Source organism: Homo sapiens, chromosome 5 (assembly GCF_000001405.40).
Source record: "Homo sapiens chromosome 5, GRCh38.p14 Primary Assembly".
In the NCBI taxonomy this organism is placed as follows: domain Eukaryota; kingdom Metazoa; phylum Chordata; class Mammalia; order Primates; family Hominidae; genus Homo; species Homo sapiens.
Window position 1 is genome coordinate 61,613,297 of NC_000005.10, and position 288,358 is coordinate 61,901,654.

Sequence of the window (288,358 nt, forward strand, 5' to 3'; positions counted from 1 at the left end):
TGGGTATTTAACAAACACTCAAATACACTTTTGCAAATTATGATAAGTGCACTAAAGAAAAAGAAGAGAATGCTCATATTCTTGCATGCAGTCTAAGTGTATAAGAGGAATACTGGTCCTCAACACTAATAATGGACACAAAAGATACCTAGTATTCTCCAAATAATATTTTTCTTAGGGTACACTCCTTGTACCTTAAAAAAATGTATTAACTTTCAAAGTGGTCTATGTTTTTCTGAGGGAGAATTGGATTATTCATGAAGTTCTTTGACCTCCACAATAATCTCATCAGTTTTCTCTAACCCATTTCATCAGCTTTGATTACTGCTGTGTGATGTTCTGTGTCTCATTGGTGATATTTAGAGCTTGGGGTAGTCAAGTGTTCAGCATGAGGAAGACAGCCTTCCTGTACTCTCATTTGGCAATTTTTTTCTTTTGGTTTTCCCTATGTTCCAGACACTGTCCAATTCAGCTTTCTGTCCTCATCACCTGACACACAGAGTTCACCATCAATGAGCTCAGATAATCTTTAATACATTGTGATGAGCGCTATTGTTTATTCACTAGACAAATATTTATTCAGCATCTGCTTCATGGTCTTGCTGCGCCCTGGAGATCTAGGGGTGAAACGGGTCGAGTCTGTCCTCTCCCAGAGCTTAAGGTGCACTGAAAGGTATCGTGCAATTACACTAAGGCAAGAAACGTGCTATGATGGGGGAGGCCAGGGGATAGAAAGGGGGCACTTGGACTTGGGGTGGGGGACCAGGGAAATGTTGGGAAGGAGATGACACCTTAGCTAAATGAAGAGTGTGTGGCTGTGGCCAGGAATAGGGGTGAGGGGAAGAAGAGAGCAGCAGATCTGGAAGTAAGAGAGAAAACCGGATGCCTTTTAAGAATTGAAAATTCTGTGGTTGGAGAATGAGCTGTTGTAACAGATGAGGCTGAAGAGGTAGGGAGGGGTTGGGAATGACTTTCAAGGCCCTGGTAAGGGATCTGATGGTGGAAGGGAGCAGAGAGATCAGGTTTGCTTTTAAGACTGTGTCCTGGGGCTAAGCTGAAGGTGCCAAGAGTTGTTCTCTGCTCACTGCAACCTCTGCTTCCCAGGCTCAAGCGATCCTCCCACCTCAGCCTCCCTAGTAGCTGGGACTACAGGCATGCACAACCACACCCAGCTAATTTTTGTGGTTTTTAGAGAGATGGGGTTTTGCCATGTTGCCCAGGCTGGTCTTGAGCTCATGAGCAGAAGCCATCTGCCTGCCTTGGCCTCCCAAAGTGCTGGGATTATAGGCGTGAGCCACTGTGCCCAGCCACTTTTTCCACTTCTTACAGGAGCACATGCAGAGCTCAGCTGCTGTTTTGCTGTTTTCCTTTTAGAATCTTCAGTCTTCTGCAGCATAATTATACCGTAATTCATACAACTAGTCTCTTGTTGATGGAAAATTAGGTTGGTTCGTTTTTTACTATTATAAACCATGCCACTGGGAATCTATGGCCTCAGGGGAATTTCTAATAGTGGAATTTCTGGGTCAGAGGGGTTAAGAGACTCACCAATGTCTCCCAGCCAGTGAGTGGCAGAGCTGCTATTCCAATTCTGTTGGAAGGACTAGGTCCGTGGTCTTTCAACTCTGCTGTGCTGTGCCCTCCCAGGCTGAGCAACTGGGACCTTTGAATCTCAATGTTCTTCTCTTGTGGAGGGAGGACCAGCTGGCGGCAGGGGTTGGGAAGTCACTTGGAGAACTTCTTAAACATGCAGCTTGCTGCACCTTTGGCATCAGAATCTCTGGAGACAAGCTTGGAAACTGGCATCTTAAATTATGTCCCTGACACTTAAGCAGCCAGTTGATCTTGATCCTGAGTCCTGTACTGAAACCACTGGCCCCTTCTCAGAGATCTCCAGCTATAAATCTCAGGATTCAGAACAGTCAGTCCAAAAACAGCACTGCCTTCTGTATCAGTTCCTCCAGAAAGTCAGAGAAGGTGGGAATGAGGACCCCTCTCCCATGGCATCCTGTGACACCATGCTGCATAAAGAAGCTCAAATGCCCAAATGTTCCCCTATCTCATGGGCCAGGAGGTAGGAAGTTATGCTGTGGGCTGCCATCCTACTCTATCCCATCCCTCTGCCCCCTGGTAAGGCAGTGTGCTCATGCCTGGGCCAAATTCTTACCTGTGATTAACAGATCAGCAGTGGGCCTATTCAATGCCATATCTAGCACACACGAAGATGCCTTTGACCAGGAAACACTTCACTACAAGTAGAAAGAGTCCCAAGAAAGAGGTATTTCCTTCCCCTCAGCCTGGGAAGCCACTGCCTGGGTTGTCCCATCCCACACTGTTTACCTCTGGATTTACAGTCTACCAGCTCCATGTTGGAATCACCTGGGGCCAACTGGAAAAGTCCAGATGCTGAGCTCGCACCCAGAGATTCTGATTGAATTGGTCTGTGGGGGGGCCAGGGAAAAGTTCCCTCAAGTGACTCTAATGTTCAGCCAGCTTTGGGAACCATTGTGCTAGGTCTTGTGTCCCCTCTCTTGGGGCAAGGTGGGCTATAGCTTCCCTGGCTTCTGTGGGACTGGCCCAGCCTAGCACTGATGTGGGCATGGCCATGGCCCATAGGTCGCCTCCTGGGCAGGCAGACGACAGAATGGGGTCAGCTCTGAGACTCTGGCTGCTCCCAGAGCCTATTCTGGAGGAGGTGTGTCCGTGCAGACCAGGATGGCCCCCGGCTCCCTCAGTGCCCACATTACCTGCTAACACAGCTTGCACGCAGCTTGACCTCCATACTCACAGGCAACAACCCCTTTTCCTTTTCTGAAATTAGAAAATGTGTAACAAGCACTTGCATTTGTTCCTGTTCGCTACGGAGCAGTGTGATGCACCAGCAGTGTTGCTCATGATTTATGACTAAAAAAAGTGGTTAGGTGAAAAAGTAGATTTGTCCCCAGAGGGCTCTGTGAAGTGGCACTATTAATTTGGAAACATTAGCCACCATGTTCTGGGCACCCCTACCTTGACTTTGTGTCATAGATGATGACAGAAATAACAATCAATCGCTGAGTATGTGCCATCATGACCACCTCTCTCATCTCTCTAGACCTCCGTGTTTATCCATCTATAAAATAAAGAGTTGTGTTTTTTTGAGATTTTTCTGCTCTTGGTATCCTGTGCATCTCTGAAGGGTAATTAAGTCAACACTGATGATCCTTGGACTGCCCTTCTCATTGGAAGACTATTAGTCACAAATAGCATAAGAACTCAGGAAACGTTGAAGCTGAAAGTCAGAAATACTGACTTCTACTAGAAACATACTCAATTCAACCTTTTTGCCATCCCCAGTATGCCAAACAGAGAATGTGAGGGAAGATGCCTTCAAATGTGCATTTCTGGCCGGGTGCGGTGGCTCACACCTGTAATCCCAGCACTTTCGGAGGACGAGGTGGGTGAATCACTTGAGGTCAGGAGTTTGAGACAAGCCTGGCCAACATGATGAAACCCTGTCTCTACTAAAAATAGAAAAAATTAGCTGGGTGTGATGGCACGGCCTGTAATCCCGGCTACTCTGGAGACTGAGGCAGGAGAATAGCTTGAACCTGGGAGGTGGAGGTTGCATGAACCGAGATTGTGCCGCTGCACTCCAGCCTGGGTGACAGAGTGAGACTCCGTTTCAAAAATAAATAAATAAATGAAAATAAAAATAAATGTGCATTTTCACTACTCTGGAATGAGGAGTTTTTGCAAAGGAACAAGTGCCCCAAAGCCCCAGCTATCCAGGGGATATAGCGTTCCAAGAGGGGCTCCATGGAGCACAGGAGTCAGCCTCTACGTTTGGCAGCTGTGGGCCCTGGCTGAGAAAGAGGCTGAGGGGAGGCCTCTAGAGGAAAGGGGGAGTGCCCAACTGGCCAGGACATTTGTGTTCTGTAGCCCTTGAATAGATTTTTATCATGGGCTGGCTGGCTCTCTGCCCTCTCAAACCCCTGAGTGGCAGCTGAGCTGGGAACTCCATGCCTGTACACTCAGCTAGCTCCAGGCTGCTCTGGGGCTGATCCTGGGCTTAGAGGAGTGGGTGAGTAGCTCTCACTAGATCAGCACTGAGTCTGGCTGGGGGTCCGCTCTGGCCTTTCCTCCTGGCTTTGGCTCTGATCTCAATTAATGTGCTCTAAGCTGCAATTAATAGAGAACCTCACTGATATTGGTTCTAATAAAGAATACATATGATCTTACATAACTTGAAGATCCAGTTGGATAGATACCAGGCTTGGCTGCTTGTTAGAGTAATGACATAATGAAAGACCCATATTCTTTGTGCTTCGTCCCTCTGCCATCTTTGATATTAACTTCTTCATCTGGGTGGTAGCAAGATAGTTGTTGCTGTTCCAGGCATCACTTGTGGATGTGATGATATCCAAAGGAAGAAGAGAGACTGTCCCTTTCTCTGGCTTTCTCTTAAGAGGGAGGAAATTTCCTTTCACGTCTCATAGGCTCTGGTTCAGTCACATGTCCGTTGGGATTGCTTGATTGGCTTAGATTAAACATCTGTGGTAGAATGGATTGGAGGAGTCAACCCAATGTTTACCATTATTTCTAGTGTATCTGTTTTCTTGCTTGATAGTGTGAACTGGTTTTTTTCTTTTTTTTTTGGCTTGGTCATCTTCCTCTTTAGCTATTTGCCAATTATCTCTCTTTACCTTCCAATTCCATTGTTAAAAGCCCCCTCTGAACTTATTGCAGGTGGACACGCCAAATCTAGACTCTATGGAGTCCAGGAATGACAACAATCTCATCTTGTCCATTGTTCCTCTTGGCCTGATCCATCTACCTCCAATTCAGTCTTTTCTCCTGACCCACGCCCACTGACTTCAGGGAAGATGGAACTGAGCTGTTCCCAGTGGTAGAATTGTGAACAGCATACAGGAGAGACCCTCAAAGCCTAACCTGGGAGTCTCCCAGCAGGCAACCCTGTGGTTAGAGGAAGTTGTATTCTTCTGTGTATACATGTGCATGCATGCAGATACATGTGTGAGCATGCACACAGTGAGCATGGGCTGTGGTGTGCACCCAATTAGACCCAACTGGACCTGTGTACACACCTATCTTCTTTGTCATGCCTGGCTTTGTTGGTCTCCCAGATTCCCAGGCAACTCTTGCTACATTCTACAAAGGTTTTGGGGTTGCTCTTTTAAGAAATGAAATTGCCTTCCAGATGCTTCTTTCACTTATTTTTTTCCTCCACTTGACAGAACTGCCTAAACTTCCCATTCAGGGGCTCTAAAGAGAAGTGTATCATTTCATGCTCCCTTGTTTAGCTTTTCCAAATCTAAAGCCAAAGCTGCCACAGCCACTGATTAACAGAAATCAAAAGCAAAGGCTGGGCTTTTGATGGGAAAAATGCTACATTAGAGAGGGCTGGTTGTTTTACAATTGCAGGGTAAGGTCCATAATATTACCCACCACTGAATGGCCATTAGATTGCAAATTACTGGTCACTTTGCTGGACGGCTCAGTCATCCTGTAATCATGATCATAATATCCCCCTGTAATGGTCAAGCCCAGGCACCTACCAGGAGTCTGGTTGCTGAGGCGCCAAATTGCTGGGCTGTGTACAGTAATGATTATCGCAGCAGGACAGAAGAAAAGCTGCCCCGAAGTCCTGGGTGTGTGGCATTCTGTCCTAGTTCCCCATTAGAAAACAGAAGGGCTGATGAGAATTACTCTAATGTTCCCTCTCTCCAGTGTTCTACTCATTGGGGGTCTAACTTTGTGTGGCTATCAGGTTCACATGGTGTCTTGGGCCAGCTGAGTTGTGAGCTCTGGGCTGACAAGTAGAAAAGGAAGGTTATTATTTTATTCCTAGCCTTTTGCTGTGGTGAATTGTGCCTGTGTGTGTATGTGTGTGCACACCCACATGTGTGTCTCTGGTGATGAGCATTGGCCATGAAACACACAGACTGCTTCAAAGTTATTAAGATGTGTGTGCATGTGTATGACAGAACATACAGGGAAGCCTGTAACTTTTCTATATTTTTAACTTGGGTCCTGGTTTCATATCTTACATGTATGTTATATGTATCCTTTTGTGGTACAAATATGAAAAAGAAAAAGAAGATGCAAAGCTGATGGAGGGATGAGCTCTTAGCTCAACACTTGGCTGATCTAAGGGTCCCACAGGAAGCAGACGGCATGCTCCACGGGGCAGCTGGGGAGAGTTAGGCCTCCTAACAGAGGCATGGGCAGGGTCAAGGGCAAACAACAGGGGCGGGTGACAGGAAGAGGCCTCAGTTACTCCCAGGCCCAGGAGTCAAGGGGAGGGAGCTGAGCCTGAAGAAAAGGCTTCTGGGGGAAATAGGGAACCTGACTTCACTGTCCTTTTGCCCTCCTTTCTCTTATTACTGCCTTCTCTTGGCCAAACCCAACCAGAAGCCAGAGGGCAAGGGAGCCCCTGGGTACTTTCTACAAAGGGAGAGCAGGCGAGGAAGGTGCCGGGGGATGTAGAGAGGGGTGTGGACATAGCCAGCACTCAGCCCAGCATGTATTTGTTAATGGGGTGTCTAGCCATCGGCTGGCAGGAAGGGACTCTTGGGCCCTGCCTGGATTGGGTTTCTAAGGTCTGCTGTCTGGGAGTTACCGTGGCAGGCTATAGACGTGCCCTGCCTGCTGTGCCCACATACTTGGTCCATGGGGACAGTGATTCCTCAGCATACACCCAGCTTCAGTTCCTGCCCAGCACTTTGGCTGCCGTGCCTGTGGCTTCTGGGTTCCAAGAAATGATATGAGATGTCTCCCTGGCAGTGAGTGCCTTGAGCCAGACCTGGGATTAGAGGAGAGGAGGTGCTTTGGATAGGAGCTGGGGGGCACAGTGGGTGAGTGGAGGAGTCTCCCACAGGCTCAGAACCTGGTCGCAAGCCTTCCCAATGGCTTGCAAGGAGGCTGTAGACAGGCCCTCGTCTGTGTTTCCCTGCTCTTTCTAATTTGGTAGACATCGTGTCCTGCATAATTTTGTAAGGAACTGCATACTCCTCGCCAACCCTCCTTGCCAGCACAGGGGAATGCTAGCTGAGAAGGGAGTGTAAGGTTGGCATGACTTCAGTTCCCCCAGAAAAATACCATTCCCTGCCCTGAGAACCTGCTTGTCAAAAGCTTTTAGCAAGGCTGAACTAGTGACAGGAAAGGACTCAGATGGCTTTCTGTATAAATAAAAAGAGTAAGGAAAATAGCAAATGCTAATTGTGTGCCTACTCTACCCTAGGTGAGCTCTAAATGCTTTACCTATGTTATTTTGTTTGATCCTCATGACAACTCTATGAACCAGGTACTAAAGCTATCCCCACTTTTCAGATGAGGAAACTGAGGCACAGAGAGATTAAATTACTTGCCCAGTGTCACACAGGTGGTAAACAGTAGAGCTAGGATTCAAACTTGGGCAGGCCGGCTGCAGAATTATGCTCTGTCCCCTTTTCCTTCTTGGCTAACTTCTCCTTAGTAGGTGCCAAGAGACGGGATGTTCCTAAATCTGAACTGAGTGTAGAGCTGGAAAGAGCTTTGAGATTCATTTAGTCTTGTCTTTGTGTTCTTACAGAGGGGGAAACTGAGGGTTCCAGGGGTTCAGTGATTGGGTCTCCAGATCCCTGCTCTGGAAACACTGGGCAGCTGAAAGGTGGCCAGCTGTGCCTGGTGATATTCTGGCAATTTTCCTAGCTTTGTTTACCAAGTAAATTTCTTTGAAGCAAAGTTCCTTTTATCCAAGAAGCAATGTGACCTCCAATCTTGTTTTCATAAAACGTCTCTGACGTTAGCCACATGAGGCAAAAGCCCTGGAGGTGTTTGTGTTGCCCTTCTGCTCCCTGAATCTGATGCTGTCTCTGTTTCTACTGTGAATAACAGTCAAGCATCAGGCCGTGGGGAGCCTGGGGGCCAGGTGAGCTGGGCATGCTGGGGCACAGATAAAAGGAGATCGTTCATCAATTTCCAGGGGGTTCAGGGGCACCTGAAGCATCTTTGTCTACAGAGGTCCTCGGCCCACCCTGCCAAGTGGCTGTCACAAAGAACAGAGTGTCTTGGGCCATGTGACCATGGGGGAGGGTGCCCAGGCCTCCGAGGGGGCTGCCAGCTTCTGAGCTGTTGATTCCATGACTATCGGATCCAGCGCTACAGAGAAAGGGCAGCATTCTTCCTGCAGAGGCTTGGTCCAAATGGCCCCATGGCTTTCTTTTCTCCGGGATCAGCAAGGCTACTGTTGAGAGGGACAATCGAGGTTGTTGTCCTGGCCTGGCCCAGAGACACTGCTGCCAGATGCAGAGCTGGCTCCCTGGGGCCATCCTTGCCACACCTGCCCTCCAGATCACTGGGTGCTCATGGGCCAGTGCCATACGGGAGCTCTGTGCCTTCCCACCTCCTGGCAGCTGAGGCCTGGAAGGGCAGATATCCCCTGGTCTAACCCAGACAGTCCAGGGGCTAGTGAAGAAGACCCCCACTCCTCCCATGTGCCCAGTGTATTTTAGTTCTCCTCTTGGATACATTAGAATTAAGACAGAGGTATTCTATGCCTCAAGGAGAAATTTTGTGCTACATTGGAGGACGGTCATTTACCCTTGTTTTCCAAATAGTGCACTCTCAAAGGGGTAAGTGTGTCATCCTTGTAGCGTAAGTGACAAAACAGATAGAGCTTGGTCTCTTAGGGTAAGGAACTGCTATCTTTCCATTTTATGGATGCTCTTTTTTTAGTCCTTGCTCATGACTGTTTTGAGAAGGCTAAACATGGCCTGGACAACATCTACTCTTGGTATAGGGGCAAATGCTTTTTCAAGTTACAGGGAATGAGTGAGAGATCTCAGGCCTGGGTTTGGTAACTGGGGGGAGAAATAGAGAAGAGGTATCAGGAACTGCTTTGGTACAAGGCATTTTAGTGTTTGGTCAAGGGATCCAAGAATTCCTAAATCCTGTCCCAGAATGGCCACTGTCCCCTCAAATGATTTTCTGTTCATCCGTATAGGTCAGGGTTGAGCAGGAAACAGATGACACATTCAAACTGAGTAATCGGAGGAGATTTTTGCAAAAGGATGACTTGTAAAAGTGTGGGTAGGATTTAGGGAAATGAACAAAAGACAGTGCAGTATCCTGAGCTAACAACAGTGGGGCACCATTACCACTTCTAGGCCTGCAGGGCCCAGGGGGGATGTAGTTCCTGCATGCTGGAGAGAGAGATGCAGCTCTGGAAGACAGCCTACCAATAGCAGCCATGGCCTGTGGAGGAGGAGAGCAGCCAATCAACCATGATCTGGCCAGGAGGGATCCAGGGTAATCAACCTCATTCTCCTCCCATGCTGCCATTGGCCAGTTCCTCTCATGGGCCAAACCCATCCAAAGCCAGAGAGAGAGTGAGCATGTCGATGTAGCCCATAGGGTCACCTTCCTGAGGCACAAAGCAAGGTGGACAAGGGTGGAGAGCACATTTAGAGGGCCGGGTGGGGTAAAAGGAATGTATCCAGCACATCTTCATGTCACCTGAATCCCATCATATTTCTAACTCCCAGCAAATACTAATATAAACACCCTAAATAGCAGGCACATTTGTAGTTTGTGTCATCTCTTCTCAATAATTTTGACTTCTTATTCTCATATTATTTGTCTACTAATGATTTTCATAAACATGATTTACATTTTACCATTGTATTAAACACATGAAAAGGTTGTTATATCTCTCAGAATTATTGGACTTTAGTGCCTAATTTAGTGGCTCACAGCTGGGAACAATTTGCCCCCCCCGCTCTGCAGGGAACATTTCTCAGTGTTTGGAGACATTTTTGGGAAGGGTGCTACTCACTTGGTACACAGAGGCCAGGCCAGTATCCTACAATGCACAGCATAGCCCCCAAATGACAGAATTATCTGGTGCCATTGTTAAAGTGCTGAGGTTGAGAAACATTGCTCTTAGTGGAGAAAGGTTTGGGCTCTGCTAAAGGGAATCAGAGAACAAGTGAAAGGAGAGATGGACTTCTGTGTTTTTTGTTTTGTTTGGGCAGGGGGAGCCTATCTCAGAGGAAGTTTCCATACTCCGTCTTTGGGGAGGATGGCTCCTTTTTGGGCCCAGCTGGGCTCTTTGGGCTCAATCCCTGGGCATCCTGGTATCAGTTGGACTGCAGGATTGAGCATCTGAAAAGCCAGACTGGGAGCTCTTGCGGGGAACATCTCGGGCCATGTAGATGACATTCTTAGCTTGCCTGCCCTTTGTGGCTGCTGGAAGTGGTACAGCACACTCTAAAGAACTATTTCAAGATGGTTCAGCCAGACCCACAAGGTCTGGCAGAGTTCTTGCCTTTCCCAGGCTTTGGGGTTCTCTGCATTTCAGTTCAGAGCTCTTAGAATGTTAATAAGTAGGGACTTAAAAAAAGTCCTGAAATAGTTCTCAGGACACGAAGAAAATGTCCTAGCTCAGAAAGTAAATGAGTGCAGTCAGCTGTCCTTTGTTAACTTGTTGATTAAACCTAGTCTTTGTTTCCTTTTTCTATTTTTTCCTATACCCATTGCGGGGTCATTTCCCTGCCTATTTGGGCCTGTGTTAGAGCAGAGCAGAGGGCAGGCAGAGGAGAAAACTCCACATCAGCGCCTCCTTTGGCAAGTGGTTAAAAGACATGATAAAAGATGTAGAAGTAATGACTACAATTACCTGTAAAAATCAGGATTATCAGTTAACCCTTGTCATTCCTTGGCTGTGTTATCACTTGAATGATATTAATACTTATTACATTTAATTTATTTTTTAAGCAAACAATTCATTTACATTGTTTAAAACTGAAATAACAAAGGATTTAGATTAAGCTTGTCCAACCTGTGGCCCTCAAGGCCATATGTGGCCCAACACAAATTCATAAACTTTCTAAAAACACTATGAGATTTTTTTGCATTTTTTTAGCTCATCAGCTATCGTTAGTGTATTTTATGTGTGGCCCAAGACAATTCTTCTTCTTCCAATATATCCCAGGGAAGCCAAAAGATTGGACACCCCTGATTTAGATAAAGGAGAGAAACTCTGTCCTCCCACCTCAGCCTTCCCCCCTTAAAAGGCAACATCCACCCAGAGAGATAGTCTATGCATATACAAACAAGTATGTATATACATGTTTCTTTTATTTTTTCATCCCATACAAATAGTAGTATATTTGCTTTTTTACTTATGAATATGTCTTAGAAATCCTTTCATGTCAGTAAAGAACTTTCTGTTTTCTAAATGGATCTATGGTATCATTTGGTTATACCTTAATATATTTGGCCAAAAGTGACTTGTTTTAAAAAGCCTTCTGAATCTATTTCAAACCAGAAAGAATGCTCAACTAAAAACCCAAAACAAACAAACAAAAACTTATTTGGAAGTTTAGGCATGAGAGACTACTTTCTTCTACCATTTTGTAAAGCTTTCGTTTTCTCATCTTACTGAGATTTTCAGATTTTTTTCTGCACTTGCTCCTTAACATAAAGCCTCTATGAAATAGCTGTTCAGCACCATAGAATGTCCCAAAGGTTTGGATACTGCTTGTGACTTAAAAGGTGTCTATTTTATTACATTAGTAAATGTTTATTATCTTTTCTTATGAAAATCCAGCCTGAGCCAGTTGAATGATACTGACTCCAGAAAAGCCTGTTTGGGCCTGGGACAAGATATTGAGCCTCCCTGTTCCCAGTTTTTCCATTTTTAAAAACTGGATAATATCCTGGAGCCTTAGCAGCTTTAAAGCTTTGTGCTGGGCGGGACCAGCTCAGCTTCAGAAATAAGAGCCTGCCTATCTGTACTGTCTTTCTGTGGTACATCCAGGATGCGTGTGAAAGATGAACACATTTTAAGTAAAGAAAGAGCTTGCTGCATTTGGAAGCCAAAGAGAGGGCAGGCAGAAGAGCCGTCGGGGTGTACAGCGTTCTGGGGCTCCAGGGCTTTGAAATGCTTTCCAGTGTTGTCACTTGAATGTCGAACACGTTATTCTCAGTGGACACTAAAGAGAAGTACAGGTACCGTGGGCTCCAGGGGGATTCATTATTCAAGGCACAAAATTTCCTTCTCCGGCCTGCAACACATTATAATTCAAATGAGCTCAGCACAATAGAAGAAAAATATGCAAGCAGATTTCTCTCTGTCATGTTTTTTCCCTCCTCTCTGAAGCCCTGTAATTACAGCAGGCAGGTGGAGCATCTGGGGTGTGGGGGAGTCCACTGTGTTTTTACCTTCCCAGGAACGCGACTTGCCTACCGCATCAATATATTTTATTTTTAATTAAGCGCTTATTGCAAAATCGGAGTCCCTGCACGAAAGCCTGATTCAAAACTTTTTTTTCCTGTCGTTCTCTGAGATGTCGCTGCTATTACTGTCTCAAATTTCCTTTTAAATTTTGCTGTTTGAGTAAATTAGTGCTGGCCTTTCCTGAGCTCCGCAGCTCCGAGGTGGCCCGACTGCCGGGCCTCCACCCCTTTTCCCCGGTCCCGGGTCGGTTTCTCCGGGCGCAACCAGCAGCGCCACAAGCCGGTTGGGTCCCCTGGCTCCCTCTCCAAGGCCAGCGCGGTCATGCGGGCGGGCGGGCGGTGTTCCCCAGAGACCGCCCATCCCGCGGTGGGGGTGGTGGAACCGCAGAGGCCACCGGATACAGCGACCTCAGGCCTGGCAGCGCCCATGGCGGGCCCTGTGGCCCGGGTACTGCGAATCGCCGGGGCTTGGCGGCCTCTGGAACAGGGGCCTCCGCCTCGAGGAGGCGGCGGGACCTGAGGGGCCGTGGTCGCTGCACTTTGTCCGAGACCCCTAGATTGGCCAATAGGAGACCGGAAAGGTGCAGGGAGGGCCAGTGGGGCCGATGGGCCGGGGCCCCGGACAGGCTGGCGCGGGGTTCGGGGGTTCTCTCCTGTCTCTGACGCCTGCCCCCGAGGAGGCAGAGCTGGGCAGCCCTGGGCCTCCGCCGAGCCCAGCTTTCCTAAGCCGGGAAGTCGGGGGTTCCTGGGCCGGGTGGGAACTGTCGTCCCTGGAGGACCCCGCCCCTGAGATCCCCGCCCCACATCCGGGTAGCGTGGGGGCACCTGGGGTTCCCGAGATGAGAACCGGTGCTCTGGGGGCGACAGGCTTCGGCGGGATCCCTGCAAGCCGGCGGCCCAGGCGGGTGAACCCCCCGGATTCCAGCAGGAACAATCCCAGTCCCCCGCTCCGGGAACCAGGCACTCGATGCAAATGGCTTCCCAGCCACCCGCCAGCCCTGCCCATGCCAGCGCCTCGCGGGGTGGCTCCCGCCTCGGCGCAGCCCCCCTGGTTGCTGGCTGCACATCTGCTTCCGAGCCACCCAGGGGCAACTTGAGGCAATGTCGGGGGGGGCGGGGCCGGGACGGTGGAGGGAGACTGAGGCAGCAGCCAATGGGCTGGAAGGTCCGGCAACATTTGCAGAGAAGGGGCCACCTTAGGTTACTATGAATCTTCACCAAGCGCAGGAGGGTCAAAAGAGTGTTTTCAGGAAGACCAAAAGGAGGAACGAATACCCACATGTGGCCAAAAGAGGGGCTGAGACTGGACGTGGGGGCCTTGCCTGCCCCGTGGAGCTTCCTCAGGCACCGGCTGCCTCTGTCCATACCTCCACTTTCCTGGGTGCAGTCTTCAGGGCTTGGACCAGTACTGGGGTCTGGGACACAGAGAAGAGACCCAGATCCCTGTAAAGATGGGGACTGATTGCTGGATGGGCCTCGGGAAAAGGCAGGCCTCCATGGGGCCAGTGGGGGCTGACAGGGCAAGACCTGGTTTCCCACACAGGCCAGAACTTTCTCAGGACAGTGTGGGTGGGTGCTGTGACTACATCCGGACCCACCCACTCTTAACCATCCAGGAACTAGGACTGGGGCTCTGTGATGTTTCCTCTTTTACAACATCTATTGTATTTTTCCTTCTCATTACAAAAGCAGTACATGTTTATCACAGAGTTAATGAAAAATGCAAACATACATAAAGAAAACAAAAACCATATATTCTCATTAAACAAACATATTCTCATTAGCTGGAGGCAAACATATTCTCATTAGCTGGAGGCAAACCTTTCTTGTATATCCTGAGTACAAACACGGTTATTCTGTGGGGTAACTGGCTTTTTCTTTTTCTGAACAATACACTGTGAATATCTTTCCACGTGAACATCCTTCTAATGAATATAGTTTAATAAATATACTCTATTCTTAATGATTCTACAGAACTTTCATTGTAGGGATGCGGTGCGATATTTTCAATGATTCTCTTACAGGGCTTCTAGGATGTTGCCAGTTTTTGTTTTTTGCTTTTTTTTTTTTTTTTTTTAACTTCTGTCCACACCATTCCAAGGTCATTCTCTTGCTGGGTCACTATGCATGTCCTTAATTATTTCCTTAAAATCTATTCCTCAAAACGACTGGGCCAACTGTTCTGCATTTTTAAAGTTTCACTACATTTTGTCAAACCGACCTTTAGAAATGTTATGTCATTTCATACTCCCACCTGCAGAAAATGCAGAAGTCTGTTGCCAGAATTCCATCCTTACCAATCATGAATATTAGTCTCCTTTTTATTCTTTTCTGTTTGTCTATTTTTAAATTGGAGTATTCATCTTTTTCTTACTGATTTGTAAGAACATTGTATATGTTCAGTCTATTAATTCTTTCTCATGCATTTTGCAAGCTTTTCCCATTTGTCAATTGCTTTTTACCTTTCAATTTACATTTAAAACTGTTGGGCAGTCCATCACAAAGCGTATCCACCATGATCAAGTCTGCTTCATCCCTGGGATGCAAGGCTGGTTCAACATATGCAAATCAATAAACATAATTCATCACATAAACAGAACCAAAGACAAAAACCACATGATTATCTCAATAAATGCAGAAAAGGCCTTCGATAAAATTCAACACCCCTTCATGCTAAAAACTCTGAATAAACTAGGTATTGATGGAACGTATCTCAAAATAATAAGAGCTATGTATGACAAACCTGCAGCCAATATCATACTGAATGGGCAAAAGCTGGAAGCATTCCCTTTGAAAACTGGCACAAGACAAGGATTCCCTTTCTCACCATTCCTATTCAACATTGTATTGGAAGTTCTGGCCAGGGCAATCAGGCAAGAGAAATAAATAAAGGGTATTCAAATAGGAAGAGAGGAAGTCAAATTGTCTCCGTTTGCAGATGACATGATTGTGTATTTAGAAAACCCCATTGTCTCAGCCCCAAATCTTCTTAAGCTGATAAGCAACTTCAGCAAAGTCTCAGGATACAAAATCAATGTGCAAAAATCACAAGCATTCCTATACACCAATAATAGACAAAAAGAGAACCAAATCACAAGTAAACTCCCATTCACAATTGCTACAAAGAGAATAAAAGACCTAGGAATACAACTTACAAGGGATGTGAAGGACCTCTTTAAGGAGAACTACAAACCACTGCTCAAGGAAATCAGAGAGGACACAAACAAATGGAAAAACATTCCATACTCATGGAAAGGAAGAATCAGTATCATGAAAATGGCCATACTGCCCAAAGTAATTTATAGATTGAATGTTATCCCCATCAGGCCACCATTGACTTTCTTCACAGAATTAGAAAAAACTACTTTAAATTTCATATGGAACTAAAAAAGAGCCCACAGAGCCAAGATAATCCTAAGCCAAAAGAACAAAGCTGGAGGCATCACACTACCTGACTTCAAACTATACTACAAGGCTACAGTAATGAAAACAGCATGCTACTGGTACCAAAACAGGTATATAGACCAATGGAACAGAAGAGAGGCCTCAGAAATAATGCCACACATCTACAACCATCTGATCTTTGACAAACCTGACAAAAACAAGAAATGGGGAAGATTCCCTATTTAATAAATGGTATTGGGAAAACTGGCTAGCCATATGCAGAAAACTGAAACTGGACGCCTTCCTTTCACTTTTTACAAAAATTAACTCAAGATGTATTAAAGACTTAAACATAAGACCTAAAACCATAAAAACCCTAGAAGAAAACCTAGGCAATACCATTCAGCACACAGACATGGGTAAAGACTTCATGACTAAAATAGCAAAAGCAATGGCAACAAAAGCTAAAATTGACAAATGGCATCTAATTGAATTAAAGAGCTTCTGCACAGCAAAAGTAACTATCATCAGAGTGAACAGGCAACCTACAGAATGGGAGAAAATTTTTGCAATCTATCCATCTGACAAAGGGCTTATATCCAGAATCTACAAGGAACTTAAACAAATTTACAGAAAAAAAACAACTCCATCAAAAAGTGGGCAAAGTATTTGAACAGACACTTCTCAAAAGAAGACAGTTATGTGGCCAACAAACATGAAAAAAAGCGCATCATCACCAGTCATTAGAGAAATGCAAATCAAAACCACAATGAGATACCATCTCATGCCAGTTAGAATGGTGGTCATTAAAAAGTCAGGAAAAGACAGAAGCTAGAGAGGATGTGGAGAAATAGGAATGCTTTTACACTCTTGGTGGGAGTGTAAATTAGTTCAACCATTGTGGAAGACAGTGTGGTGATTCCTCAAGGACCTAGAACTAGAAATACCATTTGACCCAGCAATCTCATTACTGAGTATATACTCAAAGGAGTATAAATCATTCTACTATAAAGACACATGCACACATGTTTATTGCAGCACTACTCACAATAGCAAAGACTTGGAACCCACTCAAATGCCCATCAATGATAGACTGGATAAAGAAAATGTGGCACATATACACATGGAATACTATGCAGTCATAAAAAAGGATGAGTTCATGTCCTTTGCAGGGATATGGATGAAGCTGGAAACCATCATTCTCAGCAGACTAACACAGGAACAGAAAATCAATCACTCCATGTTCTCACTCATAAGTGGGAGTTGAACAATGAGAACACATGGACACAGGGAGGGGAACATCACACACCAGGGCCTGTTGGGGGGTGGGGGCAAGGGGAGGGAGAGCATTAGGAGAAATACCTAATGTAGATGACAGGTTAATGGGTGCAGCAAACCGCCAGGGCACATGTATACCTATGTAACAAACCTGCACGTTCTGCAGATGTATCCCAGGATTTAAAGTATAATAATACAAAAAATGTTGTGCAGTCAAAATTTGTAATATTTTAATTTATAGCTTTTGTCTTTGCTGTCATTCTTGAGATGTAGTCTCATTCTGTCTCCCAGGCTAGAGTCCAGTAGCACAATCTCTGCTCACTGTAACTTCCGCCTCCTGGGTTCAAGCGATTCTCCTGCCTCAGCCTCCTGAGTAGCTGGGATTACAGGCATGAGCCACCATGCCCAGCTAATTTTTGTATTTTTTAGTAGAGATGGGGTTTCACCATGTTGGCCAGGCTGGTCTTGAACTCCTGGCCCCAAGTTATCCACTCACCTAGGCCTTCCAAAGTGCTGGGATTACAGGCATGAGACACTGTGCCCGGCTTGTTTCACTTAAAGTTTTAGTTCATATGGAATTAATTTTGGTATCTGACAGAAATAGGAATCTAAGTTTACTCCCTTCCCCACTCCCTTATCCTCATTGTTAGTCCTGAATCCATTTGACTCTACCATATGCTATGGCCAAGCCCCAAACAAACAGATCCAGATGGGAAGATTTAGTGTGGGAGACCCTGGCCCTAAGAAGCACTGAGGGAGTGGGATCAGGAAACCTTTATAAACAGGAACGGGACCTGTTTTATGGTCCCATATGTTGGAATCACATAAATCTGGATGAAGCCAGTCTCTGTCACTTTTACTCCCTGGAATGTGGGACAAACAAATAAGTTACTGAACTTATTTAAACCTCAGTTTTGCATCTGTGAAATGGGTACAATGATAACCCCTACCTCTCAAAATGGTGGTGAGGATAATGTGATAATACAAATGTGAAATGCTTCAGCACACAGCAAAGCATTCAATATTATTAGTAGTAGCGGGTAAAGAGAAATGGAGAATGATGGCAACAGCATGTAATATAGAGATATTAAAAGAAACACAGACATTATCAACAATTAGAGACACAAAGGTGATACTTCCCTGTGCTGTGGTTCTATTTTGAGTCCCAGAAAGTTTATCAGACCAATTAGGAGGGTTTCCTGTGAAAAGAAAGGCTTATAGTCCTAGAGCCTGGATCTACTGGAGCCTGCACTTAAATGCACACAATTCAAAGGAATCCAGTGGCATTTCTGTTCTCCAACCTGTTCCAAGGCTTTCTGATGAACCTGCCTGCGTCAAAGTGAATCAGCTGAGCAAGCTGGCATTTGGAGAGCTCACAGGACGGAGAGCACTCGGGGCTTGTGCTTTAAGTGGGCAGCCATCTCCCTCCTGGCTCGCCCCCAGCTGAGGATTGCTGCACAGAGAAATAGTCACTGGACGTGAGCCAGGGGCAGCAGTCAGCTTAACCAAAGGAATCAATGGACACTGTGTTTTCCCTCTGCAAATGAGGAAAATGACATGGTAAGAAGGCATATGCCTTGTCCAGAATCACAAATCCCAGGGGCAGAAAAGGCAAAGAGAAACGCTGCCTCAGAAGGAGCCATTTCCCATCCCGAGGAAGCCCAGAGCTGGGACTTGGTTAACAAAGGAAACAGAAACGGGAACGCTGCCCTCGAGCTCCCGGGGAGTGGAGGCCCAGCATATTTTTATGAAGCATGGACAATGAGTAGCCATTCAAAAGGCCGATGCTGCCTCTTCTTAGGAAAGGGCAAATATTTTAGGAATCCCTTCAAGCAAATGCCGGATTGCTTTTTAGGGGAGTGGGACTTGGCTGGGTAGTTAGTACCAAGGGCTTTAAGCTTTGATTCTGAGTTTTGCTCCTATAGAACAGTGGTTCTTAATTCTGGCTACACATTGGAATTAGATGAGCTCTTAATCCAGGAGGTTGGATTAAATTAGCCTGTAGTAGGGCCTTGACGTCAGTATTGTGAAAAGCTCCTTAGTGAATCCTAATATGCAGATTAGGGTTGAGAAGAAGCTTCCTGTTGCATTGCTCTTCCCAGCTGCATCTCACTTCCCAGCTGATGAGAACTAGGTTACAGGGCCAAACCATGCTAGCAAAATGTTTCTCACACTTCAAGGAATTGTCTGGGGACCTTGTTAAAGTGCAAGTTCTGATTCCGTAGGTCTGGGGCAGGGCCTGAGATTCTATATCTTTTACAACCTTCCAGGTGTTGCTGATGTTGCTGGTGTCAGGACCACACTTTGAGTAGGAAGAGTCTAGAAGTGGTCCTCATAATTCAGTGAGCATAAAATTTTCCAGTGAGTTCCAGGGGCAGGCTCCAGGAATCTGTATTTTTAACAAGTCCTCCGGTGAATTGATGTATTTGGTAGTTCAAGGCCACACTTGGAGAATGGGGTCAGCCTACCTACGGTTTTCTCAGGCATTTGTCATTTTAGCATATCCTGGGCAAATACTTGGCTGGAAGACCACATAGTCAATTGGCCTGGAGTTGAAATAAGAAGAAAGCCCGTGATGCCTGGCTCCCAGGCCTGAATCCCAGCCTGCTGACTCTGGTATCCCTTAACGTTCAGGCCAAATCCCATTACCACAGGAGACCTACAAGTCTTTGCATTTTCTTGGGATAAAGGAACCATCTGTTTAGGTTTGGGTTTTGACTATGAAGTCATTTACCCTGTTCCCTCTTGGAACTGTGACTAATGTATCAAGAGTCAGAGCAGAGATCCTGGGAGAATGAAATGCAAAGTACTTTCAAGAGCCCTCCACCTAAGGAAAACCCTCATGCAAGAAGGTGAAAGATGCTGTAAAAAAAAGTCACTGCTATATGTGATTTTAAGGACATCAAATAAGAAGCCTCCACCAAATTAATGTGGCTTTTCTATTTCAATAACATGGCCTGTGAGGTAGGATAAAGCCAGGACCTGAAATGACAGCCTGAAAGAGAATGGACAAATCAGGCACATACTCTCATTTGGTTACTGTTAAACCACTGTTTTTCAAGTACAAGTTATTCAACTTATAGATGATTCTGGCCTTTGGTTCTTCTCTCTTTTCTCTCTTTGGTTTGGCCATTTCACTGTTTATTAGCAGCTCCACCGAGGGTGGGAAATAGAAATGGACCTCAAATGAGGCAGGGTAACATCTGTGAGTAGGTCTGCTTAGAAGCTTGATGAGGGGGAACAGAGATTTTAATTGTAATTGCAGAAATTATAGAATTCGCTTCACTGTGCTGTCTAGGCCCACTTTTATATGGCAAATCCCAGCCTTATAACAAGAACAGACCACTCTCCCTACCCATAGTTCAACAATTGGCAGCAATGATTCAGTGGAAAAATTGGAACTTTAAAAATGCTTTATTCTTTCACTCAAGTATACTTATTGCTTTATATGCTTCTTATTCGCATGGTCATCTGGTAAACCTGGTTGTGAAATGGGGACAGAAATTTATCACTGCATGTACGTAGGAACATGGGCAGGTGTGACTTTCATGTTTAAGGAAGTTTTTGTGGTCTACTCTTCTAGTTAGTTATAATATATTATATAACAAAACATATCTCCTGTTCCTGTCACTTGGTATAATAAATATGTTGGTGAAATTTCTTGCAGAGTTTGATTACTCAGTCAAAACCTAAGTATCCTGTTGGGAGAAGAACACTCATTTTAGTGGCACTGTTCTATTCTTTGGATGAATTGAATAGTTACTAATCCAGCCACAGAAGAAAGACACAGGTAATTGCAATTGAGCAAACATACAGAACCCCACAAAAAAAAAGACTCACGAGAAGTGTAAAATTTCCCATCAAACATCCATCCATCTCTATTTTCTCCATTCCTTAGAATAGTCATTGTAGCCATAGGAAATAACTCGGGACCAGGTCTACACTAGGAGGAAAAATGTCATTCCTCATTCAAGCACTCTGGAAATGAGTTTAAAAAGACACAGTCTGCCCATGGTCAATGTGAGGTCAAAAACTCTAGTAGCCAATTTGAATTTTCTTTTAAGAAAATGTAACACACCACCTACTACCCCGCTTTTTACTGTGTAACACCACTAGAGTTCTTTAGGTTGTCCGAGGGTAGACAGGGATGTTGATTGGTCAATGTTTTAAATGTAACTTGTTTAAATTAACAGCAACTATTTTCTCTCATTTATCTATATCACCAATACCATGAGGCCTCACCCGGGGCCACTGTTGGAAATCAGGTGTTACAATGCAACTGGTGGTTATGGTTTTCATGTGGTCAGGATCCCTTAGACTGGTCGCTGCATGAAGCTCCATGCCTCTTGCTCACTGCTGTTTCTTGGGTGAATAGCACAGTGCTTGGTTATATGTAGGCATGTGAATTGGTGGTCTGGGTTTAAACCATGTTAGGCAACAAATGCTTTTCAATATATGAAATTTTTAGAGCTGGAAATACCTTTGAGAGAATAGAGGTCACTATACATTTTCTGTCTAGCAGCAATTCTCCCAATTTTCCTTCCACACAGAATTGTGATTTTGTTCTGTTTTCTTCCGCTTTTGTACTCCCAGGAGAGGCTGAAACATCACCTCTTGAGGGTCTCCTTTCTGGTGATTTATTCAGATATTGGCACATGTGACTCAATAATGGCCAATACTATGTGAAGGGACATCTTCTGGGGAGTCTTCCTCCTTTTCTTCCGGATTCTTTGTGTCTGAATGTGATGCCTGGAGATGCAACAGCAGTCTCACTACCAGCACGAGGATGAAGCTGATACCCAGGTATGGCGAGAGAGAGAGAAAGATAGAAAGAACCCAGGTTCTTGATGACGTTGTTGAGCCACCCAATCAGTCAACCCCTAAGCTTCCCTGCTGCTCTACTTTCTGTTATACAGGATAGGACGTTTCCTTAAATGTTTAAACCACTTTGAATCAGGGTTTCTGTTGCCTCATGGCCCAAAGCATCTGAAGCGATGGAGAGAATTTTAAGTCCAATTTCTCATTTCACAGAAGATGTAACAGAGTGTGCTCAATGTTATGTTGCAGGTGACAGCAGAACACAGGAATAGAGAGGCTGAATCTTCTGCTTTAGAGCCATTTTTAGTCAGATGCTGCCCCTCTTACAATTTACTTAATTATAAATTAAAGATGGTTTAAGAGTGTATCTCTCAAGTCACTGTCCTTGTATTTGACAAAATTTCCTGGCCAGGGTTAAAGTCTGGAATTCTAATCCAAATTTTCCTCATTTGGACATGCTGAATCAAACTGGCCACTACAGAGACAAAGAGTATGCTTGTTGACTTTGAAAAACTAAAAACGCTTTGTTCCTAATGACTAGGGAGCAGTGACCTGGGAGACTTGATCTGTTTGGTAACTGTGGGCGAGAAAGACGAAATATATCTCTTTGGGTCAAGACTTAGCATTTGTAAAGTAAGGAAGACCACAGGATGTTATTCAAAGCCTTTGCCAAGGCTTTGGTTGGAAGATTTAATGGAATCCACAGGCAGAGAATAGGGTGAGGGTAGGAGGTGGGGATACAGGTTAGGAAGGTTGGTTTATCCTTTCTGTTCCCAGGGGCATTTCTTCTATCAGGTCATTCCCTCAGCTGCAAGGCCTCCTGTTTGCCTCTAATGCTACTTCCAATCTGTCCATGCTGCAGGGCCCAGGTTATACTATATTGCCTCTATCAAGTCTTCCCGGATCACTTTAGCATGCACCAGTAACTCATTTTCAGAACTCACTCATTTCCTGAACTCTTTACTCATTCATTAAACATGTCATGTTACAGAATATTTCTCTTCTGGTATTTCACTCATTTTGCTCCTAAATTTTATCTTGAGGAAGCAGATCAGAAAAAAAGAAACGACATAGACTTTAAGGGCACATTGACTTCACTTGAATCCTGCTCTAGGGCCCCTGCCTTGCAGAACTCCAGGGGCCAGTTAGATAGCATGCAGTCCTGACTGGTTCTACCACTCTGGAGCAACTGTCTATGACCACCTCAAATCCATTGTGGAATGCAAATGGGGCATACTGTATTAGTTTCTATTGCTGTTCCAACAAATGACTACAAACTCAGTGGCTTAAAATAACACAAATGTATAACTGCTATAGTTTAATATCCCCTCCAAAACTTAGGTTGAAATTTAGTTGCCATTGTAACAATGTTGAAACATGGTCTTACAGGAGGTGATTAGGTCATGAGGGCTCTGCCCTCATGAATGGATCAAGGCTGTTAATCACAGGAGTGTGTTAGTTATCAAAGGAGTGGGCTCCACATAGAAGAATGAAGTTCTGGTTCCCTTCCTCTCTCTCTCTCGCATGCTCTCTTGTCAGGTAATGCCTTCTGCATGTTATGACACAGCAAGAAGGCCCTCACCAGATGCAGCCCCTTGATCTTGCACTTCCCAGCCTCCAGATCCATAAGACAAATAAACTTCTGTTATTTATAAGTTACCTAGCCTGTGGTATTCTGTTACAGCAGCAGAAAATGGACCAAGATATCTTACAGTTTTGGAGGCCAGAAGTTCACAGTGGGTTATCAGGGCAGGGCGTCTTCAGGAGGCTTGGGGTGGAGGGGGAGGAATCTGTTTTCTTGCCTTTTCCAGCTTCTAGAGGGTGCATGCATTCCTTGACTCATGACCCGACATCACTCCAATTTCTGTTTCCATTGTCACATCCCTGTCATTCTCACTCTTATCTTCCTATCTACCCCCTTATTAAAGACCATGGCAATTACACTGGGCCCACTCAGAAAGTCGATAGTAACATCCCCACTGCAAAACCTTTCATCACCTCTTCAAAGCCCCTTTTGCCATTTGAGGTAACCTATTCACAGCCTTCAGAATTTTTGAAGGAGGGGAGGCATCATTCTGCCTGCTATATACATAGTCTTTGGATCTCAGTTTCCACATCTGTAAAATGGAGAACTACTGTCTTCCCCACAGGGCTATTGAGATGATTGAATGAAGTAATTTCTGCTTATGAATTCCCAGCTCTGTGCCTGCCATGGAGGCAGGCAATTCTGATCCATGTTCTCTTCTGAGTGGGTTGTCAGCTGGAGGCCTTCTACTTCTTTCTAATCCATTAGCTTCTTGCTAGTGCTGCGTCCCCAGGAGGAAATCAGTAAATGCAAGAAATAATTACCTTGACAATGCCTTGCACATAGTAAGTACCCTAAAATAATTCATTGAATTGTTTGTTATTTTGGTGTTAATGGATGGGGATCATCTGATTAAATGTTATTATTTATTAGATCTAAAATATAAATTTGGATTCTTCTGTTGCACTTTTACCTAATTACTCTAAACACCAGTGGGAGAGAGGAATTAGTCACAATACAACTTAAAGAAAAAAATATCTTGCTGTCACTGACTTCTCTCCTTGGTCTGAAAACTTTCTGATTTTGTAGGATGCCACTGACTGCTCTTTCTGCAACTGAAAAATCTCTCAAAGGGCCCTGTCCAGTTAGGTCACACAAAGCCAGGCTGATTATTTAGAGAGAACACAATGCTCCCTCACATGGGGCACAGAGAGGAAGGAATTTTTTTTTTAAGCCAATTCCAGTCCCTGGAGCTGCAAACTGCCCTCAGGGCAAAGAAGCCTGCAGAATAATTGGGAGGAGTCTGGCAGGAAGGAAGCCAAGGTAAGTTAAGCTGCATTTCTGTCTATAGCCAGGGTCTCCATGCCACTTTTTAAACATCCCCTTCTGGGATAAACCTGTATGTCAAGATAAACAATTAAATAATATGCAAGGGCCAAATCAGGAAAACTGCAGCTTCAGCCCTAGAAAACAATGCCAAGAAACACCAGCCTGTCTGCCGCTGCTAAGTCGAGGAGATGGGTTCCCATGATTCCGTAAGAGAACTGGGTCAGGGAGGAGACACTGTCTGTTTAGAATATGCTTCAGGCCCCTAAACTTGGTCGGTTTATGCTTTTTCAGGTTAATAAAGTGGAAAATAACTTTACCTCATCCCTCTATCAAAGCATAGTGCGGCTGCCCCAGAGACCCCTAATACAGCCAGGGATGATGTGTTTGGAAAATGGGGCAAGAGAGGGTCCAAAGATGAGACCCCAAAACTGTGAGGGGGAGGTTGTGTGAGGAGGACAGACCAGAGCTGGAGGGGGACTGTGAGAAGAGGAGTCTGGTTGCTGCCGTCTCTGAAGGGTCTTCCTAGGCTCCCACACCATCATGTCTTGGCCAGCCAAGGCCAAGTGGTTGTGTAAACTTAGGATGGTCATAGAATCCTGAACTACTAGCACATGGGGGTTGAGCTTGTCTGAGGATCTTTTTGAGGAAATGGGGGAAGTATTATTCATGTAATGTGTGACCAGAGTATAGAAATCATGATCCCAGCAGATGGCATGAACGGACACTGAATAGTCCGAATGTCTCATCTCTCTGGACAGAGCAGGCTGGTGGGATCTGGGCAGTCGGGCTGGCTGAGGAGGCATATTTCAGAGTCCAGAGCGAATCCCAGCAGTAATGCCTGGGAACAAAGCCAACTGGTGCCCAGGGCAAGCAGCCCAGTTCTGGGGTCAGGCTACCAAGGTTGTACCAGGCAAGAGAAGAAGGGTGAGCAGGGGAATATTCAAGAGCATCCAAGAATGCAGGGAGCTAATGAGCATGGGAGTGCAGAACTGAGGTCAGAAGGCGTGGCCAATGGAAACTCCCAGCAGCCCTGTGCAGGGGCTCTGCGGATACCTGCTAGCTCTTGGGGCTTAAGCACGCAGTTCGGGACTGGCAGCTCAAAAATGTCTTGAGCAGATTGGCCCCTCAGATAAAGTGGGACACACAGTCTTTTTTTTTTTTTTTTTTTTTTTGAGACGGAGTCTCGCTCTGTCGCCCAGCCTGGAGTGCAGTGGCGCGATCTCTGCTCACTGCAAGCTCCGCCTCCCGGGTTCACGCTATTCTCCTGCCTCAGCCTCCCGAGTAGCTGGGACTACAGGCGCCCGCCACCATGCCCGGCTAATTTTTTTGTATTTGTAGTAGAGACAGGGTTTCACCATGTTAGCCAGGATGGTCTTGATCTCCTGACCTCGAGATCAGCCCTCCTCGGCCTCCCAAAGTGCTGGGATTACAGGCTTGAGCCCGGTTGGGACACGCAGTCTTTAAGAAGTACTTAGGAAGGGCAGTCAGGCTAAGCAGTGGGCTGTACTTTGGGACCCTTTTGCCACAGAACAGAGGGCAGCCTCTGAGTCTGGCCGTGTGTCGTAATTCCTGTGTTGGAACAGCCCCACCCTAATGAGGGCATTTAGATATTTACTTCCATCTACACTCTCCTTGGGTAGGGCGGCAGCAGAAATAACTGGCTTTGAGGCCTCCACCTTGCAGGGTCCCCTTTTTCACTACTAACGCTACCTCTCAGGGCATCCCAAATTCATGGGAATCCCATTCTGAGAAGCCCCAGTATAGGTCTGGATGTTGGATAAGAACCAAGGGCGGTGTGATGCTTATACACTGGGACAGAGTAGGCCTGCCTGATTTAGCAAATAAAACCACAAGATGCTCAGTTAAATTTGAATTTCCAAAAAGCAAAGAGTAAATTTTTTAGTACATGTCTATCCCCAACACTGCAGGGACATACTTATATTGCAAATGATTTGTTCTTTGTAATGAAATTCAAGTTTAACTGGGAATCCTGTATTTTGCAGGCCACCGTATTACAGAGGCCCATATGGAACCAGCTGGTCTGAGACAAGCCCAGGTTCTGGGCCAAAGCAAAACAGGCAGGTGTTTGCTCAACCTCTGCTAAAGGTCTATTTTTAAGGCTAGATGCTGAATTAGGAGAAGAAGCTTATGAATTGAATAAAATACTATTTGCCATCAAAACCCCTTTGAATTTTAGCTAGTAATTCACCCATAAAGTGCCACCCACCAGGGAGCCTCATACGGTTTCATAAATACATATGAGAGCTGCTGTGGAGAGAGATGGAGCCCGACGCAGGCACCGGACACAACATCCCACAGCTTCCCCATGGCTTTCAGAAAGCTTGCAGATATTTCTCTCTTCTGTTCTGAACTCTCCACAGAGAAATCTGTCAAGGGAGAAAGCAATGACTTTGCTCTCACTGGGCCAGAAATTCCATGGCTGAAATGACCCAGGGGTAGCAGGCGGGTTTGACAATCTGTCAGTTTCTGGATAGTGTTACTCGTCAGTCACTCATTTTTGCTAAATTGCAGAAACTCTTTTCTTTAAATGAAACTTTATTTGCTCATGATGCAGGTTAAGCCCAGTTTCTGGCATGTGTCCAGGGAATTGGGTGTGCCACCCTGTCCACTTGGTCATGGGGAAACCGTTAAGTCAGCCTTCAGTCTGGACATCTCTGCTCAAGGCTTTAGTTAATTTTTCTTCCCATCTGAGACTTAACCGCTGGGACTGTTTTACATATGAAGATAAGAAAACAACCGAAACTTGATTTTGCTCTATGGAGATAAAAATAAGGTAGCATTTTATTCAAGAAGAATGTGTGTAATAACAGTAATCTGAAAATAATGATATCTATAAGGTCTTTGGCAAAGCCACCCAGGAAAAGAAAAACAATAGATGTGAAAGCTTCAGTGAGTCATAACACCACCTTTCAGCATCAAAATGCCCTGGAATCAGATTCAGATAAACTGGTTTCATCAGCTCTAGACTCAGCTGTATGCGTCCCTTTTTATTCCTTGTGCCGATTGCACATTCTCCAGATAATGGCAAGGTATTGGCTCTCCTTCAAAACACTCAATTGTGCAGCAGAGGAAAGAAAAGGATTCCTTGTAAGCTTTTTCATGTCTAAACACAAAAATAGCTCTCTTCCTGGGCCTGCCCAGTGGGCTTCCTTTCCCTCTGGACATCTACAGAGTACTGCTGACTGGACTAGTGTTCATCAAAGGTGGTCTGTGGACCACGTGTATTCGAATAGTTTAAAAGCTTATTTAAAATGCAGATTTCTGGGACTCACTGGAGACCTAGTGAATCTGATCTCCTAGGTAGAGCCAAGGACTGTGCATTTTTAACGGCTCCACACCCCAAGGATTCTAAGGCATCCTAGGGTTTAGGGGCCACTGGGTTTGTCCAGCCATACAGCCCTCACCTTATCCTGCTGCCTGCGTTGTCACTTGGCTTCCTACATTTGAGTGTCTCTTCTTCCCAGTGCAATTCTAAGCACAAGGGATGCGTTTGAAATTCTTTCTTTGTCCCTGTTAGTGCCTAGTTCGCTGTAGGTGTTTAAAAAATTTTTTTGTTGAATGAAGGACCTGAAATAATTTCTCTTTGCTTACAATTTGTTCAAAGAAACTCTTTTGCCTACAGAAGATTGGATCATGAATTTGCCAATTTGATTTCAAAACAAACGGATCTCTCTCTCTATAGACGTGTCTGTGTGTATGAGTGAATATTGCTCTCCTAAACAAATGTTTTGAGTCAAAGGTCCGCCTTTGTCCAGAAGAGGACAACAAAGGATATACCGTTGGGAAAAAAATTGTATAACTCAAAACGTGTAAGCAGTCTTTGCCCTTTCTGAGAACCACTGTCAGAAAAGCTCTGTGAAGATTTTAGGGTAAGGGGTGTCCTAGGGGAATAGGGGAGTGTGTGTGTGGTGTGGTTGAGGGGATACTAAAAGCCCATCTGACTAGCTGCACCTGGCTCTTTGGTCTGTCTCCATGTGTACAAATAAAGTCACTTTTCTTCAAGTCAAGGGCACAGCTCAGTGTATTAGAGTGTCTAACCCCAGAGATCAGGAAAGATATGTTTTGCCAGAGTTAGAGAGCCTGGGGCTGCAGCAGTGCTGGTGGCAGGTCTGGATGGGGAGTGAGGATCGAGTTGGGCTCCTGGTGGGGAGGAGAAAAGATCCCTGGAGAGGGCAGTGGGTGCAGGGCACGTAGAGCCAGCGCCTCCTCTTTCCCAGTCTTGTTCAGAGTTGCCCCTGAGGCAAAACCCAAGATGAGGCTGCACAACACATGTGAAGACGGGAGCATCAGGAATGAGAGGGAGGGAAATGGAAGTGAGAGAACAACTCCAGACTCTCCGAGTTGGATCTAACCTCACTTGGCTAGACCTGCCCTTGGGATTTTGGAATCTGATCTGCAACCTCCTGAACATCTTGTTTGAGGAGTCCTAGGGTAGGGATGCACACTCCCTCACAGCTACAGTAGGGATGAGAAAGTACGTTCATAGACTGAGCTGTGATCCACCTGCTGGTGATTTCTGCCCTTAGCTCATACCCTTCTCTTTCCTTCCTTTTCTGGACTCTACTTCCTGAGAGAAGGCTCTTTGTCCTCTCTAAGTTTCCTCTTCTGTAGGTTGAATTTCCCTAGCTACTTCCACTTCTCCTATGGTGTGCCTCCCTGCCGCTCTTTTTTCCATGCATGGACTTTCTAACCCCAGGCTGCCTCTGTCTTCCAGTGGGGCCCTCACTGTTTCTGTCAGCAGCACCTGCAATTTCTCAGTCAGCCAGGCTTGGACAATTGAACTTAGCCTTGCCTCCTTCTTCTCTCTTATCCTGAAGCTGTTGGGAATTGCGTGTGCACACGCATGTGTGTGTACACGTGTGTGTGCACAGTTCTCCATAGGAGGTTTGCACATTTGTGACTGTTTTTGTCCTGGAGAAGTCCCCAAGGCAGAAAGCAAAAATGTAGCTGGTCTAAGCTTGAGGTGGGTCATGCCTGTGGCTGGACTCTCTCAAGGAGAGCCTGAAAGCATGTGGAACTGCCCACCACAGCCGAGGCTGAAGCCAGAGGAGAGCTGCGGCCAGGGGATGTGTATAGCACCAAAAGTGGCTACTATACAGAACCCCACACCTGCTTAAAGCCTTGCCAAGATGTGTTTTCCATTGCTGTCAGGATGAGTTGTGTGTCTTATTTTTGCAGACAAGGCCTTTCCTGAATGATACAGTTTGGACATTTGTCCCTTCCAAATCTCATGTTGAAATATGACCCCCTGTGTTGGAGGTGGGGCCTGGTGGGAGGTAATGGGATCATGGGAGCAGACCCCTCATGGATGGCTTGGTGCAGTCCTTGCAATAGTGAGTTCTCATGAGATTTGCTTGTTTAAAAGTGTGTGACGTCTCCCTCTTCTCTCTCTTGCTCCTGCTCTCTTCATGCGACACACCTGCTCCCCCTTCACCTTCTGCCATGATTGTAAGTTTCCTGAGGCCCTCACCAGAAGCTCATCAGAAGCAGATGCTGGCACCACTCTTCTTATGCTGTCTGCGTAACTGTGAGCCAATTAAACCTCTTTTCTTTATAATTTACCCAGCCTCAAGTAATTCTTTATAGCAATACAAGAATGACCCAATACACTGACCTGGCTGCATGCACCTCTCTTCTCTTCTCTTCCACTCCTGAAGGACACTGTGCCACAGACATGCTGAGCAATATTCCAGCCATGCTGAATGCTTAATATTTCTTCTAACAGAACCTAATACACTAAGATGTTTGGTTCAGCCCTGTTGGCAATGGGATCCACCAGAGCTTCTGGAAGCAAGTGGGCAAGGGTTACTTGACCAGATTGATACTTTAGAAAGAACAAGGTAGTCTGAGGTTGGAGGATGAATGAAAAGGAAGTAGAGTGCTAGAAGAAATTCACTGTGGTTGGGCTTTATCCTGAGGGCAACGAGGGTGCTGTGGGTAGGTTTTAAGCAGGGAGGTGAAGGGATCATGCTGGCATGTGAGATGACTTGCTGCAGGGTAAGGCATGATTAAGGGTGACTTATTTGGTATGGAGATATGGGGAGAGGCAAGGATGATGTCCCAGTTTCTAGCCTGGGCAAATGAGTGAACCCTGTTGCCATTCACTGATATGGAGGTCAAGGGATGACGATCAGGTGGGGAGGGAGATGATGAATTAATTTAGTTTTGAATATTATGAGTTTTAGGTACTTTTGGAACATACAAATAGAGTTGTCTAAAAGTCTGCCCAAGAGAGAAAACTGGGCTTGAGTGATAGATATAGGAGTCCTTAAAGGAGATAAGTGGCCAGGTCCAGAGAGTGTGTTTATTGAGAGGAAGGCCTTGGACTGAACCCCAAGGTACACCAGGTTTCAGAGATGAGTAACCCATAGAGAAGACTGAGAAGGAGAGAAAGGTCAGAGGTAGGGAGGATAGACAGGGTTCGGTGTCATGGAAACCAAGGGAAGAAGCTTTCTCAAGGGACAGGCTGACAGTGTCAAATGATGCTGCAAGTTCGTGTGAGATGAGGATGGAGAAGAGTTTATTGGTTTTAGTAACAAGCAGGTGGATGGTGATACGGGTGGCAGGGGCTTCTGTGGAGTGATGAGGTCAGAAGTTGGTTGCAGTGGGTTGAAGAGTGTGTTGCAGTTGGAGATGTGGAGATAAAGGGTGCAGACACATTGTATTTTTGAACGTTTGGTTGTGCAGGAGAGGAGAGGCCAGAAGCTTGAGTGGAAGGTGGGTTTGGGTGATGGTTAAAAAATAATATTGTGAGACACTAAGTCTGGGTATGGTGGCTCACGCCTGTAATCCCAGCACTTTGGAAGGCTGAGGTGGGTGGATCACCTAAGGTCAGGAGTTCGAGACCAGCCTGGCCAATATGGTGAAACCCCATCTTTACTGAAAATACAAAAATTAGCTGGGTGTGGTGGCTCACACCTGTAATCCCAGCTACTCGGGAGGACGAGGAGGAGAATCATTTGAACCCAGGAGGCAGAGGTTCAGTGAGCCAAGATCGCACCTCTGTACTCCAGCCTAGGTGACAGAGTGCGACTCTGTCTCAAAATAATACTAATAATATTGTGAGACGCTAAAATGGTTTAAAAGTTAATATGGAGGATCCAGTAGAGATGGAAATGTTGACCCTACAGGGGAGGGAGAGAATGATACACACATTAGAGAGGTATCTGAAGAGGTGGTAGAAAGGAGGGATGGGATGCAAAGGAGCCTTACCCAGGAGTAGGGAGAGCCCTGTCACAGCGACAGGAGGGAGGGAAACAGGGCCAGTGAGGATGCAGGAAGGTAGTGATGAGACTCGGAAGGGGTTCCCACCAGGTGATTTAGTTTACTTTGAGAATAAGGGAACAAGGTCAGCTGATGAGGTTGACGGGGCAGAGGTAGCAACCTAGGTTTCAGGAGAGCAGAAAAGGTTTAAATAGCTGCTTGGGGAGCCAGAGAGCTGCTGAGGGAAGCTATGGGTTTCCTGGAAGTCCCAGAAGGCTCAGTTGACTTTAGGTGACCTTTCCATGGTCTCTAAGTAATCTCTGTCCCTTTCACATTCTCATGTGACTCATATTACCTGTACCTCTCTCAGGACACTTACCACTTTCTAACTCTTTATCCACTTGTTTGTGAGCATCTTGGCTCTCCTCTAGACTGTCCTATGCTCCACAAAGGTGGGCTTTGTCTTTATATGACTAACATCACTGTGATGTTGCGTTGCATGTAGAAGGGGTTCAACAAACATTTCCGGAATAATTAAGTGAGTGCAGCCTGACCCCGTAGGAGGTAGCAGGACACTTAATCTGTGCCAATGTTTATTTAGAAAGCAGGGATATATCTAGTGTGCTCTGAGAGCAAGACATGTTATTTCATAGCTGGAAATATAGATGTAGGGGTCATCAGGGTTTATAAATGGCCAAGTCCAGAGAAATTTGACTCTGGTATTCTATTCTTGTTTAGAAGCTCTGCAGTTCCTCACACCCAGCTATTGAATTCAAGCGATCCTGGAGCAGCATCCTCAGCCCTATCAGACCCAGCACTCTCTTTCACTAAAATAGATTTTGTAACTTCCATCACTTTCTTTAGATAAAATTCATTGATAATCTAACCCAACTTTACATATAATTTAAAAATTTAATGTAATGTCCTAACTGTAATAAAGAGGAGAAGTAAAAGGAGAGTAAATTATAATCAAAGAATACTTTTTTCAATGCTCAGGACTGTGGAAACTAGAAGAGAGCTTCTCAAAATTTTAAGTACATATGACTCATTTGGAGATCTTATTAAAATGCAGATTCATATTCAGTGGATCTGTGTGGTGCCTGAGATTCTTGTTTCTAACAAGATCCCAGTCAATGCAGATGCTACCAGTCTCTGGACCTCTCCTGTAGTAGCAGGGAACTAGGGCTCATGAAGAAGCCCTCAAAGCTTTCCTCTTCTGATAGTGAAGCACTTGGATTTAGGAGAAGTAAAACAACATTTAATCAAATATTGATGACATTTTATTTAGAGTTGGCATGTATAAAATAAGACATATATATATCATCATTATGAATGTAAGAGTTTCAAAGACAGCTTTATTCAGGTGTGTCCTATTGGTGACTCAGATACCATGATGTGACTTTTGGAAATGGTGACTAACCCTGGGGAAGATTTTAAACAAAACAAGGTAAATATTTCCCCAATTTTCACTGTAGTTTCATGATTGGATAATTCAGTATATATTGAATTGTGCAAAAAAATATTTTGTGTTTATATGCAAAACATAGTCTGAGAAAAATATAAATAGATTTTTCACCTATACGTATGTCAGGTGGGACTTCAAAGTCATGTAGGACATTGAACAATTCTTGGTTGGGACCACCTCTATGAGGCATTGCAGAATGTCTACAGCTCTGCCCCTGCCCAATAAATGCACCAGTGCTTCCCAATCATTGGAACAACCAAAAATATGCCCTCAAGTTTCCACAGTGCCCCACCCCTGAGAACCAGCAACCTAGAGGAACTGAGGAAGAAGAGCAACTGTAGGTGGAAGCTTCTGGAAGCACATGCATCAGAGCCCACTGCTGTTAGCAGAAGGTGCATTTCCCTGGGAAGGAGACACAACCAGATTGCTTCCACTAAGCCGACTTTGCAAATCTGCAACTGCTGAGTGGACACAAGTGGCTGGAAGCCATGCTGCATCACAAAGAAGATAGAAGTTACACACTTTCCCAAGGCAAGACATGATCAAGATGCTGCCTGAGAGGGAAGAATATATTTTTCTAGGTGCAAATTAGTGCCAGTGATGTTTCTGTTAAAACTCTCAAGTGAGCCCAAGGTTGTGGCTTTGTCATGCTTGTGTATTCTGGAGAAGAGCAAGAAGTAGGTAAGGTAGGGTCTGGCCCCTCCTGGATGCCAGCAACTTCTCCAGCTCCTTCTGATGCCAGGCCTCTTTGCGCTTACTCTGTTTGTTCATTTGTTTTTTATTTTGCTTTTGTGGTATCTAGACATTCTTTCAGGTCTCAGGGCTCTCTTATATACTGCTCTCTGTGCCTAGGATGTTCTTCAACTTTCTTATCTATCTCTAGCTACCTTGCAGACTAGTTTAAGTGACTCTTCCTCAAGAAAGCCTCCTGGACTGCCAAGACAAGGTCACAGACAATATCTTCTTTTAAGCTTTCATGTCAACTTGAACTTATGCTTTATAGCATCAACCACAATGTTAACTAAATAATAATTGGTACCTAAAGTCTGCTTTTGCTTCTAGATATGAACTCCCTGAGGGTAGAGACTGTGTCTGTCTGGTTGACCAGTTCCACTTGCCACCAAGCAGACACTCAATACTTTTTTGACGAATGCATGAGCGCCAAAGCAAAGGTGTTTTATTTATTTTTATAAATAATAAAGAGTGTTCAGGCCAGGAGTCTATAGGATTAAATTAAACTAAGAAGTACAGTGAGGCACAAGTGAGTTCTGAAGGAAAGAGGAAGCCATGGAATGTGGAGAAGTTGACTGGCAAGCATACAGCCAGCTGCTTGTCTTGCTGCAATCCCGTTGGGTGCAGTTTGGGTATATTGCATGCGCAGTGTCTGTATATCAGCTCCCTCTCAGAGCAGGGGCTGGAAGTGTGCAGGCAGAATGAGGTGACTCCTGAGGACCGGATGCAGGATCCCGGTGGACACAGGTCAGTATATCTGCTGGTGAGTCAGGAGGAACACACACTTTCACCCTGTTGGGAAGTACATTTGTAATAAGGCAGGACCCTGGCTTGCTTTCCAGTGTCTGTTGTTTCTGGACTTTGGAGAAGTTTGTTAATTCTCCTCTGCAGTTGCCTCATCTGTAAATGAGAACATTACCTATCTCAGAGATGGGCTAGCAGTATTTAAACACGGGGCCCATGCAAAGTCCTTTGTATGTTGTAAGGTACTATGTAAGTTATACTCAGCTGTGTGAGTGGCTGTTACTCACCTATGTCCTAAGCAGGCTCCCCAAGCTATCTGGAACACCCGCACTGAAGACAGCCTGCCCAGGATGCAGGATGCTGGTGTTCAGCGACAACGCCCTGCCACACTCCGCTCATATTCCTGAGTACCCACTGCATGCCAGGAACTCTTCTAGGCCTTGAGAATGCAGAGTGAACAAAGGAAAGTAGGCCGACTGGAGTTGGGTATGGGATTAGAGAGGGATGGAGATGGGGCTGTGCTATTTCAGCTGGAGCAGCCAGGGAGGTTGTGGCAACTGAGTGGAGATCTGAACAAAGTGAGTGAAGAGCCAGGTGCGGTGGCTCACACCTGTAATCCCAGCACTTTGGGAGGTGGAGGCAGGAGGATCACTTGAGCCCCGGAGCTTGAGATCTTGGGCAACATACTGAGACTCTGTCTCTCCAAAAGATTTTTTTTAAAAAGTTAGCTGGACATGATGGTGCACGCCTGTAGTCCTAGCTACTTGGGAAGCTGAGGCAGGAGGATCCCTTGAGTCCAGGAGTTCAGGGTGATAGTGAGCTATGATGTTGCCACTACATTTCAGCCTGGGCAACAGAGTGAGTCCCTGTCTGTAAAATTAAAAAAAATAAAAAAAAGTGAGTGAAGGAGCCATGGAAAAAATTTCCAGGATCTGTACGAGGTTATTATTTTATTTAATCCTTTTACTAATCCTGAAAGGCAGATATTTTACAGAGGAGGAAATGGAAGCCCCGAGCTGACCCAGCCTAGGGGCACAGGGCTGGGTCCATGCTCTTCCCATGCTCTGCTCCATCCTGTGCACTTGCTACTTCCTCCCTTTTCAGCCTCAGATGTCTTACTATGTCCACCTTATTCTCTTCCCATCAGCTTTATGTGATCCTTTCTTCATCTTTCTCTTTATTTCTCTTAAAAAATGAACAAAGAGAAGAAGGAGTAAAATAACCTGGTAACTTGATGGACACATATTCTCACTGAGAATGTTGTTTTTAAACTCTAAACTCATCCCATATGCATCCGCCTCGCTCCATCTCCCCACCACCTCCGAATGCAGGTTATCACCACCTTTTGCCAGCAGAGGCTCCTAACTGCTCTCTCTGCTTCCAATTCACTCTCTGTGCAGCAGCAAGGGTGATCTTTTAAAAATGTAAATTGGATCATGTCACTCTGTGCTTAAAATCCTCCAGTGGCTTCCCACTTGCACTCAGAATAAAATTTAAACTTCTCATCCTGACCTCCAACCTGGCACGATCCAGCCCCTGCCTACCTCTCCAACCTCACCTTGTCCCACCTTCCCCCTGTGCACTCTGTTCCTGCCACTCAGATCTCATTTCAGTTCCTCAAACATGTCATGCTCTTCCCCAACTCTGTACTAACTAACTTTTCCTCATTATTGAGTCTTCAAATTAAATGTCACTTATGCAGAGAGGCTTCCCCTACTCACCCACCCTACATTAGGTCTCTCTTGTTATTCTCTTTCAGCCTCCAGAACCTCTGGTAGACTAGGAAGCTATGAGGGCAGAGGCTGGCCATGGCAGGCAGGCTAACAAAGGACCTAAAGATCCCACCACTGGGTTTTCATGCACATGTGTGGTCCCCTCTCCTTCTGTGTCATCTGAATCCAGTGATTTGCTTTGAATCAATAGACTGCAAAGGTGACGGGATGTCATTTCTGCAATTAAGTTTCAAAAGATAGTGACCTATGTCTCGCCAGCAGACTCTTTCTACTACATTCTTTGGCATTCACACTTTGATGAAGCAAGTTTTGTACTGGAGAGACCCCTGTGGCAAGGAACCAGGGCTGGCCTCTGGTCAACATCCATCAGGGAAGTTCGGGCCTCAGTCCACCAGCCCTTGAGAAATTGAGGCCTTAGCACAGAACTTGGAAGCAGATCCTTCCCCAGAGGAGCCTTGAGAGGAGGCCACAGGACCTGGGCTGGCCTTAGACTGCAGCCTTGTGAGAGACCGGAACACAGAGGGTCCAGCTAAGCCATATGTGATTTCTGACCCACAGAAGCCGTGAGACAATCCGTGCTGTTTTAAGCTGCTAAACTGGGGTGATTTGTTACACAACAATTGATAACTAGCACACTGAGCATTCATTTGGAAATACTTGTTGAATGAATGAAGGAATGAATGGCTTAGTTGTGCCCTGAACCTCCTGAACAGGGATGGGGAAGCGGTTGTCCAAATGTGCCAAGATCTAGCCTGTAATCACCATAGCTCTCTGCTCTCACATGTCTTCTCACACAGACTGCATAACAAACCCAAACAGAAGGCCTATTGGCTTCCTGAACAGCTAGTTTCAAGCAAATGGTGTTACCTTTGACTTAGCTTTCTGAAAACTACCTCTTCTGCCTGTTAGGATTCAGTGGTCTCCTAATGAGATGGATTTCAAAACCCAACATGCATCTTTTCCAACAGTGCGTGCCTTCTCCAAGGGGAGAAATAACCCCACTCTTTTCCCTGGTTATCAATGATACCATACTCATGTGGCAGAGCCTCCAAAATGAATAATTCATGGTCTATGAGTACATTTCATGAATATATAGGATGCCATATAAAAATAACATAAATGTTTCCTAATAGAATTAATACACTTTCGAAGCAGTTCAGCTTGAGGCAATTATTGCACTTCCTGGGAGATACAAATTACTTTGCCCTCAGCCTCATGCCAAATAACCCCCCTAAGACACACACTAATTACACAGAAATACACTGCCTGCCATAGCTCATTGACTAATTGACAATCAGTTTAAAACTTCAGCAAAATATCTTAAAACTTAGGCTTTGCATTTAGCAAGGAAACCAATTTTGTTTATCTCCTCATTTTGGTCTGCCTCATTGGCAAAGTTGTAGTATGGTTGGTAAGTAATGACTGAGCAGGCTTATTATAATGATCAATGGTAAAAGAAAGCATTCCATCATACTGTATAGCATTTCCATCTCTCATTTCTGTGATTCTATTAAGAACAATTACCAATAATATATCCGTTAATGTGATACAAAAATAGAATGCAACCGTGTATGTAATAGTTATTGCTAATGTGCTCTGCTAAGCTCAGTGTACACTTGTCACTGACTCATGCACTATTAAGATGTGGCCTTTCCAAGCTCTACACCCTTTACATTCTGATGTAAGCACATGCACCCACTGAGTTCATGCTGTACCTACACACATTCCTTCTGCCTTAAAAGTAAGTCATGGACAAAAGTTAAATCCTTGGGAATCCTTCTTTACCATATCTTCTCTATTTACCAATCACTGTTAGAGACCCAACTTCTTTGTAAAGCTATGTGAGCCTACGTCTGCATAAATGTTGTTTCTAATCACCTTCATTATTCCGAGAGTTGACATACTATCAACCTTTGCTCTGGAGTTTCTGAAATAGTCCAATCTTAGAGGGGAAGTACACCCAAATACCAGACAACTGATTTATAATGAAACATCTGGGGGAATGACCAATTCACTCATTGGAGATTGCTGTTCTAGGTGCTACAGAACAAATCTGTAGGAGTTTAGAGTTACAGACGGGGCAATCACTGTGGGATTGCTGGACTGGCATTTCTCTTAGGATTGCATCTGGTTGCAGCCACGGAATGTCCAACCAGGAGTGGCTTGAACAATTTGGGATTTATTTTTCTCACAGAATGAGACTTCCAATGGCAAGAAACCAGGGGCTGGGGTTGTGGCTCAGTGACGATATCAAAACACCAGCTCCTTTTGCTTTTCTACTCTTCCGTCCTTTGCTTGTGGGCTGGTTGCCTCATGCTCTGGAAATGACTGCTGCAGAGAAGCGGGGCAGAGTCTGCACCAAGCTGCCTTGAACATGTCTATTGGGAAAGCACATGCTCGGCCCCGAACCCTCATCAGACTTCAGCTTAGGTCTCGTTAGCTAAAACTGTGTCCCACTGGCCTCACTTGGCTACAGGGGAGGCCTGGAAACAATAGTTAGTTTGGGCACAGGGCTGTCCTAATAAACAAGGTTTCATTAGCAAGGGGTGAACGAAACTGGAGTGGGCCATGAATGGGTCTGTCATTGCTGATAGAAGATGGGATATCTAGCTGCAGTGTGAGGGATGGGTAAAATTGAGGTAAGAAACAGAAGAGGAAAAGTGGTCCTTGGTGGAGTTAGAGTGAGAGTAACTCTGGGAAAAGAAAGAATAGCAGCATGTCTAGGAGACTGTGAGAACATTGCTCCAGGAAAATTTTGTTCAGAGAGGGTGGATAAAGGTCAGATGTGTCTATAAATCAAACAACTGATTTATAATTGACCCTGTGAAGTGTGTCCAGTTCCTGAGGCAGCCCCCTATCCTCCCCTACTCTTAACACACACACACACCTCATTCTCACTCCCAGGGCCATCATGGGCAGGCTTAAGTGGACTTTCTGACCAAAGGGAATAAAATCTTAAGGGATTCTATGGCCTGCATTTTTGCCTTTTCCCCAAGCCAGAGATTCTCAGCATTGGCTATATATCGGAGTAACATGGGGGAAGTTTTAAGCACTTTGATGCCAAGGTCACATCCCAGAACAATTAAAGCGAACTCTAGGAGTAGGCTAAGTATGTGCTGGTAAAAGTTTAATAACCAGCTCTCTGGAAAACCAGTGTTCATGTATACATGTAGATAAATTTATTATAATTTTACTGATGAAAAGGATGTATGGTATACAACTTACAAATAATAATGAAATATACAATACTCTTTATTATAGAATGCTCTCCTGCAACTTGAGTCTCAGGTAATGCTTTCCTGCATTTTTGCTGAACTCTTTTGTCTGTAGTTAACCTAGGGCTGCAATTCAACCATGATTTGACAAAATCAGTCTACAAATAAATGCTTGACTACTGTCCAAATTCAGTCACTGACCCATGAATGTAGTTTCAACATGAATGTTGGTTGATATTTTCATTTACATTAACAGATAACATGAAAGTAAAACAATGAAGATGTATGTTGGAATTTTACTTGTTCATTAATCACATGAGAGACTTCTTTGCTGATGAGGTAATAGTTTTCAACACTGGGAGAATATTTTCTCAGTTTTCTGTGCTATTTATAATGTAATAGTTACAGACACAATGTACATTAAGTTTAATTTGCATTATTAACATTTTCTTAAGTATAGACCAGGGCTTGGCAAAGTGTTGCAATAAAGGGTCAGATAGTAAATATTTTATGCTTTGTGGACCACAAATGATGTCTTCCTCCTCCTCCTTCAAAAAAAGAATCCTTTAAAACTGTACAAACTTGTAGGACATACAAAAATAGACTTCAGGCTAGATTTGACCTGTGGGCTGTAATTTGCCAACCTCTTATGTAGACAATCAACAATACGATAAATCAAGCCCTGATTTATAGTGTTTGCTAATTTCTGTCGATGTGATGGCACTGACCATGGAATTGGGAAGAGATACATAACAACACGTCTTAATATAGTGTTGCCACCATTCAGATGTGGTAAGCAACCTCAAAAGCATAGGAGTAGTAAAATTATTATGAAGTGATAAGTTTTGAGTATTTATTACCTTTATTTTCAATGACTTATTTAATTATAAGCTTATGTCTTTTGATCTTTAATAATGACTGTGTTTAACAATTGGCTCTGAAAATTCCTGAAAATTTAACAGCCATCTTTTCTGAGCTGGGAAGAACTGGCTCTAGCACACCACTGGGTGGACCCAGGCATCATGATTTTTTTTAAGCTCCCCAGGGGTTTCCAAGGAACAACGACTGCTGTCAGTACATCTGGCCCCTTAAAGACTAGAGCAGAATACCCAGGGGTGTGGTTTTTTGGTTTCTTCCCAATCTGTCAATCACATTTTCTAAAGTCTGATTAATCTGTTCCAAGTTTCTCTCTCTTCCTATCCCTGGAATAAACCCCTGACATCGTCCCACCAGCCTCCCCAAGCCTCTGTGGTCTCCCGCTCTAATTTACCACTCTTGCTACTTTTCTGTCTGAGCAATTCACCAGGCTCGGTCTTATTTACTTGCAACTCTTGGGCTGAATACTGCAGCTTTCCTCCTTGAACCAGTGCCTGACACACAGTTAGTGCACAACAGATATGAGAACCCAGGTTCTATCATGGCTGCATGAGCAGGAGAGGCCAGGTCAGGAAGGGTTTTTGTATGACTCATTGGCCTGTTGTACCTTTTTTTTTTTTTTTAAGACAGAGTCTTGCTCTGTCACCCAGGTTGGAGTGCGGTGGTGCGATTTTGGCTCACTGCAACCTCCGCCTCCTGGGTTCAAGCAATTCTCTTGTCTCAGCCTCCTGAGTAGCTAGGACTCCAGGCGCCCGCCACCATGCCTGGCTAAGTTTTGTATTTTTAGTAGAGATGGGGTTTCACCATTTTGGTCAGGCTGGTCTTGAACTCCTGACCTCAGATGATCCACCTGCCTCGGTCTCCCAAAGTGGTGGGATTACAGGCGTGAGCCACCATGCCTGGGCTGGCCTGTTGTATCTTATGCTCATCGCAGCCTTCCCCCTGCCCTGGTCCTCAGGCATCCCTGCAGGCTTTTGCTCAGCTAGCTGCTGAGTCATGTGGTCTGTGAAGACTGGAGAGCTGCAGGAGAAAAGAAGCCCTGAGAGTCCTCACCTTCTCTTTCTGCTTTGGCAGCATCACCAGCTGTGGCTGGGTCTTTTTTCTGGACTCCAGCTCCTGTCGAGAGACCCCTGTTATGATTTTGGCTCCCCCGGACAGCCCTGGCTCCTGGGCTTTGGTGACATCACCTCTTTCCTTTGACCCTCAGGCCTCATTCCTGGCTTGCTGCTGGTGCTGATCTTTGGATTGCCTTACCATTGCCCTTGTCATTTCACCTCTTTCTCCACCTTTGCAACAACTCCCCTGTATTAAATTTCCCCTTCAGCTCTTTTGTTAATGGGGCCCTGGCAGATTTAGCCTGAAATGCTGCTCTGAGGAGTCTGGGTTTCATGCTTTCTGGTAGTTGATTTGACATCAGGAGAGGCTTTTGAGAAGGACGTGATATGATCAAATGGAGCAAATGGGTGTTTGATATTGGGGGTTTCATGGATGCCCTAGAAAATTTGTAAATAGCCTTTAAGTGTCTATGAGCATGCCACAGTTGTCTGAAATTTTATGCATATGTGCAGAAGTGACTTTTTTGTGTGTGTGGGAAGAGATCCTATAGCTTTCATCAGATTCTCTGTGGGATTTTAGAATATCCTAAGAACTACTGGACTAGAAGTAGGATCAGTTAGCAATGCAAATCACTCAATGCATCAGAGTCCCAGCAGGAAACAGAACTCACTGGAGATGGTTCTGCTGGAGACTTTAAAGAAGGGGCTACTTCAGAAGTGTGGGCAGAGGTAGGTGGACAAACAAGAGATGGGAGGCACCCCAAGTTTAGCACCAGTGGGGAGCTGGTATCCCCAAGGATGAAGGGCCAAGGGGAGGAAACTGAGGGACTGGGGCCCATGATAGTTGGAGCCCTGGAGGAAGAGCCTCTCGGTGGAAGCAGGAGTGCTGGAGGGACACAGTCTTCTTCTGAGATGGGGAGTCCAAGCAGGGGACAAGGACACAGTGTAGCTTCTCTCTTCCCACTTGACTGGCCATTAGTGCCTCCCCTCGTCTCTAATACAGTTGGAAGCCAGCAGCCAAGGGTGTTTGGGTGATGTGGTCTGTGGGGTCAAAGTGGGGGAGAGAATGCAGTAAATGGGTAGATTCGGACAGAGCAGGGTAGACGGAGAAAAACCAACATTCACAGAAAATACGTTACTTAGGACTTCCAGCATTGTGCAAGAAGGAAATTGACAGAAGTCATGTTTGGTAGTTGCCGGCATCATTCCTCACGTTCTGACTTCTGGATTCTGCTTTTCATCAGTCCCTTCTGCACTAACTTGCCCAGCCTAGTAAAGTCATATAAAGAGAAGCAAAATTCAGAGGATTCTTTTGTTGTTGTTGTTAACCTTTTCCTTCCACTGCTACTTACAAGCTCTCTGACGTTGGAAGTCACAAAAATGTCTCTGAGCCTCATTCATCAAGTATGGAAGAGGTTGGGTTTGATGTTTTGCATTGTGCCTTCTGGCTTGAAGGTTTTATGATGCTTTAAGAGGGTCTTTGGCTTCCTCCTTATGAAAGGCATGTAGTGCTCTGGCCCCTTCTAAAGGGGTGAGCCGCCTTCCCTTGCCCGTTGTCGCCTGCAATGGTTTGAAGGCTGGAAGAGAGCACAACAGCAGTACCCCAGTCCTCCAAGGAACAGACCGCAGCAGGTTATTAGCATTTTATCGACTTTGGCTCTGCTGTTGATTGTCAGGATCTGTAGTGAAATACTTTAATATACATTTGAGTCTAAGTGTTACCCAGGCCGAAGGAGCACTAATTTTGAAGATATGTTTGCATTATAGCCTGTGTTCTAGAGAGACCCAATATAAAGAAACACACCCAGCAACTCTGCTTACTCGGCTGGTGGAGGGAATTGAGGATTGTTGCTGAAGGGAACTCACTTTTGTATGCATTTCAGAGATTTAATTTTATTAGCCAATGCAAATGATCTGTTCCACAAATGTAAAACAAAAGGACAAGAAAATGATCCCTGTGTCAACATCAGGATGTCTGACTTAAAATCCCATTCGAATAACTCCCTAAAAATGATCAGACACTGAATACATTATTTTTCTGACTTTGACAAAACTAGTCTGCACAAAGAAGCAGCCCCATGAGGTTACGGATAAACCAACCACCTTAAAACTTCAGCATTTTCATGTCAGTCACAGATTTTCTTAAGGGCCAACTCACTGTTTAAGGACTAATGTGTTTGGAGAGGGAAAAAAACCACACTGTGTTATTAAGCAGAATCCCCTTTACATACAGGGATCGGATCAGTTTGCCCGGATTGTGTTGCCTGCTTTATTGTCCTACTTCAAACACGGGGCCCTGGGCATCATCTCGAGGAAGGGCTGATTGAACTGTCGGCCTGACACTTGTCAGCTGTGGATAATACGGGCTTCAGTCCGTCATGCTCACACATAAATGAACCATGACAGAGATAGACTGTTGAATAGAAAAAGCAGTTTTACTGTGGATAACCTTTCTTGAATAAATGCAACAAATAATAAAGTCTGAAAAGGGGGAACATGTACCTTAGGAAAGCAGTGACGTTCAGAACCAAACGGTTATTATCTTTTTGGGCCATCAAAAATTGCCCATTTATCCAAGTACATTATTGAGAGAAAAGCTAAAAGTGCTATGATTATCATAAAAATGATGGCAGTTGAATCTATGCAGTCTTCAATATTATATCACATAACAAAACCTAGTTACAGCTCACCAGGATTGAAAAAGGAGGCATTGTTTGTGTACCAAATGGAATCCACAATTGTTCTTAGAAAATGGTGGCACACATCTTAATTAAAAGAGCAGAAAAAGAATCTAAAGCTCTTCTTTATGTCTTTAAAACACTTCTCCTTTTTTATTAAAAGAAGAAAAAAACAGAACTCCCAGTAGAAATTGTGGAAACTCTACATTTCAATCAAGACAGTCAAAAGAATGATTTGAATTTACAGGCCTGTAATTGGAACAAATTGGAAACAAAAGAAGAGCTCGTTTAAGCCACGTGATGTGGCCACAGTGCTGCCGTGTACAGTATGTTAGAAAAAAAAATCATGTTTCTTTAAAGCAAAGCTAACTCCACTGCAGGCTCTGAGCAATTTGCATAAATGTCTCTACCATGATTTTTTTTTTATTTATGGGCCCTAAGTTTCTAATTAAATACTAATTAATACTATCACCAGAATTGTCTCCCATCCCCAGCTCTTCATAGCTTTGTCACTTTGATTAATGCACAGTCATTTATTAACTTATTTAACAAGCCGGGGTGCCTCATGACAAACTAGATTAAATTATCCTCATAACAGTCTCATTACTGGAAAAAGGGAGTTTTAAACTTAATAAAAATTATCCTCAATAATGTTAAAGCTTTTTCACCATACCCTTAAAAGACAGAAATAGGTTTCTTGTTTGATTTATAATATAAGGAGTTGTATAAAGCATCCATTAATAAAATTTATAAGTTCATTTAAGCTTGCACATTACAGTAGTGCTGTAGCCTTGGGTGCTTATTATTTAACTTTTGCTGTAGTTATGAAGATAATTAATGTGCTGACCAGACAGGGACTAAAATACCCACCAGAACAAGATAATTAGAGACATAAATAATGTTTAGGTTCTTGTGTGCTGCTCTTAAAATTAATTGTTTTGTTTTCCATCCAAACTTGATAAAGAAGAAAATAAGAGTTTACCAAGGAACTGTACGATGAAGGTGAGATGTTTGTTTCGGTGGACTGGCAAATGCTAGCAAGTCTGGCAGTTTTTGGGCTGGAGGAGGGAGCAGATGTGTCAGGGGATTTGGCTCCTTCTGGGAAACTGTTCGACCCTCATTGCTCTCTGTCGCCCTCTGGTGGCCAGGTCCTGGTGACACGCACACCTTGCAGCCAGGCCTGTTTGTCAGTGGTAGGCGGAGGGGTGAGGCAGAAGTGGGAGCTGGAGGAAGTCTCTTCATTTAAGTGCTGGGATAAACTTCTCATCTCAGTCAGATTCCAGGAGAAGGGGGGCCCCAGAGGGAGCTCAGCATATCTATGGCAGCAAATCTTCCTTGCTGACAAAGCAGAATCCAGGAAGCTGTGGCTCACTCAGGCCCTGCCGGTCTCAAAATAAATAGGCACAAACGCTTTAAAACATGCGTGGAGCGCTGACCCTCCATGGGGCTGTGTGCTAAAATAAGTGTTCAGCATGTTCGGAGGGCAGATTCTCTTTTTATTTTCAGTTTCTTGCTAAAATAGCACCCTTGTTAAGGGTCTAGGTGACCCGGTAGGAAGAGCAGGGAAAGGTATCTGCTGACGGAGGGTCTACTGTCTAAATTTCCTTCTGGCCTGGGCCGTCCTGAGTCTTTGGGTGGGGTTGTGGGAAAGGCGCAGTAGCTCCCTGGTCAAACAGGGAGCTGCCACCCTGTGTAGACAACACTTCACCACTGACAAGGCACCTTGGCATGTATCGTGCTGTCTTCACCCCTCCAGAGCCCTGTGAGACCAGAGGGAGGGACTGTTACTATGGTTGCTGAGGGGTCACGTGCTGATTTCAATCCACAAACCGGCCGGCTGGTGACTTCCTTGCCGGGAAGAGCACCTGGCTCCTTTTCTTTCGGTATCTGAAGTCCTTTCTGCTTTTCCGCACCTCACCCCCAGTTCTTCTCTCTCACACCCTCCTTCTCCCGCTCACCTTTTCTTTTTATCCTTGATTCAGAGCAGAGATAACAATAACTCTACTTGTTCTCATACTAAAATAGCTCACTTGTCAAAGCTGCAGGGAGACTGGTGCCGCGGAAATTCTGTGAGCAGAAGAATGGCTGGGAGAATTTTCTCCGAGTTTAGATTAGAGCGCTTCATGGTCAGAGTCCTCTCCCATTCACTCCCATCCCTGGGAGGTAAAAAGACAGCAAACGTCTTCATGATTTATAACTCTTGTTTAGCATTGATTCAGAGCTCCATCTTTGCAAGTCTATTAGTAGAGACCTATTAGTGGAGGTTGGCTTTGGCCAAAAATAGATCAACGTTAGGCCAAATCTTAGCTACCTGATTCATTCAGTTTCCTCCAGGCAACTTCATTTGAATTCAGGGTATTAGGTTCCCAGGCTTGCCCAGGATTCTGCTTGGGCAAGGAGGCCAAATTAAATGAAACAGGGCCTCTAGGAGCCAAGTGAGGGGATGTCCTAGATTAAAATAAAAGCGCAGGAAGAGAAGAGCTCTCGGTCGGTGAAGGAAGGTGAAGGCCCAGGTGATCTTATTCCTGTCTGGGTCCTTCCACTGGAGTTCCCACTGGCTTCATCATGATGGCCTCAGGAGTGGAGGGGCAGAGGGGAATGGTGGCTAGATGGATGCAGGCCACAGATTAGGGATGCATAGTTGGGAAGAACACAGGAGAAGAAGAGAGAGTTTTTCAGTGGTGCTCAAACTTTAATGGGCAAAACTTTGTTTAAATGCAGAGTCCCTTGCTCCAGTTTCAGACTTGCTAATTCTCTTAGTCTGAGATGACACCAGGAATCTGCACTGATAACAGGGCTTTAGTGACTTTGATTCAGGGGTCAGTCCATGACCAGTCATTAAGAAACACTGGACGAGGAAGGGAGAAAGAGAAGATAAAAGAACTGTAGGAAGTGAGGGAATTTTGCCTAAATCATGTTTACCTCCTGAGAAAGTGCCATAGCTGTCTTCTCTCTCTCTCTCTCTCTGTGTGTGTGTGTGTGTGTGTGTGTGTGAGAGAGAGAGAGAGAGAGAGAGAGAGAGAGAGAGAGACAGAGAGAGACAGAGAGAGACAGAGAGAAAGAGATGCCCTCCATGGCCAGAGAGGAAGGTAGGTCAAACACATATCCTTGGCTCTTCCAGCACCTCTCGTTGTGCTTACCCTGGAGGCCCTGCTCAAATCCAGTCTACATTGTGTCCACTGGAGGCTGCTCTTTAAGCTCTGTCACTCTCCTGCTCACCCCTTTGCTCTGACAGCGGCATCCTTCTGTGAGGGGACATCTGAAGGAAATGGGGGTACAGCTGTGCCCTGAGCCAGGGTTGCTGCCAGCATTGAAGAGAAGATTGAAAGAGCCCTATTTCCCACCTCCATACAACCTTCTGGAATAGTCAAGTGCCAAAATGGCCTTAATTAAACTGCCTCAGGCACATTCTGAGGGCCAGTCTATTGCTTGGGCCATTATGGGCAGACAGAGGTGCTGTGAGGGTAAGGTACCCTCACACAGCTTCAGAACTAAAGGCGCCCCAGCTGGGATGTCCTGACCTGTCAGGGCTCTCTCTATTGTTCTCTTCATGCCTTGGTAACCACGTAGGCAGAGCGATGTGGATGCCACATGTGTGCACAGATCAATGCATTCATGGTCACAGGCAAGTGCCAGGCACTGTGCTGGGTGCTGGCAATAGATGAAGATGAAAGACGTTTTCTTGCAAACTAGCTTCACTGTTGCCCCTTGAAGGCTCTCAGTGACATTGCCCTGAGCTGAAAGAGTATATCCAGAGGTTACTGGGACTGAGTGTGTCTTCTAACACCACTTAGACACCTGGCAGAGAACAGGACACTCATGACTAGACTGGCTCAGGGATGGCTTTGTAGGGTGGATGTGACAGAAGGAGAAGAGAGTGATAGGGTTTAGGGCTGTGGTCCCTAAACTGGAGTACACACACCCTCAGGGGCTGTACAAAATGCTCCAATGGGAATGGGCAGAAAATACTGAAATGCTTATTATATTGGCCTTCTAAAATCATGTCATTTGTGCCTTTCCATTTTCGTGATATGTTTTAAAATGAAGAAAATGTCAGCCCAGTAGTAAAATGTATGCGATTTATGAACATATTGGGGCTATGTGCTCGATTCTTTTCTTGCTTCATTGCTGGCTGTGCACTACGAAGCAGGTTCATAGGCTGTTGGTTTAGGAAGGGGGCTATTGTAAAAAATGGGGCTGAAGTGCTAGGCCCTGGAGTGTAGGTGGGAGGGGGAAGGAAGCAAAACCAAAAGGGGGGGATGAGAGAATGAGGAAATGGGAAGAGCAGACATGGACGGGCTCAGGGAGATTGAAAGTCAGGGGCAGCGGGTTGAAGGGAACCGGGATCTCAGTAGAGGAGGCTGTGATGAGGCTTCAGGATACAGGTTGAGAATATCTCAGGTGGGACCACTCTAGGCCATTCGCAGGTTAGGGGTGTCACCAGGTGAGGGAGGGAAAGAAAGGGACGGCAAGTGTATTGGATGTGCTGCCCACAGGGAGGGACATTAAAGTGCCCACCCTGATGGCAAGATCTAGGACAGAAAAGAAGACAGTAAGTTACCAAGGTGTGAGCGGAAGGTTCAGGTGGTTTTGGGCAACCAGGTGGCTAAGAGAGGGTGGGGGGGGTTTACATACAGGTAGAAGGACACAAAGCCCTTTCCAGTCCCCAGGAGTTTGGGGCCATGAAGCGCTCACTACCTGGGGTAGGCTGGGCAGCACCCGGGAGAGCCACGGTCCCTGCGGTCACAGGAAGAGGATGGAGTGCTCCGCCCTCCCCACGAGCTTGGTTGCGTTGCTCACCCTGGAACCAAGGTCCCAGAGGGCACTGGAAGAGCCTTTGGATGTGAGGGATGCAGCGGGAGTGGGTGTCTCGGTGGTCAGAGCAGCTGGGGGGAGCCTGTGGGAGGGGAAGGGACAGCAGAGGGCTGCTCACACCGCCTGCGCCTCCTGTGTGCGCTGCCTCTACATGCTCTGCTTGGGATTTGTGGAATCGATTTTGTGAGCGTCACCAGCTTTTTAACAATATTATTATTTTAAGGAATGTACAAATGTCTTTTCATTCAAAAACACAAAATAAGTTATCAGTAGGCATGGACAATGACAACTACAAACCATCGTATACTTGGCCAAACGGAACCCTTTACTGAAACCTGTAACCTTTTCTTTAATCTCTTGTTTGAAGTGATTTCTCTAAGATTATTGGTGAGAAGCACAACTCTGAGCTTCCCGTAACAGTTCCTGAGTAGTGATAAAGCACTATTTAAGGAGTTAGAACTCGCTGCCTCCCATGCCACCTCCACCCAGTCTGCCTGTGCCAGGGTCCTTCTCTTTAGGATCTTCCTGACACCTTCTTCTCTGTTTCAGGCAGAGAAGCAGCAGCCCTACCTACCATAATAGTGACAATGATGCCTGTCCCCCTCCCCACCATCCTCTCCCCTGTGCAGCCAAAGATCTCCCCGCAGGGCTTCACAACTAACTTCTGAGGGGCTTCACACAATGTTCTCAGCTGTCAGGGATCTTCCTAACGTCTGCTCTTGTCAAGGTCACTGCAGGCATTTTGAATTGAATGTTTTATAAAACAATTTCTGTATCAGTTTTTTGATCTTTATTAGTTGCAGTTCATGAGTCCCAAATTGGAATACGCTGAAACCAAGCCCAGCCACCTCTTAGAAAGAAACCTCCTTCAAAAGCAGCTGGAACCACCTTGAGTGTCTCTGGGGCTACTTCTTTTTATTCACTCGGCCTCACCTGTCCCACCAGCCCTTGGCATGGCTGTTCTACCTGAAATTTTTGCTATGTGTTCATTCATACTCACTAGCATTGACCTTTCTTGAATGTATTTTTCCATTTGAGGCTCATCACCTTTCTTTTTCAAAGGCATGGTGGCATCATCTTTGGTCACAATGACTTCTACTTTTTCGAGGCTGAACATCTTCAAGATTTAGAGTGAGCCCCTCCTCTTCAAACACCTGCAAAAACATTTAAAAATAAGCTAGTTTCAGGGTATGGTTTTTCTTTAGTCTACCAAATTTATTCATAATACATTATGCAGGTGTTTTGAATGGAATCCAGAAACCTCTTTAGATACCGTATTTCTCTGAAATGTGAGAATGGAAGATCATTGCTATTCCAGGACAAGTCTTGTGCATAGAGCTTTTTATTGCTTTAATTTGCATTATTTCATTTACTCCTCAGAACTCTGTCAGTTAGTAACAGCTTGATCATGCAGATGAGTTAACGGAACCCAGAGGAAACTCGCCCAAAGTTACACAGTTAGCAGTTGGTGGAGCCAGGACTAGATGCTGGGCCTTGACTCTCAGTCCAGTGTTCTGTCTACTAGATCATTCTGTCTTTCAGATCATTCTAATCTGAGGACAGGTAGACAGGAAGATCATTCCTGATCAGGAGCATGATGCTTAGACCTAAAAGGGACCCTGTTCTGTATCTAATTCAACCCCCGTCCTCCTAAATATTCAGTGGATGTATCTAACTAAGAAAAATGCAAACTATAGGACTGTATACCTATAAATGTTATCCCTGGAAAGAAAAGTAACATTTGGTAAATGTACAAAAAATATGGGAAAAATTTGCATGTTATCCTTGTGCAGGGGCCATGCTAATCTTCTCTGTACGGTTGCAGTTTGAGTCTATGTGCTGTTAAGCAATCTCCAGAATATTTTAAAATGAATCTACGACAATAGAAAAGATCAAAGTGTGTCACATAGTAAGCATTGTTTTGTAAAACGTTTGTGTAAGTTGCATACATGTGTGCACGTGTGTGGATCAGGATGTAAAGTTTCCTTCTGACTGTGGGTTGTGCCAGCAAATGTTGGGAGCCACTGGTATGGTGGAAGGAGCCTTGGAAGTGGGTTCAAATACTTAGTTCCAGTCTCTGCTCTGCCAGCAACTACCTGTGTGAGTGTGGCCAAGGAAATTAACCCCTCAGGTACTCCATTTCCTTATTTTTTAAATGAGCAGTTTGGACGAGATTATTTTTGAGATCCATTCCTCTCAGATTCTATCAGTCTGGGGGTTCTTTCATGGCATTGCTGAAACACAGAAGTCTTCCAAATGGGGAAGGTGGGTGGAAAGAGGGGACAGGCTCAGAACAGCAAGCATGAGCCAGGTGCAGCCACGTGACTTTGCCCAAAGCAGTTGCTGCCAGTGCTCATGCTCACTGCCTGTCATCATATTGGTGGCACCCCTAGATCCTGCTGCCATGAGGGTGTGAATGATGACCATGGTTAAATCCAAATTGGAGCCTGTGGATGGCAGTGGAGGTGAGGACTGCCAAACGTATGCACCTGGTCCCAGGCTTGGCACTGTGAGGGCTCAGAAGCAGTTCTTAACGACAAGCATGATAAATACTCCAAGTGGGAAGCAAAGGAAAGGCAACTTAAATAGAACAAGTTGAAATTTAGGAGCCGTATTCCCTCTACAATCTAAGTGGCCCTGGAGTAATAAAGAACTTCTTTGGAAAAAAAAAATAAGGGAGGGGAGAAATTTCAGCAGATAAGCAATGTGAAATTCCTACTGTAACTCCTTATCTGTTGTAAACTAGCGTTTAGTTTTCTATAAAGAGCAGGGACCTGTTCTCACTTTTCACTCATTTGATGGGTAAGATGCAAAGTTAATTTCATGGTGGTGAAACACCCAAGAGGTTGCTTGCTTTCCGTTAATATAGAAGACATCTTTGACATTAACACATAGGAGATTTACATATATATATACACACACACACGAGAGCTGATAAATGCATTAAATGCATAAATTATTTATTGATCTTGAGACAGCATACAACATGACAAGAAATGAGATATATCTGTGTGATATGCTTGCACATGTAGAAATTGAAGGAGTATATTTTTTTCCTCAGGTAGAAACATAATTCCAGAAAACATTCTGCCTTTGAAGAACAAAAGTACAAAGATGTTCCAACAGTTGAAGGTTATAGTTTTGCAAAATTGCTTATTACTCATTGCATTTGGAAACAGGGCATGGAGAAGACAATCATCTTTCCCAGCCTAAATCTCTTTAGCATGCTCCAATTTCATGTCACCCGCTAGGTAAGATTTAATAAGATGTGTCTGTTGGCCTGCACAAAATCTGGTTGACAAGAGCCTTGTGTGTCATGATGCAGATCAAAAGTGGGCTTGGTTGTTGTTGAGCACGGTGTATTTTTAAAGAAATAAATTAATAATTTAAGGCCTTTTAGAACTTGTGGAGGGCACCGAACTGACAGCTTGGGGGCGGGGCCTGTCTACTGCCCAGAAGCATCATGGGTGCAAGTCTGGAAGTGTCCCCACCCAGCCCACAGGACAGCCTCCCCCAGTCTTCCTTCCACGAGACCCAGGAGAAAATGTAGCATGGTGGGTGGGTCCCAGCATGACCTGGGGTGTGCAGGAGGCACTGCTGGACAGAATGGGGAGGAAATGCGCTTGTCAGCCCCTCCTTTTGGGTAGGCGGCTGGGGAGATTTAAGAGGTGAGTACATTTCTGGTCATTACCCACCACTGCTGGAACTAAACCCAGGAACCTCATGTAGGAAGTTGGTGTAGCCACTTCTTCAGATACTCTGTTTACTTTCAAACTACAAAAACGAAACAAAATCCAAAACCAAAACAAAAAATAACTCAGAACGAAGTCTCAACAACAACAAAAAAGAAAAAGTCCACAGTCTGTGCTAACCAAGTGGCCGTTATTTTGGGCTGTGGCTGGGCTGGTGAGATGCTCTTTGGCCGTCTGTCACTGTGCACAGCAGTCTGACTGGAATTTTAGTGAGCCAGGAAAGGGATGGCTATATTTGGCCTCTGGAAGGGAAGTTGCTGAGATGGAGACCGTGCTTTGGGTCATAGGATTTGAGCCAGCAGGAGGGGAAGCAACTTGCCCCATTTCCCATTTTCAGCTGAGGAAGTGGGTGGGACAACACAGCCAAAACCTTTGTCAGGAGGAGGTCTCTAGGTGAACACACCACGCTGTTCCCAGAGGAGCTTGTTCCAGCCCAAGGAAACCAGCCTTGGTCTGACTGGCCCAGATGAGTGTGGGCTCAGCTATAGTGCCTGTAAAGCAGGATTATCGTATCTCTTGGTCTTCATTCAGCCTTTAGCACTGGATCTAGGCTTTCTCTGGTATTGTATTCATGGAAGCGTCTATGACTTGTTTACTAGTTACTATTTATGTGCCTCTATGTTTGCTCCTGGAACGTGGGCATTTTGGTTTACTTTTATGACCCACAGAGCTTCTACATACAAGGACTTTTAAAAATTTTAAAAATCAAACATTGGACTAGGTTGCCTTCCTCGTTTAAGCTGTAGGTTATGTGTACATATATATATATATATACACACACACACACATATATATACACACATATATACATATACACACACATATATACATATACACACATAACCTAGAGCTTAAATGGGAAAGGCGACCTATATGTATATGTATTATGTATACACACATAACCTAGAGCTAAAATGGGGAAGGCAATCTATATAATAAATTATTAAATCTTCAATTGTATTATAAAAAGAATGACATTCGAGTCATGATAGAAAAACAAGATTATTGTTTATAGAGGTATCACTAAAATATGCATTTTGTAAGGCTCATTGATTTATTTCCAATTCAAGAAGCAACATAGACATACAAAATGGTTCATTAGATATTCATTATACCTCCTTGGCTGCTATTATTAGAAGTGCCCATGGTGCCAATAGCAAGGTTGATGTTTTCAGGGGTGGAATCAATGCTTGAAACTCATCAATATCTTATAAGCAGTTTTGGTTTAAGGTATTTTGATGATTTCATTGAAATGTTTTACCACATTAAAAAGCTGTAACTTAAACTGTGGTGCAGGGCAGGCGCACATTAGATGATAAATAGCTTTATGTAAGATTTCAAATTTGTTAAATCTGCATTGAAGAACTACATTTGAAATTGGTTGGAAGGTTGGGTGAATTCTCTAGGTAAAAATGACATTTGTTTTACGGATCCCTCTGAAACAATTCCCCAAGAGTTTTCATTTGAATAAATCACATCTAAGTTCAGCACTCCAGAAACAGCTAGCATGGGAGAGTTGCCTTTGCTTTTCTGTTTCCTCTTTTCTGGGAAAAGAGTCAATTTCCTCATCTGTAAAGGGAGTGAGACTAGATAACCTGGAGGTCAAAGTACTTACAGCCTTTCACTTATTAATTCATTCACTTAACGCTTATTTACTGAGCAGGGGTGGGCATGTTCTGGCACTAACGGAACAGCAACATACAAAACGTAGTCCTTGTTCTGGTGGAGATGACATCCTACAAGGAGAAAGACAATAAACAGATGAGATAATTTCTTGAATAATTTACTGCTACGAACGCAGTAAAGAGTATTGTGTTGAGAAGTTGTGGGTGGATGGGTGGTGCCAGCAACTTTCTCTGAGAAAGAGTCATTTCAGCTGAAAAGAAGCCAGGAGTGAACATCTAGAGGAAGAGTATTCCAGAGAGAGGAACAGCCAGGATGAGAGGCAGTGCAATAGCATGCTAGGGGAAGAGAAGCACCCAGGTCTTCCCTTCTTGGGTCTTCTTCCCCTGCCTCTGCTGCAACTGTGAATACTGTGCTGTGAGGAAATGACTGAGGCCAAGGTGGCTGCAGAAAGAGTACAGAAGGGAGAGAAATCGGAGGATGGGGAACACTGGGGTCGGAGGTGGATAGATCTGTTACAACAGACTAGGCTGCACTTCAGTGATGAGTAAACACCCTATCTCAGTGGCTTAACCAAGCACATGTTTCTTGCTCGTGTTATGGTCTGACGCCAGTCTGATGCTCCTCTCTGAGTAGGGATACAGATTCTTGCCATCACGTGTCTCCACCATCGCAGGGTCCTTTACTTTCAGTCTCATGAATTGGAAGGGGAGAATGAGTGGAAGATTGTGTTGAATGTTTTAAAGGCCAGCCCTGTACAGGCTGCCTGACTAGAATCCAGTGACATGACTCTAATCTAATTGGTGAGCATGGAGTCAGTCTTTGCCAAAAGAGAAAAAGGCATAAAAGAAGGGATTCTACTGCTCTCCCCAAATCCTTGAAGACTTGCACTGCACATGTACCATCTTGGCCAGGAGTGCTGGTGAAGGGGTTTGGATGGGGAGGTAATGTCCTCACAGTGATGACTTCTCATCATCTCCACTAGACAGTACACAGAGAAGAAAGACTGGGGAAAAGGTCACCATTTCAGCCCTGGAAGGGAGCTCAGGAAGATGAACCTCTCACTTTAAGCTCAAACCAAGTTATTTTGCTGCTTCTTCAGAATCTGGAGGAAGAGCCAGGCTTGATGCAAGAGGCTCCTAACTCCTATTGCCTGGCATTAAAGACTTCCTTCCATCTGTCTTTAGCTCATGTTCTATCCAACGCTGCTTCTCACATCTCAGAACATCTGCTCTAGCCAGGCCAGACTTCTTGAGGCTTCCCATCCAATAGAGAATGGACTTCATTCCCCTGTGTTCTCATCATTCTTCTCTTGCAATGCCTGGTCCCTCCTCTCCATCCAAATCTATGAGTCCTTCTTATCTTTGTGGAACTTCACCGCCTTGTGGAGCCTCAGCTCTGGGGGGTCATGTGCATTGTTCCTATGTACTACTGGTGGAATAGGCTGGCTCAAGGGGGGTACAGTCACAAAGAGGCCGTACATTTCTTCTACCTAGCTTCAGATATGCTCAGGCAGGTCCCTACTTCCTGTGCTTTAGAGACATCTCATGCAGATGCCTTGGCTTTCTGGATTACTTCCAACTACTAGAAAAGCCTCAATTCTGATAATGAGATTTCTTTTCAGTGTTAAAGGTCCAGTTCAGCTTAACGTCAAACTTCAATCTCACCTCCATATCAAAGTTAGTGATATCGGCTGAAGCTCAGGCTCATGCAGTTGGGAAGGAGGGGTTGATTGGCAATTTTATTCTCTCTCTACCTCATCTCTCTTCTGGCTCTTCCAGGATCCAGGCTGGTATTGGTGAGATTAGAGGAAGAGGGACGAAAAACAACATCTCACATCAAGATTCTGCCTTGGCTGTGGTTGAGAGGCCCTGTGATGCCCTTCATTCCAGCAGGGTTCTTTCATGAGGCACATTTTTGGCAACCTAGAGGAAACTCCTCCCACTCATCACATAACCTTCAACCACTTCTCCCCCTTACTCCACTCCAGCCACGCTGGCCTTCTTTCTATTCTCAGTCTGGGAAGTTCCATTCAGCCTCAGAGCCTTGGCATTTTCATTCTCCCTGCCCAGAGCCTGCTCTCCCTCTCCTTTCTGAGTAGCCCCTAGTGATTTTTAAAATCTTGACTCAAGCGTCAATTCTTCAGAACACCCTATCATAAACTCTTACCAGGGCAGGCCCTAGTTGTGCACTCTCCCAGCCCCTGTAATGAAGACATTAATTGTATAAACAGTTGTTTAGCGTCTATCTTTCCTACTTGAATGTGAGTTCCAAGAAGGCTTGATAAATTGGTATATTAGGCTGTTTCTGCATTGCTGTAAAGAAATACCCAAGGCTGGGTAAAGAAAAGAGGTTTAATTGGCTCACAATTCTGCAGGCTATACAAGCATGGTTGCAACATCTGTCTCTGGTGAGGCTTCAGGAAGCTTACAATCATGGCAAAAGGCAACGAGAAGCCAGCATGTCACATGGTGAGAGCAGAAACAAGAGAGAGAAAAGGGGGAGGTCCCAGAGTTTTAAACAACCGGGTCCCTCATGAACTAACTTGAGTGAGAACTCACTTATCCCCAAAGGGATAGTGCTAAACTATTAATGAGAGATCTGCCATCATGATCCAATCACCTCCCACCAGGCCCAACCTCTTACACTGGGAATCACATTTCAACTTGAGATTTGGAGGGGGCAAATAACCAAACCATATCAATAGGCATTTGTAGAAAGACAGAACAAAGGAATGTTCCTAATAAGTAAATGAGTACCTCGACTTGCCAAGCAGACAGTAGACACTTAATAATTATTTGTAGAACTGTCATGAAATTGAAGGCAGGAGCCATGTCTGTTAATTTCTAGATTCATGATATGACTTAGTTCAATAAATACCTGTTGCCCAGTGTTTTGAATAACCTCATCAGAATTAACACAAATAATGGAGAACTGGCTGGAACATAGTTCTGACCTGCACTTTATGGATGTTCCTCAATGTCAGCAGAAGAATTACTGCTATCTTTACAAAGAACTGTGTCAGCCAAGGCATGATTCTTGCCTTTAATCAGCTGACTTTATGTTCTGTAGTCTGGGAAGAGCATGATTGCAGGAAAGGACATGGATAATGTAACCGTAGATCCAAAGAATGACAGTTTCTAAATAATTTGTCCCTTTATTCTCTTTAGTGCACTTGTACTTCTATTAGCCCAACCAATCCAATTCTTGGTTCCCCAAACAGGTTCACCATATGTACCTTCAACCTGACTTGTATGAAGACTTGTTTTATTAGTCACAATTAGTTGCAGGTGCAAAGACTGAGGGCACAACTAACTGTGTCTGGAATCACCTCCTCACATATGCAATTAAACACTTGCACACTCAGAATTAGGTTCAAGTGGCTAATTGCACCCGGAAGTAGGTAATTGCAGGTGCAATTAGCTACAAGTGCAATTTTTCACCCGAGACTAATTGCTCCCAAAGTAAGGAGATAGGGATTGGAAATTCAGCACTGAATGTATGTGTGGTTATTGCAACCACCTGTGATTTTAATAGTCGCTGCCCCCCCCACCCCCGCACAAACTTGTAGTGTGGTGGCCTCCCTTTGGTCTTTTTGAATAGTTAAATTGCTTAACTCCTTCTGTATATTTATTCTACAGCATTCTCTTTCCAGTTGGGTATTCTTTTCCCTACTTAGACCCTGTTTCTTCAGAATTTATTTATTTTCTTCTGGAACCCCTGGCTATTTAAAGGCCATATATTCCTCCACTGTTTAACTGTATCTAAAACTTCTCAGAATCTAAGTAAGAAATGGTCAATAACTTGAACAGCTTACTGGATGGTAACCATCAAGTAGCTCTTGAACACTGTTCCTTGAGGAATATCATTTAAACATAACAGATGTAAAGCTCTTCTTCCCATCCCTGGTGACGAGGAGATGGATCACTCCATCAAAGCACCCAGAAACCTGTCTTCACTAGCAGGTTTAATTTTTTCCTACTAGCTTTTCTCCTGTATCAGTAAAAGTCCAATCAGGAAAGCACCATCTTTTTTTATTATTTTATTTTATTTTATTTTATTTTTGATATGGAGACTTGCTTTGTTGCCCAGGTTGGAGTGCAGTGGCACAATCTTGGCTCACTGCAACCTCTGCCTTCTGAGTTCAAGCAATTCTCCTGCCTCAGCCTCCCAAGTAGCTGGGATTACAGGCAGCCACCACCACGCCCAGCTAAATTTTTGGATTTTTAGTAGAGAAAGGGTTTCACCATGTTGGCCAGGCTGGTTTCAAACTCCTGACCTCAAGTGATCCACCCGCCTTGGCCTCCCAAAGTGCTAGGATTACAGGTGTTAGCCACCATGCCTGGCCAGTTTTTTTTTTTTTTGTTTTTTAATGACTGTAAAATGAAAGCATAATTGGAAAAAATTCAATGAATTTAAATTGAATAAAGTTAAAATAACCAAGGAAACCAAAACTGTTAATACTACTACAGAAAGTCTTTTGATCATGTAAACATTATTTAAGTAAGGAGTTGATCACCATAGTTATTTTAACAGAGATAATTTAATAAAGGGGATTATTAGGCTAGTATTAGGACTGAAAAGGCAAAAAAGGAACCTTGAGGCATCTCAGTGACGGTAACTGCAGGGAGCAGCTACCACCCCAAGGGCTGAGGAAACAAAGCAAGAGACTGGGGTTAATAGAACCTAGATGCTTAGGGGAAGGGCCCAGCAAAGCTGGAACACAGGTCTCTGGTGGAGGGTGTTCCCAGGCTGATGCGGACTCTCAGCAGCTTGAGGAGGGATCACATAGAGCTGGGACTCAGAGCTCTTAAGAGGGGACACTGCCCAACTGGTTTTGTACCCTTGGAATTTGGAGAAGAGACTTGGCAGAGCTGGGACCCAGAATGTAGAGTGGGGCTTCCTCCCAGGTGGTCCTGAACTGTAAGCAACCCACTAAACACTGCAGCACTATGGATAAAATGGAAAAAAATGCCTGCAGGATGTGCCTTGGAACCTGGGGCTTGTGGTCTTTTGTTGGATCCAACCAGGATGAAGCATGTTTTGATATGGGCAGGTAAAAAAGGGGCATGAAGTTAGTGAATCAGAGCCTTTGCAAGTGTGTACATTTACGTGTGTCTTTTCTCTGTGTTCGGCATTTTCCTTTGCATGATTTTATTCTCATTCTTTCATGCTGAAAATGCTTGCGTGTGTGTGTGTGTGTGTGTGTGTGAGAGAGAGAGAGAGAGAGAGAGAGAATATCATAGTGAGTGCAAGCCAGTGGTGGTCATAAAATGGTAATCTTAGCAGGTGTGTACAGCTGGCCCTGCCCAGCGATCTGCAGCAGATTTCATTTCCTCATAGCTCATCTGGCTGGTTGATCTCCTTTTGCCCTTTCCTGCTGTGAGAATTCATGGCCAGCCTGAAGCCAACCTCCTGGCTTCTGTGGAGTGCTGACTCCTCCACTTCCCTGCTTAGTCACTCTGAGGTGGAACAGGATCCCACTTGCTAAGCTAGTGGCTGCTTCTGCTGAATGCCAATCTGAAGGGGCGATCAACCCCTTTGAACTCCCTCTGGCTATTGAGTCTGCCATTGTTCAGACCCTGCAGTGTGCATGGACTGGTGACAAAGCCCGGGTGAGGAAGCAAGAGATGACAACCGGAGGGGAACAGGGGAGGGCAGGAAGGCCTTTGACTTGGCCTGGACACCTGGCGATGCTTTATTGCCCCAGACAGACTCTCCTGCTCCAAGATCCAGCCCAGGGGCTGTGAAGGTCACTCGGCGCTCGCCGCCCATGGGAAGGAAGTGTTTCCTTGGGCAGCAGAGCCAGGCTCCTTAATGACTGCTTCAGCTGAGCATTTCTACTTGGAAAGGAGAGCAAATGTTCCTTTGCCCTTGCCACCCTGCTTAGTTGCAGCTTAGGCCTCTCAAGAGGGAACATAAATATTAGGGAAGTTGGGTCACCTACCAGTGGTTTGGGCTAAGAAAACATTTTTTTCTTCTCAGGAAAATGAATAAAACCACATGATGGAAAATGCTAGAAATAGAGGAAAGGGAACAACAGCTTTAAAAAATCTGAGTAACCTGTAATAATCACTAATAGCATTTGAAGGTGTTTTTACCCACCCCTCCCCTGTGCAAATAGTTCATTCATTCATTCATTCTCTAAGTGTCAGTTGAGTGCCTACCATTGCCACTTGCTGGAGATAGGACCCTGAACAAAATAGATCAAAAGTCTAGCTCCTAGGAGCTTCTATTCTTGGTAGGGGAAGAGGGGCACATCTTGCATTCAGTTTCTTTTCCTGTTGTCATTTGTCAGTCAATCTCAGCAGCACTTCCCTTGTCATTGCATTGTCTTCATACCCATTATTCTGATGATTGCTTGTTTTTCCGAGTGAATGGCTCAGACTCCACTTAACCATGTCACTACTGTCCAGTGGTTTCCATCTGCACAGTTTTAAATAATGCTGTGGTTAGTATATTTGTGCAGGCAGATTTTAAAAAATAGATTTTTGGGGTAATTTCCTCTCTGGCTATATCTTACACAGTATCAGGTAGGACTCTTGGTTACAAACAACAGACCCCAAATCTGGTTAACTTAGGCAGAAAGGGAATTTGTTGGAAGGCTATCTATCCAGCAGCCTATGGAATTATCAGAAGGCTGGAGAACCAAGCTCAGAAAAGCATCAGGAACGAGGGTCAGGGGGCAAAAGTACAGCACAGGTCCACGCCCTGTAGAGTCCCTGAGACCTGCTGCAGGCCCCTCCTCACTACCTCCTACTCTCCTTTCAGCTCTTCCAGCTTTCCAAGGAGAAATCTCTCTCCTCCTGAAGCCTCCGTCTTGCATCCTGGAATCTTGAGTTCAGGGTGGAGCACTGGTGGCCGGGTGAAGGTCAGCAGCCTGCTGTTCTGTTTCCAGGGAGTGAGAGGAGGTGTCCTTCCTGGCTCTCCAGAGAGGAAGTGGCTGCTGCCCCTCACCTCAACTTAGGGAGGCTGCTTGGACCCTCAGTAGGAAAGAGGAGAAATATCCACTACAAACACGTTCCTTTTCTTCTTATATATGTGTTTGTTGTGTGTGGGATGACAGAGGGTAGGGACACGGTTAAAGACACATCGAACATCACCTGCCAGAGAGGGGTGTAAACACTTCTCTGCATTGCTAGTAGGGTCCAGGTATTCTCAGCACCTCCAGCAGCCTGGGGGACTCAGCCTCCAGGACTGGAGAAAAGAGGGTGAAATTCACATTGATGATTGCTTTTTGATAGGTAAGAAAACTGGGGCTTAAAAAGGATGTGTGACTTACAGCGGACTATGTTGCCAGCAAACCTGGGCTGCGGGGACTTGAGTCCAGGTCTTCTGAAACACCCGAGGGTTAGTTGGACAAGTATTACTTCCCTGCTCTGGGCTGGTGGCCTATAAGGGGTGCCTGGAGCAATCCTCTTGCTGGGACAAAAGCCCTTTCAACAAAGGGGCCTTTGTAACAAGCCTTTCTTTGTCTGGCCACCAGGCTGTTCCCTGGAGTAATTAAAGCCTGTAGTCCTTAGATATGAGGCTGGCTAACACTGCTTGACAGGAATACAGCAATGTGAGTTTGGGTGCCAATGCTAGATTGGAAATGCATGTCTTCCTGCTCCCAGACACCTAGGCATGAACCACATGGCTAGATGGCCCTGCCCCTCCTCCCTGGCCACTCTGCGTAGAGGAGGACAGCACCCACTGGTCCTACAGGATGGGGGCTAGTGGCACTCTCCTGGGCAGTGCCAGGCAAGTAGACTGTCATGCAGCTTTACTGCTGTGGCCGCATCTCTGGGACCTGCTAGTGGACATCTGGCTTACTACTACTGCTCAGAGGAGAAAGGTCACAGCCTTCCAAGGGTCCTTGGATATCTGGCACTGTGCACCTGCATCTTGTCCACAGTGTCCCCCCTGGGGTGGGGAGGTGCCTCTTTCCTTTGTCTAGGGAGATGGTCTCCCCTGGACTCCCTTGGGGTCTCAGGACACAGCATTAAAATTGGCTTGTGTGTTTAGTCATCTTCTGTGAGGCTGGACCTTTATGCTAAAGGTCCCTCAACTAGTGGAGAAAAGACAAGCTTTACTCTCCCCAGAACTAGGAAGTTAACCTTTTATGAGAGTTGTACTGCTGGGGACCGCGAAGGACACCGGAAATAAACTCCGTCTCTGCTCTCAGAGAACTTTAGATGTCTCTCGGTGCGGCCACCACTTGGAGGGGAAAAGAGAAACTTCTCTCATTAAAGGCAGTGCCCTGGCTCAGGGCCTTCTCAGGCTGAGAGCTCTGTGGGGCTTTCACTCACCCTGTCCCCTGCAGACACCTGAGGTGCAGCTCACCTGCCAGCGAACGAAGGCATTCCAGGTATAGGTTAAAGTGGAATTTCGGCATTGGCAGAGTTAACATTCATAAATTCAACAACTTGTGTGTGCCCTCAAGGGCCCGTGGCAGGAGACGAGGTTTAATTGTGCTGAGGCACACATTTCCATCACATGGGGTGGGTGGGTCTCTTCACTACTGAGAACTGGGTACCAGGGTTTCAGCAGTTTTGGGCTCTTGGTTCCTCACCACCAAAGGCAGTTTGTGGGGGATCTTTATGTTTCAGCAGTATTTGAGAATCTGGGGAGTCATGAGCGGCTCAGGCTGGGTCTCCTGGTATGCAGGAGGTATCTGGTGGGGAGGGTGCTGGGGTCTGGGAATCCCCCCTCGCCATGCCACTTCCCCTCAAGTCCCCAACCCTCTGGAGCCCTCAGGCTTGGGATCAGGCTTTTTCAGGCTCAGCCCCACCTGCCAACCAGGGGCGGGTGCACCCACCCTCAAGATGCACACAGCTGCATTGTCTGCAGATAATTTAAAACCAATAATAAAATCGACTGTGAGTCAGTTTGCTTTTTCTTATCCCTAGGCCAGTAATTCTAAACAATGTCAGTGATAAAATAATCCTCCCACAAATCTTTTGTTTGTCCATTTTCTAAACAATTGCTGTGGTGACTATTGAATTTTAATTCTATACACTCATATACATCTGTGTGTATGTGTGTGTGTATACATATATACCCATATATATACACACATACATATATATGCTTCAAATTAGCATAGTTAATTACTTATCCTTTTACTAATATTATAGTCTATGTGAAAGTTACTTAGGAGAACTTCCAGTAAGAAAGAACAGTTCAAGATGGTTCGAACTGGCTTCAGGCACAGTTTGTGTCTCCAGCCCCTGTTGTACTAAGTATGCCTGCATTTAAATAATCGATAAAGGATGATAGCACAGTAATTGCAAAGCCAAGACACAAAACCTGAGTTAATTTAATTCTGTCATTCTGCACAACCACTTGGAATTTTAATTTGTGTTTAAAGTTTAGGAAATGCAAATTTTAGTTCATACACGAGATATTTGACTGGATTTGAATAATATCTTGAAAATTAAAATTTATTCTGTTTAAATTATTGTTTTAAAGCTAATGAATGAATCATGAGAGTAATAATAATTAATGATTATTACATGATTCTCACTGAAAATAATTTTGTCCCATAGAGGAGGGTACTAAAAAATGATCAGTTTGGGGAGTCAGATATGTTATCTTGGCCACTGTCCATGGTGATGCAGATGACAGAAATTGTTCCAGTTTATTGAAACAGGAGAGCATTAATAATCAGGTATTAATTGGCCTATGAACATTTTGGAAGTGCTGAACAAGCAGATTCTGGTTTGAGCTTTCAGAAACAATTCCAGTTCCCCAGATGATGCTCTGATATGATTGAGGGAAACTGCATCCCCCACTGTCCGTGGCAGAGCCCACCATTCTGCCATGATCTGAGCTAGCAAAGTAAAGGCCTCGTGCTGTGCCTCCCATCCCACTGACCTGGCTCTCAGTTGAGGTCTCATGCAAGTGGCTCTGATTGGTGGAACCCAATCCCATCAGGAACCCTACCTGCAAAGGAGGAAGAGAAAATTAGTTTTTCATTTTCTGGTGTCTACAGTATAGACTGGTTCCCTGAGGAAGTTAGGAATGGAGGCTGAGCCAGCTGGCCTACAGCATCCTTCACATCTACCCAACCGAGTTTCTACACTTGACCTTTTGGTCTCTAGATGGGGAAGAACCTCCCCTGTCTGGCAGCCAGGTTCTGCCTCATGCTGGCTTCTGGAGAGAATGACTGTCTCTGTAGTGAAGTGTGTCCAGCCCAGCTATTCTTTTCTTTTCTTTTCTTTTCTTTTTTTTGACAGGGTCTCACTCTGTTGCCCAGGCTGGAGTGCAGTGGTGCAATCTCAGCTCACTGCAGCCTTGACCTCCCAGGCTCAAGCGATCCTCCCACCTCAGCCTCCCAAGTAGCTGGCACCACAGGTGCATACCACCACATCTGGCTATTTTTTTTTGTATTTTTTGTAGAGACGGTGTTTCATCATATTGCCTAGGCTGTTCTCAAACTTCTGAGCTCAAGCAATCTACCTGCCTTGGTCTCCTAAAGTGCTGGGCATAACAAGCATGAGCCACCATGCCCAGCCTCAGCTCAGCCATTCTTATGCTGCCTCTTACCATACCCCCACCTTCCCACACCCCATGGAACTTCTCTGCCTAGGCTCTCCAACTTGGAATCTTCTGCTGGTGCATTGTGAGTAATAGCTCCAAATCTTCTCTCCCTCAGCACACAACCATCTCTTGAGTAAAGGCTGCTTCAAAACTCCCACAGCTTTTCATAATGCCACCCCTAAACTCTGCCCCCAACTAAAGTGCATGAATCTTTATCATTATTCTTTAATAGTAACTTTTTGGGGGATTCTTCTCAATACATATTTGCAGACTAAATATAACTCTTGTCCTCAGGATTTTTCACCATCATTCTCATAACATTAAAAAGATTCTAATTTGCATCTAAACTTGGGTCCCTAAATCTCAGCCCTCCTGTCCCTTGTAGGGACAGTGGGTGTTTGTGGTGATGTTGGGACTGAGGAGTAGGTTCCACAATGACTAGGCTAGAGGGTGACTCTTCAGAGAGAGGCAGGATGCAACCTTGGCAGGGAAGTGCCAGGTGAGGCCCAGGGAGGTTTGAGCCCTAAGTCTGTCCTGTGGCCCAGGACACAGGGCCCACATCAAAGACTGAAGCTGCTTACAAGGTAGGAGGAAAGAACATGCAATGACCTGAAACTGAAGAGGCTGGATTTCTTTCTGTCAGAGGCTCTTAATAGCTGTGTGACCATAGACCAGTCACTTCACCTCTCTAGGGAAGAAGGTTACTTCCAATGAAGATGGTTATTTACTTGTGAAGTAGTGGGACTAGGAAAATGGGTGGCACAGAAGGAAGGAGGAAGCAGGGTTTATGACGCTGGCATATCTCTCTCTGGACTGCCTCTGGAGGAAAGCCCTGAGACAGCACAGATTCCCCGCATGGAAGGCTATGCCTTGCTCTACCCCACCCTGCCCTCCGCCACCAACAGGGCACTCAGAGGAAATACATCCAGAATCCTGAGCTCCAACATGGAGCAAAACCAAGGATGGAAGTGGGCCTGGCAATATCTGGGCTAGAAGTCATATTTCCTCATTTTCTTTTGAACATGGAACCCTTTTCCCGAAAGGCTTTGTTCTCTTCAAAGCACAGTTTCCCAGTGTCTGTCCTGCAGGGACACTTTCATCACACACACACACACACACACACACACGTATCTATAAAATTGATTTAATTTCTTCCTGGGTTCTCATTTACCAAAATAACAAACCAACTAGGAAGTCTCTCTAAAGGAGAACATGGTCAAGATCAGACTCTTCTCTAAAGATACAGCTAATTCCAGCCAGCACATTAACATTCTAAAGTTAAAAGTGCATTGTGAAATGTAAATCGATGTGACATTGTCAAACAAAATGACCTGTGGGCTTGGGAGGTTGGTGCTTGTAGGAAGAGGCCGAAGTGTGCATCTTAATCTTGATTTCCTTTGGGAATATTTCCTCCACTGTGTTCCTGACTCTGATTATGTTCTTGTGCGATCAAAATAGCTCTAGTCTCCAGGGCTGGACAGTTCCTTTTTCTTTCTTTCTTTTCTATTCTTTCTCTCTCTCACACTCTTTTTTTCCCCACAGGACAAATTATTGTTGTTTTGATCAGTGACAACTGTTTGATTTTTTAGCTATTAGTATATACATGTGCACAAAATCCCATCCTATTAGGAAGAAAAGGATTGGATTTAAAGTCCTGCTTGTTGTATAGATTATTTAATGCACAGGGGCCTTAGAAAACCAAAGTTCAGCATTCAGGGGTTGACCTCAAAATGGCATGAACAATCCAATAGGCAAGCACCAGGTTTCTTCATTTATATCCATAATCACGGGATATGATGAAGCCTTTGGCCTTAGGAAAATTTCAGTTGGGATTTGTATTTAACAGCAAGCTTATCTTTGGCTTGGCTTTAAATGGATAGTAGGGACAGTGTAAGCCAGGTAGTAACAGAAGCTCTGAATTACAGTATAAGGTCTGTCTCTCCAAGCTCTTCTTCCCTGTCTATAACATCATTTGGAAACTTCTCTTCTGCACAGTGTCATAGCCATTTTTTGGATCTTGAACCACAGCCTAGTATTCAGGGTATCCGTCTGTCTCCATATCTGGACTTCACTCAGACACTGCCTAAACTCTCTTTCAATTTCTTTAGCTATGTACTTCAGTGAACGGCAAACAAACAGATCATTTTCCTGATGGTGATAAGGTGGTAATAGACTTTACTTCATTGCCTGGTGCCCTTCAGATATGCTTCCTACAAAACTCCTCAGCAGAACAAATATAGTTACTGAATTTGGTTACTGGTACACAATGAAATAACAGTGCAATAACATAGTTACATGGTTATAATATAGTTAAATCATGCAGCAAGTTGCACACAATAGAAAATGCAGTTAGGCAGAGAGAATGAAATTAAGGGTTAGAGGTAAAAGAGAGGATGTATCTTTAGATGTGATTTGAAATGAAAAGCAGACACCCCAGAAAGGACAAAGATGTCACCAGATGATGCCTGAAGAAGCTGCTTCTCTTGTCAACTAAAGCAAGACTGGGTAAGGACAGTGGGAAGGGCATGTTCAATTGGCTGTATAGCTGATTTTGTATAGCCCTTCTTCCCCTCCACTGTGATCATACTGATTTAGTCCTTATTACCTTTTCTGGCCTTTACAATTGCTAAATAGCTGATCTTCCAGTTCTCTTCTGAGTTATCCCACAAAGCACTGCCAAATCAATTGTCCTTTAACACCACTCTGATTATATCATCCTTCTCTCCCAAATCCTTCAAGGCTTCTCATTACTTACTGAAGTAGAGTAAGTAGCACTTTCTTAGCTTGGCATTCAAGGCTCTTTCTTCTAGCTGTACTTCTCAGAGTGAAGCAGCACATCAGCATCACCCGGGAACTAGTTTAAAGTTGCAGAATCCCAGGTCCCATCTTAGACCCATTGGATAGGAATCTGCATTTTATCAAGATCCCCAGGTGATTCATATGCACAGAAAGCTTGAGAAGTGCTCTAGCCAAACTAAAATACTTAACAAATATTTTCTTTCCTATTTCTGGTTTTTCCCTATGCTACTATATCCACTTTTACATCATCTTTGCCTATCTACACATGGGACCCTTTTATGATCATCTCAAATGTTATCTCATCCACAGAACCTTTCCCCATTATCCCATGGACAAGGCAGACTGATCTTCAGAATGCCTACTCTGCCCTTTATAAACTGAACTTCCCCCTGATGAAAGGGTAGTTTTATTATACCTCTTGACTTGGTCCTTTTGGCCATAGGGAGTTGGTCCATGTTGGATAATCAACATTAGAGCAGTTCAGCTAGAGGCCACCCAGTAACCCAGAATGTGGTCACATGAAATGTGAGTAGTGACAATAAAATTTTCTCTCCATTTTAGATTTAAATAAAGCAGCGATTACTAACACTAAACACCAGGAGACAGAGTCAAGGTCATGAGAGGTTATGTGCAAACTACAGTTATGAGGAAACAGAAACTTTGAGTAGCCAAGTTGGTAAAGACAGGAGGATGGAGCAAACATGTGGACATGGTAGACATGCCATGAGAGAAAGACAGAGGAGATGGAGAGAAAAATGGGTTCGCAGATCTGTCCAAGTTCATGATGACTTTTCTCTACCAGGTCATAGGTTCTTATAATAACATCTTCTAATCCCCATTACTTGAGAAAAATTACATAAATGTCCATTACTGGCAGCCAAGATACCCTAGTTTAGATCCCCAGGTGGAGCTGGCTCCATCCCTGGCCTTCTCTTTGAGACTGTGGTCCTCATTCTTGTTGACTGTTTCCCAGGCTTACATTATAACACCTGTGATGCTATAAACCCCAGCTACTAACAAATAGTAATAAGATTGTGTCCTCTCATTTTTTGAGCACTAGCAAGGTGCATGCTTAGAAATAATCATAGGATTGATTCAAATTGAATTCTAGGGAAGCAAAGCATTAAAGTAAAGGGAGGTGATAGGATTTATCATTAATAAGGCCAACTGAACTGTGGAGTGGTCAGCGTTTTTTTGAAATCTCTGGTGCATTGTACCAATCAAGCCAAAGAGCCACAATCTAGCGTGTATTTTTAATGCAAGCTGTTCGATGTCATAGCAGCAAAATTAATAATACCCATCTCTCAGAAACCTGATCTCAGCTGATGCTATTTTATCAGGAAAATAATTTCTTATAGTTAGTTGGATGTACCAAACACATGTTTCCAGCTGGTCAGCAATCTTCCTTCTTAACCTTTAATCTGCTCCAGGCTGTTCCTACAGATTACCAGACAAATGACGTTTTGAGAATTATGGGTCTCTGCAGGTTGAAGGAGGCAGCTTCATTGCTACTATTTGGAGGGTTGCCTCCCACTGAAGGTCAGTGTGGGTCTGTGCTTGTGTGGGCCTGGTGGTATATGCAGGGGAGCTATGTGCACTAAGGGAAATGGTTTTGTGTATGCATGCTTTTCTTTTAGTGTGGGTTATCAAGCTGAACCTTTGAAGTGTCATTTTACTTGTTCAGAAGGGAGGCAGAGAGGGGGCCCTAATTTTACAAGTACATGGGGATTTCTTTCCCCTCTCTTAAGTCTCTCTTGAAGAACATCACCCTCCAAATCTGGAGATTTCATCTGCTTTTAAGCTGGAAGCTTCTTCTTTAATGGCTTTGTGACTCACAGAGCTCGGGTGATGGTTGCTTTTTCTGTGTGTAGAACTATAATCCTTCTCAATTATCAAAGACATAAATTACTATTATTTCCTTACCAGATCGAACATCTTGCTTAAATATGTGAAAGAAAAATTGTTGGTTGTCTGGTGAATTTTCCTCTTGGAAAAACTGCCTATTCTTAATCTACAAGTTCAATGAAAGTTCAAAAGTTTATCAGTGCAAACTCTATATTCTAATAATTCATCAACCAGCTTCTACATCCACATCAGTAGACTCCAGGTTGAGACGTTTTTGTCTTTTCTCCCATGTAAAAGTAATCAAACAGCACATTTCCCGGGCATATCACAAAAACCTATTGATCATAATCAGAGCACAGATGGTATGAGAGAGCTTGGCTGACACACAGGCCCTGATGTCAATCACAGGAACAAATTGATTTTGACTGCCCGGTCATGATTCTTCTACCACAGCAGAATTCCATTCAGTGTTGTGTTTGGAGAATTTTGAGCAGACAGCATTTCTGAAGGGGTGTCATAGTCCAAAGTTATCATAGAGGTAAACTTGATTACTGAAAAAATGGTGATTTTAATGTACTTCGTACTTACCTTTACGACAAGAAGGTCAATGTCTTTCTCCTGTGTTGAAAGAGCTCTCATCAATTTAAAATTTATCCTGATTTATGTCTGCTAATTAGGGGAAAGGAAAATACTGATTTGCATTCTTCTATGACAGTATGCAGTGCCATTACTACTTTTCTCCAACTGGATTTGTTTTCTTACTCATTTTTTAAAACTTAATTTCTTTTTCAAAGATGCCAAATCGATGTTTATTTCTAAATTTTACAAATTATTCTCTTTAAAATTTCAAAACAAATGAAACTTTCACCAAATTTGTAGCTCACTTGCACTCCATGGATCTAAATCCCTCATTTAATTTTCTTCCTTTTCCTACACTTCTTATGTTAAGCAATACTTATTTTATAAGATTCTTAAAAAAAAAACCCTAATTATTTTCTGTCCAGAAGTACCCTGCTTTCCAGCCTCTTTACCTGGTGCATGTTATTTTTTCCTTCCTTCCTTCCTTCCTTCCTTCCTTCCTTCCTTCCTTCCTTCCTTCCTTCCTTCCTTCCTTCCTTCCTCCCTTCCTTCCTCCGTCCCTCCCTCCCTCCCTCCGTTCCTAATCCTGGGGTTATCCCTGCTGCAGGGATCTCTGCCATCTCTACATGGGAGCTATGTGCAGGCAGGTGGCCTATAAGTAAATCATGTTAAGTAAAACCTAATAATTTTCATTAAAATTATTAAAGCACTTACACTATCAGTCTTTCCCTTATGACCTGAGCATAGATATGTATGCTGGAGAATAATGCAGAAAGAGAGGGCCAATACCCCCCAATACCACTGTAAAATCCTCTGTGAGAGCCAGATAAGAAGGCACCTTCTTTGATACCATCCATTACTGTCTATTACTTTACTGCTTCATACATCAAGGCTGCCAGGACAAGTTCAACAGGGAATTGGTCTGACTCCATCAGGGAAGGGGTTTGGAATTTGAATGAAGAATGGCTTGGAGACCAGCCTGCTCTGTCTTTATCCTAGCCCCAGCCCCACGCATGTTTTCCACCTGGTCCTTCTTTCTTGTCATTTAGCTATCCTACACCTTTTCTCTCAAATTGCTTCCTACCTATGCCCTCTCACTGATATGGAGAGGGGAGCTAGGCAATGATGCTTTCATATTACTTGTCTTTAAACACCTAAGCCTGCTCTACAGCCATTGTTGATTGAACCAAAAGTGGACATTTCTCTCAAGGGGAACCAATCCATGGACTGGTCTAATCCAACTAGATGCCTCATCTCCAGAATTCAAGTCAAGAGATACACAACCTGGAGTCAGATACTGTTGGGTGCTTGGAATCAAAGGCATATTGGTCCTGGAGGAATCAAAGATCACCCAGGCCTGGGTCAGCCATTTTTGGCCATGTGTACTCTGATGAGTCAGTCAATGGAGAAAGCTTGTCCATGAAGTCAAGAAAGAGATCAAAGCTGGCAAAGAGATGAGAGACTTCAGGCTCCTGTCAGGAACAGAAGAGTAACCCTGGCTCTGGGTTTTGCAGTATCAGACTTGTCAGAATTCCTGTGGCCCAGATCCCCTAGCTCTTGTCCTGGAATGCTCTTACGCTTGCCTGCAGTGCTTTTGAATTGGTCCCTGCTTTTCTTAAACTGGCTGGAATGAGTTTCTATTCTTCACAACCAAATATGCTTTGTCTAGAAAGTCTCCTGTTAGAGAGATTCAGATGGGGAATTTCAGTCTCCTTCATCGCCCTAGTTGAGTGTCTGGAAACTCTAGGAGATCATGTGTTCTCTTCCATTCAGCTGAGTGCAGTTTCACAAGAGAGACTATGCTGGGAGAAGAAGGTATTATTCTTTAAGTGTTCAAATCTCTCAACTTCACCTTCAAGGTCCTTGGCACTCATCCTCCACCTCTCGCTCTGATGATTGTCCTGCTGTGGCTCTGACCACTCACTTAAACCATCTGCTTTATTAATTGTTCCCTCTGGTAGATAAAAGTTGGCAACACTTTTTCTTTTGTCTATTTTTCCCATTGAGAGATACAGTCTAATTCCCATTCCCTTGAACATAGGCTGGCCTTCAAGACCTGCTTAAACATTCGAATGTGGTAGACATGATGTTTGGGTCTTCTAAGGCTAAATCACAAGAAACCTTGCAACTTCTGGCTGTGTCTCTGGGAACAATCTCTTGGAAGCCTCTGCTGCCTTGTAAGAAATCCTACTACCCTGAAGTTGCCATATTGTGAGAAGCCCTAGACAAGGGGCAAATAATAGGGAGTGAGGAAGGGGGAGATAGGGAGAGAGAGAGAGAAAGAGACCACAGACTCCAAGCACCAAACGTATGAGTGAAGAAGCCATGTTGGAAATGGACCCTAGTGCCATGTAGAGCAGAGATAGGCCACCCAGCTGAGCCTTTCCTGAATGACTGCGACACAAAAATTGTGAGAACGATAAAATTTTTGTTTTAATCCACGTAGTTTTGAGGTAGTTTGTCACACACCAACAAAGAACCAGAATATTCCTAGTCATCTCAGAGGTATTTTGGCCTCCTTCCATTTCTGTATATTATTCTCTAGCCCAAGGACACCCTCTTCCTTCTTCTCACCTCTATATCTTTTGATGATCAGGACAAGAATCTCCCTTTCTGCGAGGCTTTTCTGATTTCTCCTCTCTTCTGCAGCATGTTTGGCCAAAGCTACTCTTGGAACCCTTAGCTTGGGCAATCTTGTGTGTCTCTTTGATATGTTTTAGACTGTTGTGTCCCAAATCCCCAAGGGCAGGGCCTATTTCTTGCTCCTTCTTTTTTTTTTTTTTTTGAATCCCTCTACATTTTGGCAGAGCCCTGAATAGAAACAATTCAATCTGTGTTGAGACTCCTAAATACTGTTGTCTTGAGGCTAAATAGCCCTAATCTCTTTAATCCAAATTTATATTGGCACTAATCAAAGGCTTGTCTGTCCAATTACACATTTTCAATTAGGTATTTAGATTAAATTAGGTAAATTGAGGTAGCTTTTACTTTTTCTTCTCAGATTGCATATAGACTTTAAACATTTGGGGTGGTTGGGAAAAAAACCCCAAGGGGAACAGAAAGAAATTCCCATGTAATGGGATAAATAATGGGCAGAATCAAATGGCATGCTGTAGGTCTGTTTGCTTGTCAACACATGCCTGCATCATTTATGGGAGGTCAGGGTCAAACTCCACATTTATAGTTTTGTTCTAGCTCGGGTGAGTGTCTTTTAACTGCTTCACCTCTTTCTGAAACCTATTTTGTTTGGACTTCTCCCAGCCCAACACAATGAACTCTCCCATGTTCTCAGGACATTTTTTTTTTCATTTTCATTTTCATTTCCATGTACCCCTTGGCTTCTCTTTCATATGCAACATTCTTCTTTGCAGTGTTCAGAAAACTCATTAGCTTCCAACCTCCTCAATTAGGCAGAACAAACATGCATTACTCCAAATTGCCCCGCACTGCGATAGAGACAGAGTTCAAGCAGAATGTTGGCCCACCACCCAAGGATCTGACCGCTGAAGTTTACTTCCCTTCAATCAAATCGAGATCACATCTTCCTGCAGTTTTCTATGTAAGTAATGAAGCTCTTATCTTCAGTCCTCAAAGGATCACTGTTTCCTTTTCTGTATATATTTGTTTGTTTTACTCATGGTGAGTACTTACCTATTATTGTATGTGTATCATTCATTTGTGGAATCATGTGCTGTCAGATTTTCCATTTTTCTTAATCTAACAATCACAAAATCAGCCACATATCTGATAGCAGAAGAACCACATTGAGATGCAGAGATCTTTTTAAATGGTGCGAAAGAGAAGGGACACATTTAAAATGCTCTCCTTCTTAAATGATTCTGTTTAAAAAAATGTGAAGTTGTTGCACTCCTCCCTAGAAATTACAACTGTATAAATTCTAACTTTTCCCAGTGCTCAGGCACACGAGAGACAGGGAACATTCACTACATTCTATTCGTGTTCATAGGTCGTGACTAAGATAAATAGATTTTAGAGAAACATTTATGTGGGTGTGCTCCAAGTGGGAGGAATTTCATGTTCCAGTCTTCCTGCTGAACACCTAGAATATTAGAGGCTTTGTGAAGTTTGTGTTTGACTCCTTTTAAAGGAGGATATGACTGAGGTCATAGTGTGATAAATCTCTGACACGACTGTGTGGAGGAATATGGATCTGAGCAGAGAGAAGCAAAACAAGCTGAAGTGAAAAGTTCGAATGCATGAGGACATTCTTAAAAGCAAGAGGCAATTGAGGGGATGAGTAGTAGCTTTTACAGAGGAGGTGGCTAAGAATCCACATTTCAAGCAGGAATGCCCTGAGCCTTCTTTTTCTCACCTGTTGTCAGTTATACCACCACACAAGGACATACACAGAGAGCTGATTTATACTTAATATCCAATCTGCTGCAAACTGTTCACTCCTCTTCATCAGAATGCTCACTTATGACATAGTCTTCAGTTCCTTAGCAACAAACTGTCATGTCACCCTGGTGAAATTCTGGTCAGCTGAGAGGAAAAGGAAATGTTGAATGGTGATGGAGAAAATCTTTATTTTAATCACAAATGTGTATGTATAAGAGCTGAAAAGACAATATGAAAAGGCAGGTCAAGGAAGCTACATTTGAACAAGTGTTTTTGATTAAGGTTTATGTGGGCACAGAAGTCCCCTTTAAGTTCCTTTTTATTGAATAATTTCCCTTTGATCCTTGAGTAACTAAAAGAAAACCCAGCATTTGACATTAACCTGGGACTCAAGAGCCCCATGGTGGGATTCCTTTGCCTGCCTGCTCCAGCACAAAACAGCCCCACCCAGCATCGTGGGAGCACATTCATCTTTATTTCCCAACCGGGCTTTTCCTCTTCCCCTCTCTTCTGGGTGAGAATGGAGGACAGTCAGCTGAAGAAGTCATTCTATGTGTACTTTTTCTTTGCTTGCGATCAACTTCAAAAGAGGCTGGTCGGGAGACACCAATGACAATGTAAGAAGATGAAGATTGTCCCGGGAAGTATGGCCCCAGAAAAAGAGCAGAGATGACCAGACATGGGAGGTGTTGAGAATTCTATCTTTTCTCCCTGTTTTAATTGTTAGGAATCATATAAAAATCATTTCTTTATTTTTGGCTTTGTGGATAAAACCAAATCACTGAAATGAGAGCATAATTAAAAGGGAAAAATGCAGAATTCTTTTTTAAAAAAGATAGATGAAGATAGAGAAAGAAAACAAAAAAGAGAGAGAACCCAAGCAAACAAAGATTATTTAAACACCTTGGAGCATGCTTTTTAAAAAAAAAAAAAAAAAAAAAAAAACCAAAAAGCAAAAAACCAAAAACAAAACCCTATCAGTGCCATTTACCTGAATTCCCAGTTTCCGTATTTAAATGTCTGATCAATCATTCAGTTCCAATACAGACATGATGTTTGAAGGCCACTTTGTAATGGTTTTACCCTGGTTCAGATTATTTGCAATCCAGGGGGAAAAATGTGCATTCTGTGCAAAAGCAAATAGAAAACATATCTGAGCACAAATCAAAAGAATGATTACCACACTCATGCTCTGTACCCATTACGGGGTCCCCAAGGCTCTCATTCTGTTTGTCTTGGTACTTTCTCTTTAGCTGCTTTGGTTGGACTGGGTGGGAAAAACAACAACCCACAAAACCCTAGGCAGAGAATGAGGCTGGTGGAAATGGGTAACATGAAAAGATGTGACATCCTTCAAGGGCTTGGCACTTCAGACTTCATTTTGGGGGAAGCTGCTTGGGGAGACCTCCTCGGGTTCCCATGGAGGTCGTTGCTGAGTGTGTGTCATGAAGTGCCTGACCATTAGCGGGAGGGCAACCCTGCTCTCATTTCAATCTCTAGCAAGCTCTCACTCAGTGGGTAATGAAAAATGGCATTTGCACAAAGTGGAGAGAAAAAGCATTGTTTCTATAGCATATTATACTTTCCACTGCTCAGGGAACAACATTTCATAACCTATAAAAAGAATTATCTGTATAACTTACTGTGCATGGCAGAAAAGTTGCAATATGGCTTTAAAAGAGCTGCCTCCAACTGCAAAACACACTCTATCTCTCCCACTCCCCACTGACAGAATAGCCTGTGTTTATAAGCAAATCCACTCAACCCCTTAATGATGACCTAGAATAAACATCTGACATACACTAGCTTTCAAGCTCTTCTATGTTTAGGCATGAATTGTTCATTTCTATGCCTTTTGTATCCAGCCTGAAGGAAAGACAAATGATACAAGGGATGATTTACATTATCAGTGGAGGCAGAGGTTATGTCTGTGTTTATCTGATCCTCTTTTATTGTGTAACTAACAGTGAGATAACCAGCCTGGTGCACAATGACCATTCAATTTGAGCCACCCACCCTATGTCCATGTTGACTTTAATTTTAAAATATATTAAAAAGACAAGCCCTTGTATAGTAACACAAGGTTTATTTGGTTCAGGCAGGCATGTAGGAAAGGTATGGATTTCTCATTTAGTGTTAGGCTTCCTCCACACTTACCTTTCCATAAAGCCTGCAAGAGTATTGCCACTGGGGCTTTCCTCTCTAATTGCACTAGGAGAATTGGTACTCCACTTTACGAGGATGATGTGGATGCCCAGCTCTGGTTGATCCTGTACTCTTAGTAGAGCATGGGAAACTTGGAACAAATTTACCTAGCATCAGAAAAGACCACAGGGAGTATGCATGATCCTGGAGAACAGGTAAGCTTGCTTTTCCTTGAAGAAAAATCCAGTCATCTCGAAAACTGTCAGTCTGGCTTGGAAGATAATTTCATGAAACCAACCATAGGCCTTCAGGGAAACCTATACCACAATTGAACATAGTTCCCCAAGATGGTATTCACTAAATATCCCCTTTGGGGAAAACTACCCATTCTTATGTAGTAGGAATTGATTTCTAAAGGGAAAAAATACTTTTAAACTCTCCAGGATCTGTCTAGTCATGAGGGTGCCAATCTTTGAAGTCCTCTTAATCTCACCTGCAGGGGATCTCTATGGAAATCATGGAGATGGAGTGGTGGTGGAAGATAAGCTCATGGAGATGGAATGATAGTGATGGTGGAAGATAAGATGGTTCCATATATCAGGTCCTATGCCCTTCTTTGAATTGGCTCAAAGAATATGGGGTCAGATGAAAGAAACACACTCCACCTCGTTGCTCTAAGGAAACTATAGAACCTGGACAGAATGTATAAGGAACACAAAAATTAAATAGTAGCAAGCAAATTGAGGAAAAAGGCCAGAATTTGGAGTATCGCTGAATTTATGGTGAGTTTATTATTTTTCCTCTCTGATATCTCCCATTCTGAACACAACGTGGCCTGAAAGCCAGAAGTGGGCACCAGGGAGCAGAGAGAACTCCAGGAGAAGCTGGTTCAAGGAGCAGGAGATTCTAACTCTCAGAAAGAGTGCAAAACTCCATTAATACTTTTTTATTTTCTCTGTTCTCTCATACTCCAGCCCCCAAGCAATCTCTTAATGGCAGTAATAGGAACAAAGGAAGCAATGAAGAACAGAATCAATGAAATTGAAAACAGAAAAATAATAGAGGATAAACAAAGAACCCAAAAGTTGGTTCTTTGCAAAGATCATTAAAACTGTTGAAACTGATAGGCCTTCAATAAGATGAAGTGGGGCAGGGGAGAGAGGAGGATGAGGAGGAGGAGGAGAAAAAGGAAGAGGAGGAGGAGGGAGAGGGAGAGAGAGAGAGAGAGAGAAAGACTAGTATTATTGACATCAAGAATGAAAGAGAAGATACTGCTATAGATCCTATATACCACAATAAAAAAACAAGCATCAGGGAATACTACAAACAACTCAATAAAAAAAAAGCATCAGGGAATACTACAAATAATTCTATGCACATAAATTCAACAACTGAGAAGAAATATACCAATTCCTTGAAAAGCCCAAACTATCAGGACTCTCAAGATAAAATAGATAACCTAAATAGTTCTATAACTATTAACAAATGGAATTTGTCATTAAAATTCTTCTGAAAAAAAATCTACAGGGTACAGATGATTTCACTGATTAATTCTTCTAAAATTTAAAGAGAAATGAGATCAGCTCTACACAATCTCTTCTAGAAAATGGAAGAAAACACTCCTAACTCATATTATGAAGCCAGCATTAACCTGATATCAAACACATATGTTTTGTCTCATTGATTTTTGCTCTATTTTTTATTGCTTTTTTCCTCCTGCTTGCTTTGGGTTTTTCTCTTTCTAGTTTCTTCAGGTGAAAGCTTACATTGTTGACTTAAATCCTTTCTTTTTTCCTAGCATTATTAAACGTTTTAAATAAGCATTTAATGTAGAAGTTTTCCTCTAATCACTGCTTTACCTGCATCTGCATCTTATAAAGATACATACAAAAAAAGATAATAAACACAAAGATAATAAAAACACAAAGATAACAAAAAAAAAAACCTACGGAGCAGTATTCCTGATTAACATAAACACAAAAAAACTCTTCAACATATTAGCAAGTCAAATCAAGCTATACATAAAAAGAATTATCATACCATGACCAAGTGTAATCCACTATATTAACAGTTTAAGAACCCAAATCACACATTCATTTGATTTGCTGTGGAAGAATCACATGACAAAATTCAACATCTATTCATGATAAAAACTCTTAGAAAATTGGAAATTGAAGGGGACTTCCTCAAACAATAAATAGCACATATAAAAAACTAGCTGACATGATGCTTAATGATAAAAGATTATGTACTTTGCTTCTAAAATAGGGAACAAGACAATAATCTCCATACTCACTACTCCTACTCAACATTGTGCTGGGAGTTCAAGCAAGCACAGTGTTGAACATAAAAGACAAGAAAGACAACAGATAAAAAAGACAAAATAAGTGAGTCATATATATTGGAAAGGAGGAAATAATACTATCCCTATTCACCAAGTGTCATATATGTCTATGAAGGCAATTCCAAGGGATCTACAAAAAAGTCTCCTAGAACAAAGAAGTGAGTTTAATGAGATTGCAGGATACAAGGTAAGTACAGAAAAATTAATAATATTTTTATGTAATAGCAATGTATAATTAGAAAACAAATTTTAAAAATTTATAGTAGCTTTGAAAAGTGAGATATTTAGCTATAAATATAACAAAACACCCACAGGATCTGTGCAAAAAACTACAAAATGATAATTACAGGAATCAAGAAAGACCTAAATAAATGAAGAGGCATACCCCATTCGTGGATTGAAAAACTCAAAGTTGTAAAGAGGTCAGTTAGCCTCAGACTGATCTGTAGATTTAACACAATTCCAATCAAAATATCCTACCTGGCATTTTTGTAGGTAGAGACAAGTTGATTCTAAAATTTATATGGAGACTATCCATTCTCCATTGTGCATTTTTGGCACTGTTGTTGAAGATCAGATGACTGTATATATGTGGATCTATTTCTCAACCCTCACTTCTGTTCCATTGATCTATATACCTGTTTTTATGCCAATACTATACTGTTTTAATTATTGTAGCTTTGCAATATATTTTTCAATCAGGAAGTGTGATGTCTCCAGCTTTGTGCTTCTTTCTCAAGACTGATTTGGCTATTTGGAGTCTTTTGTGGCTTCATGTGAATTTTAAAATTGTTTTATCTATTTTTGTAAAAAATGCCATTTGGGATTTTGATACGGATTACATTGACTCTATAGGCCACTTTTGGTAATAGGGACATTTTAACAATATTAAGTCTTCTGATCCATGAATACATAATATCTTTCAATTCATTTATGTATTTCTTTCTTTCATCAATGCTTTATAGTTTTCAGTATATAACTCTTTCATCTCCTTGGTTGCCTATTCCTAAGTATTTTAATTATTGATGTTACTGTAAATGGAATTGTTCTTAATTTCCTTTTTGGATAGTTCATTATTAGCCTATAGAAATGCAACTGATTTTTGTACCTGCAACTTTATTGAATTCATTTATTAGTTCTAATAGGTTTTTGTGGAGTCTTCATGGCTTTCTACACATAAGATCATGCCATCTGTAAAGAGGTAATTTTATTTCTTCCTGTCTGATTTGGATGACTTTTATTTCTTTTTCTGGCCTGGCTACGACTTCCTGTACAATGTTGCCTAGAAATACTTTCAGTGCTATGTTGAGAGTGAGCATCCTTGCCTTGCTGATCTTACAGGAAAAGCTTTTGTTAATTTACCATTGAGTCTGACATCACTGTGAGCTTTTAATATACAGCCTTTATTAAGTTAAGGTAAATTCCTTCTACACCTAGTTTGTTGAGGGTTTCTTTTTTTTCATGAAAGGATTTTTAATTTTGTTAAATGCGTTTTCTACATCTTTTGGGATGATCATGTAATTTTGAATCCTTTTTAAATGTCCTGTATTACTTTAATTGCTTTGCATATGTTGAACCATCCTTGCATCCCAGGGATAAATCCTACTTCATCATGGTATATGGCCTTTTAAATTTATTAAGAAGACTGTATGTATACATGTGAAAGAATGAAATTGTACCCTTATCTGACACCATACATATAAATCAATGCAAAATTGGTTAAAGATTTAAACATAAGACCTGAAACTTTAAAACTCCTAGAAGCAAACATTGAGGAAAAGCTTCATGACATTGGTCTTGGCAATGATTTCTTGGATATGACATCAAAATCACAAGCAACAGAAGCAAAAATAGACAAGTGGGACTACATCAAACTGAAAAGATACTGTATAACAAAGGAAACAATCAACAGACTGGGAGAAAATATTTGCATACCATATTCTGATAAGAGTTTAGTATCTAAAATAAGATTAAAAAACACCTTCAGCTGAATAGCATAAAAATAAAATAACCCAACTAAAAAATTGGCAAAGAACCTTGAATAGACATACCTCCTAAGAACATATACAGAGATATCTGCATTTCCATGTTTGTTGCAGCGTTATTCATAATAGCCAAGATATGGAATCAACCTAAGTGTCTGTCAACAGATGAATGGATAAATAAAAGGTGGTATTTATACACAATGGAACACTATTTAGCCTTAAAATAGAAGTAAATCCTGCCATATGTGACAACATGAATGAACCTGAAGGACATTATGCTAAGTGAAAGAAGCCAATCACATAAAAACAAATGGCTGTATGATTTCACTTATAAGAGATATCTAAAATAGCCAAATACATAAAATAAGAGAGTAGGACTGTAGTTGCCAGGGATAAAGAGAAGAGGGCAATGAGGGATTCGTCTTCAATGGGTATGAAGTTTCAGTTATGCAAGACAAACATGTTCTAGAGATCTACTGTACAATATTGTGCCTACAATTAATATTGTGCACTTAAAAACTTAAAAGGGTAGATATGTTGACATGTTAAGTGTCCTTACAACAGTGAAAAAAATAATATATCTGTTATAAACATTTAAAAAACAAAAAGTAAAGTCATAAAAAGTTTATATGAAAATTCAAAGCAATTATTTTAGTATTTGAAAACAGAATAAGACTGGAGGAATCACACCACCCGACAATAAGACTAATTATGAAGCTAGAGTAATTAAGACAGTATGGTATTGACAAAGGAAAAGGTTCAGGATTGTTGGAAGAGAATAGAGTCTAAAAATAGACCCCAAAACAGACAGCTAATTGATTTCTGACAAAGGTGCACAAACAGTTCAATGGAGAAAGAATAATGTTGTCAACAAATGGTATTAAAACAGTTGAAAACCTATATGCAAAAAAAGAACCCTGACTTAAACCTCATACTTCATACAAAAATTAACTCCAAATGGATTATAGACTTAAATATAATAGGTAAAACTATAAATCTTTTAGAAAAAAACCTAGAAAAAAATCTTATTATCTGTTATTATGCAGAGTTCTTAGACATGACTCCAAAAGCACAATTTATTTTTAAAAATTGACAAATGGACTTTATCAAAATTAAGAACTTTTACTCTGTGAGAGATCTATCTTGGAGAATGAAAAGTCAATACACACACTGGGAAAATACATTTTCGAATTACCTATCTGGCCAAGGACTTGTATCTAGAATAGGTAAAGATTATTCAAAACTTAACATGAAGAAAACAGTTAACCCACTAAAAAATGGGCGAAGGTTTTGAACACATCACCAGTGAGGACATAAAGAAGGCAAATAAACACTTAAGTAGATGTTCAATATCATTAGTCATAAGGGAAATATAAATTAAAACCACAATTAGCTACCACTACAAATGTAGTGCACTTAAAAACTTAAGAGGCTAAGTTGCCACCACAAATGTAGTGATAGCTAATTGTAGTTTTAACTTCTATCTATTGAAGTAAAAGAAAAATGTTGACAACACAAAGTGCTGGTGAAGATGCAGAGCAAATGAAACTCTCACACATTGTAGGTGGGGATGCAAAATGCAGGACCCATCCTGGAAAACAGTTTGGAAGTTTCTTACAAAGTTAAACATGCACTTACCATATGACCCAGCAATCCTGCTCCTGTGTGTTTACCCTAGAGAAATGAAAACTTATGTTTTTATGAAAGCCTACACATGAATGTTTTTAGCAGCTTTTTTTTTTGAGGCCAAGTCTTCTCACTTTGTTACCCAGGCTGGAGTGCCGTGTCATGGTCATGTCTCACTGCAGCCTTGACCTCCATGGCTCAAGTGCACACCTGGCTAATTTTTGTATTTTTTGTAAAGACGGGATTTCACCATGTTGCCCAGGCTGGCCTCAAACTCCTGGGCTCAACTGATCCTCTCACCTTGGCCTTATAGGCATGAGTCACCGTGCCTGCCAAAAGCTTTCATCCTAATTGCTCCAATCTGGAAATACTTTGAGTGTGCTTCAATGGATGAATGGACAAACAAACTGTGGTACATCCATACATTGGAATATTTACTCAGCAATAAAAAGCAACAAGTGGATGAATCTCAGAGGCCTTTGAAAGGCATTATGCATGGAAGAATCCAGTCTCGGCTGGGCGTGCTGGCTCACGCCTGTAATCCCAGCACTTTGGGAGGCCAAGGCAGGCGGATCACGAGGTCAGGAGATTGAGACCATCTTGGCTCACACGGTGAAACCCCGTCTCTACTAAAAATACAAAAAATTAGCTGGGCGCAGTGGCAGGCGCCTGTAGTCCCAGCTACTCGGGAGGCTGAGGCAGGAGAATGGCGTGAACCCGGGAGGCGGAGCTTGCAGTGAGCCAAGATATTGCCACTACAGTCCGGCCTGGGCGAAAGAGCGAGACTCCATCTCAAAAAAAAAAAAAAAAAAAGAATCCAGTCTCAAAAGATTATATACTATATGATTCAATTTCTATGGCAGCCTCAAAAAGACACGATGAATGGAGAACAGATCAAAGGGATACCATGGGCCAGGTGCAGTGGCTCCCGCCTGTAATGCCAGCAGTTTGGGAGGCTGAGGAAGGCAGATCACTTGAGATGAGGAGTTCAAGACCAGCCTGGCCAACACTGGAGACACCTCATCTCTACTAAAAACACAAAAACTAGCCAGGTGTGGGGGCACATGCCTGAAGTCCCAGCTACTCAGGAGGCTGAGGCAGAAGAATTGCTTGAATGTGGGAGGCAGAGGTTGCAGTGAGCTGAGATCACGCCACTGCACTCCAGCCTGGGTGACAGAGTGAGACTCCATCTCAAAAACAAACAAACAAACAAACAAACAAACAAACAAACACACGGGATGCCATGAGGGAGTTTTTTAGGGCAATGGAATTGTTCTGTATCCTGATTGTGGTAGTGGTTTTATATGTATATTATACAATGACTGAAATTCATAGACCTGTAAATATATACAGACACAAAGTCAGTTTTACTCTATAATGATCACAAAAGTAATCTAGGGAGCATAGCTGTGAAGTGTTCCCTAATAGGTCCTCCCAACCTCCTTCTCCTTAGGGGGTCCAAGGCCTTTCCTTCCTCTCCTTGCTTCTGGATTCTGTCTCATAGTGCTCTTCTGTTTCCCTCCCAGTCTTGGCACTACCAGGCTGTAGCGCTTCATCCAGGTCTTGTCTGGGGCCGTGGCTCTGTGACTTTGTTCCACACTCTTCTTAGTCAAGAACAGCCACCAAAATCTACTGGGTTTTCAGCCAGTTCCCTCGAAAAACAAGCAAGCTACAACAAAAACAGAAGTCATCTTTGATTTCTCTTTCTTCTACCTCCATATCCTATTTATTAGTGAGTATTGCCAGTTCTGCTTTCAAAATAGGTCCTGAACCTAATCCCTGCAGCCACCTCTGTCTAGGCCATTGCCATCTTAGGCCTTAGCTACTGCAACAGGGTTCTATCTCGTCTCCCTGCTTCCACTTCTTCCCTGCTATTGTCTATTCCCAATGCAGCAATCAGAGTAATCCCACGAAAACACATACCATGTCATTTCTACTTACAGTCCTCGAAAATCTTCCCAGTGTATTTAGAATAAAAGCCAAGTACCGTCCCACGGCCTCCACAGGGCTGGCCTCCTCCCCCTGCTTCCTCTGGTATTGTGCCCTGGCCACGCTGACCTTCTTGCTCTTTCCAGGATATGTGATGCTTATTCCCACTTCAGTGCTATTTTTTCTGCCTGGAACTGGCTTATCCCAGAAATCTGCATGGTCGCTACTTCAGATATTTCAAGACTCAGCCCTAAAGTCACTTCCTCAGAGAGAGCTCCTCTGCCCGTTTGTTTCAAATAGCTTCCCCAGGCTTCCAGTCTCTCTCTAGCCCCTTAATCTGATTTATCTTCTCTCAGCACTTAACCACCTCGTGCAAGGATGCTGGCTTCCCATGGCAACATAGAATCCACACTCATTACATCCTAGAATGTGCTATGCGACCTGGTTCGCGCCTCCCCTCTGACATAACCCTCTGCTCCTGAGGGGCAATTCCCTTTGCCGTGCCACTCCCTGTGCACCCCTCTAGACACACTGACTTCCTTGTGTTCCCGGAACAAAGCAAGCATGCTTCCACCTCGGAATCTTTGCATTTGTGATTCCATCTCCCTGGAATGCTGTTCCTCCATAGAGCTTCCTAGCACATTCTCTGCTCAAATGACACTTAATCAGAGACTTTCTTGACCATCGTATATAAAATAGCAAGCCCTTCATCATTCTGTACTCCTCTTATCTGTCTTATTTTTCATGGCATTTATAACTACCTGGTGTGTGTATAGCTATTCATCTGTTATGTGTTCTTAGCTCCCTGTACTAGGCTGTCAGCCTGCAGGGAGCCACGACTTTGTTTTGTCCACTATTGTCTTTCTCTGTGAGTCTCAGCCTCATTCATACCAATGTTGCTTTGAGGATGGCTGGGTGCAGGGAGGCACTGGAGTACCAAGAGCCCTGGAGAGACCCCTGGCCATGCGGCTGTTGTTCCTTGTCTGTCTCTCTCACCCGCATGTAAGCTCGATATTGGCGGTGACCGAGAGGCAGGGCCCAGTGCATAGTGGGTGCTCAAGAATAGTTGTAGAATGAATGAATAAATGATAGAGGCCTTTGGATATTTAAAAAGGATGTTTTGGCTTTTAAAAGGAACTTTCCATGTTTTAAAACCTAAATGCAGAATAATGGTATGAATTGGCCAGTGAGGAATTATCTTATGTGAAGTTTACTGCTAACATTTAAACATTTTCCCCTGCCTAGTAAAGACTTTTTGATGTCTTCCCATTGTTCTTAGGGTCATAATGCACTTTAAGATGGCTCCTGCCCCTTTGTCAGCCCACTTTCCCTTGCTCTGGGTCTCAGTCACACAACTCTCCTTTCAATTTCTCCTACTCGTGTTCCCTCCCAGTCCAGGGCCTCTGCCTGCAAGACTTCCTCTGTCTGGATGCTCTGGTCCCCACCCTCCCCAGAGTTAACTCCTCCTCACCCTCCCCATCTCCGCTAAAGCCTCAGATCTTCAAGGGAAGCCCTCCCTGACACTCAGGCAAGGTTAATGTGCCCTCAAATCACCAGGCACCTCTGATGTACACCCCAGATCCCAGGTGTGGCCTAACATGTGTTTGTGTGATTATATAGTTAACGCTCCCATGAGGGGGAACTGGGTCTGCCTTTACTTCACCATTAACTTCTCTGTAAACTAGCACTTCTGCAAACAGAATAGGCTTTAAAACAATATTTGTAAGGCCAGGTGCGGTGGCTCACGCCTGTAATCCCAGCAGTTTGGGAGGCCGAGGTGGGCAGATCACGAGGTCAGGAGATCGAGACCATCCTGGCTAACACGGTGAAACCCCGTCTCTACTAAAAATATAAAAAGTTAGCTGGGCGTGGTGGCGGGCGCCTCTAGTCCCAGCTACTCGGGAGGCTGAGGCAGGAGAATGGTGTGAACCTGGGAGGCAGAGTTTGCAGTGAGCCGAGATCACGCCACTGCATTCCAGCCTGGGCAACAGAGCAAGACTCCATCTCAAAAAAAAAAAAAAATTTGTAAAATGAAAACATTACTTAATTAATGATATAAAAGCGACTTTTTTATATAGCCTCAAGTTTAGTGTAAGGCAGTGAAGGTAATTGTTAAAACAAAAGTCAAGGAAACCCGTTAAGCTCTTAACCCCCTGGTACTGTTAAAAGATGAGAGATGCTGTAGTGTAGACAAGTTAGGACACCAGGCAGGTGAGTTTCCAGGGGCAGAGAGAGGAGATGAGCTTCACAGCTGCTGAGACCTGTCCCTCTGACTTGGGCAGGCATCATCGTTATTTGAAAGTACAACAGGGCCAAACCTTCAATCCAGTAACACAGCTGGTGCTCAGATTTTTTTTTTTAAACAACATCATGTGGAATTTTCTTTATGTCTTTCTACTAAAACTCAAAGGATGGGAATAAGAATAGAAGAGATCATTGAAATCAGCTCAACATAAGGTAACCTTTGAGCAGTCAGCTGTGTCCCACTGTGAACTGCCTGGCCACGAGTGTGCGTGGGGGAGAAGGGGGTGCAGAGGTCAAGGTGTCTCTCCTTGTCGGGGATGGTGTGGAGGTGATGGTGTCAGGGATGGTGTTCTCAGGTCAAGAGGAGCAGGATCTGTCTGGTGACTTTTAACATGCCTTTCCACCTGGAAACCCCTCAGAGTTTATGTTCATCCTTTGTGTTAGTCAAAGCTTAAATCCCCTTCCTTACCTAACCTTTGCTAGAAAGATGAAATCAGTATTTGCCTGGCCTGCTGCTCATTGGAATCACATGGGGAGGGAGCCTAGCACCCACTTGAGACTAGTTAAATTAGAATATGTGGTGTGGGGCCCAGATATAGGTATTTTTAAAAAGCTCTTAAGTAATTCTAAAGTGCAGCCAGAGTTGACAGCCACTGTAAAACAGGTAGTGCTGTGGACAGGTTTCCTTTTTCCTTCTCCTCTGATGCTCACTCGGTTCTCAGGCTGAATCAAGCTTGGCCAAGCCATGGCCCACAGCCCGCAGGCAGCCCAGGACAGCTTTGAATGCGGCCCAACACAAATTCATAAACTTTCTTAAAACATAATGAGATTTTTCCGTCATTTTTTTTATTAGCTTATCAGCTTTCATTGGTGTTAGTGTATTTTATGTGTGGCCCAAGAGAATTCTTCTTCCAATGTGGCCCAGGGGGAGCCAAAAGATTGGCTACCCCTGGGCTAAATGATCATAATGTGTGGCAGGCAGACTTCTGAGATGGTCACCAACAATCCTGTCTCCTGGCATTCCTGGCCTTGTGTAGGCCCTGACTCCTGGAGTGCACACTGGACTTGAACTCAGGTCCACTTAACCATCAGAGTAAAATGGCTAAGACTTTCAGAAGAGTGGGGAAGGGGAGCTAAAGAGTCCTGCATGAACTGAAAACTTGCATGCTCAATCTACAGTTATCAATGACCTCCGTCACTGCAGGTCCCTCCCCCAGCTCTAACCCCAACCCAAGGGGGATGACTTAGGGCTTGTTGGCCCTTTGGTACCCTAAGCATCCTGGCTAGAACCTTTCTTCAAGATTCTGCCCTTCTCCTTCTTTTGATCTTCTCTTGACCGCACCTGCCGGTCTGAACTGGGAGCTGGCATGGCACCTCTGTCTCTCTCAGCTAGAGAAAACCATCCTCTCATAGCAGAGCCAATCAGAACAATGTTCTCCATAGTGTGGCTTAGGAGCTGCTTCTCTGGATCATGATTACATTCATTGCCACGGTGTGAACTCAAGCACCAGGGGCCAAGGTCTTTCCAGGAGCCCTGGGTCTGGCAGTGGGCTCCTCTGGCAGAGCCCACGTGCCTTCTCTTGGAGGGAGAGCAAACTGAGCCTTTCTGACCCCTGGGGCTGTTGGCATTTCTGTAGTGAAGTTTGGATTGCCAGGCCAATCAGTGCCCACTCCCTTAAATCTGCCCCCAGCATCCGAGGAGCTGCTCTGGGAATTCTGTTCCATGTCCCCAGTTTCCCCCACCCCCAGAGGCCAGCAGCCCTTTTGTTGGTTTGGCTCTCAGCTTAGATCATTGAAGCGATTTCAGCTCCAACTGGGCAACACTCAGCATTTCATTTATGTCTTGGCAAGGTTACCATGTTATTACTTAACTGTGCCGCTGCTACTCAATAAGTGGGAACTGATTGAAATAACCACAGGAGTTACTGGATTCCCCTAATTTTAGCACAGAGTTAAAGCTTACTCCCACAGTTGGAAGTTAAAATAGGCTGCCAGCCCACAGAAATGCCCACCCACCACACCTAATTGTCACCCCACAGATGCCTGTCATGGAAGGAAACATGGAAGGCTGGAGAGAAGTTCTTAGAAGCAAGTTCTTCTCCTCAGTGGATGCCTGAGGTCATTTTGGCCAGGCCCAATTTCTTTGAGACTGTAAGCCTGGGGAAATTTGCATGACTGCTTTAGAGACTCCTGCTTTCTTCCCTGATTTGTCTGACAGGCAGTCGAAGTACAGAGTGCACATTAGAACAACTGTAGAGAACAGAAACTCCTGTCCGGGGGTGCCTCCTTAAATGATTCATTCCTGGAGTCCAGATGTGGGGAAGGCAAAGACCCTGAGAAATCTATGTAATTTGGAAAGCAGAAAAGAGACTTAATCCAAGTTAACTTGCTTTCTCTTGGTGTCATAGCCACCAACCACAACCCAATGACACCACTTGAAGAAAAATTTGAAGTAAATGGCATCTTGTGAAACTTCCCCCATCCCAGAACACTCGAATTGTTTTTTTGTTTCTTGCTATTGAAAACTAGATGTTACTAGATATGTTCTGAAGGCTTCTATGAAAAGTTATTTCTCATAGTGAGCCTGCTTCTTAATATTTCTCCTCCCTGTGCAATTTTGTGTTCTCTTGTACCTACTTTAAGTTATAATCTGCTCTTAACATCTTAGTACAGCATAGTCGACCAGACTGTCAAGGGCAAAGTAGGGGATTAGAATTTGGAGATTTTTAGAGAAAGGGAAAGGCTTTCTCTGCAAGGTGTTTCCCAAGGGGACCCTGGGCAGCCTCCAGAATTCTTGGCAGTGGGCAGATCCCAGTCTCTCAGGCTTCATGGCCTCACAGCTGGACTGTGTGGGAGCCTCCTGACACTGGTTTTGGTGATTAGCATCAGATTAGTCATCTTTAGAGCTCTCTTCCTCCATGCCTGTCTCCTGCCCAAAAATGTCCGTGACTTTCTATTGCCTATAGGATGAAATCCAAATCCCCTAGGCTTTCTTTTTTCTCTCTCTCTCTCTTTCTTTCTCTCTCTCTCTTTCTTTCTTTCCTTCCTTCTTTCTTTCTGTTTTTCATTTTGTCACCCAAGCTGGAGTGCAGTGGCACAATCATGGCTCACTGCAACTTCAACCTCCTGGGTGCAAACGATCCTCCTGCCTCAACCCCCTAAGTAACTACAGGTGCATGTCACTACGTGTGGCTAATTTTTGTACTTTTTGTAGAGATGAGGTTTTGCTGTGTTGCCCAGGCTGGTCTCAAACTCTTGAGCTCAAGTGATTTGCCCACCTTGGCCTCCCAAATTGCTGGGATTACAGGTGGGAGCCACTGCACTTGGAGGCTTTCTTTCAATAAACTGGTTCCTAACAATATGCTGCCCTTAGGCGCCATTTCCACTCCTTGAAAACTCCTTTCTGACCAGACTCACTGTCTCCTTAACACACCTGACCAAACCTACCTCCTTGCCTCTGTCAACTTGTACTCCACAAATGCCATGGCTTCTCCCGTCTACCCTGCTGAGTCTCATCCAACCTTCCTACCTACTTAAGGCTCAGCTCACCTTGCTGTTCTATGTGTAACTTTTCCTAATCTTTCCCAATATATAGCGTTTTTTCCACTTTTGAATTTCTACAAGTACTTTTTGTACAATTATCATGCTGGTCCTTTGTTTTCAACTAGACTCCTTGAGTGTCCTACTCCTTGTAACTATTTGCTAATTGATTATTCTTTCAGAATCAGTATTTCAAGCATCCAAAATGTGTAGGAGAATATGGACCCAAGAACGGAGCAGAGAGACAAATAGAGGAACGGAAAGTTTTGCCTACAACCATGATGTTCTCAATGTTAGCTGACTGTGTTCTAAAATCCACTCCAATTCCCATTTTGGGAGTTGCTATGTGATGAAGGTCTGCCCCTGTGGTGTTGGGACAACTTGCTCATGGAGTTGCAGTTCTTGCCTAACAGGAACCCACCATGGTAAGAAAAAGACTCAAGCTGGTTTATTTGTTTTTAAGGTTGCAAGGTAATCAAGTCCATAACCACACTTGCTCTCACATTTACCAAAATAGGCCAATCTCAGAACTAAATGATAAAAATGAAAATTAATCAGGGACTCCCATGGGCCTCACATATATGGCAGTTTTGAATCTGTTCTTTTTTTCACTATCATAATTGTTTTTTTAAACTCATTTTCTCTGCTTGAATACACAACTGTAAAAAAAAGTGGGGGTAGTGGTGGTGATAGAAATGAATAAACCCATGGAAACAGTGAGACATCTACAGAGACAAAATTAGGAAGGAAGGAAACAAAAGCAATTTCAGTATCTCTGTGCAAGGCCTGCATACCTTTCCTTGCCAATACCCGTGGATTGGGCTTGTCTCAGGAGGTAGCAGGTGTTTCCTTGACTCACACAGAAAACAAGCCCTTGGGCTTCTTGTGCTGTTAGGGCAAGTTACGTTCAGCACATGAACACTGGACCCTGCTTTGCCTGTCCGTCCTTCCCAGAAGAGACACAGATCACAGATGATCAAGTAGTTGAGAAAACAGTTCAAGAGGAGGCTTTGTATCTTTTCTTTCTTTTCTTTCCTTTTTTTTTTTTTTTTGAAACGGAGTCTCGCTCTGTTGCCCAGGCTGGAGTGCAGTGGCATTATCTCGGCTCACTGCAGCCTTTGCCTCCCGGGTTCAAGTGATTCTCCTGCCTCAGCCTCCTGAGTAGCTGGGTTTACAGGTGCCTGCCAGCACGCCCAGCTAATTTTTGTATTTTTAGTAGAGACGGGGTTTCACTGTGTTAGCCAGGATGGTCTCGATCTCCTGACCTCATGATCCACCCGCTTCAGCCTCCCAAAGTGCTGGGATTACAGGCATAAGCCACAGCACCCGGCCCTGTGTCTTTTCTTAATTTGAGCGAACTTAAAGTAAAAACGCTTCTTAACATTATAAAGTAGGACTATGTCCCCTCCATTGAATTTTTGTAAAAAAGTCGAATAGGGATAGAAAGCAAGCAACCAGATAGAATATCATGCCCCAGAACATCATTTACCTTGGTAGAACATTACCACTTTAACACATAGAAACCTTTTCACACTAGTTAACAAATAGCATTAAGCATGATTCAAGTCAAGATTTTAAAAACTTGGCTGATGCCTCTCATTAAGAGTTGAAAACTATATAAGACTCTTGCTCCAGGAAACTGTGTTCTGACATTTTAATAGTATTGCGTTAGCAAGAGCAGAAAATCCATGAACTTAGATTCACAGAAAGTAAATCAAGAATCCATCCAAAATGGAGTGCCTCTTGCTGAGTGATGGGATGGTTTTCATGTGAGATGTCAGTGCAGCTTCTATACTTGACATAAAAGTTCCCATTAAAAAAAACGGAACTGCTGCTCAATTTTTTTTTCATCAAGCAGAGTTACCTAAAGTGCTTTTTAGAAGAGACTATTAGGAAAGGAATGGAAAGTAGTCATTATGACTAATCTGCTTTAGGAGTTGGGGTAACCAGTATTACAGGAGGGACTTTCAGAGCCATGGGGACCTTTTAGGCAACTCAAATTCCTTCAATTGTTTGCAGTGGTCCTCTCGAGGGGATGTAATGAGTTGACATGCACCAGAACAGATAGAATGCACTGCCAGCTGGTAGTTTACTCTTGTACAGGAAGGCTGCTTTTCTAACACACAACTCTTTGTTGTGTTAAAGAGAAATAAATATATAAAAGCCTAAAAGTAAGCTTTCAATTCTTTATGTCTGGCAAAATTGTCAGTACAATGTGCCTTGAGGATATATCCATGGTGCTGTCTTACAAGGTTATTACGAAAGAATAAGCTCATACTATAATAACCACCCCATACACTTTACAGTTTATGAAGAACTTACATATACATTTTCTCAGTTGAACCTCACAACATCAGTGGGAGGCAGGGGAGGCAGATATTATTATCTCTTGAGAGGGAGTGACCCTGCTGCTGCTGCTGTATATGTGTGGCTTTTGGTTTAGGAAGACTAAGTTGATTGTGTTGTATTTTCAAGTATTTTATATCGTACAAGGATGTTTATTGCAGCACTGTTTATAACAAGGAAAAATTGGAACCTACTCGAATGCTTGCTAATAGGGGACTCATTAAACTATGGTACAAGCTTAGATATGACTCTGTAGTCATTAAGAATTTTGATGAGGTATTAGAAAGAAATGTATTGATGTTGAAGTATATTTATTGATGAAGGAAATTGTTCACAATATTTCAGCCAATAAACAATAGTATATGCATTTTTTTGTAATAGGAAAAAATGCACACAGTAAAATAGTGGTTATCTTTGTGTGCGGTGAATATGTATGATACTTGTTTTCTTTTTCATGCTCACCTATCAATTCTAATCTTAGTGTCAATAAATATTAAAAATGTACTATCTGACATTTTCAGCGAGATTAACTTTTACAATGAAAGTTAATGGAAAATATATGGCTCCACCTCTGGGCCTCACGGGTAGAGTGATCTTGGGCATGTAGATGTGTCAGCCATGGTCGTGGCAAGGCCCTGAGTTCAACTAGATGGCACAAATTGAGTGTGGATCAGGTGTGTCTTACAGTGCTGTGCAAAGGGATAAGGAGCAAACAAGGGTGACAAGGCACCAGACACCAGCAACACTGGGAAGCCACGATCACTCCTAGGGCCAAAAGGACAAAAGGAGGAAATAGAGTTACCAAGTTACCAGAGCCCTGGGGACAGGAGTTGTGAATGAACTCCCCTCATTCCATGGGAGCTACAACAGCAAAGCATCACAGGCTTTGTTAGACACCAGTGAAGACAGGAAGAAGTGCCCTGACCTCTTTCCTCCTGTATTTCCTGCTGGTGCCTTCTGCTGACCAAGCCCTATGGGAAGCCAGCTGGCAGGAGATTCCTAGAGTCAGCCTCCTGGTGCATAGCAAGGGGCAAAGCAGGGCAAAAAATGCGTCTGGCCATTGGGGCTGTGCAGCAAACACAGTGAGCAGAACACAGGTCAGTCCCTGAGAGAAAAGGGTGTTTCTTAGGAAGCTGAAACAGAAAGGAAGAGCCTGTTGGGGCAGGATGGCCTGAGTAATTTGATTTTTTTGCCTGTGCTCAGAGCTTCAAACGTGTGGGAATGGGATCACAGATCACCGAATGCAAACTGAGAACAAAATTTCTTTATGAAATTTTATGCAGAGATAAAATTGTGTACCTTTGGACCCCAATAATATCATCCTTGCTGCTTGAAGAGAAGAGGGGACTGCCAGGGAAAAGAAGACCAAAGTCATCTCAGATGTACCTCACTGCTTCCTGCTGTCCCATCTTTATTCCTATGCTCTCTCTCACTTCAGTGTCTTTGTCACCAGCCCCACATGATAGCTTAACAAGAGGTAGCATGCATCTGGTGAACACTTGCTTAAAGCAAGCAGTGGGGGAGGCACTGTTTGTGGTAGGCACTCAACATGATTAACTCATTTATTTCTCACAACAACCCTATGAAAAAAGTGACATTGTTCCCCAGTCTACTGAGCAGCTAAGAACATTGATAATGGAGCCAGGCTGCTTAGATTTGAATGCTGCCTCTGCCATTTCCCAGCTCTGTGACTCAGTTTTCTCATCTGTAAATGGGGATAATAATAGTGTCTACCTACTGGGATGGTTGTGAGGATTAATTGGAGAAATATGAGTAAAGTGTTCTGAACTGGGCTTCACATAGCAAGCCTAAGTCTCCAGTTCCCACATAAGGAAACTGAGGCATAGAGATGTTAAGGTACTTGCCTCAAATCATAGGGTTGATAAACAGCAGACCTGGACTCTGACCAGGAAGTGGGGTTCCTTCCTTCATGTGGGCTCTGAACCACTATCCAGTATTGCATAAAAGGGCCTTTCCCATTCCCTCCCTGCTACTTTGAGCAGAGAGAATGGGATCACCCTCACTAACTGCCTAAATGAGTCTCTCACATTTTGGAACACGCTCCCCACTGCCCAGATGAAGATCTGCAGAAATCTCATCAATGCTTCAAACCGTATTCCTCCAGGGTCACTTCCCACTCGCTCCAGGCAGAAGGAAGAGTGCAGATCCCCAGCAATGGTCAGCAGCAGATGGGGGCAGGGGTGTAGTGGCTTTTTTGTCTCATCTTCCTTGGGATCAGACAAAACGGAGGCTGGAATTGTGAGGTTTTCAAGGCCCAGGTCAGCAGGTGGGTCTTCAGTTTCCAAAATATACACCATGGAGAGTCATGACTAAAGCACACTCCAGCTCAGCTATCTGCTCTGGGCCAAAATAGGGGATGGGGCAGCCTCCTTCCTTGCATGGAGAATGCCAAGCACATCACCATCATCAGTTAATCCCCTAACCTATGTAGGGTCAGGAGCAGTCACCTGGGTAAAATAATGAGGAAAAACCAACATGAAACATCAAGGTAACTGACAGAACTCAGATGGGAATTGAAGAATTCTTTAAGCCTGGGCCACAGCATGATCTCTCGTGTTCTTTATTTCATTTCTTGAAAACTAGCTTACCTGTATTTCTTTCTTGCCTTCCTCTTAGCCAGGGGCTTTATAACAAGATTTTTTGTCAGTCTCATCTTTCATTTCAGAGTGAAATATGATCAATTACCAATGACAACAGAACACACTGAAAGCTGTGTCACCAGTGAGTCAAAAGTCCTCAATGTAATGTCCATGACTTGTTGAAAACACAACAATCAAGTGGCCATTCAACAAATCTCTTTTCCTTCCACTCTTCTTCTTTCTTTTTTTCTGGCCTCGTATTCAGTGTACATTGAAATAATATGAATGCAACAAGATGTCCTCAATTTCACAGGTGCCTAGTGACCAAAGTCAAAAGAGATTGCCTAGTGTTCATAGAAAACAGAAACTCTTCCAAAAACATCATGCACCAGTGAAAAGTATATAAGTTTGCAAAATGTTGGTTGGTGCTTCATTTTCTCATTTTACTCATCTTCATAAAGTTGCTTTTAGGAAAGGAATCATTTAGTCAATTATAATAGTTCTTCACTGAAACTGAGCTGGGTCACACATACTGCTGAGTGGTGCCCTGGCTGGAGCCTGGCATCTGGCCTGGTGAGAGTAGGAGGCAATACAGAAGAGGCTCTGTAGACAGTTTCCTTATCTGTCAAATGAAAGGGATAGGCTAGCCTTAAATAATATGTAAGGTTTCTTTCAACCAAAAAAACATATGGTTTTCTCCCTAGCTCTGGACCTGAGCTATGTTCTGAGTTTTTAATTAATTCAGAAAATGCTCTTAGCTTTGAACCGAGTGTAGGGGCATCAAGATGTGAGTAGCAGAGATAGGAGAGTAGGTGGATGCTGGGCCTTTGCTGCCCATAGTAGGATTTTCTGGTGATTAGAAAATGTGCCCTCAATCAGGCAAGAGAAAGAAATAAAGGGTATTCGAATAGGAAGAGAGAAAGTCAAATTGTCTCTGTTTGCAAATGACATGATTCTATATCTAGAAAAACCTATTGTCTCAGCCCAAAAGCTTCTTAAGCTGATAAGCAACTCCGGCAAAGTCTCAGGATACAAAATCAATGCACAAAAATCACAAGCATTCCTATACACCAACAACAGACAAGCAGTGAGCCAAATCATGAGTGAACTCCCATTCACAATTGCTACAAAGAGAATAAAATACCTAGGAATAGAGCTAACAAGGGAAGTGAAGGACCTCTTCAAGGAGGACTACAAGGAATAGAGCTAACAAGGGAAGTGAAGGACCTCTTCAAGGAGGACTACAAACCACTGCTCAAGGAAATCAGGGAGGAAACAAACAAATGGAAAAACATTCCATGCTCATGGATAGGAAGAATCAATATTGTGAAAATGGCCATACTGTCCAAAGTATTTTACAGATTCAATGCTATTCCCATTAAACTACCATTGACATTCTTCACAGAATCAGAAAAAAACTGTTTTAAAATTCATATGGAACAACAAAAAAAAAGCCTGAATAGCAAAGACAATCCTAATCAAAAAGCACAAAGTTGGAGGCATCATGCTACCCAACTTCAAACTATACTACAAGGCTACAGTAACTAAAACAGCATGGTACTGGTACAAAAGCAGACACATAAACCAATGGAACAGAATAGAGAACTCAGAAATAAGACTACACATCTACAGCCATCTGATCTTTGACAAACCTGACAAAAACAACCAATGGGGAAAGGATTCCCTATTTAATAAATGGTGCTGGGAGAAATGGCTAGCCATATGCAGAAAATTGAAACTGCACCCCTTCCTTACATCTTATTCAAAAATTAACTCAAGGTGAATTATAACTTAAATGTAAAACCCAAAACTGTAAGAACCCTAGAAGAAAATCTAGGCAACACCATTCAGGATATAGGCATGAGCAAAGGTTTCATGAAAAAAACACCAAAAACAATTGCAACAAAAGCAAAAATTGACAAATGGGATCTAATTAAACTAAAGAGCTTCTGTACAGCAAAAGAGACTATCATGAGAGTGAACAGACAACTTGCAGAATGGGTGAAAATTTTTGCAGTCTACCCACTTGACAAAGTTCTAATATTCAGAATCTACAAGGAACTTAAGCAAATTTACAAAAAAAAACAACAAACAGCCCCATTAAAAAGTGAGCAAAGGACACGAACAGACACTTCTCAAAGGAAGACATTATGTGGCCAACAAACATATGAAAAAAAGCTCAACATCACTAATCATTAGAGAAATGCAAACCAAAACCATAGTGAGATACCATCTCATGCCAGTCAGGATGGAGATTATTAATAAGTCAAGAAACAACAGATGCTGGTGAGGCTGTGGAGAAATAAGAAGACCTTTACATTGTTGGTGGGAATGTAAATTAGTTCAACCATCCTGGAAGACAGTGTGGCGATTTCTCGAAGACCTGGAACTAGAAATACCATCTGACCTAGCAATCCCATTACTGGGTATATACTCAAAGGAATATAAATCATTCTTTTTTAATTATTATTATACTTTAAGTTCTAGGGTACATGTGCACAACGTGCAGGTTTGTTACCTATGTATACATGTGCCATGTTGGTTTGCTGCACCCATTAACTTGTCATTTACATTAGGTATTTCTCCTAATGCTATCCCTCCTCCATCCCCCCACCGCATGACAGGCCCCAGTGTGTGATGTTCCCTGCCCTGTGTCCAAGTGTTCTCATTGTTCAATTCCCACCTATGAGTGAGAACATGCGGTGTTTGGTTTTCTGTCCTTGTGATAGTTTGCTCAGAATGATGGTTTCCAGCTTCAACCATGTCGCTACAAAGGACACGAACTCATCCTCAAAGGAATATAAATCATTCTATTATAAAGATACATGCATGCATATGTTGATTGTGGCACTATTCCCAATAGCAAAGGCATGGAATCAACCCAAATGCCCACCAATGATAGACTGGATAAAGAAAATGTAGTACATATACACCATGGAATACTATGCAGCCATAAAAAGGAATGAGATTATGTCTTCTGCAGGGACATGGATTGAGCTGAAGCCATTATCCTCAGCAAACTAACACAGGAACAGAAAACCAAACTCTGTAGGTTCTCATTTATAAGTGGGAGCTGAACAATGTGAACATATAGACACAGGGAGGGGAACAACACATACTGGAGCCTGTGGGGTGGGGGCAGGGGGAGGGAGACCATCAGGATAAATAGCTAATGCATGCTGGCTTAATACCTAGGTGATGGGTTGATGGGTGTAACAAACCACCATGGCACACTTTTACCTACATAACAATCCTGCATATGCTGTACATGTATCCCAGAACTTAAAATAATTAAAAAAGAAAAGAAAATATGCCCTCCTTGGGCGGAAGTGCCTCTAGGGCACAGGGCTTAGTGAGCTGACAGTTCCTCTTATAAATTAGGAACAGACACCCTTCCTCTGTGTAGATGCAGCTTGTGCCAGAGTGCTCTGCTTGGTGAATGAAGCCCTCACTTACTCTTCAGCCAAGCCCGGTTGGACAGGGCAGCACCTGCGCAACCTACCTGAAGACCAGTGGGATGGGTGCCACAGCCATGAGCAGAATCCTTTCAAAGCCTCCACAGTACCTAGGCTGGAAGGTACTTGTTAACTAAATACACACGCGCGCACACACACACACACACACACACACCCAATGTGAGTAATTTCTTGAACTATAACACACAGACTTCTCACTTTACAGAAAAAGCATGCTTTATGAATAAGCACAAGAGAGATAGTGTCTTAGCCTTAGTTTTCCAGAAAGCAGAGCCTGGTAAAAGTGCATGAATGCAGGTGGTTTGTTTTGGGAAATAGACGCACCAGGAATGGGAGACTGACAGATATCAAAGAGGAGGGAAGGCACTCCATTAAACTGGTCCCTATTGTGGTAAGTGGGCCTCCATCCTGCTTGGCTCTCTTAGAAACTATAGAGATTATATCTTAGGACTGTCCTCCCAAAGGACAGAAGAGAGGAACATTTCCTGGCTTCTGGCATCTATTGGTCAAGGGTTTCCCCTGGAATGCTTACTCCTCAAACATTCTGTGGAAACATGTCGGAATGTAAGTTGTTGGTGGTGCTAGCAGAGGCATTGGGGCAAGGAAGGCAACCCCATGTCCAGATAAGTGTCTATTCTGGAAAGAATGAATCACTGATCCTTCCAGTGTAGAAGGCATCTGATGTAAAAAGCCTATCACCAAGTGACTGGCTGGTCTTCTTCAAGACATGTACAACATGGAGTGTTTCACATCAATCTCTCTGGTGAAAATCACATATTCAGGACAGCAGTTGCTAGACTGGTCTTGGTGAGATGGCACTAATGCCATTGGGGCCATGCAGAGCCTCTGTCCCTGTCCCATGTTCCCTCTGTCATGCAGTGGCTAGGGAGAGAGGCTGGCTGGTATCCTTAGTACATCCTGTCATCTCGTTATTCAGTGCCTCACTTGCAGAGGAGGTTCTCTGGTGGGCCTTGATGTGAGACAGAAATCTACATGCTATGTGTCCAGTGCTATAAGTCCATCTTCTTTGAGGCTTCTGACTCAACCAGCAAGCCATTCGCCACTGCCAGTGGGTCCAGATATAACCTTAACTCAGACCACTTCTCCTGCCCTACAAAGAGAATGAGCAAGTGCATTGTTCTCAGCTCTGCTTACTGGGAGGGGTAACTTTCACTGTCCTCAGGGCCACCCCTCCATAGGACTCTAGCCTGGTGGTAGTCACATTTTTCACTACCACCAGCCTATTAAGGCAGCCCATCTATGAACTAAGTTCAAGTTTTTGTCCTCATTGGTTGGTTATAGGAAATTATAAGACTTTAGGCCGGGCATGGTGGCTCACGCCTGTAATCCCAGCACTTTGGGAGGCTGAGGCGGGCAGATCACCTGAGGTCAGGAGTTTGAGACCAGCCTGGCCAATAAGGCAAAATCTTGTCTCTACTAAAAAAACAAAAATTAGCCGGGCACGGTGGCCCACGCCTGTAATCCCAGCTACTCGTGAGGTTGAGGCACGAGAATCGCTTGAGGTGGAGGTTACAGTGAGCCGAGATCGCACCACTGCAATCCAGCCTGGGTGACGGACAGAGACTTTGTCTAAAAAAAAAAGACTTTAGATGTGAACTGAACAAGAGAGGTAGATAACACAGAAATCTAGGGCAGATGGAATTGACTTACGCCCTCTGGATCTCTTCTGGCCCATTTCATTGTATGATGGATTGCTGCTGTGCCTGCCCGACATTGTGACCAACACTGTGGATCTGAAAATACTCAGCTCAACAGGGGTTGCTCTGGATGCATGGTCACTTGATGTCCCATGTGCAGAAGATTCATCTCTGTCAGAGCTCAGGATGGAGCTAATTTTCAAATGGTATGTACTTTTCTGTTGGAGAAAGAAGGCCTAGTTCCAGAACCACAGGATCTGTGCTGCAACTCTCCTTACTGAACTTGTCAGAGACTCCATACACATAATGTCTTTATTTGCAATAAGTAGCACCATTAAGTCTGCTGGCCATCTAGCATGAGTGTCAGAGCCACTTGTATCACAGCCAGGATCTGCTGCAGATCTTACTCTGACATTCAAAACTGGCAGCCTTGCAAGTTACCCAAAAAATAAGTTAGAGCAATATTCCCAAGAGAAGTATTTGCTATCTCTGACTTCTGAATATTTTTAAGTGGCTTTAAAACACCTCAAAATTATTTGACACTCTTTCTATCAAGAGATGGGGTCTATGTCCTATCCCCTGGAATCTGGCTAGGCTTTTTACTGGTTCAACTAATAGAGTATGGTGAAAGCTACTACACTATATAGTATAGTACTATACTACATAACTTTAGTATACTATAGTATATACTTATGTGTGTGTATATATAAAATATATATGTATATAATATACATACTCACACACACACAATACATATAGTGCAGTACTATACTATATGACTCCTGAGGCTAGATCATAAAAGACCAGGTCACTTCTTTCTTGTTCAGTAGGATCCTTCCTCTTCCAACTACTTGCAAACTGCTGTATTGTGAAGAGTCTAAACCACATGGAGAGGGTATATGTTGGTGTTCCATTCGATGGTCCTCACTGAGCCCAGTCTTCAAGTGACACAGCTTAGGCATTAGAAATGTAAACGAAGATGACTGCAGAAGATTTCAGCCCAGTTTGTGTCACCCCCCAGCCATTTGAGTTTTCCCAACTTAGTTTCTAGCCAGCCTTTCTCAACTAGAGTTTTTTTATCTGAGCTACAGAGGACAGAAAATGGTTTGAATGACTATTTTCTCAGTTCTACCAAGTATGGCACATCACTATATCATTCTGGATACCTAGGAGAGAAATTAGTTCATTTCATATAATTGGATGCTTTAAGGGATTACAGCTGAATTCGATTATGGATGCCGAGTTTAGCAAAGCTGGCAGGAATCTAAAAGTAGAGACAAGACATTCCTGCTGTTCTCTGTCCAGATTCCTGACCCACAGAATCCATGGGTTTAGCCGTATTGTGGCGCTTTACATCAGTAAGTTTTGGGGTGGTTTGTTATGTTGCAATAGAAAGCCAGAATAAGGTACAAGAGCTAACGTCTTGTGCTTTACCTCAAAGACTTTGTGCCAGCATGCCTCAGATTATTGGACTCCTAAAAATGTCACTGATGGGCAGGTTGGGGAATCTTTGTGAGGTTTTATTCTCACCCCCTGACACTCAAGTTGCTACTTCTGTTTAGCAGGTTAAATCTGCATAATGCCATCAAGATAGTGTGCCAGTATAGTCTATATGCCTATGGAATATTAAGACAATTAATATCCCTGCAGACTATTTTGTGACATTGCCCAAGAGGCTTCACATAGCCTTAGGCAAGACTGTCAATGTGTACTGATGTCCTTCTTACTTAGAAGAGACCTGCTTTTGATCCCGTTTATTGATGAGGATTGAAAAGAACATATTCACCAGATCAATGGCAACATACTGAGTGCCAGAGGCTGTGTTGGTCTGTTTAGTAAAGATATCCCATCTGGCTCAGCAGCTGAGATTGGAGCTACCACTTGATTAAGTTTATGGTAGTCCACTGTCATCCACCATGATCTGTCAGTTTATTTTTCCAAGCACCATACAGGTGAATTATATAGAGAGATGCTGGAGAACATCATCCAGCAGAAATGATGATACCAATTCTCTTTGCTGGTGGCACTAATTTTCTTTTGGAATAGTGCTAACTTGGGTACAGTCTCCTGACTGGTGGGGTTGTGCTGGATAGTTTCAGAGACTTCCACTTGTCCCTTCCTACCCTAATGGCTTTTACTCAGTAGGCTAGGGAACCTGTGGGAAGATTCTGCCGCTACTTTGCTTATCCATCCAAATTATTCTCTTGGACAATGGGGAAATAACCACAGGTTGAGTTCATGGGTCCATTTGATCCAATTTGAAGTGTGCTTGTGGCAGCTTTCCTTTTTTTTTTCTAATTCTACAAGTCAAGTACCACTCTAGTTAGCCATTCATCTGTCTCATCAGTGGGAATACCTTGGTCTCTTAGCCACTGCCACAGGTGCCTGACAGCTGAGGCATCTTCCAATCTGATTGTCCATTATAGTAATCATATGTACCTATACTTTGCTACTGTCACTTAAGAATTGCTGCCTGGCCCCTCACATTCCAGAATCCTGTTATCCTGATTGATGCTAAGAAGTCCAGTGTTGTAGCAGCATCTCATACTATCAACCGCAGTTTATGAGAGACAGACACCATTGGCACTTCTCAAAAGAAGCCAGTGCTTTCTCATCAGTGCATTTCTTATTGCTTTAGTCAAAGGAACACCCTCTGGGACTTCCTGGGGAATACAGACAGATGCAGAATTCTCTGATCTCACTAATAAATCCATTTTAACATTTCTATCTCCTTCTGACCCTTCCTTGATACTCCACCAAATTTATTCTAGCAACTCTACCTTATTCACTATTGCCTATTGTGTTCAAGCTTCAAAGAGTCACCCTACCAATGTGTTAGGACTGGATTCAAATGTTTTTGCCAGGATATTAAATTGAGTCATGGAAGAAGACTTGCATATCAATTAATTCTTCCTATCCATCTTTATATTCAGGATTTCCTCGTCCAACTCTCTCAAGATGTATTCCCACTTGTGTTTTCCTGGATTCTGCCAGTGCCTGTTTGCTAGGTCTTGCAAGGCTTTTGGTATAGAAGGAACAGGCATTGTATTTCCTGGATCAGGCTGTGCTGAGACATGACTCCAGCTATTGGTTATGAGAAGAGGGCAAGGTCAGAATTTGAGGACAAGCATTGTCCTGCAAAGCACTTGCTTCAGCTGAGGCCTTTGCTGCATTTCTGCATAAGAGCAGGCTGTTTAGAAACAGGGAGATGATTTTTTCCTTTGAGTCCAGAGTGTTCATAAAGCTGGAGATTTACTATTTGCAGGCTTGTTTACTCAAATATTCTTATTCCAGGTCTCAGGATCCTATTCCTTTCATATTAGGAGTTTTGACTTTGCAAAGAACATCTGTTGAGGCCGTGCATTCCATTGTCTTTGTAATCCTGCATGACTTAACAGTGAATTCTAGTCTTGATTTTCAGCAGAGTCCATCCTGCAACTGCAGAATTTAAGGATATGTTAGGACATTGCCAAGCAGGTTTGATAATCTGGTGGTTAGTTGTCATAAGCCTGTTTGTGACAAATCATATTTTCCAAAGATGAGTGCAACAATATCTTTCATCCCACATGGAACATGTACTTATCTCTCTCCCATTATGAGATAAAATCTTGCTCTTCCACTCCCCTAAATCTGCCGAGCCCTGTGACTGCTTTGATGAAAAGAACAAAGTAGAAATTATATAGTGCCAATTCTGAGTATAGCCACCCTAGTTCTTCTACTTCCTGCCTCTTAGAATGCCTGCTTGGGGGAAACCAGCCACCATGTTCGAAGTGTGACTACCCTGAGCCCTCTATGCTGTGAGAGCCCCAGATGAGTTTGCAGCTGACAGCCAGCATCAGTGCTGGCCATGTGAGTGAGCCATCTTGAACTTCAAGCCCAGAGAAACCTTATGTTGTCTCCAGACCCAGCTACCATGTGTCTAGAACCACATTGGATACCGTGAGTGAGAACCAACCAACTCAACTAAGTTAGCTTACCATATCATAAGAGAAAATAATACATTGTTTTGAGCCCTAAGTTTTGGGGTAATTTGTTACAGAGCAGTAGATAAACAGAATAGCTTATAAAGCCATTAACAAAAGCCAGCCAAGTCCCGATTCCTGTAATTATCACTGTGCCACACTGCTTAATTGGCATAGGTGCCACCTTCCACCTGCTTCTCCTTCCAGTACTCTCCGGTGCAATGCTTCTTTGTGCCATCCCACTTATGACCAGAAATGGGCTCCTTCTTCCTGTCATACTGGTGAATGGTCCATCTTGAGCATTTGACCCTGAGCATCTGATTTCTAGAACCACTTCTAATGCCCACTAGCCATCTGATACCAACTGTCTTAGCCTGGATTTCTCAAGAAAATGAAGCCCGAGAGAAGGCTTTACATGCCAAGGCCAAGGTTTTTAGTTTTATTTTTTCCTGGAGTTGAAGCTCATCAAACTCTATATTTATAATAGGTGCATTTTTTATATGTAAATTATACCTTAATAAAACTGATCTTAAAATAACTGTTTTAGAGTCAAGACTTCCCTGAGTGCAAATCCCAACTTTGTCACTTATTAGTTGTGTGATCTTGGGTAAGCCATTTAACTTCTACAAGCTACTTCTCTGTGATATGGATAATAATAGTACTTATCATATATGGTGCTTGTTAAAAATGGAGACAGTAAATAAATATAAAGTGCTTAGCCCAGGTCTGGAGCACAGTTAGCACTCAATTAACGTTATCTGTTATTATGACCATTACTGCTATTAATAGTACTTTAATATGTAATCAAAGTGAATTAACAGTAATGTATACAGCTTTCATTCTATCATGTGACTGTGATCAGACTCAAGAGAGCTGTTTATTGTCTTCATCAAGTCTGAAATTGAAGAGTCCTTCCTGGACTGGAGGAGATGGAAAACTGAAATGTCACTTTCTTATGTGGCTCTTGATACTAATTAATAGCAGCATGAATGCGTAGAGAGAGCACAGATTTGGAAACAGATAACCGCAGGTCCCAATCTCTGACCCTTATTGACTGTGTGATCTTAAGCAAGTTGCTTAACCTTTCAGAATCTTTGTTCTTTTAAATGAAATAGGAGAATAGAGTACCTAACTGATAGGATTGTTGTGAGGGCTTAATGAGAGAATGTATGTATGGTAGCCATTTTCCAAAGAAAGCAGCTATTCTCCAATAATGGCTCCCCAGTAAGCTTTACCTCCTGGTATTCACACCCAAGACACAAATATGCTGCCACATACCCACACGGAGAAGTCATTCCCAAAATTTTAAGTAACCCATAACACATTTTAGCCCAGGAGGAAGTAATCTCCTCCTACATTGAAATGATACTGCCTTTTGTAGCTAGGTCTTAAGAAGCATTGAAGTTCTCTGCCTTGGTTTCCAGGAACTTGGTAAAGAATCCCAAAGTAAGCAATTGAAGAGGGCATGTGGAGACACAGCGAGGACAGCCAGACCCAAACTGTTCAACCTACCCCAGCTCAGATATCACATACATGAGTGAAGGATTTGCTCTAGAAGAAACCACATGGAGAAGAATGGAGGGCCCAGACAGTGGCCTTTTGTTTTGTGTGGGGAATACCCATCCTCAGCTATTTGAGCCACCCCAGCTGAAGCCACAGACTTTGTGGGACAGAGAAAAACAGTCCCTACTTGTGCCCTGACTAAATTTCAGACTTCCAGAGTCACAAGCATAATACAATAATTGTTGTTTTACACCCCCATATTTTGGGGTGGTTTGTTACACACCAATAGATACCTGGGATAGTATGTTTTTGAAGCTCTTGGCACATAATAAATTAGTTCCCAGCACAGAGTATAGCATTTTAAGAATTCCCTTCTAAGTAAGCAGCCAAAGTGTTTCTTTGTATAGAATTTAGAGGTTGCCATGTTTTGTACCAACTGTCTAGGCTTAGACCAGGGATTGTGTCTGACCCTCAGAAGGTTGGCCTGCATCCTAGGAGATGGCCTGGTTAGGAGCTCTGGGAGAAAGTTATGGGCCAGAGGCTGGGAAGCAATGCAAACTCTAAGAAGGAGAAGCCATGAGGAGGAAGAGGAGATGACAAGATCACCTTCCAGTTCTCCGTGAACTGGGGAGTCTGGGTGTGATGGGCGTTGTAATTTGAATGATGTTCTAGTATTCTGTCTTTCTTCCCTGTGAACATCAACAGTACCCATTAACTGGAGCATCCTGAATAAATGGTTCTTGCATCTGCATCCCCCATCTGTGTATTTTCCATTTTTTGCTGAAGTTATTATTAAAGTTCACTTTAAGCATTACCTTTAAAATTATCTTTAAAGGAGGTTACTCCTAGGCTAAAATGTATCATCAGTTACTTAAACTTTTGGGAATGGCTTCTCTGTGTTGGTATCTGGCAGCATATTTGCTCTTTCTTGCAATAACTTCAGTGTTCTGTGGTCTGATCAGCTGCATCTGTATCCTACATTGCTCTGTGTTGATACTCCAATGATTAAAACAAGATTTGAAAATCAGTTGCTTTTGTTGAGAAGAGTACCTTCAGATTAGGTCTAAGCTAAAACGGCTCCCATAGGGCGGAAGCTTAGGTACACCCTGAGACTTCCTGAGTTATAATCTTTAAATATCCTCTGCAGCAGTCTTAAGTTTCACTGTTTGATCTTTTCCCAATATTTTAGTTACACTTTGAAATGGCAGCAAGTCTAATGTAATAAAAGAACAAAAGTATTTTCAAAATGTTTCTAAGAGTGATGCCTTAGGACAAAAAATAAGATGAGTTGAGCAGGGATGAGAGTTTTATCTGGCACATAGGGAAAGACTGGTCAACATGGATTAGCTGGGAGAGACTCGGCTTTACATCAGTGAAAAAGACTTGAAGGTGTTGGTTGACCACAAACTTAATATACACTCAAAGTGTGGCACTTTTTCCAAAGGATTTAATCAAGTTCGTACTAAATTCATTTTAAACAATGCCCAGGTGAAGGAAGGTCATTGTTATAACTAGACACTGCACTGATCTGACTACATTGAGTAAGTATGTCAGTGCATTCAGCAGTTATTCAGGGAGCCATGACAAGCCAGATATCCAGGACACTGAAATGTCTTCAAATGAAGACTTAGATCAGGGATATTTCATTTCTTCTACACATATAGCTATTCTTTCAACAAAAATTTACTGATCATCCCTATGTGCCAGAACGGTGCTAGGGAAACAAATATGTAGAGCCAGTTTCTGTTTCAAGGTACTCACAGTCCAGTAGGACTGACATGCAAGTAAGTAGACAATTACCATTCAATAATGGAATTCAACATCCTAATTTGCATACACACAGATAGCCTAGGAACTAGAAGAGGGAGTACCCAGCTCTTCTTTTAGGAAGACATTTTTTCTAGAGGTAATGCTTATAGTGGCATTTAAATGATTTTAAAAGTTAATGATTTATTATGTGCATATAATGAATAAAGGCAATATAGAAATAGGGAAGAGTCTAGGCAAAAGCTCAGAGTAATGAGAGAGTGGAGCATATTTAGTAAAGAGCAAATGGTTTTATAAGGCTGGGGTATAGGAGGCAAAGGGGAAAGGGGAGAATGATGAGGCTAGGAAGATAAAGGCAAGCTCATGAAAGGAACTTTATGGGCTCCAAGGAAATTTGAATTTTATCCTGTAAGAAATGGGAATTCACTAAAGGAGCACTTTGGTAGAAGTATGGAGGTTTGATAAGCCTAAGGACAAGGAGACCAGGTTGGACGCTGTTGCAATAGTACACATGAGAAATAATGAGAGTCTGAAGCAGTAGTCATAGGGAAAGAGGGATAGAATGAATGGCCAGGACAAAGAAAAAACTCAGTGATGTGCTCATTAGCCCTTCCAGGCCACAATCTCTAACATTTTATACAGCCCACTGATACTTCATCTCTCCCTTCCATTGGCTCTTCTCACCATCAACACACCCTAGATTTTACTAGTGTATCTTGTTTATTGTTCATCTTCCCCTCTAGAGTGTAAGTAAACTCCATGAGAGGCAGGGATTTCTGTATGTTTGGTTCACTGCTATATCACCAGTACATGACACATAAGTACAAAAGTATGCTTTCATTGATAGAGGAGGTAGACTCATCTTGTATTATTCCAAAGGATAAAATTCACCTAACAAGATATTTAATAATACAAAGCTGAATGTTTTTCCTTTAAGATCAGGAACAAGACAAGGAAACCACTTCTATTCAACATTGTAATAGAGTTCTAGCCAGTGCAATAAAACAAGAAAAATAAATAAAAGTATTCAAAGTTGAAAGGAAAAAGTAAATGGTCTTTATCTGCAAATTATCTATGTAGAAAATCCTATGGAATATATAATACAGTGATTAGAACTAATAAATGAGCTTGGCAATGTTGCAGATAGAAGATCAATCTAAATACTCAATTGTATTTCTGTGTACCAACAACAAAGTATTGGAGATTAAAATTTAAAACATAGTACTCTTTACAATGACTTCAGAAATGTGAAATACTTAGGAACAAATTTGACAAGATTACAAAATGTTGCTGAGATAAAATTTAAAGAGCTAAATAAATGGAGGGATATACTGTGTTTATGGGCTGAAAAACTAAATACTATTTCGATGTCAATTGTCCTCCAAAGTGGGTTTCTTATAGGCAGCATATCTATTTATTCACTCTGCCAATATCTGTCTATTCATTTTGGTATTTAGATCATTTAATGTGATTTATTGATATGGTTAGATTTAAATCTATCTTCTTGTTATTTGTTTTCCATTTTCTCCATCTATTATTTGTTCTCTATTTCCTCTGCCTTCTTTTAGATTGCATGTTTTTTATGATTTCATTTTATCTCTTTTGTTGTCTTCTTAGCTAAAGCTCTTTGTTTTGCTATACAGCACTTTACACATAGCTTAAAAACCTTATAACAAACTACATCCATTATCCTCACATTATGTACACAGGAACAACAACAACAACAAAAACCAAAATGGCAGCAGATCCATAATCCTTCCCGGTTTTGTGCTATTTTTGTCATAGATTTTTCTTTATATATATTATAAACGTTATCATTTTTGTTTAAATAGTCAATTACCTTTTGGAGATAATAATAATAAAGCTTACAAATTTGCCTATGCTATGACCATTTCCATGCTCTTCATTTCTTCATGTAGTTCAGATTTCCAATTTGTGTCATCTTCCTTCTGACTAAAGGACTTTCTTTAACATATTTTGTAGAATAGATCTACTGGTGACAAATTCTTTCTTCTTTTGTATGTCTGAAAATTCTTTATTTTGCCTTCATTTTTGAAAGACCTATTCACTGGTATAGACTTCAACATTAACAGTTTTTTCATGTTTAAAGGTGTTGCTCCACCTTTAAACAATGCTCTCACTTGCATTGTTTCTGATGAGGAACTTCTCCTGTTTTTTTTTTTTTCTCTATACATAATGTGTCTTTTTTCTATGACTGCTTTTAAGATTTTCTCTTCACATTGGTTTTGATTTTGAACAATTTGTTTCCATTGTTCCTTGATTACCTTTCTTTCTTTCCTTTCCTTTTTTTTTTTTTTTTTTTTTTTTTTTTGCTTTTGTTGCTCATTGCCCAGGCTGGAGTACAATGGCACGATCTTGACTCACCTCCACCTCTACCTCCTGGCTTCAAGCGATTCTCCTGTCTCAGCCCCCCAGATAGCTGGGATTACAGGCATGCACCACCATGCCTGGCTAATTTTGTATTTTTAGTAGAGACGGGGTTTCTCCATGTTGGTCAGTTTGGTCTCGAACTCCTGAGCTCAGGTGATCCACCTGCCTCAGCCTCCCAAAGTGCTGGGATTACAGGCGTGAGCCACTGCGCCCAGCTGATTACCTTTTCTTTATGGTTCCTGTGCTTGGGCTCTTGTTCTCTTTCCATTCCCCCACCTACTCTCCTTCTAGACACAAATTACACTATTGATCCACTTGAATTTGTTCCATGAGCCAGTGAGCCTCTGTTCTTTTGTTTTTATTCTTTTTCCTCTCTGTGGTTTGAGAATAGTGTCTACTGCTATGTCTTAAAGTTTCTTAAAATTTTTTCTGCAGTGTTCAATCTACCACTGATTTCATCAGTGAAAATTATATCTTAGAAATTGTAGTTTTCATTCCTAGACGTTCAATGTAAATATCTTCTAAGTTCAATTAAAATATCTTCTATGTCTGTTCTTCACTAGTTGATCACATGTAATACAGTTATAAGAATTGTCTGAATGTCCTTGTCTGTTGATTCTAACATCTGTGTCAGCTCTGGGTTGGTTTTGATTGGTTGCTATTTCTCCTTATTATTGGTCGTATTTTCCTACCTTCTTGCATACCTGGTAATTTTTTTTACTGAGTACCATACTTTGTGAATTTTACTTTGTTGGGTACTGGCTACTGTTGTATTCCTACAAATATTCTTGAGCTTTGTTCAGCAATGCAGTTAATTTGCCTATAAACAGTTTACTACTTTTGGGTCTTCTTTTTAAGATTTGTTAGGTGAAACCGAGAGCTGCTTTCAGTCTACTGTGAATTATTTTTCATTACTGAGAAAACAGCCTTCTGACTAGTATATCCAATGCCCCACAAATTATGAGGTTTCTCAGTCTGGCTGGTAGAAACAGGCATGGTCCTGTTCCCTCTAATTTGTGGAGGTAGGACTTTCCTCGCTGGAAAGTTTCCTCACATGCATTTGTTGATCAGTACTCTGCAGAATATTCAAGAGGGAGCCTTGGTAGATCACTGGCATTCTTTCTCTGTACAGCTCTCTCCTCTTCAGTACTCTATCCCAAAAACTCTGGCTGTCTTGGTCTCCAGGAATCTCATTTCCATCTTTTCTCAGGGAGTTCACTGGACTCCTGTGTCTGGATTCCCTGCAAGAGGGCTGGAAAGTTCTCCCACGGCAGTAAGTTTTTTGGAAAGCTTATTTTGTAGAGGCAATTGTTTGTTTCCTATCACTTGAGAATCACTGTTTTTTTGTTTCCTGACATCCAGTGTCTTGAAAAGTGTTGCTCATTATTTTGGTTGTTCCAGGAAGGAAGGCAAGACTGGTCCCTATTATTCCATGTTAGCCACCAGCGGAAGTATCTCTACCTTTAAGAAATCCAACACTACAGCCGACCTTTCATTTGTAGAACATGTCTTAGGTATCCTGCCATGTGCAAAGATTTTGTGTGCAGAAACCAAGCTGAATTTATCTTAGTAACTCCAGATAACTGACACAGGCCTTTGCAAATCGGTGGTAAATTGAATTGCTATAGGACAAGCAGGTGAAATTTTCACAAAGGGATATTTTTTGCCTTATGCGAGAAAGAAATATCTGATAGTTTAGTAATGAAAACTTTGAAAAGACATAGTGATCTTTCCATTATGAGAAGCATTCAAGCAGAGTGCAGATACTATTTGCCAGGAATCAGCATTTCTGCATTGTCTAGAGAAAGCCTCAGTTTGGTGCCGATTTTTCCTTAATGTCTCTCAATCTTATTCTTTGCCAAATGTGAGCTATTATAAAAAGAATTAGTAAGTCCTCTCTAGATTAATTATTACTTAATTATGAATGACTCTGTCTAGATTAATTATAAAAAGAATATTCCCCTCAAAACTTTTCTACAACTATAGTCCCTACATCAGGTAATCTCAGGTAACAAGGAAGCCTAGACACTGTTATCCCCAGTTGGCTGATTGGGAAACAGAAATGCATGGTGGTTTAGAGGACTTGTTTTAAGTCACACAGTCAACTACAGAACGAAGCCAAGAACACGGTCAGGTCCCTAGATGCATGACAACATCCTTTCCCTTTGGCTATGCTGCCTCATGATACTATAGGAGGTTTAAAAAGTTCAATTATTCTTTTTTTTCCTTTTAACATGGGTTTTAGAAAGGAGGCAGGAACAAACATAGTGGAGCAAGTGTAGAATGCAGATAACATGGCATGCGTTTCTACCATGGAAAGTAGGACTGAAATTGGAGTTGTTCTGTAGCAGAGGTTAAACAATAAGAAAATGGAGTAGGGATCCCCAAGGCCCTGCTGATCTGAAGAATCCAGGTAAGCATTGAATTAAATCAGATAAGCAAAGGTTCAGGTGAGCCAGACAGTTTTCAAAGTAAATAAAACACATCCAGTAATACAACCTTATTTCAGATAACAGAGTTTCTGCATAAAGGAGTTTCAGATAATCAGGGCTTTACAGTATAAACAAACAAGAAGAACACTGGACATGAGAGGAACTAATTGAGGAGATTCAAGTAATGAGGAAGCCTAGTATCTATAACTGCATTCTGTGTGGCTTCAAATTATTAAATTTCAAAAATTCAGCCAGGATGGTCAACAGGATAGAAAATGTAGGGTAATTAAATCATCTAGCCCACATCATTAAGTAACAAAATGTGTTGTGATTTATGAATGTGGAGGAAGGCAGGACAGAATAAAAGCTACAAAGGATGAGGCTGAAGCATCATGTATGTTACGGAGAAGCAAAAGGCAGGAGGAAAAAAGAGGCAAAAGGCTGAAGGCTCTATCAGGGGGTAAAAATTAGATTTCAGGCTTCGTTACACTCCCATGGCACAATGGAAATAGCAAGGGGAGCTAAAGGACTTAACCAGGCACAGTGGCTCATACCTGTAATCCCAGCACTTTAGGAGGCACAGGTGGAAGGATCGCTTGAGCCCAGGAGTTTGAGGTTACAGTGAGTCATGACTGTACCACTGCACTCTAGCCTGGATGGCAGAATGAGACCCTGTCTCAAAAAAAAAAAAAAAAAAAAAAAAAAATTAAAAACAACAACAAAAAGGAATTAAAGGGTGAAACAAGTGTGGATTATTGACTGGGAATATTCAGACTTGCTTGAGAACAATGGGCTATATAAACCACCACCTCCTCCTTTTTCCTCCTCCTCCTCCTTGTCCCCACCACTCTCTCTTCTATCTCCAAGATCCTAAGCCTTCTCACCCACAAGCTGTGAACCGCAGGGTTTGAGACCCAGTAGAATAGAGACAGGGCTCTGGAAGTGGGGAGCAAAGGGGATAAAAGGATCCAAAGGCCATGGAGAAGAAGGAGAAGTAGAGGTGGTCCATCCAAGAAGAGAAAGGGGTGAGTTTTTAGCCAAACCAGAAAGGGGAAGGTAGTGGTTGGGGCAGAGGCTCTATTTCTGACTTCTGTAATACGGTTATTTCTCCCATGGGTTGAAGGCAGCAGGAACTATGAGATAATTTTTATGAGAAAAGTATTCCCTTTTTTATTGCCTTTCCATATTCTGAATAAGTCTAGAGAGAGCCTCAGTTTGGTGCCAATTTTCCTTTAACACCTCTCAACATTTCCTCATCTCCTCCACCCTCTTTCCTTAACAAAGAGGGAACAGACCTCAATTTAAGAGCCCTGGTCGGCAAAACTGTGGTTAGCTGGAATTCAATTACAATGCTTTGTTTTGTATTTATTTCTATTGATGGTGAATAATCTGGTTTGAAATGTATAGTAGCTATAGTCTTCTTTAAAATAAAATTTGAAAAAAGAATTTATTACATTGGAATTTAAGCTGAGTGATTTGAAACTAATTATCAAACTAAAATTCTTCATTGACCTAAATGTCAAGAAAATGACAGGATGATATGGTGGACATAAACATTAGTCTGGGAATCAAGGATCTTCCATGAGCTGTGAGTGTGATTTTTGGTCACAGTGATTTCATTTTCACTTTTATTAATGAAAGACATACAGCTGCTAGCCAGAACTTAGCATGAGACGGCCAAAGTTTGAACATATTAAGTTACTAAAGTTCTAGTCAAAGGCAAAGAAATGATGTTTTAGTGAGTCTGTGCCAATTTAATACACATATAAACTCACAAATATTGAAAGGTCTCATGAAGACCCCCATCCTACAGGGGCTTTGGGATGCCAACATTTGGACTGGATTATTTCTACGAGACCTTCCAGTTCTACAATGCTGTGCCAAATATTCAGTCTGGTGCCAGCAAAAGCAATGATGTGATAGGGAAGAATAATGATAGATATTGTATTAAAATCTAATTTTCCTTATCTCTACTTTACCTATCAAATAGGTAGCCGGGAATGAATTTACTTGAAACAGATCAGATGCCAAGCATAACCATTTCCCTTGTCATCTAAATTCTTCTCTCCTAAGAAAGATTTTTTTCATCAAAAGTTTTACTACACTTTTTTTTGAAGGTCAAAGGAATTGAGGCCTTAAATAGATAAGATGGGCAAGGGGAACAAGCTGGTTGGCTTTTGTCGGCCCACCTTTGGTCTTGAAGGGAGGGACTGCCCCTCTCTCCACTATGGAGCTTCTCCTAGTTGACCTGCCCAAAGAATTGTCTATCTGTGGAATCTCCCTGAGAGCATAATTTCTGTGCCTTCTAGGGAAAACAACAGGGGTTAGGAGAGGAGCTGGTGAGACTGACAGCCTGGGTTCAAATTTCAACTCCTGGAGGGAGCCTCCATTTTATTTAAATTTTCACATTTATCTAGCACAATGACTGAGTGAGGTTGGTTCAATTTCAGGGCAGTTGCTGCTCTTTTTCAAACTTTTGTGTGAATTAGAAAACACACACCTCCTTCCCCAAACCAAAGCATACACATACTCTGTACCCATGAAGCACAAATAGACACCCTGTCCTCAGGGCTGATGCCCCCTCAAGCAGAGCAGGGAGAGGATTCAGCACCATCTGCCTCTGCACTTGGTGCTTTTATGAAGGGCTTCACCTACCAACCCTATGCAGTGACCCTGACAGTCATCACTATTTCCTAACCAGGGAAGGTTAAATATTTGTGTTTCAAATAGATCATCCGGGCTATTTTGTACAAAATAGATTGGGAGAGGATGAGGCTGGTTTCAGCAAGTTGTTAAAAGCCTATGGCAGCTGTCCAGTTGGGAAATGATGGGCATTCAGGTGAAATGGGTGGCAGCAGGGATGGTGAGAAATGAATACATTCCAGGGATGTTAAGGAGACAGGGTTGACATGTCTGAGGCTGCTGTGAGGATCCAAGAGATGATGATGTTGACAGTGCTGATATTAACAATACTATTGACTGAGGGTTTGTGTGTACCAGTTATTTATATAAGTTATTTGAACCAAAGAAAAAAAAATTGACCACATCTCATGCCTGCATAGTTGCTGTAAGGATCAGAGATCACATAAAGTGCCCAGCCCATAGCAGATCCTTCATCATTGGTAAAAACTGGCCTTTGAAACTCCTGTGTTAGTTAAGAAGCCCTAGTTTGTGGACATGGGTGGATGTTGTCGGCAGTGGAACATAATCAAGACAGAGGCTCCATCACCTTCTGAGCATCAGGTTAGATTCCTCCTGTAACTTTTCAAAGCTGCAGATATTCAACCCCACCTCCATTCAGTTAGTCCAAGATAGGGGTCTTGGTATCAGTGTTTTAAAAGCTCCCCAGATAGCCAGTGTTGAGAAGCACTGAAGTTAAAAGAAGTCTTTGGAATCAGACAAATCAGGGTGACATCCCAGCCCTGCCCTTCACAGTAGTTTTCCTTGACTAAGCCTCAGATTTCCTATTTGAAGAAGGAGGATCAAAATTCCCCCCACTCCAGGTTGTGGGAGGATTAAATGAGGTGTTATGTGCACTCCATAGGACCTCTGGGACATCTCTTTTTATACCTAGCTTAGTGTGGTGTCTGGCCCCTAATGTGGGTTCAATAGACGTTGACTGCCATGACTGTGGGGTCGAGAAGCAAAGGAACTTAGTGAGGGCCGGCTCCAGGGGTGAGAACACTACACCTGTCTCCTGGTTTATAATCCTGGCCCAAAATGTGCTTGTTTCTTTCACAGATGTGGAAACCCAGGTCCAGTCAGGGAGTAAATAATCTCCCCAAGGACACAAAGTGAGAGAGCTGGAATTTGAATCCTAGTCTGTGTCCTTCTGCCATACACCAGGAATCAAATTCAGGCCATAGCTAACTATTCTAGAGAAAGACTTGTTACAGAAGTGATGCTACTGGGGAGAAGAGCCCTTGTCTCTTCTGCTTTGAACTGCTGGGCTGAGCCACAGAGTGAAGGGCAGGGGAACAGCTAGCCGCTGGCCAGGACAGCCCAGAGCCACTCAGACAAGAGCTCAGTGGTGAGGGCTGGGCAAGGAGGGAAGTGTAGGGAGGAGAGGGGGAAAAGGATCAGAGAGCTGCTGATTTCGGGGTGAGCAGAGAATCACATATTTCATGTCTGGTCAGATTAAGAATGCAATGGTATATGCCTGCCAATACAATGACTGGTAGACAGTAAGTATTCAGCAAACATTATTTTACCTTTTTCTTCTTTCAGAGCTGCCTCCTGCCCCTGAGGGGAGGAGTCCATCCTCTTCTATAGGATACACCTGTTGGCTTGTTTGTCCTTCCTTCCCCTTTCTGGGAATTGTTCTCCATCAACATGTTTATGGGGACAGCCATTTCTATACAATGTGACCTGTATTGATCTATTTTGTGTTGCTATAAATAAATACCTGAGGCTGGTAATTTTTAAAGAAGAGAGGTTAATTTGGCCCATAATTCTGCAGGCTGTACAAGAAGCATGGCACCAGCATCTGCTTCTGGTGAGGCCGCAGGAAGCTTCCACTCATGGTGGAAGGTGGAGGAGGAGCAGGCGTGTTATATGGCAAGAGCGAGAGCAAGAGAGAGAGCAGAAGGTGTCAGGCAACCAGCTCTCATGTGAACTAATGAGCAAGGACTCACTCATCACCAAGGGGATGGCCCCAGCCATTCCTGAGAGATCCGCCCCCTAACCCAAACACCTCCCACCAAGCCCCACCTCCAAGACTGGCGGTCAAATTTTAACATGAGACCTTCATTATCAATGTTTGTGTATCTACACATCCAAAGTAGATCATCATCTTTGGTCTTTGGGAGATACACCAGAGAAAAACAACTCCTCTGGCCTGGGAGATTTTGACTTTCTGCTTTTCATGTGTGTTTGCTTTTATCGAAGAGGGAATCTGCTACTTGCCTGATGCAACTGCATTTGGATACTGAACTGGGGCCCAAAGAGTCTCAAATCACTGCCTGGGAATGCCAATTTCTCATCATGAATTAGAAATCAATTCTAGCAGCCTCCCTGCTAAGTAAAAAAATTACATAATTCTTTCTGCACTACTGCATTAGGCTGATTTTTTTTTTCCTTTTCCTGAATGTACAGTAAATCTCTAGTGGTTTAAGCCATGGTGCCTCTGCTTAAACACAATATGAAATCGCTACCAAATTTAAATAAAAAATAAATTCTGTGTTGTGTTAGGAGTCTCTCCTGCCAAAAACTCTCACACAATTAACACACTAACAGAATGTGTTGCTAATTTCATGCCACTGGAGTCTTTTCTGCTTCAGAATATAGAAACAAAATCAGGTCAGAGCTCCAATAATAACAGGATTTTGTTAAAATATACAGCCCTGTGTTGTAGATACGTTGTAAGAATGGGTGAAAAGGGGACTCACAGTGATGCACGAAATAGCTCACTACTGCAAATAGAAGTGGGAGAACTTGTCTCCAGCTTCTTTGCAGAGAGAGAGAGGGGGAGAGAGGAGAGAGAGGGTGGAGAGAGATTAGGGGAGAGAGGTAGAGAGAGAGAGAGGAAGAGAGACTGAGAGAGAGGGAGACGGGTAGAGGGAGAGGAGAGAGAGAGGATGGGAGAAAGGGAAAGAGGAGAGAGAGAGGGAGACAAGAAGAGAGAGGGAGAAAGGAGAGAGAGGATAGAGAGAGAGAAAGAGAGAGGAGAGAGAGTTAGGAGAAAGATAGGGAGAGAGAAGAGAGGGATAGGGACAGAGAGGCAGCGAGGAGAGAGAGAAGCAAGAGACAGGGAGAGAGGAGAGAGAGAAGGAGGGAGAGAGAAAAGGAGGGACAGAGAGAGAAGGAGGTAGAGAGGGAGAAAGAAGAGGACGGAGAAAGATAAAAAGAGAGAGGAGAGAGAGGTAGAGAGAAAGAGAGAGAGGAGAGAGAGGTGGGGGGAGAGAAGTAGAGAAAGAGGGAAGAAAGAGAGGCTAGGAGAGAGACAGGGAGAAGAGAGAGGAAAGAGGGACAGAGGGAGAGAGAGAAAGAGAGAGAGAAGAGAGGCAGAGAGAGAGAGTTAGTTCAGCTCGGTCCAAGCCCAGACCCACCAGGTTCTGTGGGAAAGGGTTTCATTATCAATGTTAGTCCATCCAGACATCCGCATACTTTTACAGGGGGAGGCAAACGCCAGGCAAAGAAACTAGGGAAACACAAGCCCAATAAATCACAGCTAGGATTCTGATTCCCCTGGTTCATTCTGAGGCTTCCTCCCTCCACCTCTTAGCCTTCTTACACTGGGCCTCTTCTTTTCCATAACAAAAACAGCGATAATGAAAATATTTTGGCAGCATTGAAGGCCTTTCACATTGTGACCCTGACCTCCAAATCAATTTTCTTTATTCTTAACCTGACCTTGGCATCCATTCTCCCTGGCGTTCAATATTAGTTACAAAATCTTGAACTCCCCGAGACCTTCCCTCCTCCCCAGATAACCAAGGCAGGCCACACTGGGGAAGCTCTGACGAGGACAGAGAGAGAAGGCTTCTCGACAAAGAAAAATCATAACGAGATGAACAAGCCCGATGCCTTCTATAGGAGTCTCATTTGCACCAAATGCTATTAGCCCCATTATTTACTCAGACAACGGTGCAGGCAGCCTGGGCTCCCTGCTTGCGCGGGGCGCTGTGGAGAGCACCATGCATCACCAGCCGGCCCGGGCGCTTCCCTTAAATAGTAATATGTAAGGTAGAGCATGTTACATTTCATCCATCACCCATGGGCTCACCGAGCGCAGAGACTGGAGAAATTGCGCACATTTCTCCGTTGCTGCATTAATACTAGAAAGGGAGTGAACTGAACAGAGAAAGTGCCAATTTCAGCACACATGTTAAAAAGAGAAGCAAAGAATAGCAGAAAAAGAAAGCATCTCCCGTACTGAGATGCTGGGGTGTGGGGGAGGTTTTTAAAGGAGAAGACTGCTTTTCAGAACTCCTGTGCATTGACTATGAGAATAAGGACCCACTGAGACAAGAGTTCGGGGTCAGCATACATTTAGGAGAAGAAGTTGGCTGGCAGGGGCTATTTTTCTGCAAATTAGTTTTCTCTCAAGGGTAACGGTGGGGGAGGAGCAGAGGAAAATGAATTGGAGCCCGTTGAATAATCGCGTATTGTTCGGCCGGTTGCGGTGACCTATGAACTGATGCTCCGAGAAGTGTTTTCAGGCCTTCCTTTTATATGGGCGAGGATGGGAAGCCTCTTACAGCTGTTGACGAGTGTCCTGAAGGGGCAACGATGGGGATGGCAGTGTGGCCCCACGAACAATGGTCACAGAGCATCGGCTCCACTTGGCAAGAGAGGCACCGTCTGCTGGTCGGTACAGCTGACCGCAGGGCTGGACAGGTGGCCAGGCAGGAAGGCGAGAAGAGGCACGGTTCAAACTTTATGCTGATCACAAAGAATTGAGAAAAGGGGCAAAGTGAAGAAATACAGTGTAGCAGGACGCGATGGATCGACTTTCCTTGGGGATTAGAAGGAGCAAGAGCTCTGCAGTGATTCAAACAGTTCAGTGCAAATGGAATTCTTCTAGGATGTTTACAAAATAAAAGTGAATCAGTTCATCTAAAAGTATTTGTGCTTCATTGTTTTCAAGTCCAGATTCTGCCTGGAATGCATAGCATCGTGTTCTTCCTTCAGACATTTTATCATTCTCACTTTGGCATCAGAAAACCCTGCATCATCTAAACCAGGGCTTCTCTGTTCCCTTGAAACACCCAAATGAGATGAACTAAAAGTGCAGAGACTCTAAAGTGAAGCCGGAAGGGACCCTTCACAAGGGAGAGACTTCTTTGAAGTCTTGTACTTGTTCATCTTTTAAAAAGTACCTAAAACTGACATATTGTGCAGCAGTCTGAAATTTAACATTACAGATACCATTTTTAATTCCTTTAGCCATCTCAGTTGTAGGATTTCATTCTAAGATGCAGCTCAACCTGTAACAGGAAAAAAAAGAACAATCACCAATTTAATGCATATTTTGAGTTTAGGAGGACTCCATCTCAGATATCCAAAACTTATAATCTGAAAAAAAAATCTATGTCATAAAAGCAAGAAAATAGAGTAATTATAATCAGGGAAAATGGAAACTTCCAGAAGAAAGAACCAGTTTCATCTGTGGCTCCAGACAAACTGGGCATACCCCAGTTTGCAAAGCATTACAAAGGAGACAGCTATTGTAAAGTGATGAAAAGTAGACTTCCCTGGTTGTAACTACCTTGTCATAAAATGCCATGCCTGACTCACCCTAGGGCTGTCAGAGCACAGTGTAGTGCCAGGCATATAGCTGGTGCTCAGTAAATACTTGTTGAATTGAAAGTTGTTGATAGCGCTCTGCATTCATTTTCCCCTTTAGGTAGCCTGTGGCAGGGTGGTGAGCCTGGGATGGGGACATCTCACAGCCCAGCAGTAGGACAGGCTGTTCTTCCTGGAGGCAAAACAGGTTAGGGCAGCACATGGTCCCTTCCGTCTGAGTCTGAGTCTAAGTACACACTCACTTTTCGTCTCCGCCACAGACCAGCTGCATGATCTTGGGATCCACTTATCTGGGCCTTCCAGCCCTTCTCTAGCAGAAGGAAGCATCAAGCACCATCCTCTCAAAGGTCTATTTAAAAATTCTACAATACTGTGTATTTAGATTTATAAAGGACTTTTCTTTTTCACCAGTTGCTACCTGAGGGCTGAAGCAAGGGGCAAGATAGGGGAAGATAAATCAGCTCTGCTCTTGTCTCCCCTGTGCCTTTCCAGTTGGAAGGGCACAGAGGACCCAGTGTGGTCCCACCTGGGAGGCTGCCCACCTGGTGTCCTTTGTCCTGTTCTGGCAAGAAAAACCTCAGAACTGAAGACAGGCTGTAAAGAGTGGTGAAAAGCACTGCCAGTTAGTTACCTTATTACAAATTTACCTTAGATGAGGTAATTCACTAAGCAGGTCGCAGGGCTTCAGTGTTACACTCCTCCCACGGGCCCCCAGTAGTCAGTCTCTAGAGTTTGGCTTACTTAGTACAGGTGACCACATTCTGGTCAAAGTCAGCAGAGCCATCCTAAGTTAGTGTTCTGTGATATCGGCTCAATGTTTTGTGGTTGTTGAGACTGATTACCTGTTAAAATGACCCATATTTGAGGGTCAAATATTCAGGAGCAAGAAATGAAAAGAAGCAGATTCTGATTTCAAGATTTCAGGTTTTAAACATCAGGCCCAAATCCATACTTTCATTTTGTTCAGTAAAAAGTAAAGCTGGTGATTCTTAGAATGAAAATGCAGTGTTTTCCACTTGAAGAAATCCCAAACTTGCAAAATTAGATAAGTTAGAGAGTTACGTTTTTAATTATAAAGGGATTTTGCTTTCTACAGTGACTCACCCTATGGCTCCCGCTTCCTAGGAATTTAAAGTATTATTTACTCCCCTGCCCCCACAAAAATTCAGATGCCATTTTATATTTTATAAAATCAAACAGAAGATATTTGACTATATTTCAATATAAATAAAACATGGCATATCTCTCTTCTTGACTTAAGATCTCCTTTCTGAAGTATGGAAGTCTTGAAATTCTATCATATTTACTCACCCAAAAAACACTGAGCAGGCCCCGTTCTACGGCAGGCACAGTGCTAGTCCTGAGGGTATATCCTGGTCCTCTGAGACTTTTCTCTTTTCTTCTCCACGACTTCCATTCTCTCTGTGTCCTCCAGAGGCTGGGGCGTATTGTGGGTCTGATCTGCTGGAAGAGGGGCTAATTATATTAGGATGACAAGTCATGCCCTTCAAGACGAGCATTGAAGTTGAAGTTATGGTAAATGGTCAAAATAAACTTGCAATCAGAGGTTGAGAACTTTCTCTCATGGAGATTGGCCAAAAGCAGTGGTTCTCAAAGTGTGATTCTTGGACCAGCCACATTGACATCACTGGTGAGTTTGTGAGCAAAGCAAGTTCCGGAGCCTGACCTACTGAATCAGAATCTCTGGGAATGGTGTTTGAGAAATTGTGTTTTAACAACATTCCAGGTGATTTTTATGCACATTAAAGTATGAGAACCACTGGCTTGAAGTTAATTAGGCTTCATGTGGGCAAAGCTCTGAAAAAGTCTTCTTTCAAATCCTAATAATATTACCAACTGAGTTCTGTCAGCTGCCCAGTGATAACCCTGGTTTAATCTTCAAAATCACACAAGCATCTCCAACCAAGTTATTTATGCAAAGTTCCAACTCAGAGAGAAAAATAGCAAATTCTCAGTGATACTCAAAAGGGAAAATATTTGGACAGGTAATTTTAGGAATGGGCTATGGATCACTATGTACAATAATGAAGTTGAGCAATTAGGTTTGGAAAGCCACAGCACAGAAAATAATTAACCCACAAAGTAATCATCTTGGAAGTCCCAAAGCTAATGATTAAAATAAACCTGAAACAAATGATTGTTTAACTTTTAAGCTGTGCTTGTTTTAGCCACAGTGTACTTCAGGTGTGAGCTCCTGGGAATTCCTCCTGCCTGCCGAGATTGGCTTTAGGACGAGGGCATGTGTCCATTCCTCTGCCTCTCCTTCCCTGGGGATGGTTTCTTTGAGTATCACAGAGTAGCACTCCAGTTTGGGTCGAGGAGGTTGGCTGAGCTGCTCGACTCTGCTGGCACTGAGGGGCATCAAACCCCAGAATGCAGTCTGCAGCTGTGGTGGGCTTCAGCCATATTGAATCCTATATAACCTTGGAGGCTGGGATGCACACTTCGTTTTTATGCAGCTTGCTTTGCACTTTCATTGGCGGTTTATTATTGCAAAGCATGATGCTCCCCTCCCCCACTCGCCTCTCCACCCAAAGAAGTGAATTAATAACTAGAAAACGAGAGAGAAATGAGATCCAGAAGGGTCTGGGCTTCTGAATGTCACTGTGAGCAAACAGCGGTGGAGAGAAAAGGTTCCTTTCCATCTTTATGTGCAGTGCTGTCTGTGCATTGACTTGTTTCCTGACACATGAGCCATGGCTTGAAAGGAATTCAGGCCCCAGCAAATTTTGCATTGCGCTTCAATGTGGCCTCTGGGATTGAATAAGGGCAAATCTATTATACTGTTGCCATGGAGACCCTGGCACAACTGCTGATAAAGAGTGTCTGATGTTTGGTAGGCCTCATAGCATGGTACATACCATTTAAAGGACGGTGTGTGTGTGTGTGTGTGTGTGTGTGTGTGTGTGTGTGTGGTGTTTAGCATGCATGTGTGAGTCTGTAAGGGTGAGCATGCTTGTGGGAGTGGGTGGGGTGACTGGGGGAGGGGAGCGGAGAACAGGGTGCAGTTGGGGAGGAAGGAAGCGTGGCTGGCTTGGCATGTCATGAAGGAATGTACTGTATTTTTACAAGGAATTTGTAAATACTTTCTTGCCTCTAAAAATTAATCCTGCCCTCTAAGAATCTACATGTTAAACAGATGGGGGCAGCAGAAGATGCACAGACTCTCCCCTTGGTCTAGCAAAATTAGTCTTTAATTCATCTGAAAGAGAATTAAGCTAATACAATAAAAGTAAAAATGCGCTCTTTTGCGTCCTTTGACGAATGCTGCCTCCTTTCAACCGTCTGTCTGAGGATCAATAGTGGGTCTGTAAGGAGCGCCAGCATTTGCTAGAGCAGGCAGTGAGATGATGGATTTTAATCATTCACATGATTTTATAACCACGAAACAAAGAAGGCGGATCTGGCTTCCACATGCATAATCTCAGTTTTGCTGTTTTTGATTTTGCCAGTCCTACATGCAATTCCTGTCTGGAAGGTGCATGTCCCGTTTCCAAATTCCATTCCACACCTCCATGTTTGCTTCTCAGTGACCGATACGGGCAACTTGTGTGTTTCATTGGGGCCCTTTTCCCCATTAGCCCCAGACCTGGAGAGGGGTGGCACTGGGAAGTCCTGAGCTGAGCCTCCTGGCTGGCGTTGAGGTGAGTGGGGCATCTCAGGCGTAATCACCTACAGTAAGCAAGCTTCAGAGTGAGCGGCTCTAACAATGGGAGGCCAGGCAATCTGTGACAGTTGATAGGATTATTATTATTACAGAGCGCAAAAAGCTTCTGCTTTCTTTTCTGCTCCTTTGCAGACCTCATAAGGCCTCTCTGTGATTTCTGCATAGTTAATTTGTCAGTTTATAAATTACCACATTATGTTAACGCTGAATGCTTCAAAACACAAATATATGCACAGAGGGCTTGAATATTTGAAGTGTTTTAGTACTATGGGGAAATAATTTTGTTGTCAAGCTGTGGCAGATATAGAACTGCTAGGGGATACATGGCCATTTCATCAGGACTGTGTCGATGATGGCCTGTGAACATCCAAGGGGGAAAATCATCTTTTATCACTATTGTGTACCGTGCCGGTCCAGATGGAGGATAAAACATGCATGAGTTGCCCGCAGCTCTGAAAATAATTATACTCATTTGCCAGAAATGTAGAAAGTGCATCCAACCAAGTTACCACCCATCATAGTGACACTCTGTTTGCATACTGATGAAGTTTAAAGCCAGAGACAATGGTGTTGGTATCAATATTGGGGGGGGGGTGCTAGGCACCACCAGTGCCGTAGGATTAATAGCACCATCATTTTATATTATGCAGCATTTCACTTATGCTGCATATCAAAAGACTACTGCCTCTGAGGTTCACCTCACTGTTTAGAAGATTACAGTTTGCTTTAAGACTCCAAACATTAGCATGGCTTCTTTGCAGGTTCCATAAATGAATGCAAAAATATCTGTGTCCAATAGAATGCCTAGGATGTAATTATGGGTAAATACGTTTGGATGCCATTATAAGTGCCTGCATGTGTATATATGTGTCTGTGAGTGTGGGTGGGTACCTACATACCCACATGCACACGCATGATTTTGGAAGACTGCAATGGGATATGAGATGATAATATGCGCATGCTAAGTCCTGGTGCTGCTGCAGAGTCATTGATGAATGGGTTTTTTAAATGTAGGAAGAGAATGAATACAAGTAGGACCCAAGAGAATAATTCTTTATATTGCAATCAGCTCAGCTTATATGTACTTGCTTTAATCGTAGAAATCAGCAATAAAAAGCATAGACTTGGTTATTTAATCCTTACTGAGTAAAAGTGAACGTCTTATAATGACCCTCTAAAATATTATAAAATATTAAATTATTTTGATATGCCTCTCATTTTTAGACAACTATAAAATGATCAGTGAGGCCATTACCAGAAGATTAATAGACTCCTTTAAATTTTTGAATCCAGCAAACATACATGTATAAACCAAGAGGCACTTTTCTAATGGAACCCTGAATTCTCAAAGGTGTTCCATGGTTTGAAAATAGCCCAGTCATGATGTTGTCATGATGCTTATTTTTAAGTAATGATTTTAATTAAACCCCCTAAAAAGGGAACAATTCTATACTCCTCTTATATGGGCTGTACTCTGATGATTACACAAGTGCAGTTTCCCATTTTACTCTGGTGTCATGGGGGCAAGGATAATTTCCATCTCATCACATGAGAGAGACACTGTATTTCACTCAGCACAAGGCTCCAATGTAATCAGAGGAAGGGTTTTATACTACAAAATTATAACAAAATAACCAAAGAAAAAGTATTGTTTCAACAAAAGTGGTTCAAAGACAAGAATGTAATGCAGGAGATCATAGAATATTTTTATATGGCAACAAAAATAGATTTCTCCAACTCACTGGGGCAGACTGGACCAATAAACTCTTCCAGGGTTTTCCAGTTTGACTTCTTTAAGAATGGTTTTTGAAACACGGAAGGAACAGGGAATCCCCACAGCTTGACACTAAGTAGTTGAGAGATAGAGTGAGGCAGGCAAGCCAGGACACTGAAGGAGTTTCACACAAGTGGGTGGCAGGATGTACTCTTGGTAAATTGAGTACAGAAAGAGGCAGATTTACAGAATGATGCTTCTGCCTTCCCCTGTATTGGCAATAATGAGAATACCATTGGGATGCTGCTAAAGGCCTGAGGACAGTCCCAAAACTGTCAAGAATCAAGATTTTCAGGGAAATCCAGGTAGTGCTCATTGAGTCAAAGACTTCTGAGAAAAGTAGGTGATACATTTATTTAAAGTTCAATGAGAAATTAGGCTAACTTTATGGTTCTCAGAACTGGTATTATTGATTAATTTTACATGCCTGTAGTCTTTTACATGGTCGCAGCTGTCAAAGAAAAAAGAATGAAGAGAGAGCCAAACAGTTGCACGCATGCACACACACACACAATCACACATGGGGCTTTTCCAAGGAGTTAGAAGTGATAGGAATGAAAGTTTAGAGGGTGCTTTACTACATTGCATATACATATATATTTTTTCTTATAACAAAGGATAGATATTGCCACCTATTTTAAAGTTAAAGAAATCAAGACATGCAAAGGCGAATAACTTGCTCAAATTCACACAACTGATAAATTAGAATGATTTGAATGCATCTAACTTCTAAGCCCACACTGATTATAGCATACCCTTGTGTGTCAGCCCTTCAAGAGTCTATCAAAGATACATAAAGAGCTAAATACCATGAGTAGGTAAGTCCTTCATGCTAATGTGAGAATGAAGTGAAAAAGAAAAAAAGGACAGTATCTATCAATTAGTGATCTTGGCAATTATGGCAGTTGAATATTTGAATACTGAGTGTGCTCTGAGTGAAGAGATAGTGTCTTTTGGTGACAATACCCTTTTGGGAATAAATAAATCTGGAAATAAGTTCCCCTACATACTACAGGTCAAGATGTGAGGCACCAAAATGTCCTGCTGAATTCAAATATTCCCTTCTGTTTCTTTACCCTACTGACTATCTTCATTGTCAGAGAAAGTATTAAAAACAAAAAGGAGGTCTTCTTCTCCTCATCTTTTTGTCTTCCTGGACAATTCATTCCTAAGGGTTTTTAGATGATGAAGAGCAAGATTGGCATCTAATCCAAAAGAACGAGGAAGCTACAAAGTCAGAGTGAACATGAGAGCTGTGTGTACTGAGCCTTGTGTAAGGAAGAGCAAAGCTGCTTGACATTGGGTATCAGAGCCTAGGCAAGGTAATGCATGGTCACAAGCATGGAATTGGCCCAGCCTGGGAGTTAAAGCCCAAACAGAGTAAGGAGGATGTCCACACAGGGCAGGCCAGTGTGGCATGGCAAGTCAGAGCCTGAGCAGGATAAAGTGGGCATCCTGGTGTGCATGTGGCCCAGCAAAGGTGTCAGAGCCCCCTTAGAGTTTGGAGGTTGTCCATGCGGATAGGTGGTTGAACATGGGGTGACAGAATCCACATAGCAAGAGAATGGTAGTGGAAATTGATTGGTTATATACAGGAATATTAATCAAAGAAGTAAATCTATTAAGGATGATGCAAGCTGGATTCTTCATGGTTGGAGAAGGGAGTTACAGTGATTGAAAGGGGGAAAACTAGAACAGATTTTGTGGTGTTGGTTTGGAATCAGAGATATCAGTGTGATTCATGTTTTTAATACATATAAACAGACATAGAAATAAGTAGATATGTAACATACATTCCTTAGCTCTGTCTGTTATGAAGACCTAGGAACAGCAACAATCCAATAGTGATAAGCATATCAAGGACCCAGATCTTGGTTTCTAATTTCATCCTCCACTAAAAGGAACCAGGACTCTTTGGAGAAATGGCTGATTTCTGGGTTGAAGTGAAGAAAATACAAGATGAGCCTGGAGTATCTAATTTTGCAGAAAGGGAAACTGAGGCACAGAGAAGTTAAGTCACACATCTAAGAAAACATGGATGAGACAATTCTAAAAGAGTGAAAGGGAAAAAAATTAAAATGCAGAATGGTTCTGCACACAAATTGTTTGACAAATATCTTTAAGTTCTAACTCCTCCTTAGAAAACGGAGAGTAAAAATTAGAGAAGGTGCATCATGACTGAGGCTTACGCAAGAAAGCCAGAAACTAATCAGCAGATCAAGTGCCAAAGAAAAACTGTCAAAAAAAATGTTTAAGGTATTTATATACCACCTTTTATGATTTCCCCACTTTCACTGATTTTATTAAGAAACCAAACAACTCCCACCCCTAATCCTTTGGGATAAAGTGGACTTCCAGTGCAAACTTGATAAAGGCTGTTGCTACATGCAACAGAGTCATGAGCACCCAAGTTAATTCTGGCATGCCGTTGAAGATGTACGTGGGAATGTGAGTGTTTTCCAAGTCCTGAAACTTAACCACTGTGAAGCCTTGTCCAAATCCTTCACCACTTTATGCTTCGGTTTCTTTGTCTGTAAAGTAAGAAACTTGGACCAGAGATCTCTGAAATCCAAGTGAGTTATCACAGTTCTCTTCTGTTTTTCTCTCACTGAGGGGACTGTCTTCAGAAGCCTCAAGAAGTTCATTCAATTGTTAGTTTTAGAGTAATAGGTTCTGCCATGTTGATGAACTGTCTTCCAACCAAGATGGCTGATTAGCTAATCAGGATCCTCTAGTTTTTGAGTGGACCTCAGGCCTGGATGGCTGTCAAGTGACCACATGAAGATGATGAACAAAATGGCAAGCTGAAGATTGCAGCTCTGAATCATGAGACCAGATCCTTAAAGATAAGCCAACATAAATCACCTTTCTCAGCTCCTACTATTCTGAGATTAAAATCTTGTCTCTCCCTTTCTTTCTCCTTCTCTCTCCTTCCCCACAATTTGGAAAATGGTTAATGCCTTTATCTCATTCAGATGACAAGGAATACTATGAACACTATTGTATCTTATAGTCTATTGATCCAAAAAAGGTTTTTGTAGACATAAACTTATTAAAATTTTAAAATAATCCCAAACTTATATATTGCAGTAGAATACAAAGAACTTTTTTTCCTCCTGAACCATTTGAAATACACACTATAGTGTTTGGGGGTACAATAATTTTTTCTTAATTTAAATCATGAGGATGTTGTAGGGGTTAAATGAGTTCATAAATGTAGCAGGCAAAATAATCCCTCCCCTACATCTAATATGGAAAGGGAGAAAACTAGAATGAACTTTGTTGTATTGGTTTGGAATTGGAGTTATCAATGTGACTCACAATTTTCAATATAAATAGCAACTGAAGCAAGTATATACGTAATATACATTTCTTCGCTTCATTGGCTGTAAGCACCCATGGTGATGAGCATACCTAGAACCCAGGTCTTGGTTTCTAATACTATTCCCAGCTAAAAGGAGCCAGGACACTCCTTGGAGGACTTGCTGATTCCAAGGCTGGGGCAGGGAAAGCACAAGATGAACCTGGAACATCTTGTGCCAAAAGCATGGAAGTACTCAGAGAATAATGAGAATATGTCAAAGCCAGCTCAAGGGAAATGCTACTGATAAAGGATTGTCAGTAGGATCCCCCTTAAGGATTTTATTAACAGGTTACAATCTATTAATAGATTCTATTATATATATTAATTATAATTTAATATAATTTATTTACATTATTATATAATATAATTATAATGTAATATGTAACTTTATAATTAATAGTTATATTAATTATAATATAAATAGTTACATATTACATTACAATTATATAATAATATAAATATTTAAATTACATTAAATTATAATATAATATACATAAGAGAATCTATTAATAGATTATAACCCATGAATAAAATCCTTACAGAGATAATAAAGAATGCATTGAAAGTTTGATGAGGAACAGGGTATGTACATAGTTTCAAAATACCTCCTCACAAATTATTTATTAAGTATGAAGAAAAAATAGCTTTACAGGAAAAGTCTTTCTGGTTCCACCTTAATCAAGTGATCCAAGTGAGTACCATCAGGAGGGAGACAAATAAAAATGGCGTGGTACCTGATTAGCTTCGTTGAAAGGAACACAGCCTCACTTCACTTGTATGATCTTCCTGAATAAAAGAATGAGGAAACACTGGACAAATTCAAATTGAGGAATAGTCTATGAAATAACTGGCCTGTAGTCTTCAGAACTGTCAAGGTCATGAAAGTCAATAGAAATCGAGGATCCTTTCCCAATTGAAGAAGGTTAAAGAGACACGGCAGCTAATTACAATCTATGATTCGTAACTGGATTTTTAGGATAAAGAACAATATTGGCACAACTTTTAAAGTTGGAATGGGGCCTGAGGATTAGATAGTAGTAATGTACTAGTGTGAATTTTCTCCTTTTGATGATTATATTCTGGTTATATAGGAGTCCTCATTTTTGGGAAATATACATCTGAATCCCTGGAACCTGTAAATATATCACCTTATTGGCAAAGAGACTTTGCTGATGCAATTATCTCTGATTTTGAGACAGGAGATTCAAATGGATTATTCAGGTGTAATTACAAGGGAAGTGGGAGTGTCAGGGTCAGAGAGGGGGGTCAGAGTGTCAGGGTCAGAGTGATAGAAGCAGAGGTTGGAGTAATGTGATTGCTGGAGGGGGGCCTGAACCACGGAATCTGGGCTGCCTCTAGAAGCTGGAAAACGGAAGCAACAGATGCTCCCCGGCAGCCTTCTGAAAGAACACAGCCCTGCTGACACCTTAACTTTAGTCCAGTAAGACCCATTTTGGAGTTTTGGCCACCAGAACAGTAGGAGAACACATTTGTGTTTTTTAAAGCCATTTAGAACAGTACTTGGCAAGTACTGTTACAAGTAATTAGCACAAACATTGGTTTACCGTTATTATTGTTGTTGTTATTAAGTTTTTTTAAAGCATCCAACTTAGTTTTCATAGAAACAAGGACTCTGTTTTTGTACTTGTTGATTGACATAATATTTGATAACATTACATATCTACAATACAGGTGGCATAAGCAGACTCTTTGTAAGTGCACAGCCTATCCTGGCTCTCTGTTCTGTTTCTACTCTGCGCTGGATCTTCCGAGGATGACCAGATGGACCGTGTAATGGGCCTTCTTGCCCTCTGTTGTAGTCCCTCCAATGTGGTCTAGGATCCCTCTTAGGAGAGTGACTAGGAACTCGGTCCCTGTCCTGACAGGTCTTCAGGGGAGGTGGTTGTGGACGTTTACAGTGTGCCTTTCACGGGATACTTTATCCTGGCAGTCAGCGTGATTCCTAAGCGCCTGGCCCCTGACCAGGTGTTCTTCTCACAGGAAATGTGTTTATTCTGGCAGACGCCCTTGTGGCTCTTGTCTGGTCTGTGTCCAGTTTGTTTTTACCAAGATGGCCACTCCATAGGAGAGCCCTGACCCGGAAAGACATTATGTTCTCGTGTGTCGGTCAGGTGAGACGCAGAGGAGGCAGCACAACAAAACGCATGAAATATCAGAAGTATTTTTCGTTATTTACAGTTCATAGAAGAGGGCAGCACACTTCTCAGGGCCAACAGGAAGTGGGGAGCCATTAGGAACAAGAGTGTTCAACCAGTGAGTGGGAAGCAAGAGAGACAGGCGGAGGGAGACAGAGAGGAACTTACAGGTTGAAACTTTTCTTGGGGTCCAGGGCGTTACCCTAGCAGGTTCTAATTGGTGGATTTAGAGCAAGCAGGCATGAGTTCCGTGGAGGAGTCACACAGTGACTGAGAAGTCGTCACTGCGGCATATCTGCAGTTTGTGCAGGGCGTGGGGGCCAGTGGAGCAAGTCAAACGGGTTGTATCTAGCTGTGCCGTAAGAAGGAGATCACCAAGAGGTGGCAGTGTAAGAGAGGTATCTGGATCAACCACATGGAGAAAGAGGAGGTGGAGAACTGTGTCCAAGCCCTGCCTTCAGTATGAGAAAGTTAAACCTAGATTCAAAATGGATACTGAGGCAAAATAAAATGGGATGTACTGCAGCCTCTGGCTTCAGTTGTCGTCTACAGAGATGCTGGGCAGGAGATCAAGGGACGCAGGAGAGAGAAGTCAGGTGTTTGTCTCCAGCCCCACTCTCCTGGCCACAGTGGCTGTGTTCCTCTTCTAGCCATGCCATAGGGAGGTCCCTTTCCTGCCCCTTTCATGGTGGTTGAAGTGTGATCTGCATTAGAATCACCCACAGAACTTTTCAAAATGCAGACCCCCAAGGCTCTGTCCCGAGAATCACTGCCTCACTTTCCAGGGGTGGGGCCCCAAGTGTGTATAAAGCCATGGCTCCTATTGAGTAGCCCTCTTCATGGCTCCCCACTAGTCTCTGGTAACCTCTCCTTGCTTTTGACCCCTCAGGCCTGGCAGTGGTAACAGTTCCCTGTTGTTGCTAGTCCCTGGTGCTTCATCATCCTTTATTGACAATGCCTTTGCAAATTCATCGAATTCTCCTCCTCAGTTACCCCTACGGTGTGTACTGTCCTGTGTGAATCATGATGGATACAGTAAGTACACATACATTTCCATGGCAGGGCTCAGAAATTTCCTGGGGTTACTATAAGGCCCCTGAGTGGCTTGGTAGCCATGAATGGTCAGCACATCTTGGGCACAGAGGGAGCATGGAAAGCGCTGGTCTACCTGGTGAGCCTTGTCAATGTCTTCCAGCCAATGGCCATCAGGAGCACACCTGTAGCTAAACTAGTTGGATGAATTACTTGTTGCAGTGAGGGAGAAAGCAACCACAGAAATTATAGGGGCATCTCAGTGAGAGAGTGTTAGAAAAGACAGTATAGGATTTGGGCTTGGGTTCAGTGATTTTGGGGAGGATTCAGGAAGTAGGGCTTTGCTCTGGATTGGATGCTGTGAGGAAGCATGAATAACTCTATGATTATGCATGTCAGTAAATCTATAGGCAGGCCAGAATAGAACAAGGATAGATCTATCATTGGCAAAGTAGCGGCAGTCACTCATGTTAGACGGGAGAGGGAGATGTTTGGTGTTTTGTGCTTTGGGCATTGTTCTTGTTTTTGTCTGAGTTCAGATATGGTTATAAGTGGTCTTGTTTTTGTCTTGATTCATCATGGTCAGAATGGCCTTGTCTGATGGCCTTGTTCTATGAAATTGTCTAGTTCACCAAGGCCTACCTGTCAGTGCCAGGCCAGCATCTATCAACACCAAGGTCCAGCTGGGTGTCAGGAGCTGCTTTTCTCTTTCTCAACCCCTTTCATGGAGATTGAAGTATGATCTGCATTAGAATCAGCTGCAGAGCTTTTCAAAATATAGACCCTCCAAGACCCTGCCCGTAGAATCCCTGCATCAGTTTCTAGGGATGGGGCCCGGAGTCTGTATTTTGAATCAGCATGCTGAAGCATTCTGATGCACAGCAGAGTTTGAAGGCCACGGTCTAAAATAGAGACGTCACCAACCCAGTTTCACAAACCTAGATTTGTGGCAAACATTCACGGTGTGAATTTTTAAGCACTGAGCTGTTGGTTTAAATTTCCATTAGTGTCAAGTTTCAGCACTTGCATGTTATAGAATTTTAACTCAGTGGAATCAGCCTTTGAATTTACAAGGTTATCTGTGCTTATATCTTTTGTGTCGGTGTTAGAAAAACCTCAATGAAGGGGGTCAACCTGTAAATGATAGAAGGGGCTGGTCATCTATTACCATAAATCAATAAAACATAGACACCAGTAGAAAGACTGCTGCCAAACAGAGAAAGAGAGAGTAAGAGGGAACATGAAAGGGAGAGCAAGAGAGAAAGAAACAATGAGAAATTGCTTCCAGATTCAGTGAGAACATTTGCCAAGGTGAACCAAAATTCCAGAGATAGAGCTTGTCAAACATGCATGACTGAACTCTCATTTAAGAAGACAAACTATAGATCAGAAACTAGAGGCCTTAACTTAAAAATGTCTAGTGAGATCACTGTGGATAAAAATACAAACATATTTTTCTTTTTCTTTTTCTTTTTTGAGACGGAGTCTCAGTCTGTCACCCAGGCTGGAGTGCAGTGGCACGATCTCGGCTCACTGCAACCTCCGCCTCCTGAGTTCACGCCATTCTTCTGCCTCACCCTCCCGAATAGCTGGGACTACAGGTGCCCACCACCACGCCCTGCTAATTTTTTATATTTTTGGCAGAGATGGGGTTTCACCGTGTTAGCCAGGATGGTCTTGATCTCCTGACCTCGTGATCCGCCCGCCTCGGCCTCCCAAAGTGCTGGGATTACAGGCGTGAGCCACTGGGCCCGGCCTACAAGCATCTTCTTCAAAGGAAAATCCTCAAGAAAGAATGTAAAGAAAGCAGAAATGAAGAAGTTAATTTATTATAAATTCACAACGAGAAGAATAGTTGGCATTTTCAAGTGTCAAGAGATGCAGCACCAAAAGTGTAATAAGACAGAGCCTAATAATGAACTTGATATTGAACCTGATTTTGAGGGACTAGTGAAAATCAGCTCTTTATGATAACAAGAGCAAGGAAACTTGAGGCACAGACATCATCACCAAGTGTAGTTTAATACACCTTTTTTTTCCCCATTGAATTTTCCTGCTTTTCAGATGTGCAAGAACTGAGCCCGCTATAATCAAATAACCCCACCAAAGCTTTCCTAACAGGAATTCATGTAATGAGTCTTTTTAGCCTGAATAATGCGTTTTGCCTTAAAGTCTATTTTGTCCGCAATCTCCACAGGCAGAGAGTCTGCGTCTATAGCTCATTACCATCATTCTGATGATAATGTTACGTCTCATCAATTACTTGGGAGCAAGGTCAAATTTAGCAGCCAAATCTCCCCTTTAGCGAGGCCATCAAGAGCGTATCTATCACTACCCCCTCTCAAGATCTATTCCCCTGCAAAAAGCCTCAGTGCTCATGTTCTCTGTCTCTCTCTCTTCATCTCTCCCTCCCTCTCCTCTCTCTCTCTCTCTACCCCCTTATCCTGTCACAGTAGTACCAGTTACAAAATCCTGCCCGATTTAATCCCTGATAAATCTATTCGTTTTTATTTTTATTTTAGAAAGCACAAGCAAGAATGTGTGAGAAGATCACAGAGACCTAAAGAAGGGGAAGGGAAGAACCCACATGTGAGAGAGAAGAGATTGTCTGACTTGGTAAATAGATATTGAAAACCAGAGGTGTGTGGTTCTCTTAGAATTTGAGTCCATGGGAGGGACTTTTACAATTGAGATTGTGATTGTATAACTCATGCTGCTGAGATTTATTTTGGTCTAGCCAAGCAAGATAAATAAATAAATAAATAAATAAATAAATAAATAAATAACCCCCACACACCCAAAAAGACAAAACATTAAAAAAGTTATATTTCCAGAATTTGGCTTTGTTATAGAGCTGTCAGCCAATCCGAAGTTATCAAAACTGATTTTAGTTTTGTAAGAAACTTACCTGGAAAGTCTACCATGGGGCATGAATCTTTGACAATTGCTCAGGTTTTATATTTCTTTATGAAATTTCAGCTCGATTCCACAATTCATTTACTAAATTTGCTTCCTAGAATCAGTAAGCAAAAACTCAACTTCATAAACACAGCTGTACTTGGCAAACAAACTTAATGAGATGAAAAAGGATCTATTTAATCACTTCCCAGAATGTATTTATAAATTAACCTTGCTTCTGAATAGTTAGGATTACATCAATCCAACAACTACTCTCTCTCTCTCTTTTTTTTTTTTTTTTTTGAGATGGAGTCTCACTCTGTTGCCAGGCTGGAGTGCAGTGGTGCAATCTTGGCTCATTGCGATCTCTGACTCCCTGGCTCAAGCGATTCTCTTGCCTCAGCCTCCTGAGTAGCTGGAATTACAGGCACGCACCACCATGCCCAGCTAATTTTTGTATTTTTAGTACAGATGGGGTTTCACCATGTTGGCCAGGATGGTCTCAGTCTCCTGACTTTGTGATCTGCTCGCCTTGGCCTGCCAGAGTGCTAGGATTACAGGTGTGAGCCACCACGCCTGGCCAACCACTCTCTTAAATCTAATCTTTGTGTGTGGATGTGAGGTAGTAAGCCTTGTGAAAATGCAAAACTCATAGAAGATGTAGCACTTTAGGTAGGTTGCCACCACCTCTGAATTTCTTTATATATTTTTAGTCTATGCTGTTAAGTATATATATATTCAAAAATATACATCTTCCTGTTAAATGCTTTTCTAAGACCCTTTTTATCCATCAAAATGTGTTTTGCTTTAAAAACTAATTTGTTTGATAAATATAAACACAATAGCTTTCTTTTGATGAGAATTGTTGTAATGAATTTTTCTCATCCCTTAACTTTTAATCTTCTGTGCCATTATGTTTTAGATATGTCTCTTTTACACAATTGGATTTTAACAGCCAATCTAAGCATCTCTGTGATCTGATTATTGGCTTTAGTCCATTTATATTTATTGTGATTGTATACATTTGGTTTTATTTCTACCATATTATTTTCTGCTTTTAACCTGCCATGTTTCACTTTGCTTATTTCCCATCCCACATGAAGTATTCCTGTTATATTTGTTTCATATCGTGTGTACCGGACCTTTACAGTCTATCCACCATGTTTCTTAACTAATCATTTTTATTTTCTGTCATTGTATCTTACTGTCACTCACAGTGACCCACTTGTGGAATTTGTGCTTCCCATTCTTACAACTTTAGGCTGTGTGGTAAAAGTTCTGATTCCCAGTGGATGAATGCTGCCACTGGGGGATATGATGAGAATCCCATTTTACTTTAAACTATGTGGCTGCCAACAGGTCTCTTAGGGCTCCTCATCTCAAGAAGCCAGCAGGCAAGGGAAGGACAAACCATCCTTGCAGGAATAATTCGTACTGATCATTTGGAGGAGATTCGGCTAGTATAGCTGCTGTTACATAATGAAGAAAAGGAAGAATATGTTTCAAACTCAGATGAACCACTGGGGAGTCTCTTGATACTCTGTTGCCTAATTTGGATGGTTAATGGGTAAGTGCAATAGACACAGCCTCAGAAAGGCGTGGTAATCAGAGACTTAAATCCTCAGTTTCCATAGTTAAGCTACTAAGATCATGAGAGGTGCTTCCTAGGAGTGAAGAGAATCGGAATGTCTAGGAAGGACATCATGAAAACTAGTTGTGCTCTTAAACCTAACTACAGTTGATCCTCAAGGACTTGAGAGTTAGGAGCTCTGACCTCTGAGTAGGCAAAAATTCACATATAACTTTTGGCTTTCCAAAACCTTAACTCATAATAGACTACTGTAGAGAAGGTTTACCTATAATGTAAACAGTTGATTAACACATATGTTACGTTATATGCACTGTATTCTTATAACAAAGCAAGCTACGGAAAAGAAAATGTTATTAAGAAAATCATGAAGAAAAGAAAATACATTTACAGCTCATTAAGTAGAAGTGGATCATCATAAAGGCCTTCAGCCTTGTCATCTTCATGCTAAGTGGGCTGAGGAGGAGAAGGAAGAAGAGGAGTTGATCTTGCTGTCTTAAAGGTGACAGAAGTGGAGGAAAAGCCACACGAATTGGCCCTGCACATTTCAGACCTGTGTTGTTCAAGAGTCAACAGCAGTTGCAGCAGCAGGAATAGCTAACTTTCTCCACTAACTCCTTACATAAATTTCTCCAGGAATTAAGACCAACCGGAAACCTATTGATGCTCTTCCCAGATGGTTCAAACTTACCACAAAATGCAAATGTAAATGGATCTGGCTAGTTCAAGAGGGCAGTCTGCAGTGGATGTTGTTCCTTGCTGCTTGGAGTCCCCAACTCCTAGACCCCTTTCAGGACCAAGGCACTCATTTCCCCACTGCTGTGTGCATTGGCTGCTGATAGCCCACTTCTGCCTCCCTCTGGAAATTGTCTTTGGCCAAAAGGGGCTATCTTTCCCAAGTTGTTGACCTCTTTCCAGGGGCAACTTGCATTCAATAACTGGCTAATGTTGAGGTACAAAAGCCCAGTCTAATTGTTTCAATTTGGGATGATTCTTAAGGTCCATCCCAGCTCCACAGATCCTTGAAGGATCAACTGAGGTCTCTGTTGCAACTGTATCACTGTATCGTCTTGTTACTAATCCCATTTCTTTCATGTCCTCAAGGTGTTGCGCCTTAAAGCACTATCCAATAAACCTCCTACATGCAAATCTCCATCTCAGAATCTGTATCCAAGAGATTCTACTCAAGACATCATCTTTTCCAGGTGATACTTCTTTTAGTGTAGATTACAGGGTTTCTATCCTAGATTTTTTTTTTTTGCCTATATCTTGGATTATAAACTCACCTTCAATAGAAAGCTTCCTACAAAAATTCTTTGTAGCCTAGACTGTGGAAGTGTCACTTCACAGTGATTTCCTATTCACTTCTACCAGGTACTCCAATGATATGACTGTCCTAGGATTAATTTTTATGTAAATTTATCATCTTGACAGTTTCTAAATCACTACAGAAGTTTACATTCTAACTTTAACACAGCATGAGGCAAAGGCGTGATATTTTTATTTCTCTGGGAATGAGTTTTTTTCTTTTTCGTAGTTCCGAACACCAAATTTCATCCTCTGCCTGTTAAGGTGGGCAGATTTTTTCCCTATGCCCCTAATTACTGAGGCTATATCCCTTTGAGCATCCCAGCTTCATGAAGGGGTATTAGTTCCCAGTCAGTGTCTCATAGGACCCACATCCTCATATCTTGGCCTGATCGTATGTTAAAGCCCAAACTACTAGCTATTACTGAATTTGATAACCACCCATAGGGAAGCTTCGGGATCAGATTCTAAGCTTATAGCTCTTAATTTCAGACATCTTGAGATTTCCATTTATTTCTTGCAAGTTGATATGCATTAATATCATTTTTAACATATTGCCAGAATCTGAAATTACTGCAGAGTAGCTGAATGTTTCCTTGAGCTATGTTTTAGCAAGGAATGGAAATCATGAAAATACTGACCCTGGAACTGAAGTAGGAGAAATAACAGACTGAGAAGGAAATGAAAGAAATTGAAACTGTCCCTTTCATTTCCAGGACAAGCCCTGATAGGCTAGGTATTCATCTGAAAGAAGCTGATCTAGAATCCTAGTGGCCCTCATTTGTCTCCTTCATGGGACTGTGAGTTCTTGAGGGCAGAAACTGTGTCTTGTTTGCTGCTGTATCCCTTGAATCCCTGGAATCATGCTTAGCACATAGTAAATGTTCAGTAGACACTTGCTGACTGAATGAGTCAGCAATAAAGCAGAGCTGTGCCAAATGACCAGATATTAAAAAACAAGAAGCAAGAATATAGCATAACATTACATTAACACAAGTCTAAGGAGAACAATAAAAATTAGTAGAAAAGGAAAATGGTAATTGAATTATCATATTTATTTGTTCCCTTATTGCTCCAACAAATATTTATTGATTATCTATTATTGAACCTGGCATGGGGAATATGATGGCCAGCAAAAAGAAGGACATGGTCCCCCCCCATGTAGAAATGTCAGGGGAGGCAGACCTTAAATGAATATACTAATGAACATAAAAATAATAGAATGACCAAATCTTCTGTTATCCCAGAACAATCTCTGTTTATACCTATTGTCTCACTGTAATTATTAATAGCATCCTCATTCACTCTAAAACGTATCCCAGTTGGATGGTCATCTTGGCTATGACTGAGAGGTACATGGTATTAGAAAAGCGTAAAAAAGGGAGCGTTGCCTGCTCAGAGAGAAGAAGAAATGCTTCTTTGGAAGAGGCAAGACTGAGCTGAAAAATGGAGGATGGAACACATGGGGTATGTGATTGTGTAGGAGTGCCAGTGGGGAGACCCTGACAGCCATAGAGAACAGCAGGCGCAAAGCAAGCCACATTCAAGGAATAACAGAAGGCCTGTCTTGCTAGGTTATCACAGGCAAGAGGTATCCTACAGAGGTAGAAGACCCAGACCATTCAGGCCTTGTGGGCATCTTATGAATTTTGGAATTACCTCTTCATCATTTAATAAAAAATGGAGGTGGGAGAGATGGGAAATTTAGCATTTTGAAAAGATTCCCTTTGACTGCTGTATGGAGAACAGATTTAAGAAAGCCCACAAAGCTAGTTAGAAGGTTACAGTACTAAAGCAATTACGAGATGATAGCTTGAAATAGAATGGTGATAGAGATAAAAGAAGTGGATTTGGAATGACTCTAGAGGGCAAAATGACCAGAACTTGGAAATAGATTGGCTATAAGGAGGGAGAAATAGAAAAGTATGTAGAAGAGATATGTGGCTTACACACCTGGGTGGAGAGTGATGCAATTCACTGAGCGAAGCAATGCAGCTGCAGATGTGCAGATGTAGCACATCTATCTATCCATCCATGCATTTGTCTCTTTAGGAAACCATCATTCCTTGACACCTGGTATATGGCAGGTACTGTAGGTAATCACAAATACGTTTACTATGAAATAAGGAGTAAAAGCCTACAAATATGTATTTTATCAGTTATCATATTTTCAGCTGCAAGTAATAGAAAACTCAATTCAAAATTGCTTAAACAATGAGAACTTTTTTAAGTCCTAAAATGGAAAGTCCTAGCTTTGTTGATTCAGTGGCCCTAATGACATCAAGGATGTTCATTCTTTCAGTCTTTCTACTCTGCCGTTGTTACTCAATTGACTTTTCCTGGATTAGTTCCAAGCACATGATAGCATTCAGCAGCAAAATGATGATTTTTTCCCCATGTATTTCTTTTTCAAAACTAGGAAACCTTCCCTAGAAACCTCTCAATAAGTTTCTCTTCATATCGTAGTGCATGGAATGGTATCACAAGCTTATTCCTATGCAAGGGACTGGCTAGAGGAATAGAATTTCCATGACTTGTCCAGTGAAGCCCAGGGCCAGGTGGAAAAAGATGACTTGCCAAACAAATTTGGGGGTTTATTTACCAAAAGAAAGGATAAATTGTATGTTGGGTGCAACCTAGATGGTGTCTGCTATATCTATGGAGCAAGGAAGTATATAGTATTGTATTAGGAGTAAACAGAGTAGTTTAGGAGATGGAATAAGAAGAAGTCACCTTGGAGATTGGAGGAGAAGAAATATTTCCAAGGCTGGGAAAGATTATTAGGTTTATGTCACTCTGAAGGCAAAATCTGAAGTCTAAGATTACAGCAGCACTTAAAAGAATACTAGCATAAATCCATCTTCACCCATTGATTCTCCTGATTTCAGGCATCCTTACCAGTTTCCTGAATTCTTCCGAAGTCACATAAATATTGTTTCTTATTGTTTCTAAGCTTCACTGAACTGAAAGAAGAATGGTTGAATGGGGTTTTGCATAAAATACTAGAAATATTTGTTACTTAGCTCTGGCTCAATCCAAGCCTGACCTGTTTCTGTCATTACTGCCAGAATAATTTCTCCAGCTCTTGCCAGATTTGTAGTTGTCAGGATAATAATTTATCCATCTTGTTGTCAGATTCACAGCTAGTTTGCCTGACTCTAGGGGAATCTAAATGACTATCACTAGACATGGTGTGCAACTTATATTTTAAATGCATTTGATTCCAGACATTCTCCCACTGCCACACTCCAAATCCAGAGACTTACAAAACTACTCTTGCAATACCATTTTTTCCCATTCTAGAAAGTGCCACCACGCCCAAAGATCAGTTTTCCTCCAGTTTTCTTTAAATGCTCACTAAAATGACTGACAATATTCACTGAACACAGTTACTAAATCAGTCCCCCAGGTCTCTAGGCCCAGAGCTCTTCCCTACTTCCACATTTCTTCCATCCTTACTTCCCCGCCTAACCACTCTCAAATCATTCCTGTTCTCCAAAAGAGTCTTGATTTCCCAGATTGGCATATTACCTTCTTATTTTGCAAAAGACCAATTTTGAAGCTTCTCATTTTAAAGACAAAAAGTCTCCATATTTGCTTTCAAGGACAACCAGAAGTTACTCAGCATGTTTCTTAATTCATCCCCTTCAGCTTCCCCTTTTACAATGGGTCCTTTTCAAGATGTTAACTACAAGTATTAAATTACCCTCCTGACGTATGTATCCTTTTCCTCTTCCTCCAAGGAATGCTTGGAAAGGAATCCAATTGTGGGCAGATGTTAGGTTTTTCTCAAAAGCACTCTCTGTCAAATAACAAGACACAGTTATAGTTCAAATAAAAATACTAATAGTGATTTGCATGATAAGCAAGAGTGCTGATTACTGGCTTTGAAAGCATATCATAATGGCTTTTTACAATTATACTTATACTCTATTATTCTTCCTTTCTTATTCTCTAGTCAGTGTTCCTAATTGCACTGCCCCTGGAAAACGCACGGAGAAGAAATACAGCAAAATACATGAGATGGTGAAACACTCTGGCAACTGCAAGCGGACAGATGGGATCTGGGAGGTAATGCAGGGTCACAGGGCAGTTACACCAGGATATTTGGTTCTTTCCTACTCTCCTTTCCCCACCCTCAATGCTATATACATAACTGCTAGTGAATCAATTTATGTACATATCCCAGATATCTAGGACTGGTTGAGGCGGGTTATCCAAGAGAGTCACAGTGTATTACCATTTTTTATTAAGTACAACCAGACCAACAGAGAACTGATTAACTCAACCACTGAACTTTATGTTTTCCCCCATCATCTATAGAATTGATTTTACTGGATTTTGACATGTCAGTTTATCACTTACTTTATCCTTCAGTGAAGGACACACTAAGGAATGGAGTTATTAAGCTTGTTCTACTGGCTGTGAGGATGTTGTTGAGGGACATTGTTCATGACGTTATGTTGTGTCATTTTTATGAGGACTCAATGGAAGGACTTCTGTCTGATTTCAGTACTGGAAGTAGTCATACTTCTCCTGAGCAACCATTTTCTTTCTCCGTTATAAAAATCTCATTGTCTCTGTGAATCATGTCACTGATCATTTTTCTTAGGACCTTAAGGTGTGTGTGTGTGTGTGTGTGTGTGTGTGTGTGTGAATAGGATCATTCATTACTCCACCCTATTTTTCCCTATACTTACTTTATACTGTTCCAAGTGTATTTATTTTTTTACCCAACAGAAATTTATTTCTGGTTCACATATTTGCTGAATGCAGGTATTTTGCAGGTGACATTCTGTGAGGTAATTTGGGGCCCCACAATCTTTTACCTTTTTTTACATTTTTAATTTTTATGGATACATAACTGTTGCACATATTTATAGAGTACATATAATATTTTGATACAATCATACAATGGGTCATGATCAAGTCAGGGTAATTGGGACATCTTCACCTAAAACATTGATCATTTCTTTGTTTTGGGAACATTCCAATTCTACTTTTCTAGTTATTTTGAAATATACAATAAATTATTACTAACTATAGTCACCCTATTGTGCTATTGAACCCTAGATCTTATTCCTTCTATCTACTTGTATTTTTGTATCCATGAACCAGCCCGTCTCTATTGCCCCTCACCACCACCCTTCTCAGACTCTGGCACCATCATTGTACTCTTGATCTCCATGAAATCAGCCTTTTTAGCTCGTATATATGAGTGAGAACCTGTGATATTTGTCTCCCTGTCTTTCACCTGATGGATCTACCATCCTCTAGGGACTCCCATCTTCTGCATGGCATCAGCACAAGGGTGAAGAGGGAAGATAAAGGATCATGCAGGGAGTTTCATGGACTAGGCCTGGAAGTGCCATATTCCACTGCTGCTTGTGTTCCAGAAGGCAGCCGCACAGCCACAAGGGATTGTAAAGGAAGCTGAAAAATATGATCGAGCATTGTGTCTGGGAAGAGAGGGAAATGGGTATGGTGCATGACTAACCAGTGTTTGTCACAGCACAGAAAGTAAGGTATAAAGGAAACAACTCACTCTGTATTCCCTAAGACAGTTGTGCTAATAGCATTAGCAGAATTGTTAATGTTAGCAGAAATAACAGTTAATTGTTCAGGTGTAGAACCCCCAGGGTGAGCTGGGAATTCTCTCTTGAATGACAGTCTTCCATTTTGTCTCTTCTTCTTAGTCTTTTCTGCCATTGCCTTTGTTCAGATCTTTTCTACCTTGTGTCCAGCTTGCTGGAACCTCCACCTTCCTGGCCTGAAAGAACTAGCTTGTGAACATGTATCATGTTTGCTTTCTTCTGCAAGTTGGCTCATACATTTTATTATTACCTAATGCTGCGTAAAAACTCATTCCAAAACTCAGTGGCTTAAAACAGCAGTAAATTTTTATATCTCTCCTGGTTTCTGTGGGTCAGGAATTTGGGGAGCAGCTTAGCTGGGTGGTTTTGGTTTGGGGTTTCTCTTGGGGTTGAACTGAGATATCTGCTGGGCTCTGCAGTCATCTGAAAACTTACTGGGGGCTCAAGGTGGTTCACACATGTGGATGGCAAGTTGGTACTGGCTGTTGGCAAGATGTCTCAGTATCTCTCTAAGCAGGCCTCTCTTCACGGCTGCTTGAGTGACTTCATGGAATGGTGGCTGAATTCTCCCAGAATAAATGATTCAAGAGCCAAGGTAAAGCCATATGCCCTTTATAACCGGGCCTCGGAAATCCCTCACTGTCACCTCTGCCATACTCTACTGTTCATGTGAATGACCCTGATTCAGTGTGGGAAGAGACTATGCAGGGCATAATACCAGAAGGCAAAAATCACTGGGGGCAATTTGGGAGGCTGGCCACCACACAGACTGCATTTCAACTATGCACCTCCCTCAATCTCAACTTTTTCCATACTCTCTCACTTTCTCTTCCACTTTCTGTATTCAGATCAAAGCCCATCGCTTCATGAAGTATGCCCTGACCACTCAGCAACTAGCACTCCCATTGCAATTCATTGTTCTTGCCACATATATGGTCTTTATAATTTAACACCCTGCTTTGAAGATGTACACGTGTGTCTTTTCTTTCAGATGGAATTTAAAGAATCGTACACTATACTCCCTGTCATATAGTAGGCACTCAATAAATATTTTTTCTACGGATGAATGAATGAGTGAATGAAGAGTACAAGCCAGAATCCCTGTGTCCCTACCTGTGGGCTTTTCCCTTGCTGCTTGACCTTAGTGAAGTCACTCCACCTCTCAGTCTGCTAACTCCTTCATAAAATGAAGATAATTATACCCACCCCAGCTGTCACAGACATGCTTTGACATTTGAAAGAGGCAGCACTTATAAAAGTGTTTTCGAGTGTATAAAGAACAGGGCAAGGTGGTGTTAGTTACCTGGTTCACAAGTGATGGCTGACATGTATGGCACTGTCATGGGATTCAGATCAGTCAATCCCTCTGACTCCCGCCTCAAGAAACAGTTCACACCTACACCAAGCTACACAAAGAGTCTTTGTTCATTCCAACAGCTGCTCCTTCAGCACGTCATGGTCACGATCAGGAGAGGCCCTGGGCAGAGAGAACTGCCTGGTCCGGGTTGCTAGGCCCCTTCACAGTCACACTCTGGAGATGTCAAAGCCCAAAGGCAAAGTTTATTTCTCTAGTAGAATTCTCAGGTTTCCTTTCCCTTCGTACACTCTGGTTTTATAATGTTTTTATTATAGATAATTGTCTAGGGATAATTTTTTTTTGCATCTAACTCTTTTAAATAAAAATTAACATAAAGTAAATTAGTGTCTTTTTTTGGTGTACAGTTCCATGAATTTTAATCCATGGGTCAATTTATGTAGCTACCGCCAGCACAATCAGGACCCAGAGCAGCTCCATCACCCTCAGCAAAGTCCCACATTCTTTCCTGTTGTAGTCACACCCCTGTCCCCACCCACACTGATGTCAATCACTGATATGTCCTCCATCACAGTTTTGTCTTTTTCAGAATATCACGCACATGCAATCATACAGTATGCACCCTTTAGAAATTTTTTTTTTCACTTGACATACCCTTGAGATTCATCCAAGCCTGTTTCTCTTTATTACAAAGTAATATTCCTTTGTAAGGAAGTACCTCTATTTGTTTATTCACCCACCTGTTGAAGGACATTTGGAGTGGGATTGTTGGCATATATGGTAAATGTATGTTTAACTTTCCAAAATCTGCCAAACTATTTTCCAGAGTGGCTTTAATGTTTTCATTCCCAAAAGCATTGTGTGAGATATCCCAGTTGCTCCTCATCCTCACCAACACTTGGTATTGCATTTGATTTTTGAGCCATTCTTATAGACATGTTGTGGTATGTCATGGGTTTAATTGGCATCTCCCTCAAAAGTAAAGTGTTTGTTCAAGTCTGTGCACACTTTTTAATTGCTTGTTTTCTTATTGTTGAATTTTGAGACTTATTTATGTGTTCTGAATACATGTCCTCTGTCGGATACATGATTTACAAATATTTTCATTCCAATCTGTGAGTTGTCTTTTCATTCTCTCAACAAGGTCTTTGTAGAAAGAAATTTTTAATTTTGATGAAGTTCAATTTATTAATTTTTAATGTTACTGATTATGCTTTTGGTAAGATGTCTAAGAATTCTTTGCCTAACCACAGTTCGTAATACAGAAAAGTTTGTAATATGGGAAAATACAGGCTGCTTTCTCCTACATTTACTTTTAACATTTGTATTTTTTTAATTTTACATTTAGACCTATGATCCATTTGGAGTTAATTTTTGAATAAGGTGTGAGGTTGTGAGAATTTCAAGGTTCTTTTTTCTTTTCATTTTTTTGTATATGGTTGCCCAATAGTTTCAACACTATTTATTGGTTTCAGAAGTTTTCCTCTAGATTTTCTGGGAATTTCCACATAAGCAATCATGTCGTCTGGACTAGAGACAGTTTTATTTATTCCTTTCTAATCTGTATGACTCTTTTTATCTTCTTCTTGATGCATTGAACTAGCTAGGACTTCCAGTACAATTCCAGTAATAAAAGTAATGTAAGTGGAACCGCTTCTCTTGTATCCAGTCTTAAGTGGAGGGCATTCAGTGCTTCACCAATGAGTGTGATGCTAGCTGTATGTTTTTTAATTTTGTAAAGTGCTTTGTCTGCATCAATTAATATGATCATATGTTTTTTCTTCTTTAGACTTTCAGTATGGTGGATTGAATTACAGTTTTAAATTCACAAAGAAAAGGGAACATTTACACACTGTTGGTGGGAGTGTAAATTAGTTCAACCATTGTGGAAAGCAGTGTGACTATTTCTGAAACAGCTAAAAGCAGATCTATCTTTTGACCCAGCAACTCCATTACTGGGTATATACCTAGAGGAATATAAATCATTCTACCATAAAGACACATGCATGCAAATAATCATTGCAGCACTGTTCGCAATGGCAAAGTCATGGAATCAATCGAAATGCCCATCAATGGTAGATTGGATAAAGAAAATGTGATACATATACACCATGGAATACTATGGAGCCATAAGCAATAATGAGATCATGTCTTTTGCAGGAATATGGATGGAGCTGGAGGCTATTATCTTTAGCAAATTAACTCAGGAACAGAAAACCAAATACTGCATTTTCTCAATTGTAAGTGGGAGCTAAGTGATGAGAACTTAACTAACACAAAGATGGGAACAACAGACACTGGGGTCTACTTGAGGGTGAAGGGAGGGAGGAGGGAGAGGAGCAGAAAAGATAACTGTTGGGTACTGGGCTTAATACCTGGGGGATGAAATAATCTGTACAACAAACTCCCGTGATATGAGTTTACCTATGTAACAAATCTTCACATGTACCCCCAAACTTAAAAGTTTTTAAAAAAATTATCAGCTTAGATTAGTGATTTGAGATCTTGCTTCTTTTCCAATATAACCATTTAGATTAGCGATTTGAGATCTTCTTTTCAAATATGACCATTTATTGTATTAAAAGCCTTTTAAATGTTTTGTTTCATTGACAAATTTTGACATGTTGTATTTTTATTTATATTTAGTTAAAAATATTTTACAATTATTCTTGAGATTTCCCCTTTGAATTATGAATAATTTTGAAATGTGTGGTTTAATTTCTCACTGAACAATTTGCTATTCTTGTTCTGTTATTGATTTTGAGTCTAATTCCATACTTTTAAAGACTTCAATTCTTTTAAATTTTTTATTATTTGCTTTATGACAAAAGATATGATTTATTTTGATGAACATTTCATGTGCACGTGAAAAGATTTGTATTTGCTGTTTTTGGTAGAGTAGTCTGTAAGTGTCAGACCTACTTAATGGTGCTGTTCTTTTCTTCCATATCCTGGCTGATCAAATGTCTACTAGTTCTGTTGATACTGAAAAAGAAGTGTTGAAGTCTCCAACTATGATTTTGAATTTGTCTATTTCTGTTTTCAGTTTTGTGAATTTTTGCTTAATCTAATTTGAAACTCTGTTGTTAAATGCAAATACATTAGTTAGATGGTATTTCTTCTTGGTGAATTGATCAATTATAATTATGTAATGTTCCTCTTTATTTCTAGTAAGTTTTTTCCTTTGAAGTCTACTTTGTCTGATATTAATATTGCCCTTTCAGCTGTCTTTTGATTTGTGTGTGCATAATATTTCTCTTTCTGTACTTTTCCTTTTAACATACCTTTATCATTATAGTTAAAATGGATTTTTTGTACGCAGAATATTGTTGGGTCTTTTTTTATGCATTCTGATAATCTCTGCCTTTCTGGGTGTTTTTAGAGCACTTACGTTTAATGTTATTTTATATGTTTTACTTAGGCCTCTTTTAAAAATCATTTTTTAAGTAATTTCTCCATTTCTACCCTAATTTGTGCCGTTTAAACATGTCTTCATTTTATCTTCTGTGTTTTTGGCTATATTTCTTTGTGTCAAATTCTTTTTTTTTTTGAGACAGAGTCTCGCTCTGTCGCCCAGGCTGGAGTGCAGTGGCACAATCTCGGCTCACTGCAACCTCCACCTCCTGGGTTCACGCCATTCTCCTGCCTCAGCCTCCCGAGTAAACTGGGACTACAGGTGCCTACCAACACACCCGGCTAATTTTTTGTATTTTTAGTAGAGACGGGGTTTCACCACGTTAGCCAGGATGGTCTCAATCTCCTGACCTCATGATCCACGTGCCTCAGCCTCCCAAAGTGCTGGGATTACAGGTGTGAGCCAACACGCCCGGCCTCTTTGTGTCAATATTTTAATGGTTGCTCCAGGGATTGCAATACTTAACCTTTCACAGCCTACTTAGAATCAGTATATCTTACCACTTTAAGTGGAATACAGAAACCTTACCACCATATAGGCCCCTTTACCTCCACTCCTATACATTTAGTTGCTTGTGTATTATAGTCACATACAGTCTATATAGTCACATAAAGACTCCAAAGGAATAATAGTCTATGATATTTACATAGATATTTACCACATCTTTTGCTCTTTATTCATTTCTGTTGTTACAAGTTTTCTTATGGTATCATTCCCCTCTCTCTGAAAAATGTCTTTTAGCAATTCTTTTGAGTAGGTCTCCTGGCAACAAATTCTTTCAGTTTTCTTTAATCTGAGTATAACTTTATTTCATATTTATTCCTGAAGCATTTTTCCTGGATATATAATTATTTGTTGAGTATTTATATTTTTCATCACTTGAAAAATTTGTGCCATTTCCTTCTGGCCTCTCGGGTTTTCAGTAAGAAATCTGTCGTCATTTCTCTGGCTCTCTGGAAATTTTCTTTTTGTATCTCGTTTTCAGTGGTTGTATTATGAGATGACTAGGTATGCATGTTTTTAAAATTTGTCCTATTTGGATTTGCTGAGCCTCTTGAATCTGTAGATTTATACCTTTCACTAAATTTTGATGTTTTCAGCTAAATATTTATTCAAATATATATATTTTTTACCATATTCTCTCTCCTCTCCTTCAGAGACTATGATGACAGGAATGTTACACCTTTTAATATTATGCAACAGTTTTGTGTCTATGTTTATTTTTATCCCAATCTTTCTTTCCATTACCATTGTTCAGAGTGGGTAATATATTTTAGTTCACTGACCTTTTCCTCCTTCAATTCCATTCTTCTCTTGAGTCCATTCAGTGAGTTTTGTATGTCAATAATTTTTTCAATAATATCATTTCCATTTGATTTTTTCTTTATGTTTCCTATGTGTTTGAGGCTACTGAAGGTTTCATTCATTTGGGAGTTGGAACATTTTTATGACAGCTGCTTAAAATCTTCATCATCTCATCATTGACATCTATTGATTGCACTTTCCAATGTGAATTGAGTGAGATTTTTCTATTTTTTGTATGTTGAGCAATTTTGGATTATGTCCTGGACATTTTGAGTATCTTGTTATTAGACCCTGGGTCTTATAACATAAATCCTATGGAGAATGTTGATATTTTTGTTTTAGTAAACAATGTTCAAGTTTGGGGTCAGGCAACATAGTCCACATAGTCTCTTTTAGGTATGATTTCAGTGTCAGTTTTGATTTCAAAGCCCTTGCAATGCCACTTAAGTTTGTCTCACATATATGCCATCCAGTGGCCAATTTGAGATCTGGGTGGTGTCTGCCTCATAATTCAGTTCTCCCAGGTTATTTAGGGTATGCTGTTTATGGTCAAATCTACATATTACAACTCAAGAGTGAGCCCAGAGTTCATAAACAACTTTATGAGATAATTTCCCAAGCTTCTTCCCCTATACAATCTCCCTAGCAGTTTCTATTGACCTGCAGATCCCCTTTTCACCTCTCTAGTCAGAATAATGGGGCCTTATTTACCCCACTCCCATTATACTTCTTGCAGTTGTGCACAGGTCCATGGACTAGTGGCTCACAGGCAGATATGGAAAGAAAAGTGACAGTAGTTTTCCAACACCTTCCTGGTGTCACAGATCCACTGACCAGAGAGAAAGGCAACCCTACCTCTGATTTTAGGTTCCTATAGGCTGCTGAGCTGTTGCCACCATGAGATTCCTTGGAGGCTAGGGTATAAGAAAATGGAGACAAGAAAAAAATGGGGGACTATCTTCCTATCTGAGTGTTAGGAGAGCCTTTTCCTGCTCCACAAGCTAGAACTAGCTTGCTGCTCCAGGAGCTGTCTGTGCATACCATTTCCCGGTTTCAGCCTACATGGAATCCAATCTGAGGAATATCAGTGGGAAAAATACGATGCTATAAATTCTGGTGTTCCTTGCCAGTATGCTTGCTCCTATTTACTTTTCTAGTCCTCAGTTCTTTCTACCCATTTTTTTATAGATGTGAGAGAAAGATGCTTACTACATCTTATCCAGAACTGGAGCCATTAGATGTAAATCTTACCCTTCCTATTCCTTTAGATCTCTGGTTTCTATACTCTTTGAGGGTTGGAAGCAAGGCTTATCTTCTCTGCATTTCCCTCTGGGCCTACTGTAGTAATTTGAATGAGATTTTGTGAGTTAAGTATTCAATCAGGGCATATTGGGGGACTTGTATATACAATGTTTGGGACCCCAGCAGGGGTGGCTCAAATGGATGGACATTTTGGGGACCACTTGGCTATGGTCGTGTATCTGAGTCAAGTTCTGGCTGTTGGCTGAATTCCTCTGCTCTTTTCCATTCCAGCCTTTGCCTAGGCTAGAATGTCTGAAATGACTTCGTATGCATCGTTCCTGAAGTAGAATAGGCAAAACAGCTAGGGGATGACTGGCAGCTCACTCTCCATATGATTAGTTTGGGCTTCCTCACAGCATGGCAGTCTCAGAGTCATCAAACTTCTTACAGTAAGTGTATTCTTCAGAGAATCTCACTCATTTATTTTTAGTTTTGTTCTACTTTGTGATGCATATGCATTTTTGTCAGCTACCTTAAATTCACTTTAGAACAAGGTGGGATATAAATATGAAAAACAAGTGAAACAAAAATTACATATCAAGGGAAGACAAAGACATGTATTGTAGTTTTCTTAAAGGAATTTAGAGTCAAGCTGGATAGAAAAATTGTAGTCATTAAAAGTTAGCTAGCTGCAGGAGGTGGAGAACATTTGTTTCCTAAAGAGTTGTGTAGACAAGAAGTGTTATAATTGTTTGCAGGAAGCAGTGAACCCGTTAGGCTTCAAGAATAAACTGGATTTGAGATTTTTTCCTTAATTTTAAAAGATAGATAGGATTTGGGCCAGCTGAGATAATTGGGAAGGATTCAAAAAGGGAAGTGGTTTATTAAAAGGTTGATATGTTAGAAAAGCCCAAGGCATATTTTGGGCCCTGGCAGAAGTGCAGCTTGGCTGGAGAGTCTGTCCAGTGGAACTCTTGAGCAGTGGACTTCTTTTCTTGCCTAAGTATTCATTCACTCATGATCTGGGAACTGGACCTGAGTTTCCTTTTGAGCAACCATCCTCCCACTACTCAAGCTCTGAAGTGAAGCATAGTCTGAGGCCTGGGCTGAAAAGAAGAGAAAATATTGGTTTAGAAATGGAGATATGAGTCCCCCTACGCCAATAATATACCAAGAGAACTTTGCTGAAACTTTCTGCTGTACATGAACCTGAGGGAATACAGAGGTGGGGTCTGCTGCTGTCACCTTGCCACCATGCAAAGCCTGAGATGCTAACTCAGCAAAGGCAGCTGAGGGCACAGACTAGAGATAGAGAGAAACTGAGTCCTGATGGCATAATTTGAGTCCCAAATCCAGCCATACCTGCAGCCTTATTCCAGAATAGTCAGAGACGGGACATTACACAAATATGAAACAAAAATTTGAACCAGGTATCTAAAAAAAGTTAGGAGGAAAACAACCTATAATTAGAGAAAGGGAGAATCATGGGCTTAGGGGCAAATGCCATAAATATTTTCAGGCTTACAAAGTTTTTCAAAACCCAGTACTAGTCCATCATTCCATTTTTGCCTCCCTGGCATTTCTCTTTCCTCACCATATGCTTTACCCATTATGAACGCCAAATTCCATTTTCTAAATATTCTCTGTGCCTTCGTAACTCTGTGCCTTTGCCAATGCTACTCCCTATGTGAAATCACCCTTTCCTTCCTTTTCAATCCGGAGAGCTCTTTCATTATCCCTGAAGGCTCACCTAGGGGAACCTTCTTGCTATATGCTTGTGTAATTGTTTATACACTTCTCTAAAACAGCATTTACTTCATTGTTTGGTATTGCTTCTGACTATCTCTCCCATTATTCTGTGAATTCCTTGAGGGTAGAGACCAAGTCTAGTATGCCTCAAATACCCTTGAAGCATTTAGCACAGTATTTTATATACAATAAGAGCTTAATAGATTCTTGTAGAATAGATAGTGCATGAATGAATTAGAAATGGCCAGTAATAAATGAAGAGAGGCCCTTGCCAGAGTTCCCTGGCTTTTGCCACGACTATTCTTGGAAGCTTCCCCATCTTGGTCTACAGATTGCTAGGAATTTCTTATTTGTTCACCATAACTTGTTTCTCCTATCTTTTCCAATATCCCTTTAATTTGGTGTGGCCATGGAACTGTTTTCGTTGCAGTGGGGTGTAGAAGAAGGGATGTGTACCACTTCCAGGTCTGAACTTCAAAAAGTCCGTACTCTATCCTCCACATTTCCCTTTCTGCTGGCTGGAGAATGCCCGGGGTGAACTTGGAAGCCAAGATTTGAGGGCAGCAGAGCCTCTGTTATTCTGAATCTTTAAGTGACTGCTTGAAGTAGAGCCCTCCCCCTACCCCATCAATTGCCAACCAAGAACACCTGCACTGAACTGTTACATGAATAAGAAACTTCCATTGCATAAAATCACTGCAATTTGGGGTTTTATTTATTCATTTATTTATATTTTATAACAACTAACATTGCCCTAACTAGTACAGGACCCAATAGAATTTTCTTAGGTCAAAACAGGTTCTGAGTGTGGTGAATATTATATAGAGGGCAGAGCTATATTCTGGCAAGCCTCCCTGTTGTCTCTGGCCTCCCATTTTTCAGAAAAAGGTCACTCGTGGTATGAGGCAGCTGGGCAGTTTTGGCATGGTAGGCTGGGGGTGAGAAGATTAGGATCTATTTCTGGTCTGTCTCCCACTGGCTTTGGGTTTCCAGCCAAGGAAAATTACAGCACGGATGCTAAAACAACCCACCTAAGGGGAAAATACATAAAAATGAAAACAATTGCCCCAGCAGAAAGGCAGGTGATGATGATTTCTGCCACAGGAGAGCATAATGAATGCTCTTATGACTCCACTCGTTCAAGCTTCAGTAGTCCTAATGCACGATGCCTTCAAATCCTGCAGAAGCTGCTTACTGATTCCAAGCCTGGCCAGCTAAGAGGAACATTTTGACCTTTCTTTGGTGCAGGCAGACTGCAGATGTACCAATCAAAATGTCTCCGTCCTTGTCAGTGTCAACTTCCTAAGCCATAGGATGAATATTGAGTTTACTTAGTTAAAAGACAAACAAATAAAAAATGCCAGAAGGTGCAGCATATTGCTGGAACCCACCAATCAGTGCTCCCGGAGGCAGACTTTTCGCCTGAAGTGTAATCTGTTTTAAAGCAGGTGTCCCATCACAGCCACATCCTGTGAACCAGCTCCTTGAGTGTTCATTGCCCACTCAGAGGAGGGAGAGCTATTTCTTATCTTCACCTACCAGACTTTTCTGTGTTTGCTTCTATGGGGAAGGAATCACAGCAATTGTTTTCTAGGATCAAAGTTTTCTCAAAGAGTCAGAGATTCTTAATTCCCCCATGCCAAGGATTAAAGATTCTCCCACCCTTCCTATCAGTATCTGCCACCATATTAGTTTCTTTTTGTGTCCCTAGGACTGGTTGTCCCATCTGACCCTCAGCCATCACTGACATTTAAGTATCTAGTAGGCATCAGAATCACTTGGAGAACATCTTACACATGAGTCTCATGGGTCTCACTCTTTGGGATTCTGATTCAGCACACATAAGATGAGGATCGGGATTCTGCCATTTTGATGGATACTCCAGGTGAATCTGGTGCTGATGGATGTGAGACCACACATTTAGGAACATCCTTTCCTTATGGCTGTGGGTGATCTTTCTATAACACAAATGGGTTCATAATATACACTTCAGAAAATTCTTTAATGGTCTCTCTTGCCACCAGGTCAGGTCTAAACTCCTTAGATGGAAAATGAGTGCTCATTAGGAACTGGCCCTTAATCATTTCTCCAGCTTCAGTTCTCATCAGCTCTCCCTTTGTCTTCTTCACTTCAGTCATTCTGTGTTACTTTCAGGATCTGCTGTACTTTCTTTCACTGCTTTGTGAGTGTTACTCCCTCTCTGCCCGAAACTCTTCTCTCTGCCCTCAGTCTTTACATGGCCAACTTACAGTCAGATGAGACCTCCCTTCTCTTTCAGAAACTTTGTCACTCTTTCCTAAGGAAAGGCCTTTCCTCTATGTGCTTAGAGCTCTCTTTCTGCCCCCACAGAGAGTACTTCTTACCAGGTGTGGTGTCCACCCTTCACCTGTAGGTGGAGTGTCACCCACTAGAGCCAGAGCCCCTTGTGGCAGGAATCATGTACTCATTTTCAGGTCTCCAGGGAGTTGGGTTAAGGGACAGGGCTGTGGACGGTGGGCAGAACTGGATCTGAAGGGCAGCTGCCCAAGCTCCCCCTCCGTAAGAGGAGCCAGACATCACTGGAATCACTTGGGAACAGTTTCTGCTCCCATGAAAATAGGAGTCTCAAGGAGACATGATAAAACAGTCATGCTGGTGCAGGCCCAATGCTGTTGAGTATTTTTGCAAGATCATCTTGCTCTTGCAGTCAATGCAAGTTGGAAAACTGAAAAGAAGTGGCCCAGCACTGTTTAGAGGAGCACTGGATTGTTGTTACGCCCGAGATGCTCTTAATTTGGATGCTTCACCCAAACATTCCACCACATTAAAGTACCTGCGTCCTACATTGAACTAAGTGATAGCACTTGGGATGACAGAGCACTAAGGTGGAAGGAACACAGGTCTCGAAAAGACTGGAGAAGAGCTGGCTGCCACCCTCGCTCCTGTCAGGACTGTCACCTAAGAGAGAAAGACCTTTCTCAGTAGGACACCGTATGGTTGGGTCTGTTACAGAAATTTAGCCTTCACTCTAATACAAATAGCATCATGCCCCCTATGCAAACTTGTCAGGAAGAAGAGCCTGACTCAGGAATGAGTTCTCCATCTCTTGCCCAAAACGTCTCCTGCAAGGAAAGCTCTGCAGAGAAAACAAGCTGGTGAAGCTTAGCCTGACTGTTCCATGCACACACTTAGTAATCCACACAATTAACCCAAAAAGCCTCATTCCCTCTTTCTTACCTCCCCTGAAGAAACAAACAAAAGAAATGAAAAACGAACATTAGAAATGTCAAGAGTAGAAGCACTTTCTTCCTTTGAGAATTCAGAATTTGGGTGCCCACCATCAATTAATACCAGGGAAATAACAGGAAATTCTCTGGAGGGGAATGTGAAAAAAGGAGGTACTTGCTTTTCAGTTCTCTGACTAATGAGTCTAGGGAAAGCCAATATCTTTCTTTTGCAGGCAGTTGCTACCTTCTCACAAACACCCCTACTGCATTTACATTCAACAGCTCCTAGCCTCCCAGGAAACAACAGAACCTTGCCTTTTCTGGCTTCTCTAGAGCCTGCAAAGTAGACATCACTGATCCCATTCTCTAAATGGGAAAACGGAGGCTCAGGGGTTGAGTGATTTACTTAAAGTGCAGCATAAGCAAGCAAAGAAGCCAGCAGGAGATAAGAGCTTGCCTAACTCCCCAGTCAATTTTTATTTCCCCAGATAACACAGCACCAAAATAAACCTACATCAACACCATATGGTATCAGCAAAGCAGGGGGATATTGGGCACTCGTATTAAAATGGGCTATAAAGGAAAGATAGTTGGGATGCATGAGTAGTCAGGGAGCAAACTATCCTTTTGATAATTCTCATCATTTTTAGTTCAGTAAACCAGGATGACATGAGTTTGGAGGGAGGGGGACAACTTTACCAACACCTATCCAGTTCTTGTTCTCAACACAAGTTATAATAAGTCACAATTGTTATGAATGCCTGATAGGCAACAACTTAATTCAGCAGGCTTTGAATTCTTGCTTGTGAAACATTCTTCTTGGCTAGCAATCTTGAGGTACCTTTAAAGGACTTTTCTTGAGTTTTGTAATGAAAATGCATTGTGTTCTTTTGGGATAAGCTGTTTCAGGATTTTCTTCAGTGCTAGTATGAAACTTAGATTTAGTAAAACTACTTTGCAAACCTGTTAACATATAACAGCCACCAACTAATCCAATAAACAGTCTCCTGCACACACAATGCATCCCACTAGGCTGCCGTAAGGGGCAAATACAATTTGTCTATAGAATTAGTTTTCGCAGTTAGAGTCCCTGTTTTGGGTGTGTGATATCCTGTGAACTACAAGCAGATTTAGTGTCCCTAAACAGATGGGCTTTCCCTTTATGGGCCACTTTTAAGTTTTCTAAGCAAACCGCAGCTGCGCTAACGTCCCTTTGTGTAAAGGATTGTATGTTGAACCACTTCCCTTTACCTGATGTGTATTCCCAGTTTTGAGCCAGGAACAACTGGGATATGACATCTACAGAAAAAGAAGATTTGTTTCTTCATGCTCTTTAGGACTGGCTGCTATAGGCAGGAAAAGCTTCTCTGAATATCAGTGAGTATATCACTAGTTGCAAACAACAAACCGACCTAATCTAATTGAAGCAGGAAAGGCAGTTTGGTAAAGAATTTTTGGTGGCTCAGGGAATTTCTAGGAAGCCATAGAATCAAGCTAGGAGGGTCTAAAGATAGAAACTGCGCCCCAGCTGCACTGCCGGACTGCTGCATGGGTCAGATACCATTGCCTCCCCGCCTGCTTGTCCTAAGATACCATGGCCAGGACCTCTGACCACGCTGCCCCTGAGCTGCATGCCTGTCTGCCACCTGACGAGAATGTACTCGTCGTGGCATCACCTTCTTCGTGACCTTCTCTTTCAAAAGGAAATCTCATGGTGCACATCTGGTCCCATGGCTCGACTCTAGCTGTGCTGGAGGCTGAGAAAGCAAGTGTCTAACCTCTACCTTCAGAAGGTAGAGAAGGAAGATCTCTCAAACATTGGAAGGCTGTTCAAAGGGTAAATAGTGATCCATAACATAAAACACACCCACACATTTATCTTTTGGCTGTGCAACAGCCCTAAAAACCTTCTTCTGTACTGAAATTCTCAACAATTACAATCACAAGAACAAAATGCTTCTGCCTAACGTCATGCAATTATTTCTTGTACAAATGAAAATGTGCACGCTCTCTCCTCAAAGGAGGGGCAAGACAAAATCTCCTCAGTTTTTTTATCCCAGGAGTTGTCCACCTTCTCCAGTTTAGCCACAATGCCATCTCGGTGTTCTGTGATCCAGGCACTAAAATGCAGTTATTTACCACCCTGTTCCTACCCATATATCCTATACAACTGTAAAGGAAGCAGAAAGGAGGAAAAAGAGAAGAATAGTCTGTATATAGACACAGCAAGGAAGAAAAATGTTTATGCTATTGTTTCTGCAAGTGGTCATGTGGATATGGGTGGTTTTTATGGCATCCTTTCTCCACAACTATGCTAATGTGGTTTAGCTCTGTGTCCCCACCCAAATCTCATGTTGAATTGTAATTCCCAATACTGAGAGAGGGAGCTGGTGGGAGGTGATTGAATCATGGGGACAGATTTCCCCCATGCTGTTCTCATGATACAGAACTCTCACTCTCATGAGAGAGTTCTCAGGAGATCTGATGGTTTAAAAGTGTGTGGCACATCCCCCTTCACTCTTTCTTCTGCCGCCATGTGAAAACATGCTTGCTTCCCCTTTGCCCTTCTGCCATGATTTTAAGTTTCCTGAGTCCTCCCAGCCATGCTTCCTGTACAGCCTATGGAACGGTGAGTCAATTAAACCCCTTTTCTTCATAAATTACCCAGTCTCAGGTAGTTCTTTATAGCAGTGTGAGAATGGACTAATACACATGCTGATACGGTTTGGCTTTGTGTCCCCACCAAAATCTCATTTCCAATTGTAATCCCCACATGTTGAGGGAGGGATCTGTAATCCCCACGTGTCAAAGGAGGGAAGTGATTGGATTATGGGGGAACTTTCACCATGCTGTTTTCACATGATAGTGAGTGAGTTCTCATGAGATCTGGTGGTTTCATAAACGGTAGTTTTTCCTGCATGGACACTTCTCTCTCCTGCCACCATGTGAAGAAGGTTCTTGCTTCCCCTTCGCCTTCCACCATGATTGTAAGTTTCCTGAGGTCTCCCCAGCCATGTGGAGCTGTGAGTCAATTAAACCTCTTTCCTTTATAAATTACCCAGTCTCAAGTAGTTCTTTATAGCAGTGTGAGAACAGACTAATACACATGCCATGCTCTTTTTGCCTTTACAACCAGCATGTCAGCATGTCAGCATGTCAGCAGGCTAGGATTCTTTACCTGATGAGGTGACTCTTACAATCTTTATTAATGGAGGATAATATCTCTTTGTGATCCTTCCTGTATGTGGTTGCTGTAGTCTTCCACTGAGCTTTACCACTGGACATGGCAATACACAAAGGTGCCCAGAAGGATCTCCCAGGTTCCAGAAATACTCCTTGTATAAAATGGTATAAATTACCCTATTTTGTCTTGTTAATCAGAATCAATTGCCCCAGTCAACACTGAAAACTCCTTTATTGCTTAATTTTCCAGTGGCAGGAAGAATTCAAAATAGCCTCTTCTTGACAAGAAGAAGTCTTATTTTCTAATTCAATTGAAACATTCTGCGTTCCTAGTGGAACCATTCTTCCCCTGGGCACTAAGATCTTTAAGTTGGCAGAACTGAGAATTACAGGGATCAAAAGCAAAATATTGGAATAGGGCCATTAGATGTAATATTGAGAAGTACCCCTCCTGCTTTCACCCTTTTGTTCTGAATTCCATGCACTTTGATTATAGAAAAGCAAATAGTAGCATAAATTTTGCATGGTTCAGAGAAATGCACCACATCTTAAACACAACACCAAACTCATAAGGTGTTGTCTTCCAGCTGGCATAACAACTACTGAGGTTTCAATAAATATTTTCACCATTCTGCAAGTCTACTTCCTTCTTGGTAATGGACTAGGACCAATAACAATATTCAGAATTTTCCAAATCACTGAAAGCTTCTTATATGTCCTCAATTTCAATTCTCAAGGTCCCTTTCTTTTATATTAAAGCCCTAACTCTGACATAAAAGACTTGATAAGGCTATAATTTCCACTGACATTGTAATTTGGCAACTCCATCAGGATGAAACTCAGGCTTTAGCTATGTACCTGAAAGGGATGGTTTATCATAGCATTAGGTGGTCCCTCTATCCCTGACCATGCCCTAAGCTGGGAATTCAAACTCTCCAGTGCAGTCAGAAGTAACCCTTGAATTATTCATGTCATTCATATTGTTTAAATTCCTCATGCCACTGTATCTCCCAAGACTGACTTTCATAGGTAACCACAGGAGAATATTTAAAATACTCTACTACTATCCATTCTTTACTACTAGGTGGGGTTTTCACTGCCTTCTTACCTAGAAAACCAATACTAGAGGCCCATTTATTTGTGTCTGGGGCCTGAAACCACTCTTGAGATCAATTTCTGTATTGGTCAAGGGGTTCTTAGTTGTAAACAACACAGCCCACTTTAATATATGCAGATTTGTAATATGTTAAACCTTAAGCAGTTCACAGAGAGCCAGAAGATTAGACAGAGAACCAGTGGAACTAGAAACAATATCTAGGTGATACCACAAGCCTGCTCCAGTGGAGACTCTCCTGTTCCTGCTGCTAGCGCAGTATTATAGTTTGCCTGGTTGATACGGACACAGGACACCCGTGCTGGAACCTTTAACACCCTTCTTCTGAAAGATGACCACTTCTCCATCACTCTCTCCAATGTAGAATCTATTCAACATTTCTTTCTTCACATCACCTTTTCTAAGCTTAAATCTCACAAACGTATGTTTGATTCTAGGTCCTGGTCATATAACTGTGCCCTAGATTGCAGGGAAAGTTCGGAAACACAACTTCCAGCTTCTGTTTAGGAAATGGCAGAAGTCACAAGTGGGAAAGTGCAGTAGTATATGAAAGATGTTCAAAGCACGAATAATGTCCACTTCATATGTGGCCATCTCCCACTTTTCATTAGAGTGAAATTGTTTAATTTTGAGTAATCTATTATATCAACCTGCCAGCACATGTGAAATCATGAACACAATCAGAGAAAGGCAAGACTTCCAGAGAGTATCTGATTGAACCTCCATCCCCATACCTGGAAAGCAGAGAAATATTTATTCCCATTGCACATGTGAAGCGAGTGAGTCCTAAGGAAGCCAAGTGCCCAAGACTCTAATATACAAATTCCCACTGCAGTGTTATCTCACTTTGATTAGGATCTTCGACATCCTTGAGTGAAAGATCATGGTATACCAATCTTGGAAATGTAGAATAATCTTGCTTATAATCTTTTAAATTCTGGTCACATGTCCATGCATAAGAGAAGAATGAAAGTGTGAATAGAGACAATGGGATGCTCCAGGATTTCCTGTAGTTTTCTAAGGGAGCCATGGCAATTTTATACAAAGATGTAAGAAAACAACTCAAGTGAGCACCTTTTGCCCTGTGCTCAGCATCCACTCCCCTTTGTTTTGTAATGGTGTTTCTCTGTCACTGGGGGAATTCTCCTCACATCAGTCATGTGGTTGGTGGGACTATCAGTCCCTCCCTGCCTACAGCCATGGGTGAGTACACAACAAGGCACTGACCGACCAGCACGTTCCATCCTCCTGCTCTGGTGATGGTCACACAACCCGCCAATGCATTAAATCATAGTCTTCAGTTGGGACACTGGGTTGAGAAACTCCTGTGCTTGAAGCAGTGGGATGTATACATGGAACAGAGAGAGCTTCCTGAGAGTAAAATCAACATAGAGAAAGTCAGAGCTGGGAGCCAGTGAGAGTCTGAGTGCTGCTATGTTCAAGCTCCTGTGTCTAGTCTATCCCACCCCAGGAATGAGTTTTAGCTGCTTCAGCCACTAAATTTCTTAGGTTTATTGGTCATTATTTTTGGCTTTCATTACCTTTTGTTATGTGTCTGACACTTGCAATGGAGGGAGTCTTACCTGAAATACCTAAGCAGACTTCAGCATCATGTGTGGCTTCCGTGGTGACCTTTGGTGAGTCGTTCACCCTCTGAGATGGAGACACGGAAGACGGAGGGCCTAGAGGTCACTGAGTCTAATTCCCTGCACTTGCTATTTCCAGTTCTTCCATGAAAACAAGCGTGAAGTAAATCATTCCCACTCCCATCTGTATCAACTTGGTTTACATTCCACACAAAAAGCCGACAGGCCACTTTATTGAAGTAAAGAAATGAAGTCACCCTGGTGTGTGAATTGTTTTGAAGAAAACTCCCTTAAATCCTTGGAATTTCAATTTCAGAAGAAGAAAAAGCTACACAAATTAGTGCATTTTCCAAAAAATAAAAACTTCCTTTTATTACCAATATGGTGGAGTCTCCTATTACAGAATTCCTTGAACATCTCAGAAAAAAATTACGTACAAAACTCAATGTTTACCTTATCTACAACATACATATCTTGTCACATCACAGATCGTCTTGGCACATGAGGTTATTTCTAGCCTGGGAGGGGAAATATCTCTAGCAGAATGCCAAGGAATGTGGTACAGCTGGATGAAAGAAGCCCGGCAAGAGGAGAGTATGCATCAATGTGTCCGTCTATATAGAATTCCAGAAAATGCATGCTAACCTACAGGGGCAGAAAACAGAGCAGTAGTCACTAGGGACAGGGTGGAGGGAAGAAAGAATTGCAAATGGACACAAGAACACTTTTGGAGGTAATGGAAATGTTTGGTATCTTGATTTCACAAGTGTTTATATCTGTATGTATGTACAAGTATATGTCCAAACACATCAAGTTGTACACTTTAAATATGTAAAGCATATTGCATAGAAAATCTACCTTAAGAGGGTAGCAAAAAGAAAAGAGTATAGTACCAAACTAGGTAAATGAAGCATGAAATGAAAGACAAACTGAGCAGTGAGCTATATAGGAATTTAGAGGAAGCCTTCACCATCCTGAGTAAGTTCCTTACACCTAGAGAAGCTTTTCACAAAGTTAGATAATTATCCTTAGCATTTTCTTAAAAGACCTCTACACTAAGTTTCTCCTCCACCTGTGTGTAGTGGTACCTGCAGTTCCCACCAGTATTGTCACTCCTGCAGGGCCCCTGGAGACAGGAGCATTTAAACAGAGTGTCTGCATCATGTTGCATCATTAGCTAATGCCTTCCTTGATTTACACTGGTGGCTCCCAACCTTCCCCCTATAAACTTTATACACCAGAGAGAATCTGTGACTTTAAGGTTCAGAGGTAGTTCATATTTTTTTAAAGCAAGGAGTCTTGCATGTCAGGATAATTACCAAAACTCCCAAGCAGATCTTAAACCTCGGGCTGCACATACTGTCTGCCCAGACTCTCTATGCCCAATGTCCATCTTTCACTGCTCAGATAGAAATGAAGATGGACCATCATGGTTGTGACCACTGCTTTTGACACTGGCATTGTGTTGCCTAGAATCATGGAGCTGGCTTCTCTTTTTAGTTGTTTCTTGCCTATATAACCCCTTCCCCAAACCACACACACACACACACACACACACACACACACACACACACACACACGATAAACAAAACAAAACAAAACAAAAAAACTCCACCATACCCCCACTCCCCCTTATTCTACTTTGATTTTTTTTTTGGCTACAAAATTAGTAAGCCACTCAAATAATGCTTATGATCTTCTGTATAAATCGTTAGAAATTCTACTTTCCATGCTGACCTTGGACTGCAAAACACTAAGGTGACTAACATTGCAGAATGATCTCCTTGGATCTATAGCCGTTTAGCTGAGAGTTTGGCCTGTGGGAACAAAATATAGGACCAGTAAATTTAGACTGTAGGAAGAACATTCTAGGAGGATAAAATCAGGACCAAGGGGAGTGCCAGGTCCTGCCGGGGGTGCTAGAGATGGGAGGATGGGGTGTTGGGAGGACACGAGGGGACACTGCCCACCTTCCCGAGATTCCTCCCCTGTTCTCTATCTCAGTGGTTCTGAAGTGTGTGGCAAGCAGTCCAGACCCCCCCGTCTGGGCAGAATATCCTCCTGGGAGTCTAGAAATCACATGTCTTGTTTCCACACAGAGGAAGCAATTCAGATTTAAGTTAAGCTTTTAACTTAACCATATGCCGATCTGTGCATCTTGAGGGGGGACAAAGTGGAACTTTCACTTTGCTCTTTTTATCTGTACCCTCACACATCCACACACACAAGCCTCATTTGTGAAGATCTCTTTGAAATGTATTCACTGAAGATAATTATAGAGGTCTAACACTTCTGCTCTTCAATTAATGCTATAAAATTAATGGTCCTTCATTTTTACATCATATGCAAATGATGGTGTCATCTCCAACTGTAAACCTCTCTACTCACACACTGAATATGATTAGTGTCCCTTTAAGCAGAATTCGAGCATGTGACCTTCTGGGGTATGTCAGGAGCGAAATCTCTGCATGCTATTTCCAAGGTTTCATTATAAAACATTCTTAAAAAAGCAGAATTTCAGAGATGACATCAAAACACGTTTTAGTCACTGATCTTTTGGGGTCGTGGCCTTAGGAGAGAGCAGACAAGAGGCGGGGCACACTTTATAAATCTACTATTCTCACCTGAGAATTACCAGGCTTCACAATAAACACATTTCCAAACCAAGAACAGATAGATTCATGTAATATAACGAGGCAGGTATAGTGGAAATGCGGTAGCATTCAAATATTGTACCCATTAGAATATCCTTTTGCAAACAGACCCAGGGGAATGCTTGGTCAGAGAGTAGATGTATTTTCTTTACAAAAAGTTCTGAAAACTAATCAAAATGGCTGACTCAGTGGTTCAGAAAGGAAAAATTAAGATGTTATGATTATTTTACTTCAAGGACTGCACATCAGGGGTTTGTGACCCTGTGGCTTCTGATGAGAATGTTGGCATCTTGCAGGAATCACTGCGTGCATGTGTCTGTTCCAGGAGGTGCATTTCTACACTTTAGGCACTTGGCTGAGTTGGAAATATTGCATAGTTTGAGTGCACCCACACTCAGAGTCAATATCTTCACTCATTTGGAGAGCTTTTGTCAAATAATAGAATACCATCTGGTATTTGAGTCCTAGGGAGGGGTGTACAAGTTTAAGAGGACTGGAGGCTAAGGAAAGTGATAGAGGGACATGAAGAAAAATAAAACTAAAACAACAACAACAGAAAACACTGATCACCTCTTCTCAAGTGGGGAAAAAAAGAATTGTAAGCAGATTCAAGATACCAGGCTGGAATTGGGTCCTAGGTTGATGGATTCTGCAGTCTCTGGCAGCCTGGATTGCTTGGATTGATGGACACACTCCTGAAGCCAAGTTCAAAGAGAGTGTGCCTATTTATCCTTTGTGATCTGCTGAATTGGATGAAATGAAAATATTCAGGGATTTTTTTTTTCTCTGTGGCAAGGGAGAATTCCTTGGCTGCAGGAATACTGTCTGCAAGTTGAGGAAATTTGGGTGTCAGGAAGAGGCAGGTTTAAATAGTCTGACTTTAGCCATAGGTTTGCCCTGTGGGCGATAAGAGTTGCATATGGGAAAATTGCTAAGCTTTTGCACCCAGGTAGTGTTGTATTTCAACAAAATTTAAGAGTCTTCTAGTGTGGGTGGCATCACTTTGCACAACCCTGTTGCTGTTTTCTGGGCAGCTGTGGCTGCACCAGATAAGTAGCATTCCTGGTCCCTGCTCTGTTACATGAAGGAATTCGGGGAGATGCCCCCAGCACACTCTTCTGTATGTGTAGGATGAATCTGGGGGCTGGAGCAGAAATAGGGGCTGACTGTTACATACTTAAAATGAGGTAGAGAAAATTGCATTAACCAGAATTCCTCTGAAAGAGAGCCCTGAATATATCTGGATAAAGAAATACTTCAGCAAGTCATTTGGGGTGGAGGGTGAAACCCAAGAGTATATTCAAGTTTAAAAAGTTATTATTAAACTGCTCTGCATGAGGTAAGGAGAGGAATTTGTCACACTCTTAAAAGGGAGAGGAAAGAAAGAGAGTGAGGGGAAATGGCGGTGGGAGGCGGCAAGAGAGAGACCAGCAAGTGGTAAAATCGTGTACTCTGTGTGAGGTGAGCCACTCTACATGGTCCTGCCCTCCCATTCTTAAATAAAGTGACAAAGCTCACAAAATGCTGGGTGTGAATGGAGGTTTGTGGAACCCCCTGAAGGAGCTAAGGTTAGTGTCTGGCTGCTGTAGATGAAATAGAGGTAGCATACATGATTGCAAGCATCAGAGAGGAGGACCCCATAGGGATATTGGCCCTGGACAGTTGCAGAAACCACAGCAAGAACTTTGGACATTAACGGGTGATGGAACTGGCTGTGAATCAAGTTTATCTTGTTATCCCAAAGGTCGGGGTGGGAGGCAGCTGAATTCCAGGTAATATGTGGATAACCTTGAAGCAACCAGAATATCTAAAGATGTCTGCTGCTTCTGTGTTTTCCATGAGAAATGTTATCTAAAGTATAATGAAATCTTATAGAATCAAATATAATGACTACTTATAGAAACCAAGATATTATTTAAACAGAAAGCAAGTATAATTTCCTGTTTAGTTAGGCTGACCACTATCCAGGTAAACAGACAGCATCCAAGGCATTATGGGAGAAGCAATTCCATCCAGGCCCACTCCATCGGATAGAGAGTTTGTTTCTGGTATTTAGGGCAATTTCCAAGTAAAAGTAAATAACCCTATAGGATGTTCTAAATGATGCACTCTCTGCAATGAAACAATGTTTTTTCCCCAAAATAAATAGTCTACTAACAACTAAATGTAATAATAATCTTGTTTGGATCTTGTTTCACATTATCAACTATATACGTATATATACATATATATTTTTTTTTGAGAGGAGGGAAATTTGAATTGGGAATAAAACAAGCAAGAAATTATTGTCAACTTTGATAGGCATGATGATGGCATCATGGTTATGTAAGAGAGTGTTTATATTTTAAAAGATGCATACTTAAATACCTTTATTTAAGAGATGCAGGGTAAGATGACACAATACCCAAGATTAGCTTTAAAACACTTCGGCAAGAGAGAGAGAGAAAAAAAAGAGAGAGAAAATGGATTCAGCAAGAGGATCAAAGCCACAACAATTGTTGAATCTGGTGGATGAACATAAGGGGGCTTACTGTACTATTCTGTCTACTTTGTGCATATCTGGAATTTTCACTAACAAATTTAAAAAACAGTTCAAACAAAATAAAATTGGGCCCTCACAGTTTTCAGTGCCTTGAATATCCCAAGGGAGCTAACTTTCACCTCCTTTTACTCTTCCTTATATCTAAGGCTTAGGAGACGGTCATCATCTGTCTACCACAGATACATCACCTGTTTTCAAGTTAAAAAAAAATTTGGAAGGTGTTGTGGGATGAACTTGTCCCTCCAAAATCCGTATGTTGCAGTCTCAACCCCTAACACCTCAGAATGTGACTATATTTGGAGATACTGTCTTTAAAGAGGTAATTAAGATAAAATGAGGTCACATGGCTGGGGGCTAATTCATGTGACTGTATTTGAGTACAGGGTCTTCAGAAAGGTGATTAAGTTAAACCGAGGCTATTAAGATGGACCCTAATCCAATACGACTGGTGTCCTTTTAAGGAGGAGAGATGCCAGGGCACGTGTACACAGAGGGATGACTGTATGAAGAGGGAGCAAGAGGATGGCCGTCTGCCAGCCAAAGAAAGAGGCCTCAGCAGAGGAAACAAAACCAACCCTGCCGGCGCCTTGGTCTTGGACTCCCAGCCTCCAGAACTGTGAAAAAAATGCATTCCTGTTGATTAAGCCACCGGTCTATGGTATTTTTTTTATGGCAGCCCTTGTGAACTAGTTCTGAAGGGAATTGAACTGATAATGGATTTGCCTCAGTGGAGCTGCCTGAATGAATTCCAGGCTATTCTCTCTTCTCCCAAAAAGAAACTCACAAAAAGAAGAGGATTCCATCTTCTTTTCTCCCTTCCTTTCTTTGCTCCTGCTACAATCTCCTTCACATTGCCCGCATTCTGGTTCTGGTGCTGTTACATCTGCCAAAATACCAGGAAAAACACCACCTCCTGATTCGAGCTTTTGAATCTTCTGAGCCTACTCTGGTTTTTCAGTCCACGTCCTGATCTTTCCTTGTCTTCTTTGGACACAAATAATGAACCCTTGAAAAGGATAAAAAAAAGTTTTAAAAAGTGAACCATTCATGGAATTAGAATATAGTGGTAGCCTATAATTCTACTTTTCATCCCTCTTGAAAGAGAAACATTGTCCTAATACTTAAAGTATTTATTATATCTTAAAGGAAGGCTCTTATTTCTGGTTCAGAGATTCAATGTGGCAGTTATAATTATGTTCTGGATACAACATTGTTAAAAATTTGGATTTTCAAGCTAAAAATGATTTTTAAGTATGTAATTACCTATTAATTCCCCTGAAATTGTGATTTGCCATTTTTTTGTCATAACTCATCTGAAAAAAACTATTTTTAAAGAGAAACTCTGAACTGACACACGAGTGCCTGGGTCTTGGCATTGCTGACTCTGCAACACATGGCGATTTCAGCAGGAACAATAAACTGAAGTCATAACAATGGATAATATTTTAATATAATGGAACATAATCGTTAACTTTGCTCAACAGGAAGGAAATGAATTTTCCTCATTGTACACGAGAAAAGCAGGTATAAGAAACTTTCAAAGGATGTTCTACCCAAACAGAATGGGTTTAAGAACCGTCACAACAATAGCCTTATAGCATCTGGTGTCAGCAAACTGAACAAATGGTGCTTCTGAGGAAAGAATGTGGCTCAGTGTCTCTCAGAAATATATGTAAATGAACTTGAAATTTTAGAGGATGATTAATCCTACCCAGTAAAGTACCTTTCCCACGGGTCTTTCTCAGATCTCAGGTAAATCGTTCTTTTTATCACATTTGTCCACCCCACCCACTCAAAGTGAATATCCTATTAAACCTCCACAAACCTGTTTCAAATTAAAATGGTGCATGGTAATATTAAAGTGTGCATTTATTAAATATTCTGTGTAAGTCATAAGAAATTCAAAATATTTTTATAAGACACCTGCGACTGTGGTGTAAGTTGCTTTTTAGAAGTAATGAATCTTCAAAATTCTCTTTGATACAATTTTGATTTTGTCCTGGTACTTCCTGCTACTGTCCTTCATTGATTCTTACCTTGGCCCACTTCTGGTCATCTCTATTTCTTTTTCATTTTTCTGTCTTTATATTTCTCAGCTTCCCCAATACAAACAACTGTCTAGAATTGATACATCCCAGAATTCTCATCCAAACATTTACATCCAAGTCAGACCAAAAGAGAACAGAGACCAGATTCATTAATTCAGTGATCCAACATCAGTTAAGTAACTAAAAAGAAACCAGACCAATTTTTAACCCACTGGGGCAAAGTGACCAGTTTCTTTGATTTTTCTTTTTTTCAGTTCAGCGTATTTGGAGATCATGGACATGCAGCCACAGTTCTCTGAGGGTCACCACATAGACCTCACACAGTTTGTTTTATCGGTCTATAAGCTGGTGCATATTTCACAGTCATTCATTACTATAGAAATGGAAATATGCTACCTGTGCTCCTCCCCCACCATTATACAAGAGCCTGATTACTTGATGTGGATCAAATCACCACCCACTCCCAACGTAACTACTGCAAGTGCTGTAGTCTCATGTGACTGAGCATAAGCCCCTGAGCCGGTGTATGCTCCTTTCCTGAACTGTCAGCCCCCTACAGTGGCTATTATGACAACAGCCCTTGCTGAACCTTGTTTGTAGCTGGCAGGACTGTCTGCAACTTGCATCATTAATAAAAACTTCTTCACACCTCTACAGGTTGTCATCACAGATCAACATTTTCCCACCTACTTTACTCTTCTCCCCTCGGAAAGAAATTTCTTCTGGACACACTTGTACTCTAAGTCCTTGTGAAGCTTTGGCAAACTCTGCAATGGGCCCCCACCTTTCCTCTCCTCAGCCCTTTCCCTCCTGGGGCAGAAAGGACAGAGAAAGCAGGAGGTGGACTCCCCAAGCCACATTCCTGCACTCCTGCCAGCCTGGCTGGTGGTAGCGGTGCTTGGCTTCCCTCCAGCCTAGGGTACTCACTGCCTGGCAATAGAGCAATTTTTGAGGGGCACAGGGTTTTGTGACCAAGAGACAAAAATAAAATTAATCACAACCTTACAAATGGCAAAAAAGAAAAACTGACAGAAATAAACAAACAAACAAAACTCTGGGTTTTTAAAAATGGAAGTCTGGCTTCAGTCTTGAATATTAGGATTCTGATGAATTATGTATGAAATGACATAGTTCATGGAATAGATTTAATATGCCATATTCTTCTTTCCCCTTACCCACCGCTTCCCCTCCCCCATTCCAACAAGGCCTTGAGCTTTATGATGAAAGGTGAAATTGGGTCGGGGTTGGAGGGAACTGAGAAAGAACAGAGAAGCCAATTAAAATCAAAATAAAAATGTCTTCTTATCCTTTCCTCCTCACTTCACTTGACAATTATCTTGCACATATGAAATAGGTCTTCACTTGACCCTTCTCTAACTAACAAGGGCATCATGAGACACCAGAACTTATTTTTTTCTCTATTTGAAGCCTTAATTTTTTTCATTAGTATACTAAATACAGAGAGGTCCTGAGATATAGAAAATGCCAAAAAGCAGGCCGAGCAACTGATGGGTCATGAAGTAAAGGGAGGAACTGAAGTAATTAACTCCACGAAGACAGAGACCATGTTCTTGAAATAATCAGTAAAAGGGACCGTCTCCCAAACCCAGTGTAGATACTCAGTAATAAGAACAGCAAGAAGGACAAACCTAACATGTTGGCTGGTGATGTTCATTCATGCCTCACTTCCGTTCACAGAACTCCCTGGCAGGCATCCATAGTACCATATGCTTTGGAGAAGTGGGAATGCTGATTGTTGTCGTTATGGGGAATTGAGTCTCATTGCTTCATGAGATTCCGGGTGGCAGAAATGTTCTGAGAAAGAACGTGTCCCAATAGGTGTGCCATGGGAATCTTAGCACAGGATAGAACTTCATAGAGGACCTCCTCTAAACTCTCAATTATAAAGGTGAGGAAATGGAGGTCCAGGGAGGCAAAAATGGAGGCTCAGGGAGCTTGCCCAGCGGTCGAAATAACAATGTCGAGCTTAGCGGGAGTGATGGAATTAGGATCTGGAACTCCCGATTCTCACACTCTTTAGGCTGACTCACCACTTTCAAGCTTCAGGCTCCAGGCTCCATACTGTGGCTTTTTTTTATTTTTTAAATATATTTTAGGGGTACAAGTGCAGGTTTCTTTGATGCATATATTGTGTCATGAAGCCTGGCCTTTTAGTGTGTTCATCCCCTGAATAGTGAAGATTGTATCCAATAGGTCATTTTTCAACCCTCACCCTCCTCCTACCGCCCCACCTCTTGGAGTCTCGAACGTCTATTATTCCACTCTGCATATCCATGTATACTTATTGTTTAGCTCCCGCTTATAAGTGAGAACATGCAGTATTTGGCTTTCTGTTTCTGTGTTATTTCCTTGAAGATAATGGCTTCAGTTCCATCCATGTTGCTGCGAAAGACATAATTTCATTCTTTGTTTTTAATGGCTGAGTAGTATTCCATGATGTATACATACCACACGTTCTTTATCCAGTCTTCTATTGATGGACATTTAGGTTGATTCCATACCTTTGCTATTGTAAATAGAACTGCAATAAATATGCGAGTGCAGGTATCTTTTTGATATAATGATTTCTTTTCCTTTGGGTAGATAGCCAGTAGTGAAGTTGCTGAATTGAAGGGCAGTTAGTACTATTTTTAGTTCTTTGAGGACTATCCATACTGTTTTTCATAAAAGTTGTACTAATTTACTTTCCCACTAACAGTATATAAGCGTTCCCCTTTCTCCGTATCCTTGCCAACATCTGTTGTTTTTAGACGTTTTAATAATAGCCATTCTGACTGGTGTGAGATGGTATCTTATTGTGGTTTTGATTTGCATTTCTCTGATAATTAGTGATGCTGAGCACATAATACCTGTGTCTAGTCAGCCATCTTCATCCCTCCCCCATCCTGTGACTTTAATGGCAACCCTGTAGATGCTGATTCTGGTGTCTCCAATATTTTTAGTCATTGAGATATCTAGAATCTTTTTGCTCTCTTAATATCAGACAAATAAAACACAAAGGAAGAAAAAGTATAAAGAAAAGAATGTGAACTTTGGAGTCAAAATAAATTGCAGCTCTTTATAGACAATAGTTTAAACTCTTTGAACCTCAGTTTTCTAATCTGTAAACTGGGAATAATCACTATCGTAATCATAAGGTGTAGAGATGCATGTTTATAGCAGCACAATTCGCAATTGCAAAAATACGGAACCAGCCCAAATGCCCATCAATCAAAGAGTGGATAAAGAAAATGTGGTATATAAATGTATATACCATGGAATACTACTCAGTCATGAAACGGAATGAAATAATGGCATTTGCAGCAACCTTGATGGAATTGGAGACTATTATTCTAAATGAAGTAACTCAGAAATGGAAAACCAAACATCATGTGTTCTCACTTATAAGTGGGAGCTACACTTTGAGGATGCAAAGGTATAAGAATGATACGATGGACTTTGGAGGACTTGGGGAAATGGTGGGACGGAGTGAGGGATAAAAGACTACACATTGGGTACAATGTACGTTGCTCAAGCGATGGGTGCACCAAAATCTCAGAAATCACCTCTAAAGAACTTATTCATGTAATCAAACACCACCTGTTCCCCAAAAGCCTGTTGAAATAAAAAAATTAGAAAGAAAAGAAAAATATTGTGTGTAGAGCACTAAGCATACCAAATAACTAATGGTAGCTGAGCAGGAAATCTCAGAGCAAACCCTGTATCTGAGAGGCTGAGTCAGTAGGACAGAGACCTGAGTCCTCCTCTCACAAGAAAGAGCCCTGTCTCACTGAGGTCCCTTCAACTGCTATCACACCCTGAGCACTTAACATTCTCAGACTGAAGGCACTTCTGTGTGAACACGTGTATTGGAACCATAATGTAACGAGATGATTTACCAAAAAACACCCCAGAGAATCTGTCTCTGAAGTGGCATCTACAGAGAAAGAAAGCGACTTTGTAACATTAAATTGATGCACAGAGTCCTGGAAAAATAAAAAGAGAGAAATAAGCCTGGGACTAACAAAAAATTAAAAGAAAAAAATGTTTGGGGAAGAACTGTTCTTGAAGCCAAAAGAGGGAGATTCAAGTCCTGACTTTTCTCTAACTGCTGTGTGAGTTGGGAAAGTCACCTACCTTCTCTGAATCTGTTTCCTCAACTATTAAATAAAAATAAAATAATATGCCTTATGGGTTTGCTGAGACAATTAGCATACAGAAAATGTTTTTAAAGAAGCAAAATGTGCAAGTTTGCCCATTTGAATTATGTAACAAGGATATTATAAACAGCTTTTCAGAATTGCTTGTATTTCAGAATTGTCTTTTTAAAGAACATTTCTGGCATAATGAAGTAGGAATGAAAAAGAAATGTGTCTTCTGGTTATGAAGTCTGAGGCTCAGTTTAGTTTTCTCTAACTCAGGACCACCTGATTTGCAACTGTCTCTTTCCTGAGACTCAGCCCAGACACGAGTACAGTGGGAAGAATATGGAGGCAAGGCCAGTTTGAGTGACAATCACTGGAGTTTCTACTAGGCCCACATCTCTACCTTTCTCCACTCACCCCTACCCTAAGGTACAGTAAAGATCTGGCACCTTCACAGCCTGCAGAGAATAGCAAAGGAAGGTTTTGAGGGAAAACAAGAAAGTTTTCTGAAAATACGGCGGTTCCTTTTGAACGTGGAAAGCAGATGATCTTTGTTTTGAGTTATGCTTCCCATCTTAGAATGGGATCCCATAAAGGTAGGCAGCCTTGTTGCCCCTGCCTCTGAGAGAAGCAAGGCCAGGTGTGCACACATACACAAGTGCACATGTGTGTACATGCACACCCACATACACAGCCCACAGGTCTTCCTTCCTTTGCTAAGCGTTTGCATTCTGAGCTCTTCCTGCTCAGACTCCTGAAGCCGGTGAAGACATGAGCTCTGCTTCCATGGACAGCATCCCTTAATCGTAATTTTCATTTTGGACCTGGTCTAATCAAGAGAGCCACCTCACCAGTATAATACTCATTTCTTCATTAGAATTATCTGAAGTTGCACCCTTGGTGATCCAATCACCCAGAGACTCAAAGGCAGGAGAAAAAGGCAAGTAATTAAAATACAAAAGACTGAAGAGGCAATTAATGGCATACATCATGATCAATAAAGTGACAATTTAAAAAAAAACAAGCTTCCCACTGCACCCTGAGGCTAGCACAAGGAGTCTCTGTCAGTTTGGGGCAGGCAAAAATTCCTTTGGGCAAATTTTGCCAAGACCTGCCAGGTTTTCACTCCTCACAGAAGGAATTTAGGAACTTACAGCAAGGCACTGCATTTTTTCTCTACTGTTGTGTGGATACCTTGGGCAAGAGATCATCTGAAAGGGGTGATTCTCAACCCTTTCTCTCCAAAACACATGTAAACATGGTGTTCACAAGCCTGGTGCACTCCTAAGGAAATATGCAGGTTTGATTTTTAAAATGAAGAGTTTGGGAGGAATTAATCTCTGTGATAATTGATAGCTGCCAAAGACTAATGGTACATCACCAGTGGCTGTTCCCTACTGTCTCAGGCCAGCTGGACAGGCTGCAGCCCAACCACCACTCTTTAGGATGCTGGCACCTGCACCACTCAAGAAGGGATATTCTAAGGCAAGTGAGAAAGAGAAGAGTTCCATTGGGACAATCTTGAATCTGTCCAACTTGTAAAAAAAAAAATAAAGTTTATCTCTTAAAAATGTACTTAAGATAGTAGAAACAAATTTCTTGCCATGGTCCTCACAACTGGTTGAAATCCCACTGTGTGACACACTGTGGAAATTAAAAATGACTTTTCCCCAAAGAGTGCCTTAGGGGCTTCTTAGACCACACTCAATCCTTTTAGTCATTCTTGCAAGGAAAGTGAACATCTGGCCTGAGGGTGGAGCCCAGGACCGTCAGCCCTACAGCCATTAACGCTGAGTGTTGACTATGAGCAGAGCCATGTGCTGGCTAATGTGGAGGGAGAGGTACAAATGGAAACAAAAGGCCTTATTCTTGTCTTTCAAGTGCTGATACTCTATAGGGATGGGCAAGACAAACACACATGAAAGACCAAAAGACCATTCTCAGCTTGGCTAAGGACTACCCCCAATTCTGCCTCAATTTATATGGTATTTTTATATCCCTAGAACTTAGCAGAATCTCCAGCACTGCAGCAGATTCCCAGCCTATGCTTGTTACATTAAAACCAAACATAAATAGCATAGTATACACAGGATCTGTGAGACAAAACAAAGTGGTCGATTAGATGACTGCTGGTAGCTTGAAAGAGGTTAGTTTGACAGTAGACTAATTGGGGAAAATAGGGGACGGCATTCTTTAACGGAAAAAAAAAAGCATATGGGCAGACACATATGAATTTGGAAGGGAGGATGACATGAAGATAGGGCTCAAAGAAGTGGCCCCTGGCTTAGAGTAGGGGGATCTCCAAATTGATGTAGGTCGTATTTCTGGAAACTATGTGAGAAGGCAGATGGCCTTCCAGCCAATTCCTATCCGAGTGCTTTCTACTCCCTTAGCCCACGTGTGTATTGGCCAAAGGGAAGGAAGTGAAGTAGAGGTCTGTAGGGCAAAGCTGAGTGCATGGGATGTTTTGACCTTTGATGGGGAAGGAAAGATGCTGCCTTGACATGAGAACTGGGAGTGGTTACAGGAGGCTTGGTGGAGAAGGGAAGGTCTGGGATGGCCTTTGGGAACACCTGCTCTGGGAGAGTGGTTGCCATCTGCAGGAGCAGTTGAATTCCGGGATGGCTTTTGTACACCTGGTCTGACCCTAATGCATCCCTTTAGGGCCCTGAAGCAGAAATAAACAGGAAAGTATTAAGAAATATATGTATTCAGAAAAAGTAAAAGCAGAGGTTTACCTTGGGGAAATGTCACATAGTGTTGCACAATGCCAATGCCTCCGCTGCCCCCCAGAAGTTCACATGGTCTGAAGCCCTTATCTTTATGTTGGGCTTACTCTCCTCCCAGGCAAGGGTCTGGGTTTGGGTGGGTGGGCCTCCTAGCTGCCAGACTTGCTTTTGTGCTGTGAGCTCACCAGATACTGACCAGAGAATCTAGTGGAAATCCCCAGGTCCCAGAGCGGGGCCTGATAACGGCATAAAGATGCACTTTCTACAATTTAAATGAGACTCTTTTCTCAGCCAGCTCACACTCATGAATCCTGCAAAAATTTCTTTCTGATCATAAGATGCCTGAACCTGTGACTAAAAGAAAATGGGTCAAATCCCATCCTAACAAATCTCAGGGGATGTTCCTATTCTTTGGTAGTCCTTCATGTTGCTTACATTGGGTATTTGCTTGAAGGAAGTAGGGCTTGGATGACATCTGGTTCCACAGACTTTTGGAGGCAATTTGATGCAATTTGTTGGTAATAGGATTTGCTCTGTACTAAATCTGAATGTCTGTGTTATTTCAATGGATTTAATGAAGTTTTGTTTGTTTTTAAGATATACAATATATCATTTCTCATCCTGTCTTCTGTGGACTCCAGGTGGCAGTGATCAGGCAGGCTAATAATAACAGTATGCTTTATAAGGAGGAATTATTTTGTCAAAGAGTTCAAATACAATCTCATTAATATCTTACCTTGGGGAAAGCTGGAGAGAGAGGAGATGAGTTGTTCTTAAAACACACACACACACACACACACACACACACACACACACACACACACATGTGAAAGCAGCTGTGATATAAGGACAACCTCACCAATACTGCCTGTGATGGTTAGTTTCCAAAGATGGTCCCCTCAATGGTTCATGCTTCACCTTAATCATGCTTTATGTACTCGCTTTTTCTTGATTCTGCCAGGTTCTGTGACTTGTGGTTGACCAGTGAAATGGGGCAGAAGTGACATTGTATGACTTCTAAAGCTTGCACATAAGAAGTCCTTGTAACACTCACTTTTGGGACACTACCCTAGGAACCCAGCCACCACATAGTGAAAAGCCCAGCCCATGCAGAGATGACACACCCAGGTGCTCCAGTCAACAGCCCCAGGTGACAGCCAGCATCGATTAGCAGCCTTGTGAATGAGTCATCTTGGACTTTCAGCCCAACTGAACCTTCAGATGACTCCAACCCCAGCCACCATCTGCCCACAACAGGGTGAGACAGCCTGAGTGAACACTGCTCAGCTGAGCCATGGAACTGTCAGAAAAATTAATACAGTAAGTCTCTAAGCTTTGACATAGTTTATTAGATCGCCATAGATAACCAAACCACCACTCTCAACATTTGAGTAGATGCTGCTCTAGAAAGCATAGTCTAGCCTCCTTGGAACAGCTGTTGCAGACAGGAATCTCTAAACAAGGTTTCCTTGGTGCCTTTTGGAGAGGTCTTCCGTGTTGTTTCTCCTAGCCCCGGACTTCCTTACTCACTTGCTTCAGAAAAGGCGAATCTCCTGTCTATGGGAAGGCAGCATAGTGGTGGTCGGGAGGTAGTGAAAGTAAAGTGGGAAATAAGTGGCAACTTTCTCAGGTAAATCCCTAATGGGCCCCATTTTCAGCTAATGTGTACAAACTCAAATGCCCACAAGGGCTAGACAGGCAAGGCGACAGAATGACGACAGCACGAGGCACTCGGGAGTAGTGAAGACTGTGTTGAATCAGTGAGCACGAGACTGTCTACAAGGGGCAGCTGCTATGGCCCCAGGTGGCCATTGTGGCCACTATTGCCAGGTCTTCTAATTTTTGAAGTGAAGTTAGAAATCTATTTTTTAATATAAAATTTTGGCAACAAATGTTATATGTTTTAAAACACCATGTTAATACAGCATACTTGGAGGTCAGGGGCTGCTATTTGGATGCCGCTACCATAAAGGGTAGGATGAAATCCAAGCCACCCTCACCTCAGCCCCTATCCCCTTCCAAGGAGAATAATAATACTCTCGTCTGTGTAGTATGTTGTGATTTACAAAGTGCATTCATGTCCACATTTGAATTGAACTTCTCAATAAGGAGAAATAGGTGAGCCAGGCATCTTTTTGAAGTCCCTCACTTAAGAAAACAGGCTCAGGGAGTGAGCCTGCCTGAGTGGGCACTGCTGAGGCAGAGGACTACAGCTCACACCATTTCTACTCTATCTGGACAGAGGGATAGGGGTGGGGGGCAGTTGAGCCCTGCGAATGTATTGAAACTGTGATAGTGAAAGCAATTCTAGGCAGCTAAGAGACAGAGAGGAGGAGAGCTGAACAAGGTGAGAAGCTGCTTTAAGAACCATCTGAAGTCCCCTGGATCTTATGTTCCATAGTCAGGATTGACAGCCTTGACTTTCTCCAGAAAAAAGAGATGAGTGCTGGTGTCTTCAAGCTTGGCTGAGGGCTGGGCTATGGCAGATGCCCTCCTTGTTGTGTGTGATCACTGAATCTGAATAGCTATGACCTCAGGTTTAAGGCTCTTGAGGGAACCTGGAGAGATAAAGGGACCTGAATCCATTCCCTTCCACAGGCATAGCAAGGGACTCCATTCTGGCTCCTTGTGGCTCCCATCCCATCTTTCTCTGGGCTAAAGCAGGCTATGGGAGGCCTCTGAAGGTCAACAGGTCCCTTATGGCCAACATGTGTGGGTGGATAGGAGGGAACGGGCTTCTTCATCCCAACAAAATATCTAAGACTGAACCCAGAAGATTCTGAATCCTAGATTTCTGATGAGGACAAGGAGGCCACTCTGGGGCCAGACTCTGACCTTCCAGTTTCCAAACCTCTGGAGAGGACTTTTTCCCGGTGCCCGCTGCCCCACCACACAGTGCGCCCTTCAAAGTCCGGCCCGTTACCTTATCTCTCGTGGGTCCCTGTTGGACACAATGCTACAAACGACAAACAAAACAAGGAAAAGTAGCACAGAAAATGTCACATATGTAGAAATAGAGACTTCAAATTATTGTACTTTATTCTCCCATTCCCAACCAACATTCCTCTCCCGGAGAGTACAAGCAGGACATATACCCTCCCCTACCTCAGCCTCCTCCCCACTCACCTACTGTCCAGGCTTCCCAGCCATCTTCCTTCATGAGCTGCAGTGAGCTGGCTTTGATGCAAACAGCAAATATATGAGAAAACACCTTTTGTTTTTTAAAAATTTTACTTTAAGTTCTGGGATACATGAACAGAACATGCAGGTTTGTTACATAGGTATACATGTGCCATGGTGATTTGCTGCACCTATAAACCCATCATCTAGGTTTTAAGCCCCACATGCATTAGGTATTTGTCCTAATGCTCTCCCTCCTCTTGCCCTCCACCACCCGACAGGCCCTGGTGTGTGTTGTTCCCCTCCCTGTGTCCATGTGTTCTCATTGTTCAACTCCCACTTATGAGTGAGAACATGTGGTGTTTGGTTTTCTGTTCCTTTGTTAGTTTGCTGAGAATGATGACTTCCAGTTTCATCCATGTCCCTGCAAAGGACACGAACTCATTCTCTTTTATGGCTGCATAGTATTCATGGTGTATATGTGCCACATTTTCTTTATGCAGTCTATCATTGATGGGCATTTGGGTTGGTTCCAAGTCTTTGCTATTGTGAATAGTGCTGCAATAAACATACGTGTGCATATGTCTTTATAGTAGAATGATTTATAATCCTTTGGATATATACCCAGTAATGGGATGGCTGGGTCAAATGGTATTTCTGGTTCTAGATCCTGAAGGAATTGCCACACTGTCTCCCACAGTGGTTGAACTAATCTACACTCCCACCAACAGTGTAAAAGCATTCCTATTTCTCCACATCCTCTCCAGCATCTGTTGTTTCCTGACTTTTTAATAATTGCCATTCTAGCTGGCATGAGATGGTATCTCATTGTGGTTTTGATTTGCATTTCTCTAATGACCAATGATGATGAACTTTTTTTCATATGTCTGTTGGCTGCATAAATGTCTTCTTTTGAGAAGTGTCTGTTCATATCCTTCACCCACTTTTTGATGGGGTTTTTTTTCTTGTAAATTTGTTTAAGTTCCTCACAGATTCTGGATATTAGACCTTTGTCAAATGGGCAAATTGCAAAAATTTTCTCCCATTCTGTAGGTTGCCTGTTCACTCTGATGGTAGTTTCTTTTGTTGTGCAGAAGCTCTTTAGTTTAGTCAGATCCCATTTATCAATTTTGGTTTTTGTTGCAATTGCTTTTGGCATTTTTGTTATGAAGTCGTTGTCCATGCCTATGTCCTGAATGGGATTGCCTAGGTTTTCTTCTAGGGTTTTTACGGTTTTTGGTTTTACATTTAAGTCTTTAATTTTTGTATAAGGTATAAGTAAGGGGTCCAGTTTCTATTTTCTGCATATGGCTAGCCAGTGGAAAACACCTTTTCTAAGAGGGGTTCAGGTTGCCTGGCCACGCCTAGGGCTTAGCACATCCAGCCACCTTACACATAGACCACTGGGGGTCACAAAGCCATGGCTCTAGTACTCTGTTGGTGTCTCATTCTGCCCTTGGCCTCGGGGACCAAAGACAAAAGCTGATCACTCTTACCTGGCTATTGGATATGCCTTACTCCCAATAGCACTCTCAGGAAGAGAAACTCACATTTAGGATGACAATGGGCCAGCATGGCCACCTCATCCCCTATTTAATCAGACTATCAGCCTGTGAGTTGGCCATTGCTGTACCTGGTCAGTTAGTTAGAGGCTGTGTAGATTGTTCAGGATTGTACAGATTTATAAGTGGCCCAGTAAATATATGAACCCAGGTGAGTCTGCACCCAAAACTATTCCCTTTCCCCAAATTCAGGCCTAGATATCAGTGCTACTCTTTTTACAGCCAGTGCTACAAAGGGCAACAGTGCAAGCCGTGAACTGCCTAGCTCTAGAGAGCACTGTTGTGGTGGTCTGTGCCAATAGCCCTCCCTAGAGCTGTGCGGTGCACAATCTGCACACCACAGGTGGCAGCCCTGCCCCCGGCTGCAGCAAAAAGAAATTTCAGCCAAATAAAAAATTCTTTTTGGGGATCCCTGAGATAAAGTGTTTAATCAGCTACCTCAAACTTGGTCTTCTATGAAACATCACACTATTTTTTTTGGTTTAACAGAAATTTCAGTTTTCAAGTTGTTGTTACTTATTAATTGATGTATGTATCTCATCTGCACCCAAGGAGTTTATGACCATCAACTTACAACACCTACCTTGGAACCAGAAGGAGCCAAGCTTTGCCTTCTAGGAATTGAACTTGTGTTGTGAGAGTCTGCTCAGCTGAATTGGGGGCTAAGGAGTCATTGCCACAAGCAAAGAAAAACAAACAAACAAACAAAATAGAAAACAAAAAACAATCTAGATAGGCATAGTTCAGCTCCTTCCAGTGCACCTGACCAGAAGCTGGCAAGAAGAGCCAGGGGTCCGACACATCCTGCAGGCTAGCCTAGGGAAGGAGAGCTGTTAGTTCCCCAGGATGAACTCCTGGAGGAAAGTTTCTAATCAGAAGAGAAGGCTCTGGCATCAGACACAGGAAGGGAAGCAATGAAAATGTGTGAGGAGGTATCATATCTGAAAAGAGAGTGTGATGTGCCAGGCAGGATTTTTAATATTCAGATTGAAACGGGTTTTAGATACGACTTGGCATCATCGACAATAATCCACTTTAATTCAATTTGCCATAAAAAGATGCCACTTTTGCTTTTTACATAGACACATGAGAAAATGCTATGCTTGCCTTGCTGAGTGCCTTGACTACACTCCTGTGGCCAGAACACACTCCACAGGGAAGGCCCCCTGGGTCTGGCCATGGTAGCTGTGTCAGCTGTGGCTCTCTCCTAATCCATGAGGCTCCAGTCACTATACTTAGTTCTATTATTTTCCTTGGAAGATGCTTCTGAGGGTTCACTGCCTCACAGGGATAAAATGATATCCAAACTATGATCATAAATTGTTCCTTGCTTCATTTCACTTTCTCCTGGCACCTGCCAGGCCACCAAGATAAAGAGAGCTTCTCCAATGCAGCCTGTTATCACGAACCCAGAAAGGCAATCCACGTTCAGTTCACCTAACTGCTCTGGATTTCCTGTTTCTAAATACACAATATTAATTTGTACATAGTACATGTTGCCTCCATAGCCAATGGGATCAGACGAACAACTGGAATGTTAGCCATTCTGTGCCTGTATTCCATGGAGATTAAGAAAAAATTGCAGATCTAGAAACAATATGTGCAAGGGTGGTCTCCTGGCAATTTGCAGCCAATTACAAGTGTACATTGCTTTGCACAATGGATGTGCTACTGAAAAGGTTATATGCAAATCAAATTTTTGTAAATTGAATTATATTTAACATGCACCAAGGGAACTGGCTATTTTAGGGACACCAAAGTTGAATTCATTTTGTGGAGCAGGGAACCCTTTGTAAAGCAAATTACCATCCTCCAATTCATATATTCTTTGATAAGGTCAGGTTTTATTATTTGGGATTTTTTTGAACTAGAGCATACCTACAGTGTTAAAATGGTAATAATAAGATATTTAGGGCCTTCAGCAAATTCTAGAAGTAAGAGAAGGAGAGATGAAAACTAACTGAATTTCCTTTTAAAGAAAGGAATGAACTGGAAAAAAGAGGAGATGTTCCAGCATCAATTGGCTGGAACGCCCATAGTGCTATTCTTATTTCTGTTTTGAACCCAGCTGACTCACCTCAGCCATGGCTCTCTGTGCCTGTGTTACATTATTCCATTTTGGAATTGCAGCCTTCTAGACTGGTAAAGTTAGAGTGGAAAATGACAACCAGCCTCACCAGGGCCTTGTTAAACCTTCAGTACTCTTATCACAGGGCCTGGGGCCCATCAGCTTTTTAAGGGCCCACGCAACTGTCTGAGACCTGAAAGAACACAAAGAAAAACTGCAAATCAAAATTAATAAATGTTAATTAAAGAGCTACAAAATGTAACACTGTGTCAACTTCATTAATTGTTAAGTTTGTTATTCATAAAATTTTGATTACCCAAGAATTTGAAAGGAAGAAACAAAACTATCACTCTTCATAGCTGCTATAATGGTCCACATAAAAAATCCAAGGGAATCTATGCACAAACTGTATTGGTCAATAGAGCCTGGATTATACTGAGGTAACAAACCCTGAAATGTCAGGGACTTAACACAATAGTAGTTTATTTCCTTCTCATGCAGTTTGTTGAGGTTCTGAGCCATGTGGTGATTCATCAATTCAAACTCTGCCACCTAAACACTAGGCGTTTATGTCCGTATAAGCAGAAGAAAGGGACCAAAAAAAAATGCAAGAGCTTTTCATTGCCTTAGCCCGGAAGTAACAGCATCACGTTCACTCTTATTTCATTGGCTGTAACTGGTCACATTTTCCCTGGCTGCAGGGTACCTGGGAGGTATAGTGTTTTCTATGTCCGGGGAGACCTGGTGATGTCTACCATGTATGCTATTAAAATTGATTAGAGCTCAGTAAGATCAATATACCCAAACCAAAAGCATTCATGTATACCTGTAACAAACAATTAGAACATGTAAATTTAAATAAATACCAATTTAAAATGCAACAAATGCCATTAGGCACCTAGGAACAAATCTGACAAAAGATATGACAGATTTTTGTAGAGGTTATCATGAAACTTTATTGATAGATGGAAAAGATGTCAGTCCCCTCCAAATCAATTTGTAAATTAAGTGGCAATTTTGATTGAAACACAAATAGGGTTTTTAATGGTGGTTTGTAAGCTGATACTAAAAATTTACATGGAATACTAAATAAGACAATTTTACAGAAGGGAAAGAAAGGCTATGGGTGGCTGGCAGTGTGGTTGTATTCTCACAGGCAGAGATAAGCAGAAAAATATTACAAAACAGAAATAAGCCCTTGTATACATGTGAACCTGGTATTTGACAAGAGTGGCATTATGAATCAGTGAAGGCAGGGGCTAACTGGGTGTTGGGATAATTGGATATGGAAAAAAATGATTATGGTTTGTAAATATTTGTAAATATTTGATGTAAATAAAATAATTTCAAAACACAAAAATATGCAAGTTTCTTCTACTTTTTTTACAGCAAAAATGATATTTTTAGTGTGCAATGGGCATATTTTAATATGCTTTATATGATATGGGATGGGCCTTTAAGAATAAGAAGGGTTTATCAAAGTAATAAATCCTGTTTCTGTAATTGAATTTTCTCTGTTTGGTCCCCACTAAATATCATGAGGTCATTGTTTTTATACTTCCAGGAATGATCTTGGGGAATCAACAGCTCTCCAGAGAGCCCACTTCATCTTGTCTTTGGTATGGAGCAAGATGGACCAGTAGGGGATGTACAGTGAGAGGTATATTACAAGCTGCACACCTGCCCCTGTTTGTGCAGATTTGGTGACTCCATGGGCTAGGGCCTGTTGAGGACTATTGACATGAAGGGCAGCAGAACTTTCTGAAAGGAAACCACTTTAAGGAAGAGAAAGTCAAGGACTCCAGATTGATCAGAAGACTAAATCATGGGGAAAAGGAGGGAGTGATTGTGAATCTCTTACTGTGCATTGCTCAGGTTGACTTTCTTTTTTAATGGATTATTCCAGAACAAAACTGAGTCTTCCTTGCCAGTTTCCTATAATTCACCACCCCCAGCACTTCAGCCTTATCTACTGAGCAGCTTCTTCCTGCTCCAAGGGGGCACACTGTCTAACCCCATCACACTTTCAGAGTTGCTCTTGTTCCCTACTTACCCCCGCCACCAATCAATGGCCATCCACCAGAAGGCCAGTGCAGGTGTCCAGATTATTCTTCTTTCCCAGAAGACTGGAGAGAACCACAGACAGAGGCTTTCTCTGGAAGATAGGAGAACCCAGGAAAAAAGGAGAGGATTCTAGAATATCCGACTGGGGAAATTCACAGAACATTTCACTTTCCTCCTTTTTACTTAGAGCTGTCCTGTCTGCTCCAACAGCACACAGATGCAGGCTGTGTGAAGAGCCCAGTTGCCCTCCATGACCATGGCATAACGGTGTGTCCAGCTTCGTGGGGCACGGAGCACCACTCTCATAGGAACTAAGCAACCTGCCTAGCAACATTCTCACAGGAGGTATTTTCTGGTCTTTATCTGGGAATATCAGAATACAGTCTTAGCCTTTTCAGCAATGGTGTAAGAAAGCAATAGTCCCACATGAGAGTCAAGTGAGTGGTGGGGGAGGTATTTGGAGTGGAGACAGCTCACTAACTTATACAGGGTTTCCCAGGGTGATGCTTTGAAAGCCGGCATTCATCTGTATCGATGAGGTATAACAACAAAATATTGTGAATGATTTTTGTCATTGGCATGACCTTATAAGATGGTAACCATAGAATTAGACAAAACAATAAGAGGTTTAATTACGAGTTGTTTAAATACCTCTTTGACTTGTGGCTCTAGCATAAAGAAATAGAAAAAAAAACTATAGAATGAAGTAATAAACAGCAAAGTTGAATCCAAGCAGGTAGTCAAGCAATATGCAGGAATCAGAAATTTTAAATCAGACTCAAATATTAGGTAATGATATAATTCAAACATTTCAAAAGTATTGACATAGCAACTATAAACTTGGGATGGATTTTACATGTCCCCATCAGTCATAGACACAAATCCAGCTGGCATTCTCGCCTATGGCCTCTTTAATCACTAAAAATCCCAATTTTGCTAAAAATGCAGCCCAAAAAATGGCTCATGAAGGTTACTGAAAAAATTTTGGAATAACATAATTTTTTCTTAGTGAATATGCATCTTTAAACCCCAGGAAGATTTAGAAGTAAGTACATATGTATAGATATTAAGAAAATAAATTTTCTAATATTAATATTTGGGTATTTAGGAGAAATATATGCATATTTAGTATTTTTGGAACTTGTAATTATGAACAGAATTTAGCTTATTAGAATAATAAGTCAGCATTACAAATCCAATTTAAAATGAGTAGACTTATAATTTTAAGCTGAAACCTTTTTAGAAAAATGTGTGTACTAGTCAAAGGTTATATTTTAAAAGAAAATGAATATATTAAATTTATATGCTCAGTTTAAAAGGCTTAGAAGATTTATTCATTAATTTGTAAATCAGATCAAAAATTAGTCAAAGGCTCCCTAAAATTTACTAAATTTTGTAATAAAAATATTATTTGTAAGTTGGGTTTGAAAGGCAAATACTTTTAAAAGGAATAACCTTAATAAACTAAGTATTAATTTTCAAAACAAAAATAACTCCCTGAATAATCTTTCCTGAGCTCCCAAAGTTGCATCAAAGGCACAAAAAACTCTTATTAATCTTTTAAAAAAAATAAATTAAAGCTTTCACATGAAGTAAGTACTATCCTTTAAAATAGTCCCCTCAGAGGTCCCACACGTAAGTAATGCTTCTAATGCTCAAAACCCTCTTCAGACTCACCTTTGAGATTACTTTCCCAGCCAGTTTAAATTCTTTTTCTCTTTGTCAAACCCATTCAAGTGTCTTATAGTTGGATGATAAAATTATCTATCACCAAACTTAACATGCCATCACACCTAGGTACCTGCAGTTTAACATGGTCAACCCAAAAGAATGAATATCAGATGTGGTGGAAGAGTGTTTCTTCTCCAAAGGTACTCTTGGGACCTCTCCAATCATACCTCTTAGGCAACTGACTTCTCTCTCTTCCGGAAGAGTCAAGAGAAGCATTTCTAGCTGGAACTCAATTTATGCACAGATTAGAACTGAAACTAAAAATTACCAAAGGTTTGGATTGAGGTTGTTGATCCAGGGGCGCTCACAGCAGTGAGGATGTACGAGGGATCATGGTTGGGCTTGGAGGTTCTTAAATGTTGACACTGTGGGTGCGCTGTTCAAAGCCACTGCAAGAAGCAAAAGCAGGTAGTGCTTGCTGCTGGACAGGGACAAGCAGAGATGTCTGCAGAGGCAGTAACAAAATGACCCCAAAGACATCTTGACTCAGAGCACCAAATCCATTAGCAGGTAAAAGAAAATAACCTTCTAGGCGTGGTTGGCCATACATTCCTTTTGGTTTTAGCAGCATAAAACCCAGGAGATTTGAGTAAAATATGGGGAATGGGGAGGCGGAGAGAAGAGGCAGATTACAGGGGAAAAATTTGCAAAAGAGAAATCCATAAACTTGTCTTAGGGCCTGAACCACCTCTACATAATTTAGGCACAAAGGAGCCACTCTTGTTTATTTTTGTGAAATAGAAAACTTCATACAAGCTGTGTTTCCTCAGGGGCCTAAACACTAGTAAATCACTAGCTATATAGGACCTCCCATCTTTATTTAATTAGTCAAAAAGTGGGTTATGGAATGGAGATTGCTTCACCTTCAATAAATAAAACAGAAAAGTATTAAAAATTATAGATTCACACTTTTTTTTCTCCTCATGAAATCAATGACAATGAACAAAGTGACTCTTTAGTATTTGTTATGAAGTCGATTGCTCTTAATGCATGTCAGGTAATCCTAAAAACAAATTCCACCAACCTTTGTGGGAAATATCAGACAAATTCTCACCACGAATATAAAAAAGCATTTTCACAAAGAGCTGTGTGTACTTTGCACAAGCACTGTAGGCTACCTTCCAAGCAGGGCAGTGCTGACATGCCCCACCTGCTGTTTATTCTCCTCCCACACGAGTCTATATCAATAGCAATGACCTGAGAAGATCAGATAAGCCTCAGAGACCCTTCAGAGACATTCATTTGTTCATTAATTCACTCATTCACTCAAATCAAGTCTTCATTAAACACTTAATATGCACAAGACACGATGCTAGGCTCAGGATGTCATCTATTCACAAGTCTGCAAAGTTTTGCATTTTTTTCTCTGTTTGAAGTACTATCAAGGACACAACACCTCTCTGGGGGGACTGTTCTACTTAGCATTGGAAATTGCAGTGTGGCTCCACAGGCAAAGTAGATTACTAGTGATTAATAAAGATTACTAGAGTCTAAGGGGGTTCTAAGTTCTCATTTATTCCAGAATGACCCTGGGACCTCAATTTGAATATACGGATAATGGCAGAAATGTTTTCTGTCTTAGGAGTAATAATGCCAAATTTCTAACAAAAATGATGACTAAATGTGAGGCAGGGGAAGCAGTATGATGTCGTGGAGGTTGCTGAGGAGCCCTGGGTTCACAGGCTGGCTCCAGACTTGAGCTATGTATGCAGGGAAATCATTCAGCTTCTCTGTGCCTCAATTTGCACATCCTTAAACCAGGGATTGCAATGCTGTCCTCGAAGGTTATTGTGATGATCAAGTAAGATACCATGAAAGAAGTGCTCGGCATAATGTCTGGCACATGGTAGGACCCAGATAGCACTGAATTAACAAACAAATGAATACAAGAGCAGCCTGTGTAGAAACCAAGTAATAAGGAACTCCAAATGTGAAAACACAGCGTGTCTTTTTCTTCTTATACTTGCTCTCTTTTCTCTCTGGCTTGTGCAAAGATGGGCCGGGAGGGCCATGGGGGAAGATCCAGTGCTAGGATGGTGGTTAATGGTGGCTTTTCTGGATTAATGTGGACACATGGGACGAAGTGGAAGTGTTCTCTGAATTGCTCACTCAAATAGGACAGTCCTAAGTCTACAGAAATTCTAGAATTTCAAATATTCTTCCTCACAGACCCTTGTAATTACACTGAAGCAATTGTCCCATGTTTTAGTTTGGAAACTGTGGTTGCTGTTCACTTGGATCTCTTCTGGAAACCAGGACCCTAAGATTTCTTCTAGTCACTCAGTGAATTTGTCTAATCATATTATCACCTTACTCTCCCTGCTGCCCTGTGTATCTTCCTACTCTAGGAAATGATGCAGGGGTGGGGTGGGGCGGGGCATTACGTCATGTGCTCAGGCTCAGCCCTAGACAAAGAGCTTGGAGACATAACACCAGCTGTCTCTGAGGAACTTTCTCCCCAGCCTCTCCTCCCTCCCACATCACAATTTCACCTGCTCTGCTCCCAGATATTTTGGGAGATGCCATAGAAGATCTTTTGCATATCTGTAAAAACTTCAAAAGTCAAAGTCATTTTTAAAATGATTTCAAGCTAATTACTTAATGCATTTTAGCTGCAGTTTACTGATCTATATAAAATGGGGCATAACACCTTTTACATTAGATGATGAAACAAGATAATGTAGGGAAAACACCAGTCACAAACTACTTGCTAAAGAAATGTTCATTTTGATTCCTACAGTATCTCACACAAGCTTCTGATCCTCAGTTCACTGTGTAGAATGAATCAACGGACATGTGTTTCACCAGCGTAAGGCAAGCTGGAAAGAGATAGTGTCACTAATGAGTGAAACAGGAGAGCATCTACAGCCTTGGGCGTGGCCTGTGGGGCTGCCACTGTGGGTAGGTTCCTATAGGGGGCATGTTTCCACCTTCATGGAGAGGATCCCCTGTGGGTCAGCAGGTTGAGCCATTTCCTGCTGCCAGTGTCCCTTGGGCACTACCTTCTCCAGCTGACTGTCCCCATAGGAGGTTGGGCATGGACTCTGACCATGGCCATCTACTTCCCAACCCTTGACATGTCCCCAGCCTCAGGGACAGGATACACAGAGTCTAGATCTACAGAGTAAACCTATTAAGAGTCTAGACTTCTTCAAGCAACACATGAAAAATTTGAGCAATCAGAGAAACCCAAGCCTGCAAGCCTGTACTGTAGCCCCTAAATTAGGGTGCCAAGATGCAGGAAACCAGAGTCAAATTCCAAAACCTTGTTCTCCTTGGCTCGGGGGCAGGAGGATGCTTGCTGGGAAGTGTGCATCCCATTTCCCGAGCTGTTTTGTCCTGAGCTGCATTTTACGCCCATTAAGTGGACAGACCGTGTTCCCACCAATTCCCCATGCAGATGAGGACTTTGGAGTTATTAAGAAAAGAAGCTCAATTGTCCCCCCTGGCTTATCATTACTAACCAGGCAGAGGAAAGCTTCAGCCCACCATTGATTTAGATTAGCCCCTTCGTTTCAATATTATTAATTACCCAAGTTAGCATACAGCATGTCAACATCAAAACCCAACTTTTTTTTTTAATTAACTGTTTCCTTTGCAGCTCTCTGGCCATACCTGTTTTCTTTCGTGCCTCCAGAACCCACACAGAAATGCCTTACAGATATGGTTTCAACTGTCATCAAGCGAAGTTATTACACTGGGGACCAACACAGGTCACTTCTTTCATGAGAGGCCACCAGGCTAATCTTTTGAGGTGACATTTCCGTAATAACTTAACATTTGCCAGAGTTCTCCATTGCATTCTGTGCAAAGCAAACAGAAGGGTTAATTTAGTTCTCTAATCTCTTGTTATAAGCCTAATTATTTTACATGTCTTCATTTCATTAATGAATTGCCGCTTTTTACATGCAGCTCCTTCCCCATTGCTTTTGTTTAAACCTCCTGGTGGGAAGGGATAGATTAATTTTGTTGTGCCTTAATGAAACTGTATGCTACATTAGATTTAACCATTTGGCATGCACTGCCAACATCACCATTATGCATAATGAATTATTTTTTGTGACACCCAAACTACTGTAGACCTTCAGTGTTCTCCTTCAGATATTGTGACGATGCAACTGGCAGGCACACAACAGCACACTCAGTCACTGTGCCTGGTGTCTAAGGAAACTGCCTTGTGGCTTTTTCCTTTCTGTCACCTGCATGGGAGCGTCTAGATTTCTGCTTGCCATGGGGAGCCCGGATATCCAGTTGATTTCCAGTAAGTATCTCAAATGAAACCAGCAAATCGGTATTGAGTTTTGAAGACAAAGCACTGTGGTAGGCACCTTAAGGCAGGCCAAAATGTTGTTTGGTCTTTGTCTTCACAGGAATCATTCATTGCTGCTCCTCCATCTGCAGGCCATCTGGGGTTGGGCAGGTCTAAACCAGGCTTGGCTCTGCCTTAGGCTGCAATGGACAGGGCAGCTCTGGTCCTCCTGTCCCCATTTCCCTCCTTCTTCTCATAGTGATTGTAAAAGCTTAGGAGGGCAGGTGGAAAGGCACATGCAAGGCTTTGTAAGGTCTAGGCGGGGAACTGACATACTTTTACGTATTTATTATTGGCCAAAGCAAGTCACACGGACACGTCCAAAGTCAAGAGGCTGAGAAGTCTTCTCCCCCATGAAGAGGCCAGGCAAGGATGTAGTTGCAGGAACTGGCAAATAATTGAGCCCAACAATTCAATTGTTTATGTTTCTAAAGGTTGGCTGGGTTCTGTGTTGTAGCCATCCCCAAATTTTCAAAGCTGAAGCCATTTAATCTCACAATGAAGGTTGATCCCAGCCTAGACTTGGGAACCCATCTTGTCCCTAGGCAGGGGATCATCCCAAAGATCTCAAGCTAAAACTCCATGGCTCGTCAATGAGTTAACCCTGATCCAATTAGTCTGGAACCAAGTCCTGTCTGAGTCCTAGCTGCTCTGGTAACTGCATTTCGTTCTCCTGAACTTGGCTTTTCCAGATATCTGCCGCCAGATCTGCCCTAACATGCTGGTTAATGAGTCATCTCCTTGGATTCCTAAGCTGCTCTGTTGTCGGACCTTTTCTGAATTGACTTTGTAAACATTTGATCTGAAAATCACCACTACTTGTTCCTTGCCTGGCTGCCCTTTCAGAACACAGCCACAGTCCAAGAAGGATCTCCAGATTCAGGACTGGCAATACCCACCATTTTCCCTGCACTAGAATTTGGCTTTTCCGTATCCTGGGAGTTTTCCTGAACCTACAGTCCTGGCCTCCCTCACTACTCCGAGGTCTGGCTCTCAGACTGAAAATCCAGCCAGCAGTGAGGGCCAGTCAATATCAAAGGCAAAGCAGAGAATGTTGCATTCCCTTAGCTCAAAGAAAAGTGGGCATCATGAACTGGGGCAGGCTGGGGCAATTTGCTTGAAGGCAAAAAAGATGAGGCACCAAAGGGGAGAGAGATATTCAATAAAATGGTAGCTCATTTGAAATTGTGTTATCGTCCAGGTTAAGTGGCAAATGTGGCCACTAACACAACGAGCTACAAATTCTACCTTGTGGTGCTGGGAAGAGTCTTGAGGACACGTGTGCTGGTTCTTCAGCATCACGGTGGACATTTTCCGGGGTGAGAGGCTGCTGTGCCGTCCCATGGACAGCATGGCTGTCTCCTGACTCAGGGCGTTTATTTGACCTTGCTTCTCCCTCTACTGAAAACAGTTCCCCCTGAGATTTTCATGGCTGGTTCCCTCACCTCTTTCATATCTGTATTCAAATATCATCTTTGTAGAGATGCCTTTCCTGACTTCCTTACTTGCTGCTGCAACTCACCAGCCGTAGTTCAATAATCTGTCATCGTTCCCTGCTTTATTTCTCACCCAGGGAACTCACAACCATCCTACACACTGTGCATTTTACCTTTTGTTTTGTTGATTGTCTGGCTCCCTTTACTAGAATAGATGCTTCATAATTGTCTGTTTTGGTTTATCTGTCTCTTTGCCCTTAGAACATATAACAGGTGCTCAATAAATATTTGCTGGATGGAAGAAGTAAGGAAGGAAGTACAGACGGAGTGACAGGCTGGCCAGGGTGGCTGGGGACAGGGACAGGCAGAGAGATAAAGGCCTGATGTTTAGATGCATGGAGATGCACAAAGTCACATACAGGACTCCAACGAGGTCAGCCCAGGAGCTCAGAGGCACTGCTGGCCTTCGACATCCTCCTCTCTGCTGGCTTCTCATCCTCAGCCAATCAAGCATGCTCAAGTTTCTCCAATTCTTGATCCAGAGCTGTCCTTAGGTTCTCTCCTCCTCCCCACCTCATCTGAGCCTCTTGAAGGCATTGCCTGAGTCCTTTGTTTCCACTTGCTCACCTCCCACACACTTTGAATCAGGCCCCAGCCCAGGTCTATCTGCTATAGATCTCCCTGCAGGGACCTCAAGCTTGACAGTTCCAAACCAAACTGAATATTTTCTCTGCCCTCATTTAGTGAACATCCCCCTCACTCCAACCCCTGCATTCACAGGCTTGGTTGATGACACAGCATCTGTTTGGATTCCGAGCTAGAATGCTGAGCATCCTCTTTTACCTCCCAAAGATTTCTTGACTTCACCTACTTGTTTCACTCTTTCCACGACTGCTGCTCACATCCCCATCATATCTTAATGGGCAACAGGGTTCTAACCAGCTCCCTGCTTCACATCCTCGTCAGCCTTGTCCACCTGCACTTCCCCTCACCTCTGGGACAAGGTCCAAACTCATTAACATGGCATAGAAAGCTCAGTGTATTCTGATTGCCCATCTCCAGCATCATCTCTCTTTCCTGTTCTCATGCTGGATTATCCCTGGGCCTTTGCACAAGCAGCCCCTCTGCCAGGGGGGGCCTTCCCTACTCTCATTTATCCTTTCAGATTCAGCTTTTGTCATTATAATGTTGTCCATGTTGCACAGTACATGTTCTGATGTATATTCACTTTTTAAAAGCTTTATCTTCAATCTGATCAATATTGTCTAGGAAAAAATGGACTTGAAATTTTTTCCTGATACATAATAAATGTATAGTTATTAAAATGAAAGTATTTATACCCCCACAAAGATCACATTGTATCCTGCCACAATTACCCCCATCTTTTTGAACCAGTGAACTAGGCCATCTGGGCTGTTTAAAATCACTGAGCTGGAGAGGGCTAGAGATTCTGTCTTTGGCCAAATCACTGCTTAAGTGGCTTGATATATAAGTGGTTAACACTTACTGAGCACTTCCTACATTAAAAACACTGTTTTACACACCTTAAATGTATTCACTCATTTAATTCTCATAATAACTATGAAATGGGACGAAAATCATCTCTATCTTACAGAAAATAATATTGAGACTCAAAGAGGTTCATTAACTTGCCCAGTTTACATAGCTACTAAGAGGCGGACCCAGTATTCAAACTCAACCATTTGACTAGAGTCTATGCCCTTACCCTATTAATATAATATCATCTCTATGAGGTTTTACTGCTCTAATATCTTGCAGGTGAGACTGTCCTCAGCTCCCAGACTTTGTGGCAGTGGAGCCTGTTCTTGTTGTGGGAAGGAAGAACGGTTGGTTGGAAGGCTGGCAGTCTACCCAGAAAAGGTGGCCTTCCCCATGGAAATCAGCAACTTGGCTTTCTGTGATTCTCTAGACTTGGTTGAAGAAGTTCTTTGTGGCAGGAACCAAGTTTGTCTCATTTTGACAGAATCCCCAGCTGTTGACTTTTTCTGCTATCCTGTGCATTTTTTCATCTCCAGAGATATCCGGAACTTTCCAGCTCTAAGCAAGGAAGCTTGGAACCAAATCACCCAATTTCTTCCTAATACTCACAAGCCCAACCCCAGTTGAACATAGCAGAGGACTGTGTACTATAGAAGGACTTCAAGGTCAAGTGCTAAGGTTCCTGCTTCAAGGTATCTACACTTCACTTGCCCTTATCTTTAAAACAAAACAAAGTCCTAGCTTGAATCATCTCTGCACCTGATTGTCTGGGAGTTTTATGGAACCTGTGCATATTAATTAAACAGCGCATGCCTGTCACATGCCTGTCACGTTTGCTGGGAGCCTGTTTGTCACAGCTTTTGAAATGACACAGCCCAGATGCTATCGACCAGCTCAGTGTCTCTCAGAGAAACCCATGCTCAACTATATCCCTGTGGGTAATAAACAGGATAGATGCCCCATCCCCTGATAAAATATTATCTGCAAATGTATAACTGAAAAGGAATTACCACCAATATTCTTTTAATTGGAAATATCTTTCTTCCTCCTAAGCAGATTCGTGCAAGTTCTTTCCTGCAGAAGCCATCTATAGAAAAGGAACATGTGTGTGAAATTCGGCCTGTTTAATCTGTCCCTGTAATCAGCTTCCCCAAGCCTGAATGCTGAGTCTATAGAAGTTGCAAGACCAGGCTGCTTTTCTGCTCATTCCTGCTTGAGATTTGCTTGGCCTGCCGGGGCCCTTCTTCCTAACCTTAGCAATGGGACTCCTTGAAAAGCCAGCGTTTTCCACCCCAAGTGAGATCTTCCATCAAAATCAGACGCCCTAGAAAAATAGAGCTTAGGCGAAGCAGCTTTTCTGATCCCATTATTGATAAGCTCTTAGAGCTCATCAATGAAAATTAGAACTTGTTAATCCTGTACATTTCCCCCCTTGATTTTTAATTACAGAAGAAAGAAGTAATGGATAACTTCTGGGGCTGCAGAGACACTGAGGCTGTCAAGAGAAAATTAAATTTACAGTCAGAGAGTTTTGTTTTCTCAAGTGTCCTTGTAAAATGCAAAAGAGGCTCCTGGCATCACCAAGGCAATTCAACTGGTTTCCTAAACTGGCAGGGTTTTCCTCGAAGAAGCCCTCCTTCGTTTGCCAAGAGAGTGTATTAATGACAAGGACTGGACCTAAAGGGAACTCATTCAGAAGAAAACTGCATTAAAAGAACATTAAGGGCGATGTTTTAAAGTCTGATTTAAACTCATGAAAGCAAGGAGATTTATTGTCGAAGCCAAATCGCCGCGCTGACGCGCCCTGCCTGGTAATGCATTCTGATTGGTGCACAGGGGATTGAATCTGTACAAAAATATCGCTCACTGTGGCCCAGGAGCTCCAGCTGGGGGAGATGGGAGATAGCTATAGGGGGATATGAGCTAGGGACAGGCACATTTCTCAAAGCAGATGGACTAACATCCCACAGGGACCAACTCACCAGGGAAGTAGGAGAAGGGCACTGCCAGCTGAGGTCAGCCTTAACATTAGCAGACAATTTAGCAGGCTTTGAGCTTCCCAGCATAGGCCTGGGGCTTCTGGGGAGATACTCCCTGGGAAACTGGAGGCTCAGCAGGAGGTCCCAACCCCTCTCCTCTGAATCCCCAGTCCCTCCTGCAAATCTTCTATTTGGTAACCCCTCTTGCAAGCACACCAACTCCACAACAAAGTAGCCACTCCTCCTACTCCAACCGACCGCTCTATCTCACTTGACCGTACTCTGTGTTAGAGTAATACAGTGCAGGTCTCTACCTGTGCTGCAGCCCTGGACTCCAGCCAAAAAGCCAGCTGCTTGCCATCTTGCAAGTCAGGATCTGATTTCTAGATTAGAGATGTTAGTACCAGTGTTGGCAAGGCACAATGGAGTCAGTCTGGAAAAATCAAAGAATGCAGCTTCAAGCGTTTGGTCCAGATCTGCTCCTCTCTTAGTGCAGCAGCATTGCCAGGGTACTTGTCACCTCTTCCAATGCAGTTAATATAGTTCAGCCTGCCATAGCATCACATTCTATTCTGAGTAGCAGCAACCCCTGCAATATGGCTTAGTACTTTTTGTACCAGGCCTTGGAACTGATCCAATTTCATGCTTTTCTTGGTGTCCCAGTGCCTGGACAGATGTTCATTTCCTGGTGTCTCTGGGACTCTCTGAATCTTATGGATTCTTTATCATGTATGGATATAGGGTTGTCTATTCAAATGGTTGAATTTGGACAGCCAAGGGACAGTAAGGATGTGCATACAGGGTAATCCCTCACCAGAAGCAGAGGGGCTGAGAGCATCACACGGAGGGAGACACAAGTCTTCAGTGAAAGTAAAACCAGGAGTTTGAGACCAGGAGAGCCCCCTGGAGTAAGGGTGCAAATGAGATCCATAGAACAGAGTGGGCAGGAGGATCAAAGGTCCAGGTGATTAAACAAAGGCTGTGCATGTCTAGTTATTCATATATTGAGTGCTTCACAATGTCACTGAGAAAGAAGCCATGTAAACAAATAAATATAGTAAGATTTGATACATAACATAATAGAAGAATGTGCAAATTATAAGCAGAAACAGCTGGGAAGAGGGTTGGGGAGGGCTTTCCAGAGGAGGTGGCAACTGAGTTGGATTTTGAAAGGGAAGTAAGTTTGCCAAAAGGCGAAAGGGGTAGGGAGTGGGGGTTGGATGAGTAAAGCTCAGAGCGTGGCCTGGGTGGGAATGTGGTCAGTTACTTTGGGCAGGTGGGGAGGGATTATGGAAGACGAGACTGGAAATGTAGTTGGAGTCATCATCACAAAGGTTCTCTGGGTGATGCTAAGAAATATGAACTCTCTCGTACAGTTAAAAGGAAGCCATTGAATAATTTCACAATCAGTCTGAGGTAGCTGAAAACTCACAGCTAATCATGTTGCTACCCTGCTTGGGTAAAAGGGATAAGCCTAGAAGTGGGGCCCGCATTAGTTTGGAGGGTTCGAGACTCTGATGAAGGCTATAGACTCCCCTCCTCTCACAGAAAACTGCTCATATGCTCAAAATTTTGCATGTAATTTCATGAGTTTCATGGACTCCCTAAAGCCCATCCATAAACCTCAGTTTATAAGCCCTCACTGTAAAGATATTTGTGGGAAATAATTTGTTCTCTATGGAGAATTTTATAGTTCTTAGGAGATGAGTGCTGTAGCATTTAAAGATGATGTGTCACCAGTGTCTGAGACTCACTTTCAAATGGTTTGCAACACATTTTTGAGAGAGAGAGAGTGTGCGTGTATTAGGCAGAGAGAAAAAGGAAAGAGAAAGAGAAAGTAATTGAGGCAAAATGTTAACAATTGATGAATCTAGGGAAATAGTATATGGGTGTTCATCACAATGTCTTTTAACTTTTCTGTTCATTTGAAATTTTTAAAAATAAAAGCAAAGCAAAACAAAACCCTCACTCAAGGCAGAAGTAGCAGGAATGAATATAAAGTGATGAATTTTATTCATTTATATTCTTTTGCCATATACTGTCTGAATACCTACTATAGTTGTTCAATATTTAGTTGGAACAATCAATAGGACTTAGTGCCTGACGAAAGGTGGATGGGGGAGATGATGGAGGAGGCACAGTTAAGGAGCCCAAAGTGGCCGAGGTAAATGACGGGGAGTTCAATTAACACAGAGACGAGAAGGCAGCAGGGTGGCAAGCCAGAGGAGGGGGGAATGAATTCAGTTCCACAAGAAGCATTTTGAAAGGAGTTTTTATGAATTGCAAAGGGTTTGAGGGAGACCACCAGAAGATAAGTGGAATGAAAGTGATGGCAGGGAGAAACAGTGTAGACTGCGGACAGAGAGCTATTTGGGAGGAAGTAAGGGTTAGTGGTAAGATAAGTTTGGCCATTTTCTGCAATGTCAAAAACAGTAGATGTGATTTGTGTGGCTAAGAGGACTGTCCTTGGAGGACAGGTGACAGCTACAGAGAAAGATTTGAATGCAGGGTGTAGCAGGAGCTTTGTCCCTACTTCACTGATAGACAATTTCTGTGCCAGGCCAGAGTCAGGGATGAGTAACGGTCTCACCCTCAAGGAGCACCCAGTCCAGTCAGGGAGGAAAACATTCATAAGCTTAAGTAGTTTGGTGTTGGAGAAAAGTTTCATTGCTTGATACAGACCTTCAAATTTATATAAAATGTATAACTGTCTATTCTGTATCATCTGTTCCATCTAGGCACTTAGGACTCCAAATAACAGCACATACAAAATTCAAATGGCGTATCTGTGGCAAATATAAATCCCAGCTGTCCAAATATAGCTGTCCCAGCTATTCCCCAAATTTCAAGGTCCCTCCCGCACCCCTCCTACCTCTGTAACACACATGTGCAGCTATAGAGGACTGGCCTTCTAGTGTTATGTTTGAACTCAGTCCTGAAAGAAAAGTAGGAGTTTTCCAACAGGGAGGCAGAATATAAGCTAAATCATCTCAGTTACCCTCCTCTGCCCTTTTTCATGGAAATGGGTTTGAGAATTGAAAGAAACTCTATCAAATAGAATCCTAGTTTCTCCTAAACTGAGTCTGTACCAGGGTTGTTTATTTACCTCCCTGGTTTAGGGGCTTTGTTACAGGTCAGGGGATGTAGGTGAAAGCCCAGGAATTCCCTTCTGGAGGTGTTTGAACTCAGCCACCTTCAAGATTTGGCAGAAGCCCCCCAAGTCTTACTGTGGTTTCAATTGTAAACTATGTCCTAAGAACAGTTTTAGCTGATTCCCTCATTTCCCAAAGGAAGATATGAAAATTGCTTTAAAACATTCTCTATAGCAAGGCTACGTTGTTGTTGCCATTCTCTCCTCCTCAACATCTCCATGGCTGACACGCATTGAGCGCTTTCTCTGTGCCGGGCATCTTGTGTCTTCTTTACGTGCATCCTCATAACAGCCCTATTCATGCAGGGCAGGTGAACCCCCAAATTGGGGCTTAGCCCAGGAGGGTTCTTGGCTTTGTTCAGGAAATAATTCAACGGCAAGCTGGTGGTGTTAGACAGCAACCTTTATTGAAGCAGCAGTGCACGGCAGCAGCAGAGGTACAGCTCCATGCAGAGTAGGGCTACTCATTGGTTGTGTGCCCAGAGGAGCAGCTCAGGGGAAGTTCTGTAGTCATATTTACACCCACTTTTAATTTCATGCCAACTAAGGGGTGAGTTATTCAGAGTTTTTTAGAAAAAGAATAATACTTCCAGGTCATTGCTGTAGAAAGGGGCAATAACTTCCAGGTGTTGCCATAGCCATGGCAAGCTGACATGGCACTGGTGGGCATGTCTTACGGAGAGGTGCTTACCCCTTTTTCCTGTTTCAGCTAGTCTTCAGTCTGGTCCAGGGTAAAGTCTCCCACTTCCAGAGTTGAGGTAGGAGACCCTCCTACCTCACTATAAGGAAGATCCTATGATTATCTTCTTTTTCCAGTTAGGGAAACTGAAACTTAGAGCTCTTTAAGCAATTTGTCCAAGGTCACACCACCAGGATGTGGGAGACTAGGTGCCGGGATCCACATGGGATTGACTCTGGAACTCAAGTGCTTACAAGTCCACACAAGCCATATTGGCTTGTTTCTGAGGGCCTCAGTCTGAAAACAATAAACACTGACATAGTGCTACTGTGTTTCAGGCTTTGTTCTAAGAACTTCACATACATAAATTCCAGGAACTTCAAAACAACCCTATGGGGTAAACACTATTACTATCTACTTTTTAAGAAATAAACAAATTGAGGCACAGAATGGCTAAGTAACTGGCTTTAGGAAGGAATTTTAACTTAGGCAGTTGGTTTTTACTTATTATGCAATATCACTATGCTTAAAAGAAAACCATTAGGGTGGGTGCAGTGGCTCATGCCTGTAATCCCAGCACTCTGGGAGGCCAAGGCAGGCGGATCACCTGAGGTCAGGAGTTCGAGACTAACCTGGCCAATGTGGCAAAACCCCACCTCACCTAAAACTGCAAAAATTACCCAGGCGTGGTGGCACATGCCTGGAGTCCCAGCTACTCAGGAGGCTGAGGCAGGAGAATCGCTTGAGCCCGGGAGGCAGAGGTTGCAGTGAGCCGAGATTTAGCTACTGCACTGCAACCTGGGTGACAGAGTGAGACTCCGTCTCAAAAAACAAAACAAAACAAAACAGAAAGAAGCCTGGCCAACATGGTGAAACCCTGTCTCTACCAAAAAATTAGCCAGATGTGGTGGGGGTCACCTGTGATCCCAGCTACTCGGGAGGCTGAGGCAGGAGAATCACCTGAACCCGGGAAGTGGAGGTTGCAGTGAGCCAAGATTGTGCCGCTGCACTCCAGCCTGGGCAACAGAGTGAGACTCCATCAAAAAGTAAAAAAAAAAAAAGAAAGAAAGAGAGAGAGAGAGTGAGAAGGAAGGAAGAAAGGAAGGAAGGATGGATGGAGAAAGAAAAGAAAAAAGAAAAGAAAAGAAAGGCGTTGACATACACAGGTATGACTTTCAAAGAAGGATCTTTTCAGGAATGAAACACACCTGCCATGGACTTAGGGCACCTCACCTGGCTATGTCCCCTACACTGAGCTCAAAAGCAGAGAAAATCTGAATGATCATCATGGATGCATCCATTTGTAGGCGTCCTTGTTTCTGGAATCTCACACACTGTGAGAGTGGATTTATGACTATTTCTTGAACTATATGAAGGGCTTAATTTTCAAGCGTGAATAATGTACAATTCAGGAGAAACATATTCATACTGGGAAAATCCTGAAAGATAATAAGGTTTTAAAAAAATTAGCATAGCTACTCTCAAAGTTAGAAAAGAGAAAGTTTCTTGCTATTTGCATTTATAATAGTTTGTCTCATCTGAAACGTAAACCATTTTGGTTTGGTACCCTCCTTTGCCCCCACCATTAGTGAAAAAGAGAATCACTGATTTGTATATAAAGAAAGGAAATAAGGGAGAGAGGGAAAAAAGATAGACAGGAGGAGGAAGTAAGTGGAGAAAGGAAAATGAAGTAGCTTTTTTTCTGAGAGTGAACTATGACAGCACGGAAATGGGAATATAACTGAGCACCTGAAATTATCTGCCCTTGTTGATTAAACAAACAATTCCCTTTCGTCAAGTGATTATTTTTACCTTTATAGAAAATGTTTGTTTTAAGATTTGCAATAAATGTAACCTTCCCTAAGTCTTAGAATGGTATGTCCTAGGGTGACCTTCAGAATTTGTTTGCAACCAGTTTGACCAGGGCCCCAATCAAGTGAGAGCAGAATTCTCCCTGGTAAATAGAATTCAGGCAAACTCACAGGATCTTATCCTGGGATGTCATTAATCTGGAGTTTTAAAATGAGACCAATGGGAAAATAATATGGCAACATATCACTTCTCTCAGATCATTTTTTTTCTAGAATTTAAATATTCTAAAACATAGCCAAGAACCAGCAAGGCTCAGCAAAAAGACCACTGAGCAGCTAAAAGTACATAGAAGAAAGTCTGCGTATCAAAGTTCACACACTTTGCTCATAGAAGAGTTTATACAAGATAGCCTATGCCAGTGGTTTTGACTTTAAAACCACTGTTAATATTTGCCTTGTTTTCATCAATCAGCAGACTGGAAACTGCAAATGGAAACTACAGGGGAAAGGATTACTACTGGAGATAGTACACAGTGACAACAGCAAAAAGAGGCAAGAAAACAAAAGAGTAGAAAAAAAAACAACAACCAGACAGTAACTCTAAACACACAAGGATCTGGGGTCATTGGATGCAGGGGCAGATAGCCCTGTACATCCCAATCAACCCCCCACAGGGCAGAGCATCATTACAATTACACATACTAATGACTGCACCACCAAGAAAAGATGAATTTGTGTTCTGGGTAGAAAAGAAAAATCAGACAAGGAGGAATGCAATGAACAGAAAATTTTATATACGATTAAGTGGTCTTCTTCTGCTATCACCACCACCATCTACTATCAAACCGATTAAAATTAAAAACAACAACCACTCTAGGTAATCCCTAAAAGAATGGCTTGTTATGTATAAATGCCTCTCAGAGTATGAGATAGATAATGTTATTACTGTGTTTATCAGTATGTTCACATATAAACAAGAATAGATTGTTCCATAGAATAAAGGAAATGGTACATTCCATGAGAATGCTGATTTTCAGTGAATTAATAATCATAATGAGGGAGACAACTGTATTTTCCAAAATTCCAGGGAGGCTGAACAATCCAATCACTTAGTTCAAGCTGCTCTCCACCCTAGAAGCAGTTGAACAGGACGGGGAAAGACTGGGTTGCACTTTCCAGGGATGGGGCTGCCTGGGTCGTGAGTTGCATGTTGCCAGCCTCCCCTTTTGGAAGACAGCGGGGTCTGGCCGCGGGGGCGGGGAGGCAAAATGACGGAAGTCAGTGAGGGACAAGACCCGGTCTCTCATCAATTGTGAGTCTCTAATCAAGTTACCAGATTCACAATATTCTTGTGAGAGGTTGGGATTTTTTTAGGTGCAGAAAATGGTTAAGGACTTGAGGTCTATGTACTAGCTCGCTGGGCACTAAATTAACCTAAGACTCTTAGATTTAGAAGAATTGGAAGAAATCATTAGAAAATAAGGTTATGAATTTGCAGGAAATGTAAAAATAAGTGATGGGCTTCAGAATTTAGGGCTTTGAACAAATTTACCTAAATCTCTGAGGAAACCCAGGAGAAATCTGGATTTCTCTCTCTGTCTCTCCTATGTATGTTTGCATGTATATGTTTACATTTTTTAATGACTAATAGTTATTGTGTACCTACTGAGTAATGTGTTATGCTGAGTGGTTTCACATTCATGATTTTATTTAATCCTTAAACCAACTTTTGTGAGGTAGGAATTATGACAATGAGGAAATTGATGCTCAGAGAGGTTAATTAACTTACCCAATGTAAAAGTCACACAGCCAAAAAGAGAGCAGTTATTATAAAATATTCATCCTATGAAGCCCCAGGTGAATTTTCATGCACTAGGAAAAGCTGTTCTTATTTTTAAGCCTACGTTCCCTCAAACAGCCAGGGTGTCTGTCTTCTGGTTGTCAAGTTACTAAACCTTGGCAACAATGAAGGAGAATTTTAATGTTCCAAGATTTCAATAGATCTGGAGTTTCTGTGGGAAATTGAAGACGCAGTTTCCATGCAGGACAAGGAGGACAGCCATATCTTGTAGATTTAAGGCATTTACCGTGTATATGTGTTAGGAGTCGTTTTCTTCTGCTATCACCACCGCCAGAGATAAAGAATGAATGATACCGAGTTTGCAGGGCTGATATCTATCTGCAGCGGTATGCATTCCAGCCTCACAGGAATAAATACAAGGATGTGCTGATAATTACGCCTTGATACACGACAGAGGATATAAAAATGCTTTCTCAATTTGTCTAGCGCACGGTGAATAATAAGGTTGTCCATGTGTTTATAGGAGGCAGAGTACTTAAAGCTCTATTGTTATTTCCACAGGAAAACAACTTTGAGAAAAGCATGTTTTCTGTGTTAACCTAGGAATGTATGTTTATCTCACAGTGCCTTGCTTGCCTTTTCTTTTCTAACCTGCATAAATTCCTTGAATTTAAATTCGACAGAGACACTCTACCTTCACTTTGAAATGAGAGAGCTGCACAGAATGTCAAACAGAGCCAACATTTCCTGACTTCTGACCCAGCTCAGGGTATTTTTTTTTTCTTTACATGACTCAGACAGGCTCTTGGAAGCCTAGAGATAAAAGGCCCTATTAGAAGTGCAAAATATGACTATTATTACCTCCTTTAATAAGGCTTCTTGCCAATTTTTCAAATGACTAGAGTCTGTTTGCTAATTATTACTCCACAGTTTCTGCATTCATTTTCTTTCCCTGAAGGAGCCTGATTCCAATGAAGATGAAGGAAAGTGCTAAAAAGTGTGTTTACTGCCATCTATGGGATGCAGCCGGGCTATCAGGGCAGCGGAGTTCCTTCCCATGTAACACACGGGAAACTGCAGTTCCAAGGCCACGCAGAAAAGCTCATGCATTGCAAGCACTCCACGTGAAAATACCATTGGAAAATCATTTGTTTAAAGTTTTCCAGAAATAAGAGTTCATATTGCTACTCCATAATGAGGGAGCAAATTTTCCTGTATTTAAGGCAATTATGTTTATATTTACAGTAACATGTCGGCCCTGGGCTCTACTCACAACTAGGGCTTCCAGCCTATGATTAACCTCAAATGTTCTAGCAGGAATACTAGAAGTAAAAATTCATTGGCTAGACCACTCTGAATATTCTGAAGAAGGTCAAGGACCAGAAAATAAAGGCTCCTGAGTGACCAAATAGATGTGTAAAGTATATGTGCTGTGGTCTATGAATTTGACTCATGAATCAGTCAAATTTCCAGTCTATTATAGCAAATTTTACTGTTTTAGTATCAGAAACCCTTAGTATCAAAGGCATCAAATTACAAGAAGAAGGCAGAGGCTTTGAAAGACAAACGCTTAAGAGAACCAAGAAAGGATGGTGTATATCCTAAACCCTGGGGAGAGAAAAGGGAACTATGAAAAAAGAGATACAAGATCTCAAAGGAGCAAAGCAGTTTGGACAATTGTGGTATAATGTAGCAATCTATGTTCACATTAATGACTCAATTCTCAAATAATGGTTAAATTTTGTTAGGTTTACCTAGTCATTAGTATGAAAAGACCAAGGGATACATAGTGCACAGAAAGAGAAATATACATGGCCCTTAATATCTGAAAAGATGCTCATAAACCTCACTCATATTAAGAGAGCTGCAGATTAAAAGTAATGAGATAAAGACAAATTACATACTGGGAGAAAATATTTGCAAAACCAAGATAAGGGACTTGTATTCAAAATATACAAATAATTCTTAAAACTAAACAATGAGAAAATGAACAACATAATTAAAAGGTAGGCAAAAGATCTGAAGACACCTCACCAAAGTAGATGGCAAGCAAGCATATGAAAAGGTGCTCAGTGTCATTAGAAAAATGTAAATTAAAATGTGCAGCGATATCAATGAGATATCACTGCACATCTATCAGGAGGGCTAAAATCCAAAATGTTGACAGCACTAAACGCTGACAAGAATGTGAAGCAACAGGAACTCTCATTCAGTGCTGTTGGGAATTCGAAATGGTATAGCCACCTTGGAAAACAGTTTGGCAGTTTCTCACAAAGCTAAACACAGCCTTACCATGCAATCCAGCAAACATGCTCCTGGAGTTTTATCCAAATGAGTTGAAAACTTATGTCCACATAAAAAACTGCACGTGAATGTTTATAACAGCTTTATTCATAATTGCCCCAAATTGGAAGCAACAAAGATGTGCTTTAAAAGGTTAATGGATAAACCAACTGTGGTACATCCAGGCAGTGGAATATTATTCAACACTAAAAAGAAATGAGCTGTTAAGCCATGTAAAGGCATGGAGGAAACTTAAATGTATATTACTAAGTGAAAGAAGCCAGTTTGAAAAGGCTCTATACTGTATGATTCTAACTATACAACATCTTGGAAAAGGCAAAACAATGAAGACAGTAAAAAGATCAGTGGCTGCCAGGGGTTCTAGAGAAGAGTGCAAAGGAGGAATGAAAAGGTGGAACACAGGGGACTTTCAGAGCAGCAAAGATATTCTGTATGCTACTATAATGGTGGAAACACGTTATTATACTTGTCCAAACCCATACAATGTATAATACCAACAGTGAACCCTACTGTAGTTAAAATAACATATCAACATTGGTTTATCAATTGTAACAAATGTACCACACTAAAGAAAATGGAGGATGGACAAAAAGTTACAAGAAAAATGAAAATGGCAAGAAAGCAAGCAAGCAAGTTTTACAATCCTCATGTTAGACAAAGTAAAATTCAAACCAAAGCATATTAGAAGCACAGAGAAGGACAGTTTATAAAAGCCACATTCCATAATAAAAATATATTTTAAAAAATTAAATGCACTAGTATCCTCTACTCACTGATTAACAACAATTTTAAAGAAAATTTGGTTGTATATTGTATTGATGACAGTGTGGGGAAACAAGTCCCCTCATACAGTGATAGCAAGAGAAAGAAATTGATGCAAACTATGAAAGGTGGTGTGATAATAGTTATCACAATGACAAAGACACATAACCCTTCTTGGAGACAGCGATTCTCTTCTGGAAATTTAACCTATAAACATATTCGAATGTGTGCAAAATGGAGTAAATACAAAGATTAAAACTGTAGCATTTTTTTATAATAGCAAAAGATTGAAAATAACTAGATGCCCATCAGTAGGAGATTGCTTTATTAAATAATGCTGCATCCATACAATGGACCAGATGTTGCCTTTATATAGAATGAGGCGGCTTTTTGTGTATTGATGAAAAATGATGATCAGTACATAAGTCCTTAAAAACAAGGTGTAGTAGAGCACCATGGCATGTCACCTTTGGGCTTGTATACATATAGACTATCACAGGAAGGATATGCCTGTAGCCTGGTAATGTTGACGCCAGTAGCCTCTGTTAGGGATGGGGAAGTGAGGGCCATAGTGCTGGGATAGAGAGAAGACTTAATGATCACTCTCTACCCTTTTGTTTCTATCCTGGAAAAAAATGCTAAAAAATAATTTTAAAATAAAGAAGGCAAGAGGGTGTATAATAAACTTTGGGATGTTTCCATTTACTCTTTTAAAAATGTTGATCTTTAAAATGTTGGTTAGCTCTAGTTATCTGGACAATTTAATTATGTGGAACACCTCATTTCCTGACAGTGCTGAATGGATAAGGCATTACTCTGGTTTGCTGACTTATGCACAATTACAGAGTTAACATTATCATCATAGCACAAAAGAGACTGGAATTTAGAACAAAGGATGGGGATACTTTTCAACAAAGGCATTAAGGCAGAAGGAGAGCAGAGAAAATGGAGAGTCTGTAATTCTCACACTGACGGAGGGATGGAGGCAGAATGAACAAAATCTATGAGCTTTGGTGAAGTGCCGTGCTTCTGCGCCTCACAGGCAAGGCTCTGTCCACACAACAGCACAGCTGGCTGCTGCCTTCCTGGGAAGCAGCCCTGACAAGGAGAAGAGGTGTTTGGAGGGATTGTAAAGAAGGCAGGGAGCCTAAATCCTGGCATCAGCTGCAGGCACGCACAGGACTCAGGCATGTAAGCATGCCCACCATACACTAACTCAAGTGTCAAGCAACTGCCTTGACAGAATAGAGCAGAAGTTGACCATCAGGCAGATGGAGATTGCAGAATTATTCCTCTAGCATGTTTTTAAAATATAGATGTTTCATGTAACAATTCTTGTTTTTAGCTTTGTTTAAAAAATTGGAAAATCTAACAATATGATGCCTACTTTCCTCACATGTTAACAACACACTGGAGCAGAGGAGGGACTGTCTCCCTTTACATGGAACACCAGCTCAGCAGGTAACCATGGTCCCCAGCACTCCCTCTCACCCTACACGTGGCCCACCTCACTCAAGTACTTGCTGGCCTGTATAGGCATTTTAATTTGCAAATCCTAGACTAGACTTGGAAAGGGTTGTTTTGGGGAATTGTCTCAGAAGTAGAAGATGCTTGAACAGATTTTGAAAGGCAGAAGATAGTGGTTTTGGGGATTGGGTATGCAAGGCATTTTAGAATGAAGCTTCCTGGAAGACTGGAGTGTTTCCTCTTGTCCAAAAATTGGGCCAAGCACAGGGCACCTGTGGTTTGGGGAGATGATGGATGATTTTGAGTGAGCAAGGTCCTAGTCATCTTAGTAAAAATATTTACTGAGCTCCTACTCTGTGCCAGGAATTCTATAGCAGCACACCAGCGAACAAGACGAATGGTTTCCTACCTCACAAGGCTTACAATTTAATAGTGGAAGTAGCCAGTCAATGAGAAAACAAATTATTACATGTCAATTTACAAACTGTAGCTAGTACTATGAAAGACATAGACAGAATATTGTTGTCATAGAGAATTATAGTGAAGGTGGTCAGGGAAGGTGACATGGAGGCTGAGGCCTGAACAATGAACAGGCTAGGCTAGATGAGAAATGTGATCAAGGGGATGCCAGGTGGAAGCAACAGTACGTGCAAAGGCCCCACAGTGGGAGGGGAATATTTCAGAGGCTGGAAGAACAACCAGAGTGTCTCCAGCCTAGTGAGTAAGGAGGAAAGTAGTATGGGATGATGCTGGAGAAGGAGCAGAGTCAGACCACAGCTTTCCTTTTTTTTTTTTTTTTTTTTTTTTTTTTTGAGACAGAGTCTTGCTCTGTTTCCCAGGCTGGAGTGCAGTGGTGCAGTGGCATGATCTCGGTTCACCGCAACCTCCACCTCCCGGGTTCAAGAGATTCTCCTGCCTCAGCCTTCTGAATAGCTGGGATTATAGGCACCCACCAGCATGCCCAGCTAATTTTTTGTATTTTTAGTAGAAATGGGGTTTTGCCATATTGGCCAGGCTTGTCCTGAACTCTTGACCTCAAGTGATCCACCCACCTCGGCCTCCCAAAGTGCTGGGATTACAGGCGTGAACCACAGCACCTAGCCAGACCACATCCTTCTGAGTAAAAAGAGCTGTACTCTACCCTGAGAAGAAGCTTCAGAGGAGTGTTAAGAATAGGAATGACATGATGCAATGCACATGTCTAAGGGACTGGAGCAATCACCCCAAGGAAAGAGAAGGCAGAGCAACACAGAAGGGAGGCAGTGAGAGAGTTAGCAGAGCCACCAGGGCCCACTGTTCTGTCCTTTCACCTGTCCACAACTAGCAGCAGAACACTGGTCGTAGCTCCTCCCCTCCTGACATCCTGCCACCACCCTCTCCTGTGTTTCTCTTTCATCTCCACCCTTGATGCTCCTGCTTCAGAGCTTTCCCCTACAGTAGAATGTGGAGGGACAGTGGCTGGCTCCCCTTCTCTTTTCCTACTCCTCCTGCAAACACACGCGCGCCCCTACACACACACCTCTGTGAGAGTGCACACGCACAGTGATTTCAGATAACTGCATGGGTAGGGATGGCTGTACAGGTGCAAAGAAGCAGGTGGAAGAGCTCTGCCAGGCTAGAGCAAAGCGCGTGGGCCTGAGCTGAGTGAAGCCGGCTGTTAGGTAAGGCAGCGCTAGTTGGTAGTGGGTCTTGAAGCCTGAGACTAGAGGAGTTTTAATATGATTTGGGAGACAACTGGGAGCCTTTATGGGCAAGCAAAGAGGAGAGCGATGTGATCTAAGTGACGCTGGAGGAAGATGATTCTCGATGATGTGTGTCCAATAGAGGAGAGGAGACCCCCAGGCTGCAGGAAGGGGAGCTAATTGGGAGGCAGGAGTCCAGGTGTGAAGTGATTATGGCTCGGACCGGAGCTGTGGGAAGGCTAAGGAAGACAGAAGAAGAAACGGCAGGATTTAATGTTGAACTGAAAGTGCCTCTGGGGTTGTGCTGGGATGGGAGATGTGCTACAATTATGAGGAAATAAGATACTGGGAACTTGTTTAAGAGTAAATGGGAACTAGAAAAGGATTTGGGCCAGCGAGATAGGAAGAACAAAGGTAGGAAGGCAGGGTGCCATTACACGGGAGTTGGTGCTAGAGCCAAGAGAAACATTTAACAGCCCACCCGATACCATGCCTATGGGAAGCTGTTCCTCCCCTCCCCTCTTCTCCCACCTTGGATGGTCACTTTCTTCCATGTTTGTATCTGCTTCTATTCTCATATCAAGCACAAATGTGTGTTGTAATACGTCTTTGTCTGTCTATGCCTGCTACTAATCTGTGAGCTCCCTGAAGACAGAGGCCCTATTTTACTCCCTTTCTACTCCCAGGGCTTAGTTAGCACAGGGACCAGCCCTTGGCTAGCACTCATCACGTTTTGGTGAATGAGGAAATAAATGAATGGAAACTTTCCAGAGGTGTGCCGTTGAACCCCAGCCACCACACAACACTGTAAAACTTACAAATTTTGTGGCAGCTGCAGCATCCCTCAAACACTTGTGCAGATCAGGTTACAGCTGAGAGCCTCACAAAACCCCAGCCATTGCAGCAATTGACAGGTGGTCCTAGATGTAAGACTGGGATTGCCAGACAGGAGGCTGGAGTAGTTAAGATAGTGCTGGGGGGATTTGAGATCAAATTGCAGGGTTGTTTAAACACCTTAGGGTTACAAATGGGTTTTCACCCTTAAAATCCCATTTGCAAATATGTAGCCTTAAACTGTCCAAATAGTTATCTTAATGATGTTAAATCCCTGGGTTGGTAGAGGTCATAAGAAAGGCCTTGCATATTTTCATCCTGTTCCTTTCACTGAAATTACATTTGTGTTACAATGAAATGTGAAAACTGGAAAATACATAAAAACAAACCTTTCCCTACCACATGCTATGCCACCAGCCAATACCAACTAAATTTGCTAAACCTTCTAGATAACTACCATTTATTCAGCTTTTACTATGTGCCAATCACTGGGTTTTATACATCTTATAGTATAGCATTTAATATTCATAAGTGCATGAGATAGTCACTATTGCTCCCATTTTATAGATGAGCAATCTGAGGCTTAGGGAAGTTAAATTACTTGCCTACTGGGTGTGTGATATCATGAGCTCATCATTTGGTTGTGCAACCTTCCAGCTGACAACAAGAGAGACAAGCCTGGGAAGGACTGAGAGGCACGGCTGCAAAGATAGCTGGGAATTTGTCAGGAAATGATCACTAATGGGAACCATTGAGCAGCGCAGTCCTCCCAGAGAGCACGTGCAGAGGGAGAGAGAGTGCTCCAGACCGCAATTTAGAGTAGGACCCTGGGGAACACCTTGGGAAATAGAAGAGAAGACAGCATGGGGCCAAATGACTTTTCCAAGGAACAGTTGGGAGGTCCACTCGAAGATCACAAGAGTCCCTCTGCAGCCTCAGCACACTGGTAGCAGGGCCCCTAGCTTCTGCCTCTATTTCTTCCCACCTATCCTTTTCCTATCCATTCTATCCCAATGTATAAATGATTAGATTGGATGACAACAGTATTTTCAATTCTATCCATGGAAAGCAGCTTGTGATTTTAAAGGGAACATGGACTTTGGTGTTTGCTATACTTGGATTCAGATCCTAGCTCCATTCCTTGCTGGCAGTGTGGCCTTGGGGAGATACTCAGTCTTTTTGAAACTGCTTCCTTACTTACATCATGAGGTTAATGAACCTGCCTCACTAGCTTTACATTTGACAAGGGGATTTGTTAACAAATGTGAGGACTTCTGTTTTCAGAAATATGGCAGGCTAGATGTGCAGAAGCTGCTCCCGAGAAGTGACTCCCTAAGATCCTAGATGAAATGTAATAAGTACTTTTTAAAAGCATGGCTATTCTGGCAATAAAGTAAATAATTGAAGGTCAGAAGTGACAAAAAAGGAGAATTCCAAGAGATAAGCTAGTGATGAGTAACAAATTATCCTAAAACTTAGTCTATTAAAATGATAAACATTTATTATCTCCTAGTTTCTGTGGGTTGGAAATTTGGGAGCTGTTTGGTTGGGTGGTTTTGGCTCAGAGGCTGCAGTCAAGATATTGGCCATGGCTAAGATCATCTGAAGGCTTTCTGGGGCTGGAAGATGTGCTTCCCAGATGGCACACTCACATGGCTTTTGGCAGGAGGCCTCAGATCCATGCCAAGGTGCCTCTCTATAGAGCTGATTGAGTGTCCTGACACTTTAGTAACTGGCTTCCCCCAGGATAAGCAATCCAAGGAGAGCAAGGAGAAGGCCCATAGTGTCTTGAAAGTTGCGTACCATGACTTCCACTATTTTCTATTCATTAGAAACAAGTCATCAAGTTCAGCTCACACTCTAGGGGAGTGGAATTTAGTTTCCACTTTTTGAAGGGAGAAGTACTGGAGAATATGTAGATATATTTTAAAACCAGTACAGCTAACATTTTTCCCAAATCCAAGAATTATCCTGGTGGCCTAGAGTCACATTCAGAGGGGACTAGAGACAAAGCCTGGGGCTCTGAATAAAACATCACCCTTGAAGGGTTACACCCTCAGTAGGATAACCTGCCTCACAGAGCAACATTTGTCTGCCTGAACCTTTGCTTGGGGGATTCGGACACACATTTATGCTATCTCAATGGCCTAAAAACCCCAAATTAACCATGTGGTTAAAAATAACTCCAGGTTGATGAGGCCTCTCTTTGAAGAACACGGTGCTCAAAAAATTATTATAAATAAAATTTCAGGGAATATGAGATGATGAACAAAAATTGCTAAAAACATGATAAAATGAGCAACATGAACAAGAGACAACAAAACAAGAAAAGACAGGCTACCTCCACAGGAACCATGATCAAATTGGCTGCCGACTTCTCAGGATCAACCCTGGAAACCAGCTGACGATGTTACAATAAATGTAGAAGTGTTTATTTCAGATGTTCTTTAGTTGGAGCTTGGAGAAAGGCTGGAGTAAGTACAGTCAATCTAGAATCTGGACTCTAAATGAAAGCATAACGGGACTTCAGAAAAGTGTAAAATATGAAGGGATATAGCAGTGAAGGTGGTAAAAGGTCATTTATTTGCCTTCCAAGAAGCCAATGAAGCCCCAAGAATGGCACAAAAAGAGCAAAACTGCACTTTCTTTTGCCATTTTGATGGCAAAGGATGGTTTTGTCCATGTCCAGAGCACTTAGAAGCTTCCCACTACCCAAGGCCAACCAGGGCAACAGTAGTGAAACAATGAAGGGCAAACAATTGCCCTTTAGCATGTGACTTTTCACACAGCGCCTGCAGAAATTCAAATGATGGTTTTAAATTGAACTTTTCTAAAACTCAAAAGAGATATAGGTGATTTGTTTGATGGAAGCTGTTTTGTTGATTATAGTAAAGGTGAAAAGATCTTAGGAGACAACATAGTTCAAACTCCTAATTTTAAAGGCCAGGAAACTGATTCCCAGAGAGAAGAAGCAACTTGCTTATGGTGAGATTTACACAGACCAGAAACCAAGTTTCTGGTATGTCCTGCTGGATTACTTCCCCCATGAGACATAGGAGAGTTAAGTACCCAAATAAAAGCATTATCTCAGCCATGATCTCCAATGCAGTGATTTCTTGCTTCTTGCTCCTCACTCAAGTCCAGGCAGCTCAGGAGAATATCTTGGATGAGCCAGCGGGAGCATCCTGGAAGCCTGCTCTTGGTTGGAAAACCTTGGTCAGCTAGGACTAAGATCAGGACCACCTACCTACCCAGGATTCTACAGGAGTGATGAGGGAATCGGGTCTTATTTTTGTTATTTTTCAAGTTAATTATGTAAATGGGCATCTATTTAGTGCACTTGGCATTCAAATCAGATTTAATGGTAAGAGTGATTTGCTTCCCATACTGCTCAGTGAAGAGGAGATCATTTCCAATATCTTACAAGAGTTACAAAGTATTCACACAAACAGGACATTGTCTTTATTCCAAATCCCTTACATTTTCTTTACCTGGATTTGAAACTGTATGGAGCTAGACATGCCCTGTGTATACACCTCCCTATGTGTTTCATCCTAGAGTATGTGTTGAATGTAACCTTGATACACTCATATACCAAGAAAATGTTAGCTGTGCTGGTTAGATGTTGAATGTAACTTGATAAACTCCATACTCCCAGGTTTCACCTTCTCTGCCTGATTCTAGGAGACAGCCATTTTTTCACTAGGGAGCTAGACCCATGAAGCCACGAGACCTGGTAACTGAGGGTTGCATGACGCACAAAGCCCTGTCAGTTACCCTGATAAGTATCAGACATCATTTTGGAAGTTTCTCTAAGGCAGAATCCTCCACCCCACTTTGGGCTGCCCTCCAACTAACTGGAAAACTGCTTCATTTTGCTAATGATGACCTGGGTTTGGGTTTCTTATCATTTTTGTTTCCTGGAGGCCAGTAGCCACAGATATGAATCAAACAAGAAAAGAGGGCAAGTCAGGGTGGAATTTTCCCAGCCTCTGTTTTCCTTCCAAGTGCAGATTCCCTGACTGGGGTGTAGCAGCCTGCAGAAATTTTGACCTGAATGAAAGAGGAAACGTTGTGCTCAGAGGGACTGCATAGGTACTCTAGGAGAAGGTGCTCTATAATAACCACAAAGCCCTAAGTATAAGGGGCTTATTAAAGCTCATATCCTTTGAGGCAACCCTGGAACTGTTCTTTCCCAGCCCTTCTCTCATGTCCTCCCCCTTTCCCCTCTGGCAAGGACTTTCTGGGATAGAACATGCTCTGTTCTAGAAACTGGTCAGAGCTTCTTTTTCATTCTGAACATAGATTTGCATGGTTTAAAAAATAAATCCAAAAGAGTAAATTGGAATAGACCTTCCGGAGGGAAACTGCAATATGTATGAAATCCCAAAAAGCAGTTACATTTGGGGAAATTTATGCTGAAGAAACAATCAAGCTCATGCATAGAGGTCTAAGTGCAAGGATATTCATCTGGCCTTGTTCATGTGAAAGTAAAAACAATGGGATTCCAGAGTTTCTGCTGAGTGGGGTCAGGCAACACCTCTCCCACCTTATATGCACCTGCATCCACGAGTTTAAGAGGCTAAACACAAGTCTAATTGAAGAGCTGAAGAGCCTCTTGGGATAAAATACTTAAAACCATTTCTCTTTTTTTCTTTTTGAGGTTGAGATATAGGCATGCATGTCTGGTGAATGTGGCTCTGGTGAAAACCGGATGGGGGTAATCCTAAGGTGAATTCTTCAGAAAAGAGAAAGTAAGCCCCTCACTTAGCAACAGGGCCTCATCATTAGAAGGAAGCAGTGGTTCCAAATACAAAGTGTTAGCTAATACCAGCACTTGAATCAACCCCTCTACTAGAGAGACCAACTATTCAGATTTGCCTAGGATTGAGGAGTTTCCTGGGACATGGGACTTACGGTGCTAAAACCAGAAAAGTCCCAGCAAACTGGTCATTCTGCCCTCTACTAGGGAGGTGTGGGTGGCCACTCAGATAAAGTGGTTAAGTGAGAACTGATAGAGTGTATAACAACAGTGGACACATTGGGCAGCAGGCAAGCTCGCTGTGGGATCCTAGCTGAGCATAATGAAGACATCTTTTCCTTTTCACCTCATAGGGCTTATCACAGCAGAAGAGATTGCCAATTTTGAAATGCATTAGTGGACACATTTGGAATGGTGGATTTTCAGAACATGGTGATGAGGTCAGTAGTACAACAACAGGGGCACAGTGCCTGACCAGAGCATGTCCTGTGGAACTGTCCGGCTTGGGGATGCACTGCCTTGGTTCAGTTGGCTAGAGAAGCAAGCAACAGGAATGATCCACGGACACATGTAAGCACTTGGGGATTCTTGGAAATATTGAAGGAGGAAAATTCTGAAAATGATGGGAGTTGGGCCATTAGAGATATTAAATGTGGGGAACTAATGTTACTATATTTGCACTTATTTGCTAGTAATGCCTGGGTCACATTTATGAGAAAAAAAATTAAAACAACTGTTTGATAATAGGAAATTGATTAAATAAATTATGGTATTTATAGTCATTTGGGATGAAGATATAAATGGGTGTATACACACACACATACGTATATATATATGAGAGGGAGATGTAAAGATAATTACGATATTATTGAATGGAATAAAATTAGCATGTAAAATATGGCCCTATTTTATTACAGGATGTCTACATTTTTAAATTTAGATGCACGTATATGAATGCCCAAAAGAGTCCAGAAGATTAACAATTAAATAGACTCTGCATAGTGGAATTTTGGGGCACTTACATTTTTATTACTTTTTTATCTCTCAATTTCTCTAAAAGAGCATGGATAACTTACATGACACACAAACACACACATACACACTTAAACTACTGGCACGTGCCAGACAGCTGCAGCTTTCTAACACCCTTTCACAAAAAAGGCATCATATCTACAATTTTAAGATGTGTTCAAATTGAGCACTGACATTTTGAATAATATATTCAAGAAGAACAAATCACCTGTAGGCCTGAGCTAAGTAGTACATGTGTTTTGAGGCACTGGGCGGGGGGTGGGGGAAGCATATATCTCAATTTTCATGACCATCTAGGTTCAGAAATTGGCAAAGAAAGAAGTTAGAATTCCTTTTTCATTTTGTTGGCAAAAGTTTCTTCCATGCCTGAAATTGCATGACTACCAGGCCTGGTGATCTGGATAAGAAGAGGTGGCACTCTAGTCTGCATGGCATGCAAGGGAAGCCTAACAAGCTTGGCAAATAGTGAGTGGCTCTGGGAAGAGCATGGGTGGAGGTGGGGGTCCATGCGGGCTCTGCCTGGACAAAAGCCCTAATGTCTGTGATCTCAGAGCTTTGCAAAGCATGGACATGAGGCAGACCTTCCATATGTGCTTGTTACATTCATTAAACAACACCAACAACCACCAGATGCCACAAGCACTTTATTGTGTTCCCTATGCTAGGGACCTTGCATGACATTTTATGTATATACATGTATATATCACCTCTCTTTTTACCACACCTTTAAAATGGCATTACTCCCATTTTAAAGGTAGGAAAATTGAGACCCCCACCAACTAGGGGCTTAATAATTTAATCACCACTATGTGATCTGCTGATACTATGCAGTGACATTTATAATCCTAGATTTGCCAGCCTTTTATGTTCCTAGCCCAGAGAAGTAACCAAAGGAGGGTAGCCAAGTAGCTATTTTGAGAAAGGGCACGTGCAGGCACTCTCTATTAGGATGCTGTGCCCCTGCTCACTGATGGCTCAGACAGTGGAAATTAGAGGACCCAAAAGCTCCTCTGCTTGTCGTCTGCAGCATGTTTTTACTGTTGATGAGCAGAATTCAGAGAGCCTGAGAATTGCATACTTAACAGAAGCTCATCCAAACCTATTTGGTCTGGATAATGGGCTGGAAATCAAGCTCTTGCTGAGAGTTTCTGGTTCAATCAAGTCAGAAAATTACATGAATCTCAATTTTTAAAATACATATGTTTTATAATATGATTGAAAGAGTACCTTGGACTTGAGTTTTTAACCAGCTAGTCCCCATTTCTCCAACCCTTACCCAGCATCAAAAAATTCACAGGGATTTATCCTAGAAAATTTAATTGTATTCAAGCTGCCAAGAAAGGAATACTTGCTTAAGGTACTTGGTCCATCAGAGGGAATCAAAAACAGGCTGACTTTATAGAAATATAGGAATTTTTATGTAAAAGTATGCCCACTAAACTATTTATTTTAATCTTGTTTTATCTTTTTTATTGCAGCACTTTATTTTTCCTTACACAATGACATGTTGCTGGGGCCTAATGTCCTCACATAACAGTAGAAAACAAAAATTTGTTTTCATTTCTTAAAGAATCCAGAATTGTGTACAAAAACTTTCATAAATTAAAAGGATGAATACACTTACAGGGGCGAATGCAAACCACTTCTAACTCAAGGCAAGCCACCGTGTTCTGGCAGGAAAACATCAGGTAAGAAAGGAAACTGGGTCCTAAGGCTTGGATTTCTCCAACCCTCATAGATCGGAAAGACAGAAAGGACAACTGGTTCAGAAGTTTTGTCAGCCTCTAGAGAAATCCTGAAGCACTCCATTCTGACACATTAATACCTGCACAGATTGAGAGACTGCTGGTCACGCGGACTCACCAAGCCACAGACTTCTCCTTCAAAAGCATGTTTTCACCTCAGCCATGAAGTGACTGAGCCACATGTACTAAGGGTTTACATCAAAGATATGTACAGGGTGTTAAACAAATACCAAGGGAACAATTAACTTGAATACAAGGTCAAAATCAGCAACAAATTCTATAATCCAGTGCCAATATTAGATACAAGCTTCAAGGACCAATTTCTTTTCAAAAGCTTATTCCAATTTTGTGAGGTTAGCATGTGGTGTATACATTTGCCTGGGGCAAATTTATACTTCTGAATTAACTCATGCAGCAAATGCTATGCATCTGCTCACAGTCCATTTAGAAGCATTTGCAGTGGATGATGGAGGGGCCAGCTCATCACACTACTGCTTGCTGATCTGCGTCAGCTGGAGGGAGGACAGCGAGGCCAGGATAAAGCCACCAATCCATTCCGAGTACTTGCCCTCAAGGGGAGTGGTGATCCTGATCCTCATGGTGCTGGGCGCCAGGGCAGTGACCTCCTTCTGCATCCTGTGAGTGATGCCCAGGTATATGATAGTGTCACCAGACAGCACTGTGTTGGCAAACAGGTCCTTGCAGATGTTCACATTATACTTCATGATGTAGTTGAATGTGGTCTCATGGATGCTACAAGATTCCACGCCCAGGAAGGAGGGCTAGACACTGGAACTGTTCATTGCCAGTGGTGATTACCTGCTGTGTGGAAGCCCCTAGTTCTTCTCCAGGGAGGAGCTGGAGGCTGTGGTGGCCATCTTCTCTGGAAGTCCAGGGAGAGATAGCACAGCTTCTCCTTGATGTTGTGCATGATTTCTTGTTCGGCTATGGAGGTGAAGCTGTAGCCTTGCTCTGTGAGGGTATTTGTAGGGTAGTCAGGTCCCAGCTAGCCAGGTCAGATGCAGGGTGGCATGCAAGAGGGCACAGCCCTGGTAGAGGGGCACCATGTTGGTGACCCCATCACCAGAGTTCATCATGGTGCCAGTGGTGCTGCCAGAGGCGTGCAATAAGCACAACCTGGATAGCCACCTGCATGGCTGGGATGTTGAAAGTCTCCAACATGATCTGGGTCATCTTTTCACGAGTGGCCTAGTGGTTCAGGGAGGCCTTGGTCAGCAGAACCAGGAGCTCCCCAGAGGTGATGCGCAGCTTGTTGTAGAAGATGTGGAACTAGATCTTCTCCATTTCATTGTATTTGGTGATGATGTCATGCTCAATGTGGTGCTTCAGGGTCAGGCTTTCATGCTTGCTCTGGGCCTAGTCACCAATGTAGGAGTCCTGGCCCATGCCCATCATCATGCCCTGGTGTCAGGGGTGCCCAACGATGGAGGGGGAACATGGGTTGGGGGACGTTGTGTCCAGCAAAGCCAGCTTTGCACATGCTGGAGCCATTGTCAATGACCAGCCCATGATCTCTTCTTTCACTGCTTTGGCCAAGGAGCCAGGTGTCCCGGCTGGGAGAGAACGTGGAGCATGGGCCAGTCCATTGGTGACTGAGCCTATTAGAGTCTTTAAAAATACTGTTTGTAGAAACTACAAATTGCAAAACAGAAGCTGCTGAAAGCAAAACCCTTCCCCTCTTTTCCCTAAAAAAGAAGGAAGGAAGGAAGGAAGGAAGGAAGGGAGAGAGGGAGGGAGGGAGGGAGGGAGGGAATGAATGAATGAAGGAAGGAAGGAAGGAAGGAAGGAAGGAAGGAAGGAAGGAACGAAAGAAAGGAAACAAGAACATTAAGAATGTAGTCAACTGTGTAAGTAATGGCCCCTCTCATAACTCTAGATCATTTTTCTCCCTATCAAAGGTACTAAATTATGTGAAAAGCCATCTCATCTACTATATACAAAGGAAGAGGGAGCATAAAACAAAAGAGAAGATCATACTAGTAGTTCAAATTCCTTAAGTGATGAGGATTTCTGGAAATATCAGTAAACAGAATCATGTTCTCCAAAAGGCTGAGCTTTCAGTTCAAAAACCCTGTAAAAGTCTCTTTTGGATTACCTGGTGAAGAGCTGCAACTTGAGTTGGAGTCAGCAGCTGGGAAGCCATAAAGTTTTCAATCTAGGCATTTTCCATTTTTTATGGCCTAGTTGGTATCTCTAAGGAAATTTGCAAAATTACTTCTAGTCATTTAGTTTTCTGAATCTGCATGAACCACACTCATTTACTTAGGCCAATATGTCTTAGCTCATATTGTTCTCTCATTATTTTTTCTATTTTTTAAAATTAGCATTTACCTATAGGAAAGACAATGAGGTCTTCTTTTGCCCTGAATTCAAGTCCTTCAAGGCTCTCAGAGTGTTACAACAAGCAGAAATCTTAGCAATGAAGTTATTACAAACCCTTGATTTTACAGGAGAGGAAACTAGGGTCAGAGTAGGTGTGAGACTTATCTATAATGATTTTCTAAATGATTTTAGACTTATCTATAATGATTATCTAAAATGATTTTCTGTAAAACATAAATTAGCATGGGTGGTGGAAAATGACAGGTCTCTGAAGTTAAACAGACTGTATAAGAGTCCCAGCTCTACCTGTTGCCTTTGTGGCCTCAGGCATAACCACATAACCATAATCTCTATAATGTCATCCATAAAATGGGGATAATAAAATACATATTAGGGGTTGTGTGGACTGGCTTAGGACAGGCTTTCAATAAATGTCCATTTTCTTTTTTTAAAAGACAAGACACCAAAACAAGTAAAATATCCAGGAGATTAAGATGGACAAATTTCCCAATTTATTTTAGGCCACATGAAAATGAGGCAGGACTTCTATTCCTAGTTGATCTCTGTAATTCTCTTAATTTTCTAAAAACCCCGTATCTCCACAGGAGCTCCACAGGAGCTCCCTGAAAAAAATATATTTCCACTAATAGAAGAACCTAGGGTTCTTACACTTCCCTTTTGGTGCCTGGGAAGTGGGTTTCCCTCATGCTGTGAGAGTGCAAGGACTCCTCGACATTGGCCTATATTACTTAGGATGTTGCTCAAGATCCAGAGGATGGGCCCCTTCGAATTTGATGAGCTTCATATAGTAATCATCAGAAATCAGGCTGAGCACTTGGTATGGAATCAGGAAAATTAGCAGATGGATGGACTGGTGTGAATACGAAACATAGCCTGATTTTGGAAGTAAGGAAGAAGAAAAGGAAGATACTGGCAATAATTGCCCTGTAAACATCATTTCCAATCATATTCATATATATACACATCTCTAAGTAGCAGGAGAGTGATGATATCAGGAACAATAAGTGATGTAGGCTTCAAAGAAACAAATCATTCCTGCACAATAGCTTTTTTTGACAGAGTTATGAATAGATGAAGGGGAAATGCAAGAGATGTAATATATCTTATGTTGGTAAAGACGATATGTCTCAGGAAATTTTATTTGCAAAATTAGCTACAAGATCACAAAGAAAGTTTATTGATAAATTGCAAAGTTTCTGGTCGTAGGGAGCTGCAGAAATGGCTGTTGGGGATGCTCTTATTTAACACCTTCATCATTAATTTGGAAGAAGGAGTGAATCCCTCCCTGTGTTCATGAAAATTACAGTTTATACTAAATCAGGACGTGGTGTGAACACTGATTAGCCAGAGACTGACACAAAGGGGTCCCAAAAGGGGATAATTGGACAGACGCAAGAGCTAACTGAGGAAAGTGTCTTAAGGTGTGTTTTGATTTACCTTTCTTCACAGAGAACTGAGTTAGAATCTGACAGCAAAGCAGGGCCACACAGACTTGGAGGAAGAGGTGGACAATGGAAAAGAATCTGTTAGGTACAAACTCATGGGGACTAGTATTTGGCGGGGGCCCACCCTGTGCAAAGTTCTGCACTCAGACTTCCACAATCTGAGAGGGTGCTCAGAGGAGACTCAAAGAAGTTAAAAATCCCAGAATAGAAAAGAAACTCAAAATTTTTCATAATCCAACCATTCCCCAGTGATTATAATTTGACATAAATTTGACTCCCTTGACTTCTAGGAATGATATGGTTTGGCTGTGTCCTCACCCAAATCTCATCTTTAATTGTATCTCCCAGAATTCTCATGTGCTGTGGGAGGGACCCAGGGGGAGGTAATTAAATCATGGGGGCCAGTCTTTCCTGTGCTATTCTCATGATAGTGAATAAGTCTCATGAGATCTGACCGGTTTATCAGGGGTTTCGGCTTTTGCTTCTTCCTCATTCTCTCTTGCTGCCACCATGTAAGAAGTGCCTTTCACCCTCCTCCATGATTGTGAGACCTTCCCCAGCCACGTGGAACTGTAAGTCCAATTAAACCTTTTTCTTTTGTAAATTGCCCAGTCTCGGGTATGTCTTTATCAGCATTGTGAAAACAGACTAATACACCCAGTAAGTATAATTTGACATAAACTTAACTACTTCTAGGAGCTTGGATTCCATAGTAGCACAGAAATCCCACGGCAGATGATCAATTGTGTACTGAGATATGTCTGTATACAAACAACATATACAAAAATAACTTTTTTCAATCTTCGTAATTAATATGGGGGAAATGAAGCAAGGTTCTAAATGAACTGTGGCAGGTAGCTCAAGAGAGAGATGGTGGAAGGTGTTCTTGTGACACAATTTGCAGCCACATTTGATTGAGAGAGTTCGTGAATCACATCAGAAGAGGCTAGCTGATGATTTGCTGTTGTACTCAAGTCCCACAGGATTTTGAAAACAAATCAAGAGAGAGCAGGTTTGTTTGTGATAGTGAAGAATGTGAAAGAGCAGTGGACTTGGAGATAGTTCTGGCTGTTCCTCTGACCAAGCCAATTCGGGAAAGTCACTTCCCATCCTGGACATTGATGATCTCATCTTTAAAATGAGAAAGGTGGGCTAGTCTAGGATTCATGAACTCAAATTTCTTCAGGGTCCAGATAAATAATGTAAACATGTAAAGTTTCCACAGGTAGTGGTAGGTCTTGTAGGAATTGGAGAGTTATCACACCAATTTTGGGAATTCAAAACTTGGAAAGCTTTGTACTGTTTAAATAAAACATCTCTGTTCACGGATGATATGGTTTGCCTGTGTACCCACCCAAATCTCATCTTGAATTGTAGCTCCCACAACTCCCGCGTGTCATGGTAATTACCTCCCAGTAATTGAATCATGGGGGCAGGTCTTTCCCATGCTGTTCTCATGATAGTGAATAAGTCTCATGAGATCTTATGGTTTTATAAAGGGGAGTTCCCCTACACAAGTCCACTCTTCCCTGCCACCATGTAAGATGTGACCTGGCTCCTCATTCGCCTTCCACTGTGATTGTGAGGCCTCCCCAGCCACGTGGAACTGTGAGTCAATTAAGCCTCTTTCCTTTATAAATTACCCAGTCTTGGGTATGTCTTTATTAGCAGTGTGAGAACAAACTAATACAGTAGGCAAGATCATTATTCCATTATATTATTGTATTCCCAAGGAGATGAAGGGAAGAGAAAGTGGGAGTGGGTACAGAAAAACAGAGAGTGATGGAGAAAGCAGTATCCAAGGTTCAGGAATGAATCCCAGAACCCAAGTTTAGTCTGTTCCAAAGAGCTGAGAGTCAGAAACTTGGAAAAGCAGAGATACCAGACACTGCAGAACTTTATACCAGTGCTGTGCAGTAGAAACGACATGTGAGCCACAAATGTAATTTTAAATTTTTCAGAAGTCACATTTTAAAAGTAAAAAGAAACAGGTAAAGTAATTTAATGCTATATTGTATTTAATCCAATATATTAAAAAATTTATTTCAAACACAATTAATTTGCATATGTCAATAAAACAGTTTACGTTTTTTTGTTCTAAGCCTTTAAAATCTGATATGTATTTTACACATACAGCACATCTCCGTTTTGGACTAGCCACACTTAAAATGCTTTATAGCCCCACATAGGTAGTGGCTATAGTATTGCACAGTGCAAGTCTAGAAGGATCAGAAGAGAGAAAGGGAGGTGACCCACAGGCTAATACAAACATCCATGGTTTGGAAGTCAGGTGTGTCAGAGAAGTACCAGGAAATGTGTTATTGGGAAAGATAGCAAAACCTACTGTATTTATTTTTAAAACTTATTTTTAAATTTATATATGGTAAAATCCACTCTTTATGGTATACAGTTCTACAGATTTTGACAAATGCAGAGTCACGTGGTAGATACATCACTCAGAATAATCGACACAAAACAGCTTCATAACACCAAAATATTCCCTCCTGCTGCTCCTTTGCAGTCAAACCCTCCCACAACTCCTAATTCCTAGCAACTACTGATCTGTTCTTTATGAGATAGCTTTGCCTTGTTCAGAATGTCATATAAGTGTAATCATACAATATGTAATTATTGGGTCTTTCTTTCACTTAGCAAAATGCATTTGTGATTCATCAGTATTGTATGACTCATAGTTTATTTATTATTGTTGTAGGTAGTATTCCATTGTATGGATAGACTACAGTTTGTTTATGGACATTTGAATAGTTTTCAGCTCTTTTATAAAACCAAGTTTATAAATTTATTCTTTTTTTATAGATAGTGCTTTTGGTTTCTTATCTAAGAACTTTTTGCATAACAAGATCACAAAAATTTTCTCTTTTTTAAAAAACAAATTGTATAGAGGTGGGTCTATGATACATGTTAAGTTTCATAAAAGGTGTAAGGTATGGGTCATTTTTTTTTCATATGGACATCCAGCCCCATCCAATACCCTGAACTGTCCTTCTACTTTTGTTAAAAATCAGTTGCCACATGTTTATGCGTCTACTTCTGAAATCTTTAGTCTGTTCCGTTGATCTATATGCTCATCCTTTTACCAATAATTTACTGTTTGGATTACTATAGCTTTATAGTAAGTGTTGAAATCAGCTAGTGTGAGACCTGTAACTTTGTTCTTTTTCTAAATTGTTTTGAGTATTTTAGTTCCTTTCCTATTTTATATAAATATTACAAATAGCTTATCGATATCAATAAAAGATTCTCCTAGGATTTTCATTGGGATTTCTTTGAATCTCTAGATCAGTTTGGGGCAGAATTCCCATGTTAGCAATATTTAGCCAATCCAAAAACAGAATCTATCTGTCCATTTCTTTAAATCTTCTTTGATTTTTTTAAAATTTTTTAAAAATTTTTTAAAAATTTTTTTAAAAAATAAGTTTTGTGCTTTTTGAGACACAGATCCTGCACTTGGTGCTATTATTAATGATATTGCTCTTTTTAAAATATGAAACTCTGATTTTTAATTATTTATATATAAAAATACAATTAATTTTTACATAATGATCCTGTACATTGAAGTCTTGCTAAACTGACTTATTTGTTCTAGAACTTCTTTTGGAGACTATTTGGGATTTTATATATAGACAATTATGTCATCTGTGAATAGTGCATTTTATCTCTTTATTTCTAATTCATTTGCCTTCTATTTTTTTCTTTATTGTCTTGTTGTCCTAGCTAGGACTTCTAGTATGATGCTGACTAGGAATAGAAAGAGAGAAAATTCCTACCTTGTTGCCGATCTTAGGAGGAAAACATTCAGTTTTCATACATGTTGTTAGCTGTAGGCTCCTAGTAGATGCCTTTTATATTGTTAAGAAAGTTTCCAGCAATTCCAAGTTTGCTGGGAATTTTAAATCACAAATAGATGTTGAATTTTGTCAAAAAAGTTAATTTATTTTGAGAATCAAATAATTATTTTGCTTTCAATACTTACTCTGCTATCTTTTAGAAGATTTTAAAGTAAGAAAATATAAATTTATTCCATTCCACAGCTCTCAGTTTTTATATATCCAAGTTTTGTCTAATACCATATTCCTTCTGCCTGAAAACCTTTAGAAAATTACTTCAGGGTAGATAAGCCAGTAAAAAATAATATATTTTTGTTTGTCAAATAAAATCTTTATTTCTCTTTCATTTTTAAGTGATATTTTTCCAGGTGTAGAATTCTAGGTTGACTTATTTTTTTTCTTTCAGTTCTTTTATCACTCCAATACCTTTTGGTTTATACAATTTCTGATAATAAGTTGGCTGTAATTCTTGTCTTTGTTTTTATATGAAATTTTGTTTTTGTTTCTCTCTCTCTGCTGCTTGTAATGTTTCCTTTTTTTTAACCCTTTGGTTTTGAGCAGTGTAGATATGATGTGGCTAGGTGTGTGGTATTTATCTTGCTTAGTCTTCTCCAAACTTCTTAAATCTGTGATTTCATACCTGTCGTTAATTTTAGAAAAATTTCAGCTATTATTTCTTCTCTTCGTTTCTCTCTTTCTAGAACTCTAAGTACATACATGATAAATCATTTGACATTTTCTGACAGCTCTTAGGTGCTCTGTTCTTTTTTTTCCCCCCTATTAGTTTTCCTCTTTGTGTTTCAGTTTTGGTAATTAATATATCTTTTGGCTATTTACCTATCTTCAAGTTCACTGATCCTTTTCTCAGCTGTTTTGAGTCTACTGATGAGGCTATTGAAGGCATTCTTTATCTATTATTGTGGATTTATCATCTTAAGCATTTCCATGTAACTTTTGCTTTTAGGTTCCTTCCTTTGCTAAAATTACCCATCTGGTCTTGAATATTGCCCCCCCCCCCTTTCTTTTTAGAAACTTTAACTTATTAATCATAGTTATTTTAATTCCTGTCTGAAAGTTCCAACATCTGTGTCATATCTGAGTCTGGTTCTGTTGTTTACTTTGTCTCTTTGCAGTATGTTGTTTTTAGTTACCTTTTCACCTGCCTCATACTTTTTTGCTGAAAGCTGGACATTTTGTACAGAATAGCAGAGAGTGAGATAAATAGTTTTATGTCTAAAAATGGGTGTATCTTTCCTAGGCCTTTAATGCGGAGTTTTAAATTAATCTAGTCTGAGTTGAGCTGCGTTTAGGGTTTGTTGTTGCTATGGCTACTCACAGTGCACCACAGGCTTCAAATTCCTCTAGTAATGACTTGTGCTAAGGGTGGGGGCTGGATCAACATAGAGTTTTTCTCAATGTCTGCTTCAACCTTAGCATTAGGTCATCCCTATTTGCTGTATGTCAGAGAGGGTCTCCTTCCACATTCCTGCAATCCTCTAAGAAGAGCCGCACCATTCCTTAATATGTGTTAGCCTGATGATGATGACAGCAGTATTCTTGGTGGTTCAAACAATGTGTCAGACTTAGGTAATCACTGTGCCCCCGAGTCTCACGGGCTTTCACTGCTTTCTCAAAGCTTCTGCGCCTCCCCCAAGTTTAGAAGGTTGATTTTTTTTTCCCATCCCCAGTGGGTTTTTTCAAGGATACCTAAAGTGTTTGCTGCCCTTCTTCCCACAGTATAAGACTGTTGTTCCATAGGTGAGGTAGGGGAAAGGGATCAGGAAGAAGGGGATCCTCCCTTTCCCATAGCCTTGCCATTCACCTCCTGCAAGCATGGCCTTCAAGGGATGCTTTCTCAAGACTGTCACCATTATTTTTGTGTGCAAGTACTTGGTAAGGTTAGTGGAAAAGTGGGTGAAAAACCCCCTTATATCTGTAGCCCTGGAGGTTCTATGTTCTCTCCATTATTAAACTACATACAAATTTTACTAACCTATGCTCAGTTTTTACCAATTTGTTAACAAATTTAGCTAATTTATTCTTACAAGTGTTCAGCTTCATACGTCCTAGGTAAGAAAATGTTCTCACCTCATCTCGTCTCACAGGCAACTATCATTCCTTGGCTCTCCGACAGGGTAAATGAAAGTTGTAGATTTGGTGGGGGGGGGGGGGTTGTTTGTTTGTTTTTCTTTTGGTGTGTTGTTGTTGTTGTTGTTTTTGTAAGTGTACGAGTGATGCTCTTTCCAACTTCATGCATCTCCAGTGGGATAAGAAGTCTCCCTCTTCACTTAGGATGAGACAACAATCAGTCTCATCTGTATTTGAGACTGGATCCCTTTCTGTCTTTCCATGTGTTTATCTTTTCTTTGATAGCATTTACAGGGATTTGGAATTAAAGGTCCTGAAGGAGAACAGAAAAATATACTTTTGTTGAGGGTAAAATGATGCTACCTTCCCTGTTGGTTGGAATCTTTTGACATTTGCTATAGAGTCTATTTTGTATATTTTCCATTATTCTCCTTACCAAGTCAATAAAATCTTCAGAGATTCTCTTATGTTGAGAGAGTCTGAATTACATCATTACAAATTTATTTACCATTGATAACACTTCACAGGAGCTTTTCTAAATCACATTTCCCATTTCAAAAGTATAAAGCCAACAGGCTATTCTGTTATTTCAAGAAAGAAATCATTCAATTAGTAGTATGTCAGATGAAAGGGACACTTTGAATTGTGGCATTATTCTGAACGTATGAAAAGCAAAGTCTGCACCTGTCATAACTATGGGATGAGACATGAATATTCTGTACATTTCTGATTAATCAAAATCCATGCAAAAATATCAGTCAGATCAGAAGAGTCAGAACTGATTAGACCACATTTAGCTTATCTGTATTGTCCGGGTATCACACAGATTAGAATAGAACCCAATGTGATAGTGTGGGAACAAAAGACTTATCAACCTGACACTATTTTCAACAGAGAAACAAACTGGATCTTGCAAACCAATTCTGATTAACTCAATCTGACTCTGCCTTGAAAAACATAATGGTATTTTTATGATTTTAATATGGTTATCAGCACAGCCCTTCTGAGTTATCTAGACACATAATCTTCAGGTAGTGGAAATAACATCTTCAATTTGAAAATAACATGGACTGCAGTATGCCAGCCACATAAAGAGACCACAGGGCAAACTTATTTCTGGTGTGATTAAAAGCTCACTTGAAAGGACCTCTTTGCATGTGGAACTTTTCTGGGCAAAGGATAGAGGGCTTCTTTGTCTTCAAAGAGCTTCAAAAGATATACAGAAAAAAAGCATGTGCAAACTAGGAAATCAGATGTGTGAGGTAAGGAAGTATTAACATTGTACACTCAGATGATACCTAGCATCTCGAGCCTCTTCTCCTTGGCTTCTTCCTTTCAGAAAAATCCATTTAGATAGAAGGGGGAAGAACAAGACCTGACCTGATTTCTTGCGTTGCTATTGTCCTTAGGGAAGCAAAAGGCTTTGAAATATTGGGTGTTCATAGCTGGTGGAGGAGGATGCAGAAATGGGGACAGCTGCAGGGGAAGATCCCCTAGTCTGGTTGTAGAGGGCACTGTGGTGGGCAGATGTGGCCGTGCACACTCAACCTGACTAAAATGCATTGTGGAAACAGCTTCTTTGTCATGCTTTTTACTGTCATATCACCCACTTGAAGATTAAACCTCATACACTTCTGAGATCAGGAAGGAAAGTTGAACACACACAAGCATGCTACTGCTTTTCTCCTCCATTTTCTCTCTCTCCTAAAATTCAGTTCCATTTGGCTCCTACAGCCCATTCCTCACAGAGCTGGCAGCCTCCCTCCCTCCAACAATGCACATCAGCATTTCTGATAGAAGCACCTGTGAATCTTCCCACCCTGGTTAGCAGAGGGTGAGGTGGTGAGCTGTTCAGTAGGGCGGTCTGTATGCTTTAAAAAAAAAAAAAATCCATCCCTGCCAAAAGCTATCAGTTACTTCAATAAAAACAATTCTCTCTTTTGTTTTTAAGAAGACAATAGATTTGGGGACAACACAAATTTTAAAAATCCACAGTTTGTTCCATTCAAAGCCTATTAGCAAACAGAGCAACATAGGGGCTTTTTTTCAGGCTTCCATAACATCAGTATCACAATAGCTTTTCCAAAGCTAGCCAAGTTGAAATATTCTCACCTGGTATGTCTTCTGTTTTTAGTTAATTAAACCCCTCTCATTTCTCGATTTACTTTTTTAAATATCCACAAACATCATGCATTGGCAAGCAATGGAAAGAAGTGTGTGGTGTTATTGCATTTACAAAGTAGGGCCAATGCTTCTCATTTGAAGCTCATTGATCACTTCTCTATTTGAATTGGCTGTGAAATTTCACTTGATAAACCCACTGGTAGAATTTTTTTTAAGCTAAGATATTTTAGAGTCAAACTTACCACAAATTATTTGGATAAGAGATCCATTTTAAAAATAATTTATCTAATTACAAGCTGAAAAATCAACACTTAGATTCTTAAGGGAAGTGAGGTCAAACTACTCCCCACAAACTGGAAAGACAGGCAAGTACAGATAATCACAACTTATGGGAGCAGAAAACCCATCAGGAACCAGTGCCAGGGTAGGAAATCCTTAACTGTAATTGATGAATTGCTGGAAGCTCAGTGTGGACAAGTCTGAGAGTTAAAAACTCCAGGGGAACCAAGTAATCAGGGGCCCCCACGCCTTTATAAGTTTTATTTCCTGGAGCTCTACCAGATGAGAACACAGTTAATATTAGAGAAAAATCCCCTCATGCTTCCAGCAGAGGGAAAAGGAACCATTGTGAAATATACCGGAGTATTCTGTTCTTCTTAACAGTCTGTCCTCAAGCTATTTAACCAGAGTTTAACATGCTTTGGTTTTATCAAATTCTACTGGGCCTCAGAGAAGGGAAGCATTCAACTCCAGCCCACTCTAGCCATCTATGTGAAAGAAGCAAAATATCCAACTCCAGCCCTCTCTAGCAATTCTATCCCATCTAAGTGGGGGTGGGGGTAGGGAGGAAGACTAAGAAGCACTTGTAAAGTTTACAGTCCAAAGGCAATCTTACAAAAAGACTGAAACCTAATAATAGAACTCCCTTCTCCAAAACCTTACCACTACATTACTAAAGGCCCATTTTTACAGTAATTTTTTTTAAATCCTGTACATCATGTCTTGTTATCAAGAAAAACTTATAAGGCATACTAAAGAACGAACAAACAAAAAACAGTTTGGAGAGAGAGAGAGTGAGCATTCAGAATCAAATTCAGATATGGCAAGAATGTTGGCAATTATCATATTGGTAATTAAAAACAACGATGATTAATACACTAAGGACTTGCTATGGTTTGCATGTCCCCTCCTAAACTCATGTTGAAATTTAATTGCCATTGTCATGGCATTAAGAGGTGGGACCTTTAAAAGGTGATTAGGCCAGGAGGGCTCTGCCTTCATGAATGGATTAATGCCATTATCATGGGAGTGTATTAGTTATTACAGGAGTGGGCTTCTGGTAAAAGGTTACATTTGGCCCCCATTTTCTCTCTGTCTCACGTGCTTACTTGCCTTCCTGCCACAAGATGATGCAACAAGAAGGCCCCTGCAGATGGCCAACACCATCCCCTTGTACTTCCCAACCTCTAGAACTATAAGCCAAATAAAACTCTTTTATTTGTAAATTACCTAGTCTGTGGTCTTCTGATATAGCAGCAGAAAATGGACTAAAATAGAAAATTGGCACCAAGAAGTAAGACTGTTGCTGTAACAAATACCTAAAAGTGAGGACGCAGCTTTGGAACTGGGTAATGGGTAGCGGCTGGAAGAATTTGGAGGAGCAGTTTATAGAATGCCTCTATTGCAGTAAATGGAGCATTAAAGGTGATTCTGATGAGGGCTTCAAAGGAGATTTGTGAGAAAAGTGAAATTTGTTAGAGATTAGTTAAGTGGTCATGATCAGAATGTTGGTGGAAATGTGGATAATAAAGACCATTCTGATAAGATCTCAGATGGAAATAAGGAACAAGGTATTGCAAACTAGAATAAAAGCCATCCTTGTTACATAGTTGAAGAGAACTTGGAAGAAGTATATCCATGTCCTAGGACTTTATGGAATGCAGAACTTAAGAATGGTGAACTACAACACCTGGTGGAAAAAATATCTAAACAGCAAAGCATTCAGGCTGTTGTGTGGCTACTTTTAACCACATACAGTGAGATGCAAGACAAATGACTTAAAGATGGAATTTATAATTAAAAGGGAAGCAGAGCAGAAAGATGTGGGAAATTCATAGGCTGGCCATGTTAAGAGGGAAAAGGTGTGTTTAGCAGAGCAAATTAAGGGTGTAGCCAAGCAATAACTTGCTAAAGAGATTAATCCAGAACTTAAAGTATAATAGTATAAAAAAGAAATAAAGCAATTTAACTGTCAAAAAATAAAAATGTCTACCTACCCTTCCACACACACACACACAAATAATATGAATAGGAGGAAATTACATGCTGTTCATCAAGACAATGGGGGAAATACCCTGAAGGCGTTTCAAAGATCTCAAAGGCTGCTTTTCCTCATCACCGGTCCAGAGTTCTAGGAAGGCAGAAAGGAATGAGAAAAGAAGCCGAGGGCACTCTCTAGGGATTCATCGCTGAAAGTTGCCTCTGGACACTGCTCCCTGCATTCCAGCGTAGCACTCTTTGGCCACCCCAGTCATGTATCAAGTGGGCCCAGGTGTGATTCAGGCCACTACTCTGGAGGGTACAAGCAATAAGCCATAGCAGCATTCACATGATGCTGACTCTGTAGGCATCCACAGTCCACAAACTGTGGAGGCATGGCTTATCATACCTAGATTTCAAAGCATGTATTGGACAACTTGGGGCCTAGGCAGGAAATTCCCGCAGGAAATTCCCACAGGAAGCTGCCATAAAGAACCCCTAGTAAGGTAACTCCTGGTAGAGCCATGGGAGTGAGACCACCACCAAAACCCCAGAACTGTAGAGCTACCAGTGTGCAACTCCAGCCTGGGAGAGCTGCAGAGAAGAGACTCCAACTCAAGAAAGTTAAAGCACATGGGCTGAGCCCAGCAAAACTTATGATGTGGGACTGCTCAAGGCTTTAGGGGTCTAACTCTCCTAATGTGCCCAGGATCCATGACAGGGAGTCAAAGGAGATTATTAACCGACTTTAAGATTTACTGTTCACGCTGTTGTGTTTTGGACTTACTTGGGACCTGTTACTCCTTTCTTTTTTCCTGTTGCTCCCTTTTGAAATGTGCATGTGTATCCTATGCCTGTTCCACCATTGTATTTTGGAAGTAGATAACTTGTTTGGATTTCACAGGCTCAGAGCTGGAGGGAATTTGCCTCAGGATAAATCCTGCTTTGAGTCTGATCTATATCTGATTTGGATGAGACTCTGTACTTTTGACTTTTGAGTTGATGATGGAACCAGTTAAGACATGGGAAGCTATTGGTATGGAATAAATGCATTTTTGTATATTAGAAGAACGTGAATTTTGGAGGGGCCAGGAGTGTAATACTGTGGTTTATATGTCCTCGACAAAACTTATGTTGAAATTTAATTGCCATTGTGATGGTATTAAGAGGTGGGATGCTTAAATGGTGATTGGACCATAAGGACATGGGTTGATGCCATTATCATGGGAGTGAGTGAGTTATCATAGAAGTGGGCTCCTGATAAAAAGATAAATTTGACCTCCATTTTCTTTCTGTCTTACATTCTCTCTTGCCTTTCCACTTTTTTTAATGGGATGATGCAACAAGAAGGCTCCCACCAGATGACCAAGCAAATGCTGGGGCCATGTCCTTGGACTTTCCAGCCTCCAGACCCATGAGCCAACTAAATATCTTATCTTTATAAATTAGCCAGTCTGTGGCCTTCTGTTATAGCAACGAAAATGGACTATGACAGGGATTGAATGAATAAAGTAGACCCCATGAAAGAACAGATGGGCAAGGTAGGCAGAGATGGAAGTTCTAAGAAAGAGCCAAAAAGAAATATTAGAGATCAAAAACACTGTGACAGAAATAAAAAAAAAAAAAGCCTTTGGTGGTCTTATTAGTAGACTAGACATGGCTAAAGAAAGAATCTCTGAGCATGTTGATATCTCAATAGAAGCCTCCCAAACTGAAAAGCAAAGAAGAAAAACAATGAAAGGAAAAAAACAGACTATCCAAGAACTGTGGGACAACTCTAAACAGTGTAACATGGCAATGAGGATACCAGGAAAAGGAAGAAAAAAAGAATAGAAGAAATACTTTGAAAAAATGATGACTGAGAATTTCCCTCAAATTAATGTCAATTGCCACACAACAGCTCCAGGAAACTCAGAGAACACCAAGCAGGATAAATGTCAAGAAAAACTACATCTGGGAATATCTTTTTTAAACTATAGAAAATCAAAGGTAAAGGAAAACTGAAAAAAAAAGCCAGAGAAAATAAATACCTTACCTATGGGGAAGCAAAGATAAGAATTACATCTGATTTCTCCTGAGAAACCATGCAAGCAAAAAGAGAGTAGAGTGAAATATTTAAAGTTTTCACAGAAAAAAGATACCACCTTAGAATTCTGTACTCTGTGAAATTACTCTTCAACAGAGAAAGAAAAATAAAGATGTTTTAGACAAACAAAAATTGAGAGAATTTATTGTCTGTAGACATGCCTTGAAAGAAATGTTAAAAGACTTTCTTTAGAAAGAAGGAAAATTATTTAGTTTAAAAACTCAGATCCAAATAAAGAAAGAAAGAGCATCAGAGAAGAGATAAGTGGAGGTAAAGTAAAAACATTATTTTTCTTATTCCTAATTGATATAATAGATAACACATTGCTCAAAATAATGATAGTAACAACACATTTGTTTAGGTATGTTTATGTGTGTATAAATATATTTATGTATGTTTATGTATAAGTAAAATGAATGACAGCAATAATACAAGAAATGGGAGGGATGAATGAGAATTATTTTGATGTTATAATGTATTCACACTACCTGTGAAGTGGTATGGTGTTTTCTGAATGTGGACTTAGATTAGTTATAAGCCTATATTGCAAACTCTAGGATGACCACCAAAAATGAGTAAAAAGGGAAGTGTAACTGAAATGCTAAAAAGGGAAAGAAAATTGAATCATATAAAAATGCTTAACTAAAATGATAAAAAGAGTGAAAGAATAGGAACAAAGAACAAGGGCGACACATAGAAAACAGTAACAAATATGGTATGTATTAATCCAACTATATAGCCACTTCAAACATGAATGCTAAATGCACTCATTAATGGAGATTGTCTGAGTGACTCAAAAAACCATACCCACTTTTATGTTGTCTAAAAGAAACCCTCCTTAAATATAGAGACACAAATAAATTAAAAGTAAATGACTAGAAAAAGATATACTATGTTAACACAAATTGAAAGAAAGTTAGAGTACCTATATTAATTTTAGACAGAGCAGACTTCAGAGCATGGAAATTTATCAGGCATAAAGATGGGCATTACATCATCATAAAGGCATCAAATCTCCAAAGAGACATAATAATCTTTAATGTGTATGCACCTAGCAACAGAGGGTCAAAATATGTGAGGCTAGAACTACAAGAAGGAATAGATAAATCCACTATAATAGTTGGAGACTTGAACACCCCTATATCACAAATAGACAGATACAGCAGGCAGAAAATCAGTAATGACTTAGTTTAACTCAATAACACCACCAATCAACTGGATATAATTGGTATCTGTAGACTACTTTATTCTACAACAGTAGAATACACATTCTTCTCACATGGAACACTTACTAAGATAGTCCACATTCTGGGCATAAAATACACCTTCATATAATGTCTTCTCTCAAACCACAATGGAATTAAACCAGAAACCAATAACTGAAAGATAGCTGGAAAATCCCCAAATACTTGGAGATTAAACAGCACACTTCTAAGTAACACATGGATTAAAGAAGAAATCTCAAGAGAAATTAAAACATTTTGAATTAAATGAAAATTTTAAAACTACTTATCAAAATGTGTAGGATGTAGCAAAAGCAGTGCTTGAAGGGAAATTTAGAACACTGAATTCATGTATCAGGAAATAAGAAAAATTTAAAACCAGTAATTTAAGCTTCCTTAGGAAACTTTAAAAGGAAGATCAAATTAAATCCAAAATAAACAAAAAAAGAAGTAATAAAAATGAGAGCACACATCAATTAATTTGGAAACAGGGACTCAATAGATAAAATCAACAAAATTATAGGCTGTTTCTTTGAAAAAAATAATAAAATTGATAAGTTTTGAGCCAGGCTAAGAAAAAAGAGAAAGGACACAAATTACTAGTATCAGAAACAAAAGAGAGAACATCACTACAAATCCCACTGACAGTAAAAGAGTAATAAGAGAATACTATGAACAACTCTATGGTTATAAATTTGATAATCTAGGTGAAATGAACCAATCCTTAAAAGACACAATCTTCCAAAACCTACACAAGAAGAAATAAGCAATTTGAATATGCCTATCTATAGAAAAGAAATTGAATCAATAATTCATAACTTTCCAAAATAGAAAGCACCATGCCCATGTGGATTCACAGGTGACTTCTAACAAATATTTAAGGAAAAAATACCAATGATCTATAATTTATTTCAGAAGCAGAGCAGAGGAAATATCTCCTAGCTCTCTATGAAGCTAGTATTACTTTAATACCAAAACCAGGCAGACGTTACAAGAAAAAAAGAAAAACAAACAAGAAAAAAACTACAGACCAATATCTCTTATGAGCACAGATGCAAAATATTAACAAAATAAATCCAACATAAAAAGAATTATACAACACACCAAGTATAATTTATTCCAGCTATGCAAAGCTAATCCAACATTTGAAAATCAATTGATGTAATCTATTACACAACAGGCTAAAGAAGAAAAATCACATAATCTTATCAATAGATGCAGAAAAAGCATTTGACAAAATCCATCACCCATTCATGGTAAAAACTCTCAGTAAATTAGAAATAGAGGGGAACTTCCTGGTAAGGAATACCTACAAAAAACCCCACAGCTAACATCATATTTAATCGTGAGAAACTAGAACCTTCCCTACTAAGATTAGGAACCAGTAAGGATATCCTCTTTGCTATAGTTTGGATGTTTGCCCCTCTAAACCTCATGTTGAAATTATCCCAGTGTTGGAGGTGGGGCCTAGGGGGAGGTGTTTTGGTCATGGGGGCGGGTCCTTCATGAGATGGATTAATGTCATCACCCTGGGGAAGGAAGCAGTGAATGAATTCTCATGCTATTAGATCCCATGAGAACTGGTTGTTAAAAGAAGCCTTGCACCTACCTTCTGTTTCTTGCTTCCTCTCATGTCATGTGACCTCTGCACATGCGAGCTTCCATTCATCTTCTGCCATGAGAGGAAAAAGTCTGAGGCCCTCACCAGATGCAGATGCCAGTGCCATGCTTCCTGTACAGCCTGCAGAACCATAAGCAAAATAAACTTGTTTTCTTTATAAATTACCTAGTCTCAGATATTGCTTTATAGCAACACAAATGAACTAAGTCATTCTCTCACCACTCCTTTGCAACATTCTATTGGAAAATTTAGCTACTGAATTAGACAAGAAAATAAAAGCCATGCTGATTAGGAAGAAAAAAATAAAACTATCTTTGTTCATAGATGACATCATTATCTAAACAGAAAATCTGAAAAAAAGACCAATAAAACCTCCTGCAAATAAGTAATCATATCAGGATACATGATTAATATACAAAACTCAATTGCTTTCTCTATATACCAACAATGAACAAGTGGAATTTGAAATTGAACACACAATATCATTTACATTAGCACCCCCCAAATAGAATCTAAATCTAAATCTAACAAAATGCCTATGGTATTTATACGAGGAAAACTACAAAACTCTAATGAAAGAAATCAAATAAGAACTAAAGAAATTGAGAGATATTCCATGTTCATGGATAGAAAAACTCAATATTGTCAGGACATTGGTTCTTCCCAATTTGATCTATAAATTCAATGCAATTGTAATAAAAATCCCAGGAATTTATTTTGTGAATATTGACAAACTGATTCTAAAGTTTATATGGAGAGACAAAAGACCCAGAACAGCCAACACAATATTGAGGAGAAGAACAAAGTTGAAGGAATGACACTATCCAACTTCAAGATTTAATATAAAGCTATAGTAATCAAGACAGTATGGTACTGGCAAAAAAGAAATGACAAATAGATCAATGGAACAGAATTGGGAGCCCAGAAATAGACCTAAATATAGCCTATTAATCTTTGACAAGGGAGCATTTTACGGACAAAGGCAATATAATGGAGGTTAGTCTTTTCGACAAATGGTGCTGAAATGACTGGAAATCCACATTCAAAAAAATGAATCTAGACACAGATCTTACGTTCTTCACAAAAATTAACTTAAAATGGATCACAAGACCTAAATGTAAAACACAAAACTATAAAACTACCAGAAGATAACATAGAAGAATATCTAGATTACCTTGATAGTCATCTAGTTTTCCTCTTATAAATACTGTACACATTTTGTTCGATTTAGATTTAGATTCTATTTTTTGGTGGTAATGCAAATGATATTGTGTTTTTAACTTCAAATTTCATTTGTTCATTGTTGATATATAGAGAAAACAATTGAATTTTGTATATTAACCATGCATCCTGATATGATTACTTATTATTTCCAGGTGGTTTTTTTTTGGCAATGACTTTTTAGACACAACACGAAAGTCAGAATCGATCAAAAAAAGAATGGATATGTGAAAGATTACTGTCAAGAGAATAAAAAGACAAACCATAGACTGGGAGGAAATATTTGCAAAAGCTGTAACTGATAAAGGACTATTATCTAAAATACAGACATAATTCTTAAAACTCAACAGTAAGGAAAAGAACAACCCAATTAAAAGATAGAAAGAAAATCTGAACAGATCACTCACCAATGAAGATATACAGATGGCAAACACGTATATGAAAAGATGCTTTATATTATATGCCAACAGAGAAATGCATATTAAAACAACAATAAAATACTACTACACACATAGTAGAATGTCCAAAATCCAGAACACTGATAGCACCAAATGCTGGCAAGGATGTGGAGCAATAATCCATTGATTCATTGCTAACTAGAATGGGAAATGGTACAGACACTTTGGAATACAGTTTGCAGTTTCTTATAAAACTAAACATACTCTTACCGTATAATCCAGTAACTGTGCTCCTTAGATATTCATCCAGATGAATTGAAAGCTTGTATCCACACAAAAACTTGCACATAAATATTTATAGTAGCTTTATTCGTAATTGCTAAAACTTGGAAGAAACCAAGATGTCTTTCAGTAGGTGAATGAATGAATAAACTGTGGTATATGCAGACAATTGAATATTATTTGGCACTAAAAAGAAATGAACTATTAAACCATGAAAAGACATTAAGGAAACTTAAGTGCATATTTCTAAGTTAAAGAAACCAATACGAAAGGCTACATACTGATTCCAACTATGCTACATTCTGGGAAATGGAGACTAAAATAATGGACATTTAAAAATATCTGGGAAATTGAGACTGAAACAATGGAGATGAAAAAGTACCAGTGGCTGCCAGGCATTTTGGGGAGGAAGGAATGAATAGGTGTAACACAGAAAATTGTTAGGATAGTGAAACTACTCTGTATGATACTATAATGGTGGATACATGTTTTATTATACATTTTTTCAAACCCATAGAATATATAACACTAAGAGTGAATCCTAAGGTGGCCTATGGACTCTTGGTTACAATAAAGTGCCAGTGTAGGTTCAGCACCCTAATAGGGTATGTTGATAATGGGGAAGGCTATGCATGTATGGGGTTAGGGAGTGTATAGGAAATTTCTGTACCTTCTGTCCATTTTTGCAGTCAACCTAAATATGCTCTATAAAGTCTTTTTTTAAAAAAGGTATTTTATAACTCAAACTAAATCTGCTCTAGTGCATATTCTAAAATGTATGTCCTGTTCTGAGTGGGGAAAAAGTCAATTTATAAATGGGTAATGTGTTAATACATTTTTGCATTGCTACAGGGAAATATCTGAGGCTGGGTAATTTATAAAGAAAAGAAGTTTATTTTGGCTCACAATTCTGCAGGCTGTACAAGCATGGCACCAGTATCTGCTCACATTCTGGTGAGAGCCTCAGGAAGCTTATGATCACCGCAGAAAGCAAAGGGGAAGCCAGCATATCGCATGATGAGAGAGAAATCAAGAGAGAGAGAGGAGGTGCAGGCTCTTTTAGGCAGGGTATTTTAATGTAAGAAATTTAAGTAATTGACAGAAAAACATGAGGCACATGGTGGGAGGGTGTATAGAGAGAGAATAGAAAAGGAAAGAGAAGGGGAAGAAGAGAGGTGCACAGAGAGAGAAAGTGAAGATGAAGGTTTTTGCGCAAAGAATTGGTTTGATGTTTTGTAACTTATGCATACCAGGGGTAACAATGAAATAAGACGGACAAATATAAAACTCCTATTTCAGGACTAAGAAAGAATGGATCTTGAGTGAAATCATGAACATAAAATAGAATTAAAGTATTATGTCTTAGTGTGGAAAGGTTGTAATTTACTATAGCAAAAAATGGCATTTATTTACTGAGTAGAGAGATCCGCTTTGGAGACTGTCAGCTCGGTTCCATTCAGAGGTTAAACATTGGTCTATGTTTCCTATTAAGTGTAGTGGGCATTGTTGGTGTCCTACCCAGCATCCCACTCTACTACCACTTTGCCAACAGATCTCTTGAGTTTGTTGAGATACCCCTCAGGCCTCCACACACCCAGTGAGACTTGGGGAACCTTGACCGCACTGCACATCCCAGAAGAGTGGGCCACCCTGTTCTTGCAGACCAGGGGTCAGCAAACTTTCCCTGTAAATAATTAGATTGTAAATATTTTAGGCTTTGTGATCATACAGTCTCTGTCAAAACTACTCTGCCATTATAGTGTGAAAGCAACACAGACAATGCACAAATGAATAAGCATGGCTGGGTTCCAATAAAACTTTATTTGTGGACATGAAAATTTGAATTTCATAAAATTTTCATATCATGAAATACCATGCTTCTTTTGATTTTTTTTGGCCATTTGAAAATGTAAAAACCGCATTAGTTAGTAGGCTATATATAGACACTAGGTAGAATTTGGTCTGTGGGCTGTAGTTAGCCCTGCTTTAGACCAACATGGTCCAATAGTATTTTCTGGGATGGTGGCAATGTTCTGTAAGTCTGCCAAATGTGGTTGTGCAGTACTTGAAATGTGTCCATTGTGACTGGGGAACAGAATTGTTAAGTTTTATTTAATTTTAATTAACTTAATTGTAAGCAACCACATTTGGCAATTGTATGGAGTAGTCTCACTCTATTTTTTGACGTTTGACTGATGTCAACTTTTAAGTCTTGCTCCTCTCTCTTCCCTTTGTGCCCCACATCTGTACAAGCTGATAAGAAAGCCTGGGTACTCACTCCTTTGGCACTGATGGGAAATTCAAACCACAGAAGCCCTTCCCCACACCCATGAGCACTCATGCCAGCCCCACATCTAACTACAATACAAAACCAGGCCCATTCCCTTTCCCAGCTCTCTCAGGGCATTTCGGACTTGCTTGAGAGGCCTGCCCTGCTTCTCCAGAGACCTCTATTACATAAGCAATGAAGCCTTTCATGCCCTTTTGGTGTGCATGTGTTGTCATCAGTCTCAACATCTGAACTAAATTTTGGGTGGGAGTCCATCTGTCTCTCTAGGTAACCACAACAGCAAGTCATGACTATATTGGACAACACAGCTATAGACAGCAGTTCAAGGATGGTCAGGGGACTCAGTTTGGACTTAGACTGTTGACAACATAATAGGAAGTTTGCTAGGGACAGCTGGAAAATTTCTTTTTGATTTTTGGGAAATAATCCTTTGCTTTTGACTTGATGAGAACACAGAACTCTAGCCCGTTTCCTGCTGGCATCTGTGTTTTACCAGGAAGGGAAACCAGCCTTGGGATGAAGTTGATCCTGTGATAAGAGAGTGGGTCCTTAATGAAAATATTGATTTCTGGATCAGCCTCTTCCTGAAGCCAACCCTTTCTATTGGTTTCTAGGTATGTGATCCAATGCATTTGTGAATCAAGTTTCTGTTGATTACAGTCCAAAGCAGTGTAACATATACCAATGATACTAAAAAACATATTTTCCCCTCAATTAAAAAATCTCTAAAATTGGGATTAGTTTTATGATCTATAATTTATATGGTAGAATCTGTTCCTTTCTTTAGGGTACATGAAATAATGGCATGTCTTATTATAAGTGGCATCTTAGATCTGATGAAATGATTTAGATTTGATGAATACTTTAGGATTTGGGGTTTGGCTTCTGTCTTTTTTTTCTTTTTCTTTCTTTCTTGCTTCCTTTTTTTTTTTTTTTTTTGTACTTATGGTTGCTGAACTTTCTAAGTTTCTTTTCCAAGATAGGTTTTTCTTTGATTTTTATATATCCCCCTGGATTATGAAGCAGCATTTTCATGTCAGCATATATTCAGAGCATGCCTGACTGAATTTTAGTACCAGAATAAGATTTTATTACTTGAAGAATACATTCTGTTTTGTGAACTAAAGGCAATATGCAAAACGTCATTCAAATTTAGAAAGATCATTTGGGAATATCAACTAAATTAAAGAAGATTGTTAAGGAGCTGACATATTCTGGTAAGGCCTAGGCACTGAGTGAACCTGCCTTAGATAAAATAAAAAGATGGGAATCTGCCTAATTGTACACTTACCGAACTGCATCATCCGCAGCTACTGAAGGACAATTTAGTTATGAATTACATTTCTGTTATTATTAGATGTTTAACATTTTTTGTTTTATTTTAACATTTTAGCATAATGCAAACATATTATTATGGATTCTAAGTCAAGAAACACCAATCATTGCCATTAATTCAAAGATACAGAAATCCAAAATAAAACCCACTTTCATGAGCCAAAATTCCCAATTCACCTCGAATTCTCTTATTAAAAAAAAAAACCCCTTCTTGAAATTGTTCCTTCTTTTCCACCCCCAAAACTCTCTCAAAATGAGAATAAGAAACTGCAATGAAAAAATGCAGTCCCATTTTATAATTTCAACAAAAACGACAAGATATCTAGGGAAGTATGTGACCTTTTTTTGTAGAATACTAGAAAAATTTGAGATATATAAAAGAAGTCTTGAATAAATTGGTATAATGTTTTTGCATTGGAAAGTGATACCAATCTTTCACAAAATGCTTAATAGACTTATGGAATCTTCATTAAAAATCTAAGATAGATGGGAAGATGGGAGTGTGACAAAGTGATTTTAAAGATAAAGGGAAAAAACAGCCAAGAATATATTGAAGGTAAAGACTAATTGAAGAAACTTACCCGACCAGATAATACAACTTCAATAATTAAAGTGGTGTGCTACTGACAAAAGAATTGGCAGGCAGATCAATGTAATGGATTTGATAGCCCAGAAATCGACCCCAGTATAGATGCAAACTTAATATATATTAAAGGTGGCATCACAAATCAGTGAGAAAAAGAAAGATTATTGAATAAATGGTCTGGGACAAACTATTTGGAAAAAAAGTTAAATTATCACTCTAAAATAAATTGCAATTGGTAACCTTTAACCCATTAAATACTAGAAGTAAATATAGAATAAAAAGTCCTATTTAAGTGTAAAGGAATGGGACGAAATCACAAAGGAAGATTAGATCACAACAGAAGATGAAGTATATGTGTCTCTCTCCCCTCCTGTTCCCAGTGCCTATGGAAATAATAGAAAGAGTAGCTTGAAAGAATAAAATCTGCCCCAAAACAAATAAAATAAATACTATTAGTGTACCAGAAATTCATAAAGTACGGGAAGAGGGAAAGTGGGGAAAAAACTATAGCTCAAAGCAAAAATGAGAAAAGCTACTCTACAGATAAGACCTGTTCTTCGCAATAAAACTCTAAAGCAGGGGTTTCCAAAGGGTGGTTCCTGGACCAACAGTAGCATCCTCACCTGGGAACCTGATGGAAATGCAAATTCTTGAATCTCACTCCTGACCCACAAATCTGAAATTCTGGGGGTGGAACCCAAGGATCTAGATTTTTACAAGCCTTCCTGATGATTCTGATGCACATAAAGTTTGAGAACTCCTGTTCTAGGGAAACTCCATGTTTGTAGTCAAATACAGATACTAAAGGGGTTCTAGGACAGTCATCAGGATAATTAAATAAAGGTTTACATTCCAAGGAGCTGGGCCAGTAGACCTTCTGTCCACTGTCCTCAACACTGAGCAGGGGGTAGCCAGGGCATATACCCTCAGATAAGGTCCAATAAATTACTTTCAAAATAAATACACTTTCTGTGTAGGGAAGTCTCCTAAGGTGAATGTTGGGGCCAGACGGAAAGGCAGCAGAATGTGAGCGTTTCCTATTCTCTAAATGCTAGCTGGCAAAGAGAAGAGGAAAAAAGAAGAGCTGTTTTCTCCCTAGAATGATTTATGTACAATAGGGTACTCTGAAATAGTAGTTCAGACAAGGACAACTTCCAGAATTGCCTTGGGGTTGAGGAAACAGACATGTGTCCCAGATTACTGCCACCAGGTGGAAACTGAGTCTGCTCATTCAGAAGTTAAAACATCTACCTTGTCTTCCATCCTCATCTTGCCTGCTACACTCACCTGTATTCAGAAATTTATTTACCAACAAGTAAATGCCATGTTATTTGGCTGTGAAAATTTTGTATTTAATTTAGAGCAGCCATTTTTTTTCTGTGAACAGTCAGAGTAAATACTTTTGGCTTTGCAGTTCAGTTCCCTGTTGCGACTACCCAGTTCCACCACTGTAGAACAAAAGTAGCCGTAGAAAAGTGCCCATAGACAATATATAAAAGAATGAGTGCAGTTGTGTTCCAATAAGACTTTATTTATTTACAGATCACTCAGAACTTGCCAATAGTGGTGATGATGGCAACATGTCTATGGCATTCACAGCCCTGAGGCAGCAAGGCAGAGATCACTCCCAAAGAACTGAAATCATAACAAACAATCTCTCAGACCACAGCACAACCAAATTAGAAATAAAGAGTAAGAAATTCACTCAAAATTATACAATTACATGGAAATTGAATAACCTGCTCTTAAACAACTTTTGGGTAAATGATGAAATTAAGGCAGAAATCAAAAAGTTCTTTGAGACTAATGAGAACAAAAATACAACATACCAGAATCTCTGAGACACAGCTAAAGCAGTGTTAAGAGGGAAATTTATAGCACTAGATAACCACATCAAAAAGTTAGAAAGATCTTAATTTAATGACCTAACATCACAAATAAAAGAACTAGAGAACCAGGAGAAAACCAACCCCAAAGTTATCAGAAGACTATATATATTGTACATATATATATATATACACATATATATATACACATATATATATGTTATTAAATACAAAGTATTTGTACAAAGTGTTCAGTGGTTCAAGTAGAAAAATGGGCAAAGAACATGATGAGATGATTTACACAAGGATAAACAGAAATTACTAGTTACCTTCCATCAGGTATCATGACCATAGCCAACAGAATTTGACAGTCTCACCATTTGGAGACATATCACTTATTCCCCACCCTGAAAGGTCACAAAACTCAGTGTTTGTAATATGGAAGAATACCAGTTGCTAAAATAAATTTATTTCTTTCACTTGCCATAGTGTCCTGCATGTATATCTTGGAAAGGACAATCTCATGTGCAACAGCAGAAGTCAATGGTTCTCAAACCCTAGTGTGCATCCAAATCACCTGGAAGGGTTATTAAAATTCAGATTACTGGGGATGTTGGTCAAAGATTACAAACTTTAAGTTGTAAGTGAAGAAATTCTGGGGACTGAATGTAGAGCATAGGTGGGGATAGATGTGTTAATTAATTTGATTGTCATAATCATTATACAATGTACATGTATATCAAATCATCATATTGTACACCTAAATATGTACAATCTTTGTCAATGAAATATCTAAAAATTTTAAAAATTCAGATTATTGCAGATGTTGATCAAAGGATAAAAATGTTCAGTTATAAGATGAATAAATTTTGGGGACCTAGTGTGTAGCATGCATGGTGATGGATTTGTTAATGATTATGACAATCATTATACAATGTATATACAGATAAAATCATCATGGTGTTTACCTCTAATGTACAATCTTAATTATCTTTAAATGATTAATTTTTTAAACATCAGATTGCTAGACTTTGCCCTCAGAGTTTCTGCTTTTCTTTCTTTTTTTGAGACAGGGTCTCACTCTGTCACCCAGGTTGGAGTGCAGTGGTGCAAGCTCAGTTCACTGCAACCTCCACCTCCCAGGTTCGAGCAATTCTCCCACCTCAGCCTCTTGAGTAGCTGGGACTACAGGAATGTGACACTACACCCAGCTAATTTTTGTATTTTTAATAGACGCGGGGTTTTGCCGTTTTGGCCAGGCTGGTCTCAAACTCCTGAGCTCAAGCAAGCCGCCCACCCTGACCTTCCAAAGTGCTGGATTACAGGAGTAAGCCACTGCACTCACCCTCAGTACTAAGAGTTTCTGATTAAGTAGGTCTAGGGTGGGGCCTGAGAATTTGAGTTTCTAACAAGTTTCCAGGTGATTCTGATGCTGCTGTTCTAAGGAACCACACTTTGAAAACCAAAGACATAGGTCAGGAGTTGGCAAGCTTTTACTGTAAAGGACTAGTAGTAAATATTTTAGACTTTTTGGGGCATGCCATCTTTGATACAAATATTCTGCTGTTGTAATATGATAGCAGCCATGCCACAGACAATATGCAATGTTGTAGGCTACATTCCAATGAAGCCTTATTTATAAAAACACTGTAGACCAGATTCGGCCTTCATGCCAACTTCTGATATAGATAAACAGAATGCAAGCTAGATGACACACATCTATAAAGATGAAAATTGAAAGCAAGAGTTCTAAACCTAAGTTCAATGAATGGACTTACTAATCATAAATTGTCCTTTCCAAGACACACTTGTAACAACAATAGAGATGAAATGGCTTTCATCAGAAACTCACTGGACAATGAAATGAAGAAAACCAGGAAGCAGGGCAGTGGACAAGGAGCCTCAGAGTGCACTGGAGAGATATTCTCAAAGCCACAGAAGAGGTGGCAGTTTGGGTTGCATCTAGCTAAATGGTTCTCATGGAAACCAAGCGTACCAATTGCATGAGAAATAGCTGAAGGGCCAAGGAAGAGGGCTGCTTGATCCTGACAGGTAGCTGGTAATTAGCAATCAAAACCTAATTGAGATTAACAGCTGTTTTTCTAGTACAGTTACTAACAGGGAGGCAGAAATGGTATGAAGATCATCCAAGCTCTACAAGCTGCTTTTAACATCAGAAAACTATGAGAATAGAGCAATATGCCAAGCAAGCAAGGAGATGAAATCGAGCTGTGTACATAGAGCTGAACTGACAGGCCAAAGAGGGCTGGATCCAGAGGACCAATTAGGACATCTACAGGGGTGCTGGAGGCAGATTAAAGGGGCAGGATGCAAACAACACTAGAGAGTCTATTCACTGGCTGGTGTGGTTGAGCCACTGCCTGGTTCTCGTGGAGAGAAGGGCACATTGGTGCAGCTCTCCTAGCTGTCATGGGGGCCCTGGGGTTAGACTGGAAATTCTTTCAAACGCACTCTTTGAGCACCTTCCCAGCATTACTACTGGCTGTAGAAATATCTACTGTCACACCATGGGGCTGAACCTGTGACATTTCCATCAGGTGAAGCATATCAAATGGTTAATCTCTCTCTCTTTGACATCCTTTCAGTGGGTTTTCTTTTTCCAAGGCAGTCTCAGTGGCTCTGAATGGGCTCTCTTAATTAGCAGCACTAGCAAAACCGGTGGCTGCCACCAGGAGTAAGGCACAGGACCTAGGAGAAACTAAAAGACTGGGTAAGACTCAATCAATGTGGCTTGAAGCTGTTAGACATATGACTGCCTTGAATGTTGGAACTTACTGAAAACCAGAGGAATATAATGTAGCACCTACTATGTGCCTGGCATTGGTCTAAATGCTTGACATTCTTACTCATGTAGTCCTCACAACACACCTAGGGAGCACCTGTATGCTGCTATCATCCCCATCTCACAGATGAGAAAACTGAGATAGGTTAATTAATGGGCCCTTGTTTACACAGCTTCAAGTGTTGGAGGCAGAATTTGAACTCAGGTGCTCTGACACTACATCTACAACCCAGCAATATTCTCCTCTCCCGGAAACTCAGTAGAAATGCAGAAGCTCCAACACTACCCCAGATCTGCTGAAATAGAACTTGCAGTTGACAAGATTCCCAGGTGATTCCTATTCACATTAAGTTTTAAGGAACTCTGCAGTATGCTATATGCTGTCATCTAGATATATGTCATATGTGTGTGTGTGTGTGTATATATATATATATATATATATATGAAAGGAAGTGTATATGTATATATATAGAGAGAGAGAGAGTTCATCAATTTTAAGAACATAAGCCACTTCTCAATAACAAGGACACACTGTAGTTAGAGTAATACAAAAAACAAGGGGGAAAATGTCCTGTATGGAATATTTTTCTCTCTTTAGACATCAGTTCTGTTTTTCCTAATTGTTGGCTTGTTTATTAAACAAAGGTTGTTTATTTTCCTTCCAACTCTTCCTGCCACAGGCCTTTTTTATAGCCTATAATTCCTTTCATTTCAGCAAATATTTGCTGTTATTTTAAAGCGATAATTTTAGAAGCGTTTCCGATTTGGGGTTTTTGCAAATATATAATGAGATATCTTAGGGATGAGACTCAACTCTTAACATGAAATTCATTTATGTTTCATATACACCTTATACACATAACCTGAAGGTAGTTTTATACATTATTTTAAATAATTTTGTGCATGAAACAAAGTTTGTGTACATTGAACCATTGGAAAGCAAAGGTGTCACTAGCCACCCATGTGGACAATCTGTGATTGTTTGGCATAACCATTATTTATGACTCTGAATGTATATGCTACTGATAAGCAATAATTTTCTTATGCTTATTCACACATAAGTACTTAGCACTAAAAGATAGGGTACACCATTAATATAGTGAAAAAATAATGTTTCAGGATAACTAAACAGCATAGTAGCATCACCGGAATATCTGTTGCTATTAAACAGCAGCAACAAACAACAGCAGACTTTCAGTCTTCATCTATGAAGCTGTGTTTTGATGAAAAGGTTACCATACACTGTATTTTCTTTTCTTAGGTGAGACAAAGCATCAGAACCAGTTGAGGGACCAGGAAGTGGGTCGCCTAGGAATGAGAAAGGAGTTAAAACTCCTCCTCTACTGGAGGAGTTTTAAAGCTGTTTCCTCCAGAGTCATCTGTTTCATCCACAATTTTTTTTGTCTTAGAAGTCTCTCTGATTTTATAAACTGACATAATTTCTTGTTGTTATGAATGCATGCTGCTCTAATCCTAAGCCAATCACACGTTTTCATCAGGTTCATTATAGGCAGTTTTTCTGCAGTGTTAACAATGTCATTTTTGTCATCATTATTATCACAATCACCTTGATTCAGAACCATTTTGGAGGCTATTTCACCATTTGTCAATGAATGAGTGATTGGAATCTCATCAGTGTTAAAAACTTCTATATCCACTTCTTCCAGCTTTCTGATGGACTCTAAAGGTATATTTTTTGCATATGTAAGAAGAACAGACATCATTTTTTCTCACTTGACATATGGAATCCTTCAAAGTCACCACCTTATTCATCATCATCACTGAACATAATTGCAGGCCAGAGGTTGTGCCAGGCATGGACAACTCTATCTTTAGCCACTGTGTTCCAAGTGTTGACAACAGCATAATATGGCATTCTTCATGCTAAACTCCTTTTGAAAACTTTCTACACCCATGCCTATATTCCCTGCTGTAGACTTGTTCAAGAAAGTGTTTTTATATTTACTCTTCATTGATATAAATATACAAGAGGCTGAATTAATGAAGTCAAATTTTGGGGAAAGTACATCGTATAAACATTATTTCTGGTGAGAATTTTAGCTGGAGGGTGAGCAGAACAGTTGTCAAGATATAACAAAATGTTACAGCATCATGCATTCCAGCTTCCCCGCAGTGAGTAGAAGCGGCTGGTATAAAATGTTTGTGAAACCAATCAGAAAAGATGTCCTTGGTGATCCATGCCTTTTTGTTAGCATAAGAATGGACTGATAAGAAATTCACTCCTTGAAAACAGTAAGGACATAAGCTTTTGCCTATCACAACAAGTTTATACTTATGCATGCCTGCTGCATTAGTACACCCCAGCACAATTATTCTGTCCCTGGCATTCTTAATTCCTGTAGGGGCTGTCTCATCAACTACAGTCAGTGTCTTTCTGGAGCAATAACACCAAAACAGTGATGCTTTATCAGCATTATAGACTTGTTCGGGCATCAGATTTTCGTCAGCAATGACCTTGACAAACTTTTCAATGAATTTCTCCACTGCTTCATGATCAGCAGATGCTTTATCACCACAAATCTTTAAAAATTTAATGCCATGACTTTTCTTGAATTTCAGCAACCAATTTGTTGAATATTCACAGTTCCCTTCAATCTTCAATATATGATGATCTTTGCTTGTTTCATGATCAGCATACCATTAAGTGGCACATGTTCTTTGTGACACTCACATACCCACTCTTTCAATACATGATCGAGATCTTCATTAATAGCTTTATGCAAATGTTTTTCTATTTTTCATTAACTTCTGTTTATCCTTTTCAGCACAGAACTTCAACAGTATATCCTTCTGTTTCTTCAGGTCATATATAATGGTCATTCCAACACAACACTCTTCTGTAAGATGTTTCACACTTACACTACAATCCAATTTCTCCAACAGCTTGACTTTCTGTGATATGGGTAAACATAAATTCTTCCTCTTTTTGTTTTAATCAACTGTTACCCATAGGGATTTCTGCGGGCCTTTTTGAGGTTTTCAACAATATCTTTACACCACAGAGTGAAGAATATAGCAAAAAAAAAAACACAGTGAGTCACGTATGTAGGTCTTGGCCCTATGCAGGACATCATGGGGAACCCGCATTGGTGTATCCAGCCTGCACTCCTTTTCTTACCCTTTGTGAGTGTGCTTGCATTGAGGAATCTGAGTGTGTGCAGAAAAAAATGTATCACAGATGAAGGGGGCTACGAACGTCTTTTCTCCCTTGGGGATACTAAATAAACTGTGCATTGTGCAGCTGTGTTTTGACCGTGACCTATCACATGAGGTAAAGTGTGGAATATTGCACCTGACCTCTGATATGTGGTGTCATATCAGAGCTCAGAAAGTTTCAGATTTGGGAAAAGATGTCCTTGGTGACATCTTTTGGATTTCAGATTTTGGATTAGGGATGTTCAAACTGTTTTACCCTAGAGAAACAAAAACTATGTTGACAGAAAAGCCAGAACACGAATGTTTATAGCAGCTCTATTAATAATTATCAAAATATAGAAACAATTCAGATGCCCTTCAATGAATGAATGTATAAACAAATTATGGCACATTCATACAATGGAATAATGAGCAATAAAAAGGAATGAACTACTACGACGCTTGGCAATATGGATGAATATTCAAAGCAATATGCTAAGTGAAAAAAACACAAATGACTACTCCCCGTATGATTCCATTTATATGAAATGCTAAAAGAGTAAAAGATATAGTAATAGAAAGCAGATCAATGGTTGCCAGGGCAAAGAGCACAAGAAAATATTTGGGGATGACAAAAATGTCTGTATCATGATTGTGGTCATGGTTATACTACCTTTCGCATTTGTCAAAAATCCATCAAACTGCCCTTTTAAAATTAGTGAATCTCACTGTATGTAAATTACACCTTAATAAAGCTAATCAAAAACAGGAGAATTTGAGATTCATTGTGGGTTGAAGAGGAAGAAGAGGAAAGAGCGTCAGATCCACTGAAGCAGCTGGTGGTCATCATCACATGATTAACTAATAAAAGGAACAGCCATTCAAATCCCCAACACTGATGGAGGAGTAGTCTGCTCTCTGGAATAGTCTGACTAAATTCAGTACTTAAAGAAAGCACATTCTAAACATGCTTTCAGTATCCTGAGGCTTTAGAATCTGAAATGACTTCTGTATAGATACCATAAACATCTTGTAATTAAAGAGATGCTAAATGTCAGTTGCATTAATGCTAACAAAATATAAATGCTACATTAGTGTCTAGAGCCATTGAGAATCAGTATCTCTTGAATTGATTAAAATTCCAATCTCAATGGACTCCAGCTCTCCCTTTCCTTGACAAGAGGAAGATGCTTTCTGTAGAATTCTCCTCCTGAAATATTTCTGGGAATTCCAAGGCTGTGCCTATGTGTGTGTGCAAACTGGCCTGATACCTGGTCAACCCCTGAGTCTGGACTGGCTAGCCCAGCCTCCTGTTTCCACAGAGAGGCCACTCTGAGGCTGTGGGCCTCTCTTACATGGCCATCAAATCCAACACCATTTATAAGAGAGATTTATCCCACCCATCTTGATAATACTGAGCAGGCATCAATATGCTTTGGGCTCAGAATTTCATCATATCTCAGACAAATTGAGAAGAAAAACACTCTTGCAGTCCCATCACTTTGGGGATTCCCAACCAGGATTGCTTAAGCCCCAAATCATTCGTGTCCTTAGCAAAGCAGCCCTTTAATTTCTCAATTGTTCTTCTCTTCCTGATGCACAGACTGACCTGGGATCATTTTCAGTACTAGCTGCCACACAGTGCCATGAACTAAAACTTTCTCTCACAGTGAGGCCCTCCTGTTGAGTGTGGTGTGCTGGGCCAGTCCTGTTTTTTTTCCTTGCAGTCCTTGCTCATGAACCAATAGAAACATCACCCTCCACTCTGTAATCTGGCTTTCACCAGAGCTATCCCAGTTCACCCTCTATCTGTACATCTCTGAATCTTAATTCTGAATAGAGTTTAGCCTAAGAGTCTCTTTGGCCTCTCTAAAAATCAGTGGCAATAAATAGATGCCTAAAGTGCACATGCCAGAAGCACCGAGTTCCAACTCCTGCTCAGCCATGAACTCCTATAATTCAAATAAAACTCTTCTCCAAAGACAGTTTGTTCTTTATCACAAACTAAATGCTTTAGACGTCTGTGAACTATATTCTAGAACTGAAAAGACAGCTGAATAATTAGGTTCTGGTAAGGCAAGAACTTGAACAGCTCTTGAGCTCTAAGGAACATACATAAATGTATAGTCATATTTCAAACCTAAAGAACAAGTATAGGAAACTTGTAGTGAACAACTGTACCTATTACCCAGCATTATCAAATCACACATATAGCTGTTGCTATATTTGCTTAAATAGTATATTATATACCCATTGGGAACTCCCATTATCTATTGGGATCTCTATTATCTATTGCATAATAGATACAGCAACTGTGGATGCAAATTCTTTGCAGCTCTTCCATCAAGAGTCTATTTCTCCATCCCTTGACTCTGGACTGACCTCATTACTGCTTTGAACAACAGGATGTGATAGAACAACATTATATTACTTCTAGGCCTAGGCCTTGGCCTTCAGGGAGAAGCTTCACAACTTCCTCTCTCACTCTCTTGGAATGTTGTAATTTTGTGAACAAGCCCAGTCTGGCCTCTTTGAGGATGAGAGGGTTCGTGAGGAGAGACCTCATAGAAAGGGAGAGATCTAAGCATCAAAGCTTAAGACCAAGACCTGTGAGTGAGGACATCTGGGTACAACAAGCCCCAGATGACAAACCAACTGGCCTAAGATGTATGAGTGAGCACAGCTAACATCACGTGGAACAGAGATGAGTCATCATAACCAGGCCCTGCCCAGTTGCCAACCCACAGAATCATGAGCAAACACGTAGTTGTGGCTTTAAAGCCATTAATTTTGGAGTGGCCTGTTACACAGCAATAGATAATGGAGACACCCTGTGTACTCTCCCCAAACCCATTCTTCCATGTCCCTCCCTCTGAAAAGATAAATCTGACCCATCATTCCAATGTGTGCTTGTAGAATTTCACTACAAATTTGTGTTTCCTTTTAAGAATATATAGTATTGTTTTGTAGTGTTTTTAACCTTATATGAATGGTATTAACACTATTATTTTATGACTTCCTTTTGGTACATTATTATATTGAGATTTACACAGGTTGATTTTCTTAGCTTTAACTTATTCAATTTCATTACTGTGTAGTATACCATTGTCTAAATAAAGTACAATATACGATTTCTTTCTTTCATTCCTTCCTTCCTTCCTTCCTCCCTCCCTCCCTTCTTTCCTTCCGTTTTTTTCTTTCTTCCTTCGTCCCTCCCTCTCTCTGATGGGTATGATGGTTTGACACACAACATCAGTTTCATCCTCCTTGTAGCATGCCTTCATGTAATACTGAGATTTGAAAGCTAAAAACTACATCTCCAAGATTCCCTTGGAGATAGTGATGAGAATGAAATTTGGGTCTGGCTAATCAGGTGCACTTGCATGAGGTTTGAAAGGAGTGATCTCAGTCATGGCTTTGGTCTTGCTGCTTCCACTGTTCCTGTTGTTAAGCAGAAACATGAAGGGGTCTGGTTTTCTGCAGCAGTGATGGATACCCAGTGTCCAAACACCAGTTGGTAGGTACTGAGAAGGAGGGCATGAGGCCTCTATTCTGCTGGGACCATCTTTGCAGGTGCAGCAGGGTTCTGGAGACAGCAGCAGTAGTGACTGCAGTATCCTGGGTCTAGCAGTTTACTGAACCTGCTGGCTTCCTGATTACAGAACTGGAGTCAGTTGTGTGCTGATCACAGAAGAGGTTGCAGTTCCCTCAGTGACCCAGTTCTGCAGCATAACGTTCCGTTTTGACTAAAAGTTACTCCAACTGTTTTCAGCGTTGTAGCCCTTCAGTCAAAATTCAAGTTGCAGACCTAGGGCTTGGCTGCTTTCAGCTGGGCTTGGCTGCACAGCTCTGCTTCAAGCTGCGGGTATAGCCAGGTTTATATCCTAGGGTCTGGCTCACCTCATGTCTCCTCCGTGTGTGTTCATTCAAGGGCCCAGGCTGAGAAGGCAGCAACTGCCTAGGGAGAAGTTCATCATGGCAACGGCAGAAGAGCAAAAGCACCAAGATTTTTTTTTAGGTTAAAAACACTTTTTAATAAATTGTTTTTAATCTTTTTTAAATTAAATTTTAAGTTCTGGGATACATGTGCAGAACATGTAGGTTTGTTACATAGGTAAACATGTGCCATGGTGATTTGCTGCACCTATCAACCCATCACTTAGATATTAAGCCCCACATGCATTAGCTATTTATCCTGGTGCTCTCTTTCCCCCCACCCCCACAGGTCCCAATGTGTGTCGTTCCCCTCCCTGTGTCCCTGTGTTCTCATTGTTCAGTTCCCACTTATAAGTGAGAACATGGGAGAAAATACTTTTTAAAATTTTGAAACAAATATATAGAAAAGTTGCAAGTTCACAATTAAGAACTTCTTTTCTCTGAACCACTTGAAAGTAAACTGTCAAACATATTTCATCACATCACCCCTCAACTTTAATGTGTATTTCTACAAACAAGGACATTCTCCAGATAAACAGGATTCAACCATCAAAATCAGGAAGTCTGCATGGATTCATTAGAGTCTGAGGACTCTAATCCTCAGGCTTCTTTCGCATTTAGCCAGTTGTCCCAACAATGTTCTTTATAGCAAATGGACCCAGTTTGAATGCACATTAGTTGCTATGCCTCTTTAGTCTCCTTCTGTCTGGAACAGTTCCCAGTCTTTTCTTAACTCTCATGACTTATTTGAAAGTTTTGACATGTTTGAAGGCTATCAGCAGGTTATTTTGCAGAATGTCCCTCAATTCACATTTGTCTGATGTTTCCTGATGACTAGATTCCAGTTAAGCATCTCAGATGCGAATCTCACAGAAGTGAGGTTGTGTTCTCCTTGCAGTCTATCAGATGGCACAATATCTCAATTTGACCTGTAACTGGTGATGTTCATTTGGCTTGCTTGATAAAGTGACATTGCCAGGCTTTTCTTTGTAAAGTTATTCTTTGTTCCTTTGCAGTTAATAAGCATTTTTGTGGGGAGGTATTACATAAGTATCCTCTTCCTCATAAAACTTTCTATCAATTAATTTATCTATCTATCTATTTGTATGAACTCTAAATTGCCTATGTTACGCAATGGCTAAAATCTTTTGTTATCATTGATCATGTTGATCTTAACTTGTTGCCATTTTTCCAGTGGAAGCCACTTCAGGATCACCTCTTGTCATGGTGATATGTCCCGCATGAGCACTTCTTTGCTTTCTGGCACAGCAGATGCCAGTTTCATCTTATTTTTCCCTGCCTACAGCACTGGAATCTGCCATTTCTATTGGTTTCTTTTGGGAAAGAATGCTACTTAAAAGACAACTTTGTGCTAGATGTGTTCATTGCTGTTGAACTGTTGCTGTTCCCAGGCCTTTCCACCCCCCTCAGTAGACAGAGCTATGGAACACGTGTGTGAAACTATTATATGTACATGCACAGTTATACCTATGTTTGTTTCTATTAATATATAATACTTTTATATATGCACTCCATATCTTCAATTCCAATGCAAAACCAGAGGGTTCATTCTAATGTTCTCCCTTTCCATATTTGTAAAGTCCATCTCTCAAAGTGAGCAGTCCAGTTCCCCTTATTCTCAATACATTTACTTCTCAATACATTTACATCAATCTTCCTGAATGGGAGAAATCTTCCATGCCATGGCTGTCTTGCCTCATCATGTATGCCCTGCCCAGCCTGCTCTGACCCATGCAGGTGGCCTCCTCAGCCCATTTCTGCTCCTTCACGGCCCCTTTCCTCACCCTACTGGGACCTGGACCCCACAGCAGTGCCCTCCTCTCTGTTCCAGCAGCCTTGGGTGGTGTCTCTCTGTTCCAGCAGCCTCCCTCCTCCTCTCCCTCCACATCTTTGGGTTCCTACACCTGGCACTGCCTGCCCTTACCACTCCTTCCCAGGCTCTGGAAGAAGGAGAAGAACAGAAAGGGTGAAGTAAGGGAAGGAGACAGGGAACCCATTGTGTGTTTATTCCTCTCCCTTCTCTCTTTTTGGAAACTTGATTCATCACTTTCTCTTTTTGTATACGGGCCTATTTGTGTTCTATTCCTCTGTATTGCATTCTCCCTTCAGGCTACTCTTATCCTAAAATCATCTTCCCTCAAACTTCTATTCACCTAAAGCTCTCACTCCGGACACATTTCATAGCCAAATTTCTACAGAGGAGACTCTCTGGTTGCCTCCACAGCAATCTGGCATCTGCCTCTCAAACCTACTGAAATTGTCCACTCCAAAGTCACAAACAACCTGCTCATGACCACATCTGGTAGCTTCCTTACAGGGTTTGCCTGCCTCCATCTGCTATCATAGACTACCCTCTCTATCTTGACAGTCCACCCTACTCCTCCTAGGGGAGCACTCCTGATTTTCACCTCTTCCATGCCCTCTCCATCTTTCTCCGTCCCTTCTGGCAGCTCATCCTCTTCCCATGTTCCCCAGGGATCTGTCACTGGGTGTCTCCTCTTTTTTTGTCAATATTTGCTCTCTGTGAAATTTTATTTTGTCAGTTCCTTGACAAAATGACTCTAAAATGGACATAAGTTTGACCTCTCTTCTGAACTGAAGGATATTTCTCCATGGTTACCATGAGCTAATTCTCCGTCCTCCCAGGTACCTCAAATAGAAAATTTATTCAGTGCCTCAAATTACCAGGCTTGTACTAATTACTATGAATACATAGGTTAATAAAGCATAGTTTGCAAGGAAGAGGACTTATCCAAGCTGGAAACTACAGTTATTTTTAATACTTCTCTATCCTCACTCCCAGTCTCCCACTTATCATTCACATCACTAATCGTTAGCTTTCTAAGGCACAATTCTGATCGTACTACTTCCTAACCCAGAAACTTTCAATATCTTCCCATTGTCCATGGCAAAAAAAAAATGCAGCCTGTATTAGTCCATTTTTCATGCTGCTGATAAAGACATACCTGAGAAGGGGCAATTTACAAAAGAAAGATTTAATGGACTTACTGTTCCACATGACTGGGGAGGCCTCACAATCATGGCAGAAGGCAAGGAGGAGCAAATCACATCTTACATGGATAGTAGCAGGCAAAGAGAGAGCTTGTGCAGGGAAACTCTTCCTTATAAAACCCTCAGATCTCATGAGACTTATTCACTATCATGAGAACAGTATGGGAAAGACCTGCCGGCATGATTCAGTTGCCTCCCACTGGGTCCCTTCCACAACATGTAGCACTTCCTAGATACAATAGGGGAACAAGCATTGGGTAAATGCAGCCATTCCAAATGGGAGAAATTGGCCAAAGCAAAGGGGCTACAGACCCCATGCACATCTGAAATCCAGTGGGGCAGTCAAATCTTAAAGCTCCAAAATGATCTCCATAGACTCCATGTCTCACATCCAGGTCATGCTGATGCAAGAAGTGGGTTCCTATGTTCTTGGGCAGCTCCACCCCTGTGGCTTTGCAGGGTACAGCCTCCATCCCGGCTCCTTTCGTGGCCTGGCATTGAATGTCTGCAGCTTTTTCAGGCACATGGTGCAAACTGTCAGTGGATCTACCATTCTGGGGTCTGGAGGACAGTGGCCTTCTTCTCACAGCTCCACTAGGTGGTGCCCCAGTAGGGACTCTGTGTGGGACTCTGACCACCACCACCCCCATTTCCTTTCTGCACTGCCCTAGCAGAGGTTCTCCATGAGGGCTCCGCCCTTGCAGCAAACTTCTGCTTTGGCATCCAGGCATTTTCATACATCCTCTGAAATCTAGGCAGAGGTTCTCAAAACCCAATTCTTGACTTCTGTGCACTCACAGGCTCAACACCACATGGAAACTGCCAAGGCCTGTGGCTTGCACCCTCTGAAGCCATGGCCTGAGCAGTACCTTGGCCCCATTTAGTCATGACTGGAGTGGCTGAAATGCAGGGCACCAAGTCCCTAGAATGCACACAGCAGAGGGACCCTAGGCCCGGCCCACAAGACCATTATTTCTTCCTAGGCCTCCAGGCCTGTGATGGAAGGGGCTGTCACAAAGGTCTCTGACATGCCCTGGAGACATTTTACTAATTGTCTTGGTGATTAACATTCAGCTCCTCATTACTTTTGCAAATTTCTGCAGCCAGCTTGAATTTCTCCTCAGAAAATGGAATTTTCTCTTCTACAGGCTGCAAATTCTCTCAACTTTTGTGCTCTGTTTCTCTTTTAAAACTGAATGCCTTTAACAGCATCCAAATCACCTCTTGAATGCTTTGCTGCTTAGAAATGTCTTCTGCCAGATACCCTAAATCATCTCTCTCAAGTTCAAAGTTCCACAAATCTTTAGGGCAGGGACAAAAGGCCCCAGTCTCTTTCCTAAAACATAACAATAGTCACCTTTGCTCCAGTTCCCAACAAGTTCCTCATCTTCATCTGAGACTACCTCAACCTGGATTTCATTGTCCATTTCCTGATCAGCATTCTGGTCACAGCCATTCAACTAGTCTCTAGGAAGTTCTAAACTTCTCCACATTTTCCTGTCTTCTTCTGAGCCCTTCAAACTGTTCCAACCTCTGCCTGTTACCCAGTTCCAAAGTCACTTCCACATTTTCAGATATCTTTTCAGCAGGGCCCCACTCTACTGGTACCAATTTACTGTATTAGTCCATTTGCATGCTGCTGATAAAGACATACCTGAGACTGGGCAATTTGCAAAAGAAAGAGGTTTCATGGACTTTTAGTTCCATGTGGCTGGGGAGGCCTCACAATCATAGTGGAAGGCAAGGAGGAGCAAGTCACATCTTACACGGATGGTAGCAGGCAAGGAGAGAGCTTATGCAGGGATACTCTCCGTTATACAACTCTTGGATCTTGTGAGACTTATTCACTATCATGAGAACACAGGAAAGACCTGCCCCTGTGATTCAATTACCTCCCACAGAGTCCCTCTCACAACACATGGGAATTCAAGATGAGGTTTGGGTGGGGACAGAGCCAAACCATATCACAGCCCTCTCAGTACGGTCATCTCCTGCCACTCCTTGCCTTTCCTGTTTCCAGTCGCTAGACTCCTTCTCACAAACCAAATAAAATATTCATTTTATGCCTTTAAGCCATTGTTCATACTGTTCCCTCACAAAGGAATGTTCTTCCTTTCTTTCCTACCTATTGAAATCTTACTTTTTCTTTAAAAAAGGCTAAACTCAATGGCGCTTTGATTCTCCCTTTTTTTGCTTCTAACAGAAGGACACATGAGAATTCCTAGGTCTTTGAATTTTGTCTATATTTTGGTTATGGCAAATATCCTAGTTTACTTTTAACAGTGGTTAGCAGTACATATGTCTCTCTGAGCAAGTGGAAGGCAGAGAGCTGGTCTCATTTAAGTTAGTTTCCCTCTAAGAAACTCATTGCCAAAATTTTTGGCTCATGGTTCCCCTAACATGTTAGCAAGTTTTTCATTGTGCCTGTAGGTCAAAAGAAATGCTTGATGGTTCTATTTATTAAATCGTCCATGCCCACCTCCCCAAAAAATTTATGTCCTAAAAATTCAGTAGTCTTTTAGAAAAAAATTCAGATTGAAGGTAAAAATAATATATTTATTTCATTCCTAAATAACCACAATTAATTACTAGTGGGATATGTGTGCTTGTTGGGCATTGTACAACTTCTTAAACCTTGGAATCAGATGGAAATCCACAACTGTCATTTCCTGCTCCATGTTGATTTTCATGCAGTACTTCCTTTTTTTATCACAGCTAATGCCAGAACCCAGATTTACAAAGTCATGATATCTCTGGAAAGGACGTGGTGTGATCTACCATGAACTTGTGAACTACCTTGAGCTAGTAGTTCTCATGGGGTCTGACACATGTTGCTGCCCCATGAGTTTGCATCCCCATCTCGAGCTCTCTGCACAGTTTGGGAGCTGCAACACCAGAGCCAGGCACTATGCCAATTACACGTTGAATCCTACATGGATTGAATTAGGTCCTGTTATATTTATGGATTATTAGATAGAGATTCGTCTCCCATCTGAAGCCCACAAATAACTTTTATAAAGAAAACAAAATTATTTAAAGAATATGTAGGACTAGGAAAATTATTATCATAGCATCAAACTTAAGCAAGGACAAAATAACATTACGTTGATATATTCTTTTTTTTTTAAGATAGAGTCTCGCTGTGTTGCCCAGGCAGGAGTGCAGTGGCGCGATAGCTCACTGCAACCTCCGCCTCCTGGGTTCAAGTGATTCTTCTGCCTCAGCCTCCTGAGTAGCTGGGACTAGAGGCATGCACCATCATGCCCAGCTAATTTTTGTATTTTTAGCAGAGATGGGGTTTCACCATATTAACCAGGTTGGTCTCGAACTCCTGACCTCGTGATCCACCCACCTCGGCCTCCTAAAATGCTGGGATTACAGGCATGAGCCACCGTGCCCAGCCTACATTGATATATTCTTAAGAGCCATATTTTCATTCATCTAGCCACTGCAAATGAAAGCCTCATTTGAGTTGCTACTTTAAGCCATAGAATGGATTCTTACAGCCAGGGATGTTAACTTGGAGACCATTTATGCAACATCTTTATTGATTTGAAGTTTGTATATTCTCCTGAGGACGGTGTATGTAGCTTTTATGAAATCCTCAAAGTGGTCTGTGATCAAAACAGTAAAATTTGATCTATAACATTAAACAAAATACAATTTTAAAATTAGCTAAGACATGTTACTATTAACCCCAATAATGACATTTGCCAAAGTAGGTCTTATTGGTAGAAACAGTTGTAAGGGTTTTTTTCTTTTTTTTCCCGGAATTAACCATTTTTCAATGTCAGAATGAAACAAAGATGATTCACTGCTTTCTTATTTTATTATGCTTTCATTCATTTTTCTGTGCTTTATAAATATTCCCCTACTTACTAGACATAATTTAGAACATTTATAAGTCACTTCCAAAATGAACAAAATAATTTTTCGTCTCCTTTTGTTCTGAAGATCTTAATTTTTCTGATATCTAGCCTTAAATAAAAATTTATTCGGAAAATGACATTTTCCAAAATACATATCCTTGTGTGATCTATCATCTCCATATGGGATCCTAGCTAAATTGATGGCACATAATATTCTCTCTTGCGTGGATAGAGATTGAAAACCCTAGTATGAAAAACAAGCCAAATGCTGAAGCTGTTACTATGGGATATCAAATTCCCAGATTAAAAAAACTCACAACTCATAATTTACTAGGTTATTACAAAATATTCCAGTGTTATTGTGTAGACCTAACCCCTAAATAATTGCTTGAATGAATACAAGTGTCTCAGGTTAAATAACCTCTGTCAATAATCAATATGTAAACAGAGTTTGATTAACTTGCCTATTCTTCACTTTTCTGAACAATAATGTTCTTGTCTTCCTGTGCAGCTCAGCTCATGTCCCAGAATCTCACTATCCCTGGCTTCACCAGCTCAGAGGGAACACTTCCTTCACTAAATTATTATACACTTCTAATCTCTAATGGAAAGTGTAAGACCTCACCCCGCCTCCACCCAGCCCCAAATTACATATATTACTTTAAAGAAACCACCTTCTTCTCAGCCTGAAATTTAGATTTATCTTCCATCTCCCTTACACCAATACTCCATATACATTCAGCAGGCAAGACCTAGAGAGTTAACTTTTGTTACATATTTGAAAAATAACCTTTTTTCCCCATCCTACTGTCTATCCTGGTTCAAGTTCTTATTTTCTATTTTCTAATACAATTGTAATAGACCCTCCTTAACTAATTTTCCTGCCTGTTTTCTTCTCATTCTAATCTGCTTGACACAACTTTCTAATTTATTCTCTATACCAGATAGCACAGTTAGATTGTTCTGTTTTTTAAAATCCCATCGTGGCACCCATTGCCCAAGAACTTTTACAGCCTCACCTACTACCAGTCCCTTAAAATTCACAAGAATTTTATCTGCCCCCGAACCTGTAATCCTAGCGTTCAATTTGTAGTATCTTCTCTACTTCTATACTTTTATAGCACTGTGCGTTGTGGTCATTTTCTACCTAACATTTTATATATACACATATATATTTGTCCTACCAATTTACTCTCTCTTAAGCTTTTGCCATATAGTAAAATTCTTTCGTTCATCTATAATTTATTGTTTACCTGCTAACCTTATGGCTATTCTGTAGATCCAGGGTTTCAATGAGCAAGATGGATCTGCCTAAGCCCTGCATATAGTTAGTGCCCCCAAAACATTTGCTGAATTAAGTTTCTAATGGTTTTTGTTCGTATACATATATAAAGCAAATTTTTTGTTGAATTGAATTCTACTTTGTATTCCCTTAAATTTACTTTATGCTAGTCTGATATGTTCAAGAAGGGGAACCCTGTCTTATTCATTCTTTGTGATCCTCAGGTCATACGCTACAGGTAGGCCTACAATGGATTTTTAATAAATCCATTTTGATTGAAAGATGAATGCTTTGTTTCTTCCATATATGTGATGCAGTGTGACCTGAGTCTATCATGCATGATAGGCAAGTGTGACCTACTGTGGAAGTGAGGGAACCTGAGTTTATTAGGCACTTTAATGCAGGCAGAGCGTTTGATGGTATTTTATTTTTACTTGCCGTTTGAGTTTTCTGAAACCAAAAGAGTATTTAGAGTGAGTTAGCCTGTCACCTGATCCTTTAAATAGCTCAAATATTGGTTTAGTTCTTGTTTTGTTACCAAGACATCCAAATATTGGATAAAGACGTATCTAAATGGAAGAAATTATTCCAAAATGCCTGTATACATTTGAATAATGTTCAATATTAACTTAGTTTTTATAAGATTCCTTTATATGATTGTGTATGAATAGAGATGCATTGATACAAATATTTAAAATTGAGATAATATATCCAAGCCAACAACACTTACCAAGTAGCCAATATGTTAAAATGCTAGATTCAGTAGGAGAATACTGCCCTCATGGAGGTCATGTATTAATGCACCAGTCAGGTGTTTTGTTCTTGTGCATTATTGTGAGTATATTCAGGGAAACATAAATTAAACTGTCTGAAAACCAAATAAATTACAAATTTGTCATAATTGTTGCTAATCCTTACTCCAAATGAAATTATTCCTGTAAAGCACCTTACATAGTGACTACCACATAGTAGATACTCAATAAACATTCATTACCTTTCCCCTATGGGGTTAGAGTAGAATTAACCAATTATTTATAATGGAGTGGAGTGCATGAGAAATTCATCATGGAAACTTTCATTTATCCAGAAGGACCCAAATTTTTATTGTGCTTTAATAGAATTTATCAGCTAGCTGTTTCATTCATTACTTCCCCTGCATGAACACAGAACTAACTATATAATGTGAAAGAAATAAAATGAAAGAGAAAGAAAGAAAACTTTAAAATATAAACTGTTGAAACTATTGTGAAAATTGTAAGGCACCTAAAACAGAAAATAAAATGCTAAAAGAAAGAAGAAAACATTATAAATGGCCCTCTTCTGAAGATGCTAAAGATCCAACCTTGATGTAGACACAGCAGATTTAACACAGCAGATTCACTGTAAATACACAGAGTCTGCTCGATATTGTAGTGTAACTCGTTTGCCTACTGAACATGCCGGTAATATTTAATCATAAACAAAGTAGAATGTTATTCTAATTCTAAATTCTAGAAAAAAGCAGGATTGCACAGCATCCTGCAAGATAGCTTGAGCTTTGCCTGATGATCCATGGGGAATCTTCCATTCGGTGCCTTTCAGAGAGGTTGGTTTGTGGGTGCAGGAGCACAGGCCACAAGCAGGGGCCTGAGTGGCTGGAAACCACCCCGAGACCTGGCATTCCTGAGCTGCTCCGTTCTGCCAGGAAACTGCCCAGCTGGATAGAGACAGACAGGGAGTTGCTCTTCTGGTCCTCAGAGGAAAGGAAGTACAGTGATGTCAGCAATGACCACCACTGACATCTCTACCTGGTCAAATAGCCAAACTGTCCCAAAGGAGAGCCTTGGTAAGCACCCGCGGGAAGAAGAAAATTATGCTCAAGCAACAGGGTGGTCTTCAGAATGGTGAGAACACATCACACTGGACACACTCTATTGCTGTTTGTGTTAAAATCACAAACATGATGAGTTGTTGGTAAAACCGTAATGTGTGTCTAGATTTATTGAAATAATAAGGAATCCGCTCTGTAGTCTCATGACATTTTATTGGCAAATTCTGCTGAAACTAGTTTGGATCTGATTGTAGTCATTGTGTAGGCTGAAAACTGGCTGGAACATATTAAAAACAGAGCTTCCTGATCCCACAGAAATCAAGCAGGTGCCCTCAGGGTAAATAGCAAGTCTCAATGTGGCTTCCTTTCCAAATCCGCAGCCTCTAAAAGCAGTTCCATAATAACTGCAGCTTGGGTTCCTCAACTAACTCTGACCAAGTTACTTAGACAATTACTCTGCTAACTCTATGTCTGTCCACCTTGGTTTTGACAAGAAAGTTCTAGAAAGCAGACATCATTTCTGTTTTTCCTGCATGTACTGTCTGGACCCCGGGTTCTACTGGCAAGGTCTGAGAGGAGTGAGATAGATGATGACACTTCTTAATCGTTATCTACCAGGCACTCTGTTAAACATTGTTTATACAGTATCTCATCATATTATCTCATCAGTTCTATGTGGTAAGCATTATTTTCATTTTATGAAGGAGGAAACAGGTCCAGAGAGGCTTAGAATTTTCCTGAGTTCATGGCAAATGAGTCTGCCTCATTCCAGAACCCAAATTGTCCATCAATCCCATGTCCTGCTGCCTATGTAGGATAGAACAAAGAAGATGGGTGCTTTCTGTGTTCTAAAAGGAGAAAGAGGTAATCGCTTTTTTTACCTCCCTAAAGAACTCAGAGTTGGAGTGCACCTAGAAGAGATGTTGCTGCTAATTTGAGAATGGGTTTGGTCTGATGGTATCTGGGCCTTCCAGAGTTCTGAAACAGGTATAAAGTTTATCTTTGTTATCCCCTCCTATCTTTTTTTTTTAATTTTAATAAGCTTTAATTTTTGGAACAATTTTAGATTTACAGAAAAATTGGGAAAACCGTACAGAGAGTTTCCATATACAAACCCACATGCAGTTTCCTGTATTATTAGCATCAATATTAGTGTGGTACATTTGTCACTGATGAACCTATGTTGACTTTATTATTATTATTATTGTGAGACAGGGTCTTGCTCTGTCACCCAGGCTGGAGTGCAATGGCATGATCTTGGCTCACAGCAACCTCCGTCCTCCTTGGTTCAAGCAATTCTCATGCCTCAGCTTCCCGAGTAGCTGGGACTACAGGCAGGAGCCACGATACCTGGCTAATTTTTGTATTTTTAGTAGAGACAGGGCTTCAACATGTTGGCCAGGCTGGTCTCAAACCTGACCTCAAGTGATCCGCCTGCCTCGGTCTCCCAAAGTGCTGGGATTACAGGCGTGAGCCACCGCATCTGACCTTCAATGTTGACATATTATTATTAACTAATGTCAATACTTTATTCAGATTTCCTTAGTTTGTATCTAATGTTCTTTTTTGTCCCAGAATGCCACATTACATTTAGTTATCCTTTCTCCTTAGGCTCCTCTTCACTGTGACAATTTATCAGACTCCTGGTTTTTTATGACCTTGACAGTTTTGAGGAGTATCAGTCAGGACCCAAGAAATACACAAGGTGAACATTGATGTTCCCTCAATTTGGATTTGTCTGATGTTTTTCTCAAGATTAGACTGGCATTATGAGTTTTGGGGAGGAAGACCCCAGAAATAAAGTGCCATTTTTATCACATTGTATCAAGGGTACATACCATTAACATGAACTTTATTACTTATCAATTACACTGCTAATGTTGATCTTGATTATCTGGCTAAGGTAGTGTTTTCCATCTTTCTTCACTATAAAGCTACCATTTTTTTTCCCTCTTATCATTATTGCTCACTTACGAATTCACTATGCACAGCCCAAACTCCCCTCTCCTTAAGGGTAAAATATCTACACAATTTATTTGGAATTCTTCTGCAGGAGAGATTTGTCTCTTCTCCTCTATTAATTTATTTATTCAATCATTTACTTATATCAGTATGAACTCATGGATATTTATCTTGTACTTTGAGTTATAATCCAATACTACTTTATTTATTTTGTTGTTCAAATTGTTCCAGCTTTGGTCATTGGAAACTCTTTCAAGTTGATTCCTGTGTCCCTTTGACATACCCCATCATTGTAGCCTTTTTTTCTTTTTTTCTTTCTTTCTTTTTTTTTTAGCATTTTGTTACTTTCTGGCACTACAAGATGCTCCAGGTTCATCTTGTGTATGTCCCCAGTCCTGGAGTGAGCAATTTATTCAAGGAGTTCTCCTACCCTTTTTGGGTAAGGAAATCCAAAAGATCTTGAGGGCAAAGGGATATTATGAATAATATTAGGCAGGCAAGTAAAATTGTCTGATCAGATTTTCATTTTAGAAGGATTGTTTCTGGCTGGATAAGTCTAGAACTAAAGGCAGAAAGTCAGACCAGAGAGGAGGCTACTGTTGCAGTCCACTTAAAAAGAAAAAAGCAAAAAAGCAACAGAGAAGGATAGACATTTGGGAGGCACCTTAGCTTACATTCCTAACAGAGCCATGGTAGTCTGGTCCTGGGATTCAGTCTACCCTGCCACAAAGCGCACAGAAACTTTCTGAATGGAGGAGAAGGATAATTAGAGTAATAGCTAATATTTATTGAGCACTTACTATATTCCAGGCACTGCTCTAAACACTTAATATATAAAAACTCATTTAGTCTTCACAACAACCCTTTATGCTAAGCACTATTATTATTCTAATTTTACAGTTGCAGAAATTGAACAGTGAGAGAATAAGTGGCCCAGAGTTTCACAGTGAGTATGCAGCAGCCAGAGACACCAGCCCAGGGGCACTGTGCCCAGCCCCGCACTCTTAAACACGGTGCTATAGTGCCTCATGCTGAAAGATGGCTTCAATGTTGACAGCCCTTACTGCTAGAGCCTCAGCATGGCTGCCTGGACCAGCTGACAGGATTTCTAATCCTCAGCTGCCTGCAACACTTCTGTTCCCTCTGATTCCTAGCTTATCCCCCAAAGCCAGTTCAGACTGGCCAACCATCGTGCCTGACTCAACATCTGCATCTGGATCTTCCCAGGCCCTGCTGCCCATTTGATGTGACTCCCTTGCTCATTTTCAATGTCAAAAGCACCTCTATTGTCTGGCACTGTCATAGGTGCTGGAATACAGAGGGTGTAAGTGATATTCCTGTCCTCAAGGGGCTCACAGTATGCACATGTGAGTGTGTGTGTGTGTGTGTAAAAATAGTGTCATATTTAGTTCTGCTTACTTGGTAACTCCTAACCATGGTATCTGTGCCTCAGTGCTGGGCTGCCCACTTGACCTTAGAGTATCTTCAAACTCATAGCATCCAGGCTTATGCCCAGGTACTACCCCTCCTGGGTCTGTCACGACTCTGCTTTCTGCTTGTCTGTGGGGCTTCCGGTCCATGCTGTCCCTCACCCACACCTCCGCCACTAGGAGCCACGTGGCCAGCTTCCTCTCTCCCCTGTTGTGAATGGAGTCAGCTGGGGAATGTGCCCAGCCAACCCAGTCTTCCAGACTGCTCTGCTCTGACTCATGCTAATTTTGTTTCCAGAATTTGTTTTCATTCACAGCACTGTGAGAGCTTCAGTCTCTTCTTTTGCTCCAGAAGAAGTAGGAGGTGAATTAGAGATGATTGGCAGTCAAATTTCTTCCACCACTCTCTTCAGGCCCATCTGGATTTTTCTATTTGACTATTTTCTAATTTGAGCCTGAGTCATTCTCCCACCAAATAGTGAGACCGTTTAAATATTCTGCATTGTTTCTCTGATGCTTCAAGTTTCAAAATCCATCTCATACACATTAATGTCTCCCAAAGGGATACTGCTACTGCCTACTTGGTTTGGGGAAACTCCTTTACTAAGTCTGACATAGTGAAACCATTGCCATGATGGTGCAGGGAGATGCAAGGAGATGGGTAATCTCTTGTGAAACTTTTTTTTTTTGAGATGGAGTCTCGCTCTGTCTCCCAGGCTGGAGTGCAGTGGCGCGATCTCGGCTCACTGCAAACTCTGCCTCCTGGGTTCACGCCATTCTTCTGCCTCAGCCTCCCGAGTAGCTGGGACTACAGGTGCCTGCCACCACGCCCGGCTAATTTTTTTATATTTTTAGTAGAGACAGGGTTTCACTGTGTTAGCTAGGATGGTCTCGATCTCCTGACCTCGTGATCCGCCCGCCTTGGCCTCCCAAAGTGCTGGGATTACAGGCGTGAGCCACAGCACCTGGCCGAAACTTTTTAAAAAGGATGCTAACAGTTCTCTCTCCATTCTCTCCAAAGATTCCAAAAATATTATGCAGTTAGGTTATGTGACATAATGTTCAGTTAAGTAACACACTTAAGACTCACATTTTCTTCATCAGCTTATTTCTAGACATCTTAAAGACATCTTTTATTTTTATTTTCCCAGTTAGAAATAAAGAGCCTTCTTGGTCCTTTCTCTGGCCTTTCTACATTTATGGAAGGGTAAATCTAGATCAAAGACTATGGCGAGGGTGGAAAGGAAGGAAACATAGAAAAATTCTGTCTTATTCTCTTGTTAGACACGTGACTCTCCTTTCACCGCCCCCTCCCCCCGCTCTGCCAACATGTCACTCACTCTCTGGGACGGTTTCCTCATTGTGCTCCCATAATCCACTGTCAGAAGTTGCTTTGTGAATTATTTGTAGCAAATAAATACCAAAGTGAGAAAATAATGATTTCAATACATGATTGTGAATTCAAAGTTAAAGCTAAGATAGCGTGGCTCGCATTCTCTTACATGCGACATTCTCTTACGATCCACTTCCTTGAGTGGGAGGGAAGGTGGAGGAGTTTCAGTGTGTGCAGCAGTTGCACCTAACCCACTGCAGTGTGTGTCTTGTGCAAGCTTCATGGAGATTTGATTGACAACCACAGACCAGGGTATCTTTTCCACAAGTGGCATCTATTCACTCCTCCAGGGCAAGAGCTTTCTGATATTTTCAGTGGGTTCTGCTGAGAGCTATGAGGTAAGTTAAGTCCTGACCCCAAGCAGAGACCCTCATCCACTTGTCCTGTCTGCAGGGTAGAAGCTCTGTTAGCAGCTTCTGGTCATTTCTGGCTACCCTAAGTCCCCACCAGAAAACTCTCAAAGCCATAGTAAGGTGAGAATGAGCAGGTCACCATGAAGATCAGCTGTGCAATGGGCAATGAGTGGACAACCACTGCTTGGACACATTCTGTGGACACAGCCTCTCTGATGGGCCTCCCCATGCCTGGGAATGGCTGGATATGGGGTGTAGCGAGTGACACATACAGCTGCTTTGAACGAGTCAAGAAGGAGGAGAGGAAAGAAGAGTTTAGTTTTCTATTTGGAGGAAGTAGATCAGGTCCATAGATGCCTGCAGGGACTGGAGATAGTCTTTTAAAGGTTTTTAGCAGTGGAGAGAAGAGTAGCCAAGAGTGTTGTGTTTGTTGCTTGTTTTCTTTTCTTTGCTTTTTGAAGAGGAATTGCACCACCTGTTCTTCCCCTGCTTCCACCCTTCAAACAAGCCCAAATGGACGTTTCCGTGCAGGTCCTTTCCATACAGACAATAAGCATCAAAGAACAGTTTGGAACAGCTGAAGCAGAACCTTTGCAGAAGCCCCTTTGTACCTCAGGCCCTCTGTCGAGTCCCCCGCCCTGCAATCAGGAAGCCTCTATGTTAGGCCAAAGTGTTCACCAAGAAAGCTGCAGCCAGAGACTAAGGCTGGGAAGGACAACAGGAGAATATTTTCGCAAATGCTTTGCCTCTGTCCTCCCTTTCTGCCAGTAGCCACAGGAGACCCACAGTCAAGCAAATTCTGCCATTAGTTCCTGTATCTGTTTCAGAAATCAATATTAGCCAGTTTTTCCTCTACACCTTGTAAACTTCAGGCACGGCTGTCAGCTGCGCTCTGTGCTCCCTGAGAGTGAGCCATCGGAGGGCTCCCCCAGGGCTGGGGAAGCGAAGGGAGGCCAGTCTTCTGTCTTGCTTGCCTTTATTTTTTAAAGTGCATTTTCAAACAGTTTGAAAAGACTGCTGGCTGCTGCTGGGCTCTGTTTCTGGCTGGTTGCATCTGATCCGCTAGATAAATGTTGCCTCTAGCAGGAATTGCGGTGTGTGTTCAGAAACATAAAGTTGTTGCTTAATGAGACCAAGGAGGTGACAGGGCCAGCCTTAGCATGAAAGAATGCTGAGGAGGAGGTACCTGTGGGGTGTGAATCAAGTCCCCTGGACAGGAATGGAAATTCTCATCACCTTAATTCCATGGTGATACATTCTAACTTCCTGTATGTAGCTCACACAGTAGCATGGAGGAAGTAATAATGATAATAATAACATTATAGTACTTTAAGGTTTACAAAATACTTTTACATCATTGCATTTTTGTGGGATGGTCCCCACTTAGTCAAGCTTCAGATAAAATTGTGTGGGTGCTTCTAGAAAAACCTCTCCCTCATTGTCCTACTCTTAAAACTATTTCTCTGAGTGGTTTGCATGGTAAAAAGGAGCCTATCAGGAGAAAGTATTTGTTATCAGTCTCTGGGAGGCACAGCAGGTGACATAGGAGAGGTCAAGATGTTAGAAAAGCTGTGACCTGTCCCCACCCAGCCCCACAAACCAGTCTTTGGGTCACTGATGGAGGAGATGGGAAGTTGCTATTTTTCTCTGGGGCTGGAACTGGTGGTCCACACAATGCTCTTCGAGATCCAAATGACTTTCCATATAGCACAGAAGAACTCCAAATAAAACATGTAGATACCCCCCTGCAGGGGGTGGAGCTTAAACCCCTCCCACAGAATGTGGGCTGGACTTACTAACTTATTTCCGAAACATAAAGTATGGAAAGGCAAAAGAGAGCAGAGTGGAGAAAGCTGGTTAGCAGCAGCAGTGATACGTTATGTTGATTTCAGGGACCCTCTGATCAGGCCATATCACCACTAGGTTTTCTTCCCAGCATCTGAAAATCCTATCTTAATCACGAGAAAATATGAAACAAACACAAATTGAGGAACATTCTACAAAATCACTGAAGAGTAGTCTTTAAACTGAAAGGTCACCAAAATAAAAAAACAAAAAAAAACCAAAACCAAAAAACCAAAGGCACACACACACACACACACACACACACACACACACACACACGAAAAGAATGAGAAACTGTCACAGATTGGAGAAGACTAAGGAAACATGACGACTAAAGGTAATGTATTATCCTGGACTGGATCCTGGAACAGAAAAATGACATTAGTGGAAAAACTGGTGAAATCCAAATAAAGTGTGTACTGTAGTTAATAGTATTTTACCAACGTTAATTTCTTAGTTTTGACAAGAGTACTGTGGTTATGTAAGATGTTAATATTAGGGAAAGCTGGGTGAAAAATATACAGGAACACTCTGTTCTATTTTTATAAGTTTTCTGAAAATCTAAATAAAAAGTTTTTTTTAATGTTTTAAATTACTAGGAAGCCAGAGTACAAAGACAACTGGAGAATACACACGTAGAATAAATAAGCTGAGAATAATGGAAAGTTGGATGAGAGAATTGACATTCCACAAAGGTTTTACTTCTCCAAAAAGTTGTTCAGATCATCTTGGGTCATCTGGATTTTGGCCATTTCGTCACAGGAAAGGCAAGCAAAGAGTAACAGTGATCTGTGTGTGTGTGATGGGAGCAGTGGGGGGCAAGGGGGAGATCAGAGATTCCACCTAAAAGTTTGTTGTTGGGGAGATATGCTTATCCATGCATTGGGGAACTAGGTTTAAAACTAGTTCTTTGGGAATGTCTTAGAAGACCAATCTAAATCAAAAACTGAGTTAATGATGTTTTTATCTACCATTTTTCTCTAAGGTCTTGAGGCTTTGTTATCAGAGAGGTTGGGATTCTCATTTGTTGAAGGCATTTTGCCCTGGCATTGTGCCAACAGTATAGAAAAATCAAGAAACCTTCCCACATATTTTCAAAAGATGATACCCACTTGTACATTTCTGTTGGGACCAAAGCTAGCCTTTCAAGTATATGTGAATAATGGCTTAAAGGTTATCTCCAATTCAAGCTGATCTATTACTTTAAAATCCTCTATTAACAGTTTCTTTTTTATGTTAAGCATACCTCTTGCCAGCCTCTGTATCTTTTCCTCTGTGTTTGACGGTGCGACTAAACAGACTTAGAGTCTCTTAGGTTTGCATGCAAAAGGTTTATTTGGGTGTGCTTTTGGAATTAACACCTTTGAGGGGTGAGGAAAGCAGAATTTAGCAGGGAGAAAAGTTGAACCATAATGCAGTTGCAGTAGAGGTCTCAGACAAACCTACTGATAATGTTGGAGCTGAGATAGCCCTTTATATTTCAACACATTGAGGAAAGAGAGTGAGGGTCCAACTTATAACTAATTATTAGATATGTGCCAGGCAGTGATGTAAACTTGGGTAAGGTATCTCCCTTTGGCAGAGGGAGATTGCTGGAGAGGGATTTGAGTATGAGCTGTCAACAGCCAACATTCTGCAGCTAGAAAAATAAGTACCTTGATCCTGAAAGGGGATCTCAGAGGCATATCAAAGCATCCCTACAGTCGTATCATTACAACACTTGAATATTCTTCCAGAGGGAGTTAAACACATGTGGAAATAGCCTCAGGATTTTGGTTGGTTTATCTTTATATGAAAACTTACAATATGGTAATAGAGTGAACTGTAGCCCCACCACTGTAGCTGATCTCGAAGCCAAAACTGGTGTCCTTCATCTTCTGTCATTACCCATTCTAGATTCTTTTCACTCTCTATTATATCTCTGATAGTCTTGGTGGCTAAGCTGAGAGGGCAATCAGTCTTTATTCTTGAGTGTTGAGGTACTGGTCACCATGCCCATCTCAGGCAATAGCTGCTATTTGAGTACATTTACTGAAGATTGGCCAGAGGAATACCAAGAGATGCTCCAGTGAATCACCTGTGTGTCATAGTATTCCCTGTCCTCATTGTGTAACTTCCCCAAGAACTGGATCAATTACCACTGCCAAGATGGTGACTCCTTTCCTTGCCTGCTAGTTTCTTGGTGTAAGAAGAACAAAGTGACTGGGCCGCAATGATAGCTTACAGTTTAATAGGATTCTTGCTGTATCTCCTGGTGAAAATAATCATAACTTTTGGATCCAGCACCTTTAGACCTACAGAACCTAGAGCTGCAGAAACAGAATGCAGAAATTCCTTCAATCACTGCAAGTAATGCTACCCCAACCCTGGATTCTTAGACTTGTTCATGGGGAATATGTTATTGACTTTGGGTACAAGTTACATCCTGGAGAATGAAATCTGATTCTGTTAGGGTATCTTCTTTAAGATGTCAAAATCAAAAGGTTCTTCCCTGTCAAAAGGTTGTTACAGAAGTTCATCAGATCTGGAAGGTGAGGAATATGATAAAACTAGTGAATCCTAGGATTCCAAATTGGTGGCATAGAAGTAAGCTGGCTCCACTCCTCACAATAGAAAACCAAAAACAAATATACAACACTGAGATTATCACCAGCAATATCCCAGAGCTCAAATATGAGAAGGGGACAGTTTCTGGGGCCACAGAGAAGTGAAAAAAGTCCAAGAAGATGGGAAAGGAATTGGATGTCCACAATGCCCCCTGCTCAATCTGCCCAGCACAAACGTGAAAAATTTGCTCCCAATTCATAGTTTCCACACTGGAAAAAATGAAGTCGAGGTGGACAGCAAGTTTTTCCACCATCTTGGGTTGCCTGGCAGGAGACCTATTCCTGCTTCAATCCATGGAAGCATTGAGAGTACCTGAAGAGAGAAATATTCCTGAGGACAGCCAGAGACTAAGGGAGGGAAATGGGACCACCATCCCCAGCTCTGGAAACTCTTCTCTGGAACTTGGCCAAAGGAAACAGCAAAGCAAAGTGGCTGTTCAGCAGCACCACACTTTAGGGGGTTCATTCCATAGGTCCCCTGGGCATGAACCCCTAGCCAGCCTGCACACATTACTGGGTTATGCTTTTTGTGACCTCCCCTATTCAAGATGGGTGGCACTCTGTTTACTGCAGTAAAGGCAAAGCTGGGCTTAAGGCATCATTTAGTGCTGAAAAGGAGGTAGTGACCTAGCAGGAGGGGAAAAAAAAAAAAGAAAGAAAATCAACAGGTAAATTAAGCAAGAGAAAGAAATAAAGAGCATTGGAAGAGGAAAGGAAGTCAAATTAGCCTTGTTTGCAGATGACCTGATCTTATACTTAGAAAATCCTAAAGACTCCACCAAAAAACTCTTAGAACTGATAAACAAATTCAGTAAGTTTACAGTATACAAAACAACATACAAAAATCAGTAGCATTTATATATGTGAACAGTGAATAATCTGAAAAAGAAATTAAAAAGCAATAGCTACAAAGAATAGAAAATACCTAGGAATGAATTTAACCAAAGAAGTGAAAGATCTACAAGGAAAACTATAAAACACTCATGAAACAAATTAAAGAGGACACAAAAAATGGAAAGTTATTACTTGCTCATAGATTAGAAGAATGAGTATTGTTAAAGTGACAATACTACCCAAAGCAATTTATATGCTTAATACAATCCCTATCAAAATACCAATGACATTATTCACAGAAATAGAAAAAATAATCCTAAAATTTACATGAAACCACAAAAGGCTCCAAATAGCCAAGGAAATACTGAGCAAAAAGAACAAAACTGGAGGCATCACACTACCTGACTTCAAAATATAATACAAAACTATAGTAACCAAATCAGCATGGTACTGGCATAAAAACAGACACATAGACTAATGGAAAAGAATTGAGAACCCAAGTATAAATTCATGCATTCACAGCCAACTCATTTTTGGCAAAAGTACCAAGAACATACAATGGGGATAGGACAGTACTCTCAATAAATGGTGCTGGGAAAGCTGAATGACCAGAAAAAATGAAACTAGGCCCCTCTCTCTCATCACATACAAAAATCAAATAGAAATGGATTAAAAACTTAAATATAATACCTGAAACTATGAAACTACTAGCAGAAAATACTGAGGAGGTGCTCTAAGACATTGGTCTGGGCATATAATTTTTGTGTAAGACCTCAAAAGCACAGGCAACCAAGGCAAAAATAGAAAAATTGGATAACATCAAGCTAAAAATCTTCTGCACAGCAAAAGAAATAATCAGAATGGAAAGACTTCTCACAGGTTGGGAAAAAAATCTTTGCAAATGATCCATCTGACAAGGGATTAATAACCAGACTATATAAGGATCTCAAGCAACTCCATAGGAAAAAAGGAAATAAATCAATTAAAAATTGACAAAAGGTCTGAATAGACATTTCTTTTTTTTAATTTAATTATTTAATTATTATTATTTTTTCTTTTTTTATTACACTTTTAAGTTTTAGGGTACATGTGCACAACGTGCAGGTTTGTTACATATGTATACATGTCCCATGTTGGTGTGCTGCACCCATTAACTCGTCATTTACATTAGGTATATCTCCTAATGCTATCCCTCCCCCCTCCCCCCACCCCACAACAGGCCCCAGTGTGTGATGTTCCCCTTCCTGTGTCCATGTGTTCTCATTGTTCAATTCCCACCTATGAGTGAGAACATGTGGTGTTTGGTTTTTTGTCCTTGCGATAGTTTGCTGAGAATGATGGTTTCCAGTTTCATCCATGTCCCTACAAAGGACATGACCTCATCATTTTTTATGGCTGCATAGTATTCCATGGTGTATATGTGCCACATTTTCTTAATCCAGTCTATCATTATTGGACATTTGGGTTGGTTCCAAGTCTTTGCTATTGTGAATAGTGCCACAATAAACATACGTGTGCATGTGTCTTTATAGCAGCATGATTTATAATCCTTTGGGTATATACCCAGTAATGGGATTGCTGGGTCAAATGGTATTTCTAGTTCTAGATCCCTGAGGAATCACCACACTGACTTCCACAGTGGTTGAACTAGTTTACAGTCCCACCAACAGTGTAAAAGTGTTCCTATTTCTCCACATCCTCTCCAGCACCTGTTGTTTCCTGACTTTTTAATGATCGCTATTCTAACTGGTGTGAAATGGTATCTCATTGTGGTTTTGATTTGCATTTCTCTGATGGCCAGTGATGATGAGCATTTTTTCGTGTCTTTTGGCTGCATAAATGTCTTCTTTTGAGAAGTGTCTGTTCATATCCTTCGCCCACTTTTTGATTGGTTTGTTTGTTTTTTTCTTGTAAATTTGTTTGAGTTCTTTGTAGATTCTGGATATTAGCCCTTTGTCTGATGAGTACATTGCAAAAATTTTCTCCCATTCTGTAGGTTGCCTGTTCACTGTGATGGCAGTTTCTTTTGCTGTGCAGAAGCTCTTTAGTTTAATTAGATCCCATTTGTCAATTTTGGCTTTTGTTGCCATTGCTTTTGGTGTTTTAGACATGAAGTCCTTGCCCATGCCTATGTCCTGAATGGTATTGCCTAGGTTTTCTTCTAGGGTTTTTATAGTTTTAGGTCTAACATGTAAGTCTTTAATTCATCTTGAATGAATTTTTGTATAATGTGTAAGGAAGAGATCCAGTTTCAGCTTTCTACATATGGCTAGCCCATTTTCCCAGCACCATTTGTTGAATAGGGAATCCTTTCCCGATTTCTTGTTTTTGTCAGGTTTGTCAAAGATCAGATAGTTGTAGATGTGTGGCATTATTTCTGAGGGCTCTGTTCTGTTCCATTGGTCTATATCTCTGTTTTGGTACCAGTACCATGCTGTTTTGGTTACCGTAGCCTTGTAGTATAATTTGAAGTCAGGTAGCGTTATGCCTCCAGCTTTGTTCTTTTGGCTTAGGATTGACTTGGCAATGCAGGCTCTTTTTTGGTTTCATGTGAAGTTTAAAGTAGTTTTTTCCAATTCTGTGAAGAAAGTCATTGGTAGCTTGATGGGGATGGCATTGAATCTATAAATTACCTCGGGCAGTATGGCCATTTTCACGATATTGATTCTTCCTACCCATGAGCATCGAATGTTCTTCCATTTGTTGGTATCCTATTTCATTTCATTGAGCTGTGGTTTGTAGCTCTCCTTGAATAGGTCCTTCACATCCCTAGTAAGTTGGATTCCTAGGTATTTTATTCTCTTTGAAGCAATTGTGAATGGGAGTTCACTCATGATTTGGCTCTCTGTTTGTCTGCTATTGGTGTATAAGAATGCTTGTGATTTTTGCACATTGAGTTTGTATCCTGAGACTTTGCTGAAGTTGCCTATCAGCTTAAGGAGATTTTGCGCTGAGATGATGGGGTTTCTACATATACAATCATGTCATCTGCAAATAGGGACAATTTGACTTCCTCTTTTCCTAATTGAATACCCTTCATTTTCTTCTCCTGCCTGATTGCCCTGGCCAGAACTTCCAACACTATGTTGAATAGGAGTGGTGAGAGAGGGCATCCCTGTCTTGTGCCAGTTTTCAAAGGGAATGCTTCCAGTTTTTGCCCATTCAGTATGATACTGGCTGTTGGTTTGTCATAGATAGCTCTTATTATTTTGAGATACATCCCATCAATACCTAATTTATTGAGAGTTTTTAGCATGAAGGGTTGTTGAATTTTGTCAAAGGCCTTTTCTGCATCTATTGAGATAATCATGTGGTTTTTGTCATTGGTTCTGTTTATATGCTGGATTACGTTTATTGATTTGCATATGTTGAACCAGCCTTGCATCCCAGGGATGAAGCCCACTTGATCATGGTGGATAAGTTTTTGATGTGCTGCTGGATTCAGTTTGCCAGTATTTTATTGAGGATTTTTGCATCGATGTTCATCAGGGATATTGGCCTAAAATTCTCTTATTTTGTTGTGTCTCTGCCAGGCTTTGGTATCAGGATGATGCTGGCCTCATAAAATGAGTTAGGGAGGATTCCCTCTTTTTCTGTTGATTGGAATAGCTTCAGAAGTAATGGTACCAGCTCCTCCTTGTACTTCTGGTAGAATTTGGCTGTGAATCTGTCTGGTCCTGGACTTTTTTTGGTTGGTAAGCTATTAATTATTGTGAATAGGCATTTCATAAAAGAAGACATACAAATGGCCAAGAGGTACATGAAAAAAATGCCCAATATCGCTAATTATCAGAGAAATGCAAATTAAAATCACAATAAGATAGCATCTCACTCCAGTTAAAATGGCTTTTATTTTAAAAAGACAGAAAATAGAGAAAGGGGAACCCTCCTGCACTTTTGGTGGGAATGTAAATTGGTATAACCACTGTGGAAAACAGAATGGAGATTCCCCAAAAAACTAAAAATGAATTATCACATAATCCAGCAATTCCATTGCTATATATATAGCCAAAGGAAAAGAAATCAATATATGAAAGAGATGGCTGCACTCCCATGTTTATTGCAGCACTATACACAATAGCCAAAATACGCAATTAACCTAAGTGCCCATTAATGGATGAATGGATAAAGAGAATGTGATTATATGCACAATGGAATATTCTACATTTATATATTAAAAAAAAGGATAAAATTCTGTCATTTGCAGCAACATGGATGAAACTAGAGGTCTTTATGTTAAGCAAAATAAACCAAGTACAGGAAGACAAATATTATGTATTCTCACTTATATGTGGAAACTAAAAAAGTGGATCTTATAACAGAGAGTAGATTGGTGGTTACCAGGGGCTGGAAAGGGTAGTGGGAAGAGGGGGATTAAGATAGGCTTATTAACAGGTACAAGTATACAGTTTGATAGAAGAAATAAGACCTAGTGTTTGATACATTTGTAGGTTGACTATAGTTTACAATTATCTATTGCACATTTCAAAATAACTAAAAGAGAATAACTTGAATGTTTCTCACATAAAGAAAAGACAAATATTTAAGGAAATGAATACCCCAATTTCACTGATTTTATCCTACAAATTACATGAATGTATTAAGTTATTACATGTATCCCCAAAATATGTACAACAATCATGTATCATTTTTTAAAAAGTGCATCCTATGGTCATGTGCATAGCATTGTATCTCCCTTGTAGGAAAGTGGGTCCCATGGTCAAATGTGATGTAATGCACAATCTTGTGTTGGTGAATCAAACACTCTATAAGGCAAACTCGTACTCAGAATGTGTGCCAGTTTCAATCAAGATATACAGTTGCCCTTCCCAAGTTAGAAGGGAGTTCAATTTAATCAACTGTAAACAAGCAGGTGGTTAGTTTCTTCATGGTATGATATCAGAGAATTATATTATATATCTTAAAATTATCACAGTCTACCTTCAAGTGATAGCATATCACTCCATGTATAGTATAAAAGCCTTTCAGCAGTATGCTTCCTTTCTCCCTTTCTGGCCACTGTACTATTGTTGTTATACATTTAACTTCTATAGATGCCATAAAGTGCACACTACACTGTTATTATTTTTTATTTAAGCAAGCAATTATGCTTCTAAGAAATTTAGATAAGAAAATGTCTATATTTACCCAAGTAATTACCATTCTCAAGTCTTTTAATTCCAAATTGTCTTCTAATATCATTTTACTTCTGCTTTAAGAACTTTCTTTACATTTCTTATAATACAGGTCTGCTGGGGATAGATTATTTCAACTTTCCTATATCTGAAAAATCCTTTCTTTTGTCTTAATTTTTGAAATCTATTTTTGCTGGGTTATGAATTTCAGGTTTAAAGTTAGGTTTTTTAAAATTTTTCCTTTCAATGCATTTTAAATGTTGCTCCATTGTCTTCTTGCTCACGTTGTTTCTAGGGAGAAATCTGCAGTCATACCTATGCTTTTTCCTCTGTACTTATCTTTTTTATCTGTCTGCTTTAAAATTTTTATCTTTGTCACAAGTTTTAAGAAATCTTATTATGATGTGCCTTGGAGTTATTTTCTTTTTTCTTTCTTTTTATTCTTGGAGTTTGCTGAGCTTCTTGTATCTGTGAATTTGTAGTGTGCATTAAATTTGGAAAAATTTTGGCCATTATTTACTCAAATATTTTTTCCATATCTCCCTCACTCATCCAGAGACTCCAATGTGCCATTAATCTCATCCAGCATATTTTTCATCTCAGACATTTTAGAAGTTCTATTTGGGTCTTCTTAATATCTTCCATGAGTCTATTCAACATGGTCAATCTTTTCTCTAGCATTCTTCTAGGTCTCACCTTATTTGTTTGTTGTCTCTTGGTAATCACCATCCTTCATTCCCTGCTGTCAAATGTCATGAAAATCATTGGATCACATTTTTTTCTGGGTTTTCAGATGAGAAAGTAAATCATGTCCCTGTTATTCCGTCTTGGCAGCAAATTAAAAATAGTCTAGGTTCTTTTAAAAATCTCAATCTTTTAAATGTAAATTTTATCATAAAGAATGACCAACTAAATTCCTAGCACCTCATGACAGATATTTATGGCTACCCACCTAATAACTATTATCCCTCTTTCCTTGCTAACAGAGCCAATTTTGCTTTAATTTGAAGGTTCTAATCCTCAGGGAATGCAATAGCTTGTTCCATGCCATGGGAAAAAAAGGAGGCAGTTTTATTATTCTTTGTTGATGATTTGGCCAAGGTGTAGGTATGTGTCCCAGTCTGCTGGGGGATTTCTGGAAAAGATTTTCTCCCAGATAAAACTTAGAGCTGAAGATAAAACAAAGCTTTCTCTTTCCCTGTTTCATTCTTTCATTTGAAGATTTTTGTGAGAGGATTTGATGCTTGGATGTGTCAACCAACTTACATCCATGTGGCAACAATCTAGAGTAATACTGTCAAACACAGAAAGTAAAGAGAGGAGAATCATAGAGAAGCTGACCCCCACATTAAACCACAGAACTATCCCTGGGCTCACCTACCTTTAAACTTCCTATTAGGTGAGATAATATACATTCTCAATACGTAAGCCACTATTTTTTAGGCTTGTAGCCAAATACATCCTACTTGATGTATTTTACCATGGCTCAGTTTCTCAGATTTATCCAACTGCTTTCTTCCACAATCAGAAAGATGATGTTCTGAGAATGAAGGCTGCCATCAGAGGAGGTGGAATCTTAATGGCATAAAAACTACTTCACAATTTTTTAAAGGAGTGGCATTGCATAGCCATAATCCTAGGCAGTCAGAGCCCTGTAGGCTTTGCCTCTTAATGTTAGAGTCATTTAACAGACAATGGCTATGCAGAAGTTGCAATGATAAGGAACTTGATGGTAATGTCCCCAGGAGAGCTGTATTGATTCTTGAGTAGAATACTAACTTCTAATGACCAAAATCCACAGGAAAAAAAAAGCCCTAGCCAAAGATACTTGAAATAATGTATATTAATACAGTTCCATCATAAATAATACATACTATTAATATGGTTTTAAATAATGTATAATGCTAGATTTGCATAATAAATAATACATAAATATGTAATCAGCCCGTGAAGTCATATGAAATTAGTAACCATGAAGGAAACAACCTAGTAACATGCTATGAGAGGAAAGGAGGCCTTAATCAGTGCTGCTGTGTCATCTTGTGGCTAAGAGAAACACCAACCTTGTATAAAGAATTTGATCTATATATTTTACTAGTGAAGAATAGTAGCTAGTAACAGACCTCAGTTACAGTTAATAGACTTCCTTTTGGTCTATAAAGAAAACATTGCTTTTTAGCAATGTTAAAATTAGAAAAAAAATCTCTAATCCATCACTGATTGAAAGGGTATAGAAGAGTTGCTTCCTAAAACTGATACAACACAAACCATTATCATTGACCCTTTCAAATTCTTCCATTTTTTTCAGGAATTCACTTGTGTTATCTTATTTAGTCTGTCTAGTAACCCTATGTGATGGACAATATTTTTCTCATTTTCCAACTCAGGAAATGATGGATGAGGGAGGTTAAGTAGTAAGTTACTTAACTTACCCAAGGTTACACAGCTAGTTGATGACAGAGACAGGTACTCAACTCTTCTGAAACTAAAGCCTATTGTTTTTCCACTATATTACCCTGTCTATCATTTTTAATGTATCTCTTCTCTGTGGATTAAGATCCTGGATATTTTATAATTCAAATTTAGCAAACCTTTGAAGAATTTCTTCCGTGTGCTTAACATGATGTTAGACATCTCACGTAGGTGATGTCATTTATCCCCCACAATAAACCTATTGGGTATTTGTATCTTCATGTTACAGATTAGGAAATAGAGGATTAGAAAAATGAAGTGCCAAAGCCTGTCCAAAGCCTCAGAGTGTGAACCAAAAGTTGAGCCCTGTGTCTCCATACCACACCACACTATATCTCTGGCAAAAGGCGATGAAATGTGACCCCTTGTTTTAGCACCAGTTTCCTGAGGAATTCTCCAAAGAGCAGACCCAAAGCCCAGGCTCCTTTAGAGTGTTGACTCCTGCCCAGCAATATTAATTGCTTTCTTCTGGAATAGGAAAGGTAATGTTCTAGGAGTGGAGGTTGCTGCCAAAAGATTGGCGGGGGGGCATTACCAACTGCAGACTTTCTTCACAGACTTGTAAAGACACTATGAGCAGCCTCAGTCAAGCCCACTCAAGGTACGTTAACAAACACTCAAATTCTTGAGTCCCTCATGTTCATGTTCCACTCCTCCACAATATGTAGTTGGCGAAAAGTCCCTACTCTTCTTTTAATAGCATTCTTGGAAATTGTGCTTTGAGATCAGTTCTTCTGGGAAAGACATAACCTGCTGAAGAAGTACTGAGAAAGGCTGAAACTGTAAATGTCGAGTCTACACAGGAGAGTAAATATAAACTGCTTGCATCTTTCTGGCTGACTTATAGCTTATCAAGCACACATTAAACCTTTAAGCCTTTTTTTTCTTAAGTAAGAATAAATCTAAGTTGACTATTCCAGCATATGTATTTGTTTTCCCTACACTGTCTATAAACCATGTCCAAGGTGAGTATTTATAAGCCTGAACAAAAACTAGACAAACAATTCTGAGAATAAGTGACAACTATAACAGTTCATGATAACACAGTCACAACAAAGGAAATGCTATGCATTAAGTGATTTTTCTTGCAAATCCTTTATACATATGTCAGGTTGTGTGCTGGCAGAGTGAAAGAGAATAAATCAAAGAGAATGCCCATATAAGAAAGGATTTTTAGGCAAATGATGTCTTGTATGCATAAATCAAATAGTTATTGTAAAAATTCAGAGGAATAGCATAGGTTTCTATGGAGTTTTAAACAATGAGGTTATTTAGCAACTGCACAACAATTTATTTTATGGAGCAGCTTACAATTATTTGCTCATTAAAGCTTATGCCATTTCAGGTAAGTAGACCCGTACCATTAGTTACTTTTATGGACAAGATAACTGAAGCAGGGAATTGTTAATAACTTCCCCAAGGTCACATACCAGGTATGGGTTGGGCAAGGACTTAACTTCAGAACTCTTCCCTTCATAATCCTAAGTTGCAGGTCAGGGTAGTGGTGCAGCTGCCTGTTAGCTCTCTCTTCAGTGAGGGACAGGCCATGGGGACATGCCTAGACATCTGGGGTTGGGTGATAAAGGCAAAGACTCCTGGCAGTAAATCTAGAAGTGCCAATGATTGGTGTTGCCGTTAGCATTTCAGCTGGACCGTGAACCCCATCGGGATGCCTATGAGAGGCAAACACACGTCTGTAATACAGCCTAGAGTGAGATGATCATGACAGTAGATCTAAAGCTGTAGTTCTCAATTCAGGCTGCAATACCAGGAGGGACCTTAAAACCCATGCTCCAGGATCAATTAAATCCAATTCTCTGAGATTGGGGCTTGGACCGGGACAATTTCAAAAAGTTACCCAGGTTTTTCTAACACGTGGCCAGAGTTGAAAACCATTGGTGTAAAGATCCTTCCATATTTGCTGGATGTGGTTGGGCAGGTTGTTCATTGCACAAGGACACCTAACTAAAGAAACCAGAGAGGACTGAAATTCAGCCCATACATAGTGTGTCCTAATTTGGGGGTGGCATTTGTTCTCAAAAAAGTCACTTTTTATCTGATTCCCACAAAGGAGGCCCTGGATCACTCTCTATTCTTAGGTCTGCATTGCTGCATATACTACAAATTCTATTTTCAGTTTATTATGCATTCTTTACAATTATATTGGCATCTATTATATGCTGGGCACTGGGCATACACTGGGGGTGCAACTACAAAATGATCACAGCTCTAGTCTTATTGAATCCCCATTGTTGGGCAGGACAAGTGATTACACAGGGAGTTACACAACAATGTGGAAAGTGCTCCATTGCGGATGACTACAGGAAGCTGGAGAGGATCTAGAAAGGGTGCTCCACCCAGCCACTTTGGGGCTAAGGGACCTCATAGTGGAAGTGGTGTAAGAGCTGAGACTGGAGGAGTCACTGGCAAGATAAAAGGAAGAGGTGGTATTTGAAGCTGAGTGACAGCATTTGAAGAAACTTGGAGTCAAGAGAATGTGGGTTATTGGGGAATGGACAGTGGTTCAGCCTGTCTGCCTGGAGCATGGAGGAAATGAAGGTAGAGGGAAGGGGGCTGGGACTAGGGTAGGTTCTGCCCATCTTCCAAGGGCTGGATTGGCCACTTGCAAGCTTAATCTCTGTGCCTTGCTCCTCAGTCCTACAACCCTTGTTCCATCTTACCATGCTCTCTCACTCCCTCCCTTCTTCTTTTCAGATACGGTTATTAAAGCAGAAAACACCTAAAACACTTGTAGTCAACTTCCTATAATCTATAACTCTAAGCACTAGAAAGAAACAAAAAGTTTGGAAGCAAAAAAAGGGACAAACAAGCACAAGATACAGATACAGATGCCACCTCTTCACTTGGTGCCAAATGGCACATCCTCACAATTGGCACAGATTCCTCCTTGCCCACTGCTCTCCTTCCTGGATATGCCTGATTTCACATTCAAAATTACCATCTCAATCCCTGGGCCAGTGGGGGTGCAGCAGGGTGGGGAAATGGGGTGGTATAAATGAAACGAGCTTGGTCATGAGCTAATAAAATTATTGAAGCTGGGTGATAAGTACACACGAGGATTTATCACACCAGTCCCTCTATTTCTTATTATGATTGAGATTTTCCATTATGAAAAGGAGAAAAACAAAAACAAACTTAAGATCCTCTGCTACTTCTTTTCTTCTTCCATTTTGGTTACCATTTCTTCTAGTGACACTCTGGTTCTTTTTGTTTGTTTGTTTGTTTTGTTTGTTAGTTTAAATCTGGTTTGATTTGACTCAGGTTCCATTTTTTTTTTACTTTAAAATTGTATGTTTTGGTTTTATTCATAGGACTATTTTAATGAGCCAAAATTCCCAGTCCATTAGAATTATGACTTGGCTGATCGACATACACTTCACTCCCTAAAGTTTAGGAGAGTATTGTACAATATGCTCATCCATTTGCCTCCTATTTGGCCCCTCACAATTCTGATAGATAGCTTTCCTTCCCTTCCTACTGGAGTCATGGCAACTTCCAGCATTCAGAGATTCAGTCAGGCCAGTCCTCCGTTTATGTGTCCCTTGTGAGATCAGAAATGTTTCTCCACTTACAGGTGGATAACCTGCAGTGGGAATGAAGAAGATGGACATATTCAGCTTTTAAGCAATTTCAAACCTTGCACCTCCAAGCCTCTCGGATCCCATTTCCACACATTAGCCTGCAGCAACTATGGAACACCTAAGTTCCGTAGATAAGAACTAACACTTGTAAACTAGAATGGAACTTTATACAGCCTCCAAGCCAAGAAGTCATTCACTTTGTTTTATAACATCTGTCCAAAGCCACATCCTAGAGTAACGTAAACATGTTTGCCAAGAACTGTGATCTCTTCTGGACAACCAAGTTACCTTGTACACACATCTACTATCCACAGGTATCACAGTGGGTTCTACACACTTTACATATGTTCTTCCCCATAGATGGAGCTCCTTGAGGACAGGGCCAGACAGGATTTTCTCGATCCCCAGTACCTGGTGTTCTATTTGACCATAGGTGATCCATGTGTGTTTGCTAAGTGAATGAATAGCCTAATTATGCTAAAATTTAAGCCTATTTCCTCTAATTTAGAAGAAAATTATTTGAAAATACTGTATTTGGAAATAAAGAATAAGTATATCTCATATTCAAGTTCTGCAGGCAAACATGGCTATGTTATACCCATCTTCTGAGGGCCTCTGCTTCCCAAACATGTGAGCTATGGCTTGGCTTCCTGAGGCTGAGTGTGTCTGACAGAACACAGTCATTCTGCCCCAACTCCTACTTCCTCCAAATCAGTCACTTTAACCAAATAGAGAGAAAGAAGAAAATCAAACTTCTTGTGCTTTTGTCAAAATTAAACAACCAGCTTATTGATGAAGCATTTCTATTATTACAACCAGTGTCTATAATTTCATGTGGCTACAACTAAAGTCTTTATGGCTCCTGTGTATTCACAAAGGCCAATTAATATCCCTCTGTGCTGTTATTGCCAAGGGACATGATATGGCTTACATCTGTGTCTCTGCCCAAATCTCATGTCAAATTGTAATTCCCAATGTTGGAGGTGGGGCCTGGTGGGAAGTGATTGGATCATGGGGGCAGTTTCTCATGGTTTAACACCATCCCCCTTGGTATTGTCATGGCAAGAGTGAGTTATCACAAGATCTGTTCCTTTAAAAGTGTTTAGCACCCCCACCCCCACCACACTCTTGTTCCTGCTTTGGCCATATAAGACGTGCCTGTTTCTCCTTCACCTCTGCCATGATTGTAAATTTCCTGAGGCTTCCCCAGAAGCAGAAGCCACTGTGCTTCCTGTACAGCCTTTAGAACCGTGAGCCAATTAAACCTCTTTTCTTTATAAATTACCCCATTTCAGGTATTTCTTTATAGCAGTGCAAGAATGGATTAATATAGGGCCCAAGAATGGGGTTGATGAGAGTATAAAGGAAGAACCTTCTCTGCATCAGGGAAATGGGGAGTGGGTTTCCTCCACCTTCTCTTCATTGGTTTCATCCCCAGAACACAACAGAAATAAATGAAGATTTGCAACCCATTAGGGAGGCACCCCTACGTTGCACTGCTGTGCACCTAGAGAGAAACACGATGGAGAATCAGCGGGCTCCGCCCTGCCATGCTATTGAAAAGCTACTAGATCACACAGGCATCCAGCTATACATTTCCTTCTACCAGCATAAAGCATACAAATGTGACAGAACTGA

General features: G+C 41.5%; 6 long non-coding RNA genes and 3 pseudogenes across 11 annotated transcripts, besides 1 other annotated feature; 2 read left to right on the top strand and 7 right to left on the bottom strand.

Annotated features, from left to right (window-relative positions):
* Positions 1 to 11,102: 11,102 nt before the first annotated feature.
* On the bottom strand, positions 11,103 to 14,771 carry LOC105378997 (basic proline-rich protein). Its single transcript, NR_189165.1, has 3 exons — positions 14,685 to 14,771; positions 13,502 to 13,637; positions 11,103 to 12,050 (listed from the first exon to the last, which is right to left on the bottom strand). It is a non-coding gene; the product is annotated as a basic proline-rich protein (long non-coding RNA).
* Positions 14,772 to 24,463: 9,692 nt separating this feature from the next.
* Positions 24,464 to 117,701, top strand: LINC03122 (long intergenic non-protein coding RNA 3122). 4 transcript variants are annotated; one of them, NR_161251.1, is made up of 4 exons: positions 24,464 to 24,550; positions 30,031 to 30,104; positions 73,587 to 73,774; positions 90,570 to 93,239. It is a non-coding gene; the product is annotated as a long intergenic non-protein coding RNA 3122 (long non-coding RNA). The 4 variants fall into 4 exon arrangements; NR_126524.1 differs by lacking the exon at positions 73,587 to 73,774 and adding an exon at positions 116,750 to 117,701 and having other exon boundaries at positions 24,485 to 24,550; positions 90,570 to 90,812; NR_126523.1 differs by lacking the exon at positions 73,587 to 73,774 and having other exon boundaries at positions 24,485 to 24,550.
* On the bottom strand, positions 49,550 to 49,996 carry HSPD1P22 (heat shock protein family D (Hsp60) member 1 pseudogene 22; annotated as a pseudogene).
* LINC03152 (long intergenic non-protein coding RNA 3152) lies at positions 49,861 to 85,136 on the bottom strand. The gene is made up of 8 exons (NR_109910.1): positions 84,616 to 85,136; positions 84,114 to 84,343; positions 82,687 to 82,722; positions 75,566 to 75,700; positions 74,549 to 74,718; positions 64,327 to 64,395; positions 54,461 to 54,581; positions 49,861 to 50,247 (listed from the first exon to the last, which is right to left on the bottom strand). It is a non-coding gene; the product is annotated as a long intergenic non-protein coding RNA 3152 (long non-coding RNA).
* On the bottom strand, positions 50,849 to 50,943 carry RNU6-913P (RNA, U6 small nuclear 913, pseudogene; annotated as a pseudogene).
* Positions 59,665 to 60,165: an enhancer, noted in NCBI's record as "H3K27ac hESC enhancer chr5:60968788-60969288 (GRCh37/hg19 assembly coordinates)". NCBI's record gives its function as "activates a minimal SCP1, AML or CMV promoter by ChIP-STARR-seq in naive H9 embryonic stem cells {active_cell/tissue: H9 hESC(naive)}" and the evidence as "EXISTENCE:reporter gene assay evidence [ECO:0000049][PMID:30033119]".
* A 1,792-nt stretch (positions 117,702 to 119,493) lies between the features above and the next one.
* LINC03123 (long intergenic non-protein coding RNA 3123) lies at positions 119,494 to 122,402 on the bottom strand. Its single transcript, NR_105000.1, has 3 exons — positions 122,329 to 122,402; positions 122,081 to 122,230; positions 119,494 to 120,450 (listed from the first exon to the last, which is right to left on the bottom strand). It is a non-coding gene; the product is annotated as a long intergenic non-protein coding RNA 3123 (long non-coding RNA).
* Positions 122,403 to 130,930: 8,528 nt separating this feature from the next.
* On the top strand, positions 130,931 to 145,869 carry LOC124900983 (uncharacterized). Of its 3 annotated transcripts, XR_007058783.1 has the most exons (5): positions 130,931 to 131,036; positions 135,306 to 135,399; positions 137,041 to 137,248; positions 142,536 to 142,648; positions 143,855 to 145,869. It is a non-coding gene; the product is annotated as an uncharacterized LOC124900983 (long non-coding RNA). The 3 variants fall into 3 exon arrangements; XR_007058782.1 differs by lacking the exon at positions 137,041 to 137,248 and adding an exon at positions 138,374 to 138,474 and having other exon boundaries at positions 142,536 to 145,869; XR_007058784.1 differs by lacking the exon at positions 137,041 to 137,248 and having other exon boundaries at positions 142,536 to 145,869.
* Positions 145,870 to 161,933: 16,064 nt separating this feature from the next.
* LOC105378995 (uncharacterized) lies at positions 161,934 to 171,430 on the bottom strand. Its single transcript, XR_948369.1, has 5 exons — positions 171,180 to 171,430; positions 168,267 to 168,488; positions 164,024 to 164,103; positions 162,740 to 162,931; positions 161,934 to 162,071 (listed from the first exon to the last, which is right to left on the bottom strand). It is a non-coding gene; the product is annotated as an uncharacterized LOC105378995 (long non-coding RNA).
* Positions 218,651 to 219,728, bottom strand: LOC643307 (actin beta pseudogene; annotated as a pseudogene).